At 45.3% G+C, this 268,675-nt stretch overlaps 3 protein-coding genes, 2 long non-coding RNA genes and 1 other non-coding gene across 33 annotated transcripts in view; 2 read left to right on the forward strand and 4 right to left on the reverse strand.

The window, feature by feature from the left end:
• Positions 1-287: 287 nt before the first annotated feature.
• Positions 288-86,541, reverse strand: FAM107A (family with sequence similarity 107 member A). 7 transcript variants are annotated; one of them, XM_043442026.1, is made up of 5 exons: positions 85,974-86,541; positions 35,294-35,357; positions 2,824-2,998; positions 927-1,083; positions 288-429 (listed from the first exon to the last, which is right to left on the reverse strand). In XM_043442026.1, the coding sequence occupies exons 1-5, from the start codon at positions 85,995-85,997 to the stop codon at positions 322-324; spliced, it is 528 nt and encodes a 175-aa protein (XP_043297961.1). In that variant the 5' UTR covers positions 85,998-86,541; the 3' UTR covers positions 288-321. The 7 variants fall into 7 exon arrangements, with proteins under 7 accessions (XP_043297961.1, XP_043297964.1, XP_043297962.1 ...); XM_043442029.1 differs by lacking the exon at positions 85,974-86,541 and adding an exon at positions 75,793-75,811; XM_043442027.1 differs by lacking the exons at positions 35,294-35,357; positions 85,974-86,541 and adding an exon at positions 32,546-32,671.
• Positions 19,654-20,636, forward strand: LOC122424325. The gene is made up of 2 exons (XR_006264381.1): positions 19,654-19,753; positions 20,235-20,636. It is a non-coding gene; the product is annotated as an uncharacterized LOC122424325 (long non-coding RNA).
• A 158-nt stretch (positions 86,542-86,699) lies between the features above and the next one.
• LOC122424324 lies at positions 86,700-90,927 on the forward strand. Its single transcript, XR_006264380.1, has 3 exons — positions 86,700-87,113; positions 89,092-89,236; positions 89,364-90,927. It is a non-coding gene; the product is annotated as an uncharacterized LOC122424324 (long non-coding RNA).
• FAM3D (FAM3 metabolism regulating signaling molecule D) lies at positions 88,414-131,463 on the reverse strand. 4 transcript variants are annotated; one of them, XR_006264379.1, is made up of 12 exons: positions 131,271-131,463; positions 117,227-117,277; positions 114,383-114,490; positions 111,348-111,365; positions 108,020-108,137; positions 106,626-106,684; positions 101,952-102,002; positions 98,316-98,400; positions 97,380-97,506; positions 93,072-93,432; positions 90,844-90,943; positions 88,414-88,675 (listed from the first exon to the last, which is right to left on the reverse strand). XR_006264379.1 is itself a non-coding variant. In XM_043442022.1 (11 exons), exons 3-11 carry the CDS (start codon positions 117,237-117,239, stop codon positions 93,346-93,348), a joined length of 666 nt encoding a protein of 221 aa, XP_043297957.1. In that variant the 5' UTR covers positions 117,240-117,277; positions 129,365-129,563; positions 131,271-131,463; the 3' UTR covers positions 92,969-93,345. The 4 variants fall into 4 exon arrangements, 3 of the variants coding, with proteins under 3 accessions (XP_043297957.1, XP_043297955.1, XP_043297956.1); XM_043442022.1 differs by lacking the exons at positions 88,414-88,675; positions 90,844-90,943 and adding an exon at positions 129,365-129,563 and having other exon boundaries at positions 92,969-93,432; XM_043442020.1 differs by lacking the exons at positions 88,414-88,675; positions 90,844-90,943 and having other exon boundaries at positions 92,969-93,432.
• A 60,858-nt stretch (positions 131,464-192,321) lies between these two features.
• The window catches only part of CFAP20DC (CFAP20 domain containing), a 261,187-nt gene continuing 184,833 nt past the window's right edge, over positions 192,322-268,675 (reverse strand). For 9 of the 19 annotated variants that reach the window (XM_043441972.1, XM_043441979.1, XM_043441974.1 and 6 more), the window contains 5 exons: positions 264,657-264,860; positions 252,029-252,090; positions 204,823-204,917; positions 192,972-193,100; positions 192,322-192,880 (listed from right to left, as the gene is read on the reverse strand). In XM_043441972.1, coding sequence (XP_043297907.1) covers positions 192,768-192,880; positions 192,972-193,100; positions 204,823-204,917; positions 252,029-252,090; positions 264,657-264,860 — 603 coding nt within the window. In that variant the 3' untranslated portion in view covers positions 192,322-192,767. The other 10 variants (XM_043441990.1, XM_043441989.1, XM_043441987.1 and 7 more) reach the window with 7 other exon arrangements.
• Positions 267,443-267,514, reverse strand: TRNAC-GCA. The gene has a single exon. It is a non-coding gene; the product is annotated as a tRNA-Cys (tRNA).

A 268,675-nucleotide genomic window follows, 5' to 3' on the forward strand; every position in this document is an offset into this window, starting at 1 on the left:
GGTCCCTTCTCAGCTCTGCCCGAAGCATCCTGGCAGGGCTCAGCAGCCCCTCAAGGAGGGAGCCTGGGGAAAGCTCCCTCAGCAGTGGCTGCTGCTTGGAGCAGGAGCGGTGAGCGCTAGAAGGAAAAGCCTGCATTCAGGATCCCCCGTCTTCTGGGGGTGGGGCGGCGGGGCAGCCCTCTGGGGCGATGCGTTTTTCCAGGAGCGAGCGTGAACGCCGCAGAGCCGGGTCTGGGGGCCAGGGCTGCCGCGTACAGGAGGGCTGGAGGGCGCGGTGGGGGCCGGGTGGGCTGGGGGGCGCTGGAGCTCCGGGAGCCGGCTCTACAGTGCCCTCTCTCCACTGGTCAAAGTGGTGATTCTCCGCAGGTTTTCCCTGACTTTAATAAATTCAGGGGCATGGTCCTCTTCCTTTTCTGGGGGTTTCTCCAGCTGAAGGGGAGAGAAGCAGAGATGAGAGGTGGGTGGGCAAGGGAGAGTCCCACTCAAAAACCTCTGGGTTTGGACCCAGGGTCCTCTCTGGGGAAACAACCAGGATCAGTTCTCCCACCAGCTTGGAAGCTGAGGGGACAGAGCAGGGGACTGTGTTCTCCCCAGGAAGCCCGCTTCAAATTGCAGACCTCATCTGAGCCCTAGGTTCCTTATTTCTAAAATGGTAACTCCTCTGGGCTCAGAGGGCAGCTGTGAGAAGATAATCAGAATCAGCGTACAACAGATTGGGCCAATGAGAAAACCGGTTCAGAGAGGGGAAGCTACTGGTCCAAAGTCACACAGCGAAGGGAGTGGCCGAGTGAGGACACCGGCCAGGCGTGGACTCTGGGTCCAGTCCTCGTCTGGCTCAGCCTCCTTGTCAGCTGTGACTGCAGGCCTCCCCGGGCCAGCAGGTGGTCTTGGAGGAAGCTGGGGCGGGGTCTGGGGCCCCCACCCACCTGGTTCAACCTCTGCTGCCGTCTCAGCAGCTCCTGCTCGAAGGGGCACTGCAGCCGCTTGGCCTCCAGCTCCTCCTTCTTCTTCTTGATGAGCTGGTTCCGCCGACGGTGCTCCAGGACGCGCTGCAGCTCCGGCTTGCTGTCCACACCCAGGCCCCTGGGGAGGGGGTGGGGGGGAGGCGTTAGGAGACTCCCCCCACTCTGCACCCAGGGCTGCTCTGGCCTCAGCCAGTACCGGGAAAGCATGACTGTCCCAGGGAACAGGGAAGGGAGGCCCCTAGACTTGAGACTCCACTCCCCATCACAGGTGCCACAGACTGAAGTGGGGGTGGGGGGGGGAGGTGGTCTGTGCCGGGGCCTGTCTGAGCACAGAGACCAGGCTGTAGAATATTACTGGTTATTTTCTCAGGGTAAGTTTCTAGACGTAGAATTGCTGGGTCAGGCTCTCTTCAAAGATTTTGGTTACATGTTCCCATCTGCTCCTTAGAAAAGGTTATCCAATTTATAACTTTTGTCAACAGTATTTCAGAGCATCTGTTTCTCCTTACTGTCCCATCTTCTTGTCTTGCAGAATCTGGTAGGCAAAAAGGGTCTGGTGGAGCAGCTTGGAGAAGGGTGCCCGCTCCTTTTGTTTGTTCTGTGAACTAACTGTACCTATCTTCTGTTCATTTCTTCTTCATGGATTTGTAAGAGATAATGTACATATTTTCGTCATTTATATTGCAAACATTTGCCCTGATTTGTCTTTAGGCTTCTGTTTTTTAAACTGTGGTGATTTTAAAAGGGATGACTCTAAAAGGGATCTTGACAAAGTACTTCCAATACACAGTCAACCCTCCGTTTCCAGATTGAATTCGTGCAATGCCACTTTATACAAGGCCCTTGAGTTTTTGGGTTCTGTGGGGGGGCGGGCCCTGGAACAAGTCCCGGTGAATACAGAGAGACTAGTGTAACTAAGGGGCAGGAGGACAACACAGAGGATGAAAAATGAGATCTGCTGGAAGGTACGTTAGTTGAAAATAAGGACAATAATCACCGCCGGCGTCAATACCAAAAACTAACACTAGAGGGCGCTGCGGAGGCTTTGCAACCTTCGTCCTGGTGCTGCTGGGCAGAGACCCTCTTAGGAAGGGAGCCTAAGGGAGCTCAGCCGCCTCAGTCGTGTCTGACTCTTTTTGCAACCTCATGGACTGCAGCCTGCAAGACTTCTCCGTCCATGGGATTTTTCTAGATAAGAATACTGGAGTCGGTTGCCATTTCTTCCTGCAGGGGATCTTCCTGACCCAGGATCAAACCTGCGTCTCTTGTGTCTCCTGCATTGGCGGGCAGATTCTTTACCACTGTGCCACCTGGGAAGCCTGCCCTTTCAGCTCAGTCACCCAGTGGTCCCAGGGCTCCCAGCTCCAGCCTGGCCCACTGCTTGCTCCACTCCTACCTCCTCGACCACGGTGACACCCCGCATTGGGACCCTTCACAGGCCACATTCTCCTCTGGCCCCCCCCCCAATCTTCAGTCACTCGGAGATCCTCCAGGTTCCTGTGCACACTCACGTCCTCATCCATCTGCTGCTCGCGGCCGGGGCCCACCTCCGACCCCGGCTGACTCCCACCCGCCCTTCCAGCCCTAGCTGAGGCATCACTTCCTCCCTGGAGCCCAGGCTGGTGGCTCCTCAAAGCACCCATCCCACCATCTGGTCAAACATCGGTCTCCTCTGTGAGGGCAGGCACCCATGGCTGACTAGGCGGGATTACGGGGCTTCTGGACCTCCACGGTGCACCCTCAGACCTGCCCCGTCTCTCAGAGCCCCGGACTACCAGGCCTGCCTTTCACGGGGGGGAGGAAGGGGCACCTCCCCGAGCCTCAGTGATCATCTCAGGCAGCCGCGCTCCTCTCCCACCTTCTGTGGTTCATGAGCAGCTCGCGGTGCATCTCCTGGTGGGTCCGGGAGGCCTTCACGGGGTTCAGCAGCTTCTTGGGCTTGATGAGCTCTGGGTTCCACTCCCTGTATTCTGGCCGGGCCATCAGGCCTCCGATCTCGGCCCGCTCCCTCTGGATCTCCGAGTACATGGAGGCTGTGGAAACGACACAGCAGGGACAGGGGAGCTGGTCAGAGCTGAGCTCACAGTCTCGGCCGTTCTCGTGGCACAGTTAAAGGGCAAGGGTTTTGGCTGCTCTGCAGCCCTGGGGAAGCTACCTGACTTTCCAAGCCTAGGTTTCCTCATTTGTGAGATGGAAATGATAGATAGCCTGTGCCCAGGGCATAAGGATTGGGGATCATGGCTGTAAACTAGGGTACTGAAAAGTGGTACTGGGTCACAAAGTACGTGGGTTGACCCATGCAAATGTTTTTGACCTTTGAGGGAAAAAAATTTTTTTTTCCCTCCTATAAAAGGAATTCTGTTTCTGTTTCTCAGGGAGCTTGTATCAGAGAAAGAAAAGATATATAAAAAGAGCAATGTGTACTTGTTAAAGGTAATTTGGATAAATGCAGTGATGTAAAGAAAACATCACCCCTTATTTTCCTGCCTGTAGTTTCCTCACAGACATGTCCAGCTTTTCAGTTTCTCCAGATCAAAGAGAAGGGTATGAAATCCCAGGACTGCCATGTCTAATTACAAAGGGAGGGTTGTCATCTTTAATGCAGATATCTGCCTTCTTCACGGCCTCAATTCCACCACAGTAGCTTGAAATCTGTCAGTGCATTCGAAATTCAGCAGAAGGGCTCACTTCTGTCCAGGTGGGCTCTATATCCTTGAAATGCCCTCAACTAAGTCACTATGAGGGTGAAGGTAAGAAAGAAGAGTGTGTGTGGGGGTGTGTGTGTGCATGTGTGTTAGAGAGACTTAAAATTCCTCTAGAGAATGACCCAGGCTAGCTATGAGCTGCATACAGTATTTTGAGTGAAACTTTAGGCACTGGTTCCCCCCTCTTCATGAGTCCTGTTTTTTCTGAGGCAGAGCCTCTACCACCAGGCATGGGCAGTGTCTGGCTTGGTATTGAGAAGGCACTCAATAAATATTTGTTGGTAATTGATCATTAAACCTGTGAGGTTGTACAGATGAGGAAACTGAGGCTCAGGGAGGTTGGTCTCAGGGGACCAGTGCCTTAAGGCATGTGGTTTCCACGATGGAACTGAGGGGGTGTGTCCCCTCTGTAAACACCACCAATCGCAGTGGTGTGTATATGTCTACCCCAATCTCCCAATCTATCCCCCCCCAGACGTACTTACACTACTGTACTACGGTGTATACAGCACAGGGGGAAAGAGAAGTACAATCTGTTTATAGGACAAATATCAAATTAACCTTAACAATCCATTCCAACATATATTAGGTGCAGGCACATACTGTTTGATTCTACCTGTGAGATACCTAGACTAGTCAAATTCACAGAATCAGAAAGCACATTGGTTGATTCCAGGGGCTAGGTGGGAGGGGAATGGGGACAGAGCTTCAGATGACGAGGGTGAAGAACTCAGGCGACGGACGATGGTGCCAGCTGCGCAACAATGTGGATGTATTTAGTGCCTCTGAACTGTACAGGTTAAATGGTTCAAATAGCATGTTTTATATTGTGTAACTTTCACCACGCCAACCGCCGTGTGGCCTGTGCACAGGCCTTTACTTCTTCCCTCCCTCTGGGAAGAGGATGAACGCCATTCTCCGCCTGATGAACAGCAGTCCTCCAAGCAGACTAGACTGGGACGGAGGTCTGCGCAGGAACCGAGAGGTGGGTGACAGGTTCAGGGGGCGGGGCGGAGAAAACAGGAGAGGGCTTGATGGGCTGTAAATTGCATGGTGATGTTAGGGAAGGTGGGCATCAAAGCTCTGCAAATGGGAGCGCTCCAGACACATATTTGGCATGTCTGTTACCTACTACAGGGTGCTGTTAGGATGACTAAGTGAGACCCCCTTTGTAAGATGCTGGGAAAACTGTTATATTTTGGATGTAGACAGACTGTGTCAGAGCCTAGAGCCATAGTTGTCAATTTTCTTCAATTCCTGTTCTCAAAACCATTTCTATAATGAGAATTCTAATTTTCTTGCTTCTTTTTTCATAAGGCTATTGATTTTCAGATACATCCTTAATTTTGGGGGTCTTAAATGACCGTGGTAGTGTTCAGTAGTTAAAAATGGGCATTAGATAAACAGTTGGCTATATCAACTCTTTCCTCCTTTAAAAAATGTGGATATTCTCTTAGTCTGAGATTAAGTTGTCTGGGAGCCAATGCATTAACAGTATCTTGATTCAGATTGGAGTTTTGAGAATTTTCCCCCTTTCTTCTGCCTTTTCCCATTATTAAGTCTCACCAATCCTTTATCTGAGTAATTTCCAGCCACACTCTTTCCTTCCTATGTCTTCAGCGCAGGCCATTATCACACCATGCTTAAAATAAGTGCTTCCACTCCTCAGCTAGTCATCCTGCTGTTAGTTCCTGTATGCCCCCAGAGCTTCATAATTTTCATCAGTCACACTGTCTTCAAGTCAACCAACTATGGCACGGAAGCAATGAGACAGGAAATAGAAATAAATTATATAACTTTTGGAGAGGGCAGAATTAATATCTTTGTAAGATGTCATTATCTATAGCCAGAATTCCCAAATGGATTAACAGAAAAGCATTTGGAGCTAATGAGGAAATTCAATAGTGTGCCCAGATTCAAAACAAACACATAAAACCAAGAGGTTCCTGCGTAACAGGAACGACCGTTGAGAAAGTACACAATCACACAATTACTCGTTTATCCTACAGTATGTTGGAGTTCCTGTAATTTACCAGGTAGGGTGGTAGAGATGAACTCAGCAAGCAAGGCCCCGCCTCCCCCAGAGCTGAGATTCTGCGAGGGAGGCAGACAGCAAACGTAGACCAACAAAAATAAACGGTTGCACATGGGGAGGCGCGAACGCAGGGGGCTGACCGGAGGACCGCCTTCAGCCAGGTGCGGAGGGAGGGCCTCTCGGCAGCTGACCTTTAAGAGCTGAGGAGGAAGAGGGAGGCTGGCGGGGCCGACGAAACAGCCTGTGTGACTCATTTACCTTGAACAAGCTCGGTCTGTTCAGGAAACAAAAAGGCACAGTGTGCCGGAGTGGCGTGAGGGAGTGACGGAGCGGGGCCGTGTTTAGAGGGAGGGTGGACGGGTGGTTGCAAGTGGCGGAAAGATCGCGTCGGGTTTGATGTTAAGAAGGTCATTCTTGCCGCTGTGTGGGGAGAAACTGTCAGCAGGTTTGGGAAATCTTTTATATGACTTTGGTTTCTTTTCTTTGCAACGGGCAGCCGCTGTCTTTCCCGTTAAATTCCAGAGGAAAGACATCCGATTGGCCGGGCCGAGGACCTTTCACCCCATAGGTCAGCAGCGAGCCAATGGGTGGGCTGCCCGCGGCCAGTCCCCGCCCCCGGGGGCCCACAGAGGATCGCGCTGACCCGCGGCTGCTGCGTTCTCGTTTGCACTGCCAGCTAAGTCGCTTCAGTCCAGTCTGACTCTTTGCGACCCCGTGGACTGTAGCCCGCCAGGCTCCTCTGTCCACGGGACTCTCCAGACAGGAATACTGGAGGGGTGCCATTCCCTCCTCTAATCCCAGCGTGGGGATGGCACTGTCTCTGATCTCTCCTGCACTGGCAGGCAAGTTCTTTAGCACTAGGGCCACCTCCTGCAAATTACATAGCCAGCCCTGCCCCCCGGGTCCAATCAATGACCAGCTCTGGGCTTTTAAAAAACAACAGCATCGGTGGTGAGGTGTGGTGATTGAGGCAGGAGTCTGAAGGTCGTGACTGGTTCTTCAGCTCAGACCTGCAAGCTGGGAAAACTGCTCCCTCTGCCAGTTAATGTTCTGAACTCCAGGAAACACGTGTGAGATCCGTGGGTAGTGTGTATGTGTCCCTGTCCCAGGGTTTAGGGAGGTGCAGAGCCAACCATCCTGCCTTTAGTTTAATTAAAAGAGGCCTCAGACACAGTAGGGGAAGGAGAGGGAGGGACAAATTGAAAGAGTAACACTGAAACATATACATTACCATATGTAAAATAGATAGCCTGTGGGAATCTGCTGTCTGACAGAAGCAGGTTAATCGGTGCCCTGTGACAACCCAGAGGGGTGGGAGGGAGATTCAAGAGGGGGGACATATGTATACCGCTGGGGTGTCCTGAGCAGGGAGGTGGCCGTGATGGGGGCGGTGAGGTGAGCATAAGGTCAGCTCTGAAAAGAGAAAGGTGAATGCTCTGAGGAGCTAGTGAGCAGAAAAGAGAACCTATTGAGGAGAAAGTTGAGTGGCTGATGCATGTCCTTCACTGGTTGTCAAAGTAAAAGAGAATGATGTTGGATCAGCCCCTTCCTAGCCTTGGGCAAGTGTCGGCAGCAGGAGTCCAGAACTCCAGCCTTTGGCTGAAACCCAACCCCTGTGGAACAGCCATGCCCACTCATTACTTACTGTGTGTGCCTGCTTCCGAGAGAACAGCCGTGATGAGTAGGTGCGACAGCTGCTGTGGATCAGCACCCTTCTTCATGAGGTTGTTGCAAAATAAAGGAGGTGGTGCTTGGCTCGTGAGTGCCTCGCACTGAGCTGAGGACTCAGTAAGTGCTGGCTGCCAGGGCCTCACTCCTCGAGAGGAAACTGAGTGGGGCCACCTCATTAGTTGTTATTAATAGTCACTGTTAAAGGATCCCACTTCTCCAGGTGACAAGTGGACTTACATACATTACCATGTGTAGGGGGAGGCCTGTGTAGCACAGGGGGCTCCGCCCGGTGCTCTGTGCTGACCCAGGTGGTGGTCGGGGGGTGGGGGGGTGGTGATTCATATTGTCGTCCAGCAGAACCTAACAACATTGTAAAGCAATCCTACTCCAATTAAAAAAATTATACAGTATAAACAAAATATCCCACTTGTCTCAGACGGAGCTTTCTCAGTCTTTTAAAAAACTGTACTGGTTATTTCTTTGTGTTAGAATTTTAACAGTCCACATACCACAGCCATGAAGGAGAACTGAGTCTTAATAAAGTAGGTGCAAATTTTTCCCAGGTGCCATTGATTTCCAGTGAAGTAATGCGTTCACTTATGGCTAATAACAGCCCTATTAGGCTAACTTCATTATACTGGAAAATGATTTGACAATGAAAAAACAACAGATAAACCAGAAAAAGAGAAATTGAGTTGCCAGAAATATACCTGAACTATTTGGTAGCATGGCCATATTTTGTTTTCTGTGCTATGAAGTATTATGAGAAACTGTCAATATTCCCATGGACCTGATGTTAAAAAACTATTTTGAAGCTTGTAAAGCCTTCATATATATATATACTCCAATACAGAGGCAACTGCCTTATCCAGATAAGTACTGGCTTGTACATTTTAAAGTAGTTCCAGACTGGGGGCGGGGTAGAGGCGAGGAAGAGGAGAGGAAGCAGAAGGTGGGGAGATGGGCTGGGAGCCGGGACGTGGCGTCTGAGAGCTGTGGGCCGTGCGGGGCCGCTCGCCCTGGTCCCCAGCTCCTTCCTGCCCAGTGGGCTCGTGTGCTCTCGAGCAGAGTCCGGGGGAGGAACAGCTGCGGGGGGGACTGAAACCACAGCCCACGCCTCCGGAGCACACCTCTGCTGACAGTTCCTAAACTGAGCGCCGTGAGACACCTAAAGGAATTGTCCTCCTGCAGCTGGGACAGGTCGGCTTGTGCAGCTTCCATCTCTGTGGACACACACTCACGGGGGCCGGGCCAGGCCAGCGGCTGAGCCGCCTCCCTGGGTCCTGCAGCTGGCCCAGGTGCATGACCACTGCAGTCCTGGGACGTGACCCCAGTCAGGGGGCCTGCGCCGGGGGCCTGGTGAAGACACCTGAGGGCCAGCAGGGTCGATGGCCGGTGCCCCCACAGTCACGGCGGGGCCAAAAGCAGTGCCAGCGAGTTGGCCCAGCAGAGGTCCTCACAGATGCACAGCTCCGGAGGAGGGACGCTCGGGGGCTCCTCTCCCCGGGACGGGGCTCCAGTCCCACCTGCCGGCCCCGCAGATCAGAGTCACCCCTAAGACACAGACCTAGGGGGCTCCACCCCTGACAGGGCAGTGACAACCACAGGGCAGACGGCAGGCTCTGTCACCACACCACCCCCGGGCCCCTGTCAAGGGACAGCGGCACAAGCCTCTGGACCAGCCTCCCCCACCAGGGAATACACAGCAGAAGCAAGAACCACAGTCCTGCGAAGAGGAAATATGATAGCAAACCAGTACCTCTAGGAAATAAGAACTGCTTTTGAAATTAAGAGACCAGGAGCTTATCTTTGTGTGTGTGTGTGTATGTATAGTGTGTGAGTCACTCAGTGATGTCCAACTCTTTGCAACTGCAGCCCTCCAGGCTCCTCTGTCTGTTGTATTCTGTAGGCAAGAACAGTGGAGTGGATTGCCATTCTCTTCTCCAGGGAATCTTCCTGACCCAGGGATCGAACCCAGGTCTCTGCATTACAGGTGGATTCTTTACTGTCTGAGCCATCAGGAAAGCCGTGTGTGTGTGCAGGCGTGCAGACTGCTTTATCAAAACCTCATGGGAAATGCAAGCAAAAAAAACCATGATACACACACACAGGAAAAAAGGCAACCCAAACAACACTAAAGATGGTCATCAAACCACAAGAGAAGAGAACAATAAAGGGAAGAAAAAAAACCTACAAAAACAAACTGAAAACAATTAAGAAAATGGCATTAGGAACATATATATTTATATGTTCAGTGTCTCAACCAAAGATATAGACTAGCTGAATGGATACAAAAACAAGACCTGTACATATGCTATCTGTGAGAGGCCCACTTCAGACCTAGGGGCACATACAGACTGAAAGTGAAGGGATGGAAAAAGGTTTTTCATACAAATGGAAATCAACAGAAAGTTGGAATAGCAATATTTATATCAGACGAAATAGACTTTAAAGATTGTTAAACAAGTCAAGGAAGGACAAGCATAATGATCAGGAGATCAATTCAAGAAAAAGATATAACAGTTGAAATATACATAGCTCAGTCAGTAAACAATCTGCCTGCAGTGCAGGAGACCCAGGTTTGATTCCTAGGTTGGGAAGATCCCTTGGAGGAGGAAACAGCAATCCACTCCAGTATTCTTGCCTGGAGAATCCCATGGACAGAGGAGCCTGGCAGGCTACAGTCTATGGGGTCACAAGAGTCAGACACAACTTAGCAACTAAACTACTAACTACTAACATAACACCTCAATATATAAGGCAAATGCTAATAACCCCCAGAAGGGGGAATTGACAGCAACACATCCCACTTACACAAACAGATCATACAGACAGAAAATTATTAAGGACACACAGGCTTTAAATGACATTAGATCAGACAGACCTAATTGTTATTTATAGAACATTCCATCCAAAAACAATGCACTTTCTTCTCAAGGGCACATGGAACATTCTCCAGGATAGATCACATCTTGGGACTGAAATCACATCAAGCATGTTTTCCAACCACAGTGCTATAGTATTAGAAATCATTCTAATATTACAAATCTAATTACTGTATTACAAATCAATTACAGGAAAATGTTAAAAAATACAAATACATTGAGGCTAAAAGGTATGTTACTAAGCAATCAATGTATCTTGAAGAAATCAAAGAGGAAATACAAAAATATCCACAGACAAATGACAATGAAAACATGATCCAAAACCTGTGAGATGCAGCAAAAGCAGTTCTAAGAAAGGCATTTAGAGCAATGCCATCTTACCTCAAGAAACAAGAAAAATCTCAAAAACCTAACTTTTTACCTAAAGCAACTAGAGAAAGAACAAGAAAGCAAACCCAAAGTTAGTTGAAGGTAAGAAATAAAGATCAGAGCAGAAATAGAATCAAAGAAAACAGTACTGATGATCAATAAAACTAAAAGCTGGTTCTTTGACAGGAAGTAGTAGAAAATATGAACAGACCAGTTCCAAGTTCTGAAACTGATGAAAAAGCTTCCAACAAACAAAAGTCCAGGACCAGATGGCTTCACAGGAGAATTCCATCAGACATTTAGAGCAGAGGTAACACCTCTCGTTCTCAAACTGTTCCAAACTCATTCCATGAGTCCACCACCATCACCCTGATACCAAAACCAGACAAAGACGTCACACACAAATTTACAATATCACTGATAAACACATGTGCAGAAATCCTCAATAGTAGCAATCATTTCCAACAACATATTAAAAGTATCATACATCATGATCAAGTGGAATTTATCCCAGAGGTGCAAGAAGTTTTCAATATGTGCAGATCAACCAGTGTGATACACTGTATTAGCAAATTGAAGAATAAAAACCATATGATTATCTCACCGTTGTTCAGACACGCTAGTCATGTCTGACTCTCTGCAACCTCATGAACTGCAACACACCACGCTTCCTTGTCCTTCCCTCACTATCTCCCTGAGTTTGCTCAAACTAATGTCCATCGAGTCAGTGATGCCATCTAACCGTCTCATCCTCTGTCATCCCCTTCTCCTCCTGCCTTCAATCTTTCCCAGCATTAGGGTCTTTTCCAACGAGTCAGCTCTTTATGTCAGGTGGCCAGAGTATTGGAGCTTCAACATCAGTCCTGAAGCTCCAGTACTTCAGGACTGATCATCTCATTAGATACAGAGAAAGCTTTTGACAAAATTCAACAGCCATTTATGATTAAAAACTCTTTAGAAAGTGGCATAGAGAGAGCCTACCTCAACATAATAAAGATCATATATGAAAAACCCATAGCTAACATCATTCTCAAAGCTGAAAAACTGAAAGCATTTCCTCTAAGATGAGGAACAAGACAAGTATGTCCACCATTATTCAGTAAGTCCTAGCCACAGCAGCCAGAGAAGAAACAAAAGGAATCCACATTGGAAAAAAAGTAGTAAAACTGTAAATAGTGACAGATAACATGATACTATACATAGAAAATCCTAAAGATGCCACCAGAAAAATGCTAGACCTAATCAATGATTTTTATAAAGTCACAGGATACAAAATTAATAAACAAATCTCTTGCATTCCTATAACTAACAATGAAAGATCAGAAAGGGATATTAAGGAAACAGTCCCAGTTTACCACTGTAACAAAAAGAATACAATACCTAGGAATAAACCTACCTAAGGAGGCAAAGACCTGTACGCAGATAACTTTGTAAGATACTGATGAAAGAAAGAAAGGATGATGCAAACAGATGGGGAGATATACTGTGTTCTTGGACTGGAAGAGTCAGTATTGTGAAAATGACTCTACTCCACAAAGCAGTCTTCAGATTCATTGCAATCTGATCAAATTGTCAATGGCATTTTTCACAACACTTTTTTTAAAAAAATAATTTGTATGGAAATTCAGAACACCCAAGCAGCCAAAGCAATCTTGAGAAAGGAAAACAGAACTGGAGGGATCAGGCTCCTTGACTTCAGAGTTTACTACAAGGATACAGGAGTTGAGACAGTACAGTACTGGCACAAAAAACAGAAATACAGATCGGTGGGACAGGACAGAACGCCCAGAGATGAACCCATGGGCCTGTGGTCACCTCATACATGACCCAGGAGGCACGGAGTATACGATGGAGGAAAGACAGTCTCTCCAGTAAGTGGTGCTGTGAAAACTGGGCAGCTCCATGTAAAAGAATGAACTTAGAACACTCCCTAACACCATTCACAAATCAAAATGGATTACAGACCTGTAAGGCCAGACACTGTAAAACTCCTAAGAGGAAAACATGGGCAGAACACTGGAAGAAACTGAGCCAAGATCTTTTTTGACCCACCTCCTAGAGTAACGAAGATAAAACAGAAATAAACGAGTGGGGCATAATCAAGCTTAAAAGCTTTTTGCAAAGCAAAAGAAACCACAAATAAGATGAAAAGACACCCCTCAGAATGGGAGAAAATATTTGCAAACAAAGCAACTGACAAAGGATTAGTCTCTAAAATATACAAACAGCTCACGTAGCTCAATATCAGAAAAACAACCCAATCAAAAAATGGGTGGGAGACCTAAATAGACATTTCTGCAAAGAAGATATGCAGATGGTCAACAGACACATGGAAAGATGCTCAACATCACTACTCATTTGAGAAATGCAGATCGAAGCTCAGTGAGGTAGTACCTACACATGTGTCAGAATGGCCATCGTTAAGAAACTTGCAGACAAATGCTGGGTAAGGTGTGGCGAGAAGGGAACTGTCTTGCACTGTTGGTGGGAATGTACAACTAGTAGAGCCACTGTGAAGAGCAGTGTGAGGGTTCATAAAAAAATAAATGGGTTCTTGAAAAACTATGTTTTTATGAAGGTTCATTAAAAAAAAATAATAAGAATAGAACTACACCATGACCCAGCAATCCCACTACTGGCCATATAACCAGAGAAAACCATAACTCAAAAAGATACCTGTACCCCAGTGCACATTGCAGCACTATTTACAATAGCCAGGACATGGAAACAGTCTAAACAATCTAAACATCCGTTGACAGATGACTGAATAAAGAAGATGTGGTACTATGTACAGTGAAGTATTAACCCATAAAAAGGAACAAAATTGAGTCATTAGTAGTGATGCAGATGTACCTAGAGTCTGTCATACAGAGTGAAGTAATTCAGAAAGATAACAGTACTTATATTAGTGCATACATCTGGAACCTAGACAGTGGTACTGATGAACCTACTTGTAGGGCAGGAATAGAGATGCAGACACAGAGAATGGACTTATGCACACGGCGGGAGGAGAGGGTTGAACGATCTGAGAGAGTAGCTTTGACATATATACACCGCTATGTATAAAACAGATAGCTAGTGAAAGGTGGCCCTACAGAACAGGGAGCTCAGCTCCGTGTTCTGTGAGGACCTCAGAGCGGGGTGGGGCATGGGAGGGCGGCTCAGGATGGAGGCGATATATGCATACACACAGCTGCTTCACTGTCTGTATTAGGATCTGTTGGGTCTTCACTGTGGTTCATTGTAGCTCGTGGGCTTCCTCGCTCTGTGGCACGTGGGATCCTCGTTTCCTGGCCAGGGCTTGAACCCTTGCATTTGAAGGCAGAGTCTTAACCACTGGACCACCAGGGAAGTCCCTGGTTCACTTTTTTGTACAGCAGAAACCAATGTAACATTGTAAAGCAATTATACTCCAATGGCGGGGGCGGGGGGGGGTTGGGTGGGGGGGAGATGTGGTCCATATACAATAGAATATCAAAAAGAATGAAATGGGTCATTTATAGAACTTGGTTGGACTTAGAGACTGTCATCGAGTGAAGTAAGAAAGAGGAAAAACAAATCGTTTATAAACACATATATATATGGAATATAGAAAAATGGTATAGACAGTCTTATTTGAAAAACAGAAAAAGACACACGGAAGTAGAGAATGAAGAAATGGACACCAAGGAGGGAAGAGGTATGGTGGGATGAACTGGGAGACTGGGTTTGACCTCTATACACTCTTCATACTGTATTTAAAACAGGTAGAGAATGAGAACCTGCTTTGTAGCTCAGGGAACTCAGTATTCTGTGTTGACCCAAACTGAGAAGGAAATCTGAAAATGAGGGGATATACGGATACGTGTGGCTGATTCGCTTTGCTATGCAGTGGAAAGACAACACTGTAAAGCAACTATAATAAAAAATATTTTTTTAAAAAAAATGGTTATTTGAGAAGATGAACAAAACTTAGAAGTCATCAGCCAGAATCTTCTAGGAACAAAAAGGAGAAGGAGAAGTCAATAACATTAGAAATGAAAAATAAGTTACAACAGACTCAACAGAAATAAGAAAAAGATCACAGGAGACTACTACAGGCAACTACAAGCCAACAGAATGGGGAACCTAGAAGAAATGGACAACTTCTTAGAGAAGTACAACCTTCCAAGATTGACCCAGAGGAAGGAGAAAATATGAACAGACCAGTCATAAGCACTAAAACTGAAACTGTGATTAAACAACTCCAAACACACAAAAGTGCGGGGCCAGATGGCTTCACAGGCATCTGTCAAACATTTAGAGAAGAGTTAATGCCTATGCTTCTGAAATTCCCCAAAACACGGCAGCGCAAACGAACACGCCCAGTCATTCTGTGAGGCCACCATCACCCTGATATTAACAGCAAAAGCAGACAGAGCTATCACAACAAGAGAAAATCACAGGTCAATATCACAGGTGAGCACAGACACAAAAATCCTCAACAAAATACTAGCAAACCAATTCCAACAGTACATTAAAAAGGATCATATAGCACCATCAAGTGGGATTTATCTTAGGGTTGCAAGGATTTTTTAATATCCACAGAACAGTGTGATACGTCACAGTAAGAAACTGAAGAATACTTTTGACAAAATTCAACAGTCATCTATGATAAAAACTCTCTAGAGAAAGTGAATATAGAAGGAATCTACTGCAACATAGTAAATAACATACAAAACAAACCTACTGCTAACATCATACTCAACAGTGAAAAGCTGACAGTAATTCCTCTAAGATAAGGAATGAGACAAGGTTGTCCACTTTTGTCACTTTTACTGAACACGTTTTTGGAAGTTCTAGCCATGGCAATCAGAGAAGAAAAGGAACTAAAAGGAATCCAAATCGGAAAAGTAGTAAAACTGTCACTGTTTGCAGATGACAGGACACTATAGGATACCAGAAAACTACCAGTGGTCATCAATGAATGTGGTAAAGTTGCAGGATACAAAATTAATACACAGAAACCCATTGCATCTGTACATTAACAACAAAAGATCAGAAAGAGAAACATTCCCACCCAAAGCAATCTGCAGATGGAATGCAATTCCTATTATATTATTAATAGCATTTTTCACAGAACTAGAACAAAAAGTTCTAAAATTTATATCGAAACACAAAATACCCCAAATACCTTAAGAAATCCTGAGAAAGAAAAATGGAGCAGGAGGAAATCAGACTCCCTGATCAGACTAGACTACAAGGCTACAATCAGTGTAGAACAGTACTGGTACCAAAGCAAATACACATCCACCGAGGCTAGAAAGGCCAGAAATAAATCCACACAGATATGGTGAACTAACACGGCAGAGGAGGCAAGGATATGCAATGAAGTCAAGTCTCTTCAATAAATAGTGCTGGGAAAACTGGACAGCTGTGTGGAAAAGAGTGAAATTAGAACATTCTTTAACACCATAGACAAAAATGAAATTGTCTTGCCTAAAGACAACACCCTATAAAACTCTTAGAGGAAAACATAGGCAGGACACTGTTAGACATAAGTCACAGCAGGATCTTTTTCAATCCGTCTTTGTAGCAATGACAATAAAAACAAATGGGACCTAATTAAACTTAAAACCTTTTGCATAGTAAAGCAAACCATAAAGAAGACAGAAAGACAACCCACAGAATGGGAAAAGATATTTGCAAAGGAACTGAAAAGGAACTGATCTCCAAAATATACGAATAGCACGTGCAGCTCAATATCAAAAAAGCAAACAAGCCAATCAAAAAATGGGCAGAAGACCTAAACAGACATTTCTCCAAAGACATCCAGATGGCTAAGAGGCACATGAAGAGCTACTTAACATCACTGATTATTAGAGAAATACAAATCAAAACTATAATGAGACACCCACCTCACCCTCACTGGTCAGAATGGCCATCATGAAAAGTCTCAAATGATAAATGCTGGAGAGGGTATGGAGAAGAAGGAATCCTCCTACATTGTTGGTGGGAATGTAAATTGGTGCAGCCACTATGGAAAACAGCATGCAAGTTCTGCAAAAAACTAAAAAATTTTAAAAAACGAAAAAGAGCAATCCCACTCCTGGGAAATGGAAGGAAACTGTAATTCAGAAATATATATGCACCCAAATGTTCATAGCAGCACTATTTACAGTAGCCAAGACATGGAAGGAGTCTAAAGGTCCATTTAACAGAGGCGTGGGTAAAGAAGATGTAATACATAGACACAAGGGAATATTACTCAACCATAAAAATGAAACAATGCCATTTCCAGCAACATGGATGGACCTGGAGATTATCATACTAAGTGAAGTAAGTCAGTCAGATAGAGAAAGACAGATACCATATGATATTGTTTACATGCAGAATCTTTAAAAACATGATACAAATGAACTTCTTGACAGAAACAGATTCAGGCTTAGTAAACTTATGGTTGCCAGCGGGTAAAGGTGGGGAGTAGGGATAAATTGAAATAAGCGTCTACACCCTGCTACATTAATTAATAGATCATTAATAAGGACCTACCGTATAGCACAGTGAACTTTGTTCAATATGCTGTAATAACCTAACTGGGAAAAGAATTTTAAAAAATGCACACACACACACACACACACACACGTGTGTGTGTGTGTGTATAACTAAAATCACTGTGTTGCACACCTGAAACTAAACCAACGTAAGTATAGTTCAATACGACATAAAAAATAAAAAAGCTTCCTAAGTGATTCTAATAGTCAGACAGCTTTGTAATACATAGAGTTAAAAAAAAACGAACAAGCTTTTTTTTTGCTCTGGCCTGAGTGGTTTCAGCTGACTGGTTGGACTGGCTCTTGGGGGCGGGTCTGATTACAGTCAATGTGCTTGGCAGCTTTGTGACCTTGGATGGGTACTTAACTTCCTTCATCCTCCTCCTCTCTACAGTCAGGATGCTGTGAAGACTGGACAGACTGAAGTGGTGGGGGTGGCAGAGGCAGCCAGCGACAGACTCTGCAACTGTAGCCCGCCAGGCTCCTCTGTCCGTGCGATTCTCCAGGCAAGAATGCTGGAGTGGGTTGCCATGCCCCCCTCCAGGGCATCTTCCTGAGCCAGGGATCAAACCCGCGTCTAACCTGCATGGACAGGCAGGTTCTTTACCACTAGGCCAAGGGGGCCCGTGTTGAGCACCTGACAGCTGATGAAGGCTCCTTCGCCCGAATTTGGATCTCACAGTCGCCCCCAGGAGGCAGCCAGTGGTACTGTTTTATTATTCCCATTTTCTAAATGTGAAAACTGAATCTCAGAGAGGCCAAGCTTCTTGTCTGAAGATACACAAAATAAATGGCAAAGTCAGAAGCTTTGGGCCCCTAAGTCAGTGCTCTTTCTACCACTGCAGTGTCTTCCAGGTGCAAGGCATCGCCTCAGTCAACCAAGCAGGTTCACATCCCTTTCCTCTCTGGACACTCGAGAAACCCTGGTAAAGAGGCAGTGGAGCCCTTTCATAGTGAGAAGCTGGTGCTGGTAACTGGGGAACTCTCTGCCCTCTTATTGGGGAGCCTGGGCAGGGCGCGCACTGCTCTGGGTTTGAGCCAGAATCCACCGGCCTGTCTGTCTGCCCACCGCTGGGCTGTTAGGAGAGTCCAGCTGGTGGCCGTGCCTCCTGGGGATGTTGTCCGAGTCTTCACTCTGCCCTCCCTCCCCCAGCCCTTGTTCCTCATTACTCTTCAAGCTGCCGCATTTACAACACAGCCAGTGATCTCCTTGATTCAACATTTCATGGGATGGAGGCACAGAGGAGAAGGGAACCTTTGAAAATAACTACTGACCCAGGAGAAAGAGGCATTCAGTAAAAGTGACAAGCGTGGCCATCGCATTTCCGAACCTTCGTGCCTCTTTCCTCCCCGTGGGCAGAGTACCATTTGTATTTCCCTGGCCTGCAGCCACAGCGTGGCATATCTGGGGGCCTCCTCCACACTTCCAGCCCCCCGCCACTGATGCCTGGAAGCCCCCGCCAGAGCGGCTCGATCACTAGGACGCAGCCTCCCCCAACCAAACTGACTCACAAACTTCCTCAACATCCTGCCTTGGGTCTCCCGTGACCGCCTCATTTGTGAGGTGGGTACGCAGGGTTTCAAATCAGTTCCATAGCAGAGTCCAGGGCTGGACGAGGGAGGTCCTTAGCGAGGGCGGGGTGGAGAGTCCTGTGCCATTGATCAGGGCACAGTGTCGGCCCACCAGTGCATAATGCCAGCCACCCCACTTGACCAGTGCCTCGGGGAGGGGGGATCCCGGCAGGACTTACCACCAGTGGAGTGAAGAGCCACTCAGGGGCCAAGCTGGCCAGAGACGCAGGCACGGGGGCTGCCCCACAGCTGGGAAACCACTGGGTTTAGTAGCAGTTCAAAAAAGTGGCACACCCGACCCCAGAGCCCCCTGATTTTTGGCCCAGTACCAGCCCTGTCTCACACTGCAAAGTGCTAAAGCCAAATCCAGGCGGGCAACGCCCGGCCCTGCCCTCACCCTTTGCCATGAGCTATGCTCAGCATCGCGGCTGTACCTCAGGAGATCCTTGCAACAGACTGAGGTGGTGGTGCTCGAGACCCCTTTGTGCCAGTGAGGACACCGAGGCTGAGGGGTCTTTCCCAGATCACACGCCCAGCAAGTGAAGCCTCCCGAGCCTGAGCTGAGCTGTCTGCCCAGGCCGTCTCGGCTGGCCTCTGACCTGTCGGTTCCCAAGAGAACTACAGCTGCTGCGCTGTGTGGAAGTGACTTGGTGGGTGAGGCCACACCACGCATGAACTCAGGTGCATCTGAGCATTCGGAAGACAGAGATCAGCCAGAGCGGGGCGCGGGGGAGGCTGCCTCCGGGTGCTCCCTGCACGGCCTCTGCGGTCCCTTTCCCAAACCCAGGTGCCCGGACGCACCCCGAGCCATTCCGCAGAGTGCGGTACCTGGGCTCGAAGAGCTCTGCCCCCCTGCCCGCCTCCCCGGCGCTCGGACGCTGCCCTCCTTCCCCCGCCACACCCCTTCTTGGCACCGCACCCCAGCTCAGCCACAGGGGAGACAGAAGAGAGACAGTCTTACTCCTCAGCTGAGCCCGTGTCCTTGGGAAGAGAACTTCCGAGCACAGCGCTGCTGGTCCTCGCTCCACCAGAGTCCCGGGTGAGCCAGGAGGGGCCGCCTCCACAGGGCGGTTCATCAAGCCCTGGGGATGAAGAGAGCCAGCGAGTGGGGCGGCTCTGCGTTCCTGTTTATTCTGGGATCATTAGAAAGGAACTGTTACTATAGTAACGGGTATTACACTTGGTGCTCGGCCACTTCCTCCACGCGGAACACTGTGTCCGAGCCACACTGCCGGGGAGGGAGGCACAAGTGAGTGTCGATTTGGTCAGATGCTTGAGGAGCAAGGCCACGCCAAGCTTTGTTCTGAGCACAGGCATTTCCCTTGTTTCTGATGGGAGGGTCAGCAAGAATGCTTTCTGGTACCTCCCTGACCTGGTGTGTTGGGGGGGCAGGCTTCCTGCTGCCGGGCGCGACTCCCCAGGGGAAAGCAGCTCTTGGTGCAAAAGGAGGGGAAACTAGGCTGGGTCAGTTCCAGTCACCCACTTACAGGTCAACAACCCCATCCTTGGTGTTTCCTCAGTACCCCGAACCTCAGCGAGGAGCCACAGGATGGTGCCCAGGGGAGGAGGATGAGTGGACGCTGACCGGCTCTGGGCCAGACCAGCCCTTGTGTTCGTCCCTGCCCAGCCCCGGCATGAGCCCCTTGGGCAGCCAGTCAGCAACCCTGAGCCTCGGTTTCTGTGGCTGTCAAATGTGGAAAACAACGGTGGTTGAGAGAAACACAGATGAGTGGACACGAGGGGAAGCAGGCGGTCAGTGCTCGGCAAGGAGGACTTTTCCTGCGGGGAGAGCTGGATTCGGTGTGAACAGAGAGCAGGGCCCCGCATGCCGCGCCGAGCCTCGTGGAGTCAGAGCTCCGTAGATCTCGTCTCAAGGAGTCAGTGTGTGAGTGTGAAAATAAAGAGCATGTGTAGATACCGAAGGCCAGTGTGGGTGTTTACAGATAACGGCGGCATTCTCCTAGTTTCACAATCAGGGCTCACTTGAAACGTGGACGTGTTTTCTAGCCTGTGTTGTCATTCCTTAATCCCCTAGAGAGAAGCTGACCTCCACTTAAACTTGGCCCTGTTCCCACCTCTACTTTCTCATGAAGAGTCTGGGTGGGCTGGGAAGTGATTAGACCCAGCACATACATCCAGCATGAATACCAGCATTAAAAATGCAATTCTGCTGTAGTAAAATATTAGCGAACTGAATCCAACCACTCATAAAAGGATCATACACCATGATCAAGTTGGATCCATTCCAGGTTCACAAGGATGGGTCAACATATGCAAACTGGTCAGTGTGGTACCCTATGTCAACAAAGGACAGAAACCATATGATCACTTCAGTAGATGCAGAAAACTACTATTTGATGAAACTCAACACCCATTCATGATGAAAATTCTCACCCAAGTGAGTACAGAGAATATAACATATCTCAATGATAAAAGCCATTGGTGACAAACCCACAGCCAGCATAACACTCAACAGTGAAAAGCTGAAAGCCCTCCCACTAAAATCTGGAATAAGACAAAAAGATGCCCACTGTCACCACTTCTATTCAACATGGTATTGGAAATCGTAGCCATGACAATCAGGCAAGAAAAAATAAATACAAGGCATCCAAATCAGAAGGGAAGAGGTAAAATCATCATATGCAGGTGACATGATATAGACAACCCTACAGATTCCACACAAAAAGTATCAGAACTGATAAACTGAGTCCATCACAGTAGCAGGACACAAGGTTGACATACAGAAATCCGTTGGATTTCTTGCCATTTGCAGCAACGTGATGGACTCAGACATTGTCACACTGAGCGAAGTGAGTCAGCCAGAGAAGGAGAAATATCGTATGACATCCCCGAGGTGTAGAATCCAAAAAGAAACGATGTGAATGAACTTACAGACAGAAACAGACTCACAGACTTAAGAGAACGAACTTTTGGTTGCTGGAGAGAAGGGCGAGGAGGATGGAGGGAAGGGATAGTTAGGGAGTTTGGGACGGACATGTACACAGTGCTGTGTTTAAAATGGATAATCAACTAGGACCTGCTCAGTGTTATGTGGCTGCCTGGATGGGAAGGGAGTTTGGAGGAGAACTGTCCACAAAGACAGACTCACACCATCCACAAAGACAGACTCAAAATGGCTTAAAGACTGAAACACAGAAAACACCATAAATTACCCAAAAAACTCACAGAAAAGAACATCGGCAAAATGTTCTCGGACATTAATTGTGGCAAGGTCTTCTTAGTCTCCCAATGCAAAATAAATAAAAGCAGAACCCAGATGGCAGAAGGTAGGCTGCGGAGCTCACCATCTCCACAAATACGTCAGAGATACAAGTGGAGTGATTGGCAGAGAACACGACTGAATGCTGGCAGAAGGCCTCTGAAAGGGAAAGAAAACCTTAACCCACACAGAAGCAGCATAAAGAGTGGTACCTTCACAAATGGAACCCCACAAAGCAATCAAGAGAGAGCAAACCGCTGTTACAAACACAGGATGTGTAGTCCTGCCCCAGGCCAAGGTGCAGGTCCCTGTCCCAAGGCCACAGAAGGGGAGCCCAGAACCAAGGTCACCTCCGAAGTTGTCTGAGCCCCTTTGTAACCATTGCCAAAAGCCCCTGATCATCCCTCACAAGCTTCCTGACTTCAAATTGGCAAACAGGCCCACTCCAGTAAACACACTATTAGCCCCTTAACCAATCACCTAATGCCAGCCTTCCAGCAAGAATTTTCTTTGTCTTGAGCCTATAAACTCACAAAATTGGCTATTAGCTCAGGAAAACCGTCAACTCTGCCTGGTCTGTCAGGAGGTCAGCCCACTGCGCTTGCCATGTCCACATTATCTCTGCTCTTTGTTCTTAATAAATTCTCTCCCTTCTGCAGTACTCTGTGTCTGGAAATTCTTTTCCAGCCTGCGCTCAGACTGCCCCAGCAATGGATGCCTCATGGAAAAAAGGATGTTGAGAGTCAGATGCCACAAAAGAATACATACTCAGTGGTTCTATTTATATACATTTCAGCACAGAGAACACATGTTGATAGAATAGTGGATACTGATTGCATAGTGTTCATCAGACAGGTGACTGTGCAGGTGAATTCCATTTTTAAAAATACATCAGGCTGACCATGTAAGATTTGTATCCTTAACTGTAGGGGTGTTACACTTAAGCAAAAATTTTAATATTTTGGTTTTCACTAATGTCTAGACAAACCGGAAGTTCTCTTCAGTCAGGAATAACATCAACAATGCAGTGAATTCAATTATAAATACACTGTACCTTTTTATCTGATGAGAATCCCATGAATATTTATGAAGACTCATTTATTTCTAGTACACAGATGATTTCCAACTTCTGTCCTCCGTAACTTCCATAGACTAAATTCTGATCAATTTTAAAAAAAGACACGTGCACTCCCGTGTTTGCCGCAGCGCTATTTACAATTCCCGTGACGTGGAAGAGACCCTAAACGTCCATCGTCAGAGGCTAGCAATGAAAGATCGGAAAGAGAAATTGAGATGATGAGACTGTTTACCATGGCAACGAAAAGAAAATACAGGTCCATTAACAGAGGAATGGATAAAGAAGCTGTGGCACATACATAAATGGAGCAGTGCTCAGCCGTAAAAAAGAAAGGAATGCCATCTGCAACGCGGATGGCCCCAGAGATTGTCACACTGAGTGAGGCTAGTCAGACACAGAAAGGCAAGCATGTGATATCACTTATATGGCGGGGGGGGGGGGTGTGGAACCAAAAAAAAATTGGGTGCAAACGACCTTACAAAACAGAAGTCAAGTCACAAATGTATAAAACAAATTTAGAGGATGAGGGAGGGATAAATGGAAAGACTAGGATGGAAATATACACACTCGTATATATAAAACAGATAACTAATGAAGCCTTCTGTAAAGCACAGGGGACTCTAGTCAGTACTTTGTAATGGCCTGTATGGGAAAAGAATCTGAAAAAAAAAAGGTGGATATATGTTTATGTGCAACTGATTCACTTCGCTATACACCTGAAATTAACACAACATTGTAAATCAACTATACTCTGATAATTTAAAAAAATACTGTCATCTGCAGCAACATGGATGGTCCTAGAGATTATCATACTAACGGAAGTAAGTCAGAGAAAGGCAAGTATTGTATCACTTAAATGTGGAATCTAAAAAAATAACACAAATGGACTTACCGACTCACAGACACGGAGAAGAAAATTACGGTTACCAAAGGAGGTGATGGGGAGGGACAGATTCGGAGTGCGGGGTTAACAGATACACACTCCTATATATAAAATGAATAAACAGTGAGCAAAGTTTCACTATATAATACAGGAACTATATTCAATATCTTGTAATAATAGTGGAAAACGATCTGCAAAAGAATAGATTTATATGTATGTATGTATATGCAGTCATATATATATATATAACTGAGTCACTACTGGACGCCTGAAACTAGCATGATATTATTTGTTTTTTAATTGGAGTATCATTGCTTTACAATATTGGGGTAGTTTCTGCTGTACAACAAAGCTAACACAATATTATAAATCAACTTAAAAAAAAAAACGCACTTTGATCCTCTCCGGCCTGTGTCACTCAGGTAACCAACACTTATTGAGCACCTACTGTGTTCCTTCCACTGCCCAATGCTGGAGCTACAGTGTAAATGAGACCATATCCTTGTGCTTGGGTAACTTGCTTTCAAGGTGGGGTTCAGGCAAAAAAAAAAAACGAGACAAACAAGAAAATGTCGAGCTGCGGTGAACATTCTGACGAACACAAGACTAGGCAAGACGGAGGGGAAGGCTCGGGACCTCAGGAACGGTGGAGAGTGGGGAGGTGACAGTTTCGGGAGGCTGGAGTGGTGGGGAGGAAAGTATCCCAAAGTGAGGACAGCTAGTGCAGAGGCCCCAGGGTAGGATGCAAGGAGGCCACTGGGGTGAGTGAGATGGAAGGAAGTGGGGGCAGGCAGGCCTGCGTGTCCTGGGAGCTTTCGCCAAACCTGCCATTCTGAGCCACTTCAACTTACAGGGTCCCAAATTCGCCCATGTTAAACAGTTTTCTGGAAACAAGATGCATTCCTTCTATTTCTTCTTCCTAAATTGTTTCTTAACGTCCTCTTGAGTGGTGCCCCTCCCAGCTCCCCATCCTGCAGTGGCTTAACTTGGTGGAATCTGATGGGGGAGGACTATAACCAGGTTCTTGCCCCACCGCTCTTGACTGTCACTGGTCCGCTGTGCAGACAACCAGTACTGGGGGCATTTCCAGGGCCCACAGTGTCTTGTCCGAAGCAATCCCAGTGCCCTCTGACAAGTGAAGAGTAACACGGATGCTGGGGCAGGAGGACTGCTGAGTGTCTGCTCACCGCCTGGGGCAGAGACACCCCCAGCCCATCTCACCCCAGAGGAGCCGACTCCGGCCATCCACCCCCACTCTGTTCCCTTCATCAGAGGATTCTGATAGCAGCACCAGAGCAATCGAGAGCCAAGGACAGGCGGGCAGGAAACGCCCAGCTTGGGTGCCCCTTTCCCCAGGCAGCTGGGACCCACTGTACTTCTTCCACTGAAGCTCTTCTTCTAGTGCAGCCTGGGTACAGACCCCTCAGGCTCACTCACCAGACTGTCAGCGACAGGCAGGGCCTCACCTTAGGCTTCTTAGTAGCCCTGAGCCCTACTGCTGACTTGCAGACACCAAAGACGTGCATATCCCTGGACTTAGGACAGCACCATCTTGCTGTGTGTGTGCACACGTGAGCGTGTAAACTCTGTGTGACGTCAACAGCCACCATTTCCCAAGCCATATGTCATCAGTAAGAAATTATGCTGCATGTTATAATGAGATGCCATCAATACCATATCTACTGATTAACCTAAAGAAAGATGTCTACTGCATATTTGGTGAAAAATCAAAGGGCACCATCATACATAGTCTGATTCCTCTATCTTTTTTCCCCTCCAAGATAGTTGGTATATACACGGAGAACCAATCGGCAGGCATATACCCTGAACTGTTAACAGAGGTCAGTTCTAGACCATCGTGTTTCAGATGTCATCACTGGCCCTCCCTGGGCAGGAGGGTTACAGTCAAACTACCGTGCCAAGTTTCTGGATTTCTGTATTAGAACCTAAGAGGGAGGGGCCTAGGAATTTGGAATTTTAGCAAGTTCCCTCGGGGGTCTGTTTATATTCAAGAGCCTGAGAACCACTGTTCTGCAGCATAAAATTATGGGCCTTTCTCTTTTGTCCCAGTATTTCTGTAATGTTTATGCCTTCCTTAAAAAAAAAAAAAAAAGCATATATTGCCTTTGTTATCAGAAAAAAAACAAGATGAAAAATATGGGAAAAGAGCAACCTCTTCCAACCGTAGTTAAAATTCACATCTGGTTCAGTCATGTACATTTTACATACAGAAAAATAGAGGCCTTTTGGAGAAACGAGCCTGTTAAGAGTGTACTCCAGGCAGATTCAAGCCCAGAGGCTGCCTCCTGCCTCGGTCTGTGCGGCTTTCCCATCCTCCCATGCAGCAGGACTCCGAAATACAGGCGCCTGAGGATCGGAGTTTTTGCTCAGTCCCATGGAGGACCGGAGGGGGCTTCCAGAGGCTGAGCACACCTCTCCCACACTCCCCTTCCTGTCCCTCTGAAACTGTTGTCTTGGGAAATAGATGAGCTAAAAAGAAGGTGGGTAGTGAAGACCTATCTGAGCTACCAGGGAAGCGTGAGGAACAGTTCATGGGGTCACAGAGAGTCGGATATGACTGAGGAACACTTTCACCAGTCCAGGCCAGAAGAGGTAGTCGTGAGTGGGAGCTGAGGAATTTTCCTACATCTGTAGTGGGCTGGGGCTGCAGCTTGCACTAAAAACTCCAAAAACCCCTTTTCCTTTGATTTTTTGACCCCCACCCCCACCTCCCCAAGCAGACAGACGCCTGGAACAGCTTATCTGGGCCCAGAAACACCAGACAAGAAGTTTCCATGGCAACTGCAAACTTCCTCAGCTCTGTATTCAGTCTAAATCTCCAAGGTCCCCTTTCAAGGCCTCAGTGAGGTGGCTGAGAAGCCACCCACATAACAGCGTTAGGATCCAACCTCACCCCCACCCACCCCCACCACCCTGACCCCCAACCTGCTCTGCTGAAAAGACATGGCAGGAGAAGCTGTACTGGCAGAAAAACTTGTCATGGGATCCCTGGAGAGATTATAAAAGGAATGAGAGTTGCCTTTACAACAAATTTGAACCAGGAAGAATTTACCCTGTGGAGGGATTGAAGCATGAAAACAGGAAAGCGGGAGGGCGTGGGGAAGAACCAAGGGTCTTGTTTCAGAAAGCTGGCTCTCAACCCAGTCGCAGTTAGGCGTGCTTAATCTGGTCTCTTAGCTGCAGAAGGACCCGGAGGGACCCCAGACCTCCAGCATATTTTAACTCACTTGCAGCCAGACAAAATATGGGCAGTAAGCTCAGATACCAGAAAGGGGATGTGAGTGTGTGTGTCTGTGTGTCGAGGGAAACCAGGACAGACCGTGGCTTATCAAGCCAAGCAAACTTCCATGGTGCCTGGCAGTGGGGTTGCCACATGTATTATAGCCAACAAAATGCAGCACCCCAACATGTGTAAACCAATGAAGTGAGAACACACCCTTAGACCATGCACAAAAATGAACTCGAAATGGCTTAAAGACTTAAACCTAAGACATGATACCATAAAACTCCTTGGAGAGAGCATAGGCAAAAACATTCTCTGACAGAAGTAGTACCAATGTTTTCTTAGGTCAGTTTCCCAAAGCAATAGAAATTAAGAAGAAGAAAAAAAAAAAGACCTAATTAAAAGCTTTTCAGAAGCAAAGGAAACCATTAAAAAAAAAAAAAAAAGCCTACAGAATGGGAGAAAATATTTGCAAATGATGTAACCGACAAGGGCTTAATCTCCAAAATATGCAAACAGCTCATACAACTCAACAACAATAAACCACCCAACTGAAAAATGGGCAGAAGATCAAAAACAGGGTCTCCAACTCCCAGGCCTCGGACTGCTACTGGCACCTGTAGGAACTGGGTTGCACTTTAGGAGGTGAGCAGCAGGCTGATCAAGTGAAGCTTCATCTGCCCCTCCCTATAGCTCACATTATTGCCTGAACAATTCCTCCCCTACCCATGGAAAAACTGTCCTCCACAAAACCGGTCCCTCATGCCAAAAAGGTTGGGGACTGCTAAGCTAAGACATTTCTCCAAAGAAGACATACAGATGACCAGTAGGCACATGAAAGATGCTCAGCATCACTAATTATTAGAGACACGCAAATCCAAACTACCATGAGGTATCACCTCACACTGATCATAACGGCTGTCATTAAAAAGTCTATAAATAGCCTCACTGGGTGTCCCCACAAGTCAGTGGGGTTGGCTGATGCATCATCATGGGGCCTGGGACTGCCCACCTGGCCTGCTCAGGCTGGCCCGCACCCTGCCCTCTGGGATGGGCACCACTACTGCAGGGACCTGAGGTGGGCACCTGCCTAGGTATGGCTCCCACCTGAGAGCTTCAGGCTGATGCCCTGTCCACGTCTCAAATCCTCCATGTGGCAGGTTCACTGAACCCCGTGTGTCTGTCATGTCCAGTCCCACGGGGGCCCTTGAGGGGCTTCCTTCACACCCTGACAAGGGCTGGATGGGTGGGGCTGGGGGAGGGCCAGGGTCCAGTGGGGACGCCCTTACTGTGCTAAAAGCCACTGCAAACATAGCAATAAAGACGTCATTTTCCAAAAAAAAAAAAAAAAAAAGTCTATAAATAACAAATGCTGGAGAGGATGTAGAGAAAAGAGAATCCTACACTGAGTGGGAATATTAAGTTGATGTAGCCACTATGGAAAACAGTATGGAGAGTCGTCAGAAAACTAAAAATAGAATTAACATGTGATCCAGCAATCCCACTCCTGGGCATATATCCAGACAAAGCTATAAATCAAAAAGATAAACACACCCCTGTGTTCATAGCAGCAGTCTTCACAATAGCCAAGACATGGAAACAACTGAAATGCCCATCAACAGATTAATGGATAAAGAAGATGTGGTACATATATGTGATGGAATACTACTCAGCCATAAAAAAGAATGAAATGATGCCGTTTGCAGCAACGCAGCTGCAACTAGAGATTATCATACTAAGTGAAGTAAGTCAGAAGGAGAAAGACAAATACCACATGATATCACTTGTATGTGGAATCTAAAATACGACACAAATGAACCTATTTACAAAACAGAAGCAGACTCACATAGAGATCGGACCTATAGTTGCCAAGGGGGAGGGCTGGAGGGCGAGTGATCATCTGGGAAGTTGGGGTCATCAGATGCAACCTGTTACATATAGACTGGATGAACAATGAGGTCCTACTGTATAGCACAGGGAACTGTATCCAATCTCCTGGGATAAACCATAATGGAAAATAACTTTAAAAAAGAATGTATATATGTCTTTAAAAAAAACACACAGCGGGTCCAGTTAAATTTGAATTTCAGATTAGCAAACCCATACAATATTTGGGACATACTTGCGCTAAAGTATTATTCATTGTGTATCTGAGATTCAAATGTAATCATCTTAATGTAACTATTTTATCTGGCAGCCTTGCTTGGCAGGCAGCAGTGAAAACGATGACCATCACCTGGGTGCAGAGCAGCACAGCTGACGTCCACAGGCATCTGGGGAGGTGTCCCTCCGTCCATGATGCGGAGACGCTGCCCTCCCTCGCACGAACCTGGGCTGAGCTCCAGGTGGGAGAAGAGCCTCAGGTGGACCCTCACTCCAGCACTGCCTAGCTCACCAGGTGTGGCCAAGCAGAAGTTGTTCCCCAGAGGTGACCCTTTCCGGCTCAGTGGTTAAGAACATGGGCTCTGGTGTTGACCCACATACCAATCCTGGCTCCACTGTTGGGCAGCTCGGTGACCTTCAACTTCCTGCTTCCTCATCTCCAAACTGGGGCAGACATTCTTTGGGGGAATGAGGGGGACATGGGACAGGAACCACAGTGCCTGCCATAGCGTCAGGCTTCCAGAGTGGTAGCTGTTATCTCACCAGCCCATTTAGAAACAGGAAGATAGATATTTATGCCAGTGAAGAAAGATGGGATTGAAAACTAGGGTCTGTACAAGCTCAACAACGTGAAGTACCCACCACACACAAATCTCACACAGCAAAGACCAGGAGACGGCCCCTCGATTACCAGTGGCTGCTTTATGGTTAGTGGGACTGGGGGTGAGCCTTCCCCCTCTTCATTCTTCATTTTCCAGAATATCCGTGATGCGCCTCTATTACTCTAATACTGAGAAATTATTTTCAAGTAATTTGGAATGAGACATTTTCTGTAAGTATTATATTACTTGAGGCTGGTGTAAATGAAAACGGTGGGCATCTTGGGTTTGATCCTATCATACCGGTCCTCGGGGCGGGGTGGGGGGGGGGGCGTCTAACAGGAGGGGCTATTGTTTCACTCAATGGCCCACTTGGCTCCTTATGCCCAACTCTTCCGTCTTGCTCTTCCTTCTGGGAGACAGCCAGAGCAGTGGCCCCGGAGGCACATGGCCCTGGGTTTGAATCTCAGCTCCCACCCTTGACTGGCTGTGTGACCCTAGACAAGTCATGTTACCTTCCGAGCCTCAGTTTCCTCATGTTTAAAATAGAGCTTAATACCAGTTACCTTCCTGAGAGGAGGGGCTTCTCTGTATCAGCACATGCCCGGGCCTAGTGTATACCAGTGGTCAGTACACACTGGCTGAATAAGTGAAGTTGATGACGGCAGAGCTACAGCATTTGGCAGGGAGTGGCAGTAGCTAGTGACCAGCAATCACTTAGGGCTTCCCAGGTGGCACTAGTGGTAAACAATCTGACTGCCAGTGCAAGAGATGGGGGTTCAGCCCTCTGGGTCAGGAAGATCCCCTGGAAGAGGAAATGGCAACCCACTCCAGGACTCTTGCCTGAGAAGTCCCATGGACAGAGGAGCCTGGCGGGCTATGGTCTGGGGGGTCGCTCAGACATGCCTGAGCAGACACACACACGGCAGTCATTCACCATGACGACTGTTCTGAGATGTGCAGACTTGGCATAGATGCACCAAAGTTTGAATGTGTTGAAAAGTTCCCCTAGCAGGACCATGGGCATGCTGCTTAAGCCCCTAGAGCCTCAGTCTTCTCATCTGTTAAATGGGGTAACAGTTAGCTGTGAAGACTGAGTCAGTGGCACAGTGCCTAACAGCACAAGTGCACCCTCTGTGAGGCCCCCGGAACCAGCCTCTGCTCCCTTCCTGACTTGCACCTGTGAGTTGCTGGGCAGTGTGTGGCCCCCAGAGCGACTCTGGCATGTCTGCCCATGTCTGCCACTCTGGATGTATGGCCAGGAGAAAAATGTTCCTGTTTGAGTGAGGCTCACACCTGTGGTTCCACGTTAGAGAACACAGGATCTTCGTATTACAGCTACCCTCCCCTCACCTTAGTGAGCAGGCAGGAACTGGATAGAGGCCCTTAAGAATAGATGTCTTGCAGGGAAATCCCTGGAGCTGAGGTTTGCAATCAGCATCTTCCAATTTCAGAGAGAGCTTTCTGCCTGCTCTGCTTGAGCCAGACGTAAGGTACCCACCCTTGCGCCACCCCCCCCCCCCCCCCCTCTGGAAGGCGCCGCAGACCTTGGCCAGACCATGCTTCTGAACTCAGAGAACCGTTGTTTCAAAGTTCCCAAGCAGTAACTCCGCGGCGAGATCTCCCCGGAGCGGGCCGATCGAAGTAAGAAACGCTCAGTCTGGGAGCAGACTCCGTGAGGGCAGGCGGCCAGCACCGCTGCTGCGGACGCGCACCCACCGTCCACCGTTCTGCTCGCCGCGCTTTCAGCTGCAGGGCTGGGCGCCCAGGACTACCGGGTGGGGTGGGCTCCTTGCCCAAGACAGAGGGTAGCTGTCTCCCAAGTCCCTTCACATTTTCTTCTCGCCTGGCTGGCAGGGAGCCGGCAGGGGACCGATTTTCACCTCCTCTGAACGCCTGTCTCCAAGCACTGAGTTAGGAATGAAACACCCTAGACTTCACTGCCAGAGTTCTTTTTCTTCTTTCCACATCCTTGTATTTTCCAAATTATTTTCACACTGACCCTATATTACATTTGTTTTATTTTCCTAAAGTAAAAAACAAACAAACAAACAAAAAAAAAACCCAAAAACAAAAAACTATCCTGAGTAGAAAAGCAGTATGTGTTTACTGCAAATGAGCAAAAAGACAAATAGAAAAAAACACTTACCCAAACTTGAATCCTCAAAAACAATCATGTTTCTTTCCAAGTCGTTTTCTCCTTTAAATGTGTACATCTAGAAAACCGGTTCCTCACCTTCCTGGAACTACGTCCTCGCCCCTCGCTGACCCCGCCACCCCCGACTTTACCCTCACACAAGAGTGGAAGCCCTTCAGCAGCTGGCTGTGCTTCTTTGGTCTACCCATATCCGTTCTCCCATGCCTACCAATGCCTTCCTGCACTTGGGCGAGTGCAAAAACTTTTGCAGTTGTCTAACAGTGAGTGTGTATATGTGTGTGTGTGCGTGCACACCACACGATCATATAAAAGAATAAAGCAATATATCTAAGAGTAGATCCCCAAAAGAATGAATGTAGGGAGGAAAGAAGGAATGAAAGAAAAACAACAACAAGTAATTAAAAAGAATGAAAGACGGGAGGCCAGAAGGAAAGCACAGCAGTGAAGGAGCAAGGCGCCCTGCTGGCCAGAGGCTGGGCGCAGGGCGCGGTGCCCTGCTCGCGCTCCCCCGGAGGCGGCGGGCCGGGGAGACTCGCCGCCACTTACCGGACCGGAGCAGCACCGCCCGGTAGAGCCCGGTGGCCTCCGTGGGCCCCCGCACCCGCTCTCCCAGCCTCTGCGCCATGCACCCGCGCGCTGGATTGCGGAGCTGGGGCCGCAGGCTGCGAGCGCACCGCGGAGCGCAGTCCTCTGTCGGAGCACCTTCACAGCCGTGACTCGCCGGAGATCCAAACCCCGCCGCAGATCAGGTTACGCAGGGCAGGAGTGCCAGGCCCTGAGACGCCCGCGGGGGAGGGACAGGAGGCGGGGGGCAAGGCCGGTATCTCTGCCCAGGCTGGGCACGGGTAAGCCTCTGGCGTGAGGACTCCTGGCTTCACCGTTCCAGGGCCAGGCGAGAACCCCGTGTCCTGATTTCCAGTCTGGTCTCCTACCTCCTCTTCTCTGCTCCCCTGGCCGCTGGCCTTGTTGAATGCTGCAGGCAGGTGTGGGGTTCTGGAGTGCCATCTCTGGGATCAGGTCCAGCGCCACTAATTAATAGCTCTGTGACCCCACGGTTCAGTTACCTAACCTCACAGAGCCTCAGTTTTCTCATCTGTAAAATGGGGATATCCATAGAACTCATCTCTCAGGGTTGTGAGGGTAACCAACACATTTTCTCTCTCTTAGAACAGTGGCTAGCATAGAACAAATGCAATATATTGTTTTTATTTTATTTTGTTTTTTTTTTCAGTGTTCCAAGGCATCCTGGGGTGGATGACATTGAGAAGCGGGGGCTACACTGGGGGAAGTAAGTTGTGGTGGGAGGCCCCTGGGATTCTACAAGATTTCCTTCTCTGGCTTTGTGGAATCCCTTTAACATCCAAAAATGGGAGGACCAGTTCAGTTGCTCAGTTGTGTCTGACTCTGCGACCCCATTGACTGCAGCACGCCAGGCTTCCCCGTCCATCACCAACTCCTGGAGCTTACTCAAACTCACGTCCATTGAGTCGGTGATGCCATCTAACCATCTCATCCTCTGTCGTCCCGTTCTCCCACCTCCAGTCATTTCCAGCATCAGGGTCTTTTCAAATGGGTCAGTTCTTCTCATCAGGTGGCCAAAGTACTGGAGTTTCAGCTTCAGCATCAGTCCTTCCAATGAATATTCAGGACTGATTTCCTTTAGGATGGACTGGTTGGATCTCCTTGCAGTCCAAAGGACTCTCAAGTTTTCAACACCACAGTTCAAAAGCATCAATTCTTTGGCACTCAGCTTTCTTTATACATGACTACTGGAAAAACCAAAGCTTTGACTAGACAGACCTTTGTTGGTAAAGTAATGTCTCTACTTTTTAATAAGCTGTCTAGGTTGGTCATAACTTTTCTTCCAAGGAGCAAGCGTCTTTTAATTTCACAGCTGCAGTCACCATCTACAGTGATTTTGGAGCCCCCCCAAAAATAAAATCTGTCACTGTTTTCATTGTTTCCCCAAGAGTCTAAAGGTAGATGGGCAAGGTCAACCAGGCAAGTTTGGAAGATGTAAGAAAACAAGCATTTGATTCTCTACCCTGTGACTGCTGCTGGGCTATATTTCTTCTAAAACAAAAACTAATCTTCATGTGCTCTATGTCCTGTTCTGTTTCATCTTCACAATTCTATGAATTAGGGTCTATTAGCCTTCCTTCCAATTTTACAGATGAGGAAACAGGCTCAGAGGAGTTAAGCAATTTATCTGAGGTCACACAGTGTGGAGCTGGCATACAAACTCAGAAATGGACCACTCTCCTGCCTCTTTGTTATTTCATATAGTCTTCATGCAAACACTGGGAGGTATGTACGGTAACATGAATGTAGGAATCCCATTCAAGATACCACCTGAGAGATGATGCACTTGAAACTCAGGAGGTGAGGTGGCTTGCTCATGCTCAGAGCTAGTTGGAGGAGCCAGCACCCAATTCAGTTCTCTACCCACAAAATGAATGCCCCTGAAATCTATAGAATTCCAGCACCCACCCTCCACCCGGCCCCAGAGCTTTTCAAGCCCCTGAACAGCCTCTCTTTATGGCTGCGTCTTGTGCCGGCTGCTGCGACCGTGGCCACACAGTCCCATCCACCTCTGCCTCGGTCTTCTCTCCAGCCTTGATGCCCCATAGGCCAGCAGCCGAGTTGCCTCTCACTGTCCCTTGACCACGGCCCAGGCCCAGCTTCCGCTGTGACTCAGGGGTCCCTGTCGCCACACAGGACCCTAAGGACCCAAGTGACACATTGGCCAGACTGGTCATGTTTCTTGTCAACAACCAGCCACCATGAAACCCAGGCACGATGCCAGGCACTGGGCATTCACTCTCTCGTATCCGTTCTTCAGAGGAAACTGTATCTCATGTGACCCACTTATTAAGTATGGTTATACCCATTTCAGAGATAAGGAAGATAAGGTTCAAGTGACCTGCCCAAGATCACTTTTTATCTAATTATACTGTAAAATATGTTGAAATGACACATAAAGGGAGTAAAGAATGAAGTAAATGTGATTCATGAACTTTCCAACCAGACATGATCAATATCATTATATTGGTGACGCTCCTTCCAGACTTATAAAAAATACATATACAAACTTACCTCTTTCTAACATTTCAGGTAGAAGGCATTTGAACCCAGATGGTGCCAAAGCTTTTACTGCAGGAGAAAAACCAAGCCAGGTGTCGAACAAGGTGCAGGTTCAGGAAAATTATGACTAAGGAATGTGCTTTTATAGAGCATTCCAGAGAGATTAACATTGATTGCATCCCCAAGGAAGTCTAGGGGACTCTGACTTACCTGAGCCATTTAGTCTCTGCTTCTCATTTTCATTATGAAATACAGCCTGGGGAGAGTATTCCTTCTGTGAACAGAGAGAAAGGAAAGGGCAGTGAGGACTCTCTGCTCCCTGGCAGGGGGAGGAGTGAAGAGAGATTCACAGAGCCCCTGAGTCTTTTGACCACAGATGGGACTGGCCAGGGTCAAAGTCCTCTGCAGAGAAACAAAGTCCTCTAATCCTTGGCGCACGTGTGTGTGTGTGTGTGTGTGTTTGGGCATCATTTATAAGACTCACTTTTTTAAATGAGACTCACTTAAAAAAAAAGTGACTATTTTTAGAACAGATTTAGATTGAGAGAAAAATTAATAGAATTCCTTGTACCCTGCATGTAGATTCTCTATTGTTTCTCTTAACATCCTACATGTATGTAGATATACATGTACATAGTATGGCACATCTGTTCTAATTAACAAACTAATTATTAGACTGTTAACTAATTGTTAAGTAATAACATTATTTAAAAAAAATTCTCACCTCCCCTGAGTTCATGATGGAAATCAGTTTATTGAGTCTGACTGGGTTGTGAAGATGCATATTCTTATTTTTTTTTTAATTATTGGAATATAGTTGATTTACAGTGTTGTGTTAGCTTCAGGTGTATAGCAAGTGAATCAGCTATATATATATATCTCCACTCCTTTTCAGATTCTTTTCCACATAGGCCATTATAGAGTATTGAGTACAGTTCCCTGAGTTACACAGTAGGTCCTTGTTAGTTACCTACTTTATATATAGTGATGTACTGTGTCAACCCCAATCTTCCAATTTATCCCTCCCCCTTTACTCCTTGGTAACCATAAGTTGTCTACATCTGTAACTGTTTTTGTAATAAGTTCATTTATATCCCTTTTTGTTTTTTAGATTCCACATATAAGTGATATCATATGATATTGCTTACAGCATCGTTATTAACTAAAGTCCAAGAGACAGTGGAGGGCAGAGGAGCCTGGCGTACTGCAGTCCACGGGGTCACAGAGTCGGACACGACTTAGCAACTGAACAGCAACAACAAGGCCTTATTCAGAGTTTCTTAGTTTTTACCTAATATTCTTTTTTCTATCTGAGAATCTCATCCAAGATACCATGTTACGTTTAGTTGTCTTATCTGCTGAGGCTCCTCTTGGCTGTGATAGTTTCTCAGACTCTCTTTTGGATGAACTTGGCAGTTTTAAAGATTACTGAGAGCCGTGTTCTTTCATGTGAGGTTCCTTCTACCTGGACTGCCTTCTCCCCAGCTTCCTGGCAAACTCCTTACCCCTCGAGGGCAGTTTCAGAAGGCATCAGGGTTCGGTCCTCAATGTTGGTTCTTAGACATCTTTTTTTCCCCCCTACTCTGTCATGGCTTTAAAAAACTCTTAAGTCAGTGATTCCTAAATGTTTATTTCTAGTTCAGACTTTCACCCTGAGCTTAAACTCCATCCAGTAGGCTACTTGGCATCTCCACTCGAAAGTCTAAGAGGCCCAGCTCACCAGGGCCCACGTGGAATTCTGGACCACCCCGGCCCCCAGTCTGTCTCTCCCCTGTCACCCCCACCTTAACAAGGGCCTCCATTCCAGCGCTGTGGCTCAGGTGGGAGCCTGAGGCTGCCTTGCCCTGTCTTCCTCCAACCCCTCAGATCACAAAAGCACGATCACTCTACCTCCTGCGATCTCCTCAGTCCATCCACTTCTTGCCCCCACCGTAGCCCCTGCACTCCCACTGCATGCCTGATGCCTGCAGTGGCCGTCCCTCCTTCAAACCATTCTCCACAGATTCTAGAGCAAGGCTTTAAAATGTGATGCGGGCTCCGACCCTGCCCCCACTCGAAACCCTTTGGTTCTTCCACTGCACTTGAAACCAAACTCACATGCCTTCCGCTGACGTTCAAGGCCCCTGCAATCTGACCCCCTCCTTGCCAACCTCTCAGACCTCATTTGTTTGTTCCTTCATATGTTCAAGGACTTGGGAATGCGTCTGTGGAAAAAACTGACAGGGGTCCTTGACCTAGTGGTGCTGACATTCTATTAATAGTGAGGGAGACAGAAAATAGGCATAATGAATACGTAGATAGTCTGTTAAAAGGTGATAGGTCCATGGAGAGAAGGAAGGTCGGAGCTGGGGAGGAGTGGGGAGTGGGGGTACACGTGATGATAAATGTCTGCTGGTGGCGGGGGGTGCTCATGGAGAAGGTGAGATGGGAGCATGGACTTGTAGGAAGTGGGGGAGTCACCACACAGGTATCTTAGGGAAGAGGGCTGCAGACAGAGGAAGCAGTGAGAACAAGGGTCCTGAGGCTGGAGTGCGCCAGACATTCAGGAACAGCAGGGCCGCCCAGGACCCAGGTGAGGGTTGTGCAGGGACAGTCATATGACGGGAGGTCAGCGAGGAACAGGGCCGCCTTCCTCCCACCCCACACTCCAGCCCCAGGAGCCGCCTGCGTTCCCTGAGAGCCATGCTGTCTTTCACTTTCCCACTCTATTATAAGCTGCCCGTTTACCCAGGGAGCCACTCCTCAACTCTGCCTGACTATTCCTTTTTATCTTGTAAGTCTCAGCTGAAATGCCACTTCCTCAAGGAGGTCCCACTGATCACATGAGCCCACGGCACCCCCGAGTTCCCCTGTATTAATATTCACCCCTCAGTTACAATCATCTGAGCCCTGTCTCCTCCACCAGACTGCGCTCACCCTGAAGGGGCACTGGGACCTGGTCACGGCTGTCTCCCCAGGGCCTGGTCCAAAGCTGGGCTTGGACTGGGTGCCCAATAATGATTTATTAAAAGAATGAATGTCAGAAACACAAACAACCCAATTAAAAAATGGGTGGAGGACCTAAATAGACTGTTCTCCAAATATTCACATGGCCAACAAACACATGAAATGCTCATCATCACTAATTATTAGAGACATGCAAGTCAAAGGTACAAGGTATCACCTCACATCCGTCAGAATGTCCATCATCAAAAAGTCTACAAACAATAAATGCTGGAGAGGATGTGGAGAAAAGAGAACCTTCTTGCACTGTTCGTGGGGATGTAAAATGATATAGCCACTATGGAGAACAGGATGGAAATTCCTTTAAAAACTGAAAATAGAACTACCACATGACCCAGCAATCCCACAACTGGGCATACGCCCTGAGAAAACCACAATCCAAAAGGACACATGCACCCCACTGTTCACTGCAGCACTATTTACAGTAGCCAGGACATGGAAGCAGCCTAGATGTCCATCGACAGAGAATAAAGAAGATGTGGTGCATATATACAATGGAATACTACTCAGGCAAAGAAAGGAACCCAGTTGGGTCAATTGTAGAGAAGCGGATGGGCCGAGAGTCTGGCATACAGAGTGAAGTAAGTCAGAAGGAGGAAAACAACATTTCTATCAATGCATATATATGGAATCTAGAAAAATGGTACACATGAACCTATTTTCAGGGCAGAAATGGAGACACAGGCAGTGGACTTGTTGGCAAAGAGGGGAAGGGGAGGGTGGGGTGAATGGAGAGATGGGGACAGACATACTGAGACATGGTAGGACCAATCCCATATAGACAGCTAGTGGGAAGCACCTATTCAGCACAGGGAGCTCGGCTCCGTGGTGACCTGGAGGGTGGGATGGGGGTGGGTGGGAGGCGGGCTCTCGAGGGAGGGGATGGAGATACACCTACAGCTGATTCACGGTGTTGTACATCAGAAACTAACACAACATTGTAAAGCAATTATATTCCAGTAAAAATATATATATATATATGAGTGAAGTGAATGAGTGAATGAATGGATGCACACCCACGGTGAGCTCTGGGCTCTATGAGGGAAGTGTGTGATTCCACAGGAGTGAATCAGGGCTGGAATGAGCGATGCCTGCTGCTGCCTGCCCAGAGATTAGAGAGGGGACAGAAGGGCCTGGGGTCCTGATGTTTCCCTGGGGTGCTCTGCCGTTTTGAGCTCTGTCGCCAAGGAGGGCACAGAAAAGAGAGGGTGTTTGAGATCTGGCCAAGCCTCTTTCATGGTTTAAACAAAAAGAGTAAGAGGACCAGTAACTTCATCTCTAGAAGAAAATCCCAGGACAGAAAAACGACCTTCTCCAGAGGCTTGGGAGGGCAATCGGAGCTTCTCCTCACATCTCCCCACACACACCTGGAGAGGAAGGCTGAGTCCCAAGGGTGGTGTGAGCATTACAGGGCCAGGCTTTCCTAAGGAGCAGCTCCCTGGACTTGGAGTTCAAACAAGTGTCCCTTGCATGCCTGCCAACCTCCCTTGCACAACAGATTTGTTGGCAATCAGGCCAACTTGTGTCCAGTAAAAGCTCAGTGACCACGAAAGAGTCCTCTCCCCACAGTCACTGAAGTTTGCTGATGAAGAAAACATTCCACGTGCCCGCAGCCACTTGCCAAGGCAAAGCTGATTTGAAAAGTCGCCTGGACCTTTGCTGACGTATTACAGGTAACTGATAGTCTTTTCCAAGGACTGTGCTGATAAATACAGCCAATTCTCATTTGCTCACACCACTGAGGGATTGGAAGATGCTGGCCTAGTTCTAAGGTTAGTGAAAGTTAGCACATACAATTTCCAGAGGAAACACTATTATGTATTGTACAATATACCCAACTATGACTGAACGCAACTCAGAGCAAAGATATCTGCATTTCCCCTGTCCTTCCTGTGGCCACAACCTGCTTCCTTTCATGTTCTTGATTGTTGAGAACAGTCTCTTGGGGGCCTTGGGTGAGCCTATGTCCAGCCTCCTTTTCTCCGTTTTGCTGCAGTACTTCCCCTGGAGGCTGATGCCTCTGTCTGATAAGTGTCAAGAAGACCCCCAACCCCATCACTCATCCATTCCAGCCTTCCCCACAGGATGACACATGTGCCAAGTAACACCTCTGGGGGACTTCCCTGGTAGTCCAGTGGTTAAGAATCCATGTGCTAATGCAGGAGACACAGGTTTGATCCCTGGTCTCAAAGATGCCACAGGACAACTAAATCTGTGCCCCCAAGTCCCGAGTCTGTGCTCTGCGATAAGAGAAGCCATTGCAATGAGCAGCCTGCACGCTGTTGTCAGAGGGCAGCCCTTTCTAGTCACAACGGGGAAAGCCTGCACACGGCAACGAAGACCCAGTGCAGACAGAAACTTAATAAGCAAATACATGCAAACACCTCTGGGACCTTGCTTTGTCTATAAACATTTTAGAAATCAGGCACACCACCATGACGTGCACTCGCCTTAAGGAGCCCAGTGAAGGTTCACACGTGTGTTCACCCTCCAGCCACCTCCAAGTCCAGGCTATAAGACATCCTCGGCACCCGAGGGCTCCTCTGTGCCCCTTCTCAGCCAACGCCCGCCTTCTCCCAGAGTAAACCCTGTTCTGACCCCAACACCACAGGCTCGTTTATCTTGTTCTAGAACATCACACAAATGGACTCGTCACAGTTACTGTCCGGGGTCTGGCTTCTGTCACTGGGAAGCCCGTGTGAGCTTCAGCGGTGTTGTCGCCTCCGTCAGCAGATGACTCTTCACTGCTCTGTTCCCTTGCTGCATCACGGGGTGTGTGTCTGCTCTTCTTCGGCTTCCAGGTTAGGGCGTGACTAATAGGGCTGCTGTGAATACCTTCCTGTCAGCTGTTTGGTAAACACGATGCTCCTTTCTGTTGGGTAAATAGCCAGCGGTGGCAGTGCTGGGTCCTAAGGTAGGTGAATGCTCAGCTACAGCAGATACTGTCTACACTGATTTTATCAGTGTATGTGTTGTGCTTTTGGTATCTTCACAACAGGGTTTTTTGACACGCTGATGTCCCTTCTTGTGTACCATCCTTTGGGCTGGTGCGGGAGAAGGGAGAACTGGAAATAATGGCATCTTGGATAAATATGGGACTTCCCTGGTAGCTTAGATGGTAAAAGAGTCTGCCTGCAATGCAAGAGACCTGGGTTTGATCCCAGGTCAGGAAGATCCCCTGGAGAAGGAAATGGCAACCCACTCCAGTATTCTTATCCGGGAAATCCCATGGACAGAGGAGACTGGCAGGCTATAGTCCATGGGGTCGCAAAGAGTCGGACATGACTGAGTAACTTTCACTTTCACTTGGATAAATATAGGAGAGTCTGAATTCTGACCTTAGAAGAGATGAGGCATAGGACCTCAGACTATTAGTCCTTGTAGCCTGTTGTGAATCCAGAGGGAGGTATGTCTCTGCGCATCTTTATTTCTGTCCCCCCTCCATTAAACTGTAAACATCGTGGGAACAGAGACTGTGACATTCAGGGATGTGTCTTCAAAGTCCAGCACAATGTGAAGCAAGGCAAAATTAGAAGGGAAAAAGGAGAAGTTACAGCTGATACTGCAGAAATACAAAAGGATCATAAGAGACTTCTATAAGCAACTATATGCCAATGAAATGAACAACCTGGAAGAAATGAACAAATTCTTAGAAAAGTACAACCAAAGACGGAACCAGGAAGAAACAGAAAACATGAACAAACCAATCACAAGTCATGAAATTGAAACTGTGATGTAAAAACTTCCAAGAAACAAAAGTCCAGGACCAGATGGCTTCACAGGTGTATGCTAGGAAACATTCAGAGAAGAGCTAACATCTATACTTTGGAAACTGTTCCCAAAAAATTGCAGAGGGAGGAACACTCCTGAACCCATTCTATGAGGCCACCATCACCTTGATACCAAAACCAGACAAAGACATCACCAAAAATAGGACTTCCGGGGTGGTCCAGTAGTTAAGAATTCAGCTTCCAGCTCATGGGACAGATTTGACCCCTGGTCAGGGAACTAAGATCCCACATGCCACAAGGCAACTAAAGACCGCATACTGCAACTAGACGGCCCGCATGCCCCAACTAGAGAAGCGGGTGTGCCATAACTGCACAGTCGTGCATTCTAGAGCCTGCAGCAACTGTAGAAGCCCGCACACCACAACTGGAGAAGCCCGCGTGCTGCCAAGAGCCCAGGAAATGCAGTGCACACCCAGCACAGCCGAGAAGAAAAAGAAAACTACAGCCCACATCACTGATGAACACGGAGGCAAAAGTCCTCAACAAAATACTAGCAAGCTGAATCCAAAAACACATTAAAAGCATCATACACCAGGGTCAAGTGGGATTTATCCCAGGCAGACAAGGATTCTTCAATATATGCAAATCAGTCAATGTGATACACCACATTAACAACTTGAAGAATAAAAACCATAAGATTTTGACCAAATTCAACACCCATTTATGATAAAAAAAACAAAAAAAACAAAAAAAACTCTCCACAGAGTGGGTACTGAGGGAGCCTAAGTAAGTAAGTAAGTAAAGTCGCTCAGTCGTGTCTGACTCTTTGAGACCCCAGGGACTGTAGCCCACCAGGCTCCTCTGTCCATGGGATTTTCCAGGCAAGAATACTGGAGTGGGTTGCCATTTCCTTCTCCAGGGGATCTTCCCATCCCAGGGATCGAACCCAGGTCTCCAGCATTGCAGGCAGATGCTTTACCATCTGAGCCACCAGGGAAGCCCAACCGAGGGAGCCTACCTCAACATAATAAAGGCCATATATGACAAACCCATAGCAGACATTATTCTCAGTGCTGAAAAACTGAAAGCATTTCCTCTAAGATCAGGAATGAGATAAGGGGGTCCACTCTTGCCACTATTATTCAACATAGTTTTGAAAGTCCTAGTAGCCACAGCAATCAGAGAAGACAAAGAAATAAAAAGAATCCAACTTGGAAAAGAAGTAAAATGGCCACTGTTTGCAGATAATGGGATTCTATACATAGAAAATCCTAAAGATGCCACCAGAAAAATCATTAGCGTCAATCAATGCATTTTGTAAAGTTGCAGGATACAAAATTAATACACAAAAATCTCTTGCATCCTTTACGCTAACAATGGAATATTAGAAAGAGAAATTAAGGAAACAATCCCATTGATCACTGCAACAAAAACAATAAAATACCTAGGAATAAACCTACCTAAGGAGGCAAAGATCTGTATGCCAAAAACTATAAAATACTGAAGAAAGAAATCAAAGATAACACAAACAGATGGAGAGATACATATGGTCTTAGATTGGACGAATCAGTATTGTGAAAATGGGTATACTATCCAAAGCAATCTACAGATTCAGTGCAATTCCTATCAAATTACCAATGGCATTTTTCAAAGAACTAGAACAGAAATTTTGACAATTAGTATATAAACTCAAAACACCCTGAATAGCCAAAGCCATCTTGAGAAAGAAAAATGAAGCTGGAGGAATCAGACTCCCTGGCTTCAGGTTATATTACAAAAGCTACCATCATCAAGATGGTATGGTAGTGGCATAGAAATATAGGCCAATGGAACAGGATAGGAAGCCCAGAGATAAATCCATGTACATATGGTCACCTAATCTATGACAAGAATCTGCCTGCCAGGGCAGGAGATTCAGGTTCGTCCTTGGGTCAAGAAGATCCCCTGGAGAAAGGAATGTCTACCCACTCCACTGTTCTTGCCTGGAGAATTCCATGGGCAGAGGAGCCTGGCAGGCTATAGTCCATGGGGTCACAAAGAGTCAGACAGGACTAAGTGACTTTCACTAATCTATGACAAAGGAGGCAAGATTACACAGTGGAGAAAAAGCAGCCTCTTTAATAAGGGAAAACTAGATAGTTACATGTAAAAGAATGAAATTATATGGAGAAGGAAATTGCAACCCACTCCAGTATTGTTGCATGGAAAATCTCATGGACAGAGGAGCCTGGAAGAATGAAATTATAACACTCCTTAATATCATACACAAAAATAAACTCAAAATGGATTAAAGTCCTGAATATAAGGCCGGATACTATAAAACTCCTAGAGGAAAACATAGGCAGAACAGTCTTTGACATAAATCACACCAAGCTCTTTTGTGACCTGTCGCTTAGAGTAATGAAAATAAAAACAAAAATAAGCAAATTGGACCTAATTAAATTTAAAAGCTTTTGCACAGCAAAGCAAACCATAACAAGACAAAAAGACAACCCTCAGAATGAGAGAAAATATTTGCAAACAAAGACTTGATCTCCAAAATATACAAACAGGTCATGCAGCTCAATGTCAAAAAACCAAACAGTCCAATCAAAAAATGGGTAGAAGACCTAAATAGACATTTATGCAAAGAAGGTGTAAAATGGCCAACAAACAAATGAAAAAATGCCCAACATCACTAATCATTAGAGAAATATAAATCAAAACAACAATGAGGTATCACCTTACACTGGTTAAAACAGCCATCATCAAAAAATCTAGACACAATAAATGCTGGAGAGGGTGTGGAGAAAAGGGAAACCTCCTGCATCCTCAGAAAACTAAAAATAGAACTACCATATGATTCAGCAATCTCACTAATGGGAATATACCTAGAGAAAATCATAATTTGAAAAAGACACATATATCCAAATGTTTATTGCAGCATTGTTTACATTAGTCAGAACATGGAAGCAATGTAAATATTCATCAAAAGAGGAATGGATAAAGGTGTGGTACATATATATAATGGACTATTACTCAGCCATGAAAAGGAATGAAAAGGAATGAAATGTGTAGTGATGTGGATGGACCTAGAGTCTGTCACACACAGTGAAGTTAATCAGGAGAACAACAAATGTTGTGTATTAACACATACACATGGAATCTAGAAAAATGGTAGAGATGAACCTGTTTGCCAGGCAGGAATAGACACACCTATAGAGAATGGACATTCAGACACAGTGGGGGAAAGGGAGAGTGGGACGAATTGGGAAGTAGCAGTCACACACATGACTACCATGCGTAAAACGGATGGCTGGGGAAGCTGCCGTACAATGCAGGGAGCTCAGCTCAGGGCTCCGGGGATGACGGAGAAGGGTGCGATGGGAGGTGGGAGGGAGGCTCAAGGGAGGAGATACAGGCGCCCAAATAGTTACTCTGTTACACAGCAGAGGCGAATGCAACATTGTAAAGCAATTATACTCCAATTAAAGAAAATAAATAGGACCTAATTAAACCTAAAAGCTTCTGCACAGCAAAAGAAATAATAAACAAAACGAAAAGACAACCCTCAGAATGGGAGAAAATGTTAGCAAACAAAGCAACAGACAAAGGATTACTTTCCAAAATATATAAACAGCTCATGCAACTCAATATCAAAAAAACAAACAACCCAATCAAAAAATGTGTGGAAGACCTAAACAGACATTTCTCCAAAGAAGACGTATAGATGGCCAACAAACACATGAAAAAACGCTCAACATCACTAATCATTAGAGAAATGCAAATCAAAACTACAATGAGATATCACCTCGCACTGGTCAGAATGGCCATTATCAAAAAATCTAGACACAATAAATGCTGGAGAGGGTGTGGAGAAAAGGGAACCCTCTTGCACTGTTGGCGTGAATGTAAATTGATGCAGCCACTATGAAGAACAACATGGAGGGTCCTTAAAAAACTAAAAATAGGACTACCACATGGCCCAGCAATCCCACTCCTAGGCATATAGAAAACCTAGAGGAAACTGTAACTCCAAAAGACACATGCATCCCAGTGTTCACTGCAGTGCTATCCACAATAGCCAAGACATGGAAGGAATGTACGTGTCCATCAGCAGTGGGATGGAACAAACCTGGGTCATTTGTAGAGAGATTGATGGATACAGAGGCTGTCATACAGAGTAAAATAAGTCCAAAAGAGAAAAACAAATATGTATTAATGCATGTATGTGGAATCTAGAAAAACAGTATAGATGACCTTATTTGCAAACCAGAAATAGAGACACACACAGAGAACAAATGTATGAATTGTGATGGGGTGGGATGAAGTGGGAGGTTGGGATTGACATATATACACTGTTGATATTATATATAAAATAGGTAACGAGTGAGAAATTACTGTATAGTTCAGAGAACTCTACTCAATGCTCTGTGGTGACTTAAATGAGAAAGAAATTAAAAAACAAAACCCAAAAAGTCCAGCACAGTCCCTGGTACATAGGTGTTTAGTAAAGAAAACTACCTTAATACGGTAGCACATGTTTACTGAGCACATCTCAGAGCTGAGTGCTGTGTTAAGACTGTACCTGTATGAAAGTGAAAGCGAAATCGCTCAGTCATGTCTGGCTCTTTGTGACCCCGTGGACTGTAGCCCACCAGGTTCCTCTGTCCATGGGATCTTCCAGGCAAGAGTAGTGGAGTGGGTGGCCATTTCTTTCTCCAGGCAATCTTTCCGACCCAGGGATTGAACCCGGGTCTCCTGCATTGTAGGCAGATGCCTTACCGTCTGAACCACCAGGGAAGCCTGTACGGTCTCACTTAAATCTCATAATGCATAGTTTGTTCTTTTAATCATATAGTGAATATTTACAAAGTAGAGTATGTACAGTGGCATCAAGCCAAGTCAGTAAGCACCAAATGTCGATATGATACAGACATTTTCGATCACTGTACAATTAATTAAAAACCAAAGATAAATAACTTAAAAGCCTCAGATTTTGAGATCAGGGAAGAGCTGGGTTCCTGGTTTGTGGATGAGGAAGGAAGCTGAGGCCTTGGACAGGTCAGGATACTCAGCTAGCAGGTGGCAGGAATGCAGTTAGACTGGAGGCAGTCTGACTCTGGAGCCTGGGGCCTTAGTCACATTCACAAATCAGGTGTGAGTGTGTGTGTGTGGTGGCAAAGAGACTGTACCCCATTTTACTGAAAAGGAGACTGAGGCTCAGAGAGATTAAGGAATACTTTTCTGTGAATTCAGCTGGACCAGCATCCCTCTCAAACTAATTCTTTTTTTAAAATTTTTTGGCTGCCCTGAGTGGCTTGAGAGATTTTAGTTCTCCAACCAGGGACTGAACCAACTCCCTCGGCTGTGAGCGTGCAGAGTCCTACCCACTGGACCTCCAGGGAATTCCCCCTAGCTAATTTTTAAAGATGGAGTCCTTCTAACATGATCCTTGGCTCCTGCCTACCCTCTCCTGTCCTCCATTCCTGAGCTCATGAACACAGGGCTCGCAGGGCCCTCCGTGAGCCTCTGCCTCGCTGTCACAGAGCCACTGTGCTGTGTGAGGCGACACCTGCTGCTTCTCGCTTCCTTCCCCAGGGACAGGGGGAATCACAGCCAGCCACCCTTTATTTACAGTGCTGGGCACTGCTTGGAGAAGCGCCAGACCCAGGGACCTGTTCCTTTCCAGGGGTCCATTTACATTGTACCGGTGTTGGATCCTCAAGGACACCGCCGTTCATCAAAGGGAGCCCCCAGGGTCCTCGTCTCCAGGGTCTGCTCACTGTCCATTCATCCCAGCCCCTAGGGCTTCAGAGGCCCAGAGCACTGCCCTCCTGGAACCAGGCTGAGGCCCTGGTCAAGGAGCTGCCCCCCAGCCAGGAGGCAGAGGGACAGCCTTCTGCTCCTCGCCTGCAGTTGGCAGGGGGGCTGTCTAGTACACTTTAAAACCTTGTAAAATAGTTCCCACAAGAATATATAGATCCACTGCTGCTTTAAACATTTGGGACAACCCAATTGCATATAAAACATTTCTCCTTTCTAGCCCCTCTCAACCTCAACATCACCCCTTCCCCAGAGTTACCACTATTTTCGATGACGTATGTGTGTTTTAGTCATTTTTTGTAGCTTGTTTTTTAAGCTCTATGTCTTGTAGATATTTCTATGTTAATATACATAGATCTGCTTTTCTCTTTTGATCTACTGAGTTTATAATATAGCATGATGCCATAGTTCGTTTGTTTTTAAACAAATCCCCTTCAGTTCAACATTTCGGTTGCTTCCAGGTGGTCCCTATTACAGTTAAATCTGCTCCAAACACCCTTGAGCTTGCCTGTCTGTGCATGGATGTGCGTGTTTCCCTCGGGCAGACGGTGGGAGGTAGAAAGTGCTGGGTTGAAGGGTACATATGTTTTAAGTTTCAGCAGATGCTACCAAATTCCGTCTGTAACCAAGCAGGATGCTGCGGGGCCTTCCCGGGACAGACCCCTCCTCTATCCCCTCTGCTGCAGCTCCTCTCTGAAGTACCGAGATCACAGTGTCTGGGGCACACTTCCTGAGTTGTTTCACAGATGCTAAAACCCCCACCAAAGGGAAGAAGCCAAGTACCTGATGGCCATGAGCACGTAGCCCCCAGGCCTATGCAGCCTAAGGACTGATGATGTTGACTCCTGTGATGCCTCCTGTCACCTCACATCAGCCAGGGGGCTGTGCAGAAGCTGGTCACATACCCCGGGACTCCCCTCCCTCACTCTGCCTTTAAATGTCCTTTGGTGAAGCCATCGGCGAGTTGGGGCTTACACCTTACAATAAACACGGCACGTACGTTCACCCCAGCCTGGTATCCTTAGATTGGCTTTACTGCGAGCTGGTGAGCAGATCCAAGCTTTGGTTCAGTAACAGTTTTGGTGCCCAGCGTGGGGCCGGAGTCCTGAGTGGACATCTTGCCCGTGGCACGTGGGCTCTGGACCGGGGTGGCTCCCAGGTCCCGTCTAGCATCTGCCTGAGCACTCGTGGCCAACTGGTCTCCTTGGCCCATGGCGCTTCTGAAGTGGTGAAGGAAGCAAGGCGCTCACGCTGGCGGGTTGAGACATCTCCGGTAAGTGATGGGAGGTTCCCATGTGACAATGCCAGGGTGTTCTTCCCTATTGCGCTGGTTTTGCCCATGGCAGAGGGTTAGGGGAAACACACTGAAACTGCCCACCCTGGCCAAACACCAGAGTAACCATGTGCATGAATTGTTTTATGACAGGAGGTCATGGTAAGGAACACAGAACAAGCCACCCCCAATGTGAAGAATTCGGAAAAGGTCAAAGGGAGACACCACATGTCCCACCAACCTCCCAGAATCCTCCTCACTGGAATCCATCTTGGCTGAGCACCACTAGAAAAGGCTCTGAGTCAGAATGATTGGCCAGAGACAACCTGGAAACTAATCCCATCACCATAAAACCCGAGACCGGGAGCCATGTGGCAGAGCAGTCCTCCTGGGTTCCCTCACACTGCTGCTCTCTGCCCGGGCATCCCCTCCCAATAAAGTCTCTCGCTTTGTCAGCACGTGTATCTCCTCGGATAATTCATTTCCAACTGTTAGACAAGAACCCCTTTTGGGCCCTGGAAGGGGTCCCCCTTCCTGCAACAAATGGCGACCATGAGCACTGGTTGGGATTTTCCCTTTTGGACTGAGGCCCGGCCCCACTTGCTCCATCTGAGGGGATGCTGGTTGGGGTGCTCCCCTCTGGCCTGGAGCACAGTCTTTTGGCTTTGTTTCTGACTCTCTGGGCACGGGCTGGGAATTTCCCTTTCTGGGATTAAGGAGCTGTGATCCCTAGAGACCATTTTGCATTGGTCTGGTTTGTGTGCTGGGAGACCTTCAGCTAGGCGCCTAGAAATGAAAGAAAATGACTTTTTTTTACAACTGTAACATTGTTTGGCCTCAGTACACCCAGAAATCTAGAGAACAATGGCCCTGATCACTCTGAGGTGGGAGATAGGTGGGCTCCAAGTTAGATATTTACAGCCAGCCTCCTGTTTGCATTTCCTGAGACAAGAGATGGGTGGGTTCCAGTTGAGGCATTTACGGTCAGCCTCCTATTTGCCCTCCGAAATGGAAACAGGGTAAATAGCCAGTGTTTGTCTCTTGTAAACACCTTAAAGTAATAGTCATGGCAAGGACAAAGAAGGGCAAACTCCCGTTTGAGTAAAGAACTAAGAGATCTCCACTTCCCTGTCTTTTGGGACAAGGGAGACACTACACATGTGCACAAGGCCTCCTCGTAGGTCAAAGGTCAGGGGGTAATGCCAGGCCATAATGCGTCTTGCTCCTCCCAGAAGCCTTCACTTGAAGATCCATCTTGGCTGAGGGGTTCGTGCATACCCCAGGGGAGGCTCCCAGGGCAGGTCAGGTGTAGAAAAAGAAACCAGATAATTGGCCTGAAGGAAGACAAAGTCCCAGAAGAATTGCCTGATATAAATGACGTATCGGCCTGTTTACTACACTCCTCCTCACGAGGGTGGTTGCCTACATGCCTTCTCTCTGCATGTGCATCTCTGCCTTGCTTCTGTCTCAACAGTTTCTCTATGTGGTCTCCCACTTGTTGTGTTGTGTCTCTAGTAGTAAACTTTCTACCTGCATTTCCAGTTTCTGCCTCTGTGATAAATGAAGTTTTCACTGGGGGCACAGATCCAGGGGAAAAACAGCTTCTAGCCTCTAGCCCGGGCTGGCTGTGTGGCTAGGATTCCTGGTTTTCATGCAGGCTACCCAGGTTCAATTTCTGGGCAGGGAATTGAGATTGGGATGTATGCCACTGTGTGCTGCTGCCTGGCCGATATTATATCAAAGTGAGCCTTTTGGAACTGGTTTGGATTTTACTTTGAGTGTGTGTGTGCATGAGTATCTTGGTACCTGAGTCCAAGTCCTGTTCTCTCTTCCTGGTTTTGACCTTCATTAAAGGTCCTAGTAACTTGAATGTGGACTCATGTTCCTCTGAAAGTGAAGCATGTGAATATGACTGAATAATATGTATTATTGTCTATTACTGTCCTTTGCTTGGGCTTCCCTGGTAGCTCAGCTGGTAAAGAATCTGCCTGCAATGTGGGAGACCTGGATTCAATCCCTGGGTTGGGAAGAGCTCCTGGAGGAGGGCATGGCAACCCACTCCAGTATTCTGGCCTGGAGAATCCTATGGACAGAGGAGCCTGTTTCCAAGGAGGAACTTGCATTTGTGTCTCTGTGCTTTTAAAATAAAAATGTTCTGCCTGGACTCTGAGGAACTGATTGATCTTCTGTAGTCTCTGAGACTAAGGGGAAAAACAGAGAGATCTTTATAATCTGAAGCTGGAAACCTGTAAGATCTCTGGTTCTGTCTTTAACTTGTAAATAAACTCTATTTAATTGACTTAAAAGCAAGTTCTTACTAATTAAATACTTCTAAGTATAATAGAAACTGGCCAGAAAAAGCTTCAGGTTCACGTGATCTAGGAAATATTCAATATGAAATTAACATCTGATATTAAAGCTAGCTTAAACTCACTTGTTTAATCGATACAGACATGTTTTACTTTTACTCTGCTGAGGTTTATTACTAGCCAATAAGTTCATGGTATTTCTGTTACAGAGTTTGTTGGAAAAAAAGATTAACTTCGTATGAATTTAATGATTTATAAAATTCATTACTGAATTCAAAGTTCAGCTAACTTTGGGATGCTACATCTAAGTCATCTCAGAGAGAAATATGTAACTAGGATTCTGTGGTATGTTAAATTACAAGGAAGCATTGTTGAGTGAATGATAAGCCTTCTCAGATTATACCTTATAGGTAAATGTTATCAATATTTGTCAACTACAAATCGGCACTTGCTATGGGCACTTGCCATCTACCTCTACAAGGATTAAATCATGTGCTGCTGTGGCTGCTGACCTTCAACATGTCCTGAAAGGAGTTCAGGGTGAAAAGCAGAAATGAGGCACTCTGTGCTCTGGGAAAAACTGGCAAGAAAAACAGGTCTTCAGAGAGTTAGATAATCTTAGGAACTGATTTTATCAGCTCAATTCTTGTGTCTCCTCTTATCTAGAAAATCACTAAAATGCTTTACGGTGATTACTGTTTCTCTCGTGACTAGCAGAAGCTTCATGAGACTAGTAGAAACTTTTTGGAAAAACATGTGCTTGATTACATGAACTCCCCCTTCACCAAAATAACATGTATACTGACCTGTCCCCTGCCTCTTTGAAGCAGTTTCTCTGACCTGTCTAAGGTGCTGTCTCCCAGGCTGCAGTCCTTACATTGCCCCAAATAAAGCTTGACTCACAACTCTCAGGTGGTACATTTTTTTTTAGTTGACACATTCTAGAAATTACAGGATGTTTATGAAATTTGGATATGTCCTGGTATAATGTTACCAGTCATAATCCTAGTTATCTTAAAATGCTGTGTGTCAGCAACTTGTTTAAGCTTCTTTTGTCAATAACACTGAAATCATATCTTTAACCTTGCTTTTTTCTAAGTATTTTGTAATTCATAGTTAGTTACACTGATGCTTTGCAAACATGTTTCATCTTCAAGAGTCATAGAAAGGACTTTTTGATGAGTACCGGTTTCTGGTAACTTTCAGATCATGCTGCTGAACTTGGATAAGAAATTTTAAAAGTGTAATGGAGACTGATTTCATAAAGCTTATCAAAAAGGATTAGTTACCTGGGATTGGCTAAACTAATGAAAAGTCGATCCTTAAGTCATGTCCAACTCTTTGTGAACCCGTGGACTGTAGCCTGCCAGGCTGCTCTATCTATGGGACTTTCCAGGCAACAATACTGAAATGGGTAGCCATTCCCTTCTCCAGGGAATCTTCCCGACCCATGGATCATTGAACTTGGGTATCCTGCATTGCAGGCAGATTGTTTACCATCTGAGCCACCAGGGAAGCCCAAACTAAAGAAATGTGGTTGTAATTTTTTAGTTTTATCTGAAATATTACTGGCTTTTAGTCTGTGTTTTCCAAATGTAGGAAACCTTTTTGTGCCTAAGCTAATTATGCTTTGTAGGAACTTGGTCTATTATACCTTTGTAAGTAGAACTGAAACATTGATCTTTTTTCTCTACCTGAACCCTACAGAAACTGGAAAACTCTTTAGGTTCCCAGCAGCTTTATCAGGTAAACAAGGAAGGCCACCTCCTAAAAGATGCAAGAATCGTAAGATATTTGGGGGAACTTGGGAAGGGAGGAACCTATCTGCACCCAAATCTATAAGGTGCAATCTTTGACAAGCCCTTGGTATGGCATTCCTGGCCTTGAAAGGCATTTTGAAAGTTTAATCTGAAATTCCTTATGAAAAGTTACAACATAGTCAATTTAAAACAGCCCATGTGATCTATTAGACCACTAGACCATTCAGGTATGACCTAAACCAAATGCCCTACAATTATACAGTGGACGTGACAGATTCAAGGGATTAGATCTGAGAGACAGAAGGCCTGAATGACTATGCACAGAAGTTCATAACATTGTACAGGAGGCAGTAATCAAAACCATCCCCAAGCAGAAGAAATGCAAAAACACAAAATGGTTGTCTGAGGAGGCCTTACAAATAGCTGAGAAAATGAGAGAAGCTAAAGGCAAAGGACAAAAGGAAAGATAAATCTATCTGAATGCAGAGTTCAAAAGAATAGGAAAGAGAGATAAGAAAGCCTTCCTCAGTGATCAGTGCAAAGAAATAGAGGAAAACGATAGACTGGGAAAGACTAGAGATCTCTTCAAGAAAATTAGAGATACCAGGGGAACATTTCATGCAAAGATGGGCACAATAAAGGACAGAAATGGCATGGACCTAACAGAAGCAGAAGATACCAAGAAGAGGTGGCAAGAATACACAGAAGAACTGTACAAAAAATATCTTCGTGACCCAGATAATCATGATGGTGTGATCACTCACCTAGAGCCAGACATTCTGGAGTGCAAAGTCAAGTGGACCTTAGGAAGCATCACTACTAACAAAGCTAGGGGAGGTGATGGAATTCCAGGTGGGCTATTTCAAATCCTAAAAGATGATGCTGTGAAAGTGCTGCACTCAATATGCCAGCAAATTTGGAAAACTTAGCAATGGCCACAGGACTTGAAAAGGTCAGTTTTCATTCCAATCCCAAAGAAAGGTAATGCCAAAGAATGTTCAAACTACTGCACAATTGCACTCATCTCACACCCTAGCAAAGGAATGCTCAAAGTTCTCCAAGGTAGGCTTCAACAGTACATGAACCGAGGACTTTCAGATGTTCAAGCTGGATTTAGAAAAGGCAGAGGAACCAGAGATCAAATTGCCAACATCTGCAGGATCGGAGAAAAAGCAAGAGAATTCCAGAAAAATATCTGCTTCACTGACTATGCCAAAGCCTTTGACTGTGTGGATCACAACAAACTGTGGAAAATTCTTCAAGAGATGGAAATACTAGACCACCTTACCTGCCTCCTGAGAAATCTGTATGTAGGTCAAGAAGCAACAGTTAGAACCGCATATGGAACAGCAGACTGGTTGAGAATTGGGAAAAGAATACATCAAGGCTGTATATTGTCACCCTGCTTATTTAACTTATATGCAGAGTACATCTTGAGAAATGCCAGGCTGGATGAAGCACAAGCTGGAATCAAGATTGTCAGGAGAAATATCAATAATCTCAGATATGCAGATAACACCACCCTAATGGCAGAAAGTGAAGAGTAACTAAGGAGCCTCTTGATAAAGGGGAAAGAGGAGAGTGAAAAGTTGGCTTAAAACTCAACATTCAAAAAACTAAGATCATGGCATCCTGTGCCATCAATTCAGTACAGTTACTCAGTCATGTCCGGCTGTCTGCGACCCCATGGACTGCAGCATGCCAGGCTTCCCTGTCCGTCACCAACTCCTGGAGTTTACTCGTGTCTATCAGAGTTGGTGATGCCATCCAACCATCTCATCCTCTGTCGTCCCCTTCTCTTCCTGCCATCAATCCCTCCCAGCATCAGGGTCTTTTCCAATGTGTCAACTCTTTGCATGAGGTGGTCAAAGTATTGGAGAGTTTCAGCTTCAGCATCAGTCCTTCCAATGAACACCCAGGACTGATCTCCTTTAGGATGGATTGGTTGGATCTCCTTGCAGTCCAAGGGACTCTCAAGAGTCTTCTCCAACACCACAGTCCAAAAGCATCAATTCTTCAGTGCTCAACTTTCTTTATAGAAAGCAGTCCCATCATTTAATGGCAAATAGATGGGGAAACAATGAAAACAGTGACAGACTTTATTTTCTTGGGCTCCAAAATCACTGCAGATGGTGACTACAGCCATGAAATTAAAAGACGCTTGCTCTTTGGAAGAAAAGCTATGACCAACCTAGACAGCATTTTAAAAAGCAGAGACATTACTTTGCCAACAAAGGTCGGTACAGTGAAAGCTATGGCTTTTCCAGTAGAGTAGTCATGTATGGATGTGAGTTGGACCATAAAGAAGGCTGAACACTGAATTAATGCTTTTGAACTGTGGTGTTGGAGAAGCAACTCTTGAGAGTCCCTTGGACTGCAAGGAGATGAGACCAGTCCATCCTAAAGGAAATCAGTCTTGAATATTCACTGGAAGGACTGATGCTGAAATTGAAGCTCCAATACTTTGGCCACCTGATGCGAAGAACTGACTCATCTGAAAAGACCCTGAGGCTGGGAAAGATTGAGGGCAGGAGGAGAAGACGACAGCAGAGAATGAGATGGCTGGATGGCATCATCCACTCGATGGACATGAGTTTGAGCAAGCTCTGGGAGTTGGTGATGGACAGGGAGGCCTGGTGTGCTCTAGTCCATATCACAAAGAATCGCGCATGACTGAGTGACTGAGCTGAACTGATGTGATCTATTAACCAGACTTACTATGCAAACAACACCCTTAACTTGGGCATATTGGTAAAAATCAGGATAACTTCATAAAAAGATTATGTTTCAGTGGACCTTAAATTCTAGCATTGTTAATTGAGATCAGTATTTAAGACAGGTCAATGCCTAAGACTCACTTCCCAGATGCCTCTTTGTTGCTTTATTATTGTCAAGTCTGGCTGAGTTACTAAGAGGATATTCCAAGTTTGTTTCTGAAACTTATCGCAAGTTTCTCTTTGGATGAGGCCTGGATGCCCCATGACTTGCAGTCAGGGGGTTGTGTATGCTGGAAGGGACATCATAAAGGACTGTCTTCAACCTGGATTAAAGGACACCTATCAGGTACTTTTTTTTGTCTTATGAGGACATCAGAGGACGAGATGGCTGGATGGCATCATCCACTCGATGGACATGAGTTTGAGCAAGCTCTGGGAGTTGGTGATGGACAGGGAGGCCTGGTGTGCTCTAGTCCATATCACAAAGAATCGCGCATGACTGAGTGACTGAGCTGAACTGATGTGATCTATTAACCAGACTTACTATGCAAACAACACCCTTAACTTGGGCATATTGGTAAAAATCAGGATAACTTCATAAAAAGATTATGTTTCAGTGGACCTTAAATTCTAGCATTGTTAATTGAGATCAGTATTTAAGACAGGTCAATGCCTAAGACTCACTTCCCAGATGCCTCTTTGTTGCTTTATTATTGTCAAGTCTGGCTGAGTTACTAAGAGGATATTCCAAGTTTGTTTCTGAAACTTATCACAAGTTTCTCTTTGGATGAGGCCTGGATGCCCCATGACTTGCAGTCAGGGGGTTGTGTATGCTGGAAGGGACATCATAAAGGACTGTCTTCAACCTGGATTAAAGGACACCTATCAGGTACTTTTTTTTGTCTTATGAGGACATCAGAGGACGAGATGGCTGGATGGCATCACCAATGCAATGGACATGAACTCGGGCAACCTCTGGGAGATGGTGAGGGACAGGGAGGCCTGGGGTGCTGCAGTCCCTATCGACCCTGAGTGTTAAATTGTTTTATTTTTAACCACACTGTTGTTCTCAGTGTTTACAATGGGGAAAAAGTAGAGTTGCTGCAGAGTATGATGTATTGGATTGGCCAAAAAGATTGTTCAGGTGTTTCCTTAAGATATTATGGGAAAATGCTAACAAACTTTTTGGCCAGCCCAATATATCACTGCTTGCTGTAAATCTATTCCTGATAGTACATGCGCAGTGTCTGTGTGACAGCTGGGTATGACTGATAAAATGTATAGCCTGTATCATCGTTCCCTGGTAACAAACCTCTGAGCTATTGACTATGTCTGATTAGTTTCCCCCAATGTGGACAACTGGGAAAATATATATAAACACAAAACAGGCCTAGCACTGAGGAACATGAAGGAACCAGGGCAGGCGCGGGCCACGGTGGCACTGAGGGCCAAATGCTTTGGTCTATCAAAAGATTGCAATCAAAAGGGGAAAAGACGGGGAAAAAAATCTTCACACACCAAGGTATGGGAATGTCATTCTGGCTTTATATATGGTTTAACTTTACTGACCAGAGTGGCCTGTTTTGTGGCTTATTAAACATACTTTGTTGGGCCTCCCTGGTGGTCCAGTGGTTAAGGGTCCTCAGGCCAATGCAGGGATTCAATCCCTTCTCTGGGAAGATCCCACAAGCCTCGTGGCAACTACGCCCATGTACCACGCCTACCGAGCCTGCCCTCTAGAGCCCAGGAACCTCAACTACTGAGCCCGCATACCCCAAGGACGGAAGTCTGAGTGCCTTGAGCCTGTGCTCTGAAACAAGAGAAGCCACTACAATGTGCAGCCAGCATACTGCAGCTGGAGAACAGTCCGGAGGGTGCCACAACTAGGGAAAAGCCTGTGCAGCGACAAAGACCCAGCGCAACCAAAAACCAGTATTTTTTAAAAACCCATACATTGTACCTCTGGCTTGGCCATTGAGGAGAAGGACGCATTTACCAATCAAAACAGTCTTTTGTTCAGACATCTGAGGTAAAAGAAGGTGGCTGTTATGGACGTGATTTCAGACATGATTGTGTATGGCTGAGAACTTCAATCTTCTGAACTATACAGGACTTATAGACACCGGCAACCATTCTCAAAACAGCATCTGCTAGCAGCTACCAACTGCAACCTTGTTGTCTGAAGGTCTCCTCTTATAATCGTGAACCTTTTCCCTTAACTTTAGGAACAGTAGTGACAAGAGAGCTCAAACTATAGACTCTTAGCAGAAGGCACCAGATTCTTTAGGTATATATTAATAGCCATGGAAAAAGTGAAACCCAAATAAATAGAGTAATTCAAAACACTGCTTGGGTTACAGGACATTGTACAGAGGACCCTCTGCATAACTGACTGTCCTGGAGGCTGTATGGAATAGGAAGACTCCTTTGGGAAACACCTCAAGGGTATATGCTGATCAGTATCCTAACTGTGATGTGTCTATTAATCTTCAAATGCTGGTCTGGGTGCTATGACAAAGCCATGAAAAACAGAGGTAACGTTTTCATAATACAAAATACTGATGCTGAGGGTGGGATTCAGGAATTGTTGGAAAGTCAATGACTTCCTCTCCGCTAATCCTGGAAAACTTGACTTCACCCCTGTTCACCAGGAAGTAGCTACAGCACTCATTGCCCCCGTTCTCAGGATTGAGGAGTATCAAAGCAAAGAGGGGAATTGTAACCGACCTGGATCCTATGGGCCTTTCCGGGACAGACCCCTCCCCCAACCCCTCTGCTGCAGCTCCTCTCTGAAGTACCTGGATAACAGTGTCTGGGGCACACTTCCCGAGTTGTTTCACAGATGCCAAAACCCCCACCACAGGGAAGGAGCCAAGTACTTGATGACCATGAGCACGTAGCCCCCAGGCTTATGCAGCCTAAGGACTGATGCTGTTGACTCCTGTGATGCTGCCTGTTGCCTCACCATCAGCCAGAGGACTGTGCCCAAGTTGATCATGTACCCTGGAACTCCCCTCCCTCACTCTGCCTTTAAATATCCGTTGCGGAAACCCATGGGAGTTGGGGCTTTCTGAGTATTAGCTCTTCCAGACTCTTTGCATGGCGCCTTACAATAAACACTGCACTTTCCTTCACCACCCCAGCCTCAGTTGACTGGCTTTACTGCGAGCAAGCGGACCCAAGTTTTGGTTTGGAAACACCTCCAGCACGCGTGTACTGCCCACTGTCGCTGTCTGAGACCACTGGATGGTCTACACCCTAACTCTGGGTGTTAGGGATCTAAGTTTGTCTACTAAAAACTAATCTAATCTATGGGAACCTCCCCGGTGGTCCAGCAACTAAGACTTCATGCTCCCAATGCAGGGGGCCCCAGTTCGATCCCTGGTTGGGGAACTAGATCCCACATGCCACAACTAAAGAGTCTGCATGCCACAACTAAAAATCTTGTGTGTCGCAACCAAGACCCAATGCAGCCAAATAAAAATAAATATTTAAATGTAAATAAATAAAACATTTATTTTATCAAACCCAGGTCTCCTGCATTGCCGGAGGATTTGTTACCAGCTGAGCCACAATGGAAGCCCAATATTTCAATATAAATAAATAAATAAACACTCATCTATGGTACTGAAGTTAGGATAGCAGCTGGGTGACAGAGGTTGGGAGGGGCACAATGGGGGCTTTGGGGTGTTGTTGATGTTCTGTTTCTTGATCTGAGGAGTGGTTAAACAGATACTTTAACTTTCTCAAAGTTCATTGAGTGGTATACTTATGATGGTTATGATGGTTGCAGTTTCTATATGTTATCTTTCAATGAAAAGTTCAAACTATTTCCTCCCCTCCCTAATCTGATGGGTGATAAATCAACATCCCTTGATTGTTTTATTTTGAAGGCAGAGCCTTCCTTTGTTGGCACTTCCTTTGTTGGCCTTCTGGATTCCTTCTTCTGGAATCTGTTACTCCCAGGGCTTATGAGAACATGTTACCTGCAGAAGCTGCCTTTTCTCAGACAGAGGAGAGAAGGACCTTGGCTCTCCCTGGGCACAGCCACCTGCAGCCTTTCAGGGTAGGTGACGTCCACCCTGTTTTACAGTTTAGGAGGCAGGGGCTGGGAGCAGCGAGGGGACCTGCCTGAGGTCAGGAATTGTCCGACTGCAGAGCTCTGCCTTCCTCGTTACCCTCTAAGCTGCTCCTGTGACAGGACTTGGCTAACCACGCAACAGGCATGATCTCAGTCCCTGCAACAGCCAGTGAAGTAGCTATGCGGGTATGTGTGCTGAGTCGTGGCTGATTCTTTGCGACCCCGTGGACTGCAGCCCACCAGGCTCCTCGGTCTATGGGATTCTCCAGGCAAGAAAACCAGACTGGGTTGCCATTTCCTTCTCCAGAGGATCTTCCCAACCCAGGGATTGAACCTGCATCGGCAGGTGGCTTCTTTACCACTGAGCCACCTGAGAAGCCCGTAAGAACTAAGAAGTAGCTATAGGGCCATCCTCTCTTACAGATGAGAACACGGGGCTCAGAAAGCTTACGTGACTTTCTCAGCTGACTCTGTTAGTAAGTGGAAGAGCGCGGCTGAGCCCAGGTCTGCCCGGCTCTACACATGCGATGAGGCAGTGCTGTCCGGTAGAACTTTACACGGTGATGGGAATGCTCCATATCTATGCTGATCATAGCAGCCACGAGTCACATGTGGCGGTTTAGACCTTGAAATGTGACCAGTGCCATGGTGGGTATGAGGTTTTATTCTTATTTTTCATTAAACTGAATAGGGTGTATTGGACAGCCCAACTATGAGGAGTGAGGTGGGGGAAGGAGAGAAGTCACAGGGCATAGGCACAGAGGGCAGAGCAGCTGCCCCTTGGGAAACTACCCAGCCTACCAGGAGGGACCCACTTGCAGAGGTCCTGACAGAGCCCACACACAACTAGGTCTTGTTGGGGCACCAGAACCACACCCTGAGCAAAGAGCCAGGGCTTTGTAATGACATGGAGCCTTAATCAGCCTCTTAACCTAGGACTCAGGTTTCCTCATGTATAAAATGGGTATCAAAATAGGGCTGGTTTTAAGAGTGAATGACAGAAAACACAGTGCCCGGCACATAACTGGTGTTCGATCAGCTATTTAACAACCACACTACTATCACAGCTGTTGCCAGTGATCAGGTCATTATTGATCACAACTAGTATTACTCATGTAAACTTTTATGTTTTTTTCATCATATAAAAGTAGAGCACATTCATGCTAGTAATTTAAGCAATGGAGATGAGTATAAAGTATGACTTAAAAAATCTCCAAATACTCTAACCCCAAATCTCTCTGCAAGATGAAACCTTTGTAAGTAGTTTCCTACCCACCCACCCGAGAATCGTCTCCGCTTCCATAAACATCTAGAACAACTCTCTCCTTTTGAAAAATGCAAACATAAGACACACTCTTCGGTAACTTGCTGTTCTCACTTTACAACGTCTCGAAGGCATCTTTCCACACAAGCACATTCAGTTTCAGTGTATTATTTTACTGTTTGTACAACGTTTCCCAGTAAATGTCATTCGTAATTTTTTTTTTTTGTAGGTCCTTACTGATGCACATTTAGGATGCTGCCTCTTATTTTGCTGTTGCGGGCATTTTTCATATGGCCTTCTGTATGCCCACCTGGAGGGGAAATTCTTACCAGGAGGATCCCTGGGTCAGTGGTTGGGGCATTTTCAATGGAGATAGATCTTGGCATATGTACAATTTCATTTTAACCTCTCAGGAGCACTGAACTTTAAAGGAATGTTTTAAAAAAAAAAAAAACTCCTTAAGTCATGCTAATAATCAGCCCTGGAATTTATTTGCTGGGTGGGTTTGGAATTTGAGAATAGATTTTTTTTTTTTTTTTTTTTTAAGCAGATCTGGTTTCTAAAATCTCTTTGGTGCGGGGATGTGGATGGGGCCAAGAGGGGTGGGGTTGGGGGGGAGGGTTCACCTTGAGGGCAAGGAGTGGACCGCACTAATCCCAGCTCTGGTTGCCTGGGGGGATCTGAGAGTGAGGACCTAGCTTCTCTGGGAGGCCAGTCTTGTAGGAAGCACAGCTTTGCTGCTTATGTACAAGTTACACTCCAGGGGAGCCACTGAGCCTGTGACTTGGGGTGGGGAAGGGCGGAGAGAGGAGACGCCCACAAGGCCCTTGCCAAAGACTGGACAATGGCATTCATCAGCCAGCAAAATCCAAATGGCCTGCAAATGTAAGAAGAGATACTTGGCCTCTCCAGAAACTAAGGAAATGCACACTCAGTTAACAATAGAGTATTGTTTTTCACCTGTCAGATGGGCAGAAATTAAAACAAAATGGTATCTAGTGTTGGAGAGTGCTGGACACCTGCTGTGGGGCGATGGCCACGCAGGTGCGCACCTCGGGGAGCTGAGAGCACAGCCTCCTGCAGGGAGGACCACGCCAGTCTCCTTCCACCCACCCCTGGGAATTTGTGTTAGTAGCCGAACACATACGCAAAGAAGCATTGTCACGGATTTGCATTAACCAGCATTATTTATAATAGTAAGAGCTTTCCTCACGGCTCAGTGGTAAAGAATCCACCTGCCAATACAGGGGACATGGGTTTGATCCCGGATCGTGGAAGATCCCACACGTCGTGGAGCAGCTAAGGCTGGCTGCCACAACAACTGAGCCCACGTTCCGTAACAACTGAAGTCCGAGTGCTCTCGGGCCTGTGCTCTGCAACAAGAAAAGCCTCTGCAGTGAGAAGCCCATCACACGGAAGCGAGACAGCAGCTCCCGCTCACAACTAGAGAGAAGCCCTCGCAGCAGTGAGGACCCAGCACAGCCAAAAATAACAAATAAAATTCATCACAGTAAAAAACATTGGCAAAAACGTAAATGTCTAGATAGGGGTCTAGTTAAATAAGCTGTATTATCTCCATAAAATGTAACACTCTGTGCCTACAATTGATGCTGTAGATCTGTGTTTACTAACACAGAAGATACCCGATACCTATATGTGAAAATCAAGTGGGAAAAATCACTTGATTATCAAATATGCAGTGTTATGTTATGGATTTAGTGTTTTATATATACATATAGGTTCAGTTCAGTCGCTCAGTCATGTCCGACTCTTTGCGACCCCATGGACTGCAAGCACGCCAGGCCTCCCTGTCCATCGCCAACTCCCAGAGTCCACCCAAACCCATGTCCATGGAGTCGGTGATGCCATCCAACCATCTCATTCTCTGTCATCCCCTTCTCCTGCCCCCAATCCCTCCCAGCATCAGGGTCTTTTCCAATGAGTCAACTCTTCATGTGAGGTGGCCAAAGTATTGGAGTTTCAGCTTCAGCATCAGTCCTTCCAATGAACACCCAGGACTGAGCTCCTTTAGGATGGACTGGTTGGATCTCCTTGCAGTCCAAGGGACTCAAGAGTCTTCTCCAACCCCACAGTTCAAAAGCATCAATTCTTCGGCGCTCAGCTTTCTTAATAGGCCAACTCTCACGTCCATACATGACCACTGGGAAAACCATAGCCTTGATCAATATGGATATGTTTGCATATACAGATACTGGTATTATGTGTATATCTCTATATGTATTTTATGTGAACTTATGTGGAAAATGTTTGGAAGAATATGAATGAATGCCCTCAGTGATTACACTCAAGTGGTAGGGAATTTTATCTACTCATTAATTCATTTTTGTAATTCTCTGAACTTCCTTGGAGTTTTTTGGGTTTTTTTTTTTTTTTGCAATGAACTTGTACTGTTTTTATAATAGAATAATTTGTTAATATTAGCTTAGGAAACAAAGAAAGTTAATAACTCTGTTTTAAATGTATTCAGTTCAGTTGCTCAGTCGTGTCCGACTCTTTGTGACCCCATGAATCACAGCAATGTATTAGACAATCTAAATGCAAATCTTATCCGCTCATACTAAGACGGCCTCTAGCTCTTATTCACATTAGAAGCCCCCTCTGATCCCAGGACTATTTTTAATTATAATAATAAAGATAAGAGGAAGAGTTAAGATAATGATGTCCATTTAATGAGCACATCCTGTGTGCCAGGCACTAGTGGGTACTTCATACACACTTTCTCACTGGATCCTCGCAGTGGCCCAAGACATACCTACTCTCATGGCTTTGCATCATCTCCCAGTCTCCCCTGAAGTGCGGACTCCAAGCAGGTGATTTGTTGAGGGAGAGCTCTCATAGGAAATCTGTGAAGTAGTAGGGAGGGAAGCAGGATGGGCAGGAGAGGTTAAGCAAGGATGTGGGTTCAGCTGACGTCTTGGTTCAGCGTGATTCCATGAACTGATCCCACAGCTCTGCCCCACTCTGAGGCAAGGACACTGGGCTCTTATTCCGCCCTATCAGTCGGTCACTGGCTATAGAACAACCGGAAAGGATGACCAGGGAGGTGGGGTCAACCTCCCAAATGTCTCTGTTTTGAGGAGAGTGCAGCTGTTAGCAGCAGACACTTACAGCAGCTAGGAGATGAGTGTGCTGGACCAGTAATGGAGATGTGGGTGGAGCACCAGCCGCTATGTATTATTATCCCCATTTTATAGCTGGGGAAACTGGCTCAGAGAGGTGAGGCAACTTGCCCAAGGTTACACAGCTAACCTTCCAGTGGTCATGTATGGATGTGAGAGTTGGACTATAAAGAAAGCTGAGCACCGCAGAATTGATGCTTTTGAACTGTGGTGTTGGAGAAGACTCTTGTTGGAGAAGTCCAATGGTCTGCAAGGAGATCCATCCTAAAGGAAATCGATCCTGAATATTCACTGGAAAGACTGATGCTGAAGCTGAAACTCCAATACTTTGGCCACCTGATGCGAAGAACTGACTCACTGGAAAAGACCCTGATGCTGGGAAAGATTGAAAGCAGGAGGAGAAGGGAACGACAGAGAATGAGATGGTTGGATGGCATCACTGACTCGATGGACATGAGTGTGAGCAGGCTCCGGGAGCTGGTGATAGACAGGGAAGCCTGGCGTGCTGCAGTCCATGGGGTCACAAAGAGTTGGACACGACTGAGCAACTGAACTGAACACAGCTAACAAGAGACAGAAGCAGGTTTTGAACTCAGATCAGAAGTCCTAGCTCTGAGCCTTGAAACTAGACTGCTGGTAACTCCACAGAGGGGAAGGGGGTTGAGGCTGCGGGTGTGTACCATCCCACATCCCCTGCCCACTGAGTGCCCCACCACGCACTTCTGTGCATCACATTAGCATCTTGGCCGATAGTCAGTTCTAACCCGGGCTTTTGAAGAAGAGAGCCACAGAAAGCCTTTGTGTTCCAGCTGAGGTCCCTGAAGCTTGTTGGTCGGTGGAGCTGGTTGCTAGGAGATGCTTCCCAAGAAAGTTTCCTTTGGAAAATGAGCCTGGGCTCTGCCTGCAGCCCCGAGTTATTGTACCTTGGAGAGAGACATTCTACCACGTGTTCCCCTCAAGGCACTAGAAGCAGATCCAATTCCTCCTCCAACTGCTTCTTCTGGGCCCCAGCTCAGAGAGGATCCTGGCTGAGAACAGCTCCTGTACCAGACAAACTAAGAAGCTGGGAGAGAAAGGGCCCTTTGAGATGATCTACCTGTTCACCCCATTATACAAATGGGGAAACTGAGGCACAGGGCATCGAGGGACTCCACAGTGAGTTAGTGATAGGGTCATGACTCATCTCTGTCGTTACTGCATGAGCAGCCCTCCCACCCCAAGCCCTGCCTGGTGACACAGAAAGAGCTCAGTATATGGAGACAGAGTACATCTCCCTTTATTTCTTTACCCTTGGGTTTCAAAGCCTTTTGGGGGCCAAATGATTACTTTGCTCAAGGGGAGAAGAACAGCTGCATTCATTGGGCATCTGCTAAGTGCCGATTCCTGGAATAGGTGTTTTCGGGTCTCTATCTGCTAAACTGACCTCTGGACGGTCTTAGGATCACTGTCTACTGCCTGTAGGATCTATTTGACTAAGGACCACATTTTCCTGGTTTTTGTTCTTGTATTTTTGCATGTCTAGAAAATTTAGCTCACATACTGGAAGTTTGTGTGTGTGTGTGTGTGTGTGTGTGTGTGTGTGTGTGTGTGTGTGATGTGTTGCTGGGACTCCGGGTTCTGTTTTCTTCTGAATAGTGTTAAATTTTATGTTAGCAGGCAGTTCAATTAACAGTTGATCCCTTTGAAATCTCACGGGCTTGGTTTTATTTACACTTTGCTAGGGAGGAGCTAAGCCCAAGTTCCTTCCCAAGCCTTTCTAACTGGAAAGGTCTTGCCTCCCAACTCCCTCCTCTGAGGACCTTGAAGGATTTGGCTTTAGGCTGTGTTTGGGCAGGTCTGGAACAGCCTGGCCTTTCTCCTGTCTTGGCCTGATGCCTGGGGTGAAGGTCGGTCCCATGTCTCCCAGCACTGCCTGACTTGAAGTATCTCAGTCCGCTCTCTACCCCCTGCCAGCTGCCCTCTGGCAAACCTTGGATAGTCCTGCTTTGGGCTGGCATAGCCAAACCTTTAGACAAGGACGTGTGGGTCCTGGGAGGCCCACACAGACTTCTGGGCCCCTGGCTCGGCAGCTCCCTCCTCACCAGTGTCTCGGCCTGCACATTCCTTCTCTGGTTGCCCCAAACTCTGATCGCTGCCTCTTGCACTCGGCGGGACGGTCGTGCTCCGTTTGGTCCCCAGTGCACTGAACCAAGGTCGGGGAGTTGTCCCAGGATAAAGACTACATGGTGAGGGACTCACCTGGTGAGTGTTTCCCTTCCCTCAGAATCGAAGCGCCAATGGTGCTTGCTTCCTGGTGGCTCAGATGGTAAAGACTCTGCCTGCAATGCAGGAGACCTGGGTTTGATCCCTGGGTGGGAAATCCCATGGACCAAGGAGCCTGGTGGGCTACAGTCCATGGGGTGGCAAAGAGTCAGACACGACCAAGGCAACGCACACACACACGTGCACACATGCGTGTGCGCACACACATACACGTGCGCGCGCACACACACACATGCACACACACGTGCGCGCGCACACACACACGGCCCACTGTCTAAGAGCAGCTGCCTTTTACTGCGTCAGGTGTTGTGATATCTCGGGCTGGTCTGGTACCAGTTTCTCCATCATGGCTGAGCAGTCTCTCCCTGTATTTATCTTGGAATACTCACAAGAACCCTGAGAAAAAGGACTCGATGCCCTCATTTAACAAGTGAGGGAACCACAGTTGGTGTGGATGCAGTAACATGCCCAAATGGCAGAGCTGGAGAGCCAAAAACCAACTTTTTGGACTTCAAGCCCATGTGTTGTCCCAGTACTGCCCCTGCTTTCGGTGGAAAAGCTAAAATTGAAACCAAATTTCACTGTCACCATCACCAAAACAGCAGTTTTTTCTGAGCCCACTTATATATTTTCCTATGTCCCATCTCTCTCCATGTACCTATATTCCTTTTTCTGCCACTGACCCCCTGGTCTGGGTGATCATCATCCTTCATATGGATGATTATGGTCATCCCCAAGTGGGCTTCCATGGTTTTCTCCCCAGAACACGTTTGCTGACTTGCTTCCTTGCTCTGCTGCCTTCAGTGGCTTCCTATGACCCACAGCAGCACTTCTCAGAATGAAGAACTGAGAACTACTCCATACGGGATGCTGTAGCCCACAGCTCTGCTCTCAAAGATTCTCGGCTGGAAGTGGAAACATGCAGGGGCTCTGCAGGAAAGACACTGGTTCCGCGGGCCTTAACCCAGGCTGCTGGCTCATCTAACCCCGGCTAGAATCTTGTGAAAGGCACTGGAAAATGTTGGACCACAGAGTCAAGGTTAGTCTTGCTGTCTGCATTTCAGTCTTTCTACATTTCAACCTCCTCTCTCAAGTTCATTTCCAATGACTTCTCGTCACAAGCCATGCGCTCGCCCATACCTTTGTCTCCCTTCTAGCTATAAGAATGATATTAGTCTGCAGCCCCTGGTAGCTTCTCTGAGGGGGAACTGGCTCAGAAATGGAATTAACCAGAGGAAAGTGTAGCCATGACGAAGAGAGGGACTAGGTTTTGAAGGCTTTATAAAGACCTTGGATCCAGCCTTACCTGAAGCCATTACTCCTGGACTTTCTGCTATAAGAGCTGCTAAATTATCTTTTATTCCCTCTTAACTCAGGGCTCCTACAAAAGAGCACTTGGCTGGTATATTTTTCCAGCTGTCTGGCAAGTCTTCTGAGATTGAGCACGATGTCTTGCTCATCTCTGCTCTCCCTCTGGACCTGTGGGACTAAGGGTTGGGGGGTTCAGACGTTTCTTAAATGTCATGAGTCATTGTCCCATGAGGGCCACTTTTCTTGGCCCAGCATATGACCAGGAGTCGGCAACGTGAGAGTTAACTTCACAGCTGCCAGCTCTGAGCTTTCTCCTGGAGGGTGGGGGTGAGGAAACTGGTGGGGAAAAGAGCATGAGATATCTCAAAGTAACCCTGCCTTCTGTTTTCACACCTTGGTATAACCCCCTCGCTCTGAGTGCGGATGGGATCTGTGACTTGATTCTAACACTAGACTATGGCAAAGGTGATGGCGTGCCACACATAACTATGGTAATGGGGTGTGTGTGTGTGTGTGTCTTGCCAACATGCAATGCTAAAGAGATTCTCCGTGCTGACTTGATGGAGTGAGCAGGCCTGTTGAGACATACACAAGGCCGGGAACGGCTTGCAGCCTCTAGAACTGTGGGTGGCCTCCAAGAGCTGAGGCCAACCTCCAACCAGCAAGCCTCTGGGCCCTTTGTCCTACAACCACAGGGAACTGAACTCTGAAAACAACCTGAATGAGCTCAGAAGTAGATTCTGCCCCAGTCAGCCTCCAGATGAGACCCCAGCCTGACCAATCCTTCGTGAGGTTCTGAGCAGAGGATGTGGCTAAGCGAGGCTAGGACTCTAGCCCATGGGAACTGTGACAGATACGGAAGCTGCAGGCTCTGTAGTAATGTGTTACACTGCAATAGAAAACCAGTGGGCTTTGGAGAGTGACAGGTCTGGGTTTTATTTCTGCCTCACTTGCCAGCCCTGTGACCTCGCATGAGTCCCATCATCTCTCCAAGCCTCAGTGTTTTCCTTTCTGAACAGGAGTAGACTTGGGAGAATTAAGCGAATGCATGTAAAGTACCCAGAAGGGTCTAGAACAGAGTAGATGCTCAATAAATAGCAGTTAAGAGTTACGATTTTTTCATTCACTTAAAAAATTAATACTTATAATTACTTTGATACATAGGAAAAATAATTTTGCTTCAAATAGTTAAGGGGATTTCCTTATCTGGGCTTCCCTGGTGGCTCAGATGGTAAAAAAAAAAAGAAAAAGAAAGAAATACATCTGCCAATGAAGGAGACACAGGTTCGACCCCTGGGTGGGGAAGATCTCTGGAGAAGAAAATGGCAACCCACTCTAGTATTCTTGCCTGGGAAATCCCATGGACAGAGGAGCCTGGCAGGCTATAGTCCACAGGGTCACAAAGAGTCAGACACGACTTTCACTTTCCTTATCTAAGAGCACAGAGCTCATCAGCAGAGTCAGATGACCGCCTGACAATCCCATGTGGGTCTTTTTCCAGAACAGCCCCTTCCTCACACCTGGAGTAACACCAGCTGCCCAACAACTACCCTAAGAGCCAGACACCTCACCTCCACCAACCCTGCAAGGTGGGGTCATTATTCCCATGTTGCAAATGCAGAAACTAGGGCTCAGAGAGGTTGAGTCACTTGCCCAGCATCCCACAGCTGCACGTGGTGGAGTTGGGGTTTGGTTTCAGCACCTGCAAGAAACCACCTGTTCCATAGCATCCAAACCCGGCCTGGAGTCTCCCTCCCTAGTCCCCCATGGGGGTGGCCTTGGGGGACACTGGGGCTTTCTGGAACGGGGCAGGGACAAGGAAATCAGCAGTGAGGCCTGGCCCCAGATCCCATTACACCAGGGGAGATTGCGTTTCCCCTGTTCCGGCGCCGTGAGTGGGGCAGAGAGGCGGGCAGGCAGCCACTTCCCTGGTTATTCAAGTAGAAAATTACAGGTGCCCAGAATAGCCTGGGCATTCTTTTATTTATGAATAAGCGGCGAGTCCATGGAGCTGGAATGGGGGCTTACATGTATTTTTTCCACTGGCCACGTTCCCAAGATCTGCAGGGATCCTTAGTTCTCTCAGGGGACTTTCTGGGGAGCCAGGGGAGCTGGCAGGATTGGGCTGTTTTCAGGGCATGGTCGTGGGCAAAGGAGAGATGGCCATGTCTTTCTTGCTGTGTGACCTTGGGCAAATGGCTTCATTTCTTTTATAAAACGGGGTGGGTGCTGAACTTACAGAAATATGTTACTTTCTTCTGAGCATAAAATTAACACTTGCTCATTGTTGACAATGTAGAAAGTGCAAAAAAAAAAAAAAAATCACACAATGACCATTATATCCCCCCATAGCCCCTCCATAGTTAAGATAATCAAAGTTAATATTTGGTACATATATCCTTCCAGTCTTGCTTTCTATGCTTTCTATGCATATAGAAAAAAAAATAAACAGGTAAACCAGGCAATCCTAAAGGAATTCAACCCTGAATATTCACTGGAAAGACTGATGCTGAAGCTCCAATATTTTGGCCACCTGATGCAAAGAGCCCACTCATTGGAAAAGACCCTGATGCTGGGAAAGATTGAAGGTGGGAGGAGAAGAGGATGACAGAGGATGAGATGTTTGGATGGCATCACCGACTCAATGGACATGAAACTGAACAAACTCTGGGAGATAGTGAAGGACAGGGAAGCCTGGCGTGCTGCAGTCCATGGGGTTGCAGAGTCAGACACGACTGCACAACTTAACAAAGGCCCAAGAAATGGAACCCTCCCTTACAATCAACAAAGGTTTACAGAGCACTGCCCCAGGCCCTGGGAAGGCTTGGAAGCCAGTTCTCCCCAACACCTCTCATTTTCTGTTTCTCCAGCCCTGTGCAGACCACCCCAACCCCAAACCATCAGAACAGTTAGTGAGGTGGTAAAGACATTTTTCCAGCTCCCAGATGTGGATGTGGGGCCTGGGGTCTCCTGGGAGGGACACCCCCCAGGCCCAAGGCACAGACCGGCTGGCCTGGGCATGGCTGCTGACCCCGTCTCTCCTCCCTGGGGGGTCAATGTGGGGAGCGGCCACCTTCTCCCAGGGCTGGGTCTCGAATAGTTAATATGTAAGTGCTGAGAGCTTGGACTGACTCACATTCTGCAGTCAGTACATCTTAGCTGTCTCCATGACTGTTACGTCATTATTATTCCTAGTTGGGAGCTAGACAGCCGGAGGCCGTTCCCTTGTGGAGACTTTGTATTGAAACTGAGGAGGCAGCAGTTCAATCACTTGCAGGATGGAAGTCATGACATCACTGATGACAGCCACTTCCCGTGTCAGGCACAGCACGGAGCGGGGTGGGCAGGAATCACGTCTGATTCCAGCTCTGCTGACTCATCTGGCTTGCTGCCTGCAGCCTCCACACTGTCAATAAATGGCCACCACTAGTCCCCACTCACAGATGATGAAACTGAGGTGGACAGGGCTTAAGTAACTCTCCCAAGGTCGCATAGCTGGCAGGTGGCAAACGGCCCACACCCCAGGTTTGTCCAATGCAGGACCCCTCGTCCAGGAGGCGCGGTCTGTTGGGATGAGGAAGGCCTGGTCCCTGCCCCCAGGTGCTCACTGCCTGGTGGCTGAATTCGGCCCAAATCTGGAACCTTCCCAAGTTCCTTGGGTTTCCTGAGGGTTAGTGGGAGAAAGCTGTGGGCCCTGGGGTCAAGACTGTCTTGGTGTTGTGACACCTCCTAGCTCTGTCACCCATTTAGGTGTGGGGCACAGTAAGTGCTCAGTAAGTCCAGCTCTTGGTAAACTGTCACTGATATTGCTCCCAGAGGACTTAATGAATGTCCAAGGGCCACTGTGCTTTCCGCCTGAGTGGTGGGCAGAGCTGTGGCTGGTTTAGCTCAAGGAAACTCGGGCCTCCCCCAGCATGTGGGGTTGACTGCTATGTGCCAGATAAAGGTGTCCTAAGTCTGGGCTGCTCCATGTACCAGCCTTGGTGTAAAAAGAGATGGCTGGACAGGGAGGGTGTGTGTGTGGGAGGGGGAGGTATGTGTGTGAGACAGTCGCTCAGTCGTGTCCGAATCCTTGGCGACCCCATGGACTGTGGCCCGCCAGGCTCCTCTGTCCGTGGGATTCTCCAGGCAAGGATACTGGAGTGGGTTGCCATGCCCTCCTCCAGGCGATCTTCCCAACCCAGGGATCGAACCTGGGTATCCTGCATTGCGGGCAGATTCTTTACTGTCAGGGAGGGGGTAGTTATGCCCAAAGAATCCCAAATCTGCTACAAATCCTCTCTGTGTTTGACCACCCTTGGTCAGGCAGGTACCCTTGACTTTCTGCAGCATGTGTTTACGGGCAGTTCCCTGGAGGAAACTCAGCCTAGAGAGCCGTGACAACCTGATCTAGAGAAGCAAGGGAACTGCTGCTTCAGGGCATGCTTGCTGCCTGGCTCTGGGAAACACCACCGCACCGGGTGGTGATGCTGGGGCAGGCCCACGGCTGAGGGAGTGGGCTGTGAGGCTGCCGCCCGCCTGGGTCTGATTCCCGCGTTCACCACTGCCCTGCTGCGTGACCTGGGGCCAGGCATCTAACCTCTATGAGCTCAGGTTCCCATCTGTACAGCGGGGACAACAGTAGTGCCGACATCGTGGGGTTGCTGTGAGATGGTTCGTGGCGCATCATAATCACTCACCAAATGGGATATTATTATTTCCTTGAAATAAAGTTATTTGAAGCCCTGGGGGTCCAAGTTGCCAAAGTGCTCAGTATGAGACTGAAGAATGAGTCGAGTCACATTCTGGAGATTATGTTTTTTGCAGCTGAGATTCTCGCCTCTGGGAAATGAGCTCCCTCAAAAACCTGACGTGGCCCTGTTCCCTCTTCTTGGGGAGTCTGAACATCCTGTACACATAGCATTTTATATGTTACTTCATAGAAACCCAGCCATGAGCCTAACAGTGAAATTTATCCCAAGGAAAGGACAAGGGGTGTGCACCAAAATACATCTACTACGACGTGCAAGTACCAAAAAACAAAGTAAATACCTCCAAATCAAGGACTGGCTAAGCACACCGTGGCAGGTCCACATTCATGGGACACGATGCACCCACGAGGAAGGAGCTACAGCAAAGGATGTGTGTGATCTACCGCAGAGGGTGGGGGGCGAGGCCTCACGAGTGCGCCTCTCCACACAGTGACAGCGCGGACCGCCAAGTCTCAAAGGATTCACACCGCGTGTCAGCAGTGGTTATGCTGGATGCAAGAATAATGGGTGATTTTATTTTTGTTTTCCTTTTCTGTACTTTATGATTTTTCTATCATATAGTATTTCAGTAATAGCTGAGAAAACTTTTAAATTAGAGGAGCAAAGTCCACTTTTAAAAATGATGAAAATGGAGTGTTGTGGAAAGTTAGGAAAATAGAGAGGGAAAAAAGCCAATTCATCTGGCTTTGATCACATACGGCTGCTGGTACAATCTGTTCCCTGCAAGGAAGCAAATCTGCTTGACCTTCCTCTCGCACTCCCCGGCCTCTGGTGGAGCACAAGGATCCATCTCTCCTGTTCCCCCGTCCCTCTGTTACCGCCCCCACTCCTGGGCTTCAGTTATCATCTCTTTGAAGGATACATATTGCTATGGTTGGCAGCTCCACACAGCTCCGTATGGCCAGCCGGAAGGAGCTGACCAACTGTGATCAGATAGAATAACAAATAGTAAGCCGCCCTTTGCTAAACCTTTACAATGTCTCAAGTGCTGTGTTTGGTAGGTTCTGTTATTAACCCAGTTTCATACATGGGAAAGCTGAGGTCAAGGAGGTAGCCAACGTCATGAAGCTAGTGAGCAGGAAAGCCAGGACTCAGACAGAGGTTCTCCTGACGTCATGGCCGGGGCCCCAGATGTGAAGCTACTGCTGACTCCCAGCTGGCTAACCTCAGACACATCTCAGGCCCAGGTGCTTGGCCCAGTTCCCCCAACCTCTGCCCCCCATCCTCTCCCACAGCACTCTCCCCTGCCCGAGTCCTGCCCAGCTTCTGCCTGTCCCCTCCACCTGGAACCTTGCACCCTCCCCTTGGCCTGGCACATCCCTCCAGGGGGCTGCTTAGAGAGCACCTTCTCCAGGAAGTCTTCACTGATGGCTCCCCTGCCAGGGAGGGTCCCCCAGGCCACGACGCCCCTGTGCGGTGGTGAGCCTGGGAGGAGGCCGGGCTCTCTGCAGGAGACTGTCCCCGCACAGCCCTGTCCAGGAGCCCAGCCTCCCACGCCGGCCAAGCCCTTGCCCCGGGATGGTGGCAGGATGTGGAGGCAGGAAGCTTGGGCCCTTAGGGCCAGTCCACGTCTGCGCCCGAGAGTCTTCAGTCTCAGCTCCTGGGGACGCAGGCCCAGGCTCTGTAGCTGGGAGGCTCCCGGCTGCGGGCAGAGCAGACGCAGGGGAGTGCCCACCGGCCACAGTGCCGGTGGATAGGACCGGGCAGTGAAGTCCCCCTGGGACATCTCTCTCCCTCTCCCCCAGGTTCACCTGGCTGAGCCTGGATGAGGCATCCCTGGAAAAACTGCCATTGGAACTTTCCACTGACTCTGGCCTGGTTCTGGAATGGCAGGATTCCGAGACGGAGCCTGTGGTCATTTCTGGCCCGAGTCCCTGACCTGCTCAGGCACAGACTAGACCCACAGCAAGGAGACGGCTGTAGCAATGGGCTCAGAGCAATTCCAGGGCCACCAAGCCCTGGCTTCGGGATTTTGGAGCCTTGCCTAGAACTTTTTTTTTTTTGCATCAGTGTATGAGTGGATCACCCTGTAATTTACTTTCCTTTTACTGTCCTTATTGAACTTTGATATCAACATTACTTTACCATAAAACAAAGTGGGAAGTGGAAGTGTCCCCTCATTTTTTTTTTTTTACACCAAAAGACATTTCAAAAGTTCAAACACACTTAAAACCTTATGAGACAACTAAGAGTTGTAGATTTTGAAATCATCACTATTAAAGATTTAAAGAGGAAAAACTGAAAAAGGGAAGAATATATAATGGACAAGAGACAACCATTTCGCTAAATGGTGCTGGGAAAATTGGACAGCCATGTGCAGGCCACGAGACCAGAGCATTCGTCCACGCCACGCACAGACACTCAAAATGGACGAGAGACCCAAGCGCAAAGCCTGAAACCAGAGAGCTCCCAGAAGAGGGTACAGGCGGAGTACCACACGGCAACAGTCCCCTGGTCTCTCAAGGCAAAAGAGCCAACAGCAAAAACATACCAGCTGCTCCCAAGCCAACGCAAAAGCCCCCGCACAGCAAAGGAAATCGTCCCCTAAATGACCACAGTTCTCTGAATGGGACGAAATACCCACCAACCACATGACTGACAAGCAGTCAACATGCAAACATACAGCAGCACCTACAACTCAACACCAAGAAAGCAAACAACCCAATAAAAAAAAACAAAAAACAGCAAAACACTCAACCATTTTTTCCTAAAGACAATATACAGATGGCCAATGGGCACATGAAAGGGCTCTCAACATTGCTAACCATCAGAGAACTGCTGGTCAAAACCATGATGAGATCTCACCCACACCTGCCATCATCAACAGGTCAACAAATAACAAATGCTGGCAAGGAGAAAAGCGAACACCTGTACGCTGTTGGTAGGAATGTAAATTGGTTCAGCCATGATGGAAAACAGGATGGCGGTTCCTCAGAACAAAAAAATAACTACTACATAATTCAGCAACCCCACTCCTGGGTATATATCTGGAAAAAATGAAAACACTAATTGGAAAAGACATGCACCCCAATGTTCATAGCAGTACCGTTTATAATAGCCAGTAGATGGGAACAACCCAAGTGTTCATCAACAGGCAAGTGGATTAAGGTGTGGCGTATATAGACACAATGGAGTACTTCTCAGCCTTAAAGAATGAAATTCAGCTATCTGTAGCAACATGAAAGGACCTAGAGAACACCATGCTTAGTGAAATAAGTCAGACGGATAAAAACAAAATGAAGATGTCACTTATACATCAAATCTAAAAAAAAATATATATGTATATAGCAAAACAGACTCACAGATGTAGGAAACAGACCAGTGATTACCGGCGGGGGAAGGAGGGTGGGCCCTGGGCGACCCTCTGCAGGTCTGCAAGCCTTGTAGTTGCCCAGCCTCGAGAAAGAAGAAAGAGTCGGGAGATACTGATGGAGTCGTCAAGATGTGCCTTTGGTCTAACATTTCTGAAGCAAAAGGTCCCGGAGCAACATGCCAGCGTGTAAGGCAGGCAGGAGAGCAGACAGGTCATGACTGCCATCTTTGCTACTCGGGCAGAGGGCGGCTGCTATTTATAGACGAATGGACCAATAGGTTGGTTCATCAGTTACCAGGGAAACCAGCAGCTGGGGCATATCCCGCAGAGCCCCTTAGGTTAAGGAGCATCATGAGGGCAGGTGTTTCCTTTTAATAAACTAGCAGGTGGGGCCGTTCTGGGCTAAGGATTAGAACCATCATGAGCTGGGCAGAGGGCAAGCACGCTCCTGTGCATAGGGGATAGGTGAGGCAGAAACTGGCCGAGCAGGGGATGGACAGAGGGCAAGAGAACAGCCTCTGTGAGTGGCCTGACCACACGTGCGTGCTAAGTCACTTCACTTGTGTCCAACCCTTTGCAACACTACGGACTGCAGCCTACACTCCACCTCAAATACCCTGCCTGACCCTTACAATCTTGGTCCTCCGGGGTCAGGTATGTGGAGGTGTACTACAACCAAATACAGTACTAACGCAAAACCAGATACAATACAAAACCAAATACAATACAAATGCAGAATGAATGCCATGCAGAGTTCAAGGGGAGGGCAGACTTTGGAGCCAGGCACTTACTGGGTCAATTTTCCCAAGTGCAGAGGAGGATGACAGCGGCATCTCACTGTAGATCCAGCAATCAAACCACTGTCTCCCAGCTGCTCAGACTAGGGGTGAAGTGGAAGGTGTTTACCAGGCACAATACAGGGAAGATCAAGACATTAAGGAATACAAGCAGTAGCAGCATGCTGAGGTAATCCCACCCCTGCCGGTGGTTTTATCCTGGCCTACAGTTCCATGCCGCCTGTCCACCCTTGGGCCCCACAGCGGGTGACAGATACCAGAGGGGAGGGGTGTGGTAGGACACAGTGCATGCGTGCTGGGTTGGGTCCAACTCTTTTGTGACCCTATGGATTGTGGCCCGGCGGGTTCCTCTGTCCATGGAATTCTCCAGGCAATGGAGGGGGGTGCCATTCCCTTCTCCAGGGCATCTTCCCGACCCAGGGATTGATCCTGGGTTCCCTGCATTGCAATCAGATTCTTTACCATCTGAGCTACCAGGAAAAGCCACAATTTGAATTTTCAATATTTTCTGGCAGCTGATAGTGAAGGCCTGTGTGAAGGGCTCCCTTTTCTAATCCTGTTGGTCAGTCTTTCAGGGCAGCCTGTAGTCTGTCTCCCTAGGTCAACCATGGTCCTGGGACTGGGTTGGGCTCTCTTCCATGTCCCAGGCCTGAGGCAGTGTCTGATTCAAAGTGGATGCTTAGGACATACCTGTGAAATGAAGGAGTGACCTTCCTGGATGGTAGCTATGGATTCATTGATTCTCCTTCCTAGGATATGTCCCCTAGCATCCAGACTGAGTGACGGGGAGGTTCCTGCCCTCATGGAGCTGATGTGGTGCTTGGGAAAGCCAGCTATGAAACAGTTAAAGAAGCAGCCAAGGGACTTCCCCGGTGGTCCAGTGGTTAGGAATCCATCTGCCAATGCAGAGGACATGGGTTCAATCCCTGATCTGGAAAGATCCTACATGCTTCTGGGCAACAAAGCCTCTGTGCCACAACCACTGTAGCCCGTGCGCCTAGAGCCTGCGCTCCACAAGGAAGAGTGGTTCCCTCTTGCTGCAACCAGAGGAAGCCTGCATGTACCAGCGAAGATCCAGGGCAGCCAAAAAAATTTCAAAAATAAAGAAATACTCAAGTAAGTTCTGCGAAGCAGCTGCAGGACTGGGGACCAAGATGGAGGTACTTTAGCTGGAGGGGTCAGGGGCGGCCTCTCTAAGCTGAAGCCTGAAGGAGCCGGTCGTGGAAAGAGCCAGGCCAGAGCACACCATGGGGAGGGCACGGCAGAACAGAGGCTCTGAGGAGGGGAAGCTCTGGGCTTGTTGGGGGAAGCCGTGGACTCCAGGGTGGCTGGAGCAGAGTGAGTGTGAGCGTCTTAGGTGGCCAGGCAGGAGCAAGGGCAGAGGGCTCATCCCCTCTTCTCTATGGCTGTGATTTCCTTGTAACTGCTCTTCAAGGGTTTTACTCAGGAGAGTAGAGGGTCCGTTTCCGAATCAAAGTGAAACTCTCTGGGAATCCCGCGTGGGAAGCTATTGCCAAGAACAGAAGCCAGCATGAACTGCAGGCCCCAGGAGCACAGCCAGGAGAGGATGAACGGAGTCACGGTTAGGGGCTGAATTGAATTGTATCCCCTAAAGGCTATGTTGAAACCCTAGCCCCTATACCTGTGCACGTCACCTGAATTGCAAACAGGGTTTCTGATGATGTACTCAGTTAGAATGAGGTCATGAGGGTGGGCTCTCAGCTGATATGACTGGTGCCCTTTTAAGAAGACAAGAGACGTAGACACACAATTCCATGGACAGAGGAGTCTGGTGGACCACAGTCCATGGGGTTGCAAAAAGTCGGACACAACTGAGCGTGCACGCACACACCCAGGGAGCAGAAAGAAAGGCAGAGAACAGGCTCTTCCCAGAGCCTTCAGAGAATCCCGGCTCTGCCGACACCCTGATTGCAGGCCTCCAGCCTCCAGTGCTGTGAGGGGATACACCTCTGCTGCTTTTAGCCACCCAGCCCTAGGGAACCAAGACGTCATTTCCCAGGGCCTGCTTGTGATCAGAATCTCTGTGGGACCTTCACTGATGCTGACCTGATGGTGGGACTCCCCACAAACATTTGCCCCATCGTACACCCCAAAACTCAATGGACATGAGTTTCAGCAAACACTGGGAGATGGTGAAGGACAGGGAAGCCTGGTGTGCAGCAGTCCATGGGGTTGCAAGGAGTCGGACAATGACTGAGCGACTGAACAACACCCCAAAATGACTCCAAAGTGTTCCCAAGAGTGCACGTGCATAAGGACAACCCTGCAGGAGGTCCCCTAAACAGCAGTCACCCCCTGGTCTCTGGCTGGGCCCCGCGGGTTCTGTTCTGGGGGGGGTGACATCCCTGTGAAACACCCCAGGCCCCATCGTGACTTGCACCCTTGGGAGCAGGAAAACCAACACCAAGCCTGCCTCCCATGGCTTCCTTGGGGTGGCTTTGCTGGTTGTATTTACCCCTCTCAGATTTTAGATGAAGAAGCAAGGCTCCAGCCACTTGCCCACCCCCACCCCCCCAGGCCTGAGATCTGATCTCTCATTCAAACAAAGCCCCTCGTTCATGAGGGCTTAGGAGACACAGTGTTCCGAAAGCAGATCCCCGGGCCCCTGGCAAGGGAGCTGCTTTTGGGTTTCTGCCTTCTCAAAAGCCGGCTTTTGATTTGGCCCTTCCTGCCCCACCTCCGAGTTCTTTCATGATGGAAATTAAATTCCTCTGAACTTTAAGGCCCTTCTTCGGCGCTGCTCCCAGTGGGGCCGGAATCACCACCAGCTAGTAACTCGACCCACAAGATGAAGATTTATTCTGGCCGGAGATGCCGTTTCATCCTGATGCTCGAAAAAAGCAAGTCAACGAGAAGGTGGTCTGAGGAACCAGACGGATTTGGTTCAAGTCCCAGCTCCAGTACTTGACGGGTGCCTCCCTGAGTCCGGGTTTTTGCGCTGGTGAAATAGGGGCGTCGGTACCTTTGTGGTGAGGATTCTTAGCACATTCACAAGAAGACTGTTACCTGCTTCTCATCTCCCTGGCCCCTTCCCGGTCACCCCTGCTAGTCCTTCAGGTTTAGTAAAACATGCAGACCTAATTAGGCAAACACAGCTCTGGGACAGGCTTGCCCCTCCCCTTCTTACTCAGCCCCGAGTCCTGTGTGGGCATTTGAGACCCAGGCAGGGAAGGCGTCCTAGAAGAAGTGCCAGCTGGGCAGGCATCTTTCTTTCTCCTTCAACGTCGTTCCCTCCCAAGCTGGACTTCCAGCCACAAAGACGGACAGGAAAAGTTTTAGTCTTGGGAAAGGTGGTTGAAGGGCTTTAAGGGACAGCATTGCATCATTATATAGAGCAATACTCTTGCCTCTGGGCAGACTTAACTAGCACCCGGGCACAAGGCCCCACTGGCAGATGTGGGATGGATTCCCACCCCAATGAACCCAGGCACTCATCGCTTCTGTGCAGTGCCCGACCTGAACCCAGCCTGGGAAGCCAAGAGCAGCAGAGAATGACAGCTTCATTAGGTGGCCTTAGGGCCCTTAGGAAAACGGTGCCCTTTCTCTGCTTCCAAAGGTCATTCCACCTGCCTTCAAAAGCCCCTTTTAGCCGCTCAGAGCGGCGCATCCATGGTGTCACTCATCCATGATGTGGGCATGGCATCGTCTGCCTTGCAGGGCTGGGAGGGTGAAGGGAAGCCTGTGAAAGCCCCGAGCGCGGTGGCTGGCAGGGTCAGTGCTCAGAAACTGCTCTGCCCCGTCCTCCTCGTCTGCCCTCACACCTTGTGATGAACGTCTGCTGGGGTACAGTCAGAATTCAACACTCGCCTGGTCCAAGAACAGTCACAACAGTAGGTGGGCAGGCGCTGGGCCTGGAGCTCAGAGACGGGCTGGATGTGCGGGCCGCCGTCGGGAGGGCCTTCCAGGCATCAGCCGCTGGCGTGAGTGAAGCCCGGGAGGAGTCGGGGCTCAGCCAGGAGCAGGTCTCTGCTTTGTTGGGGGTGAGGAAGGGGTCTCCCCATGGGCTCCTGACAACCTTCTCCTCTTGGCCTGGAGCCCCCCATTCTCAGAGTCCTCTGGGAGCCTGGTGGTAAACTTTCCCCTCAGAGAAGCGGTCTGAGGTGGTGGGCAGAGTAGCGGGGGGTAGGTTGGCGCAGATGGCGAGGGGCTCCTAACGCAGCCCTCAGGCCCGGCTCAGTTGTGGGCTGGCAAGTGGAACCCTTCCTTGGGCCTGGGCTGGGAGCCCCATCCATCACGATGGGGATAACTCTTCAGGGAGTCAGCGGGGCGGTGCCAGATGGGTGCCTTTTGGGCTCTGTAAGAACAAACACTCCCTTCCAGGCTGTTTATCAAAATTACCCATCTCTCCCAATTTTTTTCCCTTCTGTTTCAGCCACGGAAACGTTCTTCTAATGAAGATGAATGCAAAACAATGAGCGTCTTGGCAAACATCAACAGAGTTGTTCACGGAAGTGAAAAAGCCGGGTGGTGCTGAGTTCGGAGGAATGTTTTAGAGAATGCTGTGTCCATGCCCTCAAGTGCTGTCTGAGGTCCGTGGGAGTTGCTTTTCCTGGACCCTTTCTACCCAAGGACCTGCAACCTCACTGTCACAAGAACTTAAAGCAAGGCTCCACACAGGACATTGTTGTCTGCACTCATCTCTCTAAAATTAACGTACGCCAGGACCGTGGCGGTCCTGTGGCCTTAGGGCCCAGGAGAACGGTCATAGGTGGCCTTAGGGCCCAGGAAAATGGTCACAGATGGTCTTAGGGCACAGGAAAACAGTGCCCACCAGGTCCATGCCAGGACCCTGGTGGTCCAGTGGTTAAGAATCCACCTGCCAATTCAGGGGACATGGGTTCGATCCTTGGTTGGGGAACTAAGATCCCACGTGCTGTGGGGCAATACCTAAGCCCGTGAGCCACAACTACTGATCCTGCGCTCTAGAGTCCACAAGACGCAACTACTGAAGCCCACACGCCTCACAGCTGTGCCTCCGCAACAAGTGAAGCCAGGAGAAGCCAGCACATCACAACTAGAGAAAGCCTGTGCATAGCAGCAAAGAGCCTGTGCACCACTTCAAGGACCCATTGCGGCCAAAAATAAAAAATGAAGAAAATCAGCACACACCCAGCTGGCCAATATTTCCAGCTTCTGGAATGTTCCAAACAGAAACACTGCTTCCGTGTATTGAAAGTGCCTTCATTTGATCCTCTGCAAAAATCCGGAGTGTGGCCTGGGTACCCGCTTTGCAGATTACAACATGCTGAGTTCAAGGGAAGTTCAGAACTTGCCCGGGATGAGTAGGGGCAACAATGTCTGCTTTTTGACTCTTGGTCCAGCATGCTTTCTGCCTCCCCCTTGAACTTTTCAATTTCTTTCCATTCTCTCTGTTCACACCATGGTCAGAGATACCACCACCTCTCCCACGCGGGTGGCAGGCATATTATGACTGAATGCCCAGCATCCATCTTACTCTCTCCTGTTGAGTTTTGGGGGGTGACATTGGGGGACTGATCTCCAGCCCCAAGGGGTCTCTGGTTGGCCTCAACCAGTCCCATGGGCCTGCTTCCATCCTTTGCCAGCACCAGGTTCAGGATTCCAGGTGAAGCCAATGCCCTTGGTATTCCCCAGGGGATAAGGGCTGCTTTAGGGATGGCATGTGACTTAATTGTTCCCAATGAAATTTAAGGGAACCTTGCTTGCATGTTTCTAGGAAATGCCCTGGAGACATTACTGAGCCATTGGACCTCCACTTAGGGAACCCAATAAATTTTCTTATTGTTTAGGCCAGCTGGTTTTGGGTTTTCCCTTCCTCGAAGCAGATGGCATTCTAAGTGAAATCCAATTTATGAGAATTTCAGCAGCTGACTCCAACCTGGAGTCCTCACACTTGGTGCCCTCACTGCAGCTGGAGATGGTCCCGACAAGTCCGACCGGTCAGCCCCATCTTTATCGTCACACGTGCTGTTCCCACCATCATTATTTGCCTGCCTGTCCATCTCCCCAACTCACAGAGACGGCTGTGAAGGCAGGAACCATCCCTTTCTATCCCTGGCTCAGTTCCCGGCACAGGGAAGCAGGTGCAAGTATTCTTAGTCACTCAGTCATGTCCAACTACTTGTGACCCCACGGACTGTAGCCTGCCAGGCCCCCCTGTCCATGGGATTCTGCAGGCAAGAATACTGGAATGGGTAGCCATTCCCTTCTTCAGGGGATCTTCCTGACCCACGGATCGAATCCAGGTCTCCTGCACTGGCAGGAGGATTCTTTACCACTGAGCTCGCAGGGAAGCCACAGGGGAGCAGGTACCCAGTCACTATTTTGCTGGGGGAGGCGCGGGCGGGAGAGATGAAGATGTGGTGGATGGAGCTCGGTACCCCGACAGTGCACTTTGTGGGCAGGAGTCATCTCCAAGGGGCAGCTCCGTCCTCCCTTCCTGGTGCTGGGGAAGGAGCTGTAGGCACTACAGAAATGCCCTGGCCCTGGCTGCATGGCCCTGGGAAGTCCTTCCCTTCTCTGACCTCAGTCTTCCCAGCTGTTCAGTGAGGGGGGACTGGACCGCATCACCGAGGCTTTTCCAGAGTTGTTATGATTAAACTGGGGGCAGGGTATGGAATGCCTCTGAGGATAGCAGGGTGCATTTCATGGGACAAGCCCATCGGAGAGTAAATGCATAGGTGACAGGAATTACTTTCCACACAGCAGGCCTGTTGCACATCACACAGAGGCCAGCGGGGTGTTGCCTCTGGAAGGAGGGAGGCGGGCCTGGGGGAGGTCTGGTGGGGTGGTCTACCGATGGGGGAGCCTGGGCTTGAGGCTCGCTCACAGCCTACGCTCCAGCCTGGCTCACCACTGACCAGCGGGGGAAGGTGCAGTTGCTGGGTGTCAGCTTTTATGCCTGCTGTTGGCCGTATTGCTGATGCCCTTGCTGGCTCAAGGGAAGCTTGGTGAGGCTCAGAAGAGGACGCAGGCACGGGAGGATCTGATTCAGGGAGAGACTGAGCGCCCGTTTTGTTCCAGGCATGGGATCATCTGGGTTTTAGGACAATCTGAGGAGGGTCTTTTATCCTTTGTTTACTAAGGTAGAATCAGAGAGGTGCAGTGACTTGCCGAAGGTCACAGAGGATGTGGAGGAACTGACTCAGACCTCAGGCCTCTGGCTGTGTAGCCCATGTTCCCAATCACTGTGCCCTGCTGCCTTCTCCCTGGAGGGCTTTCCCCTGGGGTGGGGAAGGGGCTGGGTCCAAGGATAGGTGTGACTTTCAATCTGGGGGCAAGTTCTGACTGACCCGTTAGGCTGCGTTGAGGATTCTGAAGCTGTCTGGACTCAGTGGGAAAGGGTGTGGGGATCCATTGTGATGTCTGCCGCAGAGTGGGAACAGGGAGAGGCAGACCGTGAGCTATATTTCGTCCTTCCTGGGACAGACCTTATTAGGGTCATTTTTAGGCCTGGGAACCTGGCTTCCATGATGACTTCCTGCCTCAAGTTCAGCACCGATAGGATCCAGAGGGGAGGAGCGGAAAGAGTGTTTCTGAAAGAGGGGATCGGCTGGGGCTGGGGCCAGGGCTAGGGCAGCTCTGGGACTCCAGAAGCTGTGTCTCATCACCTTCCTGCCCTGACTGCAGGTGACCCATACTGACGCCTACAGGCAGGAGTCAGCCTTGCAATGGGAAGCGAGGCCAGCACTAGGAGGCCTGGCGGCTCAGATGGTAAAGAATCGGCCTCTCGGGATGGGGAATACATGTAAATCCATGGCTGATTCATGTCAATGTATGGCAAAAACCACTACAATACTGTAAAGTAACTAGCCTCCAACTAATAAAAATAAATGGGGAAAAAAAAAAAAAAAGAATCGGCCTGCAATGCAGGAGATCTGGGTTCACAGTCCCTGAGTCGGGAAGATCGCCTGGAGGAGGGCACAGCAACCCACTCCATTATTCTTGCCTGGAGAATCCACATGGACAGAGGAGCCTGGTGGGCTACAGTCCATGGGGTTGCAAAGAGTCGGACACAGCTTAGCATGCATGCAGGGGTTATCTAGCCCAACACTCCTATTTTGCAAATGGAGAAACTAAGGACCAGAGTTCTTCCTCCACAGGTCCATGATGTACTCTTCTTTAAATTTGAAAAGTGTGGGATGGGCTGGGTTGGCAGAAAGTTTGCAGTTAAGCAGAAGGGGTTCAAAATCCTGCCCTCTTCCACAATGGCTAAGAAGTCACACTTGGCCTGTGAACCTCACTTCCTTGCCTTTAATACAATAGATCATCACAGCTGGGTGAGGATTAGCATCTCTGTGTATGGGGCCCTCTGGGGGTCAGGAAGCTGATAAGCACTTTACCGGCAGCATCTCAGGGAACCCCCCAGAGACGGGCACCCACCCCACTTCCCAGATGAGGACTGGGATGCAGAGGGTGGGGTTCCTCACCACAGGAAGTGGGTGGAGGAGCTGGGACCTGGCAACCTGACCACATTGCTGGTGGGCAGTCCTGGTATGGCTGTGAGAGTGTGCCAAAATTCCCCCAAGAAGTGTGAAAAGGCTCAGACTCCCAGCCCCTCCTCAGAGACTCTGACCCAGGAGCTCTGGGTGAGGCCTGAGATAGTGACAGGTTAACAAGCCCCCTCCCACACCTTCCCCCGCCCCCATGTTTAAAGCCAACACAAGGGGTGTACAGACCTCTTTTGCAGAAACACCGCCCTGGCTGTGCTATCTACAACACTCCCTCCCCCCACCCCATGGAGACCCCAGACTTAGAAGGATAATAGATGGATGGACAATATGGATAGATGGATAATAATATGAAGACAAATCTACCAACAACAGGCCATAGTTTGTATATAGCCCACTATGTGCCAGGCACTCTTTCAAACACTTTGCATGTTGTAATTCTTTTAATCCCTACCACAAGCCTGGGAGGTAGTGACTACTAATGTCCCCATTTCACAGATGCGGAAATGAGCTACCAAGAGCTTCAATAACTTGCCCTTGGCCCTACCTCTGGTGATAACTGGCTAGCCCAGTTAGTTACAATGGTGGTTATTGTTTTCTTGCCCTGCCGTCACCTCTGCCAGGCTCCCCTGGTGCTGGGGTGGGGGTTTCGGGGAGCGGTCAGGGAACCTGGAGGCAGGACAGGAAGGGGTGTGTGTGTGTATAAGACCAGGGAGCCTGAGAGGCCAGGCGGCTCCAGGTCTGATTCAGAGATGGAGAGATTGGACGCAGGCCTTGCCCTGAGCCCCAGCCAGGATTCTACATGAAATCTTAGCGCTGAGCTCAAGGAGGGGGCCGATCTGCAGTGTGTGAGGGACCCCACCTGGCGGGCACAGCCTCCCTCCCCGCGTCCAGGGCATCTGCAGGACCCTGGGGGTGCCTACCTTCTTCCCCTGGGCAGCTCCCATGGCACAAAGCAGGCACCGGGCTTGGCTGGGCCCGGGGCCAGGCCGGGGGGTCCTCCCCTCGGTGTTATTTCAGGATCCGGGGCCCGAGGGGTGCCCTGGGCCAGGGGCCCCCGTCCTCCTGCGGCTCATTCTCCTTGGGCACAAAGGCGGCTTTCACGGCTGCTCCTAAGCCGGCTGCTCCTCAGACAGGCTTAGGGTGATTGATCCTGACGGAGGGGCCTGCTGTCCCCAGGCAGCCGCGGCCCTCCTGGGGTCCCGATGGTTCCTCACCTTCCGCACTCCTGCCCCTCCCAGGGAGGAGCTGAGCAGTCCTCTCCCCACCAGAGCAGGCAGCTGGGGTGTAGCAGGTGACCTCTGGCAGCCCGGAGGGCAGGGCTTGACCATCAAGCCGGCAGACAGGCCCGGCAGGGATCGGGAGGGTCTGTGTGGGAATGTGACCCTGAGGCTGTTTCAGCCTGTTAAGAACAGATCTGAGAAGGCACTCGGGGCTGGGGTTCTCCGGAGCAGAGATGCCCGGAGCAGAATGCTTCATTCACCAGAGCAGCAGTCCAAGCCGGGCGGCCGGTTTGGGCTCAGGCCAGGAAAATATCTGGAGGCCGGATTCCAGGCTGGGGGCCAAGGCCTCAGTGTCACCCAGCAGCCACCGTCCTCCTCATTTCCACCCCCTCCCTGCTGCTTGTCACCGGCCTGGGCAAGATTAAGGCTGGGGTCACCTTGGCCTGGAGTCCAGCTCTTTTCCTCACATGACTTGACCTCTGAGCCCTGGGTTGTTCACGTGTGTGTGTGTGTGTGTGTGTGTGAGTTGGTGGTGGGGTGGTCATAACCACAGCTCACAGGGGGTGCTGCTCTGAGGGCTGGAAGGGAAGGTGTGTGCAGCCGAAGCCATTGTCCTGTTAAAGCTTAAACGTCATTCCCTGCTTCATAATCTTCCTCTCGACCAAACTGGGATGACAGCGGTCCCACATCCCACAGGGCTGTGGGGATGAAATGAGGTAATTCACATAAAGCTCTGACACAGGTTTCGACGATAGCAATTGTCCATGGAATTTAGATGCTGCTGTTACTCCGCTGTTACTAATACCGATGATCGACCCGCTGCCCGCTGGCAAGTCCCAGGTAAGCAGTTTGATTCAGCACAGCATCCTTTCCCAAGAGCTGGCTGGGTGGGGAAACCCCGGTGGCCTTCCCTTTCCTCCGGCACAGAGCCTGGCACAGTGATGGTTTGTGACATGGATGACGTATGAAAAGGCAGCTGGTGGTGAAGGGTGCAGGATTAGGTGCTCTAGACTCAGCTTTGCCCATAGAATGGAATCCCCTGTGGTCCACAGGTCTGATTCAGCAAGTCTGCTTGCCTCTGGGACCTCACCTGCCGCACCCTCCTCTCCCTGACAGTTCCTGCTCGGACGCCTTTTATTCTCACCTCAGCACCTTTGGTCTTGCTGCCTGAAATGTTTCCCATCTCTCTCCCTTGAATTCATTTCTTTTGTTTTTAAAATCTTGGCATGATTCTTTACTCTCTATCTTTTAGGCTCAATTATCCCTGCCTCAGAGAAGCCTTCCCAGACTTCCTGTGGCCTTCAGAGCTCTCTGTTTAGTATTTATTACAGCACTTGTCGGAAACTGTGTTTATTGCTTGTCATCCCTACCTGAATGGCGTCTCACGGAGACTGGGACTGGTCTGTCTTCTCCCTCAGTTCACTCCCCTGCATCTGGAATAGTGCTTGGCATGCCGCAGTCACTGAGGACATACTGGCGGCTCCTCGGTCCGTGGGATTTTTCAGGCAACAATACTGGAGTGGGTTTTCATTTCCTTCTCCAGGGGATCTTCCTGACCCAGGGATTGAACCGGGGTCTCCCACATTGCAGGCAGACTCTTCACCATCTGAACTACCAGGGAAGCCCATACATTGGTGGAGGGGATAAATAAATGATGCAGGATTCGATGAAAAAGTCTTAAGTATGTAGAGTGCTTAACGCGGCCCTAACTCATCGCAAGTGCTCCCTGCAAGTGCTCCCTGCGTGGCAATTATCAATGCTGCTGTTATTGTTGTATTTCCCCCAGCACCTCTGCCCCCTCCCGCCAAGCAAAAGTGTGGCTTCTTTCCTCTGCTGCTTCTCCTGGGTTCAGCCCCTGTCTCTTCCCCTGTCCCAGTCACAGTAGGGGTACAGCTTCTGATTTCCCGCAGTAAGAACACCCACAAAACTGGAAAGAGCGGTGACTAGACTGGCCGTCAGCCCCAGCAGTACAAGCGCCATCAGTCAACCCTGAAGACCAAACTCTGTTGGCAGCCATCCCATATTTATCCACTGGCTTGGCTCTTGGTGACATGGGAAGGGAGAAAAAGGAATTTTACACATTTATTAATTTTTCCCCACCTGTTTGGAGTCTTGCTGAAATAGGGCTTATGAGCCACACTGAAAGCTGGCTTGACTGGATGCCTCGATTGACTGGATGTCTGAAGCCTCGCTCCTGGCAGGACAGGGGTCTGAAAACCAGCCTTTGGACCCTGCACCTTGGGCAGGAGGAATGGGGATGGTGGTCCCTGCAGGGGCGATGCTTGAAATACACAAGTGGTTTGTGGAACAACGGCTGGTGGTGGAGGGTCAGGACTAGCCAGATCCAGCTTGGCCTGGTCTCACCGTGTGGCCTGGGCACAATGCTTACCTTCTTCCTTCATCTGCAAAAAGCAGATAAACATCTGCTCCTTCCTGGCCCACAGCCTTGTGGAAAGAAGCAGGGCCTGCAGTACGCGGCAGGGCTCTGAACAGAGGAGTTCCAGGTCTCCCAAGCCCAGCCCCCTCCATCTCTCCCAGAGAATGGCGGTAGATGCTGAGACCTCTGGCAATTTTCAGAAGTCTTCAGAGGCATGCATGAGGAGGAGGAAGGGAGAGGGAGTCAAGACGGAAAGGTAAAGGGGGATAGAAAACAGTAGTAGTTTCAGAGTAGTTTTAGGGCAAGTTTTTCTGAAAGAGTATGTTTCCTGTAGTGATGGGGATAAACCGGGATGCCAATCTTTATTCTGAGGCTCTTGGCTGTGTGACTTTGGACAAGTTACTTGACCTCTCTGAGCCTCATTTTCTGTATGCATAACAGGAATAATGAGGATCCCCATCCCAGGCGGCTATGAGGATGAAATGAGGTAACTCATGTAAAATTCTGTGCAGAGCCCATTTGGATGACAGCCAAGTCTCCAGAGAAGTTAGGGACTGCTGTTGTGATGTGCCTCTTAATAGTGGTGGTAAGTCCACTGCCCATTGGCAAGTCCCAGGGGACCAGTCTATTAAGCACCAGCCTTTCCCAAGACCTGGATGAACATACCATCCTTCCCTTTCTATCTTGGGCTGCCACCTACTGGTGAGGACCAGAATTACAGCTACTGGAAAGACCTCTCTGTGACTTGGGGAACACCCGCTCCGCTCATGGCCCCATCCTCACTTCTGGGAGACAGCACTGGCACGCTGGTGGGAAGGATGAAGGGAAATGCAAACCCCAGATTCTGAGGTCATGAGTTCCTTGCAGGGATTCCTGAAGACTTGTCACCCCGATGATGAGAGAGTGAGTTCCCGAGTCTTGTCCATTTTATTTCCCAAATACCCCTGAGACTGGTCCCTTTCCCCCATCCTGTCTCTGGCCAGGCCACCACCCACTCTCCCCGGATGACACAGCAGCTTCCTCACTGACCCTCTTGCCTCCACTCCCTTCTCCATACAACAGCCAGGAGGAATGTCTTAAAAACTGCAAATCCGATCATGCCAGCCTCAGCTTAAATCTCTCAGTGTATCCCCACAGCTCCTGGACAGAGTCTGAGGCCCTTCGCCTAGCCCACAAGGCCCCCTCGCCCCGTCCGCTCAGCGCTTGGCACCCTCTCTGTGCCCCTTGCGGGCCTCCTTTATACTCCTGCCTCGCCCGGCACACGCCGCTTTCCCCTCGTGGCCTGGTGAACTCCGGCACATTCCCAGGGCTCGGTGCGTGCTGCCTCCTCCAGGATGCCTTCCCTGACCCTACAGCTTTCCCTCAACATAGTCCTCATCAAGCCACATTGCATCTTCATCTGTGACCACCTGGACTACGAGCAGGAACGTGCCTCGTTTCCTTCATCGGGGGGTCCCCGGTAGACACCCAGTTTCTGACACATAGAAGGTGAGTGAGGGAGCTGACCCTCAGGAGGGTAGTAGACTCAGTGTTATAGACTTAGCTCTCGATGGCTGGTTTTTTGGATTCTCTATCCTGCCCCAGTCTTGACCTGACCTGGGGGTCCCTACAGTGACCACAATGCCCTGAAGATGACGTGGGGAGTCTGATGGGTGGTTTGTGACGCCAGCCCCAGCGAGGCCCAGCGTGGCTTCAAGAAGTGGCGTTTAAGGAAAATTCGTCCAGACAGGGTGGTCTTGGCTCCTAGTCCAGGCCTGCGCTCAGCCCTACCCGCTGGCCATGCCCACCGCCTCTCCTAGGGGAGGGACCAAAGTCCCTCAGAAGCCAACTTTAGGATACGACTTCATGCCAGCGATTTATGAAGGACTGGAGGACGGGGCAGGATGGGGAAGAGGAAGGAACTGAGCGAAGGGATGATTTCAGGCAAAGTCCCAGCTTTAACTCGAGCCCACAGGGGACTCTGGGGGATGCGTGCGTTACCCCTCATGGCGGTCCCGCCCCAAGACCAGGGAGTCATCAGCTATGGACCAGCCCGGGCTCATGTGAACGCTGGCACTTCCTGGCCTCTCTTCTTTGCACTCGGGAGCAAAGAAGGTTTGCGTAGCCCCGGGGCAGTTCTCTAAAGGAGAGTGCAGACCCACCAGCCAGTCTGAGCACAAGCTGGGACAGGGGGTGGGGGGGTGGGGCACCGACCTTCTCGCTGTGCCGCCTCTCCAAGCTCCCCATCTCCAGGAGACCCTTCCTCAATTCTCTGATTCGTCCTGTTGGCGTTTTCTCAGTCTTCTTTGAAGCGCTGTGCAAATGCAGTTTCCAGAAAAGCACCATAACCAGGTGGTCCTTTTTAACGCGCGGCCCCTGCCGAGAACGCTGCCTTCCTTCCTGGCTATGGCCTCCCTTTAGCAGTCTTATTCGTCCTCGTTTAATTTTATGAGATATTTTTGCTTGTCTTAAAAAAAAAAAAAATCCCCCAAAATACCATACACAAGAGTAGTGTATGGTAATAATGCAAACTGCCTGCACCCTCATCCCCAGAGGGGCTGTCTGGCCAGATGTTTCCCCAAACATCGTACATACGTATGTTCTTCTTTGACTTCTGGTGATATGGCTACTTTATCATATTTAGTGCCCACAAGCCCCTGAGAGACTGATGCCCTTTGCCCCCATTTCTCAAAGGAGAACTCTGGCCCAGAGGTGACATGACCTGCTCGTCCAGATAGAGGGTGGCAGAGCCAGCACGCAGGGCTGGGCCTGGCCTTTCTGACCAGCCACCCTGCCTGCGGCGGCTAGCCACCCATTACAGCGAGTCAGCTAAGAGAGGCTGAGGGGCTTGGTCGGGGTCCAGGGCCTTCAGAAGCACGCCCCCCACCCCCCTGCCCCAAGATTGACCCATTGGTCCTGGGGGGTAAGGACAGAAGGGTACGGGGGATGCAGCATGTCAGGTGTGGGGAGAGGGCCTTCCACTTGGAACAAAAAGGGAGGAATGGGGCAAATTTGTTTGCTTGCTCCCATTGCTGCCAGCGTTATGTGGATGTGCAGGGGGTCGGGTGGGGCCGGCAAACTTCCCCTGAGAGTGAGCTGCCATGCCTGGGGAAGAGGCATGGGGCTGCGGCATCGGCAGGGTGGCCGGCCAGGCGCCTTCTGACTTCCTCAGCCAGGCCTGCTCACTGCCGTCTTACCAGGCTCTGATCACTGATCTTGACCTCATGCAACTGCAGCCCCCGCCCCCACCTGCCAAGGCCCCTGGTGAAGGCTCCCAGACACCGTCCTCCTCTACCCCAGGCCCTCTCGGCCCTTCGGAAGCCCTGTCTGTCCCCAGAACTCGGTAACTGTGAGCCCCACACCCGTGGAGTGCACAGGACTTCAGCTTCTGCTGTCCCACCGCTCGGGGAGTCTGCGCTTGGGGCCTGGGCGTCCTCTCCATGAGCCTTGCGCTCTCCCTGGTACAGGCTTCAGGAGCCCAAGGGCCAGTGCTTTCTGCCCCCATGCCTCCTCCCAGGCTTTGGTCTGTCCCTCCCCGGCCCTTCTCAGAGACCCCAGGCAGGGTCTCACCACCATATCCCTCAGGCTTTTCCACTTCAGTGGCCTCCCGTGGTTGGTATTGACATCTCTTGGCTAAGGACTCTCTGCAAAGCCAAGATGGCTGCTCTCCCCCACGGAGGGCAGACTAGACTGTGCCCAGGACTTTCATAACACCAGCAGCCCATGGGAGCCGCTGTGTAAGCACCCCAGCTCCCTCACCTCTCCTGAGATCTCTGAGGTGCGTGTTGGACGCCAATTCCTAGGGGTTCCCCTGGGATTAAGTTTCACCACGCACAGCGGCAGCAGAGTCGACAACACACCCCTGCTGGGCTGCCTTCTCTTCCCTGTCTTACTTCCCTGCCCTTTATGGCTGTTTTCCAGAGCCCCTTCCCAGATAAACAACCTGTACTTGAAATCCCCACATGGAGACAGCCAGGATGTCTTCCCCGAAGCCTTCCAGTCTGGCTGTTCCTCCCAGCCTTTCTCAGATCTCCCCGCGTCCTCCCCTTCACCAGCTCTAGATTTTCTGCAGCTCTCATTCAAATAGCAGTGGAAGACTGTGTCCGCTGTGTCTGGCCCTCCGGCCCTCTCTGCTCCTGTGGGTATTACACCTCGTGCTGGGAACCAAGAATGCGTTCATATCTAAATGAGATCCCTATAAAACCAGCCTCCTTTCCAGCTGCCTAACCAGGGGCTTGACATCATTGCTGACCTGTGGGAACATGGGGCTGAGCAAACCCTGTCTGGACCCTTCCCACCCCCGGGGAAGTGCTGCACAGCAAAGGGGCGGGAAATTTGGTTTGAAATCACCAAAAATAAAGTTTAATTGTGCTCAGGTGCAGGCAGTCTGTCCTGTCCTTCCCCCGGGAGCGACGGTCAGCGGTCCCCTAGGGAAAGCACACCTGTTCTCTCCACAGACAGCCAGCTCCGGAAGGACCAGTGCACGCTGGCCAGCTCCGGAGAGGATGCGTCTACCCAGGGAAGGTTTTGTTTCCAGCAGAGGAAGCCGGCAGAGTACTGGAGGGCCCTCAGTGCTTTCCATGTCCCACGGCTGCTCCCACTTCTCCTCTGCTGTCTGTCAGCTCCTGCCCGTCCGACTCGCAGTGATCCTGGGCTCCGATCCCTAGGTCAGGCAGGAGCAGCCTCCGGCCCCAGGCAGGAAGGGCCGCAGCCACCCTATATCTTTCGGGGCACGCAGCCCTCCAGCTCCAGCAGCTCTGGCCAGCCGTCGTATTTGTTTGTTTCTGGGTTGTTCTTTAAGAACTAGAGCGACAGAAGAAAGAGAGAGAGAGACTGACTGTGTTAGGACTCAGCCTGCATTTGCCTTGTGTTTTAAAACCTAAATGGCTTCATTTCATCCTCACTACTGCCCCATGGGGGGTGGGGGAGGGCGGGATATTTCTAGCCCATTTCACAAACAGGTTAACTGAGGCTGGTGGAGGACAACTTGCCCAAGGTTTCAGAGTCTAGTCACTGCTTGTCATGCCCTGGAGGGTGGGGTGGGTGGCAACAAGCATTGGGGAAGTGGTGCTTGAAGAGCTTCAGCCCCGCCAGGATATCCCAAACGACAATAATAATAACTATAATAATAACAACTAACCCCTAACACAAACTTAGAGAAAATCTAAAAAAGCAAACAAGGCAAATTCCCGAATTAAGTAAGATATATTTATATGATAGAATATATATTCATGCATCGTGAATAGATTTTTTTTTCATTTTTCTGCCTTTAAAATTCTCATTATCAATAAATCAATACTGAATAAAAAATAATACTAACCAAAATTAAAATAACAACCACAAGAATAAAAAGAAGCAACTTGGCTGCAAACTATTATATATAGGATGAATAAACAACAAGGTTTTACTCTATAGCACAGGGAACTATATTCAGTATTTTGTAATAAGCCATAATGGAAAAACATATGAAAAATAATATATGTATATATGTGTAACTTTGATGAATCACTTTGATGTACAGTGGAAACGAATACAACATTGTAAATCTATTCTTCAATTTAAACAAAAAAGAAGCATTCTAGCAATTCATGAATGCCTGCTCTATGTCAGGCAGAAAGCACTTTATGCAATTAATCCTCACAGTAGCTTAAGAAGTGCCCACTGTTATCATCCCAGCTCACAGATGGGAAAACTGAGGCACAGAGGACCAAAGTCACTGCCTGTGGCTACCCAGCTAGCAAGTGGTAGAACCACTGTGTAATATTAATTAATATTAAAAAGAAATGTGTAAAGAGAATATATCAGTTAAGATTATGTTTAAAATGAACCCACTTAGAGCATAGGGAGTTTGACTCAGGGCTCTGTGGGGACCTAAATGGAAAGGAAATCCAAAAGAGAGAGGATGTATGTACACATATAGCTGATTCACTGCTGTACAGTGGAAAGTAACACAACACTGTAAGGCAATTATACGCCAATAAAAGTTTTTTTAAAACAAGAGATGGTTTTTAAAATGCTCAGGCTTTTATCAAGCATAGTAGAAAAGCTTTTGTATACATACATACAAATAGACATTACTTTGCCAACAAAGGTCCTTCTAGTCAAGGCTATGGTTTTTCCAGTGGTCATGTATGGATGAGAGAGTAGGACTGTGAAGAAAGCTGAGCACTGAAAAATCGATGCTTTTGAACTGTGGTGTTGGAGAAGACTGTTGAGAGTCCCTTGGACTGCAAGGAGATCCAACCGGTCCATCCTAAAGGAGATCAGTCCTGGGTGTTCATTGGAAGGACTCATGCTGAAGTTGAAACTGCAATACTTTGGCCACCTCATGCGAAGAGTCGACTCATTGGAAAAGACCCTGATGCTGGGAGGGATTAGGTGCAGGAGGAGAAGGGGAGGACAGAGGATGAGATGGCTGGATGGCATCACCGACTCGATGGACATGAGTTTGAGCAAACTCCGGGAGTTGATGGACAGGGAGGCCTGGCGTGCTGTGATTCATGGGGTCTCAAAGAGTCGGACACGACTGAGCGACTGAACTGACTGACTGAGCGACTGAACTGACTGACTGACTGATACAAATAGTATGTACAATATACATATCTTAGAAAACTTAATGAATTTTTGCCTGACTAAAAATTCATGATATTTTGACTCTATTTGTTTGACTCAGTATGACTAGAATGCTAGATTTTTAATTAAAAAATAGGTATGCAACAAGCAACAAAGATTTACCATATAGCTCAGGGAACTATGGTCAGTATCTTATAATAACCTATAATGGAAAAATAATCTGGAAAATAATATATGTGCATATGTATAACTGAATTGGCTTGCTGTACCTGGAACACTATACTTCCACAAAATATATATATTATGAAATTTAAAAAATAAAAAACATAAAATGCTCAGGCTTAATTTGTGGAAGAAAGATGTAAATGATAAAAATCTCCCAGTGGGATAACTATGGCTAACTAACCTTTAGGAAGAAAAAATAAACTGTAGATGCGGCTTCTCCAAAACCCAGCTTTTCATGTGTGAGAACAAAGGACAGGATGCTTTTAATCAGTTTGGGGTCTTTGGTTCATATTTGGGTGTTGGGTTGCAGCGAACTGATCACAGAAACCAGGGAAAAGGTGGTGCTGACTTTACTCACGTGCTTCCCCTTTGCTGTAACTGGCCTAGTTTTGCTGGGTCTGCAATCTGCGCTTTACAGAGGAACAGCGCCTCGTCAAGCCTCTACCTAGGGAGTCCTGCCTCGGCACCGCCCACAGGGGCACTCTGAAGCCCCTGCCCCCGGAGGGTGAAGCTACTTTAAACTATTCCTTCTTTTTTTAAATAAGTAATTTATGACTACCTGAATACGTTCTCTTGGAAACACACACACAGACCAGGCCATTAGGCATGACCCCTAGCCGCCCACTTTGGCTCAGCCCTTTCCCCGCCCGCCTCCCGGGAGCTCCGCACTTGGCGGCTCGACTCCGCCCCTTCTCTGCCGCCCGCAGCCCCGCCCCGTCCAGGCCTCCTTCCGACGCGGGCCGCTTCCACAGTGCTGTCTGCACAGCCAGGGAGGCCGTTCTGAAAGTATCGGGACAGGAAGGCCTTGCGGAGGCTGCAGACCTGGATGAGACATACGTCCCTATCACAGAGAAAGCCGGTTAAAACGTCTCCAGGGCTCTGGATCCCCGTCTGTGAGATGTGATGCATGATCACTGTCAGGCTAAATAAGACCCTGCAGGTCACTTGCTCAGCCGTGTCTGCACAGAGCAAGCACTTGCTGAATACTAGGCTTTCTTATTATCCATCTGATCTGGTCACTCTCCCGCTTAAGCCTACCATGGCTCCCCGTTGCCTTCAGGCCAGCGTTTGCGTTCCTCAGTGGGCCCATATGCCTGACCCTTGGCTTCCTGTCTTGGGTCCTGGCAAAGCTGAATGTTCTCACCACCAGAGACTGGCCAGCTTCATGCTGGGGAGGCCTGGCCAGTTCTCCCAGGTTTTGGAATTGCTCTGAGCTGGGGATGCACAGATGACCGCATGGTGGGGACAAGCTGCAGCATTTCCTTGGGGTCCCCAACCCTCCACTGACTTCCCCTTCTTCCAGCGAGTGCACCTCAAGCCCCACCCTGGGTGCCTCCCAGGTGCCCTCTGCTTGGGTCGCCCCCTGGGTCCTGACTGTGGAGCTCAGATCACGGGTCTGTCCTGACACCTCCACATACTCATGCGGGGGCCTCCTTGTGTCTCCTTCTTTGTGCAAGCTCACCCTCTCCACAGGGAACTTAGAAGGGAACCTGGGGCTCCCCTGGCCAAACCTGCCCCCGTACAGGTGGGGAGGAGGGGCTTGCAGTGGGGATCAGAAGATAGGCATCCACTCTCTGCTCTGGACTCCCCCTTCCCCCATCACATCACACGAGCTTCATCTCCACATTCCTTTCCCTTTCCTCCATGCCTGAATTTCCTTTCATCCCCCCCCACCCACCCCCTTTCCCTTCTCCTTTTTGGTACTTATCTACTTATCTATGTGTTTATACGGGACCCAGCTCCTTGCACAATGGCCAAGGCTGCTTCCTACTGGAGAAGGAGCCAGTCGGTCCACCCTGACCTCTGGGGTGGACGACAGCTGGGTGGCCCTCCTCACACTGACCCGTGTGTTCTTCGCAAGCCACCCCAGCCTTTCTCTGTCCGTCCTTGGCATCGTCCCCTTTACCCCCCATTCCCCCTTCACTGGGACAAGGAGGCTGCCAGGAACTCACCTGCTCAAAGGGGCTTTTACTCTTGAAGTTTTGGGCCCCTAAGAAGACCCAGCTGTCCCGGAAGCCCAGTTGCATCACGTGGGTGCTGCCCAAGTTGGAGAAGAGCTCCCTGATTTCTTTGTTCATCCTGCAGGGGACCAGATAGGACGGTGAGGAGGGATGGGAGAAGGGGAGCCTCTCCTGGGCTCCCCTCCACCCCACCTCCAGTGTGGGTGGCAGTGAGGAGCTCTGAGTGGGGAGCAGCCAGGACACCCCTTCGAACGCCACCCTGCAAGGCTGGAGAGGAGTTAAAATGGTCCTGCTTTTGCTTACAAATATAATGCAGGTTCACTGGGAAATACGGAACTTCACAAAGTAACTAAAAATGATTTACAGTCTCACCTGCCCTTGACATAATCACTGTAAAATTTCATTATATCCCCTTCATGTTTTTTTTCCTCATGCACTGTGGGATTATACCAACTCTTTCGTAACCTGATTTTTTAAAAATTAATGCTAAAGAGTGAACATTCTTCCAGATCCTTAAATATTTTCTACATCACCATTTCTTTCTTTTTTAAAAATTTTTTTACATCATCATTTCTGAGGCAGTATTTTCTCTTTTATGTCTATATAATAATACATTCTACGTTGCCATACATCATGATTTCTGTCACCAGTTGGCTATTAACCAGACAGAGAGGGTGGCCAGTTTTTTTTTTTTAATTGATGTATTTTAATTGGCCAGTTTTTCACTGTTGTGACGACTGTCATGAATCCCCAAGAACATCCCTTTGTGCGCCTGTCTGGTTGGTTCCTTAGGAGAAGTTGCCAGAAGCTGGAGCCTCAGGATAGCAGGAGAGGGCTTGCATGCAGTAAGTGTTCGATTCACTTTTCCCCCTTGTCTGTGCGTCCCTGGCATCGTCAGGGACGGTGCAGGCAGAGGTTCCCACTTACTTGGTCCCTGGGTCGTCGTAGGAGGCCACCAGCACCAGCATCTGCTCTGAAATTTCTTTAAGGAATTTTGCCAGGAGGCTAGCATCTGGGGGGGAGAAACGAAAAACGAGGTGCTGGTCATTTAGGGGAAAGATGGATGGCTATCCTCATCTTCTCCTTTAGCCCTAATGATCCTGGAGGGTCCGGGTGGCCGGACGCTGAGCTCACCTGCAGAGAGTGAGGGCACCCTCGTTCAGCTGGCCTGGGGCGGGCTCTGGATATTGAGTGTTTCCCGAGCAATTCTGAGCTGCAGCTGAGGTAAGAGCCTTTGGCGGTCTACACCCCACCACCTAGGTTCTGAGCACAGTCCTCTCCCAGGGCTCTGGGCTCTTTGCACACTGCCGGCTGCCGCCCTCTACACTGTTTCAGATGCACCCAGCTTGTCCGTGCTGACTTAGCGGGTGCACCTACTGGGCAACTCGGGTCACAGAGAGAACAACTCTCCAGCTTAGGTCAAGCAGCACGTCTCCCTTTGCATCTCCAATGCACGCCCGCTCTTGCGAGATCTCTGGAGTGAACAGAGAGCAGGTCTAGGCACAGCACCTGGGCAGGTATCAGCATGCAGTTTGCTTCAGTGACAGATAACTTTTTTCTGTTGTGCTTATGTTTATGGTCACCTTCCCTGCATAAAAAATGATAATGGCTTTCAACTTAGGGCAGTGATATAATTTCCTTTTAAGATCTATTTATTTAGGTTAAAAAAAAAAAAAAGAGAGTGAGCTGATTTAAATGAACATACTGAGAGTGCAAACAGTACTCTGGATACAGCGTCACTTATGCAGAGGGCTCTTGAAGGCAGAGGAAGGACAGGCAAGAGTGGCCTGGTGCGCAAAGCCGGGGCTACGTCTGTCAAACGAGGATGATTAATAGCCCTGCTCAGAGCATATTTGTAAAGGTCAAAGGTGACGATGACTCTGGGCTTACAGTAAGTGCATTATAATAGAGGTACAATTACTAGCAGGATTGACTACATGATCTTTCGGGTCCAGTGCAAAATGAAAATGTGGACCTTTTGTTGAAAAAATTATTAATCATTTCAAGACAGTGAAGGCAGAGCATGGAATCAAGTTTCTTCTAAGCAAGAGGCCCTGTGTGACCGCCCTGCTCACAGGCTCCGTGCCCAGGAAGCTGCCCTGATTCTTATTAATTCTGTGGGGATCCCTTGAATTCAGAGGCAAAGTCAAGTCCCCCAAGCAAGCCCAGCCGCCAACTTGCTCTGTAACATGGAGGCCTCCAGTCAATGACCATGGCGGCCCTTCGACTCTGAGACGAAAGTGGGAGCTCTGAAAGAAACACTCATTTGTTTGAGCTGTCACCAGATATCAAAATCTGGCTCTTGTCTGGGAGGAACAGCAGATGTTTGGAAGAATGAAGCGTGCCTTCTGATAACTATCTTCTCACTCTGAAAAGCCATCATATCTCTCTTTTTTTCTTTTGGCCTCCTGTGGGAAGGGGTGACTTGCTCTCAAAAGGCTTGTTTCTGGTTCCCCATCAGTTATGGTTCAGTTCAGTTCGGTCGCTCAGTTGTGTCCGACTCTTTGTGACCCCATGAACCGCAGCACACCAGGCCTCCCTGTCCATCACCAACTCCCAGAGTTTACCCAAACCCATGTCCATTGAGTTGGTGATGCCATCTAACCATCTCATCCTCTGTCGTCCTCTTCTCTTCCTGCCCCCAATCCCTCCCAGCATCAGGGTCTTTTCAAATGAGTCAGCTCTTCGCATCAGGTGGCCAAAGTATTGGAGTTTCAGATTCAGCATTAATCCTTCCAATGAACACCCAGGACTGATCTCCTTTAGGATGGACAGGTTGGACCTCCTTGCAGTCCAAGGGACTCTCAAGAGTTTTCTCCCACCACAGCTCAAAAGCATCAATTCTTTGCCGGCTTTCCTTATAGTCCACATCTCATATCCATACATGACTTATGGTTACATCCATGTTTATAATAAGGCGCTATAAAACTTGATTTATCCTTTTATTTTTTTCCCTCTCCATTTTAACATATGACTGTCTTGCTTCTGAATGACAGTGATGGAATGAGGGGGCGGGGGGTGAAGCCCCTCTGGGTCCCTCCCCCTGATTATTGCAGAGTATCATTTAATTCTCACATCCATCTCATGAAGTAGTCTCTATGGTGACCCCTATTTTTTAGATGACAAAACTGACGTTCAAGAGATGTCACCCGCCTCGGGTCTCACAGCCTGAAATCTCTGAATCCAGAAGCTGGACCTTTTCCATAACCTGGCCCTGGCTACCCTGAATATCTGCAAGACCCTGGACAGAGAACAAAGGAAGGTCCCTGCCCTCAGGCTATGGCCTGCCCCACGCTCTTCTCACCCGTCTCCCACTCCAGCCTGCACCGGGGCGGGGGGCTTGGCATGCTTGCATATGGACAGCCCACCCTGCCTGCCCACGCTCTGAAACTGCCACCCTCCCCTCCAGCAGCCGTCACCCTGGGCCACCCTCAGTCTTACGGGCATGTCTGCAGAGTGGCGGCACCTGGAATGGGAGTGAATGGGCCCTGATGCGGGTTCCAGGGGGCACACCCTCTGGCCCAGCAGGCCCTATCTGTGAGATGGGACTTGGCTGGAAGATGGCCATGGTGGGGAGCCCAGAGCCTATGGCATGGGTCCCCACTTCTGTCCCTAAGGATGCTGCCACTGGTCGCCTTCCAAACACCATCTGCCGTCATTTCTGGGCATCAGACGTCCCCTTCCCACATTTCAGCCCCTGCTCTGCATGCAGAGCTGAGAGGGCTTCCTGCTCTCCCCTGCTTGGTGACGGCTCCCCTCTTGGGCTCATGTATTTAGGGGGGGTGCAGTGAGGCAGGTTCTCCCTGGAGATGGAGGCAGAGATGGGAGACTGAGGATAGAAGAAATCAGCTGACGAGAGCAGCAGGGCCTCCGCTCTGTGAGGAGCTTCCGGGCTGGGCGATCTTAGGCTCAGCATGTTGATGCCCGAGCTGAGCTGGCCCTGTGATTGCGGGGACGGGGAGGGACAGGAGGCCGAGGTCAGTTCATCTGTCCTGGTAGAAACCAGTCCTCGCGGGGCCCAGACCTCTGTTGTCTGTAAGGAGCTACCCTGCGTACATGCGCCCTGGCCTCCCACTGCCAGCACCAGCGTTTCTTGGCCTGAAGGTCTTCTCTGGCTCCAGATCCTCCTTTGTGCCCTGAGGCAGGCCAGAAGCCTTCCCTGAGAAGAACCAAGGAACAGGGGTAGGAGCACCCCAGCTCTCTCGCCCCTCAGAGCATCTCTGAGGCACCAGCTCCCGCAGTGGTCCCTGGCTGGGTAACTCCGGTACTGGCTGTACTTCCTTTCCCCGGCTCACTCCCCCACTCCCTACTGCCGGCCCCTGAGAGTACCTCCTCACTTCCTGGTCTTAGGATCTGCATCCAGGAGAGCCCAATGAGCCAGTAGTAAGGGGTTTCATAGGCAGCGGGATGGCCCTCCACGCACCCCCCAATCTCCGCCCTTTCTGCCGCTGTCTGGTTGTGTCTCTGAAAATAGGAGCCAAGATTCCTGGCACATGGGTGGCCTCCCTGCCACAGGCAGCAGCTCAGCCCACCCTCGACTTCAGGGCCAACAGAGAGGCCTACCTCCAGAGTACATGTCGAAACATTTCTGCTTCAGCACCACTCCTGTAGTTCCTAAGGGATAAGAGAGCACAGTTATTTGCTGTAACGTGTCATTCTGCCTGTCATCGTGTGGAAAATGGCTACTTTTTAGTCTCAGGTCTAAAAATAGGATAGAATAATAGTGGAACAAAATTAGGTCTTGCAGAAATACATGCAGGACTAAATTAATGAAAGTGAAAGTCGCTCAGTCATGTCTGACTCTTTGTGACTCCATGAACTATATACAGTCCATGGAATTCTCAAGGCCAGAATACTGGAGTGGGTAGCTGTTTCCTTCTCCAGGGGATCTTGCCAACACAGGGATCCAACCCAGGTTCTCCCACATTGCAGGGGGATTCTTCGCCAGCTGAGCCACAAGGGAAGCCCAAGAATACTGGAGTGGGTAGCCTATCCCTTCTCCAGCGGATCTTCTTGACCCAGGATTTGAACCAGGGTCTCTTGCGTTGCAGGCGGATTCTTTACCAGCTGAGCTGTCAGGGAAGCCCTAGGACTGACTTAGGTGCCCCGTAACCACGGGCTGACCTGAGAGGTAGGAGCACAGTGGTGACGGTCTCTGCAACTGAACTGAACCCAACTGATCTAGACTGACGTTCTGCCTTGCCACTTCCTAATGCAGGATTTAGCATTTGACCTGAATTTTTGCATTGGTACTGTGGGATGTGGGGACTAAATGAGATGTATTTAAAATATGAGTATGCAAGATAAATCTTACCTGCAAAAGTGTAACTAAGAAAATACAGTCGTCATCATTATTATTCTCACCTAAACTAGGAAGCCTGCAGTGTGAGTCCTCTGACTCTTGAAGGCAAAGGGCTTTGCAGCGGGCTGACCTGTGCTCAGGGTCCTGAGTGCAGTGACCCAGATTGCCTTTGTGGGCTTTGCAAACGGTCCAAATTCTACAGGAAATCAGGTGTTCCGGAGGAACATGCAATTCTAACCTTTGGCCACTAGATGGGGGTGTTGCAGAGGGGATGGCAGCTCTATCCTCCCCGTCACTGCCTTCTCCCTCTAATTCTGTTTGCGGATTTGATAAAAGGGTGGCGACAGGGGCCTGAGTAGTGGCAGATCTTCTGCCGGGTAGGGGCAGGCTCTCACTGTAGTTCCTCCTGAATTCTTGGAGCCACTAGTGTCCCAGTCCCTCCTGGCACTTCACCTGGGGCTCTTGGAAGGGAGTCTGTGAAATTGCTTTTGTGACCCTGGGCATTTATGAATTTTTCTGGAACTAGGGGAAGGAGGTGTAGTTTGGGTAGTTTCTCAAAGAATCCCTGCCGTCTAAAAGAGAACCACTATCTTTAGCAATTCTTTGGTTGTCTTAGCTCGATGAGACCCCAGAGGCCCTGAGAATGGTGTGTTAGATTTTCCACAGCTGGCCGGCAGGGGGCGCTGCACACGTGCTTGGAGACATTTCTAGTCTGCTGCTGCTGCTAAGTCGCTTCAGTCGTGTCCGACTCTGTGCGACATAGACGGCAGCCCACTAGGCTCCCCCGTCCCTGGGATTCTCCAGGCAAGAATACTGGAGTGGGTTGCCAGTTCCTTCTCCAATGCATGAAAGTGAAAGTGAAGTCTCTCAGTCGTGTCTGACTCCTAGCGACCCCATGGACTGCAGCCCACCAGGCTCCTTTGTCCATGGGATTTTCCAGGCAAGAGTACTGGAGTGGTTTGCCATTGCCTTCTCCGCCATTTCTAGTCTAGGGGGCAGTTTTGCTGAGTGATTAAGACCTGGAGTCAGCCAGATCTGGGTTCAAATCTAGATGATTCTGTTGGCTGTGTATCCTGTGTCTCTCTGAGCCCGTTTCTTACCTGCAGAATGGGGATGCTGAGCATAGCATTCCCTGTCAGCATTGAGAAGGTCAGTGACATAGCTGGAACACATTACACAGTAAGTGCTCCATAAATGTTAGCCCTTAGTGGAGAAGGAAATGGCAACCCAATCCAGTATTCTTGCCTAGAGAATCCCATGGACAGAGGGGCCTGGCCGGCTACAGTCTATGGTGTTGCAAGAGTCGGACATGACTGAGCGACTAAGCACACACAGTATTATCAGTGGTTATTTTTATCTTTGGGCTTTGTGAGGGATGGGGAGGGAGGCCCATCCCTCCTGAAACAAGTCCCTGTTTCAGGCTTGGCCTGCAGCTGGCTGCCTGTTCACCGCCTACTGGAGATGCAGGGTTAGTGAGACTGTCGGCCTCCCTGGGTCTCCCTGCTTCCAGCCTCCCTATTCCAAGCTGGAAGCAGGTTTCTGGAATGCAGGGCTGGGCCCTCAGGACCTGCTCAAAGCCTTTCCGAGACTCCCTAGTTCCCTCTGCTTCAGGTCCACACTTCTTAGTAGGACACTTAGCCCCTCGTCCTCTGCCCCTGCCTCACCTGTGACCACGCTGCTTCCGTGTTACAGCCACACAGAGCCTGTGTGGACCCCCGAGCCCCTCTCCTCCCTCCCCTGTTCCCTGCACAGTGATGTCACTGCCTGGAAGGTGCCTCCCTCTTTTCTCCTGGTCACTCACTCCCTCCTTCCCGTCAGGCCTCAGCTGACCATCACCTCCCTCTGGAAGCCTTCCCTGACTACCTCCGCTGCCAGCTCTGTGTCCCATTCCCAGAGCTGTGTTTCCTTTTCTTCCACACATGCTCACCACCTTCTGATCATCTGTGAACCTCATGGATGCCCACATGTCAAGCCAGGGTCTGTCCTAGTTCATAGCTGACTCCCAGAACCCCATACATACAGGGCTTGGCCCACAGTAGCTGCCATCACTGTTTGCTGAATGAGTGAATGAAGGTGTGCACTCAGCTTGTGACCTCACATTATCCCCTGTGGTTTCATGTGTGTTGATTTAAGCTGGGATGGCCTTGAGGATGGGGTCATGTTTCATAGGAGCAGCGTATCCTCCTGAGAAGCATAGCCTTCCTAACAGAAGCAGAAGATATTAAGAAGAGGTGCCAAGAATACACAGAAGAACTATACAAAAAAGATCTTTATGACCCAGATAATCATGATGGTGTGATCACTTACCTAGAGCCAGACATTCTGGAATGTGAAGTCAAGTGGGCCTTAGGAAGCATCACTATGAACAAAGCTAGTGGCGGTGATGGAATTCCAGTTGAGCTATTTCAAATACTGAAAGATGATGCTGTGAAAGTGCTGCACTCAATATGTCAGCAAATTTGGAAATCTCAGCAGTGGCCACAGGACTGGAAAAGGTCAGTTTTCATTCCAGTCCCAAAGAAAGGCAATGCTAAAGAATGCTCAAACTACCGCACAATTGCACTCATCTCACACGCTAGCAAAGTAATGCTCAAAATTCTCCAAGCCAGGCTTCAACAGTACGTGAACTGTGAACTTCCAGATATTCAAGCTGGATTTAGAAAAGGTAGAGGAATCAGAGATCAAATTGCGATCCATTGGATCATCAAAAAAGCAAGAGAGTTCCAGAAAAACATCTATTTCTGCTTTATTGACTATGTCAAAGCCTTAGACTGTGTGGATCTCAACAAACTGTGGAAAATTCTTAAAGATATGGGAATACCAGACCACCTGACCTGCCTCCTGAGAAATCTGGTCAAGAAGCAACAGTTAGAACTGGACATGGAACAACAGACTGGTTCCAAATCGGGAAAGGAGTACGTCAAGGCTGTATACTGTTACCCTGCCTATTTAACTTACATGCAGAATACATCATGAGAAATGCTGGACTGGATGAAGCACAAGCTGGAATCAAGATTGCTGGGAGAAATATCAATAACCTCAGATATGCAGATGACATCGCCCTTATGGCAGAAAGCAAAGAACTGAAAGAGCTTCTTGATGAAAGTGAAAGAGGAGAGTGGAAAAGTTGGCTTAAAGCTAAACATTCAGAAAACTAAGATCATGGCATCTGGTCCCATCACTTCATGGCAAATAGATGGGGAAACAGTGGAAACAGTGAGAGACTTTATTTTTTGGCTCCAAAATTACTGCAGATGGTGACTGCAGCCATGAAATTAAAAGATGCTTGCTCCTTGGAAGAAAAGCTATGACCAACCTAGATAGCTTATTAAAAAGCAGAGATATTACTTTACCAACAAAGGCCTGTCTAGTCAAGGCTATGGTTTTTCCAGTGGTCATATATGGATGTGAGAGTTGGATTATAAAGAAAACTGAGCGCTGAAGAATTGATGCTTTTGAACTGTGGTGTTGGAGAAGACCCTTGAGAGTCCCCTGGACTGCAAGGAGATCCAACCAGTCCATCGTAAAGGAAATCAGTCCTGAATATTCATTGGAAGGACCGATGTTCAGGCTAAAACTCCAATACTTTGGCCACCTGATGCGAAGAGCTGACTCATTTGAAAGGACCCTGATGTTGGGAAAGATTGAAGGCGAGAGGAGATGGCTGGATGGCATTACTGACTCAATGGACATGAGTTTGAGTAAACTCCGGGAATTGGTGCTGGGCAGGGAGGCCTGGCATGCTGCAGTCCATGGGGTTGCAAAGAGTTGGACACGACTGAGCAACTGAACTGAACTGATTCTCCTGAGACAGGTACACAGGCAGGGGCCCGGCTGCAACTGCCATGTAGACCTGGTCTGTTAGACCTGTTCCCACAGGCCCGCCAGGCTTAGGAGCATGCTGGAGGCTGTCTGGGAGTGGGTCAGCAACTCACCGTCCACCAGGACGATGTTCAGGCCTCTGCCCACATTGTTTTTCACAGGACTCATGATCCTAAAGGAAAAGAAGAGAAACAAAACACAACCATTGGTCCTGAGTGTGGAGTGAGCACTATGTGTTCCAGACTCTGGAACTCTGAGAGGGCCCACACAGTGCAATGCAGAAGTGTCAGAGAATACACAGAATCATGTGGGCCATCTGCTTTCTTCTGGAGATGAGCAGTGGGCTGGATTCTCTGAGAGTCTCTCACGGCACGTTTGGACCAGAATAGTCTGCTCGGGAAGAGGGAGGCTCCCTGCCTGGGGCTGGGAGGTGTTGGGGGGTGGCCAGCCCATCTCCCCAGGCCAGGAGAAGGGCAGAGTCCCCCTTGTCTGGGGTCCCCAAGGGGAGCCCAGCTGTGTTCCTGCCGCCCAGGATCCTGTCCTCTGTGTCCTTGGGAAAACTGTCCTTCTCTGTCTCTGGCCAGGAGGTTCTCAGCATGGACCTCTCTCCCAACCTACAAGCGAGCATGCTGTGCCGCTGATGACAGTGATTAGGACAGCGCGGTCGTGTGACCTAGGCCAGCCAATGAACCCCAGTCCCGGGACTTTCACAGGGTTCATTCACATGGGGAAGCTCCTCCCAGTGGGGTGCTAGACAGGGCTGCTCCGTCAATCCAGCTGGACTCCTTCACCACATGAAGAAGTCCATTTTCAGTAGAGAAAACCGAATCCAATGACAGGAAAGCAGAGCTGAAGGTGGTATGAGAGGGAGCCTTGATGACTTGGTTTGAACCCCTGGATTCAGCTGTTTCTGATGGCCACTGTCTCTGGGCTTCTGGGCACACGAACCAGCAAATCTTGTTCTGCCTGAGCAATCTGGAGCTAGGGTCAGATTCCAGATTCCTGTCTCTGGCTTCTTTTGTAGGATGGACTTGCTGCCCCAGGCAGCAAGTTACTACCTAGAAACACAGTCTTTGTCCTGCACCTGGGCAGAAGCCCTGGGACTGCTGCCTCTGGGCTTTGAGGCCTGGCCTTGATCTTGAACACTCCCCGTAGGCACGCCCCTCACAGGAAGCCCAGCAGCTTGGCTGTCAGACAGACTGGCGTTCACATCTGGCTCTACCAATGGTTAGCTGAGTAACTCTGAGTCTTAGTTTCCTCATCTTTACAAAGGGGAGAATTATCGCCCACCTCTAGGAGTGCTGGGCTGCAAGGGGGATGCTGCTGCAAGGCATCTAGGAAGGCGCTGGCAGATTTGCAAGCCATCAGGATTATTATTATGTCTGACTAACCCACCCAGAGTAAAAGGAAGAGTGTGGAAGGTGTGGGCTGGTCTCAGGGCCACCCTGAGGCCTCTGAACTTGCTGATGAATGAAGGCATGAAAGTAATGAAATGCCAGAAACTTACATTTGGTCCTCGAAGCACATGGTGGGGCCCACGACGTTGGCGGCCCCACTGACAATTTTAAACGCAAAGAAGTTGTCTTGGCAGGATTTGCTGAGGCCACACTTGGTCTTCACCAACGCTGGGGAGGGAACGCAGCAGCTTTGGTGGTGGCAGGAGGCTCGGGAGGAGGAGGGGAGCTGGGGGTGGGGGTGGTGGGATGGTGGTGGGGTGGGGGGTGGAGGGCGACTAAGGGCCTCTTCCCAGAGACATCTTCCCTGACTGTCTAAGTCTAGGGACTTGCCCCTTTCTGGGCTCCCACAGTGTCTCTAACAACCCCATAAAGACCCAGGATACCATGTGTCTGACCACCCAGAGTTCGTTTCCGGGCTTCCCGTCCCAGCCTCAGCCCGGACACAATGCCTGGCTGTCTCCACGCCCCCGGCAGCTGTGTGTGGAACAGTGAGTGGTGGGTTAGTGACCAGAGTCTCCAGAGTGATGAAGAGATTCTCCTGAGAACCTCCTCTTGAGCCACAGAAGCCTTTTGGGCTCTCAGAGGCCCCTGTGGACAAGTCCCTGGGGGCCCAGCATGGCGGGTGGGAGCATGTCCCACTAACCAGGTTTCCTTGAGCAAGTCCTCAGCCTCCTTGCACATCCAGTCAGTCCCTCAGCTGTGAAACGGGCTAATGCTGGTGCCTCCCTGCTGGGTCGTGTGTGGGGTTAATAAGTGCAGGTTACTGTTCAGAGCTTGCGGCTGCTCTTATCACTCACTCACTGTGCACCTACTGTGTCTGGGACCCACAGGGACCAGGCAGGTGGTGCTGGGACCTCCCCCTGGGGCTTAGCATGGTCTCTGGGGCCCACTGAGGACTCAGCACGTGAGACCTCTGGTTCCTGTGGCTGCTGTGAAGCCCTATGCCCTCTCCATGTGGCCCTCCCAGGCAGACCCCGTGAAAGGCAGAAGCGGCAGAGGGTCCTCAGACACAACCGCTGAGGGGCCACGGGTGCTCTCAGCCTGGCAGTTTCCAACTTGTACTAATGCATGTTTTTATTTTAACACCACCTAACAGTTTGGAAGCTGCCCTTAGGAGGACTGAGTAAACGGGGAATTAGAGCGCTTTCACCTGCAGAGGGAGAGCTGTGACCCGGTGGCCTCGCTCTCTTCCAGCCCCCGTGCCAGCCGTCCAGCTGAGCCACGCCAGACGCGCTTGGAGCAGACCCACAGGCTTCCTAACAGATGCGGCACATGCCAGGCCCTTGCTGTGTGCTAGGCGCTGTGGCAAGCACTTTTTCTTTACGTCTTGTTACATCCTCCCCATAACTCCCGTGGCTGGCACACAGTGGGCACTCAATGAATCCTCACTGAATGAACACCTAGAGCATCTGGGTGGGTCTGAGTCCGAGCTGGGAGGGTGAGTAGGGTCTCCATGCCCTTGCCAGCCTAGAGGGGGGCTTCATGGGAATCAGGAACAAATGCCCCTCTGCCAAGCTCAGCAAGCCCCTGGTGCCTCTGAGTAGGTGAAGGCGCCCTTTCCTAGGAGTGAACGCCACTGGCGGCGTGGGCGGCCCTGATGATCTGAGTGGAATGCCCATCCTAGGCTCTCACCCCTCCACCCTGAGTTCCCGCACATCCGCCTGATGGGTGTAACCAGAGCTCCAACCAGGACATCATCACCAGAGAGTGGGGACTGGGAGTGGAGATGTCCTGAGGAGGTGTCCAGAGAGGGCCTGGGATGTGAACCAGATGTCCCTGCCCAGCCCTCTGGACAGAACCCCCCACAAAAGCGCTGGTGGAGGGTGAGGCTGGGAGGGGTCCTCTTCTCCTATGAGCCTTGGGGCCCCACCTCCGGCCATCTGCCCACCCTCCCGGCAGGGAGCCCAGTTTACTTTAGAGTCCAGAGGGTCTCATCTTGCTGGATGGGCTGTTTCAGGCCTTGGGGACCACCCTGGAGTTGGCCTGGAGCCTGATCACCTGTGCTGAGTCTGACAAACCCGATGTCAACAGGCCAGCTTAGCAGGCTTTTCTCAAATTGATTTTCTGACCATCCAGGCTTCACGGTCAAGCTACTGGATGTGGGGGAGGAGGCCCAGGGGTCTCAGCCACTGGGAGGCAGGTGATTTGCTGTGTGGGTTTGGGTTCTGGGGGCTTCCTGAGCTGTCCCATCCCTCTGGGAAGCCCACTGCAATTGTTCAGGGCATGCAGCTGACCGCTGGAGGGGTCCGGTCAGGGGGAACCTGGGCCAATTTCAGGAATCTGCTGTGTGACTTGCCATAAATCTCTCCCTTTCACTTTGCCAACTATAAAAGGAGGGGATTGGTTTAGATCAGGAGTGAAGAGGGGGACCCGGAGGTGCTGTCTCTTGCTAAGGTGTGTTGAGAGGGTGGGCTCCGGACTACAAGGGGAGGTTGACTCCCACTCTGCCACTTAGAGCCATGTTGCCTTGGCCAGGAGATTTCACCTCTCTGAGCCTCAGTTTCCTCATCTGTAAAATGGGGATATGCACAGCACCTAGGGTTGTGGTGAGGATTGCAGAAGATGCCCATAAAGTTCGGAATACAGTGCTGGCACACACGCAGTGACTGTCATGATCATCATCACCATAACTGTCCCCTCCTCCTATCTTCTCTGCACCTCTGGAGCTGGGTCATTGTGAAACGCTGTTCTGACCCCCAGCATTCTGCCCTCCCACTGTTCTCTCCATTCCCACACTCACGTACCTGACTCTGCAAGCAAGTTCTCTACTGGAGTCCCAGCACTCCTGCCCCTAGGCCTTTGTACAGCATGGTACCTCCTGTGCAAGGAACAGCTAAAAAGCCACCTCCTCCTTGAGGCCTTCCCAGACCCCATCTCACGGGAAGTGGGCGGCCCTCCTGGAGCCCTGGGCACTTGCCCCACCTCTCTCAGCACACACGGTTCTTCTATCAAAAAAGAAAATCAGCAACCCCTTCTGATTGCTGCTGGGGCCTTTGTGGTGCCCAGCAGGGCCCTGGCTGGGCACTCTGAAGCGGGAGCCATAAGCCAATTCTGGGGTCACTGCAATGAGGATAATAAGCACAGGCTGCATCCTTGGAGCTCCCAGCCAGGTAGGGGATGAGAGAGGGGAGGCAGGGTGGCTACAGTCCATACTGCGGGCTGGGGCCACCAGGAAAGGGAGAGAGTTGAAGCTTCCCTAGGAGTCTGAATGGCTGAGAAGGGGCCGCAGGGCTTGGGGGCTTCACAAGTCACCATCAGGCCAAGGAGTGAGAGTTGGGTGGGCTCTGGGAACCCAGGTTTCTCTCAAAGCTTCAGGGCTGGGAGTAGACACCCTGGAACACCTCACTAAAAGGGCAACAGGGCGGAGTTGACACTCACAGTTCTTGTGGGCTGAACCTGTTAGAGAGAAGACAGAATCTGGTGAGAAAGTGTTTTGAGCTTGCCCGCACGATGGAGGTGGATCCTGGGCGGGGGTGGCGGGAAGAAGGGATATCAGAGTGGTGCTGGCCTGGCCAAGCACAGCGCCCCTCCCGTGGCAAGGGGGAGAAATGAGCTGAAAGTCCTATTTTATCTGGGAGTCCTTCTGCACTTGCTGCTGCCACCTCTTCACACACACACACACACACACACACACACACACACGACTCTGTCACGGTTGAAAAGAAGGAAGCCTGTGTGGTGAGGCCCACTGGACTTGGAGCCTGATGGTGTGGGAGTTCTCCCTCTGGGGCTGAGCCTCTGCACCCGCACAGTGGGGGCATCACACCCACCCTCACCGGCTGTGGGGAAGGCCCAGTGAGGGGAGCCCTGAGGGCCTGGCTGGGGGAGGGACAGGACTGCCGCTGCCCCTGTCGAGCTGCCCTGCGCGTCCCTTCCCGACTCCTGCAGCCCCGCCTGCCTGCCCTGGGCTGCTCATCTCAGCTACACTGTGTGGTTATTCCTGCGCTTCTACGTCCGCTCTCCCGCCGGCCTGGCGCTGAGCCCTAGAGGACAGGGCTCCCAGTGGGCAGAGAAATGTCAGTGCAGCAGGAGGAGCTCTCCTTCTCTGGGGGACACCCTCACTGACACACTTCCCATTCGGTCCTCAGGAGGCTGCCCCTCCCCCACCCCTGCCTCCGAGGCCCAGGAGTATCCCGTGCCCTGGCTGGGCCAGCCACAACATCATATCCCCCTGGATGCTGAGCCCTTCTCAGGTTTATATGTGGTCCCAGGGGAGAGAGCTGAAGGGTGAGCAGCTGGGGAGCTGGTGGCCAACACGCCTGTTGGGAGAGAAAGCTGCCCATGGAGTGAGGTTCAACAGCAATGAGCAGAGCCCAGGGCACAGAGATTGACTCTGGGGCCTCGGTGGGAGCCCCTAGATCCAGCCACACCTGAAATCTGACACCTTGGGCTTCCCGATGCCCCACGAAATGACACCCCCCTTCGTTTAAACCTCTTACAGTGGGGTTCATCACTCTCATCTGAAAGAACCCTGCCCAGTTTATCAGACAAATCAGGAAATCTTTAATCACCCAATTTCTGTGCCAGAGACCCCTTTGGTGATCTGGAAAAGCCTATGAACTCCCCTACAAATATATTCCTACTTTTTTTGGAGACACTCAATGCTTCTTACTCTACCAGGCAGCAAGTTATTAAATGTGTAAAATAAAATAGATGGGGTTAAAAAGGAAACCAACTATATACCAAGATAATAACAAAAACAGCAGGAAATGTGGTGCTACAGTAAGATATGTGCTTCCATATGAATGCATTAAACCACTGCACATGTTTTGCAAGACTCAAGTCATGTTAATATACTTCCATTTTTCTATATACTTCCATATATATTTTTCCATATACCTCCATTTTTCCATATTCTATAATGAATTGTGTTTGTATCCCCCGTTCAAACCCTGAGCTGGGGCCACAGTCTGGGGTGCTCCTCATTCCAGGGTCTTGGGGACCTACCACAGAGCAGTTGCGTGTTGAGCCTTGGGGGGTGTGTTGATTTGTCACACCCCGGGTGGCTGAGTTCTGAGACGGAGACTACCCTGGGGGCTCCCTTCAAACACTCCCCCTCCTACCCCAGGCTGGGGGGCTCTTCTCCACACCTCACTGCTGCTCTGAGCTGCCTGCACTGATCTGGGTGCATCTACTCCAAGGCCAGAAGCATGGCCAAGTCAGTCTCTGGTCTGTGAATGCGGTGCCCAGGGCCCACGGACCTGGTGGTCACCACATCTATATAAACCGTCCTGAGCTGGTGTGGGGGATGCCGGACAAGAAGCAGAAGGGGTAAGGGCCCTCTGAGAGTCCACTGTGGGAAGCTGCTGGTAAAGGCAGGGTGCCTGTCCCCTCACTGCTGTGAAGGCGTGAGCTGGCCAGGGCCACCAGAGGTTATTACGGTTGACTACTCAATGCAGGTGGTTCTTGGTCTTTAAGGAGGCCAAATCCGGAGGTATAAATTTCTCTCTCTTTCTCTCCTTCCTTTGAAAGGATTTAAATCTGGGAGACCTGGGTTCCCAGTCCTGTTCTGATAACTACAAAGGACATTTTGGGAAGTTTCTTAACCTCTCAGAGCTTCTCTTTTTCTCAGACCACACATAAAAGGACAACATGAGGTCATACTTGAGTCCACTCCACAAATACACTGTGAATCATTCCATGGGGCTTTCATGCAGGTCCAGTGAGCCCACGCATGTAAAGCTGCGAGCAACCATCACCCATCCATCATTCATCCATCCACCCACCCATCCATCCATCCATATTTCTTTCACTTATCAAATGTTTACTGAGCATCTGGTCTAAGTGAGTTGTTAGAGAGATAGATAAACCCAAGACAAAACTCTGGCCTTCAGGAAGCTCACATTGTATGAGCTGGAGATAGGTAATGACGAAACAAACAAACAAACAGCACAATGATGGATAATAATGATGGTCTGAAGGGGACAGGCTGACGTGAAAGACTCTACAGGAGGAGGAGCAGGAGCAGGAGCAATCAGGAAGGTTTCTTTGAGGAGGAAATGTTTGGAGCAGAGGCCCGAGGCCGAGAGGAGCCGCCATAGGGAGGTCTGAGCAAAGAGGAACAGCAAGTGCGGGAGGAAGGTGCTCAGGGCGCAGGCAGCTTTCTTCCCCCGCTCTGTCCCTCCCTCCTTCTCTTCTTCCCTCTGTCCTTCCTTCCTGGGTCACATTGCCAAAACAGTCTTTGATGCAGGTGCGTGTTCTGACCGGGCATTGGAACACGTCTCTGTTCTCCATGGGTTCTCAGCCTTCCTGACGTTGGATTGGGGGTGAGGTTTCCTCTCCCCTGACCCTGAATGTGTGGGGTCCCAAGGGCAGCCCTGTGCCACGTCTGGCCACCTCCTGGGTCACCCAGGGCTGGACTAGATCCTTGACCCCCGGCCCTGGTTCTTGCCCCAGTAGTGAGCCCCACTCACCCATCCAGCGTGGCAGGCGGAGGGTTTTCATGTTGAAGTTGATATATTCACGGATGAAAAGCCACGTGGTAACCACGGCAAAAATTACAGCCAGGAGGCGAAGCACACCTGCAGAGCAAGGAGACGCTTCCCTGAGACCACAGCGCTGGGCCACATGGCCGGCCTCACGGCAAGACTACACAGGGGTCCTTCCCGAATCCCCTCAGTGAGACCTCTTCCCGAGAACCCATGTTGGAGGGAGGGTCACAAGGATTAATGTATTGATAGTCTATCTTTTTCCTGGATGCAAATTTGCTGGGGAATTTTGTGAGCACAGCGCTCCACAGGGGTTAATCGGAAGAAAAAAAAGAAAGCCAGGAACCTTGGAAATGAACTTCACTAACTTCATATCTGAATGCACGGATGAGAGGAAGAGTTAATCCTGGGTGTCAATCATGGTTGAACCTTATTTTATCTGAAGGTCCTGTGAAAATGGAGCAACTCCCCCATGCTGTAGGTCCAGAGCCTGCCCACACCACGGACCAGTCCACAGCCTGCATGACAAGACTGGTGTGAATCCATGTGATGACCCAACGGGGGGTCATGCTGCAAAGTTACATGGTGATGCTCCCCAAGGTGGGGCTACTGGGAGGGAGGCTTAGACACACACTTCCTGGGCTCCTCTTAGCCTTTCGGAGAGCGTCTCAGGGGGTGAGGTCTGGGAATTAGCACCCTGAGGGGAGGCCTGAGGACTCCGGCAGGAGAGCAGGAGGCAGGTGAGCCCCGGCAGAGAGGCAGGAAGGCTCGGGGTGGCCACCCACTACTGTGTGACCTCAGGCAGGGGCCCAGCACCTCTGAGCTGAAGCCCCTCAGTCACAGAGTGGACAGAGTGAAGTGCCTGCTTCCGAGCCCATGGCTGGTGGGGAAAGATGTGGTAGTTGTCACCACTAGGCGGCCTCGAGGGTGGCTTTGCGGGGGGTGGGGTTGGTCCCTTGTGTTTTCCATCAACTCCCCCCAAAAGCCCCCACAAACAACGCACGATGCTCTCTGCAGGAGTGCACACCCGCCTGCCAGATGTGGCCTCTCTGCCTCACAGCCAGATTGCTCCCTGTCTTCTCTCCCACACACGTGAGCCGGGCCCCTGGAGCTCCCTGTCTGCTCCCTCTCTTTGTAATTCTGTCGGGGCTGCAGCAGGCCGCACCACACCTCCCACCTCAAGGACTCTGGAGACCCCCATTCTGCCTTGAGAGTCAAGTCCAACCTTCAGGCTAGTTCCCTCGCTCCGTGCCTGAACTCCCCCCCTGTCTCCGGCCACAGCGCTCTGAAGGTGCCCGATCTCGTCTGACCTCTCTGTCTGCACCACCCTTGCTCCTCAGCCCAGAATTCAGCTGTGGCTTCGTGCTGGTCTCAAGCTTGGGGCAAGGGAGAAGGCCCTCTGGATCCCATGGGGTGGGGCTCAGGTCTGCAGGGTCCCTCATCTTACAGGGCCTCAGCTCGCATCATTCAGCACTCCTTTTGCGTCGGGGACTAGGCAAGCGGCACTGAGACATGTTATCTCAGTTCCCTCTGTTGTAGCTACTGGTTATCCCCACTGTCAGATAAGGAAACTGCACCTCAGAGACCTGGTCACTGGCTAGTGAGTGACAGGAGGTGGGACCTGAACCTGCCTATAACACCCGTGCTCTTCAGTTCAGTTCAGTCGCTCAGTCGTGTCCGACTCTGTGACCCCATGAATCGCAGCACGCCAGGCCTCCCTGTCCATCACCAACTCCCAGAGTTTACTCAAACTCATGCCCATCGAGTCGGTGATACCATCCAGCCATCTCATCCTCTGTCGTCCCCTTCTCCTCCTGCCCCCAATCCCTCCCAGCATCAGGGTCTTTGCCAGTGAGTCAACTCTTCGCATGAGGTGGCCAAAGTATTGGAGTTTCAGCTTCAGCATCAGCCCTTCCAATGAACACCCATGCTCTTCAGGGACCTATATTCAATGTCCTTTAATAAACCATAATGGAAATGAATATAGAAAATAATGCATGTATATATGTGTATAACTGAATCACTATGCTGTACAACAGAAATTAACACAACATTGTAAATCAACTATACTTTAACAGGTCTTCCCTGGTGGCTTAGATGGCAAAGAATCTGCCAGCAATACAGGAGACTGGGGTTCAATCCCTGGGTTGGGAAGATCCCCTGGATAAAGGCATGGCAACCCACTCCATCCAGTATTCTTGCCTGGGAGAAAAATCCCAAGGACAGAGGAGCCTGGCAGGCTACAGTCCATGGGGCTGCAAAGAGTTGGACACAACTGAGTGACTAACACACCCTTCAATAAAAATAAATAAAAGTTGTGCTCCGAACTTCCTCACTGGTGTTTGAAAATACAAATGAATTGTGTCAGTTTCCTGTTTGGTGCCTCAGTTCCCCTATCTCTACACAGAGGGTACAATCTGAGGATGGAAGCTTGGAGCAAAGGCCTCTCCTGGTGCTCAGCCCTGTGGTTTCAGGATTCTAGAATGGCCCTCTACAAATGTTTTGTCTGTACAAACATTTACAAATGTCTTGTCTGTAATTTCCAGCCAGGGTGAAGTGTTTCCCAGCGCGGGTGAGTCTCCATGTTCCCAGCCAGGTGGGCCAGTTTCTACAACCCTTAGCCTCGAGGCAGGAAGTCCCCTCTTTACACTCTTCCAGGCCCTCCCTGGGTTGGTTTTTTCCTGGAATTCTGGCCTGACCAGCTGAGACCAGATGAAGCCAGGTGGGCTCTGAGTCCAGGATGGGCAGACACTGCTGACAGAAAAGCGATTCCCAAACCTGATTCAGACCTCAGCCTTGAACCCTGGAGTCCTCGGAGCCTGGCCTTACCTGACATTCTCATCCTGTCGAGGTGAAGAGTGGCTGGGCGTCAGGGTCAGTCTGTGGAGAGAAGAAAATAAGATTGGAAACTGGTATCCAGAGTGTGAAAGTGAACAAGACTGAAGTTGAGGGTTAGGTTCCTAAAACCCAGTGCATCGTAGTTCTTCTGGTTTGGTGCCATCTGTTCCCTCTCTGCCTTCGCCGCCTCTTCGCTTTTGCCCCTGGAATTTCATATTCAGCTCAACATGCCTTTCTGGAATGCAGAGATTAGGACACAGAGGAAGATGCAGTCTGCTAGCCATCATCCTTTGGAGGCTTGATTCATCCATGCATCTACCCATCCATTTGTCCATCCATCCATCCATCCATTTATATATCCATCCATCCTTCCAACCATCCATCCAACCATTTGTCTATCTGTCCATTCATTTGTACATCCATTCATCCTTTCATCCATCCATCATTCTGTCCCTCCAGCCAGCTGAGAGATATTGAGCTAGTCATCCCCAGTGAAACCATTAGGAAGCAGAAGCTCAAGTGATCTTTGCTGATGGGCCAACATTATGAGTAACAGGGACTCACAGAGCACACAGGTGAGTTTGCTCCGGGTACCGCATGTACATCATCTTCTTTAATCCTCATACCCACCCCGCCTCCCTTCCCCCACCCCCACACCTCCACACTCCGGCTTTTGGGGTAAGCCCAGGGCTGTTCAGTGCGCCAGGGTCAGGGGCGGAATCTGGATCCAGGTCTCAGCTGCCTCATTCCCATGATGTCACCCTGTCAGTACTGTCTCAGAGGAGAGATGAAGCTGAAGTTTCCTCCCTTCCTGAGTCCTGGGCAGGGGCAGGGTCATCCTTGGTCCCACCTCGCCCCTCTGCCGCCCCCAGCTACCGGTAGTTACCAGGGATTTGACAGTGTTGAGACCCCTCAGGAGGTGTCTGGAGACGAAGAAGAGGGGAGAGCAAGGCAGGTGGTAACTGTTCCAGGTCTCAGAACCCCCCAGCCATCTGGAGGGTCTCTGACTGCAGTGACTTGCTCCCACCACTCTTCCTGCCTCCTCCCCACCGCAGAATCCTCTTTATCCTAAGAATCCATTTCAACAAACTCTGTATCCAAAGCCCAGCTGCCAAGGATCCAGACAGGAGACAGAAGACCTGGACAATACCTGGTACCGAGGTGGTCAGGTTGGGTTGGTCCTTGTTATTTCATCAATGGCAACAGCAAATGCAACCCATATTTCCTTTTGAGAATAATGAAAAATCCTCCCACCCACCCTGGCCCTCTACCCTTCTAAGACCTTCCAGGTGAGAAAGCTGAGCTATCACCTGGCCTCACCTGCAGAAATTTTGTAGGACTTTAAATTTCTGAAATTTGTATTACCAAGCTTTTTTTTTTTAGTTACAAAAATATATTGCTTTAAAAAAAAAATTAAATAAATAAATAAATTTTTGGCTGTGCCGGGTCTTTGCTACGTGGGCTTTCCTTTAGTTGCGGCGAGTGGGAGCCGCTCTCTAGTTGCGGTGCTCTGGCTTCTCATTGCAGTGGCTTCTGTTGTCGGTGAGCACGGGCTGTAGGGTGCACGGGCTTCAGCAGTTGCAGCTCTCAGGCTCTAGAGCACAAGTTAAATAGTTGTGGCCCAAGGGCTTAGTTGCCTCGCGCCACGTGGCCTCTTCCCAGATCAGGGACTGAACCTGTGTCTCCTGCTTTGGTAAGTGAATTCTTAACCACAGAGCCACCAGGGAAGCCCTACTGTGCTCTGGAATGTTCTCAGAATATTTCCTACAGAAAGCAGCCCAGGCTCCCGGATGAGGCTTAAAGGACATTCTGTGGGGTCCCCCGTGTGTGGAGGAGCCAAGAGACCCGGGAGCCAGACAAGATGGAAGGACAGCGACGGGGTCTGACAGACGAAGGGACAGACATGGATATTGATGGAGATAGAGACCAGAGAGACAAAAACAAGGACCAGAGGGAGAGGAACATGGCAGAGATACAGAGAAGAGAAAGAAGACAGTGCAGAGAGACAGGAACAGGATGAGAGAGAGAGAGGATAAGTCCTCATGACCGGCGTATGCCCAGCTTCAGAGGGAGCGAGACAGGCAGAGGGCAGGGGGCATGTACCTGGGCGGGGGCTAGCCTCTCCCTCTGGTGCCCACGCCGAGCAGGGCTCTGGCTTTAGGGCTGGGGACGGCGAGGGCTCTCCCGGCCTGACGTCCCTCCTGGCCAAGTCCCTGGTGACCCACTCAGCCCTTCAGAGCTCGCTGGGCTCCAGCCAGCAGTGCCGGGGGTGGGAGGGTCTGGAGCCCAGGTCAGGCCGGCTGAAGGCGGGGCAGGAGGGGGAAAAGCACCTGGGGCGGGGACGCAGGGTGAGGGGAGAGTTCTCTCTGCAGCCACGTGGACCCCGACAGCTTCCTTCCTCCTTGTTTTTCGGATTACCTCAACCTGTTATTCAGGTTGTGAAATTGCGAGGCAAAGGCACAGGAAGAAACACCCTGTTCCCCTGCCCGCTGGCTTGAGCGGCCCAGGCACAGACTCAGTGGAGGGTGGAGGGTGGGAAGCAGGAGATGGGGGTGGGGAGGTCAGACGTTAGAAGGCATGAATTGCTAACAAACAGCTCCACTGCGAATTGAGCGGAATGCCCATAGTCCACCCTCACCATCCGTGATCCTCTCCGTTCGTCCTGCCCTCCCCCACAGACCGCTTCTGATTTCTGGCTTCAGGTCCAGCCCTGTGCACTGGACCCCGGGCACGCTCTGCTTTTCCATGCCAGGCCTCGTCTTCTGCAGGCCTGGTAGGGTGCTCAGCACTCAGGAGGTGCTTGCTGAGTATTTGAGGACTGATCGAATTGGACTTCCTGTATAGTCCTGGAAGTCTAGGATGATGAAACCACCAGGTTGAGAAGGAAGCTGAAGTTCAGAAAGGGCAAGTGCCTTGTCTGAGACCACACAGCCAAGTGTGGATTTTATTCCTAAAGCATTCTCTGAGGACTGGTTGGAAGGACGCTGGGCGTGCACTAGGAATGGGGATGTGACTGTGAACAAGACGCACCCTGGAGCATCCCTGGGCCTCTGGTATTGCCCGTCCCTCTGTTTGAACACTGTTGCTCTGCCTCTTTGTCTGAAACACTCCAACTCATCCTTCCAGTCTCAGTATAGTAGCCACTTCCTCTGGGAAGTCATCCCTGACCCTCCAAGATCAAACACCTCCCTGTGGTCTTGAGTGGGAGAATGTCCTTCACGGTACCCCAGCTTGTCTAAAGGGGCTGACCAATCAGAGCACTGTGATTCCTTGTGATTGGTTCAGGAGGGAGCATGTAACCCAAACAAGACCAATCAGAGTGTTTTCCTGATGGGTCTCTGGGAACTGGGGAGAGGGAGGCCCTTTTCTCCTTGATGATGCTAAGCTTGATGTCTGTGATCCTGGGGTGGCTGGAGTCCCTTTGGCACCCCCTGCCGGTAGCTTCCATAGACAAACCTCACCAGAAAAGGCAAATACAAGGGGCAGTGCCTGCAGTCTTGAAAAAATCAAGCAGCAAAAAACTTGTGAGGTCAGGATAGAGGATGGATTTGGGGATCAGACAGGCCTGGCTTTGTCACTTAGCAGTTGTGTGTTCTGGGGCACATGGGTCTTAGCTTCCTCCTTTATAAACTGCGAGCAATGCTATCTACCTGTCTTGAAAAATGGGGCTGGCAGGGAGACCAACTGTCTAGAAGGCGTCTGCTGCTCTGACAGCACCCACACCGTCTCCTGCCTGTTGGCACGTCCCTTTGGCCCTGCGGCTTCCTGCAAGGGCACCCTCATGGCAGGATTTCTTTACGGATGTTTGCCATTTCTGTGAAACCAGAATGGCATCACAGTATCTTTCTGTCTGGTTATTTGTGACATTTCTTAATGGCCCTACAGAAGCTGGGACAGCTTCTTCTTGCTTCCTGTAGCCCTCTGTAAACAAGTGCCTTGAAGTTCAATCTTGACCTGTCACAGAGTTCTGATGGATGAAGAAAGGGTTACTTTCTCTCCAGACTGAGAGGGTTGAGGTGAGCACCCTGATGCAGAAGTAAGTACTTCCTCTGATTAAATCTGGTCTATGGTTCCTGTTGATCTCAGGAAAAAATTTAAGTATTTCACGTGGCTTATACGGCCTTGTATACAGCAAAAGGAGAAGAGGGCAGGAGAGGATGAAGTGGCTGGATGGCATTACCGACTCAAAGGACACGAACTTGGGCAAACTCTGGGAGATAGTGAGGGACAGGGAGGCCTGGCAGGCCACTGTCCATCGGGCTGCAGAGAGTCGGACATGACTTAGCAACGGAACAACAACAATACGGCCTCGTATGATCTAAGCCCTGACGAGAGGGTGACCTTGCCAACCTCCTCATTGCTGTCTCTACCTTCACTCTGCTCTCACCCCCAGAGCTGCCCCGAGTGATGCGCCCTTCCCTTCCTGCTTTGCACACGTGATTTCTCTCTATTTGTCTTCCCTGTACTGTTCGTGTCCTCAGGCTCTTACCTAGAAGCCCTTTGTTGTTGGAAAGACAAAACTCAGAAGCTATTTCCTAGCCCATCACAGGCACGCAGGCTCAGCCAACAGTCATTTCAGAATCAGCCCCAAGTTGCAGAGAAAAGGAGAGCAGAGCTCTGAGAACAAACTCTGCATCTCACCTGTCATGGCCATTGGCTACAGGTCAACTCTGTGCTCTGTTTACTAGGTCATCTCTAAGGGGGTGTGACCTTGAGGCCAGAAAAAGAACTTGGAGACACAGTGTGGGTGACAGTTAGCACCAGCTAAAGCTATATGTCTGCACCTTCAATAGCTTTAGTCCTTCAGACTTTTCAGCATCTCTTGGCAATCAGGTTTCCTCCTGTCTGTCCAGAACTGCACCTCAGATTACAGACACACCGGGGCGATCTGGTGGGTTTAGTTTCAGACCACTGCAGTCAAGTGAATATCATGATAAAGCGAGTCACATGAACTTTTTGGTTCCCAAGTACATAAAAAAGTTGTATTTACACCATACTGTAGTCTATTATTAACAGAAGCAGAAGATATTAAGAAGAGGTGCCAAGAATACACAGAAGAACTGTACAAAAAAGATCTTCACAACCCAGATAATCAGAGTGTGATCACTTACCTAGAGCCAGACATCCTGGAATTAGGAAGCATCACTGCAAACAAAGCTAGTGGAGGTGATGGAATTCCAGTTGAGCTATTTCAAATCCTAAAAGATGATGCTATGAAAGTGCTGCACTCAATATGCCAGCAAATTTGGAAAACTCAGCAGTGGCCACAGGACTGGAAAAGTTTTCATTCCAATCCAAAGAAAGGCAATGCCAAAGAAAGCTCAAACTACCGCACAATTGCACTCATCTCACACGCTAGTAAAGTAATGCTCAAAATTCTCCAAGCCAGGCTTCAACAGTACATGAACCATAAACTTCCAGATGTTCAAGCTGGCTTTAGAAAGAGCAGAGGAACCAGAGATCAAATTGCGAACATCCATTGGATCATCGAAAAAGCAAGAGAGTATCAGAAAAACATCTATTTCTGCTTTATTGACTATGCTAAAGCCTTAGACTGTGTGAATCACAATAAACTGTGGAAAATTCTTAAAGATATGGGAATACCAGACCACCTGACCTGCCTCCTGAGAAATCTGTATGCAGGTCAGGAAGCAATAGTTAGAACTGGACATAGAACAACAGACTGGTTCCAAATCAGGAAAGAAGTACGTCAAGACTGTATATTGTCACCTGCTTATTTAACTTATATGCAGAGTACATCATAAGAAATTCTGGGCTGGATGAAGCACAAGCTGGAATCAAGATTGCTGGGAGAAATATCAATAACCTCAGATACGCAGATGACACCACCCTTAAGACAGAAAGTGAAGAAGAACTAAAGGGCCTCTTGATGAAAGTTAAAGAGGAGAGTGAAAAAGTTGGCTTAAAGCTCAACATTTAGAAAACTAAGATCATGACATCCGGTCCCACCACTTCATGGCAAATAGATGGGGAAACAGTAGAAACAGTGGCAGACTTTATATTTTGGGGCTCCAAAATCACTGCAGATAATGACTGCAGCCATGAAATTAAAAGATGCTTGCACCGTGGGAGAAAAGTTATGACCAACCTAGACAGCTTATTAACAAGCAGAGACATTACTTTACCAACAAAGGTCCATCTAGTCAAAGCTATGGTTTTTCCAGTGGTCATGTATGGATGTGAGAGAGGCAGGAGAGTGGCCCCACTGAGGTCAGGCCCCCTGAGTTCGTATGCCAGCTCCACACTGTGTGACCTCAGATAAATTGCTTAATTCCTCTGAGCCTGTTTCCTCATCTGTAAAATTGGAAAGAAGGCTAATGGACCCTAATTCATAGGATTGTGAAGATGAAACAGAACAGGACATAGAGCACATGAAGATTAGTTTTTGTTTTAGAAGAAATACAGCCCAGCAGCAGTCACAGGGTAGAGAATCAAATGCTTGTTTTCTTACATCTTCCAAGCTGCCTGGTTGACCTTGCCCATCCACCTTCATACTCTTGGGGAAACAATGAAAACAATGACAGACTTTATTTTTTGGGGGGCTACAAAATCACTGTAGATGGTGACTGCAGCCATGAAATTAAAAGACGCTTGCTCCTTGTAAGAAAAGTTATGACCAACCTAGATAGCATATTAAAAAGCAGAGACATTACTTTGCCAACAATGGTCCATCTAGTCAAACCAATGGTTTTTCCCGTAGTCATGTATGGATGTAAGAGTTGGACTGTAAAGAAAGCTGAGCGCCAAAGTATTGATGCTTTTGAACTGTGGTGTTGGAGAAGACTCTTGAGAGTCCCCTGGACTGCAAGGAGATCCAACCAGTCCATCCTAAAGGAAATCAGTCCTGAATACTTATTGGAAGGACTGATGTTAAAGCTAAAACTCCAATACTCTGGCCACCTGATGCGAAGAACTAACTCATTGGAAAAGACCCTGATGCTGGGAAAGATTGAAGGCAGGAGAAGGGGATGACAGAGAATGAGATGGTTGGATGGCATCACCAACTCAATGGACATAAGTTTGGGTAAACTCCAGGAGTTGGTGATGGACAGAGAGGCCTGGCATGTTGCAGTCCATGGGGCCACAAAGAGTCGGACACGACTGAGCAACTGAACTGAACTGAACTGTAGTCTATTATGTGTGCAGTGGAATCATGTGTAAAAAAACAATGCATATACCCTAATTAAAAATATTCTTTGGTAAAAAATGCTAACCATCATCTGAAATCTTTTTGTAATAGTAACATCAAAGATCACTGATCACAGATCTGCACAATAAATATGGTAATAGTACAAATGTTTGAAATATTGCAAGAATTAATGAAATGTGACACATGAAGTGGACAAATGCTGTTTGAAAACTGGCACTGAGAGCTGTGCTTGACACAGGATTGCCACAAACCTTCAATGTGTAAAAGATGCAATATCTGCAAAATGCAATAAAGCAAAGCATAATAAAATGAAGCATTCTTATACTGCTTAAATTCCAGACCCTCAGTTTCTACAAAGCAGGATAATCCCATTCAGATACACCTGGCAGAAGAAATGGCCAACACATGGCACACATGCTTCTCTTGGTCGTCCTGTGCCCACAGCAGACATCAACAATCAATCATGGTCTTTGCCTCCGTACCTTTTCAACCAAGCACTCTAGGCAGAAGCAATCTATTCCTACTCCTATCTTACGGGTTTCCTGAAGGAGAAAATATCAGACACTTGGCACTGTAGGACATACTTCCAGAGTTCTCTCACAAGATCTTGTGACACCCCACCTGAGGGTTTCTCTTGGGCCATCTTGGGGCAGGGTGAGAAAGCCAGGGAGTTCATGACCCCGAAACAGCCTCAGGTAGTAGGGTTGAGACTGTGAGGGTAATACGCTAGCTTTCTCATGCCTAGACAGGTGACTGAATTATGTCCCCTGAAAATTCATAAGAAGCAGTAACCGCCTGCAGTACCTCAGACTATGGCCTTATTTGGAAATGGGTTGCTGGTCAGTAGGGTGGGCCCCAAGCTACCATGACTGGCATCCTTCTACAAAGGGGATATTTGGACACAGACACACACACACACACAGAGCGTGTCACAGGAAGACAGGAGCCACCCTGCCACAGACCACGGAACTACCAGAAGTTAGCAGGGAGGCTCCCTCCTTCCCCTTAGCACCTTCTGAGGGAGCACGGCCTGCTGACACCTTGACCTCAGGCTTGGCCCAGGACGGGAGACAACGCATTCCTGTGGGGTAAGCCGCTCAGCCCGTGTACTTGGTTATGCAGCCTGCCCGAGTGGACTGGTACAGCGGGTCAGCCCTGAGGTGTGCCCATGCTGTCGCCCAGACCCTGCTGGGACATTGGGGCTCGGTCACCCACAGCATCCTGTTGCATGCAACAACACCCTCTATGCACCCCACCCCCAGTACCAGCTGGTGTCACACTCCACATAAGCTACATTCCCTAGGGTCTGCCTCGGAGGAAACTAACTCAAAACAGCATGAAATTGACCTGCCTTCCCTCCCCTTGGGTTTTCCAGTCCTGGGCTCCCCAACTTCCTACATCCCCACCCTTCTCCCCACTTCTGACCAAGGGGTCTCTCCAAGAATTTGCCTGGCCTGTGGGTGGCATGGGGAGAGTCTCTGCTTCTCCTTCTGGCCTGCTAGGCCTCCCCACCTGCCTGGGAAACCCCCTCACCTTCATGTGACCCCTGCCTGGGGGTGACACCCTGTGTGATCCCAGCCCCAGGAGGGGGAGCCCCCATCCAGCCACCACCTCCTCTTCCCGGGAGACATGACATTTCTTCTTCATAACCCCAGTCCCCAGGGGTTCCCCTCCTGGCACCTCTATTAGGAGACATTGACCAGACTGTTTTCTGGGTGATTTCTTGAGCAAGACTTATTTGAGCTAGTAATAAAAATAATACCTTATAAATAAAATAATACAAATAGCTACCATGTATTGAGTGCTTAGCATGCACATGGAATTAGGGGGAGAATTTTCCACACCTATCTTACCAAATCCCCATAGCAACCCTAGGAGTTGGATACACTACTGTCTCCACCTCTTACAGGGGGAAGTTGAGGCTTGAGGAGGGTGAGGGACATGCTCATGGTCTCCAGTTGTGGCTGCAGAGCTGAGATTCACACCCTTGGCAGCAAATAGCAGAGGGTGAAAATGCCGGGCATGGCAACCCAAGACTGACCTGCACTCACCGCGTCCCAATAAGGAAGGACAATGGGTGAGAGGGAGTTTGCGTGTGTAGGAATAAGACCTGACACGTGAAAAAGTAGGTATCCGAATTCAAATGATGAGCATTCTCTAGGATAGATCACATCTTGGGTCACAAATCAAGCCTTGAGAAAGTTAAGAAAATCATATCAAGCATCTTTTCCTCCCACAAAGGATGGTTCTAGATACTAAGTACTGTAAGTCAAACAGAGAAAGAAAAACATCATACGATATCATTCAGATGTGGACTCTAATTGAAAAAAAGAAGAAACTAGCGAACTTATGGCTACCAAAGGGAAAACACTGCCGGGGCAGGGGCAGGTAGATAAATCAGGAGCTTGGAATGAACATACACACACTACTATGTATAAGATAGTAACCAACAAGGACCTACTATATAGCACAGGGAACTCTACTCAATATTCTGTGATAACCTATGTGAGAAAAGAATCTAAAAAAGAATGAACACATGTATACATATAACTGAATCATGCTGCTGTACTCCTGAACTTAATGCAACGTGGTAAATCATGGTAATCCAGTAAAATTAAAATTTAAAAAAAGTTTTCTTCTAAAAATAAAAAAGACTAAGGTAGAGAGACATGAGGAGAATGCAAAAGAAGCAGAGACACTGAGACCAAAAGTGACAGACACATGTGAGCTCACTGGGGTTCACCTGCACAAGCACACACGCATACGCACGAGCGCACACACACGTGCACACACATGCACACACATGCACACACACATGTGCACACACACACACACACACACACCCCATCATTCAGGGCATTGCTGAGTCCCTCCTGGAAGGATGATGTGTATGACCCCGCTCAGATCAATGTGACCCCACCCAGACTCAGACCCCTCTACCCTGAGTTTCCAGTCGCCCCTTAAGGCTGTCCTGAATGCTGGACTGTGGTGGCTCAGGCCTGCGTGAGGTCATCACAGTAACCAGAGGCGGCCTCTCACTCTCTAAATGGTCCTTCTTGTAAACTCCCAGTATTTATAGGCAATTATTGATCATGTCACCAATACAGAGGGAGATAAACAGCCAATAAATCCATAGGCAATAAGGCTGGTGGCTGGAACAACTTGTTCCAGTGACGTTTATTTCAGAGGGAAATAAACCCATTACTTCCATTATGTCCTGTTTTCATGTTATTTATTGGTTTTAACAGTCTTCTCCAGCTCTGGCCAATGGTAGGATTGCTGGGCCATGCAGGGCCATGCGGCCAGAGATGCAGGAAGATGTGAGGAGATGCAGATGGGTATGTTTGCCACTGTGTGAGGAGATGCTGCAGAGAATAAAGCCGCGTGGAGGAAAGGATCCCGAGATAGAGACAGAGCCCTGGGGATGTCATCTGAGCCCTAGATCAAGCCTGGCTTGAAATCAGAGTTATGTCTGGACTTTTCCATTACGTGAGCCAGCATAGGTCCTTTGTTGAGGCGGTTTGAATTAGTTTCTGTCACTTGTACCTGTAAGAGCATTACCTGACACAAGGATTTTCCCATTTCAAACAACAGCCACATTTATGAGCAAGACTCAAATTCCCGTCTGACCCCATCCCTCCTGAGGTTTCAATGCCTCAGCCCCTGCAGAGGCCTGACAATTCAGGCCAACGCTTGGCTTTTCCTCTGTGTTCTCCTGATGGCTTTCCTACCAGAGGCCAGATTACTCCTGACCTTTTCACAGAATGTTCCTCTAACACACAACCTGCCACGTGTGCAGAATGACCCGAGTCTCTGGCACTGTGCCTGCTCGCAGCCTCTCTCTCGCCCTCCTGTTGACCCCCGGCTCCCACCTCCGGGCCTCTGGTCCTGCGGTTTTCTCCACCAGGGCTGCCCTCGCCTCTCCTGGGGGCCTGCGCTTTGTGCGTGCTGCCTCCTTTGTGAGCTGTCCCTGCTGTGGCCTGCGAGGCTCTCCTCAGGGTGTGCGTGTGAGGACGGACGTGGGTGCACGGACCCCGGAGCTGGACGGCCCAGGCGGAAAGCCTCTCTCTACTGTTCAAGCCCTGCCACCTTGGCCGGCTTACCTCACCTCCTATTCCTCAGCGCTTCTTCTGTAAAATGGAGATGGGACCTACCTTTCAACACTATTATACTGAAATGAGAGTTCATCAGAAGGACTGATGTTGAAGCTGAAACTGCAATACTTTTGCCATCTGATGCAAAGAGCTGACTCATTTGAAAAGACCCTGATGCTGGGAAAGATTGAGGGCAGGAGGAGAAGGGGACAGCAGAGGATGAGATGGTTGGATGGCATCACCGACTCAATGGACATGAGTTTGGGTAAACTCTGGGAGTTGGTGATTGACAGGGAAGCCTGGCATGCTGTGGTCCATGGGGTCGAAAAGAGTCGGACACAACTGAGTAGCTGAGCTAAACTGAACTGAATAATCCATCTAAAGCCCTTCGCACCATTCCAGGCACACAGTGAACTCTCGATACGAGTTGCCTAGGATGATCACTATTGCTAATATTGATCACATAGAACCTGTACACATCTCTCTCATACCGTTCCCCTTCTCCTTACCCTCAGTCATCTATCTACTATTTAATCTGATAGATGATGAGCTCCTGAGATAATGTCTAATCATTTCTAAGTGCCTAGCACCGCATAGAGCACCTGGCACGAGGCAGTGTTCGGCTCTGACACAGCTCCATCCTGTATTCTGCAGCTACTAGGGACAGGCATCCCGCCAGGTTCCTCTGTCCGTGGGATTCTCCAGGCAGGAATACTGGAGTGAGTAGCCATTCCCTTCTCCAGGGGATCTTCCCAACCCAGGAATCGACCCCGGGTCTCCTGCATTGCAGGCAGACTCTTCACTATCTGAGCCATTACGGAAGCCCCGACAGGCACTTTATACAGTCTTTTTCAAAAGTCGTACCAGTCAAACTGCCAAGGAAGTTATGAGTGTCCTCGTTTTTCTGAGATAAGGAGGCTCAGACAGGTGAGGCTCCTCTGAGAAGGCCAGCTGCCCAGCCTGAGGACGTGCCAGCGATTCATGGCTTCAAGGGCCCCCCACCCTGGGAAAGGCCCGTTGGCTCTGCATCTTTGCAATTCCTATTGGAACGGAGGAGCTGTGCCTGTGTGTACACATGGAGAGGAGCTCAGGAAGAGATATGCAAACAGTGACCAAAGACAGCAACCCCAGTGGCAGCTGCTTCTCCTGGGTGAGACCGGCACGTCTGATATCGGCTGGCCTGGCATGACTTCAGGCGGGCAGCGGCCAGCCTGTATGGGGGCTGGCAGATGCACTGAAGCAGACAGACAGATGGACAGACTGGAGCAAACACTGGGAAAACACTCCTCACAGCTGTTCTTGGCCTGGGTGTGGCCACCTCACTGACCTCACCCTCACCACCAGCTCCTGCCCTCTCCTTTACCCACCCCACCCTCCTCTTAGATCCTGGAGGGTGCCAAACACTTCCCCCCATTCCACTCTTACCCTGACAACACTGGTTTGCACATTTCATCTCAGAGAAGTCTGCTCTGACTTCTGAGCTATCTCCTGCATGGCACATGTCAAAACTGTGTTGCAACGACTATCCATTCAAGTTCTCTCTGACTTTCTGGCTAGAACCATATGTCTTTTGCTGTCATGTCTGGTTAGTCATTACATCCTTGTATCTGACATGCAGAAGGTGCTCAATTAATGCCTGTTGAGGGACGCATCTGGATGGATACTCTTGCACCATCTCTCTTCCAGCCATGGACTCAGGATGCACCACTGAGGCTGCAGAGTGGGGGTGGGGAGCACAAATTTTGTAGCCACACTGTCCTAGACAGCAGTTCAATCTCTCATCTGAAAAGTGGGAGTAGTACTGATGCCTTGTGATATGAAGAGTAATATGAAGGTGATATGAAGAGTAAATGTGTTGTTACCTAGACAGTACTTAGCACAGAGCCTGGCTAAGTACATCCTGTGACCTGTGATGTTGCTCAGTCGTGTCCGATTCTTTGCAACCCCATGGCCTGTAGCCTACCAGGCTCCTCAGTCCATGGAATTTTCCAGGCTAGAGTACTGGAGTGGGCTGCCATTTCCTTCTCCAGAGCTAAGTACATAGTAGGTGCTTATTTTATGCTTTAGTGATTATCATTATTTTAGTGATTATCATTATTATTATTATCTCTAGACAAAGAGAACTACAGGGAAAAACAGGGGAGATTCAGAAACTATCACTCCCATTTTATAGATGAGAAAATTGAGGTTTAGTGAAAGGAAGGGACTAGGCTGACATTACACAGCTAGGAAATCTCTCAAGACCATATGCCTTTGTTGCATCTTTTCAAGTAATTATCTTCAGAGAAAAATGAAAGGTGGGACAAAGAACAACACTCCTTCCTTCTTCACTCATTCTTAAAATATCTGTGTGGCTCATAGTTGATGGTCAAATGTATCTTCTGAAGGAACAGATGAGTGCATGAATGAATAAACATCAAGGAGTCCCTGTGGTTAAGGAACAAACACCCTGGCTTGCATGTCCCCCATCTCCTTGTGCCCAGATGTAACTAACCAATCATGGCATACCTTTGCACTGAGCCTGAGTCTAACTTCAGAATCCTTATCACAGTTCACTATCCATGCATCAGACTTGGTCCCTCCGATGAAATCTGCTACCTTCTTGAGTCTGATCTCAGAAGTCTCTGATTGTGCAGTTTCCTTCTTCCTCTCCTTTCATGCCTCTCACTCAGGCTTTCTCATTCCTCATTTTCTACCTACCCTGCTCCCATGTTTCTCTCAGTAATGCAGACCCAGAGGTACAGCCCTTTCCATTTTGGTGGAAACATACCTGAGGGCTCACGGCTCCCTCTTCCCTGCTTCAGTGCAGAAGGTGAGATGCCTGGCTGGAGCCTTGAGTTCTGACTCTGCCAATCACCGCCTTCGATCAGCCTGAAGGGGTTGGGGTCTCTGTGGGGGGTCCTCTAGATGCGGCCAGTCCAGAGGGAGGGCAGAGTGACTCAGAGGCACCTCGGGTGGCCAGCTCCTCCTGGCCCTGCCCAGGCTCTGCCCTCTTTTGAAGAGGCCTGCCATAAATGTTCCCTGCCCTGTTAAACAATCTCACCAGGAAAGAGGAAGTTAATCTCAGGACTCAGTAGGAAGAAAAGAGTCTAAAATCTTTTCTGGTTGAGGAGCCCCCTAGAGCACTGGCTTGGCTGGGCTGTCGCTGTGAGTATCTATTCCACGGAGATTTGGGTGGTGATTTGGGCAACTTAATCAGGAATAAAATACTGCAATTGCTGCCTGAGAAAGTGAAACAAAACACAAAAAGACAGTTTCTAACAAACAAAAGTCCAGGACCAGATGGCTCCACAGGAGAATTCTATTAAGCATTTAGAGATGAGGTAACACCTATCCTTCTCAAACACTTTCAAAAAATTGCAGAAGAAGGAAGGAAGGAAAACTCCTAAACTCATTCCATGAGGCCACTATCACCCTGATACCAAAACCAGACAAAGATATCACAAAAAAAGAAAATTACCAGCAGTATCACTGATGAACATAGATGCAAAAATTGTCAACAAAATACTAGCAAACTGAATCCAACAATACATTAATCATATACCATGATCAACTGGGATTTATCCCAGGCATGCAAGGATTCTTCAATATACTCAAATCAATCAATGTGATACACCATATTAACAAACTGAAGAATAAAAAACATATGATCATCTCAATATATGCAGGAAAAGTTTTTGACACAACTCAACACCATTTTATGATAAAAAACTCCCCAGAAAGTGAGCATACAGGGAGCCTATCTCAACATAATACAGGCCATATATGAGATACCCGTAGCAGACAGTATTCTCAATAGTGAAAACCTGAAGGCATTTCCTCTAAGATCAGGAATAAGATAAGAGGGTCTGCTCTTGCCATTATTATTCATTGCCATGGCAATGACAGGGAGGAAAAAAAAATAAAAGAATCCAAATAGGAAAACAAGTAAAACTGTCAAGGTTTGCAGACAACATAATACTATACATAGAAAATCCTAAAGATGCCACCAGAAAGCTACTAGAGCTCATCAATTAATTTAGTAAAGTCACAGGATACAGAATTAATACACAGAAATCTCTCGCATCCCTAGACACTAATAATGAAAGATCAGAAAGAGAAATGGAGGAAACAATCTAATTTACCATTGCAACAAAAAGAAAATAAAGGTCCATTGACAGAGAAACAGATAAAAAAGATGTGATACACATACAATGGGATATCACTCAGTCATAAAAAATTTTGAATGAAATAATGCCATTTACAGCAACATGGATGGACCCAGAGATTGTCATCCTGAGTGAAGTCAGTCAGACAAAGAGAAATATCACATTACTCACACGTGGAATCTAATTTAAAAATTATACAAATGAACATATTTACAAAACAGACACAGATTTACAGATATTGAGAGTAAACTTATGATTACCAGAGGGGAAACATGCGGTGGTGGGGGCTTAGAATGTACACACACACACACACATCTATATACAAGATAACCAATAAGACCTACTGTATAGCACAGGCAATTCTACTGAATATTCTGTGACAACCTATATAGAAAAGAACCTGAAAAAGAATGAATGTATGTATAACTGAGTCACTTAGCTGTAATCTGAACCTAAGACAACACTGTAAATCAACTATTCTCCAATAAAATTAAAATTTAAAAAAACAAACCCACAAGAGGACAACATTCTTCCAAACAAACCACCCCATGCTGACATGTCCTCAGGGGGGATGGCAGAGTGAGTCAGCGACGGTGCTTGCATCAGCTGTGGATGCAGGCTGAAGAGCAACCTGAGAGGTGAACCTGGGGGAGGGGACACAGCCAGACAGTGGGTGGGGGAAGGGGGCAAAGAAGAAGGGGTCAGAGGCAACCTTAAGACAGTAAGCGCAGATGATGGAAGAGGGATCCCCTCGATCACAAGCGAGGAAAATGGGGAGAGGAAGCGGTCTGGGGAAAAGACTATGGATTTGGTTCAGGGCATATCAAGTTAGAAGTTAAAGCTGGTGAAACGAGGAAACCAGAATTGAAAGAGACACATGTTCCCCAATGTTCATTGCAGCACTGTTTACAATAGCCAGGACGTGGAAGCAACCTAGATGTCCATCAGCAGACAAATGGGTAAGAAAGCTGTGGTACATATACACAATGGAATATTACTCAGCCATTAAAAAGAATACATTTGAATCAGTTCTAATGAGGTGGATCAAACTGGAGCCTATTATACAGAGTGAAGGAAGCCAGAAAGATAAACACCAATACAGTATACTAATGCATATATATGGAATTTAGAAAGATGGTAACAATGATCTTATATGTGAGACAGCAAAAGAGACACAGATGTCAAGAACAGGCTTTTGAACTCTGTGGGAGAAGGCGAGGGTGGGATGATCTGAGAGAATAGCATTGAAACATGTATATTATCATATGTGAAACAGATCGCCAGTCCAGGTTCGATGCATGAGGCAGGGTGCTCGGGGCTGGTGCACTGGGATGACCCAGAGGGATGGGGTGGGGAGGGAGGTGGGAGGGGCGTTCAGGATGGGGAACACATGTACACCCACGGCTGATTCATGTGGATGTATGGCAAAAACCACCACAATATTAGAAAGTAATTAAGCTCCAATTAAAAAAAAAAAAAAAGCTGGTGAAAGAAGGAGGGAGGAGGGCAGAGGAGAGCCAGCCCATGGCCGGACTTCAGCACTGCAGTGTTTGTCATCTCTCTCTCCCACTTTCGACTCAAGGTGAATTGAGAGGGACTCAGTGTCCCCCACTCCCAATCCAGCACCCCCAGGCTTTTCCCCTTAGGCTGAGTCCTTTCCCAGGAGGCATCCCTGGGGGCTTCCTCACTTGTTTGCTGCCAGGGGATCCTGTTATGCCGCTGTTGCTCAGTCGTGTCCGACTCTTTGCAACCCCACGGATGTAGCCCACCAGGCTCCTGTGTCCGTGGGATTCTCCAGGCAGGAGTACTGGAGTGGGTTGCCATGCCCTTCTACCCTGACTGCTCCAAAAACGATGTACAGCCTCCTTGACAGGAATATCTGGGGACATAATGTCGAATAGCTGCTCCAAAGGAAAAGGCGAGTGAGTGCCCAGTAGGTGGTGTGATGGGGGAGCAGGGCCAGTCCCTCCAGGTGACATGACATTCCCTCTGTCGCCCCACCAGGCCGGTGTTCCGGCTGCCCAGCTGGTCCCCAGGAGGCAGCAGGTGAGGTGGGGCCTCTGGGGCGCATCCCTGGGGCAGGCCGTGCTTTCCTCAGTTCTGACTGGTTTGCCGTCTGGCTGTGGGTCTGCTCCTTCCTCCTCTTCTCCTCTCCCCTACCTGGTCAGTTTTGTGGGCGATGAGTGCCTTCTCATTTAGACCTGACCTCCAATGTCACCTCCTCAGGGAAGCCCTCTGTCCCTGCTTCACAACGTGAAAAAGCAGGTCAGTGAATAACCCAAGACAGCAAAAGCAGGAAAACTTTCTTCTGAAGGCAGGCAGGGAAGGCCTCCATGATGAGGGGACAATGAATATCTGTACTAGCACAAGTATCCCATTTGTGCTGAGTTAGACTGGATGAACTTAGCAGCCTTAAATAAGACACATTATCTTATAGATTCGGAAGTAGGTCAGAAGTCTGACACAGGCCTCCCTGGGCTAAAATCCAAGCATTGGCAGGACTCTGTTCTCTTGTGATACATCTTGTAATTCTCTAACTCCCTCTTGCATACATTGAGCCCACCCTGATGCTCTGGGGTCATTTCCCCCTGTTATGACCAGCTGATTAGCAACGTTCATTCCATGCGCAACTTTAATTTCCTTTCGCCATGTAACAAATGTCATATCCACAGGCTTCAGGTTTTAAGACACAAGGGTCATTATTCTATTAATCATGGGTCCAAAACTTCTTTATGGTATTTAAAACAGCCTGAAAAGATATTTCCTGAATAGGTGTTTACCTGTCACCTGTCTCCCTCTCCTGGAAAGTGAACCCCACGAGGGCAGGGGCCTTGCGCTGCTGCTGGAACACGGCCTGGTGCTCAGTAGGTGCGTGGTTCAGGTTTGCACAGTGAATGGGGAAATTCATGAATGAGCGAGTGCATGATCATCTCTGCAATGGTGTCAATACGGACAGCACTGGCCCGAGGCCAGGAGCTGCGACCCCCCCACTCTAACCTGAGCCCAGCAGCCTCCCAAGAGCTCTGGGAGGAAGGGAAGGCTCTGCGCAGCTGCTCTGCGGGCTTCATGTCTTGGAGAAGTTAACAACAATTGTGAAGTCACCCTCCAAGGGGACGTTCTCCCCTGTGTTTGCTCAGAGAGGAACCAGCCGGGGCTCGGCACTGGTGGTGCTCCCTGCACGTGCCGGGGGCGGGCGGAGAACGTGTGACCGACAGCCCTGAGCGTTCCCCACTCCGCTCTGCACCCGCTGGACCCCTGGGTGAGGGTCCTCCCCCTTCCAAGCCTTGGTTTCCCCTCTGTGAAGTGGGATAATCCCTGTGTCATGGCCCGGTTATGAGAATAACGTCAGAAGAGAGCATATTTGAAGGTCTGGTCCTTAGCGGGTGCTCAGTGAACGATTACTCTGCCGGCTCCTTATTGGCGTAACGTCGTTGGTGAACCCGACTTTCCCGAGAGGGGCCAGGGATGCCTTCTCTTGTGTCTCAGTGACAGTGCTGAAGGAGTGGGGGTCAGTGTCCTGTCTGGATATGGGGCTGGCGGGAGGGCTTGAAAGGGCAGCGACTGGTGTCTGTCAGCTGATTCATTTCCGTGAGGGATGTTGGTGTCCCTGTGCTGTCCCGGCCACCCGTCCCGTGGGTGACCATCCCCCTTCCCTCCCCACCGCCCCTCCCGTGGTGGACAGGCTCAGGGTGCTGGCTTTTCCGCCAGCCAGATGTATGCACTCAGCAGAGTAATTGAAGCTCAACAGCTTCTCTTACTTAATTATAAAAAGAATATTGCTCCAGCATGAAAATTCTGGAAAACATTGAACAGCAGAAAGGGAAAAACACCAGACAACTATAACTTTCCCAGGGCTACTCTGGTATTCTGGCGGTTAAGACTTCGCCTTAAGATGCAGGGGCTGTGGCTCTGATCCCTGGTGGGGAAGCTAAGATCCTACATGCCTCCTGGCCAGAAAAAATCAACATGTGAAACAGAAGCAATATTGTAACCAATTCAGTTAAAGACTTGAAAAAAAAAAAGTCCACATCAAAAAAAATCTTTATGGAAAGTATAACCTTCCTTTGGGGATGATGTTAATACTTCGGGGGAGGCTTTCCGCCCCCCGCCCCCGCCTTGGTTGTATAATAAAAGTTCTCTTGGGCATCCAGTTTGTACCCTTCTCTTCTCACTTATCATTGTAGCTAAAGCATTTCCCACATCACTGAAAACTTACAGATGTGATTTCTTTATGACCATGTGGTATAAAGCGCTGTCTTCATTGACCCTTCACAACTGCTGGGTTTTTTGATTGTGTGTGTGTGTCTGTGTGGTTACAAGTACACTGCAGTGAATTTTTTTTTGCAGGCATATTTTGTGACCTTTGTCCACCTTTATTTCCTTTTTTTAATGGGACCAATAATTCCAGCCCTCCTACGTTACAAGGTTTTATGAGGCAAAAAGGAGAAAACGGTTACCAAGCTGCTTTCAAAACCATGGAGCAAAGAGCCAACTAAATTGGAAGGCCAGATTTTTGACTGCTGCCTCTTCAAGCATGACATCTACGTGTGTGTGTGTGTGTGTGTGTGTGTGCGCGCACGCGCGCGTGTGGGACTAGGAGTAACAGAACAGCACCAGCATTTGTGGAGTATGTACTATCTTCCAGGTGCTCCATTTAACAAAGCACACGTGTTACCCTAATTCATCCTAACAACAGATGAAGAAACAGGCACAGAGAAGTTAAGTAACTTGTCCATGGTGACACAGCTAGGAAGTAGGAAGCAGAGGAGGGTCATACACACACACACCACACACACACACCCCTCCGAATGCTGCAGGCAGCAATGAGGGTCCCACAACACTGCAACAGCACCTTCCCTGGGCTTCAGAACACCTGGAAGCTTGCAGCATTTCCTGAAATGAGGTGTTTTTGTTTTTGTTTAAAAAAAATCAGGCGTGGATGACCCAGCGCTCCTGGCAGGCAGGCAGACTAATCTGAAGATTATTTCCCCGGAGATGGGGAGTCTCTGAATTAGAATGCTTCATTCAGAGGGAACAGCCGAGAGGCGCAGACACCACCCCTGGCCTGTCTGAGCATCAGTGCCTGTGTGCATGTGTGTGCATACGAATGTGGGTCCCTGTGTGTGTGTGACTGTGTTTCTTGGGTACTCACAAGCCTGTGTGTGTGTGCCCACAGGGGTACCCAGATGAGGATGCTTGTATAGGCTGTGTTTGGCCTCCTGGCTGCCCACAGACAGAAGAGTTAGCCTTACCAATGAGATGATGTCCACCACACCGATTTTCCTAGTTATAATCTCGGAGAACGGAGTGGACCAGGACCCAGGCATGGATTTCTCTGTACCAACTTCAGCATCAGATCAGCAGCGTTTTTCACAGCAACCATGGGCCTTGATAACAAAAGGAAGCCAGGTGTGCACTGCCATGAAAGGAGAAAAGTAGAGTGTTACTGCACCAAGCGGCGCCATCAATACATTACCGACAATTTACAGTTTTCCTCACCCTCGTTAATAGAGCAAATTCAGTCTGGCCAGGTGCGCCCTGTGCCTTGATCTGCTGGTGGAATAAAATCAGTGTGTTGGCATGAGAGACACAGCTAACGATGGAATACTAATCGGGTCAGAAATTTCTTTCACGGGCATTAATAATTCACCCCTCCATTCATTTCTTATAGTGCTGCTGCTGTTCCTCTGCACGTCTGCAATGGCAACAACAGTGGGGATGGAAGTCTTTCTGTCGATGCAAGGACTGGAGCTGGCAGCTGGGGTGGAAGCTTTGGGGCTCAGAGGCCTGGGGCACCCGCGGCCCAGCCAAGCTGTCCACGGTGTGAGGCTGCTGCTCTTGGGTTGGCGGGGAGGGGACAGAGTGGCTGAATCAGGTCAGAAGTCTGACAGGGATCTCACTGAGCAAAAATCAAGGTGTCACCTAGAAGGGTGGTATGGGGGAGGTGGGAGGGAGGCTCACGTGGGAGGGGACATGTGTATACTTGTAGCTGACTCACTTTGTTACAGAGCAGAAACCAACACAACATTGTCAAGCAACTGTCCTCCAATTAAAAATAAATTAAAAAAAGAAAAACAATAATAACACTAATAATATAAGACAATTAAAAACAGGCAAGGTGTCACAGGGCTACATTCTTTTCTGCAGGCTCCAGGGGAAAATTGGTTCCCTTCCCTTTTCTAGTTTCTAGAGGTTACTCAGCTTTCTTGGCTTGCAACTCTTCTTCACATCTCTTTCTCTGCCTCTCCCTGCCTTCCTTTTCCATTTTTAAGGACCCTTGTGACTACGTGGGGCCCATGTGGATAATTCAGGATAATTTCCCGATTTTAAGGTCACCTGACCAGTAACCCAAATTCCATCTACAGCCTTAATCACCTTAGCATGCAACCTACAGTGTGGTTTAGTGTTAGTCACTCGGTTGCATCCCACTCTTTGCGACCCCACGGACTGCAGCCCATCAGACTTCTCTGTCCGTGGGATTCTCTAGACACGAATGCTGGAGTGGGTTGCCATGCCCTCCTCTAGGGCACCTTCCTGACCCAGGAATTGAACCCTGGTCTTCCGCATTATGGGCAGATTCTTTACCGTCTGAGCCACCAGGGAAGTGCAGCATGCAACTGAACATATTCATAATGTTTGCAGTGAGAAAATCATTTCAACTGTTTTAAGAGTTATAAAAGTAATGTTGGCTTATGGTGAAATATTCAGAACAGAGCAGAGCTCTAATAAATAATCCTTTAAATACTCACTGTCCACAATTTCTATGTACAATTTCTATGTTCAATTTCTATGTACAATTTCTATGTTCTATGTACAATTTCTAGAATTTTCTATGCACATACAAGCATCTATATATGTGTCTCTCTTGTCCTCTGTTTCTCCTATCTTTCCTTTTCTGCTCCTCTGTTTCTCTTTCTGCCTGCTATCCAAGCAGTCATCCGTCAATCCACCCAAGCCTTCAACTGGTATGAATTTCATTCCACACTACGGGTATGAAAAATGTCATATTTCTGTATTTTTCTAAATCAAGTTAAATCTCACTCCAAACCTCCACTTGTCAGGGTGGCGAGAACTTTAGTATCAATCATACTTCACCTCAGCACCAACAATAATTCTGGGACTCTGCTCATCTTTCCTGGCCGTCAAAAAATGGGAGTAGGGAGGGGCTCGGTGATATTATGGAAGTGGGGTCTGGCATCTCCTTTTCTTTCCACAGATTTGATGGGTTGGGGCTGGAGGATGAGGGAAAGGCAGTGACACATGGCGCTTGGATTTTCACATGAGAACTGGGTGGAGCCAGAGAGAGATGCCTTTTCAACCCTCATATTTCTGCAACGTCTCTTTGCTTTTCTTAACTTTTTCTTTTATATTAAGGTGTAACCTATTAACAGACAATGTTGTAACAGTTTCAGGTGGACAGAGAAAGGACTCAGCCATACCTATACATGTATCCATTCTTCCCCATGGGGCTTCCCAGGTAAGTCAGCAGTAAAGAATCCACTTGCCAATGCAGGAGACACAAGAGATGCAGGTTTGATCCCTGTGTCGGGAAGATCACCTGGAGGAGGAAATGGCAACCCACTCCAGTATTCTTGCCTGGAGAACTTCATGGACAGGGGAGCCTGGCAAGCTATAGTCCATGGGGTCGCAAAGAGTTGGACACAGCTGAGCACATACACATGCATTCTCCCCCCAAACCCCCTGCCATCCAGGCTGCCACATAACACTGAGCAGAGTTCCCTGTGCTATACAGTAGGTCCTTGTTGCTGCAACCTCCCTTTGGTACAAACCAGTGATGTGTTGGTAAAGAGGCTCCCACCTCCTTCCACAAAAACCCTCAACTGTAGTGCTTGCTGATGCCTGCGCTGCCAAAACTCTCACTGCATCCAAATCAAGCTATTACCAGCTTAGAAGAATCCTAAGAGTTAAAAACCAGATCCTGGAGTGGGTAAAAGCCATCTCCGGCATGCCAAACCACCACTGGGCCCCAGCACATTCCTCTCTTGGGGGTAATTCACCGGGTGGCAGCCTCTCCCCTGCCCCATTAACATATACCTCTGTCTCTTTGTGTTTTCCCGTGGCCACCTGAGGTGGTAGCCACAAAGGACAGCTTACTCTCTTATCGCTGATTGCTTACAGGGAACGGTTCCATAGGTTTAGTGACAACTGTCTAATTATGTCTTAGAAACTCATTTCAAAAAAAGCTGATAGATAAATTAGTGCAATTAATAGGTCTTTATAGAGCATGTAGGAAAACCTTGGCTGTCATAAAAGAGCCTCCATTTAGAGAGTATGTTCTAACCGGACCTGCTGTGAAGGGAGAGAGGCAGGAACTGCAGCCCAGGGGTGAGCACAGGGTCGCTCCTGAACCTGCCGGCCCAGGCCTGCCTTGGGAATTACCTTGGAAGATGCTCCTTTAGAATCTCAGCCTCCATGTGTTCCAAGTCAGACCCATCGGTGTCCTCCACAGACCAGGTTCTCTCTGGACTTTCCCACTCCTGTTGAACACACCACCATTATCCTGGTGTCTCAAGCTCAAGACTGTGGAGGTGACTTTGACCCAGCTCTCCTCCTCTCGTCCCCCACACAGACTGCACGTATTGCTACTCTTAGAACTTTGAGTCTCCAGCATGTGTCACCGGGTCTGCTCTGCTTCCAATCCCTGGCAACCGAAGCTTCCTACATGGCCTGTGGGGCCCTGGAAGGCACCTCCACCTCTTTAGCTTCATCTCAAGTCACCAGCCCTTGCTGCTCTTGTTCCAGGAAAGACAGTATTCGATTCCTCCAAGTTCCCAATTTCTCTTGCCTTTCTACTTTCTGTTTTCCCTGCATGGAACACTCTTTCCTATAGGATTAGTCATGCTCGGTTAGGGTACATGGTGATAATAAATTAACCCGCGAATTTCAGTCATTTAATGCACTGAAGTGTATGTCCCACTCCTGCGAGGTGCAGTGTGGGATGGGTGGTCCTTCTCCATCTAGAGAAGTGACATCTAAGGTCACCATGCAAAGGGACGGCTGGATGAAGCATCTGGCACTTTGCTGACTCAGCCTGGAAGTGTCAAAGGTCACTATCTCTCCCCGTCTATTGGTCAGAACTGGTCACATGGCCCTAACCTAACTGCAAGGCAAGCTGGGTAATGTAAGGGAGCACATGGATGCCTGGTGAACACCACTGCTTGCTGCCGCACTCGCCTCCTTCCTCTGACCCACTCTTCCGGTCATGAAAAGTCACTTCCGCCAGGTTCGCCCGGAGGGAATTCAGGACAAAGAAAAATAGGATACTGGCCTGAAATAGTAAAGATGCCTATCAAAGGAATAATTTCAATGAGCCCAGACACTTGAATCTTCCCACAGACAAGCACTAAAGTCATTGACTTGAGATGTCTGTTTTCTTGTGATTACTAGTAATCTTTTGATGTTCAACTCTACTTTAAAAATTTTTTTTTTTCCAGCAAAATTCCTATATATCCTGGGTCCTCACTTTGGGTCAGTCCCTTACGGCTATCTGAGAGGTTGTTCTCCAGGCTCTCATCCTCAGTGAGGTCCCTGAATAAAACCTAACCCACACTTTCAGAATGTGCTTTTTTTTTCCCCACTAGACGTGCGTCACCCTCACTCTTAAACGTTCTGGCTGGATGTTGACCCTTTGCCCAGCCGTGAGCTCCATGAAGGCAGGGACCTGCTCTGTGTCTTATTCAGGGCTGCCCTCCCCACAGCGCCTGCCGTACAACAGGGCTCAGCAGGCGATTCTGGAGGGCAAGATTCTGGAGAGGGTGATTCTGGAGGGGAGGGCCAGCCTGCAGCCTGGCATTCAGGGCTCTCTAGGACCTGAGCTAGTCCATGGCCTTCTCCCTGTCCCTCTCACCAAGCTGCCCTGGGTTTTAGGTCTTTCATGTATAGCACAGTGTATACACCCTTGAACTTTTTGCCAGGCAACTCTGAACCTGATTGCCAGGTCCAGTATTTACTTGTTACAAAACATGAGGCCAATTCATTGTGCCTCAACAGATTCCATTATACCTATTTAATGGTGGGCATTCAATGAAAAAAAAAAAGCTTTCAAAACGTGTAACCATCATTATAGACTATGGCACATACCATACTTCACTGATACTCAGATGTACATTTTACCCCACCTTTCAACATATCTGAAATTGGATGCATCTTACAACTGCTCTTAAAAAAACACTGTGTCATTGTTCAATTTGTGACTTTTGTTCTTTCCTGATGGTGTGTGAAATATTTGTGTCTTAGATTCCATGACACACAGGTGGTGGTGGTTTAGTCGCTTAGTCCTGTCTGACTCTGTGACTTTATAGACTGTAGCCCACCAGGCTCCTCTGTCCATGGAATTCTCCAGGCAAGAATACTGGAGTGGGGTGCCATACCCTTCTCCAGGGGATCTTCCCCACCCAGGGATTGAACCTGTGTCTCCTGTATTGCAGGCAATCTCTTTACTGACTGAGCCACCAGAGAAGCCCTATGATACATGAGTGTTAATAATTAATCATTATTAACTGTTGCTTTTGTCTCCTAAAATGACCTCCACCTCTGGTAAATATTTATCTGCATACATTTCTCTTATCCTTTCAAATCTTTTTGATGAAAATGAATGTGAAGATTCAAGATGAGGATACCTTCCCCATCAGTACCATAGAGTGGAACAGATGTTATAAATTTTGCCTGTGTCTCTTCATTCAAGAGGTCTCCCTGCTTCTCTCCCACACTATTTCTCTTTCTTTTTAATTTCTCCCAGTGTGGCACTCACCAGAGTCTACCTGGATCTTATTAAAATATTTACTAAAATTAGTCACATCTAATTTTTAAGCATTGACAGTGTGCTCTGCTACGCTCCTTACAATATTTACAATATACTGTCTCCTTGAATCCACACAATCTAGGATACAAGCGTTATTTCTAAGATGAAAAGATGAAGGCACAGAGACATTTGATAAACACAAAGGACACACAGCCAGTGAATGAAGGAGCTGGAATTTAACTGGGTTCTGTCTGATGGGTGATTGCACTATGTTCTCACATGTTCCTGATATATACAGCACAGGGACCACCACACGGCAGGTGCCCAATCATCTTACGCGCTAGTGAAAGGAAGAGGCCAACTTGGATTGGCACCTTAGTACCACTGGCAATGCAAATCTTCAGTTTTCAAAAGCCATATCAGATTCCTCTGATCTTTGCCACAAAGAGAAAGGTTCTATTTTAAAATTTACAGCTTTTGCCTTTTCCAAAGCCATCTTGACCAGACATTACTATTGTTTTCTTTTGAATACTCCCCCATGCACATCTCGTACACAATCCCATTATCTCTTAGTGATTCCCATTCCATGAGCCCGCCCAGCTGTTTCAGAAGCATCTCCATGCCGGCAACCAGTACTATTGGATGGCTGCCCAACAGCACAATACAGGAAAAGTACCCTAGAGTTACTGAAAATGCTTCAACAGACCATTCACTCCCCTGCTCCGGCATATGCCAGTTGCTGCCTCTGAAAGCCAGAACACTGCAGGCTCCAGGGCTACTGAGAAGGCAAATCTTCTTATCTGTGACCTCGTGATATGTACACGTAAGCAAGGAAGTGAACCCCCACCTCTGAGCAGCAAGGGTGTGCTTACAGAGTGGGAGATCCTTCCCTTGGAGGGCGAGGGGACAATATGGTGGCATTGATACGCTTATTAAAAGTGGCCTCCAGTGGCCAGTCTAATGGGGACTCCTGCATGCATAAGATGAAGCCCACTCTCCTTCCAGCTGGCTTTGGTAAGTACAGACAAGTTTTCAGGAGAAGGCGGGAAACAGAATGAGCATTCAAAACCAACGCTGCATTTAACGGTGGGAGCAAGGTGGCAATAAAGGCCACAGTCCCAGGACTGCAGGACATGCTGGGTCTGGGCCCTGTGTGATCTGTTCCCAAACACGCCGTGGAATCGAGCCTGTGCTTCCACTGCCAGGGTTCTGGGCCCAGGCAGAGACAGCACTCAACCCACCTACTCCTGTTATTCTTTCCTCTCCCTCATTTGCTTCCTGGTTTTTTCTACCCATTTCTTCAGGAATGTACTGTAGGGGAGAGGCAGTTGTGGCAGGATCTGTCCATCTGAAGCCCTCTCTGCATTTAGCTTTGCCTGAGGGCTCCTGCTCTATACCCAGCCTCCTAAGATCTTCCTAATTTAGGGCTCAGGAAGAAATGAGCCTCCAATAGGATCTAATATCCTCTAAGTGTTCCCAGTTCCCACAAGTGTCCCCATGGAAGCTGGATAAACTCTGGACAATCCAGAGAGTTTCTGATACTGGTGGGGGACTGGGAGAGAATGGGCTGGGTTCTTGGGTCTTTGCAGGCTCTGATGTTCCTTTTATCCACCTGTTTATCAACCCACCCAGGATGGTTCATTGAACTGTGGTGGAGATGAGAGCTTCCTGCCCAATATTTCCTTTTGAATATTGCCCTTGACTACCCTGATTTGCCTCCTTAATATTTAACACCATCCCCCTTTCCCATCCTAAATGTGTACTGAGGTTGCCACCCCAGTTTTCAGATCTTTTGTCATTTATAATCTTAAGGAAAGGTAGAAAGATGGCCAGAGAAGAAAGGCAGAAACACTTGATGATTCAAAAATCTAGGATGTAGCAAAGGCAGTTCTAAGAGGAAAGTTTATAGAAACACCTCAAGAAACAAAGTGAAGTGAAGTGAAGTAAAAGTCACTCAGTCGTGCCCGACTCTTTGAGACCCCACGGACTATACAGTCCATGGAATTCTCCCGGTCAGAATACTGGAGTGGGTAGCTGTTCCCTTCTCCAGGGGATGTTCTCAACCCAGGAATCGAACCCAGGTCTTCCATATTGCAAGTGGATTCTTTACCAGCTGAGCCACCTGGGAAGCCCCAGGAAACAAGAAAAATCTCAAATAAACAACCTAACCTTACATCCAAAGCAAAAAGAGAAGGCAGAACAACAAAAAAAAAGTAAAGTCAGTAGAAAGAAAGAATTCATAAAGATCAGAGCAGAAATAAATGAAATAGAGATGAAGAAAACTATGCAAAAGATCAATGAAACTAAAAGCTGGTTCTTTGAGAAGATAAACAAAATTGATAAACCTTTACATAGACCAGTCCATCCTACAGGAAATCAGTCCTGAATATTCATTGGAAGGACTGATGTTGAAGCTGAAACTCCAATACTTTGGCCACCTGATGCGAAGAGCTGACTCTGATTTGAAAAGACCCTGATGCTAGGAAAGATTGAAGGCGGGAGGAGAAGGGGATGACAGGGGATGAGATGGTTGGATGGCATCACTGACTTAATGGACATGAGTTTGAGTAAACTCTGGGAGTTGGTGATGGACAGGGATGCCTGGCATGCTGCAGTCCATAGGGTTGCAAAGCGTCAGACACAACTGAGAGATTGAACTAAACTGAACTAGGCAGACTCATCAAGAAAACAGAGAGAGAACTCAAATCAATAACATTATAAATGCAAAATGAGAAGTTACAACTGACACCACAGAAATACAGAGGATCATAAGAGACTACTACAAGTCAATAAAGTGGACAACCTAGAGGAAATAGACAAATGCTTAGAAATGTACAATCTTCTGAGACTGAGCCAGTAAGAAACAGAAAAAAAAATGGACAGACAAATCACAAGTACTGAAATTGAAACTGCAGTTAACAACTCCTAACAAACAAAAGTCTGGGACCAGATGGTTTCACAGGTGAATTCTAGCAAACATTTAGAGAAGAGTTAACACCTATCCTTCTGAAACTCTTACAAAAAAGCTCAGAGGAAGGAATAATCCCAAGCTCATTCTATGAGGCCATCATCACCCTGATACCAAAATGAGACAGATATCACAAAAAAGAAAATTACAGGCAAATGTCACTGATGAATGCTGATTCAAAAATCCTCAACAAAGTACTAACAAACCAAATCCAGCAATGCATTAAAGCATCATACACCATGATCAAGTGGGGTTTGTCTCAGGGATGCAAGGATTCTTCAGCACATGTAAATCAATCACTGTGAAATACCACATTAACAAACTGAAGAATAAAAACTACATGATCATCTCAATAGATGCAGAAAAAACTTTTGACAAAATTCAACACCCATTTATGATAAAAAAACTCTCTAGAAAGTGGGCACAGAGGGAACCTACCTCAGTATAATAAAGGTCATATATGACAAACCCACAGGAATCATTCTAAATAGCGGAAAACTGAAATCATTTCCTCTAAGATCAGGAATGAGGCAAGGATGTCCACTGTTGTCAACTTAGTTCAATGTAGTTTTGGAAGTCCTAGTCATGGCAATCAGAGAAGAAAAAGAAATAAAAGGAATCCAAAACTTGGGAAAGAAATAAACTGTCACTGTATGAGGACGAGGTGAGGCTTTACATAGAAAATCCTAGATGCCTCTAGAAAACTGCTAGAGCTCATCAATGAATTTGGTAAAGTTGCAAAATATGAAAAGTAATACACAGAAATCTCTTGAATTTGTATATACTAACAATGAAAGATCAGAAAGAGAAATTAGGGAAACAGTTCCATTTATCATCACATCAAAAGGAACAAAATACCTAGGAATAAACCTACCTAAGGAGGCAGAAGACCTCTACTCAGAAAACTGTAAGATACTAATGAAAGAAATAAAAAATGACACAAACAGATGAAGAGCTATACTATGTTCTTGGATTGGAAGAATCAATATTATGAAAATGTCCATACTACTCAAAGCAATATGCATATTCAATGCAATCCCTATCAAATTACCAATGGCATTTTAACAGAATTAGAACAGAAAAGTTTACAATTTGTATGAAAACATAAAGACCCTGAACAGCCAAAGAAACTTTGAGAAAGAAAAACAGAGCTGGAGGAACCAGTCCCTCCAACTTCAGACTAGACTACAAAGCTACAGCCATCAAAACAGCATGGTACAGGCACAAAAAAAGAAATAGAGACCAATGGAATAGGAAAGAAAGCACAGAGATAAACCTACACACCTATGGTTGCCTAATATATGACAAAGAAGGCAAGAACATACATGGAGAAAAGAGAGTCTCTTCAATACGTGGTGACAGAAAAATTGGACAGCTACATGTAAAAGAATGAAATTATAACACTCCCTAATACGATACACGGCTTCCCTGATAGCTCAGACAGTAAAGCGTTTGCCTACAATGCGGGAGACCCAGGTTCGATCCCTGGGTCAGGAAGATCCCCCGGTGAAGGAAATGGCAACCCACTCCAGTATTCTTGCCTGGAAAATCCCATGGACTTAGATCCTGGTAGGCTATAGTCCATGGGGTCACAAAGAGTCGGACATGACTGAGCGACATCACTCACTTAATACCATACACAAAAATAAACTCAAAATGGATTAAAGACCTAAATGTAAGGCTGGAAACTGTATAACTCAGAGGAAACCATAGGCAAAAACACTCTCTGACATAAATCACAGCAAGAGTTTTTTTGACCCATTTCCTCTAGTAATGGAAATAAAAACAACAACAACAAGAACAAATGGAAACTTATTAAAGTTAAAAGCTTCTGCACAGCAAAGGAAGCCATAAAACAAAATTACAAGGCAACCAACAGAACTGGCAGAAAATATCTGCAAATGAAGTGACTGACAAAGGATTAATCTTCAAAATACACAGACAGCTCATGTAGCTCTATATGAAAAGCAAACAAACAACCTAATCAGAAAATGAGTGAAAGATCTAAATAGATATTTCTCCAAAGAAGTATTACAGATGGCCAAAAAGTACATGCAAAGACGTTCAACAGCACTAATTATGAGAGAAGTGAAAATCAAAACTACAATGAGGTATCGCCTCACACTGCCCAGAATGGCCATCATCAAAAAATCTGCAAACAAGGAATGCTGGAGAGGGTGTGGAAAAAATGCAACTCTTCTACATTGTTGGTGGGAATGTAAGTTGGTACAGTCACTATGGAAAACAGTTCCTTAAAAAAACTAAAAATTGAATTACCGTATGATCCAGCAATCCCACTCCTGGACATATATTTGGAGAAAACCATAGTTCAAAAGGATACATGCACCCCGGTGTTCACTGCTGCACTAATAACAACAGCTAGGACATGGAAGTAACCTAAATGTCCATCAACAGATGAACGGATCAAGATGTGATACACACATAGAATGGAATATTCCTTAGCCACAAAAGAATGCCATTTGCAAGGACATGGATAGACCTAGAGACTGTCATATTGACTGAACTCCGACAAACACAAATATCACATGATATTGCCTATATGTGGAATCTAAAAAAAATGATACAAATGAACTTATTTAACAGAACAGAAATAGAATCTTGGGATTAATATACACACACCACTATACATAAAGTAGATAATTAATAAGGATCTACTGTGTAGCATACAGAACTCTACTTAATACTCTTAACAACCTATATGGGGAAGAGACTCTAAAAATGGATATATGTATACAAATAACTGATTCGCTTTGCTCTATAGCAGAAACTAACACAACATTGTAAATCAACAATATTCTGATAAAAATTAATTAAAAAGAAAAAAAATTTACTATGTGAGTTTCCTGAGGGCAGGTGATATGTCTGTCTGTCTTGCTCACTGCCATATCCCCAGTGCATAGGACTGTCCCTAAAGCCTGGTAGACACTCAAGAAACATCCACTAGTTGAACAGATAAAGTAATAAAGAGTTCCTTCTTGCATTCAAAAAAAAAAAAAAAAGAAGAAGAAGAAAGGGAGCAGGTGATAGCTGGAGAGGCCAAGTTGAAATGTTATTTAGGGCTGGGGATGAGGACAAGGTAAGGAAGGAGAGGAGAAAATTACCTATGAGGCCAGGAGTGAAGGGACCTGGGGAGATGATATGTAGAGAGGCTGTGCTGGGGGAGAGAAAACTGGGAGAAAGAGGCAGCAATACTTGGGTGTTATTAATTGGTTCTCCTTTTAGTTCCCTGAGGAACACAGATAAACAGAGAAATTCTTAATTTTTTTTTTTTCTTCCCTTAGAGGCTGGATCTCTCTTACTTGAACATGACTCTGTAAGAGATTCGGCCAGGGATGCTCCTATATTTTAGGGCTGCAAAAAAAAAATTTCATTACTTCTACTCTGCCAGACTCTGTGCTAGGCACTGAGGGAACAAATCTGAGTGAGAAATGATCCATGGCCTGGAGGAATTCATGGAATTCAGTGATTCTAAGATCCTAGTATTTTAGAATTTCATTGTGCTGAAATTCTCAACCCCACTGCAATGGCTGGGCAGCACATGTCCAGCACTTGAGCCAGGGGGCAGGATTTCTGGGGGGAGACATTTTGGGTCTCCTTTTCCCTTTCTCAGGAAGAGTCTCTGTGATGCAGAGGTTCTGGGAGCAAAGGCCAGCTGCCTCTGGGAGGATCCCTATTACCAACTCAGGGGACTGTTTCTGTTTCCGAGACAAAAAACTCATCATGGTATAACCATTACTCTGGTTCCAGTTCAGATTTTTGTCTCAGCTGTCTTCACTCTTTGGCTGTCTCTCAATTCTCACTTGGCCACTAGAACAATGCTTGAAATCCACTACAGAAGTCAACCTTGACCTAAATCCATTAAGAGACCTAAGTAAATTCATTGAGTTGGGTGTCTTTTAATCTCTGTGGAAAGATAATAGCTTGTTAGTTTAACTAAGGCTCTGTACCTTGATGAAAAATGTTGTTCAGAGAAAATATTGATTGAAGTTTCATCCCTATCATAAGGCTTATGTGTGTGTGATTTGCCAACATTTGCTTGTGAGTCTTGATGTTCCAGGGACTAGTAAAAGTGGCTGAGACCCCAGAAGATGTGTAAACAGGACCTAACTGAATGGGTATTTCAACTGTTTCTTTTTGCTTAACTTTAGTCCCTTTTATATCTCTTTAGTTTTCACTCATCTGTTATTTCAATTTACTTCCCTCCCCTCTTACGTGGCTTCCCTGGTGGCTCAGACAGTAAAGAATCTGCCTGCAATGCTGGAGACATGGGCTCAATCCCTGGGTCAGGAAGATCTCCTGGAGGAGGGCATGGCCACCCACTCCAGTATTCTTGCCTGGAGAATCCCATGGACAGAGGAGCCTGGCAGGCTACAATCTATAGGGTCAGAAAGAGTTGGACCTGACTGAAGCGAATTCACACACATGCACAGAGAAGCTAAAGGACTTGCCCAAAGTCATACACTCCCAGTCCTGGGTTCTTTCCTCCCCAGGAGGCTGCCTGGCATTCCTCCATGAGGACAGGTACCAGTGTATCCTGTGGCTTGAAATCCTTCTGAAAAGATGAAGTCAACACTCACCAAGGTACCGGGGGATTGTCTTTTTATGTTTCCCAGTGGGTTGAAATACAATGTCTGGTGATCCATAGACTTTGCCTCTCCCAGCCCCAGGTCAGTGTATCCCCATATCCTACCTAGCTGACCCAAGGCCAGTCAGGGCTTGGTGGGGATCCCACCCCTTATGCCACAACTGGCAGGGAGTTATCTTACTTCCTGCTCCGCCCACACCCACAAAGTGTAAACATTAAAAGCAAATGTTTGAGAGGATGCTTGTTCCTAGAGCTGGATGGTTTCAGGTTTATAGAGAGTAATCATTACCAAATACACTCCTATTGTAATTTCCTTAACACCAAACATATGTTTTACAGCTGGGTAGATTTCCTTCACACCTGATCCGCCTCTATCAGAATGCGGGGGTTATCCAAGACTTTCACAAGGGTTTAGCTTTCTGCCCTGGCTGCCAACTTGCACCTTTGTTCCTGTAACTAAAGTAAAGCTAGGCAGGGAAGAACCAGGGATGTTTGGACAAGGGGAGGGTTTCCTGTGGCTTTAAAAGAAAACAAACAAAAAACAGGTTAGACTCTTCCTGAGGGATGAAGGGCCTTAAAAGCCAGGGGGAAATTTCAGCCATTTTTGCCACTGGTAAGGAGAGCCAATGCACTAGGTTATTTGCATCACCTCCCTTCCTCTGTCCCTTATCCACCATTTCAGGGATCCAAGGAGCTTGATGCAAACTCATTTTACTGTACATCTTGGGATCTGACCCTTAGGGGAGCACAAAAAACAGGAACCCAAGTAGCTCTGTAATACGCAAACTTTAGATTCAATATTGACATTCTGTGCAATCAGTTCTGCTTCCTGTAAAAGGAGGTTGGCATGTGGTGAGGGTTGTGGGCATTTTGTGTGTGTTCTTGTGCTCATTGGTCCCTCACCTCTGACAGCTTTGTTAACGGGTAACTCAGTCTCGGTGCATTAGTTATCTATTGCCATGTAACAAAATACTCTGAAATTTAGTAAAAAGACAATGAATATTGATTATCTCACATAGTTTCTGTGGGTCAGGTGTTCAGGAGCAGCTTAGCTATGTGATTCTAGCTCAGAATCATAGGGGTACCAAAACAGGTTGCATGTCCCCCTAAAAGTCATTTTTTAAAAAATTTATTGGAGAATAAAGAAGGCTGAGTGCTGAAGAATTGATGCTTTTGAACTGTGGTGTTGGAGAAGACTCTTGAGAGTCCCTTGGACTGCAAGCAGATCAAAGCAGTCACTTGTAAAGGAAATCAGTCCGAATATTCATTGGAAGGACTGAGGCTGAAGCTGAAGCTCCAATGCTTTGGCCACCTGATGAGAAGAACTGACTCACTGGAAAAGACTCTCATGCTGGGAAAGACTGAGGGCAAGAGGAGAAGGGGGTGACACAGGATGAGATGGTTGGATGGCATCACCAACTCAATGGACACGAGTTAGAGCAAACTCCAGGAGATAGTGAAGGACAGGGAAGCTTGGTGTGCTGCAGTCCATGGGGTTGCAAAGAGTCGGACACAACTGAGTGATTGAACAGTAAACAGCATAGTTGGTCTACAATGTTGTGCTAGTTTCTGCTGCCCAGCAAAGTGAATCAGTTATACACAGACATATATCCACTCTTTTTTAGGATCTTTTCCCAAGGTCATTACAGAGTACTGAGGAGAGTTCCCTGTGCTATATGGGAGGTCTTCATTAGTTATCTATTTTACATAAAGCAGCATATATGTGTCAATCCCAATAAAAGTCATATGCTAAATCGTAATGGCCAATGTGATATTTGGAAGTAGGCCTTTAGGTCATGAAAGTGGAGGCTGCATGAATAGGACTTTTTAAGAGAGACCCCAGGGAGCTCCCTCACCCATTGTACCATCTGAGGACACTGATAAGACAGACATCTGTGAACCAGGAAGTGGACTCTCATCAGACACAAAATCTGCTGACACCTTGGTCTTGGACATTCAGCCTCCAGAACTGTGAGAAATAAATTTGTATTGTTTATAAACCACCCAGTCTATGGCATTAATGTTACAGCAGCCCACATGGGCTAAGACAAGGTCACAGTCAAAATGCTAGCTGAGGCTATGGCTATCTGAAGATGTGATTAGGGCAGGGTGATTCTAGTCCAAGATTGCTCACTCACATGTCTGGCCAATTTGGCCTGACTGGTGGGTGGTGGCCTTAGTTCTCTACCTTCTGGGTCTCTCTGTAGGGTCGCTTGAGATTTCCCACAACATGCCAGCTGCCTCCTCCAGAGAGAGTGATCCAAGAGAGGGTAGTAGCATATCACATGTCTTTTATGACCCAGCCTCAGAGGTCACACGCCATCATTTCTGCAACGTCTTACTGGTGACACAGGTCAGTCCTATTTTGTTAAGTAAGGGAACTACACATGGGTGTGGGAGCAAAGAGGTAAGCTACCTTGGAGGCTGGCTACATTTGGTTTACACATTGTAACCCCAGTTTTCTTATTTACATTTTTACTAGTTTCCTGAGGAGCATTAGTTTTGAGACTGAACCTTGATTATACCTGCCCAGAAGCCTATCTACGTGACCCTCCATGCAGCTAGGATCTGTAGGGGACAAGGGACTCTCTTGGTACTATGGAATATACAGAAGAGGTAGTAATAGGTCTGTTAGCTTCCATTTACCTATGTTTCTCAGAAAACTGTGTTGGAGTTAATGGAGATGAGAACCAAACATTTAAGGGGGCTTGCATGCAAACAGGAAAAATAGTCAAATTTTACTGAGCACCTATTATGTGGCAGGCATTGTGTTAAACAGCTCATATGCTCATGTAAATGTGTATACCTGCCATCTCTCTGATGAGGTCCCCAGTTTGTTATCTCCCTGCTCATTTTCTATCACAGTGAGAATTAACTTGTTCAGCCTACATGTAATGATTACTGCAAGTCAGGCTTCCATCTTATCAAAAATACAGCTGAAGTTATGGGGCTTTTTACATGCCCAGTATGTTCTATAAAAGACTTCTGGAAAATATTTCCTTTAAAGAACAAGAGCTGTAACAAACTGCCACGAACTCAGTGGCTTAAAACGATACAGATTTATGATCTTACAGTTGTGTAGGTCAGAGGCCCAGCACGGCTCTACACTCAAGATGTGGGCAGGGATACATTCCTTCTGGAGGGCCTGGGGAGACTCTTTCTTTGCCTTTTTAGCTTTGAGAGGCTGCCTGCACTCCTTGGTTCATGGTCCCCCTCCTGCATCTTCAAAGACAGAAATGTGATACTTCTCTGACCCCTCTACTGGCCCTCACGACTCTCCTTCTCTGAGGGCAGTGGGGAAGGCTGATTTTAAGGACCCATGTGACTAGATAGTGCCCACTCAGATAATGGCTACTCTTCCATCTTGAAGTTCTTAACCTTCATCACATCTTCAAAATCCCATTCACCGTACAAAATTAATAAATTCAAAACTTACGGGGATTAGAATGTGGACATCTGTGGGGGGGCATTATTCTTCCTACTATTACTGTAAGTAAAGAATACAGTACAAATACGGTCATTAAGACATTGTGTTACTGGAGAAGGATAGACATGTAGAGTAACTGAACATAAAAGTATGAATAGACACAAGTATAACCAGCTGGTTTTTGACAAAAGAGCAAAATGGAGGAAGGATAGTTTTTTTTTTTCTTTTTAATAAAAGGTATTGGAATAATTGGACATCTTTAGGCAAAAAAAAAACAAAAAAACAACAACCAAAAACCTAAAGATGACCTAAAGCCTCTCATCTTGTACAACAATTAACTCAAAATGGATTATAGATCTAAATATAAACTGTAAAACTATAAAACTTTTAGAAGAAAATCTTTGTGACCTAGGCTAGGGAAAAGAGATCTTACACATACCATAAAAAAAAAAAAAAAAAAAAAAAGAAAACACTGGATTCCATCAAGACTAAAAGCTTTGGACTATAAAAGTCCCTGGGCATTACCGACTCAATGGACATGAGTTTGAGCAAAATCCAGGAGACGGTGAAGGACGGGGAAGCCTGGTGTGCTGCAGTCCAAGGGGTCACAAAGAGTTGGACACGACTTAGCGACTGAGCAGCAACAAAAGGATGAAACGACAAGCTAAAAAATGGGGGGCGGTAATTTGCAAGTCTCATATCTGACAAAGGACTTGTATCCAGAATATACAGAGAACTTTTTAAACTCAAAAGTAAAGAAACAAATAATCCATTTAGAAAATGGACCAAGGAGTTGAACAGACATTTCAACAAATGGAGATATAGATAGCAAACAGATGCACAAGTGTATGTTCAACGTCATTTGCCATTAGTAAAATGCAAATTAAAACCATGATGAGATACCACGACACCTCTATTAGAATGGCTACAGTAAAAAACCCTGACGAATCAACAAAGTGGGTCACTAGTACATATCTGGTAGCAATGAAAATGGTAGACACTCTGTAAAACAGTGTGGCAGTTTCTTATAAAGTCAAGTATACATTTACCTTGCAATCCAGCAACTGTACCCCTGGATATTTATCCCAGGGAAATGAAAACATTATATTCCCACAAAACCCATTTAAGAATGTTTATAGCAGCTGTATTTGCAATACAGCCCCAAACTGGAAGTTGCCCAGACATCCTTCATCAGGTGAATGATTAAACAAATGGTGTTAGGAAATAGAGTATTATTCAGTACTAAAAAGTATTATTATTCAGTAGTAAAAAGAAATGAACTGTTGACACATGCAACAATTTGGATGGATCTCAAAGATATGCTGAGTGAAAAAAAAAGCCAACCTCAACTGTTACATATATTTACATTTATATAACAGTCTGACAAAACGATAGTGGTGGTCGCTAGTGGGCAGGAGTGGTAGAGCGTGTGACTATAAGGGGACAGGCTGAGGGAGCTTCTTTGTGGAGATGGAACGATTATGTATCCTGATTGTAGCGGTGGTGGCACGAATCTATACATGTGATAAAATTTCATTAATATATATACCAAAAAAAATGCAAGTAAAAAATGGCGGAATCCAAATAATAGTTAATAGTGTTGTTTCAATTTTTTTTGATGATGTGTTTATGTTGATGTTATCATTATACTGTGTGACGTGTGTGTCTGAACTCTCTGTGCTGTTTTTATAGTTTCCTGTATTAATTTTTTCAAATAAAAAGGAAGCAAACAAACAAAACCCCAAAACACAACACCCTGGCTTTTCTCACTCCAGGCCTGCGCTCTGTCTGGGTAGCACTGATACTCCCCATCTCATGCTTTCTCACTTGCCTTTGCCATGGAATCTGAACTGAAAAAGAGAGTAAACCAACATTTGGGGTGAAACAGTGTCTCCCAAAGGACTCTGTTGAGTACTCATTCATCAGGATTTCATATTAGGCAAGAATAAACATTCTGTGTCCAGGATCGTTGGGGAAGTCCTGGGTTAGCTAGGCTTCCTTACTGTGAGACTGCTTTGGAGGACAGGGACATATGCTGTGGATCTCTGAGAGGGGCCTTTGGAATACAGAAATTCTTTCACTTTTTTGTTCATAGAATTTGTTTTCCTCCTCTGAGTATCTCGAGTGATTAAGGCTTCGTGTAGTTAAGAAACACTGAGCTAAAGCATTCTTCAGAGAAGAGAAAAGTAAGGAGTGTGGAATCATTTTCACCTTGGAGCCAGGCCTTTGGCTTCAGGCACTGGATCATCCTCTCAGCCTTTTGTCATGTAGTGAGTGTAATAAAAACTCACAGAAATGTGCTGGAAAGAAAGGGGATCAATCTTCATTGTGTTAAGGGTCTGAGTTTAATTTCTGATTTCCCTTTTTTTTCCTGGCATGGCACGTGGGATCTTAGTTCCCCAACCAGGGATCAAACCTGTAATTCCTGCATTGGAAGCTTGGAGTCTTAACCACTGGACTGCCAGGGAAGTCCTTCGAGTTTCCACTTTGAACAGAGACTTAGGAGAGAACTCTTTCTCCCCTTGTCCGTTCCTCTATTCTTAGGGTTGGAGGCCCTGTTCCCCATCTGACGACGGACCTGCATGAAATACAGAATGACCAACAATCCACTCTGGAAGCTGAACGTGACGGGCAAGGCCTTTGGGAAACTGAGGTGGAGGGTTATGAGGAGGTAGATCCAGGACTATTATATTTCCTGGTGACTACAGGGTTGGCCACGAGGTGAATGCTAAGTTTCTAAAGACACCTACTTGTGTGGAGAAAAGGGAGCCCTCCCACATGGCTGGTGGGAATGCAGTAAAAAGTAGCACTTTACACACGCCTTTGAAGAGGAACTCAGGAGTGACTTAAGTGGTTCTGGGTCATGGTCCTTGGCCACACTGCGGTCTTTCGAAGAGGGCCTGGGAGATCGATTCCGAGATGGCTCACTAGCATGGCTGCCCCATTTGTGCTGGTGGTTGGCATGACACTTCACTTCTTCACTATGTAGACCTCTCATAAGGCTGCCTGACTGTCCTCACAACATGGCGGCTGGCTTCTTCCAGAAAAAGTGATCCAAGAGAGAGCAAGGTAGAAGCCACAAAATTGTTTATGATATAGTCCTGGATGTCATGCAACCATCATTTCTGCAATATTCTCCTGGGTTACACAGGTCAGACCTATTCAGTGGTGTGAGGGGGACTGACTGACTACACATGGCATCAGACTCCAGCATGGAAGAATCACTGGGGGCCATCATGAAGGTTGGGTACAAAAACTTCTAACAGAAAGAAATTACTGAAAGGAACAGTCATAAGGGGATGACAGGAGTTCTCAAATGGCTGAGTGATCATTTTCCAGAGGCTGTACCACTCTTCCTTTCCACAAGAACGGGAGTGGAATTCTGGGGTCACAATTCTGCTCATTCTTTCAACAGGTATTTACTGAACACCTACTGTGAGCTGTCAGTCTAGCTGTCAGCTTAGGACCAATGCAGAAGGAGCCCTGCAAGAGAAGCACATCCCAGGAGCACAGTCAGAAAGCAGACACACAAGCCCGGGAAGAAGTACCGCCTTAAGTCATGAGCAGGTGTGCATATTTACCATTCATCCCAGTTACTCTTTTAGTAGGGGCTCCCAGGAAACGTGCCATCCTGAACAGCACTTCCGTCCTTTGTTTGTTGGGTCATGACTTCGTTTCATGTGCTCTGCTTAAATGGATGGACTCCCCTCTCTTGCCCCTCTCACTGGTCATAACTCTTTCTGTTCCCATTTCATTGGAGACAGGTGCCCTCCAAACCACACTCCCCACATTTATCACAGCTAAATAGCTTCCCGATGCTTTCTCCCATATTTCTGAAAGCAAGCGCCTCTTACCTTACATGTAGAGCCTAACCGGCACAAGATATGTGATTAATGCACAACTTACTTCTTCCCTCAGGTTATTTATGTCTCTGTCAAAAGTCCAGGTTGCCAGTGAGAGATGGACTCTGGCCATTTTCAGCATAAAGGAACTTATTAGAAGGACATCTGAGTTCTTCGAATGAAAGGTGGTTTGGAAACCAAACTTGGGAGGTGGGTGAGAACCAAGGCCTTTCTGAAGAGCCAGGTGGCAGGGGCAATGTGGTCAGTGTACATTGTGGTCGCTGTGATAACACACCTTCCAGGGCTCCTCCTGTTCTGATGTCATGGCCTTAAGATTCAAAATCCTGGGAGATGGCATCTGTTCGGCTTGGCCAAGGTCAACACTGGTCCCAGGCTTCAGAGGCAAGACCTGACCCATTTTGTCTTAAAAAGAAAGGCAAATATTTCTACACTTTTACTAATTCTCTAAATGGCTCAGTCACCATGCTATTCAAATGGAAGCTCTCCACTGCTCAATGAGGAGTCAGTTACCGCACCGTCCTTAGGATCCACCCAAGGCTTGTATTAATATTGTCCGTCAGTGAGCCATCCAAGATGGCAAACACTCTCTAGAAGTATTTCAATGGAATGTTCTATTAGTTTACCAATACTCATCTTCTAATGTCATCTATTACAGAAAATTAGATGACTGTAGCATGAGCAGAAGAATATTGATTGCCAGCCTCTGAATTTTTAATGTGAGTATTTGATTTATAAATTAATCCTTCATTTCATTAATTAGAGTAGTAAGGCAGTCTCTCATTCAAGCTATGGTGCTGAGGACTACTGTGACTTTCCTGTCAGCAATATTACATAATCATGATTTGTTATATGAGTTTCATCTCTGGTCCAGGTTTTGTGTCCTGCTCTGGCACGCAGCCTCATGCTTTCTGGGTTTGTAGTTATCTTTCTGTGGTCCACCCTTCATCTTTCGTTCTCAATCTACTTGCCCATTTTGGCCAACTTTTTTCTGAGTGTCTTCCACAGGTTGATCTCTGCCTTGCCTCAGGATCTGATAATGTTATCAGGAAGGTATTCAGCTCTTGTTGGCTCACAGGGCCTCTGACTGTCCAAGTGAATGGCCCTTAAACCTAGGCCCAGCTTGTGTTGAGGCACAGGCACAATTGGTTCCCTGTTGAATGTTTGAAAGAATGAGTAAGTGAACAAATGCTTTCTATTCTCTAAGCATCTTCCACAGTGAGTATCCTGTTTCATCTTTTACAATACAGCATCCCCGGATTGTTGTTGATGAGGTTCTGCAGTCTGACAGAATCCTATCTTTGTCATATATGAGCCATGTGATCCTATTTCTTCATCAATAAAATAGGAATAATCAGACTCCCCATCTCACAGGGTTAACTGTGTGGTCACCCTATGTGGAGGGCAGGATGAGCCTCCTGCTACCCCAAATTGTTACTGGGCTTTCTTATTGGCGTGCCCAGATTGGGCGGACAAAGGGAAACGGGAGTGCTAGGGGCTTCAAGGCTGTTAGTGGTCAAACATACAAAATGGAGTCTGACTCCATTAATAGGACTGTGGTGAGAAAATAACTGCTTAAAGCATTTAGAATAGTGTAGGGCTATAGAGTTTCATAAATGGATTATTAATGCAGTGATGGTTTAATCTTTTTTAAGAAGCTTTTGCATCTGTTACCCCATTTCCTCTTTGTATCAATCCAAGCAATTGGGAAACCTGATCAGAAGCAGATCTGGTACAAAGGAAGCATTTGACAAGTGACAGCTGCTGACCTCAGAATCACTATATCCACCAGCAATCCCAGTTTTATCATCGTCACCATCACTACCATAGTTACTGCCACAATCCCCCACGACTAACAGCACCAGCATCACCACATGACCATCTTTGTCATCGTCATCACTATTATCATAAGATTTCTCTTAGATCATGAACTTTTTTAGGTTCGAGAACTATCTTTTCTCTGTCATTGCAGACCAAATAACACAAGGTATTAGGAACAAAAAAAAAATATAGACTTACCTGGCTTAAAAATAATTAATGTCTCAATTAGCAAGAAATCCAAGAAGGTGATTCTCAGGGGCTCAGAGGCATTATTAAAGACTCTGGCTCTTTTCTCCTTTCTGCTCTGCGGTCCTCACTGCATCACCAGTTCCTCAGCTGGTTAATGGCATGAAGGGGCAGCAGCATATAGAAATGTGTGTTTTGGTAGAAAAGGGGACTCATTCTTTCGTGAGTTTTCTTTTGTTAGCACATCAGCTCTTTTACCTAAGTGTCTCCCCTCAGTCCCTCTCGCCTTAGCAGCACGGGCCGCATGAGCACTTCCCGTGAGAAGGGGTGGGAGGGTTTCTCCAGAGGTACTGGGCAAGGGAGGAGACGGCTGTCGGAGGAAAGGTGGGGCTCCTCTCCTGCTGTGAACCACTGAGTCCATACCCTGGAGTCTGCCTACCACAGGAGTCGCCACAGCTCTCTTGAGAAACTTCTGGTACAGTGGTGACTCCCTCACATGTGTAATGTCTAGACAGCCAAGGCCCATGTGACTCAGTCCCCAAAAGGTACTGCAGTGACAATCATATAGTCAACCCCATCAAGTGCTTTTATAAATAAGTTCTTTTTATTTTGAGCATTCTCATAATGACAGAATCCTCACTGATTTCCTTGAAGTTTTGTTTTATATATCTTCTCATGTCGTGATGTTTTCTATACCCTTGACCCTCCACACACAAGAAACAAAAGCGTCCTTCAGATCTTGCCCTTGCCTGTTACCCTTCTTCACTCCCTTTGCCTCTTAGTTTTATCACCCCCAAACCCCACCCAGCTGGTTCAGGCTCTCCTTGGAGGGCGGAGCCAGGAAGTAAGCAGTAATGGTTAATTTTATGCATCAGTTTGGTTGGGCTATAGTGTCCAGATATGCTCAAACATTATTCCAGTTGTTTCTATGAAAGTGTATATATATATATATGTATATATACATATATATATATGTATTTTTTTTTATAAGGTTAACATTTAAGTCTGTGGACTTTGAGTAAAACATTGCCTTCTGTACTGTGGGTGGCCCTCATCTACTCAGTTGAAGGCCTTAAAAGAACAAACTGAACCTCCTCTGAGCAAGAAGGAATTCCGCCAGCTGATTGCCTTTGGACTTGAGCTGCAACTTTCCTCTGAGTCTCCAGTCTGCCAATCTACTCAGCAGATTTCAAACTTACGAAGCCTCCAGAACTGCATTATTCAATTCCTTACAATAAATCTCTGCCTCTCTCTATATATACATTTTGCTGGTACTATTTTTCTAGAGAACTCTGTCTAATACTTTGGACCAAGCTTGAGTCCTCTTTTGTGGGTAGGGGGTGAAGAAAGTCTGAGAGTACATTAATGGTTAATTTTGATTACAGCACAGATAGGAAGATTCTGGATATTGCATTTTGCATAAGTACAGGTCAGATTTACTGCCTGGAGCAGATTCCTTCCTGGGTAGACACTGAACACCCAGCCAGCTACATGTAACAGCAGAGAGAGTCTGTCCTGCCTACCCCAGTGATAACCCCTGAGGACCCAGTCTTGGCCCTAGACCAGTGGTCTTTAATACCGGTGGTTCTGTCCCCTGGGGACAACTGGCAAAGCCAACAGACAGTTTTGATTATCATGACTGGGAAGCAGGGGATGTGACTGCTACGTCTCTAGGAGGTAAAGGTAGGGACATGGCTAAACATCCTATAACACACAGGACAGCCCCACAGCCACCCCTGACAAGGGATGGTCTGACACAAATGTCAACAGTGTCAAGGTTGGGAAAACTCCAATCTAGACAATTAAGTAACAAATACAGCAGGTCTTCAACTCTATCTTCCATGCGATGCCTGTTCTTTCTCTTTCTTCTGTTCCTGCCTCGCTTGCTCTCTCTCTCTCTCTCCCCTTTATTTCCCTGTCTCTGTGTATCTCCATGTCTGTCTGTCTGTCTCTTTCTCTCTCTCTCTCACACACAGGCTCTTTTTTCTAGAGTTACTCTATAAGCTGAGAGAATTATGACAGAGACCAAAAAGACAGCAGCATTTATTTCACTATATCTCTGTCCTCTAACACCTCAGTGCTTACAGCCCAAGGCTCTGGTGCCCTAGCATAAAATCTGTGAGATTTAAACGTATACTAGGAGACGCCTTGTAAAACATACAGAATATGATCTGACAAGGTCCTTTCCCAGTGTCCTACTCCACACAAATCTCTGGGCAATAATTCAACTTCAGGTATTTTCTCCTCTTAAAATAGGTGTGTGATGCCACCCAGGCCCTGGACTGAAGTGCAGATTGTAGTTAACACTGAGCATTTCCTTCTCTGAGTAATGGATTTTATTTCACCAAAAACGAGCATTAAAAAGCTTCTAAGGAGACACCATTGTTTTTAATGATGGTTTTGTTTGCCTTAGAAAATGTGAGATGTTGCTTCATAGTGATAATAACCATTAACTTTGGGTTTATTCTGGGGTTAATGGATTATTATAATGCTGAGGAAAATAATTTTCCAATAAATGTTAAATTTCATTTTTTTCTGCACCTCCTCTCTCTTTGCCACATGTTCAGCGTCTTTTCTTCTGCTGTAAAAATGTGCAGATCCCAGATAAATGGGCTGACAAATCCAGCTGTGTTTTCTTTACCACTTCTGATACTTGAAAAAAAATCCCAAGTTAATTATTAATGTGCATTGGCAAAAAGGAAAGGTATTCAATATCTTTCCTTATTAGGATAAGTTTGGTGACCTTTCTTTAGGGGAAATCCCATTTCTGTGAGTTTCACATGCATCAAAAATTGGCCATTTCCAAAAAACACATGAAAAGATACTCAACTTCACTAATTACCAGAGAAATGCAAATCAAAATTACAATGAGAGGGGATATATGCATACCTATGGCTGATTCATGTTGAGGTTTGACAGAAAACAACAAAATTCTGTAAAGCAATTATCCTTCAATAAAAAAATAAATTAAAAAAAAACACAAAACTACAATGAGGTATCACCTCACACCAGTCAGAATGGCCATTACCAAAAAAACCTACAAACAATAAAGGCTGAAGAGCTTGTAGAGAAAAGGGAAACTTCCTACGCTATTGATGGGAATGTAAGTTGCTACAATTACTGCAGAGAACAAATCCCACTCCTGGGCATATATCCAGGTAAAATCATATTTTGAAAAGATACATGCATCCCAATGTTCTTAGCAGCATTATTTAAAATAGTCAAGATATGGAAGCAACCTAAAGGTCCATCAACAGAGGAATGGGTAAAGAATGTGTGGTACATATATGCAATGGCATATTACTCGGCCATGAAAAAGAACGGTGTAATGCCACATGCAGCAACCCGGATGGACCTAGAGACTATTATATAAGTGAAGTAAGTCAGACAAAAGGAAGACGAATATCATATGATCTCACTCATACGTGGAATCTAATTTTAAAAAAAGATATAAATGAACGTACTGACAAAACAGAAATAGACTCACAGATAGTCTATTTGTCATAAAACAAATTTATGGTTATCAAAGGGGAAATGTGGTGTGGGTAGGGGCGGGATAAATTAAGAACCTGGGATTAACACACACACACTCCTCTATATAAAATAGATAACCAACAAGGACCTACTATAGTGCACATGGAATTCTACTCAATACCCTGTCATAAACTAAGTGGGAAAACAATGTGAAAAAAATGAATATAGGTATATGGATAAATGAATAACTTTGCTGCACAACTGAAACTAGCACACCATTGCAAATTAACTACATTCCAATAAAATTAACAAAAATAGAGACAACCAGCAAGGATCTCCTGTATAGCACAGACATCTGTACTCCGTATTTTGTAATACCTTGTAAGGGAAAAGGGTCTGAAAAAGAATATATATATAGATATATATATACACAATGGACTCACTTTGTTGTGCACCTAAAACTAACACAACATTTTAAATCAACTATACTTCAAGAACAACAAAACCTGTAGTTTATATGCCTACTTGTTTTCAGGGGAATTCTACCTTCTTCACATGCTTAGACTCAGATTTCTATGCCGAAGATGCTACCTGCAATTAAATGAGTTGTGTTTTAACTTGTTATTTATTTTACCTAAATACTAGATATAATTTTATAAATGCCAGATCTATAACTATCTAGTTCTTGGACGTGGAGCAAAACATTTAATCTCTCTAAAGCCTCAGTTTTCCCATATGTAAAAGGGGCTAATAATAGAAACAACATCACAGAATTATTACTAAGATTCCATTAGATTCAATGAACACTTTAAGTGCACATTCAGTTCAGTTCAGTTCAGTTCAGTTCAGTCGCTCAATCGTGTCTGACTCTTTGCGACCCCATGGAATCGCAGCACGCCAGGCCTCCCTGTCCATCACCAACTCCCAGAGTTTACTCAAACTCATGTCAGCATCCAGTAATTGTCAGCTATTATTATTGTTACTATTTTGGAAAATAAGTGGTAGTAACCTTGAGAGCATTTTAGCTACATAGATAAGCTGGAGCAATACTTCAGCCTTCAAGAGGGCTGTATCATTCCTCTGATGTTGATTTATTTGCAAAGAGGTTAGGCCTGTGGTCCAGTGGATTCACTAGTGTGATTACTGCTCAGATCCTGCTCAAGAGGAAGATCTGGTGAAGATTCATGCAGGTTTTGGTTTGTTTTATAAAAATGTCTACAAGTCTTATTATTTTAATAAAAACATGAATGATAAAAAAAATTGGTCATTTCCACAAAATTCTCCAGCTCAAATTGGTGGATTGTAATGGCTCTGCTCATGGATGTAAATGCTTTGCAATTCATGGATTGCTCATTGCAGGGCCAGGCAAGAAGTCCACTGACTTGCTGGGACTGCGTCAGAAGCACTTCAGCACCAGCCAGACCTCGCCATCACCTTGCCTATGGATGCTGCACGGTAGCTCACAGTTTTCAAAATGGGTTTAAGGAAACACACAGCATCCCACATGACTTCTTCCCCCTTATGCAGTGCCTCTCCTGCTCCCCCCATGGAATAGTCAGGGGCCTGAAAGTCAATTCCTAAGATGAAAACAACCAGCACTCATTCCAGGGAATGTTTGCTGAGCACTTACTATGGTTAGGTCCAGTGTGGCAGAGACCCAAGGTCACCGTCTTGACAGAGCCTTGACCGCTCAAACTCTCTTTAGCCCTAGGGTGCTGAGCTTACACTGAAGGCAGGAACGCCGAACCTGACTCAGAGCACTGGTGGTCTTACCCAGACTCTAAATGCACAGACAAGTTTAAGAACCTAATTTCTCACCAGGCATAGGCGGAGCCAGGAGAAGCCAGGGACCACCGGGGTCATCCCCAGGCCTCCTCTCAATACAGTAGGATTCTCCCTCCTCCAGACTGAACCAAGGAACTCACTAAGCAACGCCAGTGGTGGCAACACCTACTGGCTGGTTTGGCCATGAAGCATTTCTATGTTACACTCCAGTAAAAAGGGTATGTGACATCTTCGAGGAGGCTGGGCCCTGTAAATCTATGGATTCCAGACTGCTCGCCCTGTAAGCAACCCAGACACCTTGGGTACATCCTGGTGAAAGCCTTCCCTGGGGGGTGGGGCCTGTCTCCCAGGCAACATCCTCAGTGTTTTCCAGAAGGTCAGTCAGAAGCATGTTTGTGAAGGGACTTGATGTGCTTTCCTTTCTGGGACAGAGACGCTCAGGCTCTGTTCACGTGTCTGTCCGGGTGCCCCGCTGATGAGCAGTGTCTGCTGCAGGTGGATGCGGAGGGGGTGGGCCGGCCTGCAGGTGTGTGGTTCTGAGCATCTCTGAATAAGCCAGTCTCGCTCATGTGAGGCCTGAGGGAGGAGCGTGTGGTCAAAGTCATGACTGGGTGAGGGGGAGAAGAGACTCACACCAGCGTCCCTGGGCTCCAGGGCTTTCCATCCATACTCCTATATACGTCACTGGTCACAAGTTCAGACTCTGGAGTGAAATAACACGAATTCTCTACTCCTCACCAGTGGGGATCATGCCCAGGCTCCCGAGCCTATAGAAATCCAGAAACGGGGAGGACACAGTGAGACTCTCTTTTCCCACATGCCAGGCTTAGGGCCTTGCACCTACTACCTGATCTAATTACTCCCCGCTGCCCTGTGGTAAGGAGGGGTCTCATTGCTATCCTCATTTTGCAGACAGGGAAACTGAGGCCCAGGGACATTAAGTAACTCACCCAGCCACATATCTTAAGTGTGCGGAGTGGGTAGCGACAGATAGGCACACTTTGACTGCAGCAATTCAGTCAGGCATCTGGTTTAATCAGAAGTGAGGCTTCATCAAGGCCCAGCAGGCCTCTCCAGCCCCTTTTTCTCCCTAAAGTTATGAGTTTCCATGTGGCTACCTTTCATTTCCTGTCCCATGGAGAGTGAACGGCTGTTAGAAGTATAAAGCAAGATTTGTCAAACAAATTAAAGGAAAAACAATGTAAAGTGCGAATGAAGAGTTGAGAGTGGATTTTACATGTCAAGCCACTGTATTGAAGCAACATTAACACCAGTTTGCAGGCAAAAATCCGTGTTTTCCAGACGGCCATCTAAATGCATTGAGCTACTGCTTAGTGGGGTCAAGTAGCAGTAATAGCAACCTGGCGGAAACAGAACAGGCTGTAGCCTCCAAGTCTGTCAGGCCCCCTGTGACCCTAGCCCAGTGCCTTTACCTGCCTTCCACTGCCCCCACAGGCCTCTGCTTCTCTACCTGTTGGATGAGATGGCCCTTGAGGGGTTGGCCCAGTCCTGCCGGCTCTGACCCTATGTGGTTAACAATTTCCTCTACAGACCCTCCAATAGCATCTAACAGCATTTTGGGAACACAGATGTCTCACAAATATTGGGGGGGGGGTGGCTCTGTTGTTTTGGATTTTTGATCCCATTTGGGAATCTAATGCAAAGCACAGATCCTCCTCCCAGCAAAAAATCTATGTATAGACAGCATTTGACTCATATAATTTCAGAAAGTTCCTAGAGCCTTTCCCCAATGGCTATGGATTTCAGGTTAAGAACCACTGTAGTTAGGAAACTGTATGCATGCAATCTGAAGACAGAAGCACAAGAAATTGGGTTCAGAAAATACAGTGTATGAATAAAACATGAACAGATTTTCCCCAAACTCCCCATTGTGGTGGGTAGTTTCTTGGATGGGTCCCAGTGACTCTTGCTCCCGGGCACTCATGCTTTTGTGAGTGTGAGTCCCTCTCCTTGGGTGTGAACTGGGCCCAGTGGCTTGCCTCTGAGGCACAGAATGCAACAAGTGAAGAATGGCACTCTGGAGATCAAGTTATAAAGACTCTGGCTTCCATCTTGTCACCCTCTATCGTTCTGTCGCTTGCTCTCTCTGAGTGAAGCTGGCAGCCAGGTTGTGGGCTGCCCTGAGGAGAAACCCATGTGGCTGGAAATCAGCCAACAGCCAATGAAGAACTGAGGCCCAAAAGCAATTAAGTTCTGCCCACAGTCATGTGAGTGAGTGTGGAAGCAGATCTTCCCTCAGTCCAGCCCTAAGACAAGGCTTAAGTTGAGACCACAGTTACAATTGACACCCTGATTGCAGCCTTGTGAGGCCGAGGCCCTTTAAGGTGTTCCTGGATTCCTGACCATAAGAATGTTTACTGTTTTAAGCCATCAAGTTTTGGGGTAATTTGGTACACAGCAGTAGACAGTCTGACTCCAGGAGCATAAGAGTACACAGGAAGCCTCTGAGAGGGACACTCACCAGACTCAGGCTCTTAAGAAGCATGAAAGCAGCATATGTATCTCAGGATCCCAGCCTGGGGGCAGTATATGACCTTAACTCTACCGGGGTCTCATGTCTACCGGCCACTGCCAACTGCCAACTCAAGGCCTCCTATGGGTGTCTGCTATCTATCTTCTGACTTTTCCTTTCCAGTCTCTGGCTCTGTACTATGGCCAAATACAAAAGAAAAAGAAAGCTGACTGGCTTTCAGCATGACGAATGATGAAGTGGTCATCAATTCGTCTCCCTGGGGCAGACTTTCTGTTGCCACAGAGAAGAGTGACCTTTGCTCACCCCGTGGATGTGACGTACGATTTCTTTTGGCTCCCTGGTCGGCCTGTGGGAGTCGTGTCACGAGAAGCCAAGAGGCTGCGGTCTGGACAAATGGCTCTGGGCAGATTGGCAGCTGTGATGAAGGACAGGTCGTCCAGAGGTTGGTCACGCCAAGCTGGATAACCATCAGAGCACAGATCGCGCCAGCAGGAAGACATGACATCAGCCGCCATAAAGCATGGAAACAGCCGCAAGGCTTGCACGGTTGCTGCCGGGTAGGCATGGGGTGGGGTGGGGGGTGTGTGATGTCTGAGAATGACAGCACATGTGGGGCGAAGCCTTCATTAATTCTTAAACTTCACTAGCCCCAGGGGAAGCACATCCTGACAAGAAGGAAGCCATTTTCCACCTCATCAGCTGGATGTTGCCCTGTGAACAATAGCAAAACCTGTGAAGGCAGCAGAGACACTGTGTACCTTCCTGTCAGGTCTTTGAAGGCACCTGAAGAGGGGACTCTTAGGGTCAGGAAAAGAAAAGTAAGATTGACGGGAAATGAGCTGCAAAGATTGCTCTTGATTCATGAGTGACTCTACTTTTGCTTCCAGAAATCATCACCCTTCAGGGTTACCTGTGAATCAGTTGGGGGAAACGGGGGATCAGTTAGGAATTCTGTGGTCCCCTCATAGAGAATCCTGATCACAATGGTTAACTCTACAAAATCGAGGTTCTGCACCTTTTTTGAACTATAACCTCCTTTGGTAGGCAGGGAAATTCTGTGAAAGAATGTTTTTATATGCATAAAATAAAATAATTCTACGATGGAAACAAATTACATTGAACTAGTCATCAAATATTTTTCAAAATAAAAATTTGGGACATAGTAATATATGTCCTTTTCAAATTAATGCATTAAATAACTAGATCAAGCCGTGAGTCTAATAACAAACCACCAGAATTTCAAAACAGCGATAACTACAAGTGATAAATCAAGATAAAGACAGTAACTGCAATGTTAAATGAGAACATCTGTGATTTCCAGAGACAAAGTCTGCAGGCTGATACTGATACTGCTGTGGTCTGTTGTCCATATTTATAATGGAAGGGAATGCTTCACCTCAAGTTTGAGATTTGTAAAAATGATATAACCTTTCCCCCTCTCAAATTCATAAAATCCTGAATTCTTTCCAAGGATGGTTTGGGATCAATAAACCTAGAAAAAGAGGCTTATTCTTCTCACATGTACAATGTTCTGAAGGGTGCCGCCCAGGGCTGGAGCAGCAGCTACAGGAAGAATCAGTACTCTGACGCCATAAGCATGTGACTTTCACCCTCATGGTTACAAAATGGCTGTTGCATTGCCAGGCACTGCTTCTGCATTTCAGTTAGGAAGAAGAGGGAGTAAGGAGAGAGAGAGAGAGAGAAAAAAAAAAAGGTGTGTGCCAGTCTGTCTCTTGTTATCAGGCAGACAACAATTTCCTGGAAGCCCTACTTCTTTTACTTTAGTTGACACCTCATTAGCCACAATTGGTGACGTGGTCATCTCCAGCAACTTGGGAATCTGGGGAGGCAGTGTTCTAACAAGCTGTTCAGAGTTGGAAGTAAGATGAAGGGGAGAAGGATATTGCATAGAACAACCAATGTTGGCTATGACTAAAGTCTGACTTAATAAAATTTCTTCTCATAGCTTCTCATTTTTACCATTCCAATGTGCATTAGCTATGGAGGAATTCAAGGCTGGCCTCATTCATTTGTATGTTCATTCACAACTTACTTGAAGGTCAGTTTTGTGTCTGGTCTGGTTAGGCGCTGGATCAAAGTTGAACAAAACAGCCATGGCCTGGGATCCCTTGGATCCTACAGTCTGAAGTGGGGAGAGATGACAAGAAATGTATCAAGACCACAAAATTCACTAATGCAACTCCCAGATATGGAAGAAAACACCACTTCTTTATTTCCTATACCCCATCTGATCTTCATCATAACCTCCTTCTGCCGGGGAGGGATAAAGCTTAAAGGAGCCAATTAATAATATCTCATGCTCTTAAGGTTTCAACAGTCTCTTTTCGGCTTATGTATCCAGACTGTTCAAATTTCATCTGTCCCTATACAAGATTCCCAATTGGCTCCCACCAGTTGGAAGGTGGACACAGCAGGGCCCCACTGTAAGAATGAAATGGGCCTCCTGACCCCCTTGACCTTTCAGTCTGTACCTGTGTCCACACTGGTGCTTCTAGTACCTTGGGATTGGGACAGATCAGCCCAAGAGGTGATCGCACCCAGAGTGGTGAGTCTGGGGTGGGCAAGTCCTCTGACCCAGGGCCACTGTCACCTGCCAAGACCCCTCCCCATTCTGAGGCCTGGGCCCAGAGGGGGAAGCCCCACCCTGACGTCACTATCTGCTCCCACTGTCCCCCTCCATTGCCTGCATGGAAGGGTGGGTACTCTACTTCTTTTTGGCCACATTCCCAGTCCTCCCTGCTCCGGCACGGTGGGAACACTCTGGTCCCATCCACCAGCCTGCTTTTGGTATGTTAAGGAAGATCATGTTGATTAGAAATCAACATCGGTCTCTTCCACCTGCAAAGCCAAGCCAGTAAGCTCAGATCAGTTTTAGCATTCTCAGAGAGATGATAATAATGATGATAACACTTCCCTGGTGTTCCAACAGTTAAGACTCCACCCTTCCAATGTAGAGGAGTCCAGGTTCGATCCCTGGTCAGGGACCTAAGGTCCCACATGCTGTGGGATGCGGCCAAAAACAAAATGATAACACTGAAAGCCAAGATCTCAGGAGCAGAAGTTAGGGGTGTATGTGTGTGTGTGTGTGTGTATGTATGTGTGTGTGTGTGTGTTGGTAAGAGAAGGTGGGACTGGGGATTAAATGACATTGCTTTGCTATTTAAGCCTGATTACTGGAGGAAATAATGTTTAGAAGCTGTGACTCTTTTTATGGGTGTGCTGGCACACCTGTTACAACTGTTTCTAGTACAAATTCAAGTAATCAATAAACACAGAGGCAGGGCAATGGTCTGATTCACTCTCTGGCTAACCAAGGATTAACTTGACTTCCTATCACTTCTATGATTCTAGTGAAGAACGCTTACATTTGAGTGCCCTCTCTGTCGTCTCTGCCTTTGTTGACAGCTGCTAGCGCAGACTCTGAAATCAGGAGTCTGTGGATGGAGAGATGAGGTTGGAAATCCCTGCTGAGGGTGACTGCTCCCAGCGCTTCTTGGGAAAGCTGCTGTTTTGACTGTTTGCCTGATGCAAACTACTTCTGCCATGTGCTCCTATATTCCGAGTTAGACGAGATTATGTTCCCAGTGAGCTGAGTTCTGTTGACTCTAGGTCCCACTGCTCTGTCAGCTCCGTGCAGGTGGGGGCAGCATGCATCCTGTGCACCAGATTCAGTGCCTATCTGGCACACAGTAGATGCTTTATCATATTATTTAAATGAATGAATGAATGAATGAAATGTATAATGACTCGTGTTAGCAAACAGTTCGCCCTGCAGGCATGGAAGAGCTTGTGCTCTGCCCAGATTGTTCAGCTGCCATCCGCTTAGGTGTCTTTTTGTCAATAGCTCAGTTTGATAAAATGGACTCTCGCCTGGCTGGGACTGGACTGGAGAGCCAGTTTCCACTCAGCTCTCTTTCCCCCATTACCTTCATGGTCTGGGAGCAGGTGTCCCCCCAGAAGAGCTGGGACCTAGGGCTTGGTCTCCTTCTCCCTAGGAACCCTCTCAGGCTTCCCTTTGTTATTTCGTTGGGCTGTGAGACTGTGAGCACAGTGGTTTGGACCATGGCTCTGGAGCCAGGCAGAATTCAGCTTCCAGGCATTTCCCCGCCCCAACACGACCTGCAAGCCACTCCGGCCCCCTGCCTTGATCATGGCAAGTGCAGTCCCGTCTCCAGGGCTTTGCAACAACTTCCTCTACCTGGAAACCTTTCCCCAGGGCTGCCCCTCTTGAGTTTTCCAATCTCTGGTCCTGTGTCTCCTCAGGGGCTCTCCTGACCTCACCCTCTCATGTGGGAGCCTCCTTTGCTGGGAGTTCCTCTCTAGCCAGCTCTTTTTCAGCACACTCCCCCAGTGGTATGGTCCATACAGATGCCCCCCAGGATGAATGCATTCTGAGGACAAAGCCTTTGACTTGTTCTCTTTTGACACCCCAGTGCTCAGAACAGGGCCTGGCATAGACCAGACACGTGAAAGCTGTTTGCTGAAATGAATGGAGGAATGAATAAAGTTGTTTAAGCTCTCCTGGCCTTGGTTTCCTCATCTATCAAGTGATTATAAAAATACCTTAGAGGGTTGTCACGAAGATTAACTGAGCTCATGTTCGAAGGTGATGGTCTTGATACAAGTTCTTGATACAAGATGGTGATTTTGAAGATTTCCTGGGCCACCCAAAATCTTCTGGTCTCCAATAGTCAGTAAGATAACTCCACACTTGATCAACAGCTCTGACGTTCAGCTATGCTGTGTGCAGAGGCTGAGGAAACATTCCTGCAAACAACAAGATGGCTTAAAGGACAGCTCTGTCACTTGCACATGGCTATTTCAAGCTGGTGATTTAAGAGGTTTGGAAACAACCCACTGAAAGGTATTCTTCCAGCTAGGCATTATAGCACGGACTACAATTCCACTGCAAATGTGTCTATGCCCTTTAAGCAGTGGATCATTAAGTTTAACAGTATCAAAGTACTCTCTGTTCAGTTCAGTTCAGTTCAGTCACTCAGTCGTGTCCGACTCTTTGCGACCCCATGAACTGCAGCACGCCAGGCCTCCCTGTCCATCACCAACTCCCGGAGTCCACCCAAACCCATGTCCATTGAGTCGGTGGTGCCATCCAACCATCTCATCCTCTGTTGTCCCCTTCTCCTCCTGCCCTCAATCTTTCCCAGCATCAGGGTCTTTTCCAATGAGTCAACTCTTCGCATCAGGTCGCCAAAGTGTTGGAGTTTCAACTTCAACATTAGTCCTTCCAATGAACACCCAGGACTGATTTCCTTTAGGATGGACTGGTTGGATGTCCTTGCAGTCCAAGGGACTCTCAACAGTCTTCCCCAACACCACAGTTCAAAAGCATCAATTCTTCAGCGCTCAGCTTTCTTTATAGGCCAACTCTCACATCCATACATGACCACTGGAAAAACCAGAGCTTTGACTAGATGGACCTTTGTTGACAAAGTAATGTCACTGCTTTTTAATATGCTGTCTAGGTTGGTCATAACTTTCCTTCCAAGAAGTAAGCATCTTTTAATTTCATGGCTGCAATCACCATCTTCAGTGATTTTGGAGCCCAGAAAAATAAAGTCAGCCATTGTTTCTGCTGTTTCCCCATCTATCTGCCATGAAGTGATAGGAACGGATGCCATGATCTTAGTTTTCTAAATGTTGAGCTTTAAGCCAACTTTTTTACTCTCCTCTTTCACTTTCATCAAGAAGCTCTTTAGTTCTTCTTCACTTTCTGCCATAAGGGTGGTGTCATCTTCATATCTGAGGTTATTGATATTTCTCCCGGCAATCTTGATTCTGGCTTGTGCTTCTTCCAGCCCAGCGTTTCTCATGATGTACTCTGCATATAAGTTAAATAAGCAGGGTGACAATACACAGCCTTGATGTACCCCTTTTCCTATTTGGAACCAGTGTGTTGTTCATGTACAGTTCTACCTGTTGCTTCCTGACCTGCATACAGATTTCTCAAGAGGCAGGTCAGGTGGTCTGGTATTTCCATCTCTTTCAGAATTTTCCACAGTTTATAGTGATCTACACAGTCAAAGGCTTTTGCATTGTGTTACATAGAACTTAATTACTGTACATGGTAATATTAAATAGGCTACTCACACTGAGACATATTTATACTTCTTTTTTCTTGGCTTAGACTGATTCATCTCACAACCAACACCATAAATGTAAACCACAGAGGAGTAATTATTTGTTCCTAAAGGAAAGGAGGGACTTGAGAGCCTCCTTGGGGGCTGGGGGTGGGGAATGAAGAGTGGGGGTGCTGTGGTGGAGAGAAAGGTTTCATGGAAATCTCATTTCTTCAAGAAAGCCCGAGATTCTAGGCTAGGCTGAGTACCTTATTTTTCTCTCAGCACAGCATTCCACAGGTCTGTTTATGGTCTGTCTCCTGGTCTAGCTGTGAGTTCAAATCTGGCAGATGTGGGATCATCTCAGTAACTGCTATGTTCCTCCCCCTTCACATGCTGTCTGGTGGGCCTGACATGCTCAACAACCATATACATCTACTCCATCAAATGTTTATTAAGCCTTTTCTTTGGGCCAGGAAGTCTCTAACTGTGTGTGTGTGTGAGGCGGGGTGGTCGTGGTGGTGGTTACAATGGTCATAAAAAATAGAGTTATTGACCTCACAGACAAGATAAGGAGATAAGACACTAAATAGTAAAACAAAATTATAGTCGTGATAAGGCATGTAGGACTATGAGTATCTATTCTGCGAGTTTGATCTGGTTGGGGAGCTCCGGAAAGTTTTTCACAAAGAAGTGATGCTTGACTGAGATCCAAAGGATGTATGGGCATTAACAAGCTGAAGAGGGGAGGGAGCAGGCTGGGGCAAAGTCTGTGGGGCAGAGGAACCCGGGCACAAGTGAGAGAAACTAAGGCAGGTCATGCGGCTGGAGAGAGGAGGGTCACGTGACTTAGATGAGTCTTGGGGTGGGACCATATAACATAAAACTTTAATGGCCATGAGACACACAGTAGTTAATGTGTTGATTTTTCCTTCCTTGGGACTTTTCTTTCTTTCTCAACACTTTCCTTTCAGGGAACTGGGGCAGGAAACCCAGGTGGAGATCACCATGCTCTGGTCACACTGTAGCTGGTGGTGTTGTTCCAAGATCACTGCAGCAACAGTTCCTACTGCTCACGCTCTTCTGCAGTGTGACCTTGAACCTGGGCTGCCTGATGTGTAGCCAGCAGAGTATACTGGGAGAGAAGCCATGTGAGTTGTGAGCTGAGCTCAGAAAGGGTGGTGCGGCTCTTACCCGGCTCTCCTGGAGCATTTGCTTTCTGGAGGTTCCCTCTTGGGAAGCCCCAAGCTGTGTGGGGAGGTCATGTGTAGAGGATCTGGTCAACAGTTCCAGCTCCAGCCCAGCCCAGGTCTCAAGTACCCCTGCTGGGGCCCCAGACATGTGCATGAAAAAACCTCCAGATGACTCCAGTCACAGACCCTGGTCGCCTTCACCCATTTGAACCTCTCAAGCTGAGGCCCTAGATGTCATGAGGCTGAATAAAGCTATCCGGCCGACGACCCCTCTGAATTTCTGACCCACAGACTCTGTAAGCATATCAGCAGTCCCCTGGCTGTGGGTTTATACCCCACAGACTCTGTAAGCATATCAGCAGTCCCCTGGCTGTGGGTTTTAAACCCCACAGACTCTGTAAGCATATCAGCAGTCCCCTGGCTGTGGGTTTATACCCCACAGACTCTGTAAGCGTATCAGTAGTCCCCTGGCCGTGGGTTTATACCACATAGTTTCGGGGTTGACTGGCACACAGCAGTAGGGAACCAGCACACACGTCCAGGGAGACAAGATCGATCATTTCGCCAAGGGCAGCGGGGCGGCAGATACAGTTCCCCGGATGCCCAAGGTCACACTGGAACTCAGAGGTTCTGCTCCCAGGACTCTAGTTTTGCTTTGTGACGGGGCAGACGACCTGACAGAGAGCATCTCAAGTCAAGAGCCCACCCCTCACATTTTGGGCAGGGCCGAGGAGGCAGGGGACCCTGAGCAGACAGGCCACTCTCTCAGAGTTCCTATCCACCTTCCTCCCTCCAGGTGTGAATGTCGCATGCCGGCTGGGACTGTCTGCCCAAGTCCTGATTTAATTGTTCGTTTGGGATCAGTTATTTTTGAAAGATTCCCCCAGCTCATACACACTGCTGGTGTTTTGCCAAGAAAGATAAACAGCCTCACCTTGTAGTGCAGTTGGATTCAGTCTTCACTAAATACAGCAGCTGTCTCCCAGGACAGCCCGGAAAATACGGGAGCACTGTGATTCCAGCTCACCTTTCAACTCTGCTGTGTCACGTTTGGTGAAGTGCAGCCGCCAGATTCGACGCCATGTTCATCACCACATAATCCGGCTTCTAAATCCTCAAGCAGTCGTGGTCCATTAAAAAAAAAAAAGCCAGTGAGAAACTTGTCTTGATCACCTCAAACACTAGTGATTATTCTTTTCAATTGAAACATGGAAACAAGATTAAGCAATGCTAAGCAAACGTTCACTTTGGTGGTCTTCAAAAATGTCATGAATTAAACTGAAAATTGAAATTACTCAGTACAACAAGAAATGCTTACTGAGTGTTGTGATTTTGCACATCAGGTGGTAAGGCTGTAACTGTGAATAAATTGCTTATAGTAAGATTTCTCCCCCTCTAATGCTGTAGTGGCAGATGGGTTAATAAATATGCAACACTTTGTACCCACATTTGCAATTTTAGAGGGGTAAAGGCTTTCCCCCCGCCTCGCTTTCACACACACAAAATGCACAGTCATCCAATATTATACTTTTTAATGGAGAAAACTTAATTCATGGGATGTAAAGTAGCATTCTGCTTGCAACAATTTTTACTAGTTTAGCAACAGTTATCCTGTGAGACAACACAGAAGCTGGTACTTAGGTTCCCTCTCCACAAGAAATTTTCCTTCTTTCTTGGAAACTTTTCTAACTTTGAAGTGCGGGAGCATTCTTGTACCTTTTTTGGTGACTAAGGTAGGTATTGATAAGCAGCAATTTATTCTGTGATCCTGTTTGCTTGATAGGAGGTGATGTGAGCCATGGTAATGAGTGGACTGTGCTGACAGGCAGGTCTTTGTCCCACCTTACCTCCCGTAGCTAGGTGACCTTGGGCAGATCGCATTCTGACTCTGGTCCTCGGCTTTTGCATTTGCCAAGTGCAGTGTAAGTGGGATTTTCCCCTCAGGACTAGTGTGATGGTTAAATAATGCAAGCAATGCCTGATCTGTGATATTCTCAATGACTGTTTTCTCTATGGTTAAGGTGGTGGAGTGGGGTAGAGTTTAATGATACCTCTTTGTCTACGAGAAGGGACAACCTCAGCTTAAAAAAAAAAAAAGCTGGTGACATCTAATGGAAAACACAGGCTCTGAAGCACCATTATTGCTGTTACTCTGGGGTATCTAACATGGATATGGGGTGGGGGGATATTCACTCGCCGGGCTGTTTTTCTGCAGTATTTAATGTGGATACGGGAGTGGGGGCATTCACTTTCTGGGCTGTTATTCTGTGTTATCTAATGTGGATACGGGAGCGGGGGTGGGGCGGCGACATTCACTTGCTGGGTTGGTATTCTGTGGTCTCTAATGTGGATACGAAGAATTGACTCATTTGAAAAGATCCTGATGCTGTGAAAGATTGATGGCAGGAGGAGAAGGGGATGACAGAGGGTGAGATGGTTGGATGGCATCACTGACTCAATGGACATGAGTTTGGGTAAAGTCCAGGAGTTGGTGATGGACAGGGAGGCCTGGCATGCTGCGGTCCATGGGGTCGCAAAGAATTGGCCATGGCTGAGCGACTGAACTGCACTGAACTGAATGTGGATACAGGGGAACATTCACTCGCTGGGCTGTTATTCTTTGGTATCGAACGTGAATGCAGGGGAGACATTCACTTGCCAGGCTGTTATTCTGCGGTGTCTAATGTGAATACGGGGGGGACATTCACTTGCCGGGCTATTATTCTTCGGTATCTAATGTGGATACAGGGGGACTTTCACTCACCGGGCTGCGAGAAGCAGCACAGCTACAAACTCTTTGGTGAAGGATGCTGTGGTTCAGTCCATTTGAAAGGATAGCCTCCCTGCTGGTGAGAGGACTGGGGAGTTGCAGGGTGGGCTGTGGGGGTCAGGCAGCTCTTCCTCTCTCCCTAGGCTACTTTTTCAGGCCTGGGGGGCTCCCCCAAAGTCTGTTTGGCCTGCAGATGGTGACAAGGGTAACTAAAACCTTGGGAGCAGCAGTGTTTGGATTTCGGAGATGGGCCTCAGCAAGCAGCTGACTGAGCTGGATAGTAGAGCCAGCGAGCCCCGTTCGGGGGGGTCCCAGGAAGAACTGGGCTACATTTTGGTCGGTCGGGGTGAGAGGAACAGAGGCTCTGCTACTGTTACTCCGGAGGGGGACTAGACAACTGTGAATATCTGCATCATCTTAATACCAATGACAATGGTGCCAGGTAGAGCTTGGAAGGTTTCAGCACTCTTAGAAGTCCAAGTAATTGCTTTATTTATGTTTTAAAACTTATTTTAATTGGAGGCTAATTACTTTACAATATTGTGGTGGCTTTTGCCATACATTCACATGAATCAGTCATGGGTGTACATGTGTTCCCCATTCTGACCTTCCCTCCAAGTAATTGCTTTAAAGTCACCACTTTTAGACTAAAACAGAGTAATTTATATTTCTAATTCTAGACACATTGAGAGACTTTTCTTTCTACCATGTCCTTAACTTCTTTGCTCAGCTGTGTCTGTCTCTTTACTGCCAGGCTCCTCTGTCCTTGAAATTCCCCAGGGAAGGATACTGGAGTAAGTAGCTATTCCCTTCTCCAGAGGAATCTTCCCAACCCAGCGATGGAACCCACGTCTTCCACGTTGCAGGGGAATTCTTCACTGTCTGAGCCACCAGGGAAGTCCTAGTCATCAGGAGGGCAGTTCAGTGAAAGCTCCTTAGCTGTTCTTGAGAGTCAGCAAGAGTGAGTCACTGATTAGGGGTTTGGGTTGGTATCTGAGGATTTCGACACCATTTTAGCTTCAGGACTCACTGAGGAAGGAGCATGACATCATCATCATCAGAATTGTGTAGGGTAAACAACTGGAATTTCTCCAGAGATGAAATTCTTGGTTCCAAGACAGTCTCAGTGAGAACCAGGTTATGCTGCAGAAACAACCCTCAACTCTAAGCTCAAGACAATGAAGGCTTATTTCTTGCCCTCACTAGCACACTCATAGTCTTTCAAGGAGTCAGGCTGACAGACCCATGCAGATCTCCATGCTAGAAAGGCAAGAAAAATGCTCAGTGGGAAAGTGATCCATCACTTTTACTTGCAACTCACCAATCAGATGATGGCTGGATGGCATCACTGACTCAATGGACATGAGTATGAGCAAGCTCCAGGAGACGGTGAAGGACAGAGAAGCCCAGTGTGCTGCAGTCCATGGGGTTGCAAAGAGTTGGACATGACTGAGCTACTGAATAACAATCAGAAGAGACGATCTGGTGCCACCTAACCCCAGAGGGACCAGAAGTGCAGCCCTATTACTCTGGGAGGCAAAGAGCTGGACGTATTGATGAGTTGCATAAGTGACAACAACAGTCCACCCTTCTAGACAAACGTTTGGTCTGTGCTCCAACCTGCAGGCAAAATACACTCACTTTTTCCCCAGGGAAAACATCCCAAGTCTCATCCTTCAACAGCGTCTTCAATAGCAGGGTCTTAGGATAATGGGCATGGTCTCTCTGTCAGGTCCGAATACGGGTTTTGTTAATCCGGAGATCTAGGAATTAAAATGACAAGTTACATATAACACCCAAAATACACTGGGGGAAGAGAGACAGCATAACTGCAATGATGGTGGAGCAGCTGCTATGCCTGGCGATTCTGCATCTTGCTGGCAGACGTAGAGGGCCAGCCCCTGTCCTGCAACGAGGGGATCTTCCTTGATTAGGTCTGGGATCTGCTGCTTCCCTGTCCATGTGAATCCATCTTCTGGGAGGTTTTCCCTTACCTTTAATTTCTTTGGCCACCTCTGAAGTAAGCATTGGAGGATGTGTCTCCTTGGGGGCCAAACAGCTTTCTCAGCCTCCTTCCTATCTGAGGAAGACTGGAGGTAGAAGAGTGGTTTTAAATCTTCAACAGTCATAAACGTTTTTACTCCAGACTCCTGCTTTCTCTGGCTATTACAGCTCTCTCAAAAACTTAATTGGATTCTTATCTATTTGATTCTGATCAGCTTCATGTCCCACAGTTACATTCACAGTTCTGTTGAAGATGTGCCTCTCTTGACTGGAACCTATTAGGCTTGCCTTTCCCATGACCATTTTATTCTCCTCCTTCCAGGATCCAGGCTGATGGGAGAAATCAGCACCTCGAATGTTGCAGTTGCCAGAAAGGGAAGAAGCAAGTGGCAAACTGTGCCAGCTTTTATATCCCACCTGGAAGTGACACACGTCACCTCTGCTCACATTTTATTGGCTAAAGCAAGGCTTGAAGCCATACTTCACTTCCAGTGGGCAGCAGAGGGCAGGCAGCAGTATGCAGAGCGCAGAGCGTGTAGGCAGCAGAGGGCAGGCAGCAGTATGCAGAGTGCAGAGTGTGTATCGAGTTGTTGCAACCTGATGAACATGTAGCTACATAATCAGAAAGTAAGAAGTGAGAGTAAAAGGTAAAAGCTAATGATTAGTCTAAATAGGTTAAGTTTAAGCAGCCAGCATGTTTATGAAACATATAAAGACTACCCAGGTACCTGTTGAAGGTTTTGCATGGATTAGGTCAAGGTTAGATCAAGGTTATGCTAGTCTCATAAGAGAAAGTGTTCCTCTTTATTTTCTGGAAGAATATATACAAGATTAATATTCTTTCTTTCTTTTAAATATTTGGAAGAAGTCACTAGTGAAGCCAGCTGGACTTGGAAGAAGGCCCTCATCAGACACTGAATCTACCAGTATCTTGATCGTGGAATCCCAGCATCTAGAACTAAGAGAAATAAATGTTCGTTTAAGCTACCCAGTCTATGGTATTCTGTTACAGCAGTCCAAAATGACTAAGTTTTTGTTTGTTTTTCTTTTTCTTCTCTTTCTTCTTTTTTGGGAGGCTTTTCAGTTGTTAACAAAGAGAGGCTTGGTCTATAATGAATTAGTTCCAACCATTATTGCAAGTTGAAATCCCCTGGAAGGTTTGAGTAGATGAGTGACCCAATATATTTTTAAGGGCTCACTCTGGCTGTCATCTTGAAAATAGAATGGTGGTGTTTGCCAGGGCGATGGGCAAGGCAGGCAGAGCAGTGAGCAGGCTACTGCAGTGAGACCACGACAGAGGACAGTGGTACTGGTGCAGGGTGACAATGGCGAGCATGGTGGGCAGCAGTGGGATTCTGGATATATTGAGGGTAAAGTCAATAGGACTTCTTGACAGTCTTAAAGTGGAGTGTGAGAGAAAAGAGGGAAACAAGATTCCTTCCAAGTTTTCTGTCTCAGCAACCAGAAGGATGGGTTTGCCATTGCTTGAGACAGGGTAGACTATGGTTGGAAAAAAATTATGAATGGAGCTTATCTGGAGAATTTGAATGCTTACATTGGATCAATCAACTCTTTCCATCTTCCCAAGTGACAGATGCAATGTACTTGAGGTATTCATAAAATAGTTTATTTTTTAAAAAGTAATTCATCATACACTACGGTGAGTTGGTTCAGCAATGCAAGCTCATTTTGAAGGTGAAGGAGGGCCATTTTCTCTGCTGGAGGCTATGGAGTGTCCCTGCTGGTGTGTCCCATCCTGCTTGGAGATGACGTGAAGGTCTTTGTGATCACGAGGCCCAGTATGAATGGCTCTTATGCCTCTTCCACGACAAGGCTGGAATATAGAATTTGCTTGATTATGGATGTGTCAAAAAAGCTCTATCATGTTCTGTTCTGGAGACCCAGAGGCTTCTTACAAAGGTAGGAGGAGGGCACTGACTTTAGAAAAGATGTTTCTGAAACTTGAATTTCTTGGATGTGACTGTATCCCTAGTCGGTGATAGTCTTCATGGTGAAAGCAGTGGGAGAAGGTAATGGGTGTGAAGGGGCTGAGGCTGACTCCCAAGATCCCAGAAACCAGCGTGGCTCTTTTCCATTAGCTGTGAAACTGAAAGCTAAATCTGACAGTACTATGTTTCTTGATATTTTCACTCCTCTGAACATGCGAGTTTAACTCAAGATAGAAATGCTGCGGGTCCTGTTAAACTTACACACTATCTGTTGTGTTATGAATTGAAAGGCGCAATTTCAGAACAAGTGGAGGACTGATTATAAATGATCTTTTAGTGCCAACAAAAAGGTGGGAGCTGAGGATGCCAGGTTACTATAGAAACACCAGGGGGAAGGCAAGAACAAGAAGGATGTCTTGAGGAGGAGAAATGGATTTTTGAAAGGATACCTACACTCCATGCCTAACATTTCTCCTTTACAAAAATGCTCCTAATGTGAAAAACACCTGTAAGTTTAAAATGTATTTAGAATATATAGTACATTTCTCATGAACTGAAAAAAATTTTAATTAGACTTTTTAAAAAAGTGTACGTGCAACAGGTAAACAGGAAAAAATATTTTTCAAGCTGCAACCATGGAGATAACATCTATGCGGAAAGCAAGTGAGATGAACACTTTCCTCCATTAACAACCAGTATGGACTGTGGCCAGCACAACAACCATTGCTGGTCCGTGGTGTTGCCCACAGGTGAGGCATGACATCTGATGTCGGGCAGTCTTGACAGGTCCCTGTGTTATCACTCAGGAGAGTTCCTCAGCCTGTGCCTCAGTGTCTCAGGGTCCTAATCTATTAAATGAGCTACTGTCTATTTCAAAGAATTGCTGTAAAGACTGTCATTGTCATTCATTATAGTGATTTACTGACATCTGACAAGAGAGTCATTTTCATTCAGAGGTCATGGTATAAACCCGGGGGCAGAAAAAAACTATTGAGCAGTCGTAGTCCAAAGTCTGCCTCGAGGAATCATTAGGTTAGATGAAAGAAAATGGACAGTTTTCCCTTCAGTGTATAATCTGATGGTATTTGTCAAATTCAGATCAGTAGAAATGCTATAGGAATACCATACGAATGCATTTTAAAAAACCACTGCATTTTGTATATAAACTTGAAACAGTAATTGTTATGATAAGGCTGTAGATGGCATGTGACCACGTGGCAGAGAGATACCAGAACCTCGGGTTGGTCTAGGATTAATAGAGAGATCCTTTAAATGCCCTTTATCACTTCAGGTGGATGAAATTATCATGTCAGAAAGCATTATGAGGAGTTTATTATACACAGTTTTAGAGGCTGACGCGCACAATTTTTTTTTACAGCTTGGTGTTGGAGATGGAAATAAAACCTGATGGTGCTGGAATTAGCTGGAAAATAGAGAGTCAGGAGAAAAACTGCTTCTCACCCTTACGGGTTTATAACACCCAGTGTGGCATGAAAGTCTTAGTGAAAACTGTGGCTGAGGGAATTGTGAATTACCTTCCTTCTGTCAGTTGTCAAAGGCAGCAAATACCACCAAAAGTGGTGGAAAGCCACGGGTTTTGGGGCATCAGTATTTCTTCGGTGAACTGTTTGGTATCTATAACTTGTCACGAAGTTCTATTATAGTTAGAAATTTGGGGAGAAACATATGTAGTGGATGGCTGGCCTTCCAAATAACAAATAAAGGCAAAGCTGAAAATAGTTATCTCTATAACTTTTTCACATAATCTTATCCAATTATTAGAACACCTCAGTAATGTGGCATAATGGGAAGAAAGCCAGACAAAAATCATACAATATCTGGACTATGGACTCTGTTTAAACAAATACAGTTTAATTATTTCAATACTCTTCATATACCCTCAGATAAAATGTGTGGTAACAGATAAAATGAGTTGAGCTAGAAAGACTGCTTTGAGTAATCCTACACCAACACATACCATGAAGAACAAAACTAAAAACCTTCAACATACAAGAGCTGAGTGGCTTGGAATGGATCATTTCTGAAATCTTTGTTTCGCAAAAGAGCTGTTGATTGGCCTTTACTTGGGACTTAAGACTGAAAATACATAGTGCGAGTCAATTATTTGGGTCAGATCTGCATTGTTACAAATATTGAATAAATACAGCTTTGAAGAATTTCTGGCATATCCATTTTCCAACTGCATGGTCCCAGGTGTTACATTTGTAATTGGCATTAGCTTTATTTTCCTCAATTTTTAGGCAATTGTGATTTTCTTTTAAAAGGCCTATTTGAGGAGCTGATACTTTCATGCTTTCAGAGTACTGACAAAACACTTTTAAAAGCTTAGTCTCACAGCAAAATATGAAATTCTAACTTATATACTTCATACCATTCATACTTCTAGGAATGATGCCATAGCTATTGTAATGTATCACCAGATGTTCAAATCTGAATGCTCCCAGCCCACTAGGATCAGGCATAAATAATAATCACAACAGTGAACATACACTAAGGGCCAATTACATGCTAAGCGCTTTTTCACAGGTAGTTCATTTATCTGCATCCATATTGCTGGGGTGAAATAGTCCTTTAAAATTTTAGACAAAACTAACGTACAATCTCACCCCACAAATGGGTGTCACTCCATTTGTGCTCAGCAAAGATTCTTAGGTCAGGACCTATGGTCCTCCAAGTCCCTGTTGAGTTGGTGAGAACTGGTTTATCGGCCTCCATTCTTACTATCCCTTCCCAGTCTTTTCTGCACAGTGTCACCTCACTGGACAGCAATTGCCTTATTTTCTTTACAGTCCAAAGCACCTCCCATTCATTGCTCTGTAAAAAAGACTTTACAAAAGGGTTATGACTATTATAGGACTGATTTAAGCAAGCCTTTAATTCCCAGTGACTCTTCCATAATTCTCAAATTGAGAAGTATGCCACACTTACAGAAACACTGAAAGCCACTGCTCTCTCTGTTTGCTCAGATTGGGAAAAAGGAAATTTTTATGTGGAAGAAAAAATGCATCTGACTCACTAAAAGCTACTATTAATGGGAAGACTCTTTAGACTTCTTAACAGTATTTAATTTAACGATACCAAGTCAAGAATGGTTTTGTGCACTGATGGATTCTAATTACAGAATACACATTCAGACATGTGCACACATAGTAATTTCAAGATCTTAAGACAGAGCTTTCAATGTGGACGGACCTAGAGGTTGTCATGCAGACTGAAGTACGTCAGACAGAGAAAAACAAACATTGTATATTAATGCATCTATGTGGAATCTAGAAAAATGGTACAGATGATCTTATGTGCAAAACAGAAATAGAGACACAGACATAGAGCACCAACATACGCACACCAAGGGGAGCGGGAAGGGGGAGTGGGATAGATTTGGAGATTGGGATTGACAAATATATATACACACACTATTGAAACTATGTATAAAACAGGTAACTAATGAGATAACTAATAGATAACTAATGGTGTCCTAATGGGAAGGAAATCCAAGAGAAGGGATACATATTTATGTACAGCTGATTCACTTTGTTGTACAGTAGAAATTAACACAACGTTGTAAAGCAACTATACTTCAATAAAAATCAAAAAAGCAACAAAGACGACAGAGGCTCCAATCACTTTCCCGCAGTCACTCAGTAAGCAGTCTGTCCTTTGTTGATTTGGAAGCTGGAACCCAGATATGGCCATTAACAAAATGTATAATCTGACACCAGCAAGCAGAATGAGTAATTTAGTTTGAAACGTATGTAAGACCAGAATGAAGAGAGTAAAGCAAAAAAAAAAAAAAAAAGTTGCATCTTCCATTCTGGTGGTTGTCAACCACATGGGCTAAAGCAAGTTTTTAGAACAGTATTAAACTGCCCACAGGTGAAATCCATCAAGTGATGGTTAGTTTGTTGACGGAAACTGTCAAAAGCCATTGACACCACACGCCCTTGGGAACCTTTACACTATTCGTCTGGCACCACTGCAAATAGAAATGTAAAAAGGAGAAATGAGAATGGGTCGGGTCTCAGCCTTGGCTACTTTTAAACAGGTCACAGCCCAGGTTAGAGAAGGTAGGAATCTCCAGGAGTGGGACCCAGGCAGCAGCATTTTTTAAGTCTCCAGATAACTGCCACATGCAGGCAAGGCTGTTTTCAGATTAGACTGAAAGTAGCAAGTGGCAAAACATGGAATGATCTCAAAGATTATAGCAGATAGACAATGTCAGGGAAACGTATCTGCTAAGCAGAGCAAATTATAACAGGAATCTTCTGGAATTAATTATTGTTCTATTTATCTGGTATTTGGAGCAACCATAGATTCTTATGTTTAGCTAACAAATGATACTACCTTTATTTCCCCCTGAAGTCAAACCTATTTTGATAACGGCAGATGTTCTTGAGAAGCACCTGACCTAAAAGGATTAAAAGCTTGAGGGATTTCCTTGGTGGTCCAGTGGCTAAGACTCTGTAATCCCAATGCAGGGGGCCAAGGTTCGATCCCTGGTCAGAGAATTAGATCTTACATGCCACAACTAAGACTTTGCATGTTGCAACTAAAGATTCCCGCATGCCACAACTAGAAGAATCCACCTGCCTCAGAAAACCTCGAAGATCTCGCATGCCACAACTAAGACTGGTGCAGCCAAGTAAAAATATCAATATTTTTTTTAAAAAAAACCTCTTGAACTAAGTGAATTAAAATGTACTAGAAGTATGTTGTGCATATCTAGACATCTAGATTAATTTTTAGAAATATTTAGATATCAAAATTCAAAGACAGACAAGAATTAGGGGTAAAAAGATATTCTGCTTACTACAATTACCCATAAAAGGATACTATCAATTTCTTTGACCAGCCAAAGGTTTTAAAGAAAAAGGAAAGCTCTCTTGGATTGAATTGGCTAAAAAGTTTCTAAGTCTTCAGGAGTTGAAATGTCCAAATCATTTTTTTCATGCAGCAGGAAAAACAAAAGGGAAATTTTGACTGATTTTCTTTAGCTAAGATAATTTTGAGTTTGGGAAGCTGAAAAGCAAAACTGGGAACGGTTTTAATCCCATCTCATGATATACCTACAGATTACTGAATCTCCATCATTAATATAAATTATATTTCCGAGTGATATGTTATCAAAAATAAATGAACAGTAATTTCCTCTCCTAGACTTAAGCCATGTAGAAGGCAATGGCAACCCACTCCAGTACTCTTGCCTAGAAAATCCCATGGACGGAGGAGCCTGTTAGGCTACAGTCCATGGGGTGGCGAAGAGTCGGGTATGACTGAGCAACTTCACTTTCACTTTTCACTTTCATGCACTGGAGAAGGAAATGGCAACCCACTCCAGTATTCTTGCCTGGAGAATCCCAGGGATGGGAGCCTGGTGGGCTACCATCTATGGGGTCGCACAGAGTCGGACACGACTGACGTGACTTAGCAGCAGCAGACTTAAGCCAAATACTCCTTACTGTGTTTATCTCAATTATTAAGGTCCCAAGGGTAACCCTCCCTCCCCTGCCCCATGTCTTTGGAAGTATTATTTACAACAAATGAGAGAGAACATCACTTGATCCACAGGTTAAAATGTTGGCAATACTTATTACTATTAGGAGTGAGCTTATGTGCTTAAATCTTGCCGGGTTCAGCATAAACACTGACAGTGATAAGTTAGGCTGATGAAAACCAATCAATACCATCTCCACACTTCACTTCTGTACTGCTTCACAGGATTACAGGTGATTAACTACAGGAGAATATGTCAGGAGTAAAAATTAGTGTTATCTGTGGCCCATGTTTATTGGTTATTTAATCCTTATAAGTCAGATTATTTTGACTTAATGTGATTCTAAATTACATTATAGCCACCCAAACCAGAACCCAAATATTCATTAAGATGTAAAGCTCCAATATCCATGATGAATGAATTGTAACTTAGATTTATCCTTTGTTGTACGTTAACTGTATCACCTACCATTAAAAGTTTGTATAATTTAAGATATGAGAGAAAAATTTCTTCATCTTAGGTGACCAAAGTTTCTGGCTGAAGGTAAGCTCAGGCTTCAGTATACCTTGTTTTACATGCCAAGTGAGTCTGGAGAGTGATCTTACAGTGTGGTCAGGGATCTGTGAAATATCTGGGCAACAGAAAAAACAAAAAGCAAAACCCTTACTCTCACTATCAAATTACCCAGGTACACTCACACGAGCAGCCAACCCACTTACGGAGACACATTTCTGGGAGTTCTGGTGGAGTCAGGGCTCGCTGGCACAGAACTGATCTGTTGTAGCTTGTCTCACAGGAGGTTCTGTGGGAGGCTCAGCCATGCTGAGACAGATGCTCTCCTGGAAGAGCGCTCTGAGGACAGAGGAGTTTGCCCATATCCCATTTCTCCTTGGACATTCCCTATGCTTGTTGGATTATTACAGCCACCGAGACTTTCTCCAGTGAAGCCCAATGACCCGTTTCTGCTTCTCCAGTATTTTCCAACATTGTGTGACCATGGGCTTCTTCCGCTCTCCCAATACATTTATTCACATCGAATGAAATTTGTTTCTTGGAACACACTTTTAAGAAGTGCTGATCCTTGGAGTATAAAAAGGCCAAACTATGGAAGGAAGGAAGAATCTGCATAAACAAAAGAGAAGAAAACAGAGAACCCAAACTCCCGACAGACTCTAGTGTCCTCTAGTGGCCATTGTACAGTAACTGTGAAATCCACCCGTCATTTGAATCATCTTAATGCCCTCAGAGTGGGGAAAGAATTTTAAGTGAGAAGTCGAGGATCCCATTCTCCCTTGCACAAATTGCCTTTGGATAATTAACTTCCCAATCTGAACTTCACTTTTCTCAATTATAAAATCAGAGTTTAAAGAAATGATCTTGATTATCCTTTCTAGGCCCAATTAGATGATTCTATCTCAACTAGTATAATGGGAGAAAAAGAGAAAATAGGATTTGCTTGACAAGAATTCTCCTTATGATCAACCTTTCTTCAATGCAAAATGATGTATGAGATAGAAATCCTAAAGCACAACCATATGTGGATAGGTGATGCTTAAATCTCATTATTCTGGCCATTTTGATTGGTGATTGAGAGTCACAGATGGCAACCTGGGATAAACCTAGTTTTAATACTGTACTTGCTGTCATTAAATAGCTTTTTAAAAAAGAAAAACCCAGAAACTTTCAGCAGCTATATCTTTAATTAAAGCCAAAGGGCAACTTGAAGATTAGTTCTTTTAATTAATTGTCCTTTGGGTCGGACAATCTGTCACTACACTATTCTTGGGTATTAAACAGTTTGCACTTCAAAAAAAAAAATCAAGATGTGGTTGAAATGACTGATTCAAATGAAGCTAATCTAAAAACATGGAGAAATACAATGCGGCAAATTATTATGCAAGAGTATCTATGTATTTTGCATATGCCAATATTTTTCCTTTAATAGAAAATAAAACTAGAGAAAAATTATAATTGCCAGAGAAGCTAAATCATTGATTTGATGCCACAAATCAGCTGACAGTTATTTTTCTATAATTCTTCGGCTCTGTAATTAAATAATAATTTGGACATTGAACACCTAAAGCTGATTGCAAGTTGCACCCCAAATTATATGAAACAAGAAACTAAATTAGTCCTCAAATTGATACCAAATTATCGTGAGATGTATTTCCATATTGAATCAAACTTTTTTTTTCAGAATCCATTTGCAGTGTGTGCATTCACTACACATTTGATGAGAAAAGTAGAAGTCCAGGTCTTAAAAATGGAAACTAATAATATAAACTTTTCCTCACTGCTACATGTGATTAGGCAAATCTGTCCTCTCATCACACTGGATCTAATATACAACAGTGGTGCTCAAGCATTGACTACACATTCAAATTGCCAGGGAAGGTTTTAAAACTTTCCAATGCCCAGGTTGCACCCAAGACCAATCAAACAAAACATTCTGGGGGTGGAACCTAGGTATCAATATTTTTATAAACTTCTCAAGAAAGTCTCATGTGCAGCAAAATTTGATAAGTGAAGCCATACAGCCCAAGCAATGAATTTCCAAGTAAACTGGATGTACCATTTTGGTTTAAAATGGGCAACATGGGGGCACATCTATTTCTATTTTTCAATTCTTCTTAGAAACCTTGTCAATAGAAATTGAAGCCACTCTTTTTAAACAAAGTGAAAAAAGTGGAAAATATGACCTTGTGGTAGATAACCTTTGGAGCATCTGCTTGGTTCATCAGAAACTCCTTAACTGCCTTTCTCCACCATCCACAGAAGAGGGTTCTTGACTGGGCCAGCTGGAATCCCAAGTTTGGGACAGTTGAATTGAAACTGCAAGTTAATATTTCTGTGTGGTTGGATGCATAGGCTGTGGTTCATTAAGTGTTCCCGTGGGTGGGCTGAATTGCTGAGAAAATTTTGGGTAGAGAACAGAGAGAAGAGATGGGCAAAATGGATGAGAGGTGAGCCGCTGAGATATTTCAATTTTCAATTTATTTTGAATGTCATTTTTAAAAAAAGACAATCTTTGTAAGAGCAAATTTTTAACAAAATTGAGAGGAAGGTTAAGTGATTTCCCATATATCCCCTACCCCTATGCATATGTAGTTTCCCCCATTATCAACATCACTCACCAGAATGGTGCTTTTGATTTTAACCAAGGGTGAGCCTAAGATGACATATCATAATAATCCAAAGTCCACAGCATTATGGCTCACTCTTGGTGTTGGACATTTTCTGGATTTGACCAAGTGTATAGTGATATGTACCTATCATTATAGTGTCATACAGAGCAGTTTCACTGCCCTAAACATTTCTTTGCTCTCTATTCATAACCAAGAAACAAAATTTTTAGACACCCGGGGTAGACATCTGCCGCTTTTGCCTGCTTAACAGGGCCCTCTTCTGTGGGGACAATCGAGTTTGCATTCCAGGTGGTCCTGGGGCAAACTGACAAGTCAGCTGAGAGACTCAAGGCAGAGCCTCAAGGCAGAAAGAGGTGGCACTGTCATCCCGGTGACCATCATCGAGAGAAACTGTTAGTTCCTACTATAGGATTCCCAGAGCTTCCTGATTCCTGTGCCTCCTGTAGTCTGACTGTTCAACAAGTCTTTGGATTCTGGGATTAAGGGTATCTGTTGCTTGCAGTTCAAGAACCCCAAAAGAGTTTTCTAGGTCCTAGCTTGGATCCACTCAGAGGCCTTGCAGCATTCTGTTAGAGGCTCATGAGGCACTCTTGTATTCTTAATTACTTTTAGCTCACGATTTTTCGATATTTGCAACTTCACGTCTCAACTAGTATGGAATTTTGATTGACTCTTCTATTTATGTGGATGATCCCGATACTCATGAATCGGGCTTTCCAATAAGGCTTTCCAAGTTCTGCTCCAATCTTCAAGGTCACAACCAACTCTTTTTATCATTCTGCATGTTTTCTGAAGCTGTAGTTAATTTTGGTATTTTCTAAGTATGAAGATTCTGAAGAAAGATTCAAAACAAAGGTATTCTCTGTGAATTAATAAAAGTTTACCCAATACCAACATGGTTCTAAATAATCTATAATCCTTTGAACAGGAGCCCAAATCTACTCCTGAAAAAAAAAGAGCTCTTATTTCCTTTATCAAGCAACATTAAATGAAATTATAGTATTGCCATTAAATCCAACTGTACACCAATACTTTTTCATTTCCAATGGTACTATTATGAAATTTTTATTAAATAACAAAATATGCCTAATATAATAAGCTAATACAATAAGTATTTCTTTGAACTCAGTATTTATATATTTGGCACACAATTCAAGGCTAGTCTACTCAAATTCAGGAAGCATGTGATTTTTTTTCCTTGTGATGGAATGAGCAGAGTTACAATGGCATAGACTTAAAGATCAAAGGAAGTCTCCTCCATTTCTCCAGGTCCAAGTCACAGAAGTGGTAAGGTATATAGAGTGTTCAAATGGGTGGCTTCCTACTAAATATGGATCCATAGAGCTAGATTTGGATCATGTTTTAAGAATTCGTAGATAATTTTTTTAAAAGCACAGAGCTAAGAAGCTGAAGTTATTAACAATGTTATGATCTTTGGCAAACTATGGATGAACTATAATGAAATGGAAATTGTGGGGCCAGTGCCAATAAAATGTGATCATAGTCTGATTAATTCACAGTAATTCCTTTTCTAGAAGTCTAAGGAAAAGTAAATACCATCTAGGAATATTCTGGCAAAGAAAGTGGGTTAAATAAAAAGAAGCAGTTTAAAAGGCATTCTTCTGACCATCATATTTTATTTTTAATACAAATAGGTAATAAAAGAAAACGCATCTTTTAAACAAGAATACATTTTGTGTATCAAGCCATCATTTACACATTAACACTGCAAAAATTTGAATAACTCTTAATTAATTTACATTAAAGTATATGAAGTAAACAGAATTATATATAGGATGAGAACCAACAAATAAGAAACAATTCAAAGTCGTACAATCTTGTCTCTGTATTAACTCCTTCACAGTTCTAAAAAGTCACACCCATCTACATAAAGAATGTAGGCAGTCCTAACACTGAACATTATGTACAAACTGACTTCATCTCTCTTAGTTCTTTCTGATCCTGTAGGCCTGCCGGAGACACACTTGTGACGCCAACTTAACAGAATCAGAGTTGCTATCTTGCTCCACCTGAGGTGGCCATCCTTGGCCCTGGAAGCAGGCGTTATACCAACTCGTAGTACTTCCCAGTCTGGGGATCAAAGTAACAGTTCAAACAGGGGTCATACAGCAGAGTCAGCACTTCCTCATCCTCTTCCGCACTCAGCTCCTCTTCACCTGTGGGGACGGGAAGCATAGTCATGTTAGCTGCTGGCTTGGCTGGGAATTCTTAAACTGCAACAGAGAAGGGCAAGGCAGCAGGAATCACCATTTGTCCTGGAGGACCATCCTTGTGTGGGCGGGATGTCAACGCCGGGAGGCAGGAGCGCTGCGGATGTGATGGCTCTATACTTGCCGTGTAAGATAGAAGAAACGGTGATCAGAGGGGCCAGATTCACTATAAAGCACAAGAAAAATGAGTGTGCAGAACTGGCAGGGAGGAGAAAGGACTAAGGAAGAGGGCCAAAGGACTAAAGAGTTACGCTAATTAGGGCTGAAAAGGATTCAAAATTTGATTATCTTTGATTATCGCAGCTCTAGCCTTCTTCATGGGCCAGAGCTGCAGAAATGCAAAACAGTGCAAATGAAGTGATCTAGTAAAGAGCTCAATCCCCATTCATACATCCTAAAAAGGCTACCACAGAAACATGAATTAAAATAATGTTTAGAAATATAAGCTATGCAAAGCAAAGAACACATGAGGAAAACAACGTCAGATGATCTGTAATTGTATTAGTGGTAGCAAGATGTGTCAAATTTGCTGGGAAAATGAACACGTCAAATTTTTCCCCCTGTGATATTTGGATGATTTGGTTGTAGAGAATGCCTACTGCCTAGTCATTAGCAAGGTTTGGTTGGTTTTCAACAAATGAAAAAAAACCAAAAAGCTGTTTTACTAAAATGTTACCTGGGCACCTTATATGTGCCCACTGCTATGCTCAGCACTTCTGTACCTATGCCATCAACAGCAAGCGAGTGCCCTCTGGACTTCTCAAAATACACAGGATAGGAATTCAGAGGCCGGGAGAGCAAGACCTCCCTCAGCTGGCGACTCCCAGAGCAGGCTCAGGAAGGAGGAGGTGATGAAGACACTAGCCCTCTCTTTTTCCTTAGCATGGCCTACTACGGACCAAAGAAAACCAAAGCTTTGGCCTGCAAGCTCACCAGGTCAGCTTTGGATAGGGCTTGGATGGTGGGCATGGGCAGGGCTGGCACGTAATACAGACTCCGTAAATACTGAGCCCTTTTTGAAAGGGTGAATCAGTGACTGTGAAACAAAATCTCTGGTCTTAAGTGTCACTGCCCATGAAACAAAGGTGGCTACTAAAGATTAATGAAGAGTTAACTGGGCGTGGCTAAGAGCACCCCTGGGCTCTGGAATCCAAGGAACCTGGGGACGGATGGGAGAGTGCTGTTCACCACCCGAATGCCCTTCAGCTCAGTTCAGCTCAGTCTCTCAGTCGTGTCCAACTCTTTGCGACTCCATGAACGCAGCACGCCAGTCCTCCCTGTCCATCACCAACTCCCAGAGTCCACCCAAACCCATGTCCGTAGAGTCGGTGATGCCATCCAAACATCTCATCCTCTGTCGTCCCCTTCTCCTCCTGCCTTCAATCTTTCCCAGCATCAGGGTCTTTTCCAATATCAGCTCTTCGCATCAGGTGGCCAAAGTATTGGAGTTTCAGCTTCAACATCAGTCCTTCCAATGAATATTCAGGACTGATTTCCTCTAGGATGGACTGGTTGGATCTCTTTGCAGTCCAAGGGACTCACAACAGTCTTCTCCAACACCACAGTTCAAAAGCATCGACTTTTTGGTGCTCAGCTTTCTTTATAGTCCAACTCTCACATCCATACATGACCACTAGAAAAACCATAGCCTTGACTAGATGGACCTTTGTTGGCAAAGTAATGTCTCTGCTTTTTAATATGCTGTCTAGGTTGGTCATAACTTTCCTTCCAAGAAGTAAGCGTCTTTTAATTTCATGGCTGCAATCACCATCTGCAGCGATTTTGGAGCCCAGAAAAATAAAGTCAGCCACTGTTTCCCCATCTATTTGCCATGAAGTGATGGGACTGGATGCCATGATCTTAGTTTTCTGAATATTGAGCTTTAAGCCAACTTTTTCACTCTCCTCTTTCACCTTCATCAAGAGGCTCTTTAGTTCTTCACTTTCTGCCATAAGAGTGGTGTCATCTGCATATCTGAGGTTATTGATATTTCTCCCGGCAATCTTGACTCAAGCCTGTGCTTCCTCCAGCCCAGTGTTTCTCATGATGTACTCTGCATATAAGTTAAATAAGCAGGGTGACAATATACAGCCTTGACGTACTCCTTTTCCTATTTGGAACCAGTCTGTTGTTCCATGTCCAGTTCTGACTGTTGCTTCCTGACCTGCATACAGGTTTCTCAAGAGGCAGGTCAGGTGGTCTGGTATTCCCATCTCTTTCAGAATTTTCCAGTTTATTGTGATCCACACAGTCAAAGGCTTTGGCATAGTCAATAAAGCAGAAATAGATGTTTTTCTGGAACTCTCTTGCTTTTTTGATGATCCAGCGGATGTTGGCAATTTGATCTCTGGTTTCTCTGCCTTTTCTAAAACCAGCTTGAATATCTGGAAGTTCACGGTTCACGTATTGCTGAAGCTTGGCTTGGAGAATTTTTAGCATTACTTTACAAGTGTAATTTGATTTAGGTCATACCTGAATGTGCCCTTCAGCTGGTGACAGGTTATTTTACCTCACTGAACCTTCCTTTGCTCATTTATAAAATGGGAATAACTGTCTTTCACAGTTTTGTGGGTGAAGTTGGATGCTGGATAATATGCATACCAAGAACAAAGTAGTTGTTCAATAAAAGATCGCTACTATTAAGGATAGTAATAAATGCAATAAATCATAAAGTACAGGCTATAGAGTTTTAAATAACTGAGAACAGCATTGATAAAACTTAAATATAAAGGAAAGGCTTCACAGAGACAGGCAGTATGACATTTAGACAATGAAGGCAGGCTTGTCTGGGTCCAAATCCCATTTCTACCACTTCACAGCTGTGGGGCACTGGGAAAATTCACTACTCAGCCTCAGTTTCCTCACATGTAAAGTAAGGATAGTAACAGTGCCTGTTACAGTACCTGTGAGAACTAAATAACACTTGGCACACACACGGTTAGAATCATTATGGAAAATCTAAGACATGAGAGGGACGTGTTCATTTATAGCTCAACTCCCTACCCCTAAGCTGTATCGATTTGGCTTTTTACTACTAAAGAAAAAAAAGAAATCTGAATGAAACACAAACCCTCCGACTAGTTTTATGTGTGTTAGTCGCTCAGTCGCGTCTGACTCTTTGACCCCATGGGCTGCAGCCCGCCAGGCTCCTCTGTTCATGAGGAGCCTTGTTCTCCAGGCAAGAGCACTGGAGTGGGTTGCCATGACTCCCTTCAGGGGATCTTCCTGATTCGGGAATCGAACCCGGGTCTCCCACACTGCAGGCGGATTCTTTACCATGACAGCCACCAGGGAAGCCCTACTAGTTTTATAGAGGATGTTATAATCAATTCAGCTTTAAACAAAAGCTCTTATACCAAAAATCATGTACTTTTCAAAAAAGTAAAATAACATTCATTTTTTTCCATCAGGTGTGATATTAAAACCACATATCACTGAGGTAAATAATTATAAGTCAAATTATCTCAAAGACCTGCCATCTGATGTCTTGTTTTTACTGCATCAAATGCTGGGGGAAAGTCTGACCTCTGGCACGTAAGAGTTACACACTATGTAATTGTTTAGTGCATTCTGTGCTTGCAGTTTCCAAAAAGATAAAATTTTAAGCTGGTGTTATCAAATTAGAAAACTCAAAACATTTTACAGTTAGTCAGGAATCTTTCAAGATGAAAATAACCGTTGTAATGGGCCATGGGTCTTTATCACCCAATTGCAAAGGGATCAAGGTGGATCCAATTCATTAGTAGAGATTTGGCTACATAATGCATACAGACTGAAGCAGTAACTGCTATATAAATGCATTTGGTCCAATACATATCACTATAGAATTGGCATTTCATGCATTATAACCATGGGTCTAAGAGGGGTTTTGTGGTTTTTAGTTCAAAAGCTTTCAGTTCAGTCACTTAGTCATATCTGACTCTTTGGGACCCCATGGACTGCAGCATGCCAGGCTTCCCTGTCCATCACCAACTCTGGAGTTAACTCAAACTCATGTCCATTGGGTCGGTGATGCCATCCAACCATCTCATCCTCTGTCGTCCCCTTCTCCTCTCGCCTTCAATCCTTCCCAGCATCAGGGTCTTTTCAAATCAGAGTCAGCTCTTTGCATCAGGTGGCCAAAGTATTGGAGTTTCAGCTTCAGCATCAGTCCTTCCAATGCATATTCAAGACTGATTTCCTTTAGAATGGGCTGGTTGGATTTCCTTGCAGTCCAAAGGACTCTCACCAGTCTTCTAACCCCAGTTCAAAAGCATCAATTCTTTGGCGCTCAGCTTTCTTTATGGTCCAACTCTCACATCCATACATGACTACTGGAAAAACCATAGGTTTGACTAGATGGACTTTTGTTGGCAAAGTAATGTCTCTGCTTTTTAATATGCTGTCTAGGTTGGTCATAGCTTCTTTTCCAAGGAGCAAGCATCTTTAAATTTCATGGCTGCAGTCGCCATCTGCAGTAATTTTGGAGCCCCCCAAAATAAAGTGTCTCACTGTTTCCACTGTTTCCCCATCATTTGCCATGAAGTGATGGGACCAGATGCCATGATCTTAGTTTTCTGAATGTTGAGTTTTAAGCCAATCAAAAGCTTTAAATGGGTGAATCTTAAGACTCTACCAACAATGACATTCATACAAAAATTGGGTGATATTATGTATACTTTTATTCTGAAGTAAGTGTTTTAAACTTGCATAAAAGGTTTTGTTTTCATTATAACTTAATTTTCAAAACCTCCAACTTATATCATTTTGCCATTGTAATCTCTATGTAATGAAATTATCATATTGTTAAGCAATTACCAGTATGATGTCAAGCAACGGGAAATGTTTTGAAAGGTAATTACTGTGCATGGGTAGAGGGTAATTTTCAATTATATTCTTGGATAGTGCACAGTTTGTTTTTCTCCCAAATGCTAAATTGCTCTATTTAAAGACTGGCTACAGAAACTCTAAAAGGACAAATTAAGAAATAAAACCATTCTCTGCTACCAGACTAACAGCATCTGGACAGGGGTCCAAATTACGTTTTTACTCTTCTTCACATAATAAAGCCATTACTAGTGAACTAAAATTGCCTTTCAAATGATAATATATTTACAAACTTTCAGCTTCATCCACTTTGAAGTCGGTTAACAGCAATAACAGAAGGAAAACCAACGGAGCCAGACCAAACGCAGCAATATTAGCTGCCCTCCTCTTGGTTAGATCAATGTGAGCAAATAATTCCTCTAGCTCACCTTCTGAAAGTCAATTAATATAAATGCTTAATTATCTATATTTGAGGCATTTTAACTGTAGATAATAGAAAACCTATATGCAAAAGCTCAGTCTTCAAGCTTGAAAATAAATGATGTGGCACCAGTTTATCAGATTTAAAATCTCACAGTCAAGACATTATACTTGATTTTCGATTTTCTGACGCTGCCGTCTAGAATTTTTTTTTAAACAAGTTAATGCATTTTCTCTCTTATAGATCTCGAGAACTGATTGACTGTATTTTTATGTGCATACCAATACACTATGGTTTAGACAATTCAATGGCGGGGAATCACCACTGGGAACAGGCAGCCTTAGGATCAATAAAGATGACATTTTAGATACGATTCTGCTGAGGACCAGGTGCTGGCAAACTCTTCCATCAACTTCTATCACAGTAGGGCAGAATTAACTTTCACTAAAACTCGAGAAAGTGAACTGTTGCGATCTGCTTCTCAGCAAACATGTGCCCTCAAATGAGAGAAAGGTAAATGGCCAAAAATGCAATAAAAAGATGAAAAGGTACTTTCTTCTATTAGCAAGCTGTATTGTCTTTTTGGGAAGGCAAATGATATGCCAACATTATAGTTCAGGTTTCATTTGGGAAATAAGTACATCACTCCTTTTGTAAAATCTGGTGGCTATATTTCACTTGGAACATGCCATTTAAAACAACCAGTTGAAAAATTTGGATGATTACTTAGGAATTCCTGCAATTTCATTCTTTCCAGGTAGTCTCTAGTTATAAATGTGATTCAAATGTGAACTTGTGTATCAAAGCATCATGTTGTCACCTTAAACTTTTACATAATGTGACATGTCAATTATATAGTATAAAGCTGGGGAAAACCTCACAAAACATATATGCACTTGTAAAAGTGTGGCTTACAGCTCTGAATGCTTTCTGTTGCATGTGAAGGAAGGTCCCTAGTCAGACTACTGAGCTGGGAAGCCTACAAATCCCATAGGGTCTCCAGTGCCTGATTTCAGACAAGGTGGCAGCGCTGCAGACAGGCGGAAATGCATCCCTATTCTAGCAGTGGAATCGAGGACCACACCCTGGGTCGAGAACCTTCTGTTGTACACTTGGGGAACAAGCAGGTGTGGGCGGTCTGAAAGAGGGAGAGAGCCTCAGACACCCACTGGTGTGTTCACTTCTCTAACAGAGGGTGCACGTCCAGCGTGCCACAAAAGAAGGCATTTCTTTGTATAGCGACTCGCCCCCTCTAAGCACAGGAAAATGGGACAGAGTGCTGGGTACAAAGCAGGTACTTAATTAATGCTGGCTTCTATCACTACTCTGATTGCTAACATTGCTTTTTTTGGCAGAGGGTGGGTGGGGGGAAGTTTTCCATTGCATTTTAAATAAATCTTCAAGATATAAAGAAGATCCAAAGAGTAGACCAAGTGATCCTCCTGTTTCCCATAGGCAGAAGATCCACTCACTCTACTCATCAAGCATTTATGGAGTGTTTACAATGTCCTGTGGGTTCCCTGGAGGTTTAGATGGTAAAGAGTTTGCCTGCAATTCAGGAGACCCAGGTTCAATCCCTGGGCTGGGAAGTTACTCTGGAGAAGGAAATGGCAACACACTCCAATATTCTTGCCTGGAGAATTCCATGGACAGAAGAGCCTGGTGGGCTACAGTCCATGGGACCCCAATGAGTTGGACACGACTGAGCAACTAACACATGTGCCATGTCAAACATTGTGGGTACCATGGTTGTTCGATGAAGCAAGATGTCTGGTGAGATAACTAATAAAACAGATATTGGAAGACTGTTTTTAGACTCAAGGTATTAGGTAAATGTCAAATAACTTCATGGTGGGAAATAGACTATGAAAGGATTCCTTTGTTGGACCCAGGACAGGTGGCCATGCTCCCCTCTCTCTGGGTTGCTGGGAAGCATTGTGAAATTTCTATAAATTCTTTACCACTAATTTGGATATTATATGCATAAAATAAGTGTGCATGAGTGCTAAGTTGCTTCAGTCATGTCCGACTCTTTGAGACCCTATGAACTGTAGCCCACCAAGCTCCTCTGTCTATGGGATTCTCCAAACAAGAATACCGAAGTGGGTAGCCATTCCCTTCTCCAGGGGATCTTCCTGACCCAGCCTCCTGAGGCTCCTGCATTGCAGGCAGATTCTTAACTGCATCCGCTCCCTATTTGTGACTCATGGAAGAATAATTAATGTTCATAAAGGAACATCTTCTGTGGCTCTGTTGAACAAAAGGTACAAGGATGTTATTTTCATGAGACCCTGGCAACTCTAAAAGGTCTTCACTCAAAATCTACACAAACTGTAAAAAAGGTTTACAGGCCTGAAGAGAGGCATTATTATTCCATTTTGGAGCTGGTAAGCATGAATAATTTAAGGGTCATATCTGTAAAGGAACAAATGTCAAAAACAAATTGACAACTATTTTTCAGGCAGTCTGGTTCATTTCCAAAAGGTCAGTTTGGTAGTTTTCTTGAGTAAGTTCTGAAATCTTAACTTCCCATTTTTAACATTTTCCACGGTCTCCAGGAAAACACATTTTTAGGAAGTGTTAAGGGCACTCGTGCCCATGGTGATTGATACTCGGCAAGTGTGTTGTGGCCCAAGAGGAACGGCTGACAGCTGCCTGCTTCTCCATCCAGTTGAAAGGCATGGAGCTCAGTGATATTCCTGCCGGCTGGTTGCTCTGCTGGGAGCTGGGCTGTTCACTTCATGGCAGAATTCACACACTTGAGACATTCTGGCCAAACAGAAACTGTGGAATTTGTACTAAATAAAGAAGGGGCTCTGGGGCCTGTATAATGCATGTGTTTACTTCTGTATGGCCTGGAGCAAGTCGTCCAGAGTTATGTGTTGGTCAGGCCATCTTCCCATTATGCCACTAGCTGCACAGGTACATCTCAGCCTCTCAATCTCTGATGGACGTGGTGGTTCATCACATCACTCTCCTGCTCTAAGTCCCAGGGTTCATGTGTAAAAGGGGGTAACAATAGTACCTACATATCTGTAGGCTAATTCTGAGAATTAAAGTGTACATGGAGGCCTGGGTCAAGGAAGGTGAAATAAATGTTTTTGTTATTTTCATCCGAGAAGTGTGAAGATGGAAGAGACTCTTTCCTTGTGAATCCGTCTTCAAAATTATTTTCATGTCCCAGTGTGATGGTTCTGCAGAAAGGCACTGCTGTGGAAGAAACCTGGATCCAAATTCTAACTCTGACTGAGCATTTGACCTTGGGCAAGGTCACAATGAGGGTGATGGATTACATCAGTGTTTTTAACTGGTTCATTAGGGCCCCATGGCAGGGTTCTGAGACCCTAACTCACACTCACTCAGAGAGGTTCTACTTGTAACTACTTTGAATATTGGGATTTCATATTAGATTTCATTTGACAGAAAAGTCTCTTCATTGCTTAAACATAAAGAGCCACTGCATACAGTGACTTACAACTGTTTTAACTGCTACAGTGTATGGGTCTAAGTTCAACACTCTCATTGTTCAATTTTACGGATATACCAAAAATTGGAACTGGGGGAAATACTGAAAGTTGGATTTCAATGAACTACCTTGATTTTCTTTCTTTAAAGGTTATTATTACAAGAAATGACCAGTTGGATGCCATTTCTCTCCCTCTTTCCCTCCCTTTTTCCTTTCCCATGTTCTAATGAGAACCCAGAGTATCTATTATAATGTATACGAGAAATTGCACAGGTACTAGGGATCTAGGGGTGCAAAAACTGACAGTCTCTGCTTTTAAAAACTCTTAGACTACCTGGGAAAAAAGACAAGAAACAAGTAAATGAATCATGAGTTACAAACTGTGAAAAGACTGTGATGAAAAGGCACAGGGTAAAGTGAGAGACTGACTGACTCATTGTCTAGAGAGGTCTTTGAGAAGGTGGGCCCAGCAACCACCCAGGTCCGTCAGTCCCGCACCCCAGTCATTCTCTCTTCATTTGGCCCCTCACTCCGTTGGCCTTGCCTACATCTGGTCAACACGGTATGTGCACCCCTCGGCGACCCACCCTGCTGGAGGGAGTGTGGCCACCGGTCATTTGCAACAAGACTGCATGGGAGGGGGAGGCAGGGCTGCAACAGGTGACCAGAGATCTGCCTTTTTTTTTTCTTTCCCCTGAAAGAACTTAGCTACTCAGCCCTTGAGATATTTTCATTTGTTTTCTTGTAGATTAGGAACTCTCAACAGAAAAGAATTCTGGGTTTTATATACAGTATTTTTTGATTAGGTAATTTATTTACTTGGTTCTAAACCAAAAAAAATTAAAAAGTGAAAACAGCGGTTGGGCTCTGGGGCCAGGCTGCTTGAATTTCAATCCCAGTTCTGCCAATGACTAACCTTGGGCAAATTATTCAAGGGCTCCAAGTCTCAGTTTCTCCAGCTGTAAGAATAACAACTACATATACAAAAATAGTATCTTCCTCATTGTGCTGCTGAGGACTAATGTTTTTTTTTACATTTTTTACAATTGAAGTATAGTGATTTACAATGCTGTGTTGGTTTCTGGTATACAGTGATTCAGACATATATATGTATACAAACATATATATATATATTCGTTTTCAAATTCCTTTCTATCATAGTTTATTACAAGACAATGAATATAATTCCCTGTGCTATACAGTAGGACCTTGTTGTTAATCTATTTTATATACAGTAGTTTTTATATGTTAATCCCAAACTCCTGATTTACCCCCTACCCCACCTTCCCCTTTGGTTAACCATAAGTTTGTTATCTATGTCTGTGAGACTGTTTCTGTTTTGTAAATAGTTCATTTGTATCCAATTTTAGATTCTACATACATGTGACATCAAACAATACTTGTCTTTCTCTGTGTGACTTACTTTTGAGGACTAAATCAACCACTGAGCACAGTGTCTGGCATATATTAAATGCTGAGTTAATGGTATTGAGCTACAGGAACCCAGGAAGATTCCCAGACTGCCACACCTGTGTGGCCCCCTCCTTCTGATGATACATATCCGAGGCTTGAGCCCAGTATTTTGCTTTGACAAACATTTTATAAGAACAGACGGAAACAAGCTCAGTGTATGCTGTGTTGTTTAAAATGAAGTAGATGACATGTAAAGATTAAGCAAATAAGAAACACTACTTTTTGATGGTCTTAATTAGCTACGAATTATCTAAGCCTATCGGAAAAGGGAAAGGCTCAGAAATGGAAATCTAGGGTGACAGGGAGAAGGGGTGCCAGGTTTGGTTAACATTGGCCAGAATGTTTCTACAGTCCTCTGAATTTAATGTGCTACTTTGTCTTTGATGCAAGTTCTATTTACCTTCAACATAATTTGAGCCCCTGCTGTCAAAACATCACTTTGCAAAGGCGACTTTAAGACATCCTTTCGGCCACTTGTCACCACCATAGATCTTCGGTGCCTCTGCTTAAGGACCACGTTCTCAGTTCCTGTGGCTTATTCAGGACACTTAACATAACATATTATTTGTTCCCTCACAGCAAGGTCTCCTCCTGACAGCCAAGATTCTGTTTTTCTGTCATAAGTAATTATAAACGTGCACCTCTAAAAAGAGTCTCAATTTGAGGGGCATCATCTATTTCAGACAGTAAATCACAGTGACACTGCCATCCCCTGGGCGGCCAAAATGCACAACTCAGATGTATGAGCTCTCACTCTGGATTCTCCGTACCTGAAGAAAAATGGGATGCTCCACTTTTTCCCGGGGGCAGTTAGGGAAAAAAATAAAACTGGCAACTTTGTTAGAGTAATTTATCCTGGTTTCAATTTGCTTTTCTTTTTTTAAGAGACTATAGACAGAGGGCGCCCATCTTTACAATCCAACTTGGAAAATGATCTCGGGAGTCCCACTCTGATGTTGTCTGTCACTCCAATTATGCATTTTAGATCTCACCCCACCCCTCCCATCTCAAGCCCTCTGATTCCGCTAAAGATTCTCCTCTACAACACTCCAGACAGTCACATTCCCTGCTCACAGCCAGAATTTAAATGGTTCATCTTAGAGGCTCTCATCAACAAAGAGAACCCCAGGCAAATTTTCATTCCTGCTTTCTTTGAATTTTTCCATTACTAATACAACCCATTATAGCTCCGTGTCAGCCTCTGCTTTAATAAAAAGGCTGTATCTCTGTATTAACAAAAACTTGGAATATTTGGTCTGCCTTGTAACAGTACTAACAGCTGGCATTTTGTAGGCGCTATTCCAAACATTTCATACACAGTACACCTCACTGAATCTTCATGAAAAGCTTGCAGGTGGGCACCATCTATTACTAGTTTTATTTTATAAAACTGAAATTCATAAAAGTCACACAGCAGGAATTGCTAGAGCTGGAATTCAGATGAAGGTCAATTTGACACCAAAGCCATGCTCTTATGCTTTAAATTATATTTTGCCCAGGGATTAACCTTCAGGAGAACAAGAACAATTTCTCTTTTAAATTCCTTTTAGTTGCAAAGAACCTATCACCCTATAAAATGAGGCACAGATTACCTTATTTTCAACGTGTGAGTCCAAGTGATTATCATTTAATAAAAACAGTGAAATCTCAAAGTGATTGATTTTCTCTATTTATAGTTAATTATTTTTATTTTTTTATGCTTGGCATTTTTCATATTCCCACCTTGAACACTCAAGCTTCCAGAAGAATCCTGATGCCGCTCTGCGGACTGTTGACTGGGAGGAACAATTGGTGGGCTCAGCATATTTAACCAGTCCCTAAAAAGAAAAGAACAAAAAAATGAACCACATGTTTGTAATTCCATATATATAGAATTTTACCTTTTCCCTGGATTTTTAAGTCCCTGGGGCTTCCACAAAGAAACATTTTTCCTCCTTCATACTTCAGAAAATAAGATGTCCAGAAATTAATACTCAGTTTTATAAATCTGTAAATACAAAGTCAGTTACTTCACTAACTAGTTGTTCAATAAACATACCATCTTAATGATGATCACTATTCCTCTGAAAAACACAGTAATGATCTTCAACTATAGCACAGCTGCTCTCACCTGAGAAACTTATTTCAAAGAGTCAGAAGAAATACAGATAAAGCTCCTTAGGACCTTTGCATAAGAAAGCCTGACAAAGCCACCAGTCACGTCATGGATGACAAGAATCCACTCAGTGATTCAAAAGAGAAGTTAGTCTTGGAGCTGTCTGGACCAGCCATGATGGTGGGAGCTGGTATGCACTTACTCCGGGCTTTGGGGCAGGGAAGGGCAAAAGAGGGGAGAGAGAGGGCCGCTGGGCCCTTGAGTGGCTCATTACTTCTGTTCTCCCAGTATGAATGGGGGCAAAACCACTCCGTAAAGCACCTCCTACATTCCCCGTCCCTCTGCCTACAGCTTCCAACCTCATTTCCCAGTCTCTTTACTTTTCTTCTTTCCATTCTTCTGTCTCCCTGTTCCTCTAGCAGATACCTGGGTGGGTGTGACACAAGTCAGTGACATTCGGAAGGTATGAGTCACCGAGTTTTCTAATTCAAGCCTTTCTCATCTCTAAACTTGCTACTGAGCTTCCTCATGGGAACAGAGCATGAAAGGGAATGTGAAGGATTTTCCAAAGTTAATTCTGTTTCTCACATTGATGTTAGCACTCTGTATCACTGACCTTGTTCTTCTCAAAGGGAACATGTCCTCATGACCCAAAATTTTCTTTCTAAATTTCTGCATTTCCTGCTGTCTTTATCTACAATGGGAGAGAGTCCCAATAGGAAACTAAGAGGACTGGCTCCCCAGGCCAATCCTGGCACCATGTTTTCTAAATGTAAGAACTTCGCCAAGTCACTTATAACATCACTAAGCCTTATCTATAAAAAAAGAGATAATTGTTACTCAAGTTTGTTTTTTTTTTAGTCAAGATGAAATGAAAAAAAAAAAAAAAAGGATGAAAAACATTTGTTGTGGATCTGGGTACAGAGCAGCACTCAAAAAATTTCAGCTATGACTAATACCATCTTCATTATCAATGGAGATCAAAGAATGGCTTTACCTACAATGATAAACCAAGGTAGGACTGAATTCTGTTGGAATTAAACCAGCAAAGAACTGTAGAATGATTTCAAGTCTGTACAATAGAGGTTTTCTTTGCAAGTCATTTACACTTCTTGTATAAAAAGTATCTTAACGTAAACATTATTCAGTTCATATTTGTATTATCTTAAGATACTTATGCTCACTGTTCACCTTGGCTATCACCAGATTACGGCTAGTGAAATAAGCAAAGTTTGCTGTGAAACTGAATTTCAAAATCATACATTAAGGACTCCAGAAAGGATTTATCACAGATTTCCAAGCTAATGGGGCATTTTCTGATAAGCACCTTTTATTTAGTCCATTTAATTATAGCAGACCAAAAAAGTCATACATTGTAGAAAATTACAAAGTCACATACAAATTACCAGCCCAGCAACCTCATTACTCGTTAAGAGAGATGGACAGCAAGGACGAACAGGAGAAAAATAACACCCTAAGCGACAAATTAGAAACTTAACACAATGGCCGTAGTAGCTTCCAGCCATGGTCCATGGACATCCAGGAAAAAGCAGACGCTATGAAAAGTAAGACATTACTTCTTAGGCCAATGATGTGGTTAATGTTGCTTTTTTTTTTGTCAGCAGTAGCTATAAAAAATACAGGTTATTCTTTTTGTGATTTTTTTTTTTGCTTGTTTTAAAGTAATTTCAGGGACTTCCCTGGCAGTTTAGTAGTTAAGCCTTTGTGTTGCAATACAGGGGGTGCAGGTTTAATTTCCGTTTGGGGTGCTGAGATTGTCCAAATGCCTTGTGGCCAAAAAATAAAAACGTAGAAGCAATATTGTAACAAATTCAATAAAGACTTTAAAAATGGTCACATCAAAAAAAAATCTTATCATGCTGAGGTTTGACAGAAAACAACAAAATTTTGTAAAGCAATTATCCTTCAATAAAAAAAAAATTAAAAAAAAACCTTAAAGTAATTTTAGATTTATAGAAAAGGTTCAATAACAGTATAGAGAACTGTATCATCCTTCACACAGACTCTCCAATTTAAACATTTGGTCACATTTGCTATCTATCTATCATCATCTCTCTATCAAGGGTTGATAAAGTATGCCCATGGGCCACATCTGGCCCACTGCCTGCTTTTATAAGACTTGTAAACCAAAAATAGTTGTAATATATTTGAATGGTTGAAAACATCAAAATAGTAATGTTTTGTGATACATGGAATTTATATAAAATTCACATTTCAGTGTCCATAAATAAAGTTTCACTGGAATACAGCCATGTTCATCAGTTTATGTACCACCTATGACAGCTTTTGTGCTATGATTCAGAGTTTAAATATTTGTTATCTGGCCTTTTACAGAACATGTTTGATGGCCCCTGATCTATAACCATGAGTTAATATTGATTTCTCTAATACTAATATAATACCACAGAGTCATTTTCATCTTTCCCTTTTCTGTATTTGTAACTCCCTTCTGACACTTAGGAAACTGCCTTCCATTCAGTTCAGTTCAGTTCAGTTGCTCAGTAGTGTCCGACTCTTTGCCACCCTGTGAATCGCAGCACGCCAGGCCTCCCTGTCCATCACAAACTCCCAGAGTTTACTCAAACTCATGCCCATCGAGTCGGTGATGCCATCCAGCCATCTCATCCTCTGTCGTCCCCTTCTCCTCCTGCCCCTAATCCCTCCCAGCATCAGGGTCTTTTCCAATGAATCAACTCTTTGCATGAGGTGGCCAAAGTATTGGAGTTTCAGCTTCAGCATCAGTCCTTCTAATGAACACCCAGGACTGATCTCCTTTAGGATGGACTGGTTGGATCTCCTTGCAGTCCAAGGGACTCTCAAGAGTCTTCTCCAACACCAAGTTCAAAAGCATCAATTTTTTGGCACTTAGCTTTCTTCACTGTCCAGCTCTCACATCCACACATGACCACTTGAAAACATGACTCACTGGAAAAACCACATCTTGACCAGACGGACTTTGTTGTGCAAAGTAATGTCTCTGCTTTTTTAATATGCTATCTAGGTTGGTCTAATTTTTCCTTCCAAGGAGTAAGCCCGTCTTTTTAAATTTCATGTTCTGCCAGTCACCATTCTGCATGATTTTGGAGCCAAAAAATAACAGTCGGACAGCTGTTTCCAAACTGTCTCCCCATCTATTTCCAATGAGGTGATGGGACCAGATGCCAATGATCTTAAGGTTTTTCTGAATGTTAAGCTTTAAGGCCACTTTTTCAATCTGTCCTCTTTCACTTTCATCAAGAGCTTTTTAGTTCCTCTTCATTTTCTGCCATAAAGGGCGGTGGTCATCTGCTTTATCTGAGGTTATTGATATTTCTCCCGGCAATCCTTGATTCCAGCTTGTGCTTCTTCCAGCCCAGCGTTTCTCATGATGTACTCTGCATATAAGTTAAATAAGCAGGGTGACAATATACAGCCTTGACGTACTCGTTTTCCTATTTGGAACCAGTCTGTTGTTCCATGTCCAGCCTCAGTATATTTACTTATTTTCTGGATTACAGAATACACCAAAAGTAGTTTCAGAATTGTTAAGCAAACAAACAGCCAATAAACACACTGAATCTACTCTTTAGGATTCAGTTTATGGTTCTTTTTATCTTCAGTCAAAATACCACATTCAAAATTTACTTAGGCTAGTTCTTTTTTTTTAAACTGCTATTATTTTTATTAGTAGTATGTTAAACATCTCTAATATGAGTAGTAGTATTAGACCATTATTACCATATTATTAATATTATTTTAATTATTTTAATTGGAGAATAATGACTTTACAATATTGTGATGGTTTTTGCCACACATCAACATGAATCTGCCACATGTATACATGTGTCCCCCCAACCTACCACTTCAGTGGTTATATTATTCATTTGAAATACAGCTAGTGTCATTTGCTTCTGTTTGTATTATATTTTAGGTCTTTCCCCTTGATTTTTATTACTTTTGCTGTGAGTACGTATTAAAACACTAAGAGTTCAAAAGTCAAACGTTCACAGAAAGACACAGTTAACAGATTTCTCTCATCCCTTCCAGTTTGTTTCTATCCCCTCATCACCATCCCCACCCACTCCTCCAGAGGTAATCAATTTCATTAGTTTTGGTATCTCTACCTTTCTTTTTGCAAAAATTCAGCTGATACACATCTATTTTTCCATTCCTCTTCTTTCTAATGCAAAAGGTACAATACTATAATCACTCTTCTGCACTTTCATTTTTTTTCCAACTTAAAATATATCTGGGAAATTATTCATGCTAATTCATAGAGAATGTCCTCATTCTTTTTTTTTTTAACAGCTGCACAGTACTCGCACTTGTGTGTGTGTGTGTTCAGTCATGTTTGAGTCTTTGTGACCCTATGGACTGTAGCCCACTACCACTATGTTCCTCTGTCCCTGGATGGCAAGAATACTGGAGTGGGTTGCCATTTCCTCCTCCAGAGGATCTTCCCAACCCAGAGATCGAACCTGTGTCTCCTGGGTCTCCTCCATTGGCAGGCAGATTCTTTACCACTGAGCCACATGGGAAACCCACTCCATGACGTGGCATACATTTATTTCACCACTCTCCTTTCTTTGGGCAAATTTTAAATATTTTGTGATTATTGCGATTAATGCTATAATGAATAACTTTGGGCATTTCTATTTTTGTATACTTGAAGATACATCTTCAAGGTAAATTGCTGGAAGTGGGATTCCTGCAACAAAAGGTAAATGCATACTCGGCTTTGTTAGATACTGACAAATTTTCTTCACAAGGATTGTACCCTTCAGCATTCCCACCAGCAACATCTGACAGTGCTCATTTCCCAAAGACATGTCACAAAACTATGCAGTCAAGTTTTTAATGCTTTCCAATCTGAGCGATAAGAACTAATATCTTATTTAATAATTTCATTGTTTAAAAAGCAAGCTCTTTTTATGGGGTGACTTGTTAGCAGAAATGTGTAGTCTAGCACCTTACCTTACAGGTTTATATTTTTATAGGAGATATTTAATGCTAAGTCATTGATTTGACCCTCGATCAATTCATTTAAGCCTCAGTCTTCTCAGAAGCAGGCCACAAGCATCTAGGGATGGGGGAGTGTCAGTTCAGGCTGACTCACACATGTCGAGCCCTGGCTCAGTTCTGAACTGTGTCCTTGGCCTGCTTCACTCTGGCTACCTGTGGGCTGGAACCTGCTCCTGCTCTTTGCCTGGCATTTCCACACTGTTTGGGCTTGATACTCTGTTTTGTTTGGCTTCCTCAGCTCCAACTAGAAACCTTTTCTTTCAAGGACAGATCCTATCCACCTGTGAATAAAATCTCTAGCTCCTCTGGTGCAGAATATCCTCTTCAGTCAGGCTTGCTCTCTGAGCAGGATCAGGAGCGGATTCCTATTCCTGCTTTCCTCGTGAACCCAGGCAGGCCTCCCATCCCTGCCTCTCCTCTTGGAACTGAAGAGAAAGGGCTTGCAGGCACATCTATACATGGTGAGCAATGTCACCAAAAGGTGTGTTTTATTTAAGAGTCAAGACGTGGGTTCACTTTAAATCACACAAAAATCTAGTGTAGATGAAGAATAAATACCATCTTGTGAATCCTCACGATGGACAAATTTATTTAACATTAAAATCTCACCCTCCCCACCGATACCATGCTCTTTACATTCAACTTGTATGTTAGATTTTTAAAGGCGGAGAGTGAGCTTTAACTAAATCAGAAATGACTTAGATATGTTTATAACTGAGGATAGTGTCCTCACTTTAGAGTATGGTTTCAGTTTCTTCACTTAAAAACAAGATTAGGTTTACAAGAGAATTTTACACACCTGCCAAGCTCCTCTGTCCAAGAAATTGTCCAGGAAAGAATACTGCATGAGCAGCCATTCCTTCTCCAGGGGATCCTCCCAACTCAGAGATTGAACCCGGTTTCCTGCATTGTAGCCAGATTCTCTTCCATCTGAGCCACCAGGGAAGCCCTTCACATATATGGTAACCATTTACTAAACTGCTGAGTTTAGTGACTGCTGTGTCAGACCCTGGGTAATCAGAAAGCTCATAGTCAGATGGAAGAAACATTCTAAGCAACAGAAAATGACATGGGCTGATCAGCTTATCTGTTTATTCCTTAAAGAAATTCCCTTGTAAGGAGACTTCCTACAGTCTTGTACACATTTATTTGGAGGAGTACTTATTTGAGAAATCTAAAACAAGACAATTATTACATAGCTCTCATTTATAGGACTGAGGTACCTACTATCAAAAGTTCTGGGTCAGAGAAGACAGCAGTGTGAGATACTTATACAAGAGGTCTTCTATTAGGGATTAAGCAACTTGCAGAAATTTCTATCCACTACTTATTGATATTTATCATTTGGTACCAGTGCACATTTCTTATTCACTGAAAGCACTATGGGTTTCAAAAATTGTCTGTGGCCAGGGAACTGACTGGGGAGATGACTAGGAAGCATCTTACTTTGGGGAGAATCCATAGATTCTTTTTAAAAGCTGGTAAAAAAAAAACCGAAAAACTGTTTTCCCAGAAAAATAACCAAATGACCAAAAATAACAAAGAAAAATGACCAAAAATAACAAATTTTGCTTTTGATTTTAGCAGGTAGGAAATCAGCTGAAGCCCATTCATGGACTTCTGGACCCTGACTTAAGAACTTCTGTACCTTGGACTATCACAGAGATGTTTCTGAAGCATAAAACCCATGGTTGGCAAAGTTTTTGTAAAGGACCAGATGGTAAATACGTCACAACTATTTACCTCTGTTGCTGTAGTGTGAAAGCAGACATAAACAATAAGTAAATGAGTGGCATGGCTGTGTTCCAAGAAAAGTCTTATTCACACACACACACACACAAATCCCACCATGGCAGGATTTGGCCCATAGACTATAGCTGAATGACCCCTGTATTCGAGGAAGGGACTCTGAAGTGGAACATTCTCAAGGCTCTTATGAAAAGTTCTGTCAATTTTCCTCCTAAATGCCTCCTGAATCCACCTTTCTCACCATCTCTTCTTCCACAACCAAAGTCTAAGCAACTACCTTGCATCCTGTTCTGTAGTAAAAGCTCTTAGTTTACCCCCTTTAGAGTTGATCATTCTAGCTTCACTTCACTGTTCTCCACACTATGACCAAAATGCTAATCTGATTATGTCAACCTCTTTTTAAAACCCTTCAGTCTCATTGGGAAGCTCAGGAGAAAGATCAGAATCATTATCTTGGTCTTTGGGGCTCTTTATACACTCATCTCTTCATGTTTTTCCAACCTCATCTTGAACTGCTGTCCCTCTCACTCACCATGCTCCAGCCACATTGGGCATCTCTTGATTCCTGGAATATACTACACTTCTACCATCACTGGGCCTTTGCCCAGGCTGTGCTCCCTTGCCTATATCATGCTCTCTCCCATGTTCCTACCACGTCCCCCTTTTATCCTGGTGAAATCATCTCCAACCTTCATATTTCGGCTCAAGCATCACACTCCTGACAAGTCTTCCTGGATGCTCCCTCTCCAACTAGCTGAGATCCTTTGTTACTTCCTCTAATAGAGCAAATGTGATCTGCTTATTAAAGAGCTCTTATTTCAACTCATAATTATACCTTCATTTGTTTCATCATACGGTGAACGTAGTCTCTCGCACTTGACTTTCAGTTCAGTTCAGTTCAGTCACTCAGTCGCGTCCGACTCTGTGCGACCCCATGAACTGCAGCACGTCAGGCCTCCCTGTCCATCACCAACTCCCAGAGTCCACCCAAACCCATGTCCATTTTGTCGGTGATTCCATCCAACCACCTCATCCTCTGTTGTCCCCTTCTCCTCCTGCCCCCAATCCCTCCCAGCATCAGGGTCTTTTCCAATGAGTCAGCTCTTCGCATCAGGTGGCCAAAGTACTGGAGTTTCAGCTTCAACATCAGTCCTTCCAATGAACACCCAGGACTGATCTCCTTTAGGATGGACTGGTTGGATCTCCTTGCAGTCCAAGGGACTCTCAAGAGTCTTCTCCAATACCACAGTTCAAAGCATTAATTCTTTGGCACTCAGCTTTCTTTATAGTCCAACTTTCACATCCATACATGACCACTGGAAAAACCACAGCTTTGACTAGACAGACCTTTGTTGACAAAGTAATGTCTCTGCTTTTTAATATGCTGTCTGGATTAGTCAAAACTTTCCTTCCAAGGAGTAAGCGTCTTTTAATTTCATGGCTGCAATCACTATCTGCAGTGATTTTGGAGCCCAGAAAAATAAAGTCAGCCACTGTTTCCACTGTTTCCCCATCTATTTCCCATGAAGTGATGGGACCGGATGCCATGATCTTAGTTTTTCTTAATGTTGAGCTTTAAGCCAACTTTTTCACTCTCCTCTTTTACTTTCATCAAGAGGCTCTTTAGTTCTTCTTCACTTTCTGCCATAAGGATGGTGTCATCTGCAAATCTGAGATTACTGATATTTCTCCCTGCAATGTTGATTCCAGCTTGTGCTTCCTCCAGCCCAGCATTTCCCATGATGTACTCTGCATAGAAGTTAAATAAGCAGGGTGACAATATACAGCCTTGACGTACTCCTATTTGGAACCAGTCTGTTTTTCCATGTCCATTTCTGACTGGTGCTTCTTGACCTGTATACAGGTTTCTCAAGAGCACCTAGCAAAATGCCTGGCACAGAACAGGCACCTCCTCAATATTTACTGAATGCATGGAAGAGTCTTTCTGGTAGTCCAGCATACTGAGAGGCACCTGGAGTTGGAATTTTCAATAACAATAAATAATGCTGCTATTGCAACCCATTTTGCCTCTATGTTATTTTTTCTCTACCTGCTACCAACACACTATTGTTTTCTTGTATGTGTTTGGTACACACACAATTTGGGGTCAACCTGAGGACACACATCTACTGCTTTGCAGCTAAGAAAAACTTAAATGTCTGCCTCAGAAAATAGAATACTGGTTCATAAATATGTTTTAGTAATACGAGAAACTAAGAAGCTATACTTTTTCTTTGAAACTTAAACATGCACCAAGAGTTCTTAATAGCTTTTCTTCATAGGATTCATCTCTCATTTGAAGCAGGAAGATCAAACAATAAGTTGGAAACACAATTTCTGTGTTGGGAACTCTTCTGTATGTCTCTTAAGAGGGATTGGAATAAGTATTAAGACGCTATCATTTCATTTTGGTTGTTTCCTGCAGGAGGTCTCTAACCAGATTCTCAGTGTTCTTATTTTGAAGGCCTTTTACAACATTTCCACCAAGTGCTTATCTAGTCTATGTATTTAATAACCATCACTGACTGTGCACTTACTACTTTCCAAGATCATATTTCATCTTCAAATAGCTTTGACTATTAGAAAGTTTTTCTTAATGCTGAGGGGAAAAATTTAATTTCATTTTCACATTTCTCCTACAGCTACCCCTTGGGGCTTCTAAAGAACAATTTTAATCTTTCTCTAAGACACAGTAGGAGAGAGTTAACGAACTGTCCATCCAGAACTCCTTCCTCTCCCTTCTCCTTGCAACAGCTCCCTCTGAACACATGACCTGGAATGATCATGTTCCTGCATGAACCCAGAGGCTCAGCACCTGACTCAATCTGGGTCAATCATTGTGCTTCTCTAGAACTTCTGAAACTGGATGGGAAAAAGAGGGACAGTACCAGAATCATATGGTAGAAGCCAGTCTGAAGAGAGAACGAAGAAGCCTAAAGTCTGGGTTCTGGTAATAAAACAGTAGTGGTACAAACTGAATGTATTGGAAAACTGGGGGAGATGATATTGGAGTTTGGTTTAGTACATCAAGAATCTGAGGTCTTGCTCTTTTTTCTATGTGATGATGTGTTAGAAACATTTAGGATCCATTACCAGGTCTCAGTCTTAGCTCTTGTATACGCTGACACTGCTCCACATCCATCTGCTATCATCCTCGTCTATGCTTTTAGAATCTCTCCCCTGCAATCTTCTCCTAGCCAATCTGGACTCCCTTGAATCCAGAGTGAGCTTTTCAAAACTCGCTCTTAGGGCAAAAGCCCAAATTCTACAAAAAGCCCAAATTCTTAAAGCTTTGTGTAATCTGATCCTTACTATCTCTACAGCATATTTTTGTGCCTCCCCTCACTGTTACCACCACTCTACCCCCAAGCGTCAGAGGGAGAGTCCATCCTTACTTAGTCTCTTTCCCCATAATAACCTAATACTATAGATTGAATGTTTATATCACCTCCAAATTCACAGGATGAACTCTAACTGTGATGGTGTCTGGATGTATGGTCTCTGGGAAGTGCTCAGGTCATGAGGATGGAGCTCTCATAAATGGGATTCAGTGCCCTAGAGGGTCTTGACTCATCTGCCATATGAGGTCACAGTGAGAAGATAGCTGTCTATGAAACATGAAGAGGACTCTCACAAAATACAAAATCTGCCAGGACTTTGATCTAGGACATCTCAGCCTCCAGAACTGTGAGAAATAAATCTCTGTTGTTCATAAGCCACTGAGTCTATGGTATACTGTTATAACATCCTAAATGGACTAAGAAACCTAGTTTACTTTCTCCATCTTTTGGCTCAAATTTTACTTCAGAGAATCCCTGCCTGAGTTCTAAGTCTACTGCAGCTTTAAAAGCAGTCAATGTTCCAACAGAAAACACTTGGCACACTCAAATTAGGATGATATGAGGAGGGTTTAAGAAAGGGCTTATTACAAAGGTAAGGGTGGGAATGGGAAAACCAAAGGGATAGTCTAGAATTCCAGGACTTTGGCCATCTCCCCCCACCCACCCTCAGCCCTGAGGGAGAAGAAAAGAACAGTAGGCAGAATCCACAAAGAGAGAGGGTGTCCTTAAGAGGAGCTGTGCCAGGCTGTAAAATCCATAAGGCAGACAATCGTGTCTGTCTTCTTCACCTTTGGCTTGATACAGATACTCAATAAATGTTTGTTGAATGAATGAATGAACAAATACTTGTAGGAAGGCTGAGACTATAAGAGAAAGATATACAAGTGAGAGTGAAAAGATTGGAAAATGGATCATTCTCTGAGGAAGAACTAGAGAGGAGGTTAGGAGAACACACCCTGAGAGCAGTAAGAGGAATAACAGGAGTCATAAAAAGCAGCTAGCTGAGAACATTATGAGAATGATTCTTCCCAGATACTTCTTCCTCTCTCATCATAAAAGTGCTCCCAGAGGATGTTTACATTATGGCGACATCTGGAACAGGACTGTGTCTCTTCTGCAGCAAAAGTTGGGAAACACATTATGTAAACAAGTACTATATTTTTATCTCATATAAACCCAGGTTTATTTAGACATGTAGCAAATAGTCATACAAAAGGAAGATCATATTCTTTCTTCTGGTCTCTACAAAATGACCTCTTCTGCATATATCTTTGCAAGAAAACCCATAAAACAAAGAGAGTCCTGCTCCCCTAAGTGTTCAGTGCTACAAGAAATCACAAAAATCATTATCTTATTTTACTCTGCTAAATACTTTATACATTCTCTGCAGAACTGAATATCTTTCCAGTTTGGCAGTATTTTCCCTTAGGTTAAGAAAATATTAATGACATATCATCTCGAGATTATTTTACAGACATTGACTCATTAGATATAGCAGGTAATTCAACTCTGGAGGCACAAATTCAGGCATCAGCCATCAAATATAACTATAATATGTGACAGTAATATCCCATCTACTTGAAACAACATGGAAAAAAGGCTTCTCCACACTATTATCAGCTTAGCTGCCTTATAATTTTACACTGAATAGATGTTTATCAAGCCCCTGCAGTGCTGCAGACTTTGTGCTGTGTATTGAGGAGTAAGACATGATTCCTACCCTTGAGGAAATCAGTTTCCTGAAGATGGACTGTTAAGACCAGCATTTATAAGAGAGTGAAGTAAGTATTGTTAAACAGAGGTAAGCCCAGGGAACCTCTTAGGAGGAGGGCTGTGATAAGGATTTTTCTGTTTAGCAAAACTGATGAAAGGATTCCTTCTGAAGTATGAGAATGAGGTCACAAGACAGAGAAGAGAAGATGGAAGGGTATTCTAAAAGGAAGGGCATGCACCACAGTAGAAAGGTATAGAGCATTTGAGGTCCCTCTAGTAGTGTGAAGTGATGGGCAATGGGTATTTACACATGTGTTGAATGAGGAGATACAACAATACTGAAGAAGGCAGTGGTCTTAAACGGCAAGCTAAGCAATTCCTACTTTGTTTAGAAGGCCCTGGGAATCTATTGAAGACTTTTAAGCCAGAAGAATCTTGGATTTGCATTTCAGAAACATCATGGTGGCATCTGTATGGAGAATGGAATGGTGGGGAATAAGAGAGGGGCCATAAAAACCATTTAGAAGTTTGCTATATCATCTAGGAAAGAAAGAACAATTTTATTTAGGAAGTTTAGTTCACATGTGTTTGAAAACACATATGAGGGACACAGAACCTTCCCCTGGACAAAATTCACTTTCCACTGTATCCAATTACTGTTGTCATACACAGCAATCCCCTGAGAATACATCTTGTTTTGTAATCCTGTGAGAGTGAAGGTCTCTAGAAATGGCAGTATACCTCAAGGATCGTAACACTCTAACAAGGGAAGTTTTAGCTTCTTTCTGTGTGTCCCATATGTTATATAAGTTAAATTCAAATAGTTATTGAGTATCCTTGTGCCCAACAGTGTATTGGATATATGAGGATACTTAACAAATACAAGACATGGTTCCAGGAAAGTAGTCAAAGACATGAATAGGCAAGTCAGAAGAAAAGACAGAAATGCTCCTGCCTCCCCCAGATAAGGGAAGATACTTGGCCATGTATATGGCTATAGAAATGAAGATTAAAATGAGATACTATTGACACGTAACACAAAAGTTCTAAAGTTTGATGATACTCAGTATGAGCTGAAGGAATGTAAATTAGTGAACAATTTGGTAATACCTATCAAAATTACCTTTGACCAAGTAATTTCACTGTTAGAAGCTTACTGTAGGACTTCCCTGGTGGTCCAGTGGTTAAGAATCCACCTGCCAATGTAAGACACATGAGTTTCATTCCTGTTCTGGAAGGATTCCACATGCCTCGGGGTAAATAAGCCCATGGACCACAACTACTGAAGCTGGTGTGCTTTGGAGCCCATATTCCACAACAAGAGACGCCACCGCAATGAGAAGCCTACACATCGCAGTTGAAGACTACCCCCAACTCGGCACAACTAGAGAAAGCCTGTGCAAAGCAATGAAGATGCAGAGCAGTCAAAAACAAATAACTATTTAAAATTTAAAAAAAAAAACTTATTGTATACACATTCTTGACCAAGCTCATAAAGATATGTGCGTGAGGATATTTACTACAGCATTGTTTATAGTAACAAAAAGCTGGTAACCACTGAAATGTCTAGCAGCAGAGAACTGGCTGAAAAAATTATGATATATCCAAACAATTAAATAATATCCAGTGGCTAATGAAAAATGTGTTGATTGTCATGTGAAAATTAAGAAAGAGGTTAAAAAATCTATCCAGTAAAAATCTAAAAATGAAGTTGCATTGTAGAAGAGTATACAGTTTTATTCCATTTATGTAAAAAAATACATTGTTGTTGTTGCTCAGTTGCTGAGTGGTGTCTGACGCTTTGTGACCTCATGGACTACAGCACGCCACACTTCTCTGTCCTTCACCATCTCCCAGAATTTGTTCAAACTCATGTCCATTGAGTCTGTGATGCCATCCAACCATCTCACCCTCTGTTGTTCCCTTCTCTAACTGCCTTCAATCTTTCCCAGGGTCTTCTCTATTGAGTCAGCTCTTCGCATCAGGTGGCCAAAATATTGGAACTTCAGCTTCAGCACAGTCCTTTCAATGAATAGTCAGGACTGATTTCCTTTAGGATAGACTGGCTGGATCTCCTTGTAGTCCAGGGGATTCTCAACAGTCTTCTTCAGCACCATATTTCAAAAGCATCAATTCTTTGGTGCTCAGTCTTTATCATCATTCAGCTCTCACATCCATGACAACTGGAAAAACCACAGCTATGACTATACAGACCTTTGTAGGCAAAGTAATGTCTCTGCTTTCTAATATGCTGTCTAGGTTGGTCACAGCTTTCCTTCCAAGGAGCAAGCGTCTTTTACTTTGATGGCTGCAGTCACCGTCCACAGTGATTTTGGAGCCCAAGAAAATAAAGTCTCTCACTGTTTCCATTGTTTCCCCGTCTATTTGCCGTGAAGTGATGGGACTGGATGCCATAATTTTTGTTTTTTGAATGTTGAGCTTTAAGCCAGTTTTTCACTGTCCTCTTTCACCTTCATCAAAAGGCTCTTTAATTCCTTTTCACTTTCTGCCATCAGGGTGGTGTCATCTGCATATCTGAGATGACTGATATTTCTCCCTGAAATCTTGATTTCAGAACAGTATGAAAAAACACATATAAACAAAACATATTTTCTTATATATGCATAGAAAGTTTCTGAAAGGTGCACAAGAAACTGTTAATCTGGGAGCAGGAATGCAAAGTTGGGGGTGGAAGAGTAAGACTTATTTCTCATAACTATTTTTCTATTTTGGCTGAAATTTTTATTTTTTTTTACTACTTTCCTTTTTAAAGGCAGATTCTTGTTCTTCAGTAGCTTCCAATTTGATGGCATCTATAAGAAAACTCCTCTGAAACATAGCTTAAAAATATCTACCAAAAAGTGCTTTAGGTTGACAGGCGCTTACTGGAAACAAAAGTCTCAGTTGGTCTCTCAACCAATGGAGAAGGAGGGAAGAAAATGGGGTGCCTTCCTCATGCCAACACACACCATCTGAGCTGATCCTAGCAGCCTTCCCCATTGGAAATATCAACTTCGGCGATGAAAGCAGAACGTTTGGGTCTTTATAAATGTTGGTAAAGTTCCTGGAAATTGTCAAGATTTCATTTGCATAAACAACAGCGGATTTAATGCTATAGATATGACTAAAAAAAATAGGTGGTGGCTTATTATTTTTAACACATCATTCACCAGCCTGGGTATGAAAGCAAAATGCTTCCTGGCTGAAATCAGCAATGTCAGGTCTGACAATTCACTGATACAACTTGACAAAGAATAGTTACAATGGAAAAGTCAAAAGATGCTCTACCATAGGGGGGAGGCCTGGCTTAAAGCTCAGAGGGAACACATAGCCTCTTCTCATTTTAGGAGATGTATTCATGGGAGTGTGTGAAAAGAAATTTAAAATTATGTTTTAATCAGCTTTTCAAAGAGTTTCTTTTCTTTTTTTAGTTACTGGAAGATAAACGGTCTTAGCGTCATGGAAAACTAAGCAGTGACTCACTTATCCTTTACCTTTTGTTGGAGGGGAATAATTTTGGGGTGAAAATTCTCAAGGAAGTCAGTTTATCTCCTCAAACCAGAAAAAACTAATCAAGCATTGTCTGATTAATTAGAGACACTTGAAAAAAATGCTATCAAGGCCTACAGCTGTAATCAATTTAATCAACATGCAGAGAGCCAATCTGGTTTTCTTGATTAACAAAGCTGAATGTTAAACAGAGAGTGTGACATTGTAGTGCCATTAGCTAAAAGCTACAATTGAGCATTTTCCCTAAATACTCAAAGTCAGGTCAGGAAAGAGTGAAAACTTTCTTTCTTATGATGAGGACCATGGGAATGAATATTTCAAAATTTTCCCTTGATACTTTCATGCCAGAAGTTTCATATAAATAGCAGAAATGTGTAGTAACTTCAGAATGCTTCAATTAAGACAAAAAAATCAACCTCATGGAAAGACCGCATAATAATGAAATAAAGACAAAAAAAGTGATGTGAGATTTCTGTTTAATATCATCCAAGTTGGTTATGGAATTCAGCAGGAATAGACACACCAGACACACAGAGATGAAATTTCTCTTATTACATTTTTAAGATGTGAATGCAAAATGCATCTATATAGTGCTTAATGAGTAAATTGGAAAATTCAATTTGCTTATTTTATTTGCATGAAGTCAATTTAAATGTCTCATGCAAGATTACCTTATTAATGGTTTGTTTCTTGCTCTTAAAAACCGTAGTAGTATAGCTCTAAAATGATGATTAGATTTTGTGTGGCAGATCTTTGCAATGCAGTCTGGAGTTTTTACCTGTTAAAACAGTAATTCTCAACCTTTTTTGGGGGGGTAAAATTCTCTTTCCGTGCTCGGAATTTAGTAATACTGCTAAATGCTGCTAACTAGTGTGTGGTAATCAGATATTATATTTGTCGTGTATAATTTTACCAAAATAGTTTTGTTATGGAGATATGTCAGTGACTTCCCTAAAAATTACACTGAAAATAATTGAAAGTCATCTTACTATCATTCCCATTCTCATTTTCTTGAATAGAAGTGGAAAGGAAAGAGTACACAGGGCATGGAGGGAAAATGTACAGAGCGAGCTGTTGAAAGAGCTAAAGTCTACCCATTAGTACGTATAATCATGGTTTTGATTTTGGTTGTCAGAACACACTTTTCTGCTCTCTCTTCTGAGAACCTAGCTTTTCTTTCCTATGGGCAACTCACATCATGTGCTTTGGGATATAAACCTTCCTTCACTCCCAGTCTGGGGACAGGCTTGAGACCCAGGGTAGGCTAGAGTTTACTTTTGGGTTTTTGTTGGGTTTATGAGGAGTGTCCTGACTCAAGTCCACCAAAACATGTACAGGTGAATGATATCTATTGAGTATATTTTCCAAACAGGAAAAAAAAAAAAAAAAAGGCTGAGCAAAACTGTGAAAGGTTATGTATTTCTCAAGAAGTCTTTCAGAACCTGTCTATTTCTTTGGGATTTTTGAATATTATTTTACAGCAGAAGGATGCACATAGAATGAGGATTTTTTTCATTACAAATAAACATCTTTGAAGATGCAGAGCAAACAACTGTCTCTTCAAATAACAGATTTATCTTATCTTCGGGGGACATTCAAAAATATCTGAATGCCCTTTATACCTCACTTGTAGGTGCTGACAACAGTTGTGACAGAGCCACATCCCTGCCTATGTGGAGACAATATATACATACACTGTAAAAAAATACATATATACAGAAAAAGAATATGTACTATATATTCATAAAGAAGTGAAGGAGTTCAGTAAATCCTAAAATATGCCAATTTGATATAATGCTTATTTTGACCTGAAAGCAATGAGAAGAAACAGACAGAAGAAAAAAATCTCTACTCACCCCATCTCTTCCAGGAAGGGTAGAATAATTTAATCATTGGAGACAACTCTAGACTCTTATCAGAGGTGACACCAGAGATATCTATTAAAATGTAACAAACTTTACTAACTAGCCCTCCCTTCCATTAGCTTCCCAAGTATTTCAATTCAGTTCAGTTCAGTCGCTCAGTCGTGTCCGACTCTTTGTGACCCCATGAATTGCAGCACACCAGGCCTCCCTGTCCATCACCAACTCCCGGAGTTTGCTCAAACTCATGTCCATCGAGTCGGTGATGCCATCCAGCCATCTCATCCTCTGTCGTCCCCTTCTCCTGCCCCCAATCCCTCCCAGCATCAGGGTCTTTTCCAACGAGTCAGCTCTTTGCATGAGGTGGCCAAAGTAATGGAGTTTCAGCTTCAGCATCAGTCCTTCCAATGAACACCCAGGTCTCATCTCCTTTAGGATGAACTGGTTGGATCTCCTTGCAGTCCAAGGGACTCTCAAGAGTCTTCTCCAACACCACAGTTCAAAAGCATCAATTTTTCGGCACTCAGCTTTCTTCACAGTCCAACTCTCACATCCATACATGACCACTGGAAAAACCATAGCCTTGACTAGACGGACCTTTGTTGGCGAAGTAATGTCTCTGCTTTTTAATATGCTATCGAGGTTGGTCATAACTTTCCTTCCAAGGAGTAAGCGTCTTTTAATTTCATGCTGCCATGTATTTACCCTCCCACAATTTGCCATCTCTAAGAGGCTCAAAGTTTCTTTTCTTTGTCTTGCCACTTTACTGAAAAATTTATATTGTTCTTTGGTTAAGATGCAGTATAAGCCAAAGTTCTAACCACTCCTCTGAGTTCCATCACTGAGTTCTTACATGTGTATGTACACTACATAACTGTTAGTAAGCTTCTGTTTGCTTTCCTGTTTGTTTTGTTAGTTTGTCTTTTGTCAGTCTAATTTGGAGGACAACCTAGGAGGGTAGAGGGGAAAAGTATTTTCTCTCCTATAGATAGCAAAAAATGCTATTAAAATTTTTAAAATGAAGATTTAATGAGTATTTCATACTAACAGCTCTAGCATAGAGTTAAGGTGCTAGGTTTTCATGAAAACTCCAACCTACTGCATATGGATTGATGCCAAATGCACAAGGAGAACGGGAACCACAGAATGTCTGATTTGGAGCCATTTCTCAGAGATGGATATTTCTAACCATACTAGGCCTTTCAGATGAACAAACTAAATTCACATTTAAACTGTTTACAAGGGAAATCCTACTGCTAAGAATCCACAGACACTTTCATGTGCAGAGCACTGTACAAGGAGTAATGGGGAAGCAATGGGAATTAAATAGAAAAAAATGCATTACTTTAGAACGACCACTTCAACTTATAGGATTGATTCCCTAAAACCAGCAAGGCTTGGTTGGTCGCTGAATGGAACACTAACATATTCCTATGTGTATATCTGGATGAACATTTGTTTAATTCACAATGGAGAACATACAACTGGGTATAGAGTTCAGCATTAGGGATGAGGCATATATTTGGGGTACCAATGGAGCACATAATTTAAATTGCACAGGTTTTGATTTGACCTTAAATTTCCTTTTAGCTTTGCAAATTGGGGTTAAACTCTGTGCCTCTGTCACCTCACCTGGAATACTGGAATTACAGGACTGAACACTGACCTGTGGTAGGGATTGAATAAAGTAATACAGCATATGGAAACTCTCACCACTTAGTGCCTGCTACAGAAATGGAGTGAATAGTGATAGGTGTAGTAACAGATATTTAGTACCTATTATTATTTGAAATTACAGAAAAAGAGTCACTCTCAACTTTATATAACACCTTTTAGAGAGTCATAATACAACTATGTGTTAAGTGCTTTGTAACTAAGCCCTTTGCAAATCAACAGCATAAAACTTTGCAGCCTTTTCTAACTTTAACTAGAGAATAATTGCCTTAAAATTAGAATACAAAATAAAACCATCTAAACCTTTCTACAGAATGATTGGGACTTAATGGTGCAGAAAGAGTAGGCGGGGTTTAATTTAATGCTCTAATTTAGCTCTCTGGGCTTCTGTAAAGAATAACTACAGGGTATCATTTTCATCATTAAGTGTGTGAGATTGTCAGATGCCATATTTATGTACTGATTTCCATTTTCTTTTCAAAGTTTGGTTATTCCTTTATGTTCACTAGTCAAATAAAACAATGATATGCTAAAAAGAAGGCTCTGTGAGGTGAATGACAATTTAATTTTCCCTCAGTGTTCGGTGGCTGCACAAGAAAATAAAGAACTGGAAAAAGCTGAAGGAATCTTAAGTTGACTAGATTTATTTTCCAGTAGTTGCAGGGTGTATTAATTGTTAACATTTCAGTTAATGAAAAGTATTATGATAAGATGCTGATCTGGGTGTTAAACAGACTTTTGATCAAATATGACGGTAAGAGGCTATTTTTAAAACATAGGGAGGAAATAATCAGATTTCTTTTGTGGCGCGGACCATTCTAATGCATAAATTGGACTTGTCAAGGAGGGCAATAATTCTTTACTGTCACCAAGCTACCATCATCAACATTATTATTACACATGGTGTTAACCCAGTTTCTGTTCAACCTAAAGATGGTCCCTGTTCCATAGAAAGCTTACATGCTAAACTATAAGCTTAGCAGGAAGATACAGAAACACTTGAACACCAGAAAGGATGGAAGGTACAAAAACACTCAAACACCAGAAAGAGCAAACTGACTATTATTAGATTAAGAATTATACTAATGGTTCTTAGCAGTGAATTATCTTATTAAATACAACATGCACACAGAAAAGTGCACAAATAATAAATGTACAGCTCAATGAATGACCTGAAAGTTACTATAACCACCAGCTGGGCCAAGAATAGAAGCTTCCCTCCTTTTCCTAAGCATTACACTTCCTGTTCCCCTAAAGTAGCTCAGACGGTGATTTCTAAAACTACCAATTAATGGGCCTGTTTTTGAACTTTGCAGGAATGAAATCACGCAATATGTATTCCTCAGCTGTCTAGCTTCTTTCCCTGAAAATTGTATTTGTAAAACTCATTGGTGGTTTTGAACATAAATGGTATTCTATTGTATATGACAGTTTACTTATGCCTTCTACTGTTGAAGGAGACTGAGCCATTTCCAATTTGAGGCTATCATGAATTGTCTATGTTGAAATGTTTTTCCTGTTCCAACTTGGGTCAAGTGGTGGGAGTTCTGCAAATTAACTGATGATAGTCAGATCAGCAGGAGAAAAGACAAAGTTTATTCACATGTGTACATGAGAATTTCTCAATAATAAGTAAATAATTAAATAGCCAGAGATGAAAGTTTATAAGCCAATTTGACAAAGTTTGCAGGAGGGTGGGGTGTGGTGGGTGTTAGGGCTTCAGTGAAGAAGTATGGAAGGTTCTATTGAGGTTTTTGATGCTATTGGAAATGGGCAGTCTGTCTTCATGGCACCTTAATGGCAGCTGTTATTTTCAGGAGGCTCTGCTTCAGTCAGACAAGGAAAGGTCAGATCAGATTTCTTTCTGTATCTCTGGAGCTCAAATGTTTTCACTTTAAAGTATCCTTTCTATCAATTCTGGGGGTCTCAGCAATACCACTTCTGGGCATACACTGAGGAAACCAGATCTGAAAGAGACACGTGCACCCCAATGTTCATTGCAGCACTGTTTATAATAGCCAGGACATGGAAGCAACCTAGATGCCCATCAGCAGCTGAATGGATAAGGAAGCTGTGGTACATATACACCATGGAATATTACTCAGCCGTTAAAAAGAATTTATTTGAATCAGTTCTAATGAGATGGATGAAACTGGAGCCCATTATACAGAGTGAAGTAAGCCAGAAAGATAAAAAACATTACAGCATACTAACACATATATATGGAATTTAGAAAGATGGTAACGATAACCCTATATGCAAAACAGAAAAAGAGACACATAAGTACAGAACAGACTTTTGAACTCTGTGGGAGAATGTGAGGGTGGGATGTTTCGAAAGAACAGCCTGTATATTATCTATGGTGAAACAGATCACCAGCCCAGGTGGGATGCATGAGACAAGTGCTCGGGCCTGGTGCACTGGGAAGACCCAGAGGAATCGGGTGGAGAGGGAGATGGGAGGGGGGATCGGGATGGGGAATACGTGTAACTCCATGGCTGATTCATATGAATGTATGACAAAACCCACTGAAATGTTGTGAAGTAATTAGCCTCCAACTAAAAAAAAAAAAAAAAAATTCCGGGGATCTGATTATGCCCTCATTATTTATGCATGTCTCTGGGTACACATATGTATGCTTTCTCCTGGCTGTATATCTAGGAGGTGACTGCTGGGTAGAAGGATATGGTATGTTCAGCTTAAAGAGATATTGTCAAAATAGTTTTCCAAGGTAGTTGTATCAATTTATACTCCCACCTGCAGTATTGAGTTCCAGTTGATGGGTATACTGACCAAAATCACCAATATTGTCTATTCCAAGTCATTGTGATAGGATATAGTGGAATCACAGTGTATTTTAATTTGCATTTTTCTGGTTTTTAATGAATTTGTGCATGTTTTCCTATGTTTACTGGCTATTTGGATATCTTCTTTTGTGAAATGCCTGTTCAAGTCTCTTGGCCATTTCTGCTTTCTTTTTTTTTTTTTTCCTTTTTTTTTATTGCCCCCTCCCCGGCGCTCGCTCGCACACTCGCTCGCGCTCTCCTCGCCGCGCTCCCCTCCCTACCCCCCAGGCACTGGCTCCGCGCTCTTTCCAGCTGTCAAAGCGTCAGCCCCGGCCGCGGCCCCATCGCCGTGGAACTCCTCCCGCGCCGGCTCGGCCTGGAGTGCCGGTGCCGCCGCCGCCGCCGCTCGCCCGCCGGCCCGGCTGCCCGCTGGTTCGCTCGCGCGCCCTCCCGCCCGGCTCCGCCTGCACCGCCCTCTGCGCCTCCGGCACCGCTGCCGCCGCCGCTGCCGCTGGTCTACTTTCTGCTTTCTTTTGAATTGCCTTTTCTACCCTTACTGACTTGTGGCTCTTCATATACTCTAGACGTACATATTTTGGAGTCCTTCCCCTGTTGGCAATGTCTTCTTCCACTCTATGGAATGTCGTTTTATCCTCTTAAGCAGTATCCTTTAATAAGTTCCTACTTTTAATACAGTCCAATTTATCAAGTTTTCCTTTATGATTACTGAAATTTGAGACCTCTTTATAAAATCTTTTCCTACTCCTAGGTCATGAAGCTATTCTTTGAAAGTGCCCTCTATAACTGAGCACTTGAGATGGAGCTAGTCTGAATTGAAATGTGCTATGAATATTAAACAAACAATGGATTTCAAAGACTTTATATGAAAAACAGAATGTAAGATATCTGATTAATACAATATTTTATATTGATTTTGAAGAGAGCAACAACCAACCAGACAGGCATAAAGACTCCTTTAAACTGAAAACATATGGACAGATGCAGAAATAAATCTTATATGACTTTTCCTTATCTGACTAACACAGAGCTTTTCAAGAGTCAGTTGCTACAAACCCCCAACTCTGGGACTCCCCAGTTAAGGACAGCAACTGACCTTAAGCAACTAAAACTGTGTAAACAGAGCCCTATCAGAATCTTCTGTCCTTTCCCACTAAAGTCCTATCCACTCCCAAATCCCCCTTATTAAGCTTATGTATAAACCCTTACTCTGGCTATTCAGGGAACTACTCCTTATTGAATGCTTTCAATGTATGTGTAATAAATCTTTTCTCCTGTTAATCTGCTGCAATTAATTCATAGCCACCTGATCCCATCACTCAAACACAAGCTGGTAGGAAAAAAAAAATAAACGATCTCCTCTACAATTACATGTTCAAAAGATGTTAATAATATTTTGGATGAGTCTGTGCATGCGTGCTAAGTCATTTCAGTTGTGTCTGGATCTTTGTGACCCAATGGTCTATAGCCTGCCAGGCTCCTCTGTTCATGGGATTTTCCAGGCAAGGATACTGGAGTGGGTTGCCACTTCCTCCTCCAGGGGATCTTCCTGACCCAGGGATCAAACCCATGTCTCTTATGTCTTCTGCACTGTGGTTTGTGTGTGTGAGTGCTCAGCTGTGTCTGAGTCTTTTGTGACCCTATGGGCTGTAGCTTGCCAAGATCCTCTATCCATGAGATTTTCCAGGCGACAATACTGGAGTGGGTTGCCATTTCCTCCTCTAAGGGATTTTCCCAAAGCAGGGATCGAACCCAGGTCTCCTGCATTAGCAAGTAGATTCCTTACCACTGAGCCACCTGGGAAGCCCCATATTTTGGATACACTGGGCCAAATAAAATACATTACTAAACTTAATTTTACCTGTTTTTTTTTTTTTAAATTTTACCTGTTTTTAAACTTTAAATGGGTTACTGGGAAATTTTAAATTATATATGTGACTCACATTCTATTTCAATTGTTTTCTTCCTCTAGGAGTGATTGCTTTGCCTCTAGTAGGCAATCAGCGTGGGGTCAGAGAGCTATCAGCAATTAGAATGGTTCAAAGTCAATGTGCCTTGAGTCCTCCAGAGAGCTGGTCTATTTTTGGTTAATTTAGCTATCTAGGGTGTGGCACTTTGGAGCCTCCAATTTTTGTCCCCCAAGCCCATGAGACTGTCGGAGGCTATGTTCAGCTCCTCAGCCTCTCAGCGATTACTTACTGAAGTGGAATTCTTTCTGAGAAAAGTGTCACAACATGCAGGTTGCCTTTCCTGGCTTCTCTTCTTTTTTGGAGCAGGGCTCCATAAATTCTCACTGCCTTGGAGGTTTGCCAGTGGCTTCAATCAGATGATTCTCATATTTTGTCTGGCTTTTCTGGTTGTTCTCAGAAGGAAGTTCAGTGTGAAACAACCAAGCCTGCCATTGCCACAGGCAGAATTCATGTTAATTAATTTAAAAATATATCGTGCCTGTCATTTAATGTTGCAGGATTTTCATTATGGTTGATGTGAAGAACGGAGTTAGGGTTGTGGAGAAAAAGCTGTCCTAATCTCACTTCAGTCAAGGAAAATTTTATAGAAGATGAAGGATGTCTTTTAAAGTAGGGGATATTGGTATGGTAATAATTTCAGAGTTAGGGAGTGTCACATAAAGCTAGGAATAAATTCCATTTGATAATTGAGCTGACTAAACGAATAATGGAAATTCTAACTCAAAGAAGACAAATGGATCATAAATCACGTGCTTAATTCTGAGTGATAGCATTGTCTGGGTTACCTTATTAAGAAGGATTTTAAGTTTATGGTGAGGCCCAGGGGCAAGAGGATTGTGATCCACTAGCAATGTCCGCTATGGACAAAGGAGGGGAGATAGTGGGTGTGAATCATAACATCCTAGAAATCATATGCTGGTGATTAAATTACCAGGCATCAAAAGCATGATGATATTGGCCTGTTCATAAATTTAAATACTTTAGATTCATCATATAGTGGTTCCTAACATACCACCCAAAAGGTGCTGTTTTGGCATATCGATTATTTTGAGCTGAAGACACTTGATAAATAACAGATTCAGGAGGGGTTCTCTGTCCTCTTCCATTACACTCAAAAGTAGGACTTCCTCAGTAGTGTCCGACTCTTTGCAGCCCCATGGACTGTAGCCCACCAGGCTCCTCCATCCATGGAATTTTCCAGGCACAGAGTACTGGAGTGGGTTGCCATTTCCTTCTCCAGGGGATCTTCCTGACCCAGGGATCGAACCCAGGTCGCCTGCAATGCAGGCAGATACTTAGATGCTTTACCGTCTAAGCCACCAGGGAAGCCCAAATTTAAATACTTTAGATTCATCATATAGTGGTTCCTAATATACCACCCAAAAGGTGTTGTTTTGGCATATCAATTATTTTGAGCTGAAGACACTTGATAAATAATAGATTCAGGAGGAGTTCTCTGACCTCTCCCATTACACTCAAAAGCAGGACAGAAATTTACTATGAGGAAGGTGCCCTTACTGGTAAGGGTATGATTTAATCACAAGAAACTCTTATCAGGCCACACAGAGTACAGACAGGAATCTACATAACAAATTTTACTAAAACAACCCTTATCTTCCGTTAGTTCCCCCATCTATTTACCCTCACAGAGTTTACTATTTCTAAAGCTTAAACCCCTTTTCCTTTGTCACTTGTCTACAGATTTATTTTTCTGTGTTAAGATGCTAGATAAGCTCCAAGTTCGAACGCCCCCTTTGAGTTTTACTCATTACTGAGTTTCTCCCATGTGTATGTGTAATGCACACATAAATAAAGTTTGTATGCTTTTCTTCTGTCAATCTGTCTTCTGTCAGTTTAATTTTTAGGGCCCACTGAAGAACCTAGGGGTGTAGAGGAAAAAAGGATTTTCTTCTTCCCCTATAATCATATCATTTTAATCAGCTATTGATCAACATTAAGCTGGTAGAAGTTCTTTAATGGAGGATTAAAGGACTTTATATTCAGCTATGATCTATTTTTGTACATATTTTGTACATATATTACATATATCTGTAATAAATGTTCTGCTGGGTCAGTGAATGTAACTTTCAAATTTATGGAAATCATTGAGCTGAGACAGAATAGGCTGGGGCTTCCCTGGTGGCTCAGATGGTAAAGAATCTGTCTGCAATGCAGGAGATCCACGGGTTGGGAAGATCCCCTGGAGAAGGATATGGCAGCCCACTCCAGCATTCTCACCAGGAGAATTCCAGGGACAGAGGAGACTGGAAGGCTACAGTCCACGGGGTTGCAAAGAGTCGGACATGACTGACCTACTAACATGCACACACACAGAAAAGACTGGATGACAGAGTTGAGATTAAAAATGATCTTGATAGCTAAGAGTAGTTTAGACAGCAGTATCTCTTTTATAAGTATTTACCAAGATCTATTCTGCGTCAGATCCTGGTATGAAATGCAGTGAGAGGCAAAAATAGAGTTACTGCCCTTTTAGAGTCTCAGTGTGGATGGTGACACCAAAATCAGTTAGATAATCACAAAAATATGTAAGTTCTGTGAAGTTAAATGGTGCTATGAGAAAACAGGGATGGGGACTTGAGGGCTCCTTAGGGGAAGTGTCACTTGAAACAAAACCTAATATATGAAAATATATTAAGCAGGTAAGGTAGAAGGCAAAATAGAAGAAAATATTCTAGGAAGATGAAACAATGGGCAAAGACCCTGACACAGGTAAACGTGAGAAAAGGAGAGGAGGTCAGTGCGGCTGAAGCAAAATCACCAGAGGGAAAATGGTACAAAGTAAGACTGGCACAGTAGGCTGGGCCAAGGATCTCAAGTATTATAGCAACTGACAGAGTTTGCTCTTTACCCTATGGACAATGAAATGCAATTGAAGGGTTTAAATATGGGGGTGTCACAGTCAGATCTGTGTTTAGAAAAGGTTACTCTGACCACTCTGTAGGGAATGGGTATAGGTTGTGGTGAAAGAGCACATGTGGATACTGGCAGTCCACTTAGGAAACTATATCAAAGGTCTAGGGAAAAGACGGTGATAGTTTAAGGTGACCAAAAGCCAAAGACAAGCCACCAGAGGGATATGGATACTAGAAAAATGATTCAAGCTACACTAATACACACAGATGTCCTTTTCATTATAGGGGACTGGAATGCAAAAGTAGGAAGTCAAGAAACACCTGGAGTAACAGGCAAATATGGCCTTGGAGTACAGAATGAAGCAGGGCAAAGGCTAATAGAGTTTTGCCAAGAGAACGCACTGGTCACAGCAAAAACCCTCTTCCAACAACACAAGAGAAGACTCTACACATGGATATCACCAGATGGTCAACACCAAAATCAGACTGATTATATTCCTTGCAGCCAAAGATGGAGAAGCTCTATACAGTCAGCAAAAACAAGACCGGGAGCTGACTGTGGCTCAGACCAGGAACTCCTTATTGCCAAATTCAGACTGAAATTGAAGAAAGTGGAGAAAACCACTAGACCATTCAGGTATGACCTAAATCAAATCCCTTATGACTATACAGTGGAAGTGAGAAATAGATTTCAGGGACTAGATCTGACAGAGTGCCTGATGAACTATGGACAGAGATTCATGACATTGTACAGGAGACTGGGAGCAAGTCCATCCCCAAGAAAAAGAAATTCAAAAAAGCAAAATGGCTGTCTGAGGAGGCCTTACAAATAGCTGTGAAAAGAAGGGAAGCGAAAAACAAAGGAGAAAAGGAAAGATGTTCCCATTTGAATGCAGAATTCCAAAGAATAGCAAGGAGAGATAAGAAAGCCTTCCTCAGTGGTCAATGCAAAGAAAGAGAGGAAAACAACAGAATGGGAAAGACTAGAGATCTCTTAAAGAAAATTAGAGATATCAAGGGAACATTTCATTCAAAGATGGGCTCAATAAAGGACAGAAATGGTATGGACCTAACAGAAGGAGAAGATATTAAGAAGAGGTGGTAAGAATACACAGAAGAACTATACAAAAAAGATCTTCATGACCCAGATAATCACAATGGTGTGATCACTCACCTAGAGCCAGACAACCTGGAATGCAAAGTCAAGACTGCCTTAGGAAGCATCACATGAACAAAGCTAGTGGAGGTCATGGAATTCCAGGTGAGCTATTTCAAATCCTGGAAGATGATGCTGTGAAAGTGCTGCACTCAATATGCCAGCAAACTCGGAGAACTCAGCAGTGGCCACAGGACTGGAAAAGGTCAGTTTTCATTCCAATCCCAAAGAAAGGCAATGCCAAAGAATGCTCAAACTACTGCACAATTGCACTCATCTCACACGCTAGCAAAGTAATGCTCAAAATTCTCCAAGCCAGGCTTCAGCAATACGTGAACCATGAACTTCCTGATGTTCAACCTGGTTTTAGAAAACGCAGAGGAACCAGAGATCAAACTGTGAACATCTGCTGGATCATCAAAAAAGCAAGAGAGTCCCAGAAAAACATCTATTTGTGCTTTATTGATAATGCCAAAGCCTTTGACTGTGTGGATCACAATAAAGTGTTGAAAATTCTGAAAGAGATGGGAATACCAGATGACCTGACCTGCCTCTTAAGAAACCTGTATGCAGGTCAGGAAGCAACAGTCAGAACTAGACGTGAAACAACAGACTGGTTCCAGATAGGAAAAGGAGTATGTCAAGGCTGTATATGGTCACCCTGCTTATTTAACTTCTATGCAGAGTACATCATGAGAAACTCTGGGCTGGATGAAACACAGGCTGGAATCAAGACTGCAGGGAGAAATATCAATAACCTCAGATACGCAGATGATACCACCCTTATGGCAGAAAGTGAAGAAGAACTAAAGAGCCTCTTGATGAAAGTGAAAAAGGAGAGTGAAAAAGTTGGCTTAAAGCTCAGTATTCAGAAAACGAAGATCATGGCATTCGGTCCCATCACTTCATGGCAAATAGATGGGGAAACAGTGGAAGCAGTGTCAGACTTTATTTTTTTGGGCTCCAAAATCACTATCGATGGTGACTGCAGCCATGAAATTAAAAGATGCTTACTCCTTGGAAGGAAAGTTATGACCAACCTAGACAGCATATTAAAAAGCAGTGACATTACTTTGTCAACAAAGGTCTGTCTAGTTTAAGGCTATGGTTTTTCCAGTGGTCATGTATGGATGTGAGAGTTGGACTATAAAGAAAGCTGAGCGCCAAAGAATTGATGCTTTTGAACTGTGGTGTTGGCGAAGACTCTTGAGAGTCCCTTGGACTGCAAGGAGATCCAACCAGTCCATCCTAAAGGAGATGAGACCTGGGTGTTCATTGGTAGGACTGATGTTGAAGCTGCAGCTCCAATACTTTGGCCACCTGATGCAAAGAGCTGACTCATTTGAAAAGACCCTGATGCCAGGAGAGATTGAGGGCAGAAGGAGAAGGGGACAACAGAGGATGAGATGGTTGGATGGCATCACCAACTCAGTGGACATGGGTTTGGGTGGACTCTGGGAGTTGGTGATGGACAGGGAGGCCTGGCGTGCTGCAGTTCATGGGGTCTCAGAGTCAGACACAACTGTGACTGAACTGAACTGAATACACACAGTGTTCTAATCAATGGTTTAACCATAGTCTGAACTGTTGGGTGATTTTGTTCCATTTAGAGAATCTCGATCTGTTAAACTCAAAGGTGTCAGAAGGAAGGCAATTAGGAATATGTGAAGACCAGGAATGGCGAAGTGGGTTTGAGGCTGAAAAAGTGAGAGGCTAGAGGAGAAAATTAAACCAAAAAGCAATATTTAAAAATTTCAAGGGGTACCAAAGAGTAATGAATCAAATTACGGTTCTAGAAAGACAACTAGGACCAGTGAGAAGTTATAGGGAAGCCTATGTCCGCTCAGTACAAGGAATGCTTAGTAATGAAATGACTGCCTTCCACTGCACTGAGCCTGCTTCCCTGGCAAAGGTGTGCAGAGATGATTTCTGAAGAGATGCTGGAGTAAATCATCCTGATAATCTCTGTAAAATCTCTGATTCTCTCAAACTGTGATCTTTTTTGGGCAACTGTACTCCTAACAACCTAATAATATCCCTATTATTACTACAATCACTTTCTACCATTTGATGAAAATATATGTGCCAGATGCTGACTAAAACTCTTTATGCATATTATCTCATTTAATCCTGACAATGGCACTATAAAGTGAGGTAGTAAAATATAACCTCTATCTTTTTAGATAAACTTATTGAGGTTTAGAGAAATAATTTCATAAAGATACAGAGCTGGCATTTTAATTCACTGTGCTTTTGACCAGTACATTGTATCACTTCCTAAAACCACATATTCTACTCTATGCCAATGAATCTACAATTTTAACAAATTCCTAAATCTTCAAATATGAAAATATATGAAATCCCATATTTCCAATGATAAAATATATTCAATGTCATATCTAGTAACTGTGTCAGTCAGAATAAGGCTAGGTTATTCTTGATAACAAAGCACCCCCCAAATCTCAATGGCTTAAAACAACAAAGGTTTATTTTTTGCTCATGTTAAATGTCCATAATAGATAAGCAAGAGAACTCTTTATTCATAGTCATTCGGCAACCAGGCTGACAAAACAACCACTATCTTGAATGTTTCTGGTAGGTGTCAGAGGAAAAGAAAACTCTGGGGAATACAATAAAATGTTCTACCCAAATAACAACATGAGTCATCTTGCTCACAATTCACTGGCTAGAACTAGCTGGGCTAACTGGCTCCACACAAAACCAAGTGGACTTAGAAGTGCAACCCAACACTGTGTTTGGGAGCAGGAGAGCTGGGACTCTCTGACAAACTGTGTCAGCAAGCACTGCAGACCATGCATAAGCAAGCAGGCCAGAAATCATGCAAGTGGCTTTTGCTGAACACATTTCAGAATTTATACCAAGAATACTACCTCTTACATTAGCTTTTTTACTTAGCCCAAGTTGAGAGTATTAATATTTTAGAAGAGGAGAAATGTACAAAACATGCTGAGTAAAGTCACTATATATGTAAGGTGTCATCTGCATATCTGAGGTTATTTATATTTCTCCCGGCAATCTTGATTCCAGCTTGTGCTTCATCCAGCCCAGAGTTTCTCCTGATGTACTCTGCATGTAAGTTAAATTAGCAGGGTAACAATATACAGCCTTGACGTACTCCTTTTCCTATTTGGAACCAGTCTGTTGTTTCATGTCCAGTTCTACCAGTTGCTTCCTGACCTGCACACAGATTTCTCAAGAGGCAGGTCAGGTGGTCTGGTATTCCCATCTCTTTCAGACTTTTCCAAAGTTTATTGTGATCCACACAGTCAAAGGCTTTGGTATAATCAATAAAGCAGAAATAGATGTTTTTCTGGAACTCTCAGATATGCAGATGATACCACCCTTATGGCAGAAAGTGAAGAACTAAAAAGATCCTCTTGATGTAATTGAAAGAGGAGAGTGAAAAAATTGGCTTAAAGTTCAACATTCAGACAACTAAGATCATGGCATTCGGTCCCATCACTTCATGGCAAATAGATGGGGAAACAGTGGCAACAGTGGCTGACTTTATTTTTTGGGGCTCCAAAATCACTGTAGATGATGACTGCAGCCATGAAATTAAAAGACACTTACTGCTTGGAACGAAAGTTATGACCAACCTAGATAGCATATTAAAAGCAGAGACATTACTTTGCCAACAAGGGTCCGTGTAGTCAAGGCTATGGTTTTTCCAGTGGTCATGTATGGATGTGAGAGTTGGACTATAAAGAAAGCTGAGTGCCAAAGAATGGATGCCTTTGAACTGTGGTGTTGGAGAAGACTCTTGAGAGTCCCTTGGACTGCAAGGAGATCCAACCAGTTCATCCTAAAGGGTATCAGTCCTGAGTGTTCACTGGAAGGACTGATGTTGAAGCTGCAACTCCAATACTTTGGCCACCTGATGCACAGAGCTGACTCATTTGAAAAGACCCTGATGCTGGGAAAGATTGAGGGCAGGAGGAGAAGGGGACGACAGAGGATGAGATGGTTGGATGGCATCACCGGCTCAGTGGACATGAGTTTGGGTAAGGTCTGGGAGTTGGTGATGGACAGGGAGGCCTGGCCTGCTGCAGTCCATGGTGTCGCAAAGAGTTGGACACAACTGAGCGACTCAACTGAACTGAATATATGTAAAGGGGTTTCCCTGATAGCTAAGTTGGTAAAGAATTTGCCTGCAATGCAGGAAAGCCTGGTTCAATTCCTGGGATGGGAAGATCCACTGGAGAAGGGATAGGCTACCCACTCCAGTATTCTGGCCTGGAGAATTCCAAGGACTGTACAGTCCATGGTGTCGCAAAGAGTCGGACATGACTGAGCAACTTTCACTTCATATGTATGTAAAACATGAGTCATAATTATGTCTGGGATTGAAGCACTGGGCATGCAATATTCGTATATTTATTTGCACTTGGGTTAGATACAAGTGCTTAGACAGAAAATATAACATTTCCCTTACAAGTTATACTATACCTAATTATGTTAAAAAGTTACCATTGCTGAGCTGAGAGAAGATAATAGGGAAAAAATCAAGCTTTATATTAGGTTTTGCAGATGATGATGTTAGAGTAAAAACCATTTAGGTACATTACAGAAATTTTACTCTGAAAATTCTTGACAATGGCAGTTCATCCTTGTCAAATTAACTAAGGTATGTTATTCAAATCTCAAATTTATTTACATAAATGTGCAAGCCTCTTAAAAAGTTCTGCTTTCTGAGAAATATTTGTAATGATACAAAATAAAGCAGGAAATTCATCTTATTTCTTGCTATGATTCAAGAGTATTCAGTGCAAATTTGAACTACTTTTATCTTTTATCTGTGGGCAAATTAATAGGTTTAGTCATAAGTACGCCATGATCTTAATCACAAAACTAAAAACCTGCAATGAAAATACAAAGGCCACACTTCGTGGTGGCATCTACAAAGTGTTTCACTGGAAATGGCTGTTAGAAGAAAACAATTTGTTGTTAAGTGATTCAAATGCCCAAAGAGAAAGTGCATGTGGTGTTAGTGTGCTTAAAACATAATTAAAATTTGCATTACAAATGCTAGTATAGGAAAGAACTGATTTTAAAAGCCAATAATATTTCCTGTAAGGCTGTTGCTGTGATATTTTAGATGGTACCCCCCCCCCCCCCCCGCTAATTTAAAAGCTACATATTTTAATAGAGGACAGTTCAAAATGTTTTTAAGGTCAAACTGGAAATATGTTGATGATTTAAAAATGCAAGGAAAGTGCTTTATTATATTATACTACCAGAGTGTTATTGTAGTTTAAAAATATCTTTAAATCAGCACAAACCCACACTTATCATTTCCTGCACATTTTTCACGCTGAGCTGCCTTCTGACTATGAGTAATCTGTTAATCTGCTCTTTGCCTCACAATCCGTCAAAGTGACAGATTCATTCCTTCTCTAATACATAATATCTTCATTTACTGTATGCTTTGCTGCATCTTTCTTTTTTGCTAGCACTGAAATTTAGAAGATCACAAGCAAATTGAGAGAATGTCACATGGGTGGTTGTTCTTGTTTGTTTCCCATTTCTTCTATTATTTCAGCAGAAGAAACTAAAACTTTCTGGACTCCTAATGTGACTGACTAATATTTCCAAAAGGCAGGCAATTTCAGGTTTCAATAAGAGTACTGTGAAAGAGGTCAGAAGAGGGCAAATGGTAGAATACAAAGTAACTGCACCCTTCACTAAGTTAAAATACTGACCAAAATGGAATTTTCTTGCAATGCTAGTGGCCAGTGAATAGATTCTCACTTTCCATCTCCAAACTTTTGATGTACAGAAAAAGATATCATGGGGAAAAAAAAGGAAGGAAGGAAGAAAAGGCCATACACCCAGTAGTTTAGGGATGAACTCCCCCCTTCAAAGACAGGTTTTCATTAGCACAAACATCACTGTTTAATTGAAAGCTACACAGATTTTATGGAAAATGAGACCTTCATTTTTATCATGATTTTCATTGACATCAGTTCAGTTCAGTCGCTCAGTCGTGTCCGACTCTTTGCGACCCCACAGACTGCAGCACACCAGGCTTTCCTGTCCATTACCAACTCCCAGAGCTTAATCAAACTCATGTCCACTGAGTCGGTGATGCCATCCAGCCATCTCATCCTCTCTCGTCCCCTTCTCCTCCTGTCGTCAATCTTTTCCAGCATCAGGGTCTTTTCAAGTGAGTCAGTTCTTTGTATCAGGTGGCCAAAGTACTGGAGCGTTAGCTCCAGTATCAGCCCTTCCAACGAATATTCAGGACTGATACCCTTTAGGATGAACTGGCTGGATCTCCTTGCAGTCCAAGGGACTCTCAAGAGTCTTCTCCAACATCACAGTTCAAAAGCATCTATTCTTCAGTGCTTTTTCATTTATTTTTCACCAACTTTTTCACTCTCCTCTTTCACTTGTATCAAGAGGCTCTTTAGTTCTTCACTTTCTGCCATAAGGGTGGTGTCATCTGCATATCTGAGGTTATAGATATTTCTCCTGGCAATCTTGATTCCAGCTTGGGCTTCATCCAGCCCGGCATCTCTCATGATGTACTCTGCATATAAGTTAAATAAGCAGGGTGACAATATACAGCCTTGATGTACTCCTTTCCCGATTTGGAACCAGTCTGTTGTTCCATGTCCAGTTCTAACTGTTGCTTCCTGACCTGCGTACAGATTTCTCAGGAGGCAGCTCAGGTGGTCTGGTATTCCCTTCTCTTTAAGAATTTTCTAGTTTGTTGTGATCCACAGTCAAAGGCTTTGGCGTAGTCAGTAAACCAGAAATAGACGTTTTCCTGGAACTCTTGTGCTTTTCTGATGATCCAACAGATGTTGGCAATTTGATCTCTGGTTCTTCTGCCTTTTCTAAATCCAGTTTGAATATCTGGAAGTTCATGGTTCACATACTGCTGAAGCCTGGCTTGGACAATTTTGAGCATTACTTTACTAGCGTGTGAGATGAGTGCAATTGTGCGCTAGTTTGAGCATTCTTTGGCATTGCCTTTCTTTGGCATTGGAATGAAAAGGAATGAAAACTGACCTTTTCTAGTCCTGTGGCCACTGATGAGTTTTCCAAATTTTCTGGCATACTGAGTGCAGCACTTTCACAGCATCATCTTTTAGGATGTGAAATAGCTCACCTGGAATTCCATCACCTCCACTAGCTCTGTTGATAGTATTGCTTCCTAAGGCCCACTTGACTTCACATTCCAGGATGTCTGGCTCTAGGTGAGTGATCACACCATCGTGATTATCTGGGTCATGAAGATCTTTTTTGTACAGTTCTTTTGTGTATTCTTACCACCTCTTCTTAATATCTTCTCCTTCTGTTAGGTCCATACTTTTCTGTCCTTAATTGTGCCCATCTTTGCATGAAATATTCCCTTGGTATCTCTAATTTTCTTTAAGAGAGCTCTAGTCTTTCCCATTCTATTGTTTCCCTCTATTTCTTTGCATTGATCACTGAGGAAGGCCTTCTTATCTCTCCCTGCTATTCTTTGGAATTGACATCAGGCCAGGCTAGATCTCAGGTTTCTTGTTTTTTGTCATTTTGATAATACAAACAGCTCTGATGCTTAAAAATTGTTCACTATTAATTCAACAGAAGATATTTTACTCTCCCTTCATTTCTTGCTTTAATTCAGTTGCTTATTAGTCTATACATTCTACAAATATAGAGAATTAGGAACTGAAAAGGGCTTCCCTGTTGACTTAGCTGGTAAAGAAGACACCTGACAATGCAGGAGACATAAGAGACATAGGTTCAATCCTTGGGCTGGGAAGATCCCCTGAAGAAGGAAGTGGCAACCTGCTGCAATATTCTTCCCTGGAAAATTCCACTGATAGAGGAGTCTGGTGGACTACAGTCCATGGGGCTGCAGAGTTGGACATGACTGAGTGCACACATATATACACACAAGAATTGGAAAATATGAGAATATGTATAATTCTAGCTAGTTTCCTTTCATCTCAAATAAATGATAAAGTTCATTATCTACAAGTAACCATTTAGCTTCAGTTTTTACTAATCCAAATTTTCACATAATAAAACAAATGTCACTATTGTTATCCTCAAAAGTTAAAAGCCAAGTTGTTTACCACAAAATATGAGAAACTCCCTTCTAACCAGTCTTGTTCCAGCACATATATAATGTTCTTGTTTCAGCACATATGTAATTTTCTTCCATGCATACACCCAATACCCAATAGCATTTTCTTGTCCTAAGCACCAAATTACATCTGATTTGTCTTAACTAAGAGCAAGGGAGCTAAAGGCTTTTAAAAATCAATGGACAAGAAAGAGTCAATAGAACAATAATGTTAGTGTTAATTCAATCAAATCCAGCTAAAAGTCATTTGCCTTTTCTCCTTCAAGTAATTTTAAATAGGTTGGACATTTGACTCGTATGATATTTATTATACTGAGTGGGTTTTTATGAGGTAATGAACAGCAAAATATGAAGCTGTAAACTCTGGTAAGCATAATATATTGCTTGAGTGAAAAATTATGTGCTCTAACGTTAATCAGTAATGTTTTTGCTTAACAAGAGAAATAAAGGAATTACAGGGAAGAAGTAAAACCAACTGCCAACAAAAGCTGTTTGTGAGTGGGTACTCCTAAAGGAAATCAACCCTGAATATTCACTGGAAGATTAATGCTGAAGGGCTAATACTATGGCCACCTGATGAGAAGAGCTGTCTCATTGAAAAAGACCCTGATGCTGGGAAAGACTGAGGGCAGCAGGAGAAGCGGGTGACAGAGAATGAGATAGTTGGATGGCATCATCGACTCAATGGACACGAGTTTGAGCAAACTCCAGCAGATGGTGAATGACAGGGAAGTCTGACGTGATGCAGTCCCTGGGGTCGCAGAGTCGGACACGACTGAGCAACTGAACAACAACAGGTTTGGAAAAAGCTATGATTTCTGCGTGCCAGGTATGGACAAGGCTCCCAAACTCCAAGGTAACTTTCTTAAAGCAGTCATAGTCTGCTGTGATGACATGCAGGGCCTTGACTGCCTGTCCTGGGAGGCCGCAAACTCATGAAGGGAATATTAAAGTCATCTCTCCATGGTGCTCTGCACACAGTGAGTGCTTCAAAAATACTCACTGAATGTTACTTCATACTGAGGTATGAACTGTAGCACACTTTCAGTAGTTACCTGTTACAGTGATTCCTTGTTTAATAGCCAAGGGAGCTATTCTGGGTGAGGTAACAAAGTGAATGGTGAGGCAGAGTCTATGGACGTGACTGGCCATGGATATTTAACCAAAGTCATGGTCTTCCGTGTCTTAGGTTCATGTCATTATCCCGAATCTCAGCCAGTATTCCTCTCTTCTTTCCCTCAGACAGAACAGAGGTGAATGCTATAAACTGGAATTAGTACTTCGATTTTTTAAAAGGTGCTCATTACTCCAGAAGAGGAATCTGAATCTTTTAATTAAAAGTTGAAACTGTAAAATGTTGGAATGGTAAATAGTTGCTTTAGTAATTACCTTCTTTACACTGGACCCTGGGCCAGAGGTGCTCTGAATTCATCACATCTGGATGGATAATGGTGATTGGGCACGCCTGGGTAATTGCAGAATCCCACATTTTTTACAGTTAAAAGTGCTAAGATTCTTCAGGGATCTTAAGATTCTTTAGGGACGTAGAAGTTTTGGGGAGGTGGGAGGGGAAGATGTAATACATTGTTGGGAAACTCTTGTGGAAAAGGGTTTTGTGAATTTGTAATTCTGGAAAACATAAAAATACCTAAAATATTCAATAAGTATTTCCTCAGCCCTAATGGCTTAAGCCTCTCTTGGAGTACAGCTGGAAAATTAGGAGACTCAGGTTGAAGAGTTAAGCCCCAATAGCCAGGGCTTAACTGTTGTTGGTCAGAAAGCATGTAGGCATCTCAAACAAGAAGCCGGAGGAGGACTGGTGGGTGCCCAGGAGGGTAAGGCTACAAAGAACAAGTGGAGAGAGTGAAGAAAAAGAAATATTGGTCCAGTGGTAGGGGTGGTACCCAGTCCTCTGGGATAACATCCAGTTAGGGCCTGGAGCAGGCTGCTTTGAGCAGGTATGCACTCCAGTTAACAGGCTCTGGTAGAATAAATGACCAAACCAGGACTGAAAGTAGGCTGGGTAGGCCAAATGAAAAGAGCAGAGGAGGAAGGAAGAGTGTGGGACAGGGAATGCCACCTGTCCAGCTCTGCTGGTGAAATGCTCAGTCCTCTGAAACACAAGGGGAATGGTGGCCCTACAATTGAGTAGGGCACAGTCCTAGCTTCAGAGTGGTCAGCGGGGAGACAAAGGATGATTCCCCAGGGATTCCATTTGTTACCAACGGTGCCTTTGGCTCAGGTCTTCACTGGGGTAGGGCTAGACACACCATTCTGAGCCTGGCCTTTGTTGTAGACAGGGTAAAGGGGCCCAGCTAAGTCTCTCTGTACAGGTATTTTTAAAGTCTGCTGTGAAGGTTAGACCAGTGAACCAAGGACCCCTCCAGAAGCATGAGGGGTAGGGAGTCACTTAAGTTAATAGTGTACCTGTACCATAGGCTCAGATTTGTCCCCCACCTGCCCCGCTGCTGTATGCATATATACTTTCCCCCCTTCCCTTCCATTTGCCTCTCCGGATTCTGTTCATTGGTGAAGGTTTAAGCACACATTCTACAGAAGTGCCAATCCAAGCAGCTTTCTAGCCACTGGCACTCTCTATAAGACGGGCATGAATAGGCAAATACGGGTAAGCAATTTCCAAAAAGAATACAAAGAAAAGTCTCAAATTCAGTAAAAAGTCTCTATTTAAAGGGTTAAAATGACATATTTTAACCAGACACTTTAGATAACATATATCTTCTAAGGGATCATTTAAAACAACTCATGATCAAGAGGGAAGGGGCATATGTCTACCAATGGTTGATTCATGTTGATATATAGCAGAAACCAACACAATATTGTAAAGCAATTATCCCTCTATTAAAAATAAATTTAAAAAAATTCATGAGAAAGATTTCATTTGTTACAAGTAGTTCCAGACTCCTTCAGGAGAGAAAAGTATACAGGTGCTCCTGTGTTCCAGCTAGCAGTTAAGTGTTCAGTGATGTAGCCAAGTGTAGAGAGTTGGGGGGAAAAGTCTGTGAGGTGAGATTTAGTGAATTCAGCAATTCCTAAGAGTCTCCTCTGTGCTTGGCACTGTTTCAAGAGCTCGGGATACAGTGAGCAAGAAAGATATAGGCCCTCTTCTCATGCAATTTACATTCTAGCATATTCTGGAGGGGCATGAATGTGTGTGTGTGTGTGTGTGTGTACAATAAGCAACAAGTAAGTAAGTGGTATCAGGTAGTGAAATGTACTATAGTGAAAACAAAAACAGACTGTAATGAGGCTTCCTGGGGCTACTTCGGGTTAGGTGTTTAGAAAGGGGGCCTCTGAGGAGCTGAAATTTAGATGGAGACCTGAATGCCAGGAAGAGGCTATGGCCTTTCTAGGCTAGGGAGCGCCAGGCGCAGAGGCCACCTCATGCAAAGCTCTTAAGGTGAAACCAAGTCTGGAGTATTTGAGAGAAGGAGGCAGGACGGTGGCATTTGAATCAAGGCGCATGATGGCAGGAAACACGATGTGAGTGGCGGGCATTCAGGAGAAGGAGACGACCTGACCCCAAGAGCAAAGGGACACCTTCGGGAAGTTTTACACGGGGGCATGCTTCAGTCCATTTTAGGGGTAGCAACACCCCTCTGGCCGCTGAGTGAAACAAAGGGGCCAAAGGAGCAGAGAGAGCAGGTAGGAAGCAATGGTATCTGTCCAGGTGAGCGTTTGTCCAGGTGAGAGATGACAGCTATTTGGGCTACAACTGTAGCGGTTAAGAGAGGGCAGTGGCTACCTCTGGCGTATACTATGATTGGAGCAGTGCCAGCACTACTTGCCGAGGCTGGACATGGACTTAGAGAGAGAAACCAGGTATTGCTCTTGGTTTCTGGCTTGAGTAAAAGGGGGATGATGGTGGCATTTTTGAGATGGAGAAAACTGAAGAAAGAACAGATGTGCAGAGGTAAGGAAAACAAAGTTATGTTTTGCAATGGATTTGAGGTATGCATTAGAGATCTGAGTGGACTGGACATTGTCAAATTGGCAGCTTGGGTGGATGAGTCTGGAATTCAGAGAGGCAGGATTGGACATATAATTTTGAAAGTCATTAGAATATAGAAGGTATTGGAAACTACTATTAAAGATATAGTATGCTGCTGCTAAGTCACTTCAGTTGTGTCTGACTCTGTGCGACCCCATCCCTGGGATTCTCCAGGCAAGAACACTAGAGTGGGTTGCCATTTCCTTCTCCAACGCATAAAAGTGAAAAGTGAAAGTGAAGTCGCTCAGTCATGTCTGACTCTTCGCGACCCCATGGACTGCAGCCTACCAGGTTCCTCCGTTCATGGGGTTTTCCAGGCAAGAGTACTGGAGTGGGGTGCCATTGCCTTCTCCGAAAGATACAGTATAAATAATACATATTATATATTAAAGATTCAGTTCAGTTCAGTCGCTCAGTAGTGTCCGACTCTTTGCAACCCCATGAATCAGCATGCCAGGCCTCCCTGTCCATCACCAACTCCCGGAGTTTGCTCAAACTCATGCCCATCGAGTCGGTGATGCCATCCAACCATCTCATCCTCTGTCGTCCCCTTCTCCTCCTGCCCCCAATCCCTCCCAGCATCAGGGTCTTTTCCAGTGAGTCAACTCTTCGCATGAGGTGGCCAAAGTATTGGAGTTCCAGCTTCAGCATCAGTCCTTCCAATGAACACCCAGGACTGATCTCCTTTAGGATGGACTGGTTGGATCTCCTTGCAGTCCAAGGGACTCTCAAGAGTCTTCTCCAACACCACAGTTCAAAAGCATCAATTTTTCGGCACTCAGCTTTCTTCACAGTCCAACTCTCACATCCATACATGACTACTGGAAAAACCACATCCTTGACCAGACGGACCTTTGTTGGCAAAGTAATGTCTCTGCTTTTTAATATGCTATCTAGGTTGGTCATAACTTTCCTTCCAAGGAGTAAGCGTCTTTTAATTTCATGGCTGCAGTCACCATCTGCAGTGATTTTGGAGCCCAAAAAAATAAAGTCGGACACTGTTTCCACTGTTTCCCCATCTATTTGCCATGAAGTGATGGGACCAGATGCCATGATCTTAGTTTTCTGAATGTTAAGCTTTAAGCCAACTTTTTCACTCTCCTCTTTAGGGCCACTCTAATAGTTATCACTGTCTATGGCTCTCTAGGTTGGCAGGGAGTGGAACATGCACAAAAATTAGATTTAAAAACTTTGTCCAAACAAGAGCCTTGCACAAAAACCCAATTTTATCCTGAGATTAAATAAAGCAATGCCACTGTTCTTCTATTTTCAAAAAGGGAAGTGGGCCACTCTTTTAAGGATAAGGGAAAATATTTGAAAGTCAACTGGCTAACATTCAGGATGAAGATTTTCATTTCTCCATGGCATCTGGGCATGCCTCTCTGTTCCCTCCCTCAGTGCACATTTTGAAGGAGCCCTTACCCCTGTCAGGCTGTGCTGAGCACCACAGGGAGGAGAGACACCACCCCATCCCCACAGGATCTGGGGAACACCATGACGGCTCCTCAGTCGAGGAGCTTAACTCAGACCCAGGGTTCAGAGTATGGAGAGTGAAAGTGAAAGTGTTAGTAGCTTAATCGTGTCTCTTTGCAACCCCATGGACTGTGGCCCTCCAAGCTCCTCTGTCCAAGGGATTTCCCAGGCAAGAATACTGGAGCGGGTAGCCATTTCCTGCTCCAGATCTTCCTGACTCAGGGATCGAACCTGGTCTCCTGCAATGCAGGCAGATTCTTTACCAGAATCTAAGCCACCAGGGGACCCCCAGTATGGAGAGTCACTCCCTTTAAAGAAGCAGGTGTGAATTTGTGGGAAGGGGATTATGAAATGAGGGGCACTGATATTGATAGCTTTCCCAAGGTAAACCTACTGAGAGAAATAATGAAAGTAAAAACAATGCCTTTGGTTTTATAAACAAATCATTAAGATTTAATGCTAAAGTATGTGCTGTGGAGGGCAGCATAGTGTAGTGGCTAGAAGTGTAGATACCAAAGTCAAGGAGTCTGAATTCGACTCTCAGCAATGCCATTTGTTGACAGGGTGACTTTCAGTGAGCTCATTAACTTCTTGAAACCGCATCTGTACAGTGGGGTTAATAACAATTCACCTCACTGGATTGTTGCTGGGATTCAGTGAGACAACATTTTTGAGTTGCACACAGAAAGCATTATCTGAGTATTTCATAAAGTAAACAAATGAAATCTTCCACCAACACTCAGTGTCACTGATGTAGAGGTAAGAAAATTTAAGTTGATAGAAGTCAAGTGCTTTCAAATCTGGGTCTGTCTGGCTTCACTAAACTACAAAAATGCTTAAAAGAATGTCCTGATATCTATAATTTATTTTGAAAAGGATCAAAACTTTTGTGGATTGGTGGGTGGATATAAGAATAGATAGGTGATAAAATAAGTTCAATAAAATACTAATTGTAGGATCTAGGTGGGGACATATGGCTGCTACCTGCAAAATTTGCTGTACATGTCATTTTTTTCCATAATAAAATATTGGGATAATAAAACAAAACAAAAATAAAGCAAAAAAGATTTAATGCCAAAATATAGATAGTAGAAAAAAGCAGTAACACCACATTTAGAGAAACTATGTGCACAGTTAATCAGGAAATCCTCTGTGGTGCTTTGGTTTAAGGAGGAAAATCCAATCTGACTTACTTGTTTTAAAATGATCCAAACTTAATCATTTGACGAGAAACATGACATCAAGTTCTGTATTTAATTTTATTTATTTATTATACATTTTCTCTCTCTTGTGTTGGTGGGGGAAAAAATCCTTAAGCACGAGAAGAGAAGCTCACCAGGCGGAGTCCCGACAGTTGGAGAGAAAAGAAAAATGAAGCCACTGTGATCAGCCCAGAGCAGCGCCTGTAGGTTACAGTGACAGGCCAGCTCGCCTCAGTCAGGCTGGCTGAGCCAGCATGAACTAAGGTCAGTGGTTATTAATCATCTGTCAAAGTCTGCAGGGATTTATCAGATAATTATAGTTATAAGTACATTCATATCACACAAACATGTGGCAAGGCTGCAAGGGATTCAAGCCCTAACACAATCTGCAATGACATTTTGAAAACTATGGATAAATGCTAAATCATAAAGCAAACACTTTAGAAAGAAAACCATGCCATTCATGACTATTTGGGCAGTCTAGAATTATTTTCTATATTGTTTATTTCTGTAAACATTTGAGACCTTACAGAGTCTTTGACTGCCTTCCCTCCTCCTCAATTTTCTTATGATTTGTAAAAACAGCAAATGTGATCATCATTTGAAATGAAACACTGGTTATTGAATCCATCCATATGAACAGACAACCAGAATGTAATCACAGCTTACTTTATAAAACCTGTTCCTGAACAAAAATATCTCAAGTTGTTCTGAAGAATCTACATAAACACATAAATAGATGTGCCCGAGGGACAGCTCTAAACCCTACAAACCAATAGATGGCATTTTAAAATAAATGACTGAAGACTGTGAACAGCATCCATTTTGCTCAGTATGGCAGCATGCAAGTTTACATGCTAGGAAACATTTCTGAACATGAATGAACTATGTAATTGTTTCCTCCTACCCAATACTCCTGTAAATTGTATTAGCTTATGTTAGCCATTTCTGCATCTTGTGATATAGGCTGTCAGTGCCCCAAGAGACAGTGTGGGTGAACAAAGGAGGCAAGGGCCCCAGCAACTGAGATGCTAAGTATCAGTTGGTATGTTAGGCAGAAATAATGGAAAATATCACTCCCCCCATGCCTACCAAAGCAAGGGGAAGTGACTTCTGCAAATCTAAACACACAAAGAGATGAGGTGAACCATGTGTATTTCAATCCCTAGACTGTAAACATTTCAGGAAAGGATTACCATTGTATCCCACAGCATCCAATGTCAAGCACTGCCCTATGGGTGCAAGTGAACGCTTTAGTTAGAGGAAACCAATGTATGAATATAGGCAGTGTTTTAGCCATTTTAACCCTAGAGATTACTTTTCAAAACACAAATTTGTTTGCTTTGTGGACTGCATTCTATCTTTAATTTTACTCATCAACACATAAAACTAAGAAGGTAAATATGGTACAGAAATAAAAGTCTTTCCAGGATAAAAGTAAATAAAAGACTTTGGGGATACTGGTTATTCTGTTACATTAGTAAAGCTAACTGAAAGTTGACTCTGTATATGCATATGTGGGTATGAGTACATATAATTTAAAAATCGTAGGTTTTAGGTCTCTGGAGTAGTTGCAGATATTTCACTGAAGCTAATGTGGCCATTTCACGTCCCAAAGGGCACCATCACATGCTTCTCTTGGTGGACCTGCACAGACACACATTCCCCATCCCCGCTATGTTTGCATTATTTTGATCACAACAGCACTTAATTCAGGAAGTCAAGGGCCTACCTGCTTCTCATGTATTGTTCAGAGCCTCTGCACACCAAGCCTTCAAGATTCAAGCTACATGCTTGTGTATCCAAGGGGGTAGACTCAGAGACTTATCTTTTCATTTCTTATTTTTTCAGTAGTCATTATCAGTATCTTGTAACTTTAAAATTTAATTTTAAAGTTCTGTGTTTTAGGGTCTAAAGCACAGGATACTCAGAAGAAATATAATAAATATGAATCTTAAGAATCATTGCTTTCAATGTTAAGCTAAATTACATGTATCACATGATTGAATTTGTCCTAGTTTTATATGATGATCTATGCTGAACTCATAATTTTATCAACTTCTTTATTTATGGCCCAATAATGCCTTTTGGCCAATCCTCCAAGCTACTGGATTCACTTATGAGCAAAGAGTTAAGCCATGTAATCTGTAGGCTTTCTGAACAGCTATATAATTTTCTAGGAAGCTGGTGAATAACCTGCTGGAAAATGGGATTGGTGGCATCTGATTTTCTGCTTTGAAATTTGACTTTTAGTTTTATTATGCAAAAGTGTAATTATTTTTTCCTAAATGAACAAACATTTAAGTGGTTAAATGAAATATGCTATCTGTTTAGTTGGTGAATTTTCTTATATCCTATTTTTGCAAATCAAATTTTAAAAGAGATATTTAAAATCATACACTACCACATCTAAACATTAATTAATATATTCAACATTATGAAGTATGTTTCCTATACAGGGCACTATTCCCTTTAATTGTAAAACTGGTTTTCATATGGAAAGTCTATAATGAGTCCCATCAAAGTCACAGACTCATAAATCTGGAAGTAACCCAGATAGTTTGTAACTCAAATCCTTTCCTTTACACACGAGGGTGTTCTTGTTATTAGATGAGGTCTGAGCAGGTTGAGAGGCTTGCCTGAGATCATACACTGGGTTAGTAGCAGAGGTAGGATGAAAATTAGGCCCCTGTTTTCCTTTCACTGAAACAAAATGCTCCACTTTCTAACATAACTTTCTATCACGTTCATTTACTCAGCTTACAAGTTCTATTATAATTTGGACCAAAGTTAGACTTTCAGTTATCCTGAAAGTTTATTCATATAGAGACAGTCTATTGGTCAAATCTAGATAAGCTGCCAATTAGAAAAGACATATTCACATATCAAGAGAGAACTATTCTGAAGAATGTTTAAACATCTTTCTATATACACTGAAATTACAGTCTCAATTTTCAACTCCTTATTATATCTATTTATGATAGTGACAATTCTGCCTACTAGGTAACACACAAGAAAGACAGATTGAGTATACAGACAACCAGAAACACTTAGAAGAGACTACTAATAAAGAACAATTACTAATGAACATTCTGGGCTCCATTAAAAGTCCTGTAAACCATGTAGATGGTTTTCTGGTAGCCATGTTAGTTTGACATGGCTTGGCTGGTTGGCTCTTCATTGCTGATTGGACCAGAAGTGAATACTTAGCCCAAGCTAGGCCAACCATATTTTTTCTCCAGGAAAGTAGGAACTGTGATTCAGGCATAGACTGTCAGCCTCAGCATTACTCTGAACTGTAACATGTGAACTCAAGACAGCCACATGTGACTGAGAAGTAAAGAAAGCTGGTGCTTGGAAGAATGGAGCAGATAGGAAGAAGTAAGCAGAGATTGGGTGCAGGATACTGCCTCTCTGCCTCTCTGCTTTCTAGTTCCCAATATAGAGCCCTCCTGAGGCCTGGCTGCCCTTGGCTTCCAGGGTACAGCCCTGTATTCTTATTTAACAAATCCTTCCTGTCTGTTTCACTCGGGTGAGAGAGCTTGATAATGAGAAGCATTTAGATATGAGTTGTACTGTAATAACTAAGATGCTGAGGGTGGAGCTCACGACAGACTGGTTTTCAGTAAATTCCTACTATTTAACAGACAGTAATAAAGTGATATTGAATTATATGGATAAACTATCAATAGATTATTTAAGTATTTTTAAAAATCCATATAATACTACATATATTTCAAAACTTTAATTCAGATACACTTATCTCTAATAAGCCTAATAAAATAAGGTTCTTCTATGTTGACAAATGACTTGTATCAATGACATTTTTGAAATAATGAAATTATTTTGAGATTATGAACTTTGAAATTATGAAAAAGAGAATGGCCATTTGAACTCATATAAGCTATCTTGATGAATGTAAAAGCACCAGGTGATAGAAAGATTTATGTCTAAAATGCACTGAACATCAAGTACCTATTAAGATGAAATATCTATGCAAACAGAATAATACTGAGTAAATGAACATTTAAAGAGAGTTTGCTATGTTGCCAGGAACTGTGCTAAGGATTTTTCATATATTCCCAAAATACTACTGAGGTAATTATTATGCCTGAATTACTTTGACTCAAATGACTTTCTCAAAGTCCCCCAGCTACTAAAAGGCAGAAGTGCCATATAAACCTAGTTACACTATTAACCATGACAACATAGTCTGATTAAGAAGATTACACTAAACTAAAAATTCTAACAAAAAGAACTTTGCAAGCTCTTCAGAAGTTTGGGAAACAATTTTAAGAAACCAAGAAAAATGGACAGTCAATCCCTAAATAATCCTTGTTTTAAATTTAGCTTTTTAATGATTCTTACCGGGGGTTAGAAGGAGAAGGTGGGTTCATTTCTTTCTGATAGTGACGGCCCTGGTTGACAGGCTGTAAAAGACAAAACATATCTGAGGTACTAATCAGCATAATGCTCTTTATATAAACTTTCACATGCACTCTCACTAATTTTTTTCCTGAGAAATAACCTGCAAGAAGGTTATTTTACGAAGAGTTGAAGGTTGTTTGGGAGATCCAGGAAGTAACAAAGTGGTAAATGACGGAAAGCAGAGGTTATTTTAATGGCCAGTCACTGGATTAGACAGCATCTATGGTGTAACTAAAGTTCATGTGTGGAATTCTCCTCTTTGTGGAGTTTTTACACTGTTAACAAAGGTTGCTATTTCCAGATACAACAAAACAAAATGTCTCCTGGAACTAACGCTGCATAGCAAATGTTAGCAATAGACTGGAGACTCAGAGATACGGAATATACATATATTTATATCTCAATATTACTAAATTTGCAATGATATTATCTATTTTCATTATTAGATACAGCATATACATATATTTATATCCCAATGTTACTAAATTTGCAAGGACAATGGCTACTTTCATTATTGGAATTGCACATATAAATCTTAGGTCAAGGCAGTCAGTTTCCCCTAGCATAATAGAACCTCAAGCATTAATCACAGAACTGAAAGAACTGATACCAATACCTAACAAAAATATGAAATCTGAATTTTCTCCTCCGCAAGAAACCTTTTCCAAAACATAGCTAAGCAACTACATTTCATGTAAGCCTTAAATACTTGCCTCCAACCCGACTTGATGTTTTTCCTTTGTTCTATAAAGGGAGAAAATTCCATTATATCTGATAGAAATTCTTTTTGAACATCTCCTCAAAGTATTTCTTTTATGTGGTTAGCAACCATGTAATTCTAATATGAAAACCATTTTTAACACTCTCATTTCATTACAATTTTTGAATTTTGGTATACATTTCTGAATAGCATTTAAAGGACTTCTGTTACTTCCTTACTTAATGGGGTTGGTGTTAAGGTTTTAAGGTGTTAAGGTTTTCTCAGGCATAATGTGGTCCCAGCTGAAGAAAACAGTGTGGCAATGATGCCTGTACATAAAAGGCACATATTCCTTATTTTCCACATATTCCTTAACTTAATGGGTCCTAAAATATTAATGACATGGGTGATGGGAATTCTTTAAACCGTTTTTCTCTATAAATAATCTCTTGGAAGTGTTTCTTTAAATCAAACACCCTGTCTGATAATCACAGTCACTTAGCCTATCTGTGATGCACCATGAATTTAAATGTGCTCAGATACTTTGGTAATTGAACGAATATCAATACATCACCATTTCAGTAATAAGAAAAACAGCTGGGAGAACAGTAGAAGGAAAAACATATCATAAGACATATTTGATTTCACTGGAGAAATAAGACTTCCAGCACTTTGCAAGTAAAATTTAGTTCTATGATTTAGGCTTTATTATTTCACAGCAAAAAAGGAATTAGTAAGCAAAAGTCCTAACAGGTTCTCTAGACCAACTCACAGTGGTGTAGAAATACTCCCAGTAATATATTCATTAGTATTCATCCAGAATTTCAGCTGTACTCAGGCCTCTAGTGAATGGATCTCCACCTATTTACTTTTTGAAGCATTTAAGTAACTCTCTAAGCATCACAGTTCTGCTATTCAGACAAATTTCTGTTTTCCTAATTTTATGCTGTTAATTCTATTTTACACCTGTCCCTAACTCCCTTCTTCCAAATGACTCACTCCACTCTCTGGAGAACAGAAATGGTTACAGAATGCTGTTTGGTTTGTGACCCAGTTCTCACTTAGGCAAACATGCCCTTCCACGTTTCCTCATGTTTCTATAAAACAGACACAATGATACAAGGAGTAAAGAAAATACACTAACATAAAAGATTCACATTCACAGTGATTTTAAAGTGTAAGAAAACAGAGAAATAATCAGTGTAAACTTTTTGAAGTAATAAGGACTACTGACATGAATAGACAGAAAGGTAAATAAAAAAATTTCAGTTAAAAATAACTGCAAGGTGGTGGAACCAGGTCTGAATACCCAATTCTTTAACTTAATTTTTACTATTGAAAACTACGTTTTTACCCCCAAATGTTTTATTCAATAGCTAATTGAAATTTAATAGTAGCATATCATGGTAAAGCATTCTGACTCATACATGTAACTGCTAAAACTGATATAAACCCCAACTGCTAATGACTCTGTCGGGGAAGGATCCAAGTCTTGCTTTGAGGAGGGTACGATACAAAATGGGGTGGCCTCAGTTCCCCCTCTGTACATGTCTTCTAATTTCATAATCACGTTCAGGGACAGGAAGGGATTATGGCAATGATGCAGCTAAAAAGATTCTTTATGATACTCCAATCCCCACGACTTTGCTTTTAATGCTTTCAAAAGGCAGAGCTTTCACTTTAATGATGTCTTTTTGTTTTCCCGGCCCACATCAGAATGGCCTAATTGCTTCTAACAGCTCTCTGAACACGATGTGGATGGAGGCAGGGGTAACAGATGAACTGTCTGAAGCCAAACATCCCCATCCACAAATGGAATAGATATGTTTCTATACATGTGCAGCAGTAAACCAATTTCAACTACTTCTAGGTAGGGAACATTCCATGAAAGCACCAGTTAAAAAAAATATTAATTTTTTAATTTTGGAATTCAGCAAGAAGCAGCACAGGAATAATAACGAACACCTACAAATGACCAGTCCATGGAATTCTCCAGGCCAGAATACTGGAGAGGGTAGCCTTTCCCTTCTCCAGGGGATCTTCCCAACCCAGGGATGGAACCCAGGTCTCCCGCATTGCAGGCGGATTCTTTACCAGCTAAGCCACGAGGGAAGCCCTACAAATAACCAAGACAACAATAAGTAATAACAGTAGTAACTGATATTTATTGAGGACTTGCTCTGTGTTAAATCCTTGTTGGACTTCCCTGGTGGCTCAGAAGGTAAAGCGTCTGCCTACAATGCGGGAGACCTGGGTTCAATCCCTGGGTTGGGAAAAACCCCTGGAGAAGAAAATGGCAACCCATTCCAGTATTCTTACCTGGAAGATCCCATGGATGGTGGAGCCTGGTAGGCTACAGTCCATGGGGTCGCAAAGAGTGGGACACAACTGAGCTACTTCACTTTTTCACTTTTTTCAATTTTTTCACAGTTCTATGAAATAGATAGGATTAACAACTGCATCTAAAGGAGGAGGAAATAGGATTCTGTAACCCTTTCTGTTCTCCAGAGGGTGGAGTGATCATTTGAAGAAGGGGGTGTTAACCTAAGGTCATGCCAGTCAGGAAACAGTGGGGCCTGAATTTGAACCCATCCAGTTTCATTCCTCAGTTTACCCTCTTAATCAGTAAGTTGCAGGGCTTAATCTAGCTCAGAGGTTCACTTAAATCAGTAAATAAATAAGTTTTGAATAACAAATATGACAAACTCAGTTCAGTTAATGGCAGGAAGAAAAAGTGGTCCTGAAATACATGTATTTGATATATGTAGGATTATCTCCTTACCATAAATGAAATTCATTTGATTTCATTCTTCTGACATGTAACTATATATTTAAAATCAAAGAAAATGTTTGCCACATTGCTAAATTTGGGACAACATAAGCTATAATAGACAACCCTCTAAGAAAGAGAAAAGTTTATTTCATGAAGTGATGTTCATAGTCATTAAACACACAACAACTTGCACATTTTAATATTTTCTCCTGACAGCACAGATACTACACTGACTCCAGTATTAGTTTTCGTATATCATTTCTATAGTGGTATAAAGAACAGCTTGCTCATCTGATTTATCTGCAGCTTAGCACAATCAACCAGGAGGATTAAAAGACAACTCATTATACCCAAAGACAGCTGAGAAGTTAATGAATCTGTAGATCAGAACAAAGTAAGACCTATTAACTAGAAAGAGCCTGAAATGCTAGTATATTACATACTGTACACATAGCAGCCAGCAACCACCATGTAAAACACTGATACATTTACGAGCCAAGGAATGGAACAGAGCCTAGAAACTGGGGACCTTGTCCTCTGGGTGGCGCTGTTGCTATGCGCTAGAGTCGGGAAAACACCACACATGAAATGAACTATCACTGAGCACAAGCTCTGCTTTTCCAGGATCAAGCAGCTAGACATTTTGGGGTGAGGGAGAGAAGTGAAGGCCAAATTAAAGAACAGGAGATAAGATAATCCTGTCATGTTAAAAGGTAAAGGAAATATTTTTCTGTTGTTATGTTAAAATCTATGAAAATGGCAAAAAAATGTTGCAAGGTTAATCAAGACCATAAATAACTTGTCTGAGAACTTCACCATATGCTTGCAATTTTATTAAGTGCATTTTGCCTCGTTTTTCTCCAAATATTATGCTCTGCAGTATGCCACGTTGATGGATGCATGCGAAGATTTTTTTTTTTTAAAACAAGCTGAGGAGACTTATGTGCTTGATATTAGGTCATGGGAATTAACTTAGAGGAAGATGGTTTTGAGGCATCTGCTTACAAAGTATCACATGAGGCATGCTTTTCTTCAATTTAGATTAGATGTGGGACAGAGAAATAATGAAATATTGGAAAAATGAGTTAAGTCAAGCTCTGAGGGGTCAGTCTGAATGCTAAGCTCACATCAAAACAAGCACACTAGAACCTCAGCCCACCCTTACAGCCTTCAGTGGTCACAAAAAGAGAAAATATCCTAGAAATCTTTCCTGATCACTCAAGTGGTCCTTTGAGGAGAGCATCTTTGGGAGAGACGCAAATTACAGTCAGCGTCAGCTTATTACCTGAGGCCCTAAAGCACACACACTGCATGTACACGATCGTTCCCACAATGCCAACACAGTGAAGGGCCTCTACTACTCCCATTTTACAGGTGGTCACGCTAGCAAAAGGCAGAGCTGGGGTTTGAGAACAGGCTGGCTGACACAGAGTCTAAATTATTTTGGTCGTCACTTTTTCCATTAACAGCTATTCCTCTTCTGAAAAGGAACCACATACCACATATGCATACACACACACACACACCCCTCAAGACATAGCTTTATGCTCTTATCAATCAAAATCCTTCGCCAAAATAAAATTCACTTAAGAATCCATTATAACTAACTCCTAGCTCTCTTCCAAAGGCTGCCTAGAGCCCAGTTTTTGAATAAATCTCATGAGGGTTACTCCTAACAGAACTCTCCAAAATTGATTACTTGCAGCCTGGTTTCAACAGAAGTTGAAAAGTATTGTTTTAATTGAATTTAGTTCTAAGTTAGAAACTTTGAAAAATTTGTCTGTCAAATGCCAATGGATTTCTTAGTAGGTTTGATTTATTTAGCAAGAGATGCTTACAAAAGTCAATTTGCTATGAGAAATATGGTTACATTTAATTACACTTTTAAACGATTAATTTATTATATCTAAACACTTTTTAAACAGTACATATTACTCTGAACTGCACAGATGCTGAGGAAAGCTGAGAAACCAAAGCCTGTGATAAACACAATAGACTTTACTAAAGACTTGTTTTACTCTCTGTAGGCTTCCCGGTTTGACTGCAATGTGTGTGAAGTCATTAAGTAAAGATGCCAAACTGAATGTGACCTGCCTAAATCTTCTTTCTAAACTACTATCACCAAATCTTGCCCAGAGGGAGACTTTTCCTTTTTGTGTGTATTTAGTATCCATTTATTAAATCTTGAATGTAAAATACTACCAGCATCATTCAGGACATTTAAGCAAAGTACAGCTAATGTTTATTTTGGAATTTTGATAAAACTACCTTACTTTAGAGTAAAAAAGGAATCTTTTAATATTATTGACTGATTTACTGAACCAAACAACTCACAACCAGCGGTGACTGAGTGTGACCTCACGCTAGGCCCTGTGCTTGGCACAGTCCTGCCTTCAAGGAGCTCACAACCAGGCTCGAGGGATGTTGATGACAGTGGTTACCTGATGTGGTAAGTGCTATCACCAAAGATATTGGGAGCCAGAGAAGAAAGAAAATAATTCTATGCAGGAGAGAGGGTTTCATGAAGATGGGACATTTGAGTTGGGCCTTCAAACACAGAAGTGTTCAAGGTAGACAAGAGGGAAGGAGGGTCTCCAGGCAGAGAAGAGGGTATGGGGTAATGGCATCGCTAACAGAATGTGGACAAAAGGCAGGGCCATGATGTGTGAGCTGCAGTGTAGCTGGAGTAAGCAGCAGTGTTGTTGGGTCAGGAGTGGGCAGTGATTATGAGGGAAGCAAAAATTCATTTCAAGTCCTGTTAGAGGTGATGGAGGAAAAAAGACACTAAGAGGAGGTAATATTGTTAAAGGAGATAATTGATTCTGCTCCTTTTCAGAACCTGGAATTCTCTTTCTCCTCTCTTTATTTGACGAGCTTACACTCATTCTCGAACTCTGGCTTACCTGCCGTCTTCTCTGTGAGAACATCCCTGAAACCAACAAGTAGAATTAATTATTCCCTCGCACGTGTACCCTCGTCTCTTTATCTTATTATCACTCTCTGTTATCATAATAATGATATCTTGTTATCACTCTCTTACAGTGAGCTGTTTACCTCCAATATGCTGAGTATCTCAAGGCTGTTCAGTTCAGTTCAGTTGCTCCGTCATGTCTGACTCTTTGCGACCCCATGGACTACAGCATGTTAGGCCTCCCTGTCCATCACCAACTCCCGGACCTTACTCAAACTCATGTCCATTAAGTCAGTAATGTCATCCAACCATTTCATCCTCTGTCGTCCCCTTCTCCTCTCGCCTTCAATCTTTGCCAGCATCAGGGTCTTTTCAAATGAGTCAGCTCTTCGCATCAGGTGGCCAAAGTATTGGAGTTTCAGCCTCAACATCAGTCCTTCCAATGAATATTCAGGACTGATCTCCTTTAGGATGGACTGGTTGGATCTCCTTGCAGTCCAAGGGACTCTCAAGAGTCTTCTTCAACACCACAGTTCAAAACCATCAATTCTTTGGCACTCAGCTTTCTTTATAGTCCAACTTTCACACCCATACATGACTACTGGAAAAACCATAGCCTTGACTAGACAGACCTTTGTTGACAAAGTAATGTCACTGCTTTTTAATATGCTGTCTAGGTTGGTCATAACTTTCCTTCCAAGGAGTAAGTGTCTTTTTATTTCATGGGTGCAGTGATTTTGGAGCCCCAAAGAGTAAAGTCCGCCACTGTTTCCACTGTTTCTCCATCTATTTGCCATGATCTTAGTGTTCTGAATGTTGAGTTTTAAGCCAACTTTTTTCACTTTTTTTCACTCCTCTTTCACTTTCATCAAGAGGGTTTTTAGTTCTTCACTTTCTGCCATAAGGGTGCTGTTATCTGCGTATCTGAGGTTATTGATATTTCTCCCGGCAGTCTTGATTCCAGCTTGTGCTTCATCCAGCCCAGAGTTTCTCATGATGTACTCTGCATATAAGTTAAATAAGCAGGGTGACAATATACAGCCTTGACGTACTCCTTTGCCTATTTGGAACCAGTCTGTTGTTCCATGTCCAGTTCTAACTGTTGCTTCCTGACCTGCATACAGGTTTCTCAAGAGGCAGGTCAGGTGGTCTGGTATGCCCATCTCTTTCAGAGTTTTCCACAGTTTATTGTGATCCACACAGTCAAAGGCTTTGGCATAGTCAATAAAGCAGAAATAGATGTTTTTCTGGAACTCTCTTGCTTTTTCAATGATCCAGCGGATGTTGGCAAAGGGCAGACAGACAGAAAACCATCATCACAGAAAACTAACCAATCTAATTACATGGGCCACAGCCTTGTCTAACCCAATGAAACTATGAGCCATGCCATGTAGGGCCACTCAAGACGGACGGGTCATGGTGGAGAGTTCTGACAAAATGTGGTCCACTGAGAAGGGAACGTCAAACCACTTCAGTATTTTTGCCTTGAGAACCCCATGAATAGTATGAACAGTATCTCAAGGGTGAGGAAAGACTTGTTTGTATCCCCAGCACAGTCCACAGAAGATTGTACCACTCAAAAAATATTTGGGATGAATTAATATGGGACAGACAAGCTAGGCTGCAGTGAGTGTTAGCATGGAGATAATCTGGCTCTTGTGACAGAAAGGAAGCTGCTTCTCTCAGTGAGCCTGGAGAAGGATTACAGAAGGCTTTGGAGCTGAGTCTTAAGAGAGAAACTGGTACAAGGTACAAGGATGCATGCAAAGTGCCTTTAGGGGATTACCACTGGGATTAAAGCATGGGGAGAAAGGTGGAGAGCAGTGAGAGATGATCCTGGAGAGGGGGGCAGGTCTCAGATCATGGTGGGGGGACCGTGTATGCCAGGCTAAAGAGGCAGTGAGGAGTTACAAAAGGGCTTCATGTAGGGATGAGATCACATCAGATATGGTCTTTAGAGAGACAGCGTGAATAATAATGACAATAATAATGACAACTAATCTTAATTTGCTTATCATGCCTCAGACACAGTGCCATGTGCTTGACAAGGTCAGAGCTTAGATGTGAACCTTGGCGATTTGACTTCAGAGCCTAGGCTCCTAACCACCACATTATAGTGCTCGGACTGCAGGCACCTTAGTATCAGGAAATCGATGAGGGAATTTGGATAAGAAATGAAATACCAAAGCTATGGTATTAGATGAAGTAAAGTGAAATCACTCAGTCGTGTCCGACTCTTTGAGACCCCTATGGACTGTAACCTGCCAGGCTCCTTCGTCCATGGGATTTTCCAGGCAAGAATACTGGATTGGGTTGCCATTTCCCTTTCCAGGGGATTTTCCCGACCCAGGGATCGAACCCAGGTCTCCCACACTGCAGGCAGACTCTTTACTGTCTGGGCCACTTTCGATGTGAGCATGGTATTAGATAGGGAGGGTTAAGAGGTAAAAAGGAGAGGGGATTCTCAGGATTTGGAGACCAATTGGGTGTGGTAAATGAAGGGGTGGGAGAAGTGGAGATGTCTCTCAAATTTCTGGTTTGAGTGTCAGTGTGGAGGATGGTGCCATCACTGTGACATAAGAAAAGCAGGATATCACTGTGACGAAGTTACGTCTTCTTCCATTGCTTCTTTTTCATTGCCCTGGTACAACTTCTACAAAGAAAATCATGAGCTCCCAGAAAAGACCATAGTAATTCTTGTAAATTGCTCTATTTAGACTCTATACAAGCAACAAGATGCAGAATTCATTAAGGAATGCAATTTTTCATTTGTTGATAGTTCCAATATTGAAATAGACTGAGTTTGATGGAATAATAAATATATCTTATGAATACCAAAGGTAGGTTTTTCAATTATTTTCTCTGTCTAAAAAAACAGACTCAATTTCAATTTCTCATTTGGTCAAATAGAGGGGTTATTAAGTTCATTACCAATGGTTATTTTCAGCTGTAGACTTTTACAGCGAAGTAGTTGTGATGCATGGGGACTTTAGTCCTTGCCACAACAGGACAGTGATGAGGACAGGGTATCCAGGGCAACTAAGAGTTCAGCCTTTTCAGTCTTGAATAATCACTTTCCAGCTTGCCCTTTGTAATGCCGGGTCTCTGAGCTACTTCATGACAGAATCAGTTTGTTCAGGAGGCCACTATTCTCTTTCTTACTTTTGGTTTAAACGGCTGCTAAGAAATATTTTATAAGAAAGGCAGTATTTCAATTCCACTGTAAATGGCATTGGCAAAAATCTGCAACTTACTCTTCTGTTCTTAGCTCTGGCTATCAGGGTACTCTGAGTAACCAGCACACAGGGGTATGTTTTTCTAGGTGGGTACGTACTCTTTAGGACCAAGGTTGCTTGAGGTGTTATGTATGCTTGATAATTCAGTTTAATGAAAGCACAGCTAAATAAGGCAAGACCAACCTGGGAGGGTGGTCAAGGTGGTAAAAAGAACACTAAAGAAAACCTAATACCATCGCCCCCACTACCCCTTATGCTTAGAACCAATTTGTATTCCTCATCTGTGATTTGGAAGTTCTCTCCAGAGTAGAAATCTCAACTTCTGCTAGATATTCATAGCACTCAATTGACAATTAAGTCACATATCAAGAAGTCCATATCATGGAGGCTAGAAGCTTAGATTTGAGAGTCATGCCAAACTAATTCTGTGTCACTTTACTCAAGAGTCTGTTTTCTCATCTGAAAATGGGAACTCAACAGTGCTTACTACATAGGATAGCAGCAAGGAGTAAGTGAGAAACACAATGCCTAGTGTCAGGGCCTCTGAGATTTCTAAGAGCTACAAAGAAAGTGGAGATCTGGGGGAAAAAAAAAGCTACTTTAAAATAGAAAATGAAAACTGAAAAATTGATATTTAACTCAATACTTAAAACATAACTTATCCACTGTTAACTACACTTAACCTTTATGTAATTTTATATAGGCATGAATCAAAGGTGCACAGTTTTATATTTCCTTTCAAAAACTGTCTGGTAAAATATCATATTTATTACTGGATTTGAAAGTGCATTTTAATATGTTTGATCTGATGTTGAATGTAGCATTAAAAGTAAATGTTTGTTTGGTCTATGGAGATCTTAAATGCTTTTAGGTTCTTAAATGGCAGCTCTAATTACCATTATTATAATAAAGATTTTATTCTTCTGCCCCATGACATTTCTTACATTGTGACTGACTGTTCTGTGAATGTTTCTGCCTTGTCTTTTCAATTAAACCATAAGATCCATGAGGATCATACTGAAGAATAGATGGAGTAAAATCACTGGGCTTTGTTTTGGGTTCTACCACTGAGCAGGTATGGAAGCTTGAGTCCAGAATTTAGTTTCTTCAATTGAAAAACAGGCAGACTGTGGCCTGCTCCAGGCCGCCTGCTAGTTTACAGAGAAAATGAAGGGCTGCATTTAAGAGTGCTTTAACCGTATAAACATACAGGATAGTATAAGCTTTGCTGAAGCACCTGCAATGCCTCTCATGGCCAGAGACACAGGGAGGAGTTAGCAAAAATCCGGTGACTTCCAAAAACGTTTTTTTCTGCCACCACATCCAAGCAATACTTGGTTTAGCTATGCTGCTGCTGCTAAGTCACTTCAGTCATGTCCGACTCTGTGAGACCCCACAGACGGCAGCCCATCAGGCTCCCCCATCCTGGGATTCTCCAGGCAAGAACACTGGAATGGGTTGCCATTTCCTTCTCCAATGCATGAAAGTGAAAAGTGAAAGTAAAGTCGCTCAGTCGTGTCCGACTCTTAGCAACCCCATGGACTGCAGACTACCAGGCTCCTCCGTCCATGGGATTTTCCAGGCAACAGCACTGGAGTGGGTTGCCATTGGTTTAGCTATAGTCTCTTCCTTTTTGTTCATTCATTTAATGGATACTTTAAGAACACATACTGAGCCTGTTCTACGTGCCAGGGCTTGTGCTAGGGATCTAAGAATGCAATGAAATACCTAGAGTCTACAGTAAAATTATTCTTTTTCTTTCATTTTCATGTAGGGTTTTATATCTTACCACACAATTAACATACATTATCTGAACGTGCAAACTAAGTCACTTTAGTAGTGTGACACTTTGCGACCCCATGCACTGAAGCCTGCCAGGCTCCTCTGTCCATGGGGTTCTCCAGGCAAGAATATGGAGTGGGTTGCCAGGGCCTTCTCCCGACCCAGGAATCAAACCTGGATCTCCTGCATTGCAGGCCAGATTCTTTATCGTTTCAGTCACCGGGGAAGCCCATTATCTGAAGATAAATAAGATAATTTAAAACAAGACAATGCAAACTAGTACAGCCGCTATGGAAAACAGTGTGGAGATTTCTTAAAAAACTGGAAATAGAACTGCCATATGACCCAGCAATACCACTTCTGGGCATACACACTGAGGAAACCAGATCTGAAAGAGACACGTGCACCCCAATGTTCATTGCAGCACTGTTTATAATAGCCAGGACATGGAAGCAACCTAGATGCCCATCAGCAGATGAATGGATAAGGAAGCTGTGGTACATATACACCATGGAATATTACTCAGCCATTAAAAAGAATTCATTTGAACCAGTCCTAATGAGATGGATGAAACTGGAGCCCCTTATACAGAGTGAAGTAAGCCAGAAAGATAAAGAACATTACAGCATACTAACACATATATATGGAATTTAGAAAGATGGTAACGATAACCCTATATGCAAAACAGAAAAAGAGACACAGAAATACAGAACAGACTTTTGAACTCTGTGGGAGAATGTGAGGGTGGGATATTTCAAAAGAACAGCATGTATACTATCTATGGTGAAACAGATCACCAGCCCAGGTGGGATGCATGAGACAACTGCTCGGGCCTGGTGCACTGGGAAGACCCAGAGGAATCGGGTGGAGAGGGAGGTGGGAGGGGGGATCGGGATGGGGAATACGTGTAAATCTATGGCTGATTCATATGAATGTATGACAAAACCCACTGAAATGTTGTGAAGTAATTAGCCTCCAACTAATAAAAAATAAATAAATAAATAAAACAAGACAATGCCTCCAGTATTACAACACTATTTCAGAACAGTCTTCATGGGAAGTGTTCTCATTCGGCCCTACTTTTCCCGGGCAAGGCTGGGCTTTGTTAAGGAGTGGCTTGATCCCTGATTAAGGCAGTAAACAAAGTTGCAAATCCCTGGACTCACAGGTGGCAGGCAGGAGTTCCACGTGGTTGTGTCGTCACTGCTGGTGCTTATGCTGACATTACAGTTGTCAACCTGGGACGCGCTCAGGCCATAGAGAGCCCCAGTGTCCTCCAGTTCTTCGTTCTGTTGCCGTCGTAGGCTGGCGAGCATTTGCAACTCAGAGTCACTAATCTCACTGGGCTGATAGTTTCTCCAGTCATACTCCTGAGCAAGAGAGAAGAAATTGAAAGAGCAATGAGTCATTTGGCCTTTCTTAATTTTATGGGCTACCAGTAAATGCTACTCTACAGCCTTAGCCCCTACAATGGCTCCCCATTGACAAAGAGGCCCAGATCCTTAATATGCCTTCACATGATGCCCCTGCCGGCTGCCTCACTTTGTCGTCTTCTCCTGACATGTCAGTCACACTGTCCTTCATTCAGGTCCTCAGAAGCATCAAACCCACTCTTGCCTTAGAACCCAAACATGCCAGTTCTTGTGTGCTAATGCCCACCTGTCCATTAGGGCCCAGATTATGTGTTTATCTTCAGAAACACTTTTCCCGACAGTTCAAAACTGGGTCAGTTCCTCCACATTATGTGCTCTCAAGAGAATCCCACAGTGTACATTTTTAGCACCATCACAGCCACAGGTACCTAACTGGTTTTGGAGTCCACAGGTAGTCTATGAGGGCTGCAAAGGCAAGCTCCACGACTGCCTTACTTCCATTGTATTTCCCATACCTGGAGCCCAACCGGTATTTGAGGACTGACTAAACAAAAATTCAAAACAGTTTTTTGGAAAAGAAAAAATCACCTTTCATAAAAAAGTCTGGTTTATAAGAGAATTGATAAATTTCATCAGTGTGAACACTAGGATCAAATAAATTCAACTAACAGTAAGAATGAAGATAACTAATGTTGTTAAAAGCCATCAAATAAAATATGAGCTGAGGATGGGAACAGGTAAGGTCTGAAAGCCAGAAAGACCTCAGAGCTACCATAAACACTGAAACTCATATGGACTTTACTATATATATGTAATCTGTCAAGTCTATGACTATAAATCTTCAGAGGCTAGTATAAATATTATTTCAATGTACAGGGAAGAAACTGGCATATGGAATTTTCAAACCTCTTTTCTCTGGCTTAAACCAAATCTGGTAGCTAACATTAACTTCAACATTGCTGAAATGTTAGCATCACATATGAATGAGCAGTGTGATTTACATCTAGGACTGGCATACAACTTGAAAACAAACTTGAAATCTTTTTGTACATCTGGAATCAGTAATTATGCTCAAAAAGTTTTTTTTTTTTTCCATGACATGTAAGACTTTTTAAGATACTCAAATTTCTAAATTTGTTTTCTTGGATGACTCTCTGAGATAGCTACTGTCTTTTCTTCTGCCTCATTGGGATATAAAAGGTTAAGAGAATTACAATTGAAAAAAATTCTTAGTGTTTCTATGACACTAAAAGCTTTTTAATAAAGCATTATTATCATCATAACTTTGGGGTTATGAAAGCCTGTGATCTAATAATGTGATGTGGAGATTTTCTGCGAAGTTGCCAATGGAAACTCACTTAAATTCTTATAGTTCATGGCTTCAGCAGCTTGGCACCCTTAATAGATGTCATGAGTAAAAGAGTTCATGAGCATTTAATATGCTTAGAGAGTTCTTTGAATAAAACAGATATTACAAGAAGAAAAACAAAGTTATATTCCAAAAAAAGGCACTTTAAAAAGGGAAAAATAAAAACAATTTAAATTCAAAAGAAAAATGGGGAGCAATAAACAAAAAGATGCCCAACATCACTGTCATTAGAGAAAGCAAATCAACACAACAATGAGGGACCAGTCACATCCACTGGGATTGTTATAATACAAAGGATAGACAGTAACAAGTGCTGGCAAGGATGTGGAGAAACTGGAATCCTCATACATCACTGATTGTGATTATAAAATGGTACAGTCACTTTGGAAAAGTTTGGTGGTTCTTCAAAACATTAAACATGGGCCATGGGGCCAGCAATTCACTTACTGGGATATATCCAAGATAACTAAAAATATATGTGTGTACAGAAACTTCCATATGAATGTTCATTGCCAGTATTATTCATAATAGCCCAAAAGCAGAAACCACCAAATGTCCATCAGCTGATGAATGGATTTTTGTTTATCCATACAATGGAGTATTATTAGCCATAAAGATACATGACACAAGATGGACGAATGCTGAAAATATTATGCTAAGTGAAAGAAGCCTGAGACAAAAGGTCACGGATTGTATGATTTCATGTATACGAAATATACAGAAAAGGCAAGTACAGAGATAGAAGGGAGACAGGTGACCGCCCAGGGACTGGGGAGAGACAGAATGGGCAGTGATCTCAAACGAGTTAAGGGGCTTCTTTCTGGGGTGATGCAAATGTTCTGAAAGCAGGCTGTGTTGTAGTAATGGTTACATAATGTCCTGAATGTACTAAAAACTTCTGAACTTTATGGTATATGAATTAATTATACTTCAATTGAAAAAAAAGTAGTTCAGTAATCAGATGTGAAAAAAAGACTAGCCATTTGACTTTGGGCTCAACCGTAAACACATGACTTTCTGTCCTTCAGCTTTTCTGTCAAGAAGTAGAACTAAACATTCTAACATGTCACATGGTGGTGGTGGTGGTGTAGTTGCTAAGTTGTGTCCAACTCTTGTGATCCCATGGACTGTAGCCTGCCAGGCTCCTCTGTCCATGGGATTTTCCAGGTAAGAATACTAGAGAGGGTTGCCATTTCCTCCTCCAGGGGATCTTCCTGACCCAGGGATCGAACCTGGGTCTTCTGCATTGCAGGCAGAATCTTTACCACTGAGCCACCAGGGAAGCCTAACACGTCACATAGGTATGCATTGATAATACACGCTTTTAAAATGAAAAAGGAAATTTTGTTTTCACAATTTTTATTAAGAATAAAGCTTTTATATGTACTTAGTATGATTAATTCAACCATTTTATTTATTTATTATTTAATCTACAAGCCTATTCTGTGCCCGAGGTACAACCTTGGGAGCTAGGACAGAAAAACAAGAGCGAATGGGCCAGTGGTTAAGTCACACAGATCTGAGTCTGGGCCCTGGTTTCACCTTTTACCGGGTGTATGTGATTGGGAAAATCACTTTATCTTTCCATGCCTTAGTTTCTTCATCTGCAAAATGGGAGCATAGTATATACCTCATGGGATTTTCAGTGTACTAAAATACTGAGTATCAAATGCTTAGCACAGTACCTGACAAACAGCTCTACTAAGCGTCTCCAAATTTATGATTTGTGCTCTGTTGTTATTATTCTTTCCTCTCATTTTCTCTGGCCCCTTTCATCTATTCCGTACTATGCTAGGAGAATAAAGAAAAGGAGACACATCTCTGTTCTCATGGAGCTCACAGTGTAGAAAGGGAGAGATAACAGGTATTATAAACTGGGGGATCAACAATACATATGGGATCTAGAAAAATGGTACAGATGAATCTATTTGCAGAGCAGGAATAGAGAGGCCGGAATAGACAACAGACATGTAGACACAGTGGGGAAGTGGAGGGTGACACAAACTGAGAGAGTAGGATTGACATATATTTATGTCAATTATATATATTTTGTACAAAATTACAAAGCAATTATGCTTCAATTAAAAAAATCAGGCTATTATAATGTATCATGATCAATACTACAACAGAGATGTGACTAAGATGCAACTGTCCAGTAGAATTAGAAAAAGCCTCACAAAACCAAAAGTGAGCAGACACACCAGGGTCATGAATAGAGCAACTGGTGGCGGAGAGGTAATTAACTTAGTCTCTTGATATATTCTTGATCTGCAATCTCTTAAACCATTCCAAAACCCCAGAAAAGACTAAATCATTTATATATATATAAAGGCTTGCAATAAAGTCTTCACATTGAAGTAGACCCAGCACAAGATGTCATCTAACTAAGTTATGCAACTCCTAAGAGGCAAAGTGCCTTTAGTAATTCTATCTCTGAAAGACT

This window comes from Cervus canadensis, chromosome 22 (genome assembly GCF_019320065.1).
Source record: "Cervus canadensis isolate Bull #8, Minnesota chromosome 22, ASM1932006v1, whole genome shotgun sequence".
Classification (NCBI taxonomy): Eukaryota; Metazoa; Chordata; class Mammalia; order Artiodactyla; family Cervidae; genus Cervus; species Cervus canadensis.

Excerpts from the sequence above, each read along its gene's own strand:
- FAM3D (XM_043442020.1), bottom strand. Across the intron at positions 106,685-108,019 it reads ATGTGCTTCGAGGACCAAAT|GATCATGAGTCCTGTGAAAA; the intron begins GTAAGTTTCTGG and ends CTTTTCCTTTAG. Across the intron at positions 98,401-101,951 it reads TTTCGACATGTACTCTGGAG|ATGCTAGCCTCCTGGCAAAA; the intron begins GTAGGCCTCTCT and ends TCTCCCCCCCAG.
- FAM107A (XM_043442024.1), bottom strand. The coding sequence starts at position 19,790 with ATGAACCGCCCTGTGGAGGCGGCCCCTCCTGGCTCACCCGGGACTCTG. Across the intron at positions 1,084-2,823 it reads CTGCTCATGAACCACAGAAG|GGGCCTGGGTGTGGACAGCA; the intron begins GTGGGAGAGGAG and ends CCCCCTCCCCAG. Across the intron at positions 430-926 it reads GGCAGCAGAGGTTGAACCAG|CTGGAGAAACCCCCAGAAAA; the intron begins GTGGGTGGGGGC and ends TCTCCCCTTCAG.